General features: G+C 43.0%; 4 protein-coding genes, 1 long non-coding RNA gene and 1 other non-coding gene across 9 annotated transcripts; 3 read left to right on the forward strand and 3 right to left on the reverse strand.

The window, feature by feature from the left end:
• The first annotated feature begins 20,451 nt into the window (after positions 1-20,451).
• On the forward strand, positions 20,452-20,555 carry LOC123462478. Its single transcript, XR_006638300.1, has one exon. It is a non-coding gene; the product is annotated as a U6 spliceosomal RNA (small nuclear RNA).
• A 3,257-nt stretch (positions 20,556-23,812) lies between these two features.
• On the forward strand, positions 23,813-177,164 carry Lama4 (laminin subunit alpha 4). 2 transcript variants are annotated; one of them, XM_045154001.1, is made up of 38 exons: positions 23,813-24,422; positions 67,360-67,461; positions 72,256-72,380; positions 80,291-80,371; positions 90,867-91,081; positions 93,735-93,830; positions 95,212-95,363; positions 97,692-97,802; positions 105,304-105,415; positions 108,999-109,166; positions 111,545-111,738; positions 118,633-118,749; positions 119,775-119,923; positions 124,382-124,523; positions 125,906-126,002; positions 135,798-135,914; positions 137,730-137,909; positions 139,541-139,680; positions 142,949-143,122; positions 143,689-143,834; positions 145,026-145,188; positions 145,916-146,049; positions 146,885-147,056; positions 150,224-150,355; positions 151,451-151,593; positions 154,748-154,886; positions 155,336-155,473; positions 158,132-158,265; positions 159,658-159,822; positions 160,629-160,782; positions 163,070-163,257; positions 164,393-164,582; positions 165,810-165,965; positions 167,292-167,451; positions 170,488-170,618; positions 172,723-172,816; positions 173,258-173,377; positions 176,722-177,164. In XM_045154001.1, exons 1-38 carry the CDS (start codon positions 24,231-24,233, stop codon positions 176,865-176,867), a joined length of 5,469 nt encoding a protein of 1,822 aa, XP_045009936.1. In that variant the 5' UTR covers positions 23,813-24,230; the 3' UTR covers positions 176,868-177,164. The 2 variants fall into 2 exon arrangements, with proteins under 2 accessions (XP_045009936.1, XP_045009937.1); XM_045154002.1 differs by having other exon boundaries at positions 23,814-24,422; positions 93,735-93,809.
• Positions 177,165-180,947: 3,783 nt separating this feature from the next.
• Positions 180,948-199,162, reverse strand: Fam229b (family with sequence similarity 229 member B). 2 transcript variants are annotated; one of them, XM_045155094.1, is made up of 5 exons: positions 199,050-199,111; positions 196,553-196,643; positions 189,143-189,301; positions 186,453-186,592; positions 180,948-181,171 (listed from the first exon to the last, which is right to left on the reverse strand). In XM_045155094.1, exons 4-5 carry the CDS (start codon positions 186,575-186,577, stop codon positions 181,054-181,056), a joined length of 243 nt encoding a protein of 80 aa, XP_045011029.1. In that variant the 5' UTR covers positions 186,578-186,592; positions 189,143-189,301; positions 196,553-196,643; positions 199,050-199,111; the 3' UTR covers positions 180,948-181,053. The 2 variants fall into 2 exon arrangements, with proteins under 2 accessions (XP_045011029.1, XP_004660702.1); XM_004660645.2 differs by lacking the exon at positions 196,553-196,643 and having other exon boundaries at positions 199,050-199,162.
• A 131-nt stretch (positions 199,163-199,293) lies between these two features.
• Positions 199,294-218,576, forward strand: Tube1 (tubulin epsilon 1). 2 transcript variants are annotated; one of them, XM_004660644.2, is made up of 12 exons: positions 199,294-199,374; positions 199,476-199,549; positions 200,116-200,168; positions 202,257-202,314; positions 206,411-206,526; positions 208,346-208,467; positions 214,022-214,209; positions 214,331-214,506; positions 215,395-215,535; positions 216,699-216,839; positions 217,204-217,378; positions 217,822-218,575. In XM_004660644.2, the coding sequence occupies exons 1-12, from the start codon at positions 199,350-199,352 to the stop codon at positions 217,978-217,980; spliced, it is 1,428 nt and encodes a 475-aa protein (XP_004660701.1). In that variant the 5' UTR covers positions 199,294-199,349; the 3' UTR covers positions 217,981-218,575. The 2 variants fall into 2 exon arrangements, with proteins under 2 accessions (XP_004660701.1, XP_045011555.1); XM_045155620.1 differs by lacking the exon at positions 216,699-216,839 and having other exon boundaries at positions 217,822-218,576.
• A 1,641-nt stretch (positions 218,577-220,217) lies between these two features.
• Positions 220,218-230,228, reverse strand: Ccn6 (cellular communication network factor 6). Its single transcript, XM_045154503.1, has 6 exons — positions 230,174-230,228; positions 229,721-229,780; positions 227,755-228,025; positions 225,256-225,495; positions 222,459-222,655; positions 220,218-220,567 (listed from the first exon to the last, which is right to left on the reverse strand). The coding sequence occupies exons 1-6, from the start codon at positions 230,174-230,176 to the stop codon at positions 220,286-220,288; spliced, it is 1,053 nt and encodes a 350-aa protein (XP_045010438.1). The 5' UTR covers positions 230,177-230,228; the 3' UTR covers positions 220,218-220,285.
• A 7,626-nt stretch (positions 230,229-237,854) lies between these two features.
• LOC123462272 lies at positions 237,855-240,630 on the reverse strand. The gene is made up of 3 exons (XR_006638183.1): positions 240,433-240,630; positions 239,129-239,228; positions 237,855-239,004 (listed from the first exon to the last, which is right to left on the reverse strand). It is a non-coding gene; the product is annotated as an uncharacterized LOC123462272 (long non-coding RNA).
• Positions 240,631-288,358: the final 47,728 nt, after the last annotated feature.

Here is a 288,358-nt window from a genome sequence, read left to right on the forward strand (position 1 = left end):
CTTTAACAAACATTCCTTCTGGTAAAAATAAATATTATGCAAGAGCCAGGCATGGTGGCACATGCTTTTAATCCCAGCACTCAGACGGCAGAGGTAGGAGGATCACGGTTGAGTTCAAGGACACCCTGAGAATAGAGTGAATTCCAGGTCAGCCTGTGCTAGAGAGGGACCCTACCTCAAAACAAAACAAAACAAAATAAAACAAAACAAATATGTATACATCATGCCAGATGTTAAAGCAGATAGATCCCTGAAGAGAAAATAAATTCAAAATGTGAGCTACTGAGGGATAAAAGTTACCTATAATCTGGGCTGGAGAGATGCCTTAGCAGCTAAGGCACTTGCCTGCAAAGGACCCATGGTGGACTCTCCAGATCCAACATTAGCCAGACACACAAAGGTGTGGCAAGCGCAATGTCACACATGCCCACTAGGTGGCACAAGCATCTGGAGCTCCATTGCAGTGGTTGAGGCCCTGGCACACCAATTTACTCTCCCTCCCTCTCTCTCTCTCTCTCTCCCCCCCTGTCACTCTCTTGCTCTCTAAAATAAAAAATAATTTTAAAAAAGGTCATCTATAATCTGACCAAGCAGTGGACCCTGCAAGCTGCCAAATTAACCAGCAAAACAAGATATATCCACCAGTGCAATAATAGCACATAAGTTACGGGTTAACCAGCTGCTCTCTGATTGGATAACAGGTCCAAGTCAGTGGGAAGGAATTCACGCCTGTTACTGAGAACTTAGTTAAAAACCTATGGCTTTGAAGATTACAGACCCAGGAGGAAGCTCCACTGCTTTTAGCTTAACAGAGGCATTGTGCCCATCATAAAGTCTTATAGGGTATATTTTTATGTCATTTGATTAATTCAGACTTTACTTTTGTTTAGAGAACATTATTTTTACAGATGGCAGTGAACACTGGGAGAGACACAAGACTCATCAATAGGGGAAGATGAGAAGGCTCACGGGCTTAGCACTGGAGGTGTTATCTCTATGGCACCCACCAGGCCTCACAGAACATTGCAAAGGCAGTCACATAAAGAGTATGAGTGCTGCTCTCACTGCTACCCAGAGCAACGGCCCCATGGAGATGGTGATAAACACTGTGGAGACTCAAATTTCATCAAAGTACAAAAATAGTCTGTTGAGAGCTGAACACCAAAGGAGATTTCTACCATTTCTCCAAGACTCAGACACATTGCAGAAGAGGAGACAGAAAGACTGGAAGAGTCGCATAGGTATAATGTAAGGCGTAATGTAAGGATGCACAGGCATACTTTGGGACACTGTCCATCTGATATAAACCATTCATGACCCCACAGTAGTAACTGATAACCCTACAAGACACCAGCACTGTTCTGAGCCCACATTTTTACATGGAGGATCAAGGAAGACAAAAGGAATGAGACAACAAAACAGAGGAAGGACCACCTTGAAAGTGGAGGGTCCTTAGGGGATGGGGGGATGAGAAAGGGGAGCAAAAATAGATAAAAGGATGGGAGCACTATCAAATTACTGTGTTCTCACATATCAAAGTTCTCAATAACAATATCGGCTATCTAGAACTCTAAGTTTTGTTTGGACTGTTAAATAGACTATTGTTGAAGTGGGTAGCATGAAGGAAAGACAAAGAGAAGACTGCCTTTATTCTTCTGATAGTTTTTGATTAGAATGTGTCAAAGCAGATATGGGAAACTTTATTGCTAAGGAGACTCAAACACATCTTCACCCCAGATAGGGCACAGATAACAGACCAACATACAATTATACCAAAACCTGGCTTGGTGAACCAATGGGTGTATTGGGGTTACTTCCAGAGCAGGGTGAGGGATTGATTACAGTACCAATGGAGACCCCAAAGTAGCCCACACCACCCAGAAGTCTCACCTACCCTGGATGACAACCTACCCACAGCCACTCTGGTGGCTCTCCCTATGTCAGAATTGCCTCCAGATACTCTTTCCCCTGCCTTGGGAGAGGGCTTACTTACAGAGCACAGAGAACCGAAAACAGCTGCACCAGGAAGAAGTCTCAGCGCATCCTGGTTTATGACCACCCCATAACTGCTTTGACGGGCTCCCTGTGTCCATGCCTCCTTGGATGCTCTTCCCTCAGTCTCAGGATGAGGGCTTACTTACAGAGCATGGGTGACTGCATCGCTGAATAGTCCACCCCTGCATAGGTGGGGACTCACAGAAGCTCCATCTCCGGAGCTTGACCCACACCTGGACCTGCAGATGGTTCAATCGGAGTCTCAGCCCAGAATACGACTTGACTGCAGCACAATCAGGAGCTCATCCCCAAGCAGTTGTTTTCCCTTTAGATAGCCTTAGAGTGGGGTCTTGCAAACTTTTCCCAGACTTAATGACTTCCTGAGTCTCTTGAGCTTCCTTCTAACCCCCAGTAGGGAATGTTTCACTTTCTAATTAACACTGGTCAAAGTCTGTTTTTTAACAATTAGTTGTCATGCCTATAACCTTGGGCAGTGGTCATGTGACCTTTTAAGTTTCCAGTCTCCAGACTTGACTTCCTGAAATCTCTATGTCTCATTTCTCTCATCAGGAAGGAATATTCCAGTTTGGAGAAATCTGCTTCACAACAGCAGATAATGGCAAAGTCAATGAGGTATATGAAAAATGTGGCCAGAAATTCCTCTACATTTTTCAGTAAATGGAAAAAAAGTTAGGTACAGTGAGTGGTACATGTCTATAATCCCAGAACTCTGGGGCAGGAGGATCATGAGTTTTCATTCAACCTCAGCTATATAGAAAGATGCCATGTCAAAAGAAAGAACTAAGGGGTTGGCGATGTGGCTCAGTGGTTAAGAGCATTTGTGGCTTAAGCATGAGGGACAGAGTGTGCCAAACTCCCCAAACTGAGCATGGCCACACGCATCTGTAACCCCAGTCCACAGCGTGGGAGTGGGGTGAATGGGACTGGAAAATCCTGGATGTCCTGGTTGAGGGAGAAACCCTGCCTCAAGGAAATACACAGATGACTGAAAAGAGAGCACCTGGTGTTCTCTGGCTTCCACACACATGCACATGGTGTGTGCCCTTCTGTATACACAGTGCCATACACAACATACAACACACCACCACACACATACTACACATGTATGCATGCATGCATACACACATGCGTGTGCACTGTTCAGAATAAGCTGGGAACAGATGAAGAATGAAACGAAGGGAAAACAAAAAAAAAAAACAAAAACAAAAAAAAACCTCTGCTCAACAACAGAAACAAACTATTCCAGAAGACCTGAGATGGGCACTGGCCAGGCAGGTAGAGAGCAGCTTTCCTTCCAGACTAGGGGGTTCTTAGAGGGAAGGTGGGGGGCGTCACTGGAATTTTGTGGCAGGACATTCTGCTGCAGAGGCCTGGGCCACTTCAGGGAAATGGCAATTAGACAGGTAACTTGGACCATTAATGGGAAACAGCAAATCATACATTGATGTGCAAATGAGAGGAGACCTGGGCACTTCTGAGAATCAAAAACTCAAGCATTGCAAAATGGCTAACAGTTCAAAAACAGGGACAATCTGGCTCTAACATACACCGTAGGCAAAATAAAGAAAAATAAGAAAAGAAGGAGGAGGCAGAAGAAGGAAGGGGGTGGTTTCCTGTCTTTTTAATCTAGAATAGTCATGGATCTTGAATCCTGTTCTGGTCAATGGGATGGTAACAGACTTGGCACAAGCAGATGCTGAACTTGCCTCTGTGTGCTGGGGCTCCTCCCTCTTTTCCTTGGAATTTGCCTGTGTCAAGCAGAAAAGCCCTGATGAGCCTTCTACAGAATGATCACCCTTCCAGAGAACCGAAGGCCCACATGAATGGTCAGCTTAACCTCAGACACTGAGCCACAAGGCAGTCTATAGCTGACTTCAGACACATGGAGAGACACACACATTCAAGTTACTCTCCAGTAGAGCTGCTGTAACGCCAGAATCATGAACAGAATCGGTGGTGGTTGTTTTAAGCACCATTTATGATTTGGTTACTTTGATATTCCATCCTAGACAACTGTTCTATCCATTCCCTAACCTTTCTTACTGGCTGTATGCAAATTAGATTAAGCCGTTCAAGGACCTTGACCTAATCCCCTTTAAGTCTGATTAGTATGTATTATCTTGTCACTTTGGGTTCTGGAGTGCCAATATCCAGTCTGTTGCCCATAGACTACATGTGTCCCAGAATAGCTATGAGACATTTGTAGATAGCAATGTCTTGTCACAACATCAATAGGTTGGACATATCTTGAAGGCATCACTGTCTACACATAATTGGTAATACACAAATAATTGATCAGAAACAGTCTTGACCTCATTTGATGAGTGACTCTGAAAGCTGATTTATTGGAGGGTCAGATCATTCTCTGCTCCTAGGAAATGTCAAATCTGGCTGTGGTGCCCAGGGTTGACGTTTGCTCCCAGCCTAGAATGAAACCTTTGGAGCCCTCTCACCCTGAACCCATATGAACATCTTCCTGAGCCTGTTTATGTGGGAGACTACTTGCATATTCTGTTTTGTTTTTTTTTTTTTTGTTTGTTTGTTTGTTTGGTTTTTGGTGCCAGCGTTAGTTTACAGTTTCTGGAACTCCAACTACTACTTTCGTCTTTCTCGGTTACTCCTTACACAATAAGGCACGCCAAGCGGGTACTAGAAATGTATTTCTGGTCATGAACATTTTACAGTCATTGCATAAAAATTATCTCTTTGTTTTTTTAGAGAAATGAAACATTCATTTTCTATTTTTCATACGTTTTGATCACATTACATTCTGTAAATATTATTCGATGTGAAAAGAACCATAAGATAAGATTGTTGTAGCAGTGAAAATAGAAAAGGCCCTAATTCTACAGCTGCATGTGGCTTAGAGTAGATAAAATCGAAGTTCTAAGACTTAAAAGAAAGTGTACTATATGTGATTATTGGTGTTGCCTTTTAGAGGGGCAAAATTTATCAGTGTGTTCTAGTAATCTTATAGCATAGTTTTTCTTTTTTAAAATTAATTAATTAATTTTATTTGCAAGCAGAAAGAGAGAGTGTGAAGAGAGACAGACAGAAAGAGAATGAGTGCACCAGGACCTCTAGCCATTGCAAATGAACTCCAGACACATGTGCCCCTTGTTCATCTGGTTGACGTGGGTCCTGGGGAATGGAACCTGGGTCTTTTGGCTTCACAGGCAAATACCTTAACCACAAAGCCATCTCACCAGCCCTGGCATAGTTTTTCTACTCACTGATATGCAGAAAAGTAGCTTTCAACCAAATTAATAGATATCACTTAAAAGACAGCTTTTACAGACTGAAGCAGGACCAAATTTAGAGGCAAAGTGAGATAGATGTCTGGTGATCACTTCAAAGAGTTTTGAGCCGGAATAACAATGCGTAGACATAAAACTTCTTAAGCTCATGTTTTAAATGTCTATCCATCTGAGACTGTTTTCACACTGGTTACACAACCTGCCTGCAATAAACTGACTAGATGTTTACTTTCTGGTGTCAGGGAGAAGGTCAGGCAAGAGCCACTCTGCTCTGCGCCCTACATGGCTGTCACCAAACTGGGCCCTCTTCTATCACCCACACCTGAAGAGATTCAGTGAAATGGTTCATCAAAAAGGTTTCATTGAAGAATGAAATGTTTTTCTTTGCCAAAATATATTTCACTGCCCCCCCCCCCAAGAAGCCGCAAGAGGTGTCTTGTCTAAATGAAAGTGTTCTTTATCCTAAGAAGTAGAGAAGTAGAACTTTCCACTTAGAAGCCCACGATGCAAAGCCCTAAGAAGTGTTGCAGTTTCGTGTATAACTTTGTTTAACCTATTAGTCATCAAGACCCATGTCTCGGAAAGGGTGCTGCAATAGGATCTATTGACCTGCAGTGGATAGGAGATGAAGTTCAAGAAAAAGAAATGAAAATTCGCTGACATTCTGAGCACCGATGACTGGAAGAATGGTAATTCTGTTGACAGACAAAAGGAAGGTTTCAGGGATTTCAGAGATTAATATAAAGATCCTTTATATTCAGGTGTAGAATTTGTTCCAACAGTCCTGACTAGAGATGCCAATTTCAGTCACATACAAAAGTGATCATGAGCACTGGGCATGGTGGCACACACCTTTAATCCCAGCACACCGGAGGCTAAGGTAGGAGGATCACTGTGAGTTTGAGGCCAGCTTGGGACTACAGAGTAAGTTTCAGGTCCACTTGGGCTAGAATGAGACCCTACCCCCCAAAAACAAAAACAAAACAAACAAACAAACAAAAAAAGTGATCATGAAAACCAGAGCAACAGGCTTAATCAGTAAAGAAACAGTGAAGAGAGAGGAAAGAATGTGAATTTAGAGAGCTGCCTCTGTGTGTCTGGTAGAAACTAGATGAAGACGCTCAGAAGAAGAAAATTCTACCCAGCGGTAATTTGACAACACTTCAGATAAGGCCGTTGAATGCAGCACTTGTGAAACCTGGAACCTCTTAGCAGCCTTGGGCCATTGTGACGGGGACCTTATGGGGAGGCTCATGACCTGAGGGAGCACAGGGAAGCGACCATGGCAAGGCTCTCAGACCTCCTAAGTCTGCACTGACCAGAATAAGTAACAAGAAAAGCAGAATTAAGTGGATATTCACATTTTCACAGGCAAGAGGATAGCCTAACTTTCGTTATAAGCCCAAGGAAGGGTAACAGATGCAAACAAAAAGGAGAAAGTAAATAAAGCTTCAAAGAGGCTAGGGCAACTGAGGCCAGGGTCTGGTCACTGATGGTAAGGGATACACTGCTTCAACCTTTTTAGGGAGCAACAGAACAATATCTAATTTTTAAAAATACCCACATGACTTGGCAATTTTCTACTATTCTGTCTCACAGAAAAACTCATGCAAGCAGACAAGAATATTCACTATAACATTAGTTGTAAAAGCAAAAAAAATAAAATAAAATAAAATAGAACTTAAATGTCCTTTAATAAATGACTGATTAAAGAAATGATGGTAGACCTGTTAAACAGAACAGCGTGTGGTTGTTAAACAATGAGCAACTCATGGAGATGCTGAAGCAGGATGAAGCACAAGGCGTCCTTTGCCCTACACTGGAAAGGCTGTGGTCTGGATCATAAATGTCCCCTAAGGGTCTATTTGTTGAAGCTCCCCAGCTTCTTGAGGCAGAATCTTTAGGAGGTGGAGCCTAGTGGAAGAAAATTTGGTCATGAGGGTCTTCCTCTCTCTTCTCTCCCTCTTCCTTCCCTCTCTTCTACCTTGTCATAAGCAACACCTCACCAAAAGCAATAGGCTTGACTAAAACCATAAGCCAAAAAAAACACTTCCCCTCCTTCTCTGAAGTATTTTGTCACAGTGACAGAAAGGCGATTACTACACTAAGCTCCACTGGGAGTGGGAAATATGTATTCTACCTCATTTGTGTATACCCATCCCCAAGTATAGAAGTTGAGCTACAGTAAGTCTTCCACAAGCACTCATTGAAGGAACCATGTTGAGCTTTAAACACCAGTTGAAGAATAGTAAGTGGTGCATGGTTTGTGTCTATCATGTACAAATATCTCCATTTATATTGCATATGTTTGTTGTATTCATTTGTCCTGGAAGAACAGCTAACAGATCAAAGTAGTGCAGTGTAGAATTGGATAGAAGGTAGAGTAAGAGAAGCACATTTACTATTATTTTAGGTGCTTTATGATTATGTTTTAACAAGAATATTTTTTTCTAATTTTAATGTCAACAAAACATAAGACATCACTGGAGGAGGAGGAGGAGGAGGAAGTAAAATGGGCTAGCACAGCAGGATGGGCCAGCACTGGCAAGGGTCAAGCACCTACCCCCTGAAAGCCAGTACTACAGTGAATAATGAAGTTACAGACAAAAAGAAAAGACAAGGGAACTGTTGTAGTTGCCTTTGCATTGTTGGCACAAGTACCTGGCCAAAGGCAGCTGATGGAAGGAAAGTTGTTTATTTTGGTTTATAGTCTAGAGGGGAAGCTCCATGATGACAGGGGAAAGCATGGCATGAGCAGAGGCTGGACATCACCTCTGCCACAGCAAGTGGAAACAGCAGCAGGAGAGTGAGCTGAGCTCTGGCAAGGGGGAAGTTTTCTATCAGTGGTAGAAGGAGCTGTTTCCATACATCCAAGCAGAAAGAAACAACGAAACAGCCAGCAAACACCAAAAGCAGCAAGCACAAACCTGGCAGCGGAGATCCCACCAGAGCTTGGACTTCTCTGCATGCCTTTTGGCTGGAATTCAGATCTGTCCCCAGTGACACCTCCTTCAGCCAGGCAGCTGGAGATCCAAGTAACAAGCTTAAATAAAACCTGAGTCTATGGGGAACATACATTCAAACTACCACAGGGTCTACAGGAATAAAGGAAAGAGAAAAAGGGTGGGTAATAGATAGGAAAAGGGAAGATAAATATTACATGTTCTACTTCATGTTAGGAACCTAGATTTAAGTTATTTGTGTGTATATGCACATATGTGTATGTGCCTGGGTAGGATGTAAAAGTACAAAGGGAACTACTTAGATTATTTTGCCAGGGGGCAAATAGTAAAGGAGAGAGGGGACAAGGGAAAGTGACGAATGCACACAAAAACAAATTACAATGATATGAAAATGCCATAGAAACCCATTTAAATATATAAATTGGACTTTCAGTTAAGATGTCAGACTAGGATACATGCCAAAAACACCTGGGGAACATAGAGACAAGATTCAGCACAATAATCCCTTCTCCAAAACAATAAGGGTCTATGGCAGAGAAAATTCAGGAGATCCAAGATCCATCAGTATGACAAGAGAAGATAGCCACCTGCCTACCATAAAACTTGCCATCTCTATCACATCTGCCAGGGCTCAAGAGATATTGTAGAGGAAGCAGTAACATGAGTATTGATCTCACTGCTAGCCTGACAACCAGCTCCAGGAAGTGACAACAAACATTGTGGTAAATCAAAACATGTTGAATCAGAAACCCAGAGGCTACAGAGAACTCAACACTAAACCAGACTGTTAACACATTCTCCAAGGCTCAGGAATTATTAAAGAAGGGGGGAAGAATGTAAAATCCAAAGGGTGTGTAGAAATATCCTGAGGCACACCCCCCACAAAGACTGACTGAAACCATATTTACCCAACAGGGAACACCAATAACCCTACTGAGGAGAGCCTTTAGGGAAAGTGAGACTAGAGGAGAGGGGATATAAGTCTACAACAAAGAAAGGAAGGAAGGAAGGGAGGGAGGGAGGGAGGGAGGGAAAGAGGGAGGGAGGGAGGGAGGGAGGGAGGGAGGGAGGGAGGAAGGAAGAAAAAAAAGAAAGAAATGGGAAGGGGAAGTGGCTAGATTCTGGCCTGTCACTTTGAGTATATCTAGCTAGGAGATAGCTCTTCGTGAAGAGTTGTGGGTTAAGGTTAAACATCCTGGTAGTTGTTCTGAGGCTCATTACCTCCAGCAGCCTCCCTTCAGCCTTCAGGACACATGGCTGGTGTTGTGTCTTGTGTCCTGATCCAGCTGGTCTTGCCTCAGCCGTTGCTGACAACCAGCCCCAATGTAGTAATGAAATGGACAAAGTGGAGAGTCTGACCACAGCATATGTTATCCTCAGCCATTCCAAGAGAGGACCAGAAGTCACTGTTTCAGTAATTGAAAGGATAGAGAGCATGGAATCTGAGGCATAGCTGATGTCCTTCCAATCTCAGTGATGGCTTTGTGTTTCCATGCTCCTGACTTTGCAGGGTTTTTTAAATTTTCTTTTATTTTTATGGTGTGTCCTCATAACTGTTTCCCATATATACCAGAAAGGTTGAGTTCATCTGTCTCCTACTTGGGCCAGTTGTGGTACTCAAAGCTACATAGTGGTCTGGGTTTCATAGCTACATCATAAAGTTAAACAAGAACATTTTCAGTGAAGATTAGGGTTATTTTAAAAATATTTTATTTATTTATTTGAGAGAAAGAGGAAGAGGCAAATAGAAAGAAAGAGAATATGGGCATGCCAGGGCCTCTAGCCACTGCAAACAAACTCCAGATGCATGTGCCCCCTTGCAGCTGGCTTACATGGGTCCTGGGGAATCAAACCGGGGTCCTTAGGCTTCGCAGGCAAACACCTTAATCACTAAGCCATTTCCCCAGCCCAAGACTGAGTTTTTTTAAAAAATTGTTTATTTTTATTTATTTATTTGAGTGACAGACAGAGAAATAGGCAGATAGATAGAGAATGGGTGCACCAGGGCCTCCAGCCACTGCAAATGAACTCCAGATGCATGCGCCACCTTGTGTACCTGGCTTACGTGGGTCCTGGGGAATCGAGCCTCGAACCGGGGTCCTTAGGCTTCACAGGCAAGCGCCTAACCACTAAGCCATCTCTCCTGCCCAAGACTGAGTTTTTAAGTAGCAGATTATACAACAACCTATGAGTGAGTTTCAAGTCCACAGTTGAAACTACAGATACACTACTGTTCATGGGTCTCTGCATGCTTGTAGGAGCAGGCACTCCTGTTCTACACAATTCAGCCAGACATGTGGTTGCTCTGGGCCTTGACCTTCAGGACTTCATGTACATTCTGTCCTAATAACTTTGGACTATTTGTAATCATAAATTCAGAGTCTTCACAAACATCCAGAATGAGAACAAGCTAGGGTAAGCAATGGAAAAGGGAGTCAAATTGACTGCACGATTGAAGACTGTAACTGGGTATCTTTTTGAAGAGCCGTGCAGGTGAGCAGCTACCGTTTCTGGTGGAATGATGACTTCCGGTTGTGGTGTCCTGTGTAGTCTGTCTGTCCTTTTTCCCATGGCCAGGGCTGCAAGATTTGATCTCTTATTGTTTTCAGAAGCACACATCATAAATAAGGCAAGTAAAGGGCTGTTTAATAGAGGGGTGAGCCGAGGACAGTAGTCATTTGCAAATTCTTTTCCTTTTGTGGTCTCATGCAGTGTTACGTCTTTTCTGGCCCATGACTGACTCCGGCAGGGTTTAAAGTTATAATTCATAGTTCTCTTCCCTGTGCTGCACTGGACTATTGCACAAACTCTCCACAGGCTTTCCTCAGGCACCTAAAACATAGCGTGACGCACAGATCACGAGAGCCGGGGTTGAATTCCTCTGCGGCAGAAGGCTATGGGACAGTCTTCTACGTGTTGTTTTCTAAACTGTCCAGCTGCTCATGGCACAGCCAGAACAGTCCGTGTCTGGGGACAGGTCCTCCCCTGGACACCAGAGCTTTGGAGCTGAGTGGGACCTCGGGCTCATCATGTCTCGCGTTTCATTTTATTAAAGGGGTAATGAGGGCCAGGAGGCTTAAGAGGCAAGCTCAAGGCTGAAATGGTGGAGGGGAAGTCATGGGTTCAGAACACCAGCCCCTCGTCCCTGCGTTCTACCCAGCCCCCCACGCAGCAGCTCCCATCACTCATCTAACCGCCAGGTTAGAAAGCGCGCTGCATGCTGTGGTTCCCTTCTCGTGGCTGGGATAAAGCACTGGACCTAAAGCAGCTGATGGGAGGAAGTTTTGGCTTGCAGGCTCAGGGGGAAGCTTCCCGGTGACAGGAGAAAGCATGGCTTGAGCAGAGAGGTTGTACATCACCTCGGCCACAATGGGTGTAAAACAACAGCAAGAGAGTGAGCTGACTAACACAGGCAAGCTACGGGACAATAAACCTCAAGGGTCACCCGCAGTGACACACTGCCTCTGGCCAGGCTCCATCTCTCAAACTGCCATTAGCTGGGATCCAATTATTCAAATTACATGAATTTATAGGGGACATCTCATTGAAACTACCACACTGGACCTCTGCCAGGGGTTATTGGCTTAATTAAGCACAGATATGCCACAGGCCCCATTCTAGTAACTGGCTAGGAAAAAAAATGCTTATTTATCATTTTATTTTAATACTTATTCATTTATTTATTTGAAAGAGAAAGAGACATAGGGCGTGCTGGGACCTCTTGCTGCTGCAAACAAACTCCAGATGTACATGCCACTTTGTATGTCTGGCTTTACAAGGGTACTGGGGAACTGAACTAGGCCGGCAGGCTTTGCAAGCAAGTGCCTTTAACTGCTGAGCCATAACCCCAACCCAAAAATGATTATTTGAAGATCTCTGGAGGCTGAGGAAATGCCTCAGAGGGAAAGAGGACCTGCTGTATTCACCCAAAACGTCTTTTCCCTGTAAGACTGAGCCATGGTAAACCTAATCCTTAATTTCCCAACTAATAAAAGATAGAGCCCAAACCAGCTTTCACTTTTATTCAGTCACTTAGGGGTACAGGTCCCATGCCCCTTCTCTTCCATATCATAACTGACCTCTTCTCATTAGTATTTTCTAGTAGATAGTAATTTAAGAATGGTCAGAGGGCTGGGAGATGGTTCAGCAGGTAAAGATGCTTGCTTGCAAAGCCTGTTGGCCCAGGTTCAATTCCCCAGTACCCATGTAAAGCCAGATGCACAAAGTGGTGCAAGCTTCTGGAGTTTGTTTGCAGTGTCAGGAGACCCTGGCACACCCATACACATACATGTGCATGTGAGAATAAATAAATAAAAGAATGAGAAGTGATGAGCTGTTTAACAAAATGTGATGAACATTGCCCTTTCTTCATCTGGGTTATAAAGTTAAAACCATCAGAGGTCGATTCTTCAGGAGCCATAGAGAACGGGTCAGAATCATTGCAAGCTGAAAAGTTGAATATTGGCCACAGGCTTGTTTCTCCTTCACAGTCTCTGAGCTTCATGATGGGGGATGATGTCATCACGAGGAATCATCTGGGACCATGTGGGTGACAGCATGATAAAAATTTAGAACAATTTAAAAAATATATTTTTATCTATTTGCAAACAGAGATAGAAGAGATACAGACAGAATGGGCATGCCAGAGCCTCCAGCAGCTGCAGACATACTCCAAATACATGTGACACTGTGCCCCTGGCTTTATGTGGTACTGGGGAATTGAACTTGGGTTGTTAGGCTTTGCAGGCAAGTGCTTTAACTGCTAAGCCATCTCTTGAGCCCTCCGTTCTTGTTTTTTTTTTTTGTTTGTTTGTTTTTTTTGAGGTAGTATCTCACTGCAGTCCAGGGTAACCTGGAACTCACTTTGTAGTCCTAAACTGGCCTAGAACTCACAGCAATCCTCATACATCTGCCTCCTGAGTGCTGGGACTAAAGGTGTGTGCCACCACATCCAGTTAGAACCAATTTTTAATGCCACAGGCCTAGCAACCTGAGTTCCGGAGAATATCAGACAAGATATTGTTCCCTAAAATATGACGAATGGGCTTCAAAAAGTCCATTTACCTTCAGCCACTTGTTCCTGGGGAGATTTACTATATCTGAGTCTACAAACGGAAAGTAAGATAGATAACTTAGTTCATTAAGGACAGATTCATATTAAAATCACTTGTATGGAGCCGGGCGTGGTGGCGCACACCTTTAATCCCAGCACTTGGGAGGCAGAGATAGGAGGATCACCATGTGTTCAAGGCCACCCTGAGAATATATAGTGAATACTAGGTCAGCCTGAGCTAGAGTGAGACCCTACCTCAAAAAACCAAAAAACAAAATAAATAAATAAATAAATAAATAATCACTTGTATGTAAATAACTAAGTAATTATGGCTATAATTTAGATGATCTACATGTGCCAAGAATTAAGATGGGACCTATAAACAAGGGCAAGATGTTGTCTTAGGTCAAGCCTAGCAATATCATAGCCTGATATTCAGCTTTCATGAGAAAAGTCAACACATATTAAATATCACATTGATAATAAGACATTTATGATTGCTAAGTTACAGCTTTTAAATACTAAAATGGGGCTGGAGAGATGACTTTGCTTGCCTGCAAAGCCTAAGGACCCAGGTTCAACTCCCGAGAACCCATGTAACCCATGTAATGCACAAGTGGCACATGTGTCTGGAGTTCGTTTGCAGGGGCTAGAGAGCCTGGTGTGCCCATTCTGTCTGTCTGTCTGTCTCTCTCTCCCTCTTTCTCTCATAAACAAATAAAAATGTGTAAAATGACTAATAAAACTGAGCGATACTAACTGCGTCATACTACAACAGATAGCAGAAAGCCCTGTGTTTATCATCACAACTAGCCTTTCTTCTAGATTTCTCCAGACCATATCAGGCATCCAGCAATTGTAGTAATATTAACATTGTCAGTAGCACTAATTATAGCTAAAGTCTACAAAAGGCTCGTTATGGGTTGGAGAGATGGCATAGCGGTTAAGTGCTTGCCTGTGAAGCCTGAGGACCCCGGTTTGAGGCTCAATTCTCCAGGACCCACGTTAGCCAGATGCACAAGGGGGCGCATGCGTCTGGAGTTCAGTTTGCAGTGGCTGGAAGCCCTGGCGCGCCTTCTCTCTATGTGCTTCTTTCTCTCTGTCGCTGTCAAATAAGTAAAAATAAAAACAAAACAAAACAAAAGGTTCATCACCATATGTCAGACATTATTTGCAATTCTATGGGATTGGTGCAACCACCATGCACACCTTCAGTAAGACTGGGAAGATGTGAGAAAAGCACAGATTTTCAAAATCGCACAGGTGCAGGCTGGGGTCTCGCTCAGTCAGTGAATTGCTTCCTAGCAAGCATGAGGACCTGAGTTGGATCCGCAGAAGCCAGGTGTGGTGATGTGCACTTGTAATCCCACGCTGGGAGACGAGAGAAGCCCTGGAGCTCCCTGGCCGGCCAATCTAGCATAATTGGTGAACTCGGAAAATATGGACAGAATTCCTAAGACACCCAAGGTTGCTCTCTGGCCTCCATATGCCCGCCCACCACACTAGTGTGTGCGTGCACACGCTCATGCAAACATAAGGATCACACAGCTGATAAGCAGAATAGTAAGTTAGAAACACAGACTATCTGAGTACACAGACTGGTTGGTTTATTTTTCACAGGCTGAGTTTTTAACAACCTCATCTAATTCCTCTCTTTTATTTATTTATTTATTTACTTACTTATTTATTTATTCATTTATTTGAGAGTGACAGGCACAGAGAGAAAGACAGATAGAGGGAGAGAGAGAATGGGAGCGCCAGGGCTTCCAGCCTCTGCAAACGAACTCCAGACGCGTGTGCCCCCTTGTGCATCTGGCTGACGTGGGACCTGGGGAACCGAGCCTCCAACCGGGGTCCTTAGGCTTCACAGGCAAGCACTTAACCGCTAAGCCATCTCTCCAGCCCCTAATTCCTCTTTTAATAAATGTCTACTGACTAATGGACTTAGGGGGAAAATCAATATCTTTTATGTGTTGATGTTCTTTTCCTGATGATGTTCTGCAGGCAACTAGCCCCCTGCTCAGCAACTCCCCCTCCCCTCCCACTGCTCCTCTCCTTCAGGGCTAAAGGGTGCAGTGAGAAGACCTGGACAACACCCTGAGTGGCTGAATCTGTACTTTCAGCCTTTCAGAGCCAGACACGGCCCGGTCCCCACTTGTGGGAAGAGCACTTACTGTCCTTCACTTCCTAAATCTTTGTGAAAATTCGAAGCATTATTTTTGGTGATTTCCTCCTATCTCTGAGACTTTTTTTTTTTCTAAAGTCAATTGATTTCCTAAAGTGAGCATGTCCGACTTTGATGTTCTAGAGGGTAAAGTGAGGCACACCGATCCAGGTAATTTTTTTTAGTTAAAATCTTAGAAGCTGACATCTGCAGCTCCTCAAATGAGATGGATAAGAACAGACTTGAACTCTCTGTCCCACTTATATAGCCACTATGATGACAACAGCCTTCTCTTAGTGGCTAGTTCCCTTGGTGACTGGGAATGTGGGGGACAAAAATAGCTGTCTGATTCTTTTTTTAATTTTTTAAATATTTATTTATCTATTTGCAAACACAGAGGGAAAGATGGAGAGGGAGAGAGACAGAGAAAGAATGGACACTTCAGGGTCTCTTGTTACTCCAGATGCATTAGGTACGTGGGTACTGGAGAATCAAACCTAGGATGTCAGGCATTGCAAGCAAGTTCCTTAACTGCTGAGCCACCTCTCCAGCCCCCAATTCTTTTTTTTTTTTTTAATTTTTTAAAAAATTACCTATTTATTGGCATGAGGTAGAAAGTGAAAAGGAGAGAGAAAGAGAGAAAGAGAATAGGCATGCCAGGGCCTCCAGCTGCTGCAAACGAACTCCAGATGCATTTGGCTTATGTGGGGAATTGAACATGGATCATTTGGCTTTGCAGACAAGTGCCTTGACTGCTAAGCAATCTCTCCAGACCCCAATTGTTAATTATATCATTTTAATGAGTTCCAACAAAATCTTTTGGCGGAGCTAATCAGTTCTAATGTCCATTCTCTCCATAGAGTTCATTATGGAAGTATCAATCACTCTCCTTTAGCACTGATGAAAATATTATCAACTAAGAAATGATGCCCAGTGTGCTGTGGTGGTGCACACCTTTAATCCCAGCACTTGGGAGGCAGAGGTAGGAGGACTGCCATGAGTTCGAGGCCACCCTGAAACTACAAAGTGAATTCCAGGTCAGCCTGGGCTAGAGTGAGACTCTACCTTGAAAAACCAAAAAAGAAAAGAAAATAAGAAAGAAAACAGAAAAGAAATGATGCCCAGAGAAGAGGCAGGTCAGTGATTTTCATTAGAAACATTCTCTGTCACCTGGGTGCATCCATTCAGTGGAACAACTTGCATCAGTATATCCGTGTTACTATTGTCATTCATTTTTTTCTTTTCTTTTCTTTTTATTTTTTTGAGGTAGGGTCTCATTCTAGCCCAGGCTGACGTGGAATTCACTATGGAGTCTCAGGGTGGCCTCAAAGTCATGGCGATCCTCCTACCTCTGCCTCCCAAATGCTGGGATTAAAGGCGTGTGCCACCATACCTGACCTATTGTCATTCTTGATTCAGGTACAGCCTCTGTCCTCAGGACCTAGATAAGGAGGAAGGGCTCCTCACCTTCCTAATTGGTCTTAAAATTGACATCATCATTGAAGGATGCTTCTTCCAAAATAGAAATGTGAACATGGTGAGCTCTTCATCGTAACATACTGGAATTGCATGGGCATGGAGGAAAGGCTTAACATGTTATATGCAGGGCATAGAAGACAGCTCAGGGGTTAAAGGTGCTTGCTTGCAAAGCCTGTCAGCTGGGGTTCAACTCTCCAGAACCCAAGTAAAGCCAGATGCACAAAATGGCACATGTATCTGGAGTTTATTTGCAGTGGCAAAAGCCCTTGTGTGCCCATATTCTTAATCATTCTTTCTTTCTCTCACCTCCAAATAAATAATTTAAAATGTTTATTAAAAATTGTTATATGTCTGCTGGAGGGATGGTCTAGCAGTGAAGAACCCTGCCTAAGAAGCCTAATGACTCATGTTCAACTCTCCAGGTCCCACATAAGCCACACGCACAGTGACCCAAGCATGCACGACTGCACGTGTGCACAAGGGGCTCATGTGTCTGGAATTCACTTGTAGTGGCTGGAGGCCCTGATGTGCCAACTCCACCCCCTTTTCTCTCTCACACTTTCTCACTCTTGCATTTAAAAAAAGGCAGTGTCTTGGGCTTGCTTCAAAAAAAAAAAAAATATTAGCCGGGCGTGGTGGCGCACGCCTTTAATCCCAGCACTCGGGAGGCAGAGGTAGGAGGATCGCCATGAGTTCAAGGCCACCCTGAGACTACAGAGTTAATTCCAGGTCAGCCTGGACCAGAGTGAGACCCTACCTCAAAAAAAAAACAAAAAAACAAAAAAAAATATTATATGTTGGGCTGAAGAGATGGCTGCCTACAAAACCTAACAACCCTGGTTCAATGACCTAAGTTTGATTCCTCAGTACCCACATAAAGCTGGATACACAAAGTGGCACGTGCATCTGGAGTCTGTAGTGGCTAGAGGCCCCAGCACCCATTCTCTCTCTGTCTTCTCTCTCTTTCTCTCTGTCACTCTCTGTTTGTAAACAAATAAAAACATTTTTTTAAACTTTAAAAAATGTTATATGCAGATTGATTATTTTTGTATAACAAAACACCAGACGCAATATACAAAATGGACATAAAGTAGACATGTAAAATATATATTGGAATATATATAACATAAACTTAAATGAAACACACTAACGTGAGTATGAGCAAAGCTTGAAGGTACTTCCACCAAGAACAATTTCAGCGTTTTCACTGCCCCAAAGTAATGTCTTCTATGACCACTGCTTCTTCATGTTTTCATATCTGTAATTTATGATTTTACTATAATTATTTTGCCTGGAGCATTTTAAATTCTCCAGTGACAACATGTCCATGCTGTGTCATTCCTAGGCTTAAATTGCTTCACCTGAAGAAAAGCAACAGTTTTAAGATGAGCTCAGGGAAACAAGCACTAGCTCTTACTGGGAAGACGGACGGCGCTGGCTGGAGGGTGAGGAGTCTTTTCCTGCTACTATCCTGGTCTGCTCGGACCCAGATTCTCCTCCAGGAGTGGCTCTGGTGGAAGTTCAGGCACGTGAAGAGGAATGGCCGACAGGAGCACTGGGAGACGGCAGAAGCCTCTTCAAGTTGCTCTTCCTCCCACTGGTTCTCTTGGGATTCGTTCAGCACATAAATCTAACGAGGAGCTCTGTTGTGGCCACGCTGACATCCAGAAGTATGCTCCACTGCCTGTGGGACCTGGACTTCGAGGAGCCTTACAAGCCTTCCTCGATTCTCCTAGGCTGTCACTCTGTCCCTCTGCGAGCATCGGCTTCCCCTGCATCTGTGAAGACTCAACACAGTGGCTTTCTTCTAGAACCTTCCCTGACTTCCCCCCAGGGGCACCTCTGTAAAGGTTTGTCTGCACTTCCTTTCTGGACTCCTAGTCATGGCTTTACCTTCCTGCCAGGGTCTGCTGACCTCTGTCTCTCCGTCTCAGACACCTGCCATATCAAGTGTCAGAACCTGCATAAGTTGGTGATCAATAAGTGTTGATTGAATAAATAGAAAAATGGGTGATGGTAAAGAATGCAGCTAATACATGCTCAAAACCAAAAGAGGCCATAACAGAAAAGGATGTTAGATAACACCATGATTTTGACTTCCTGAACAACTCCTGCTACGTGTTTAAAAAAAATTATTTATTTATTTATTAGAGGTGGGGAGGGAAAGAATGGGATGTATGGTCTCTAGACAGGGGCACCACTTTGTGCAACTGGCTTTATGTGCATCGGGCTTTACAAGCAAGCACCTTTAACCACTGAGCACCCTCCCCAGCCCATGGAGGACAGCTTTTGAAAGGCTTCCTCCATCTCTAGCTCTCTTGCTGTCAGTCCTCTTCATGTGGTCTGAATGGTCACTAGTTGTCCATGGGGGAGAATCTCAATCTGAGAATAGAGGAGTGTTCAAAGAAAAACGTCACCATTTACACTTTGTTATTCCTACCACAAGATTGGAGATGTTACAGCAGGGGGCAGCCCAATTCAACTTGCTTCTCTGACCAATGTCATCATGAAGTTATTGTCTCTATTACACTGTCCCCACAACAATCCTCTGTCTGCTTGTGCCAAGATTAGCACCTACACATCCAAAATAGCAGCTGACACAACGTTCTATTTCCAGAAGGGCAGATGGGATGTGTTAACAACACCCTCACTAGATCCCTGGATGCCGAAGACAGGCCCCAATAGCCAAGTGCCCAAGAGACAGCCAGCCATGATGTTTATCTGCTTCTAACTGCACTGGGGACAGAGTGGGGGACTCATAAGGGAATTCCAGAACTTTCTTTTGATAAAGCCTCAAAACCACCAGATCTGCTAATGCCAGAACTAAAAATTGCTTGGTATAGTTGGGAAAGCAACTGATCTAGAAGCTGGAAGGTGTGGATTCTGCATTCACTGGTCTGGTGTCCTTAGACAAGCCATTTAAACACTAATAGGCTTCTCTGAATGTTCATGCAAACTTCTATGCCTAGAGATGATCATGAGGAAGGTAGGGGCCCCCAAGGACACCATGGTCACAAATGTACTTGGTGAATCCTCATTCCCAATTCCAAGAAATTGTGGCCACACAGAAAACGCTAGCAGGGATGAGTGCCCTGTGCTTAGGCCTTGCATGGCCTGAGAGTGGCTCTTTGGTGAGGAGGTCATGCCCTTTGCCACAGTGTCTTCTAGCTTGCTATAAAAGACTCATCCTGGCTCTCTCGCTGTCTGCCCACTCTTCCTCTGATCCATGACATCCTCACTCAGTAGTTAGGAAAGGACAGGTCCCAGGAGCATCCAGAAATGGGCATGGCTATTCTCAGCCCATAGGTGGTTACCAAAGCCACAAGATCACTGCTGATTTGCTTCTTTAGAATTGTCATCTTGTTCTGCTTTAACACTTGGAAATATTGTAAAATTAAATTATAGTTACTGAGCGTGGACTTTCTATGTGCCAGTCTATGTTATTGGCTTCATTACTTACTACATTATTATCCCCATTTTACAGGTTATGAAATTGACATTTAAAGAAACTAAGTTTTGGTGCTCACTTCGGCAGCACATATACAAAAATTGGAACAATACAGAGATTAGCATGGCCCCTGTGCAAGGATGACACGCAAATTCATGAAGAAACTAAGTTTTGTATCAAGTTCTTAGAATTTCTATGAACACGCCCACAATTTGAACTGCTTTATTTCATAAAGAAACCCATAATTTTATAATTTGTGCCATTTTCCTAAAAAATAGCAACAAACCCTATGGAAAGATAAGGGAAAGTGTTGGCAAACATACATTTAATCAAAAATGAAGAGTGCTTAGGTCTTGGACAAATACACTCCTATCCCACTGCTCAGGCCTTCTGGCAAAACCTGCATACTGATTGCTGGGCCTCTTACATAGGTCAGAAGTTTAAATAGAAAAATGTATGATTGATTGATAGCTTATGAGTGAAATCCTTAGAAAATAAATGTAAACAGTCTTTATGTGTTGAAGCTGTCAAGTTATAAAGTCAGACTGTGTGGTAGTTCATGATATGTCATTATTTAAAGTTCCTCTAAGCTGGGTGTGGTGGCACACAGTTTTGATCCCAACACTCCACTTAGGAGACTGAGGTTGGAGGAACATTGTGTGTTCAAAGCCAGCCTAAGCCTCAGAGTGAGTCACTTCAACCTAGACTAGAGACACTGCCTCAAAAACTAGCTAATTATTTATTAAATTTATTTTTAAAAGATAATGGAGCAAAAATAATTGAGCATTATTGTTCCTTCTCAGGGTCTGGCCACATTAATAGACATTTCTTAAAGAATCATCCAAACCAAATATGTTTTAAGGCCTTTCACTCAATTTAGTAGGTTAGCCAATTATGGGCAAGAAGATGCTCACAATTTAACCTAGAAATTCCTGTCAATACAATTTCTATTTATGTTATTTTTAAAATACTATTTATTTATTTATTGGAAAGAGAGTGAGAGAGAGACAGACAGACAAAATGGACACACCAGGGCCTCTTGCCACTGCTAACAAACACCAGACACACGAGCCACTTTGCACATCTGCTTTTACACTGATATTGGGAAATTGAACCTGGGCTATCAGGCTTTGCAAGCAAGTGCCTTTAACAGCTGAGCCACCTCTCCAGCCACATGAGTTTTAAATCTTTAGATGAAAATGTGGCAGGTACCTTGGGATGTATAAGAACTCTTTTTGCATCTCCTGGTATTGGCCTTGTCATATTAAACAACTTTATTATTTAAAATTGAGGACCCTACTATCATTGAGCAAGAGATCCCCCCCCCCCCCCCGCCCAGCACACAGAAACCAATACTCTGGCACTAGTTGGTTTTGATGCCATTTTTCTGTTTGTTTGTTTTGCCAAAACAGCTTTATTGAAAGTGGACTGATCAGGAGTCAGGAGTAGGCTCAAGTCCATCACCCAATCTACAAGTGGTGAAGAGATTTAAGTGGCTTGGCAGGGCACATGAAGCGAGCGTGTCTCAAGATGCTAAGTCCACACAAAGCAGCACACAGGTCCAGGGATACCTTGGGAATCATTTCTGATCCATCCTGTAAATATTGGAGATCCCCTTCGCTTCTAATCTAGGTCCATCAGGCCCTGTTCTCATCTCCCCAGCCGCACTCCTGAGATACTTCTGGTCTCACCAGACCCTTAGAAACATTTCTGTTCATGGCCTAGGGTTCCACGCTGCATCCTGAAGTCCTTGGGCAGTTTTGAAGAGCAAGAAAGTTGACATTCTATGACTTGGTCCATTACCTAGGTTACAGTGTCATTCACTCTTGCCAAATGTGTATACTGAGACCTATTTCTTGGAATAATCATTAAGACAAAGTTAAGGGAGACAATTTATGCAAATTTTTAGCACACAGAAATCACTGGGAATGTGGTAGTGGCTCACATCCCCTGCTTCTAAATGCAAGTTCTGCACTGCCAGCTCTAGTGTGTTGCAGATGGAAGGGGGCGGGGGGGGGGGGGGGCTTTGGGACAGGAAGACTTCAACTCAAACTGCAGCTCAGCCTTCTACTGGGTGGTCTTGGGAAAATGTCCTAGTCTCTCTGAACCTTCTGTTATTGTCTATAAGAAGCAAATCGGGGCTGGAGAGATGGCTTAGTGGTTAAGCGCTTGCCTGAGAAGCCTAAGGACCCCGGTTCGAGGCTCAGTTCCCCAGGTCCCACGTTAGCCAGATGCACAAGGGGGCGCACGCATCTGGAGTTTGTTTGCAGAGGCTGGAAGCCCTGGCGCGCCCATTCTCTCTCTCTCCCTCTATCTGTCTTTCTCTCTGTGCCTGTCACTCTCAAATAAATAAATAAATAAATAAATAAATAAATAAATAAATAAATAAATAAATAAAAAGAAGCAAATCATAGCTCTACTGTGCAGTGACCCTGTGGCTTTTCCAAATGACCTATGCCAACTATCTGGCATGTAACTGCAGAGTAAGTGGTCATATTGTGCGTCCTTGGATAAAGCAGCTCATCCTACCAGTCCATGAGAAGTTTGATGTACTGTACGGCTGGCTGTCATTTCAAGTGCCTAGAAAGTCGCCTAGGTGTCATTTTCTGGTTAATTCATCTGATCTTTGTAAAACGGCTTTGTGGCCTCACAGAGATAATAAAGCTGGGCCATGAAACCTACAAAAGCCCATGGGCCCTTCCACAGGAACACCCTTGCATCACCGTAGCCCATGTCACATGGAAATCTTGGCAAGGTGACATGAGACAGACATATGGAGAAGGCGTGAGATCGCAGACCTAGGGGAGAGGTCGGGCTGTGGGCAGTGTGCTTGACAGGGCTCATACACTGCAAGCCTTGTTCCGCGTCCCTTACAAAGCACCTCTTTAAGGGGGAAAACAAGATGTTCTTTGTAAATAAAAGTTCATGCATTTGAGTAATGAAGTCATTTTTCCAACACTGCAGTGAGAGATATTCTTCTCCCCAGCCCTCTGAGAGGGGACTTTCAGGAAGAAGAAGGGTGGCAGAGAGCCTCAGAGGAGAGAGTGCCTCAGAGCCCATCTCCAGAAAAGGAGAAGTCAGCTCCAGAAAGTGGGCACCCTGCCCCTGGCTTCTGCAGCCCTGGTCATTTACCTCTGGCTCCCTCCCGCCCCTGGAATCCCTTTTCCACCCACTTTCCTGCAAGCTAGTGGGGGGCACTAAAAAAAAAATCTATATAAATATAGATGAGACATCCGGCGCCTTGACTCCATCAATAGGGGGTGTGGGGAAGCAAAATCACAAACGCTGCCTCGTCATCTGGAGTCCTTGGAGGGGCTCCAAGCCGGGAGGGGGGAGGGGAGGCGGCAAGGCAAGACTCGACCTCGGGGTCGGAAAAGCCAACTTGCAGTGGGAGGGCCTGGAAGGGGAAGGTGAAAAGGGAGTGGTGAGAATGAGTGCGGGAAGGAAGCCAGAACTGCGCCGTCCTCGGTCCAGGCCGCCAAGGAGGGGAGGTGCTGGCCCTGCGGTCCCTCGGTCCTCGCCGTCTGGGCTGCCCTTGGCCGCTCGCGGGGGCTCCGGGCTCCATCCATCCATCTGTCCATCCATCCTCAGGTCCCGGAGCCCAGCCGGGGGGCGGCGGGAGAGGCAGAGACCAAGTGCCAGCCGGTGGGAGGAGGGACGAGAGCGCAGACACTAGACTGACTCTTCCCCCCACCCAAACCGACTTTATTTAAAAAAAAAAAAAAAAAAAAAAACGAAGTTGCGGGTTGGGCTCCCCGGATCTCCCACATCTGGACCCTGCAGGGCCAGAGGAAATCAACTACCCCGGGGGACCCTCCGCGACCCCCGCCCGCCCCCGAGCCCCGGAGAGATGGCTTTGAGCGCAGCCTGGGGCTCCGCGCTGCCTCTGTGGCTGCTCTGGGCCGCCTGCGCCCACGCGGCGTCCGGGGACCACGGCGCCTATGACTTCGAAGGGAGTTCGGCGCTGGGCAGGCCCGACCCACCCGAGACCAGCGAGCCCCGCGGGCCGGCCGGACTCCTGCCGCCAGCTGTGGATGCCCAGGTACCGAGTCCCCGGTCGGGGTCACCCTGCTGGGTAACTCCGTTCCCGCTTGGGCTGTGCAACTCTCTCTCTCTCTCTCTCTCTCTCTCTCTCTCTCTCTCTCTCTCTCTCTCTCTCTCTCCCTCCCTCCCTCTCTCCCTCCATCTAATCCCCCCTCTGTGTGACTCTCTGCACTCTCGCTCTAGATCTCTTTCTGTGTGTGACACTCTCTCTCTCTTTCTCCCTCCCTCTCTCTCTCTCCCTTTTCCATGGTCTTGAGAGTTTCACCTGGACTGGGTCCATTCAGAAGCTTGAAATAGTTTTGTCAGTTGGGTTTGGATGTTGTGGCTTGAAAGTTGAGGCTTTGGGACATGTCCATAAAGAGCCTTGTGTGTCCTTTATGCTCTAGAGGGTCTGGAAAGACGCACCTGAGAACTCCGCCTTCAGTAGTTTTTCTTCTTGTGTGTTTCAAGTCATTTTGCCCAGCCTTGGTGGTCACCAGTAAGCCTGTGTCCTCCTCCGGCTGGCTCCCTGCTCCTCCCTCTTGGCTTTTTGGACAATGGGAAGGTTACTAACGGGGAACCCAACCCTTTGTGTCAAGTTAAACAAAAGCAAGGAGAGGTGGAGTGGGGAGGAGGGGGTGAGGGTCAGGGGTACAGAGTGTCTAGATAGAAATGGACATTCTAATCCAGAAGCAAGATTAAATCAAGCCTGTCGCCAAAGGACAGCTGATCAGACACACTACTGATCAGTGTTTATTCACAGAGCTTCCCTTTGAGTGCCTGAGGTAACTGTCAGGTTAGAGGCATAACCAAAGTGTAGGTATCTTGTGAAGTGGGAGGGGGGATGAATCCACAGCGAGTGATTTAAGAGCCAGACAGACAATAGCTGTCCAGTGCGGGGGAGATGCTAAGAGGGAGGAAACAAAGTCACCAGAGTTCATGGGAAAGGAAAGAGCCATTAGCCTAACAAAACACACCCTACACTCAGGCGACCCCAGGCACACAGCTAAAACATGTGGGCTGGCACTACTAGTGAGTCTTTATTCTACCCATCAGTAGAACAGCTGTAGATACTAATTGTTGATTCAAAACAGGGTGCAGGGCGGGAGAGATGGCACAGCGGTTAAGGCACTTGCCTGTGAAGCCTAAGGACTGAAGTTTGATTCCTCAGGATCCACGTTAGCCAGAACAGTTCGTTTGCAATGGCTAGAGACCCGGGCACGCCCATTCTCTCTCTCTCATATGCCTTTTTCTCTCAAATAAATAAAAATAAAATCCTTAAAAAATAATAGTATATACAAAGCTGGTCCTTGGTGAACTCTGCCTATGCTTCCTCTGACAGGGGGCAGGCAGGTAGAGGTAGAGTGTACCAAGTTCTTATTGTGCAAAATATAACATCTATGAGAAAGAAACAGCCTGCCTTCTAGTCACACTCAAACACAGGCCAGACCAGGCCAGACCAGGAGAAACCCCAGCAGGGTTTCCATTGATGCCGTGCTTCTTGGCACTGTTGGAAATAACCCCAGGCAGCATTATCTCCACCTGTTGCTTTGAACATGGAAAGTCCCTGAATGAAAGGATTGGCAGATGGACTCTGAGATGCTCCCTTAAGTGTGAACTACAGATAAAACATGAATACAATAGAAAACTAATAAAAAATAAAATAAAAAAGCACATGAATACACTTCTGGTCATGTACCAGATATTGTGTTATGCTTTAAAAAAAGGTTTATTGTGCAACTGGACTTCAATTTATCTGGGTCTTCTGTATTTGTATCTGGTAAGCCCACAGGGATAAGCACACACAACCATTTCTTTCTGCGTTCTCTTTTTGCATTTTGCATGCCATGGGAATTTAAGAAAAAATATTATTTGAGTGTTGAAGGACCTTAAAATTAGTATTGAAGGTTTGGACAATTTCTCATATATTCACACATTTATTGAAATAAATAGGAAGGTGGCATAGTTCTACAGGCAGACTTTCAGACCATGGTCCCATGTTTACATTGCAAACTTCTTGGGCAAATTAGAGTTGCCCTGATTGCCGATAAGATACCTACTTTATATCTCATAGAGTTATTGTGACGAAGTTGGGTAAAATTTACTGTTGAGCACGGTATCTAGCATAGTTTGAAGTGATTTACACATGATGCTGTTATGATAAATTGAGACTGCTCTTTGGTTTCTAAGAACTTTATTTTCATGGTGCTTTCACACATTGTTGTATATTAATATCATTGGGTATGTTTGTCTGTATCCTTCCAATCAGAAAGAATATCCCAAAGTAAGTTATATATTCAGTGCTGTCAGAGCTTAATAGGTTCAAAACGTCAACTGAGGGCTTTAGAGATTAGAAAGAAGATATTAGTCATCCCAGGAAGGTCAAAGTATATGGCATGGATGGGGTAGGATGAGACAAGTAAGTTCCCACAGTTTGCTGTGGTCCCAGGGTGAGCCCAGTGCTTCCCCATCAAATTTCCCATGCTCTTTATAGCCAGTAAGCAAATCTTAAACCAAATACATTCCAGAGACTTAATAACATAGCACAACCACTTGACTAGATTGGGTCAGGAGATCATGTTTACATAGAAGAGAAGATGGACACATTTATTCATGGGAGAGGTTCAGAATGTGGATGGGAGTGTATTCTAAAAATACATTCGCTTTAGTCCAATTGTATTTATGTGAATGGTGGTGATTCCTCAACTATCCTCCAAAGAGAAGGAAAAATCAGTAATAAGGCAAGTGTGGGTCAGTAGGAGGTGCTTGGCTGGAATCCCCCAATGGTCCTCCCATATCTCCCCCGTCTCACTGGTACCCAGTGTGAGCCGGAGCAAATAGGAGAGAAAAGTGCACAGGATGGAAGGATGAAGCGGCCTGGCTGACCAGGAAGGGAGAAATTTCTTTATAAAAAGCTTCTCATGATGGAAAGAATATAAAAAGAGAAGCACCCAGAGATAACTCTGTAGTCATTATGGGGAGAGTTTCCCCCCACCTCTACTTCTTGACAAGCAACTCACTGAGACCATTATAGCTGAATGTGTGGCGACAGCAGTAATTTTCAGCAGGTGAGGGTGGGCAAGGGGGAGACTAGTGGCTTCAACAAGAGCATTCAACATTCAAACACTTCACAATAAGAGAAAGAAAAGAAAGAAGAAAGAAAGGGAGAGGAAGGGGAACGAAAAGGGAAAGAAGGGAGGTAAGGAAGGAAGGGAGGGAGGGAGAGAGAGAGGAGGGAGAGAAGGAGGGAGGAGAAGGAGGAAGGAAGAAAAAGAAAGATCTTTTCATTTCACAGTATACACTGTAGCAAATAAAACTCAGCAAAAATCTTGGCCAATATGGAAATGCAAGCAATCAGGGGGAGGGCAAGAATGCAGACGGGACGCCTCCACCTCCTCTGAGGAGCCAGTGTCAGGATCCTTGGGGAAAGTGAGATTCTTGTCTATTGAGTCATCAGAAGAGTTAAACAAGGTCAAGAACACTAGGCTAGGGGTTGTCACTGTGGAGCCACCCAGAGTCTCTGAAAACCACAAGGGCCACAAGGAGGACTGGAAGGGCCAGGTGGGCATGGTAGAGGCAGGTGGCAGCACTGTGACTGGTTTTGATGCCTAAATGGGAAAAGATCTTTGAAAATAATTAGCAAACTCCCCTCAGGGGGAAACAGGTCTATCAGTACCTGGTTAAATTCCCTTTTCAATGCTCCATGAATCCTTGTGCCTCCCACTCGGGATGAAGGGACTTGCTTCAAAGGAGACATGTACACAGGAGACTAATTGTGAGGGACTTTCCCTCTTCATTCTTTTCAGTGTTGACTTGTGATCTCATGTCCCAACACATTGTCAGGCTCTGTGCCATTGAGGGGTTGCGGAATGTTTACCAAAAGCCGTGTATCTCTCACTATCTGTTTTCCTTTTCCTTATCTTTGCATTTTGCTTTGAAAGAAATTCCATAGGAGGACAAGGTGCCCTCCAGTTCCTGGCCTGGGCGACCCTCCTAAGCTGCTCTTCTAACTAGATCAGCTTGTTTGAATCCCAGTTTTCAGTCATTATTCCATTGCCTTAATTAATTCAGACCAACAGATTGAGAGACTTATCATGTTCAGAGTAATAAAATGGATAGCAGAAGGGGTAAAACCAGGCAGGATCTCGCTTTTACCCTCAACAAGTAAGCAATACATAAGAGAAAAAATCGAAGCAGACTTAGCCACTTTACACAGCAGAATGGATTGATGTTTTGTAAGAGTGACTACAAAGTTAAGGAGACAAATGTGGCAAAAACCAAAAATTACTCCTGAGTTAGACCATTAGGGAACAGTTTTTTACTTGCCAAACAACAAAGTGGCCTTTATAGAAGTAGTTTAGAAGGACAGGATAGTGGTGGGGGAGCTAACCCTTTGGGTACTTACCACATGCCAGACACCCATTCACACACTTCCCATAAGCCATTTCCTTTCATCTTTGTGATAAATCAACAGGGTGGTACAGTTACCTCCTCATTTGACGAACAGAGAGGCCTAGCCCTCCATCTGGTAAGTGGCAGATCTCCAGAAGACTTTATAAAAGCAATAATGCAGGAAAATATAGAAAGAAGTGGTTGAGTTATACATAGCATCTGTAGGGATCAATTTATTAATGTTTCAGAGATTTTTTTAATGAGAAAATATATGGGGCAGGGATGATGGCTCAGTGGCTGAAGGTACTTGCTTGCAAAGCCCGTCAGCCCGGGTTCAATTCCCCAGCACCCAGGTAGAGCCACATACAAAGTGGTATATGTGTGGCACAAATGTGCCCTCTCCCCATCCCCCCCCACACACAAATGAATAATAATAACTATGAGATGCCATTCAAAGACCAGTATCCAATATTACTAGAAAAAATATCAAACTATTGAAGGCTACCAGATACTTGAGTAGCTCCCCTTCCCAGCTTTGCTCGATACTACTTTTTAATTTGTATTTATTTGGTTTGTAGTGTTGGACAAACATTCTACCACTTAAGTACATTTCACATCAGTATCTAGTTTTAAACTACAAAAAAAAAAAAAAACAACTAACACTTACTAACTTCCATTTTGCCCTATAAACCTATGTGTATTATTGTTCATTTCATTCGATCATGAAAATCACAACCATTTCATTCAGCAAATGAGTAGCTTGATGTGTGGAGAAACCATAGCATGTCTTCCCCGAGTTTCAATATTCCATGCACTTTCCCCTCGACCAGTGGGTCTCCTGGATTTCTCTCTTTGTGTATGTAACTCTATAATAATCTCCTCTCCCATTTTCCCTTCATAAATATATTCTAAATGTTTCCCCCACATGATGCTATGGTGTAAATTAAAAGCTTTTGATTAAAAAGTAATAAATTAAAAAACTGTACTAGGGCTGGAGAGATGGCTTAGTGGTTAAACGCTTGCCTCTGAAGCCTAAGGACCCTGGTTTGAGGCTCGATTCCCCAGTACCCACGTTAGCCAGACGCACAAGGGGGCACACGCATCTGGAGTTCGTTTGCAGTGGCTAGAGGCCCTGGTGCACCCATTCTCTCTATCTGACTCTTTCTCTCTTGGTCTCAAATAAATAAATAAAAATGGGCAAAAAAATTTGAAAATCTGTACTGTCTATACGAACATCTAGTCTATCCTATAGAATATATTATTTAAAAAATACTAGAAAATAAGGACTTCTATTCCCTTTAGTTCCAGGTTTCTCTGGTTTAACCATGGGACTTTTTCTTTTTAATTTATTTATTTGAGAGTGACACAGAGCGCCAGGGCTTCCAGCCACTGCAAACGAACTGCAGATGTGTGCGCCCCTTGTGCATCTGGCTAATGTGGGTCCTGGGGAATGGAGCCTCGAACCGGGGTTCTTAGGCTTCTCAGGCAAGCACTTAACTGCTAAGCCATCTCTCCAGCCCCCATGGGACATTTTTTTAATGTGATAGAATATTGATACCATAAATTTAAGTGTTTTTTACTTATTTTATTTTAATAATTTTATGTATTTATTCATAAGCAGAAAGAGAGATACAGACGAGACAGACAGAAAATGGGTGCAGGGCCTCCAGCCACTGCAAACGAACTCCAGATGCACGTGCCACCTTGTGCATATATATGGCTTACGTGGAACCTGGAGGATCAAACCTCAGTCCGCAGGCTTTGCTGGCAAGCACCTTAACCACTAAGCCATCCTCCAGCCCTAAACTAAAGACTTTTAAATACTCGCTCCATTGTTAACCCTTTCCCTCAGCTCCTGGCAGTCACCATTTGACTTTCTACCTGTATGAGTTTGGCTACCCTAGATACTTCCTGTAAGTGGAATCAGATAGGGCACATTCCTTGTGCCTGGCATATTTTACTTAGCATAATGTCTTTGAAGTTCATCTGTGTCATAATGTGTGTCCAGAGTCTCATTTCTTGAAGCCTGGAGGGCACTCTGTGTGCATACACATGTTGATGCACACACATATAGATAAATGGTAATCTGTAGACACATATATAGATCCCTATGTCTCTGAGTATGTGTGTGTGTAAAACATTTCATCTACTCATCCATCCATAGAAAAATGCATTGTTTCTACCTTTTGGTGTTGCGAATGGTGTTAGGAACATTGGATTCAAGTGTCTGTGTGAGTGCTTTCAGTTCTTTTGAGTACATATCCAAAAGTGGCACTGTGAGCCTATGGTTCAAAGAAATTTTTTAGAAACTTTTTTTTTCTTCAATTCATTTTATTTATTTACTTATTTATTTATTTGAGAGAGAGAGAATGGGCATGGCAGGGCCTCCAGCCACTGAAAACGAACTCCAGACACATGTGTCCCATTGTGCATCTGGCTTACATGGGTCCTGGAGAGTTGAACCGGCATTGTTTGGCTTGGCAGGCAAACGCCTTAACCACTAAGCAATCTCTCCAGCCCGTTCAAACAAATTTTTAAAATTTATATACTTACAGAGGTCAAGCCAAAAACAACAACAACAAATATACCTGGGTGGAGCCAGCATGGCGGAGGACACACCGCCTGTGGGTGACCAGCCTTGACTCGCAGGCAGGGGATTCTTCCCCCTGGGAGGAGCCACCTCTCAGCTTGCCAACTTTCTGGGGTTTGGTTTGTTTATTTATTTTTTTCAAGAGGAGACAGAATCTGGCTTCTTAAGTGAAACTGCTGACTCAATTTCTTGATGCTCTGTGGGCACAAATCTCTGAAGGCCAGATTCAGCCCAAGGGTGACTTATTTGTAGTCTCTACTTTACCATATTTGAAATTCACCAAAGGCAGAATGTGGGCCCTTGGCCAGACAGATGTATGAATCCAGTGCCAGGACTTCAGAGTCCTGTGACTTTGTGCAAATTAGTCATCTTACAGAGATTATTCTTTGGATTTTAAAATGAATAGAAATGCATTTGCCTTGTGAGACTGTTGTGAAATATATATATATGTGACTGTTTAATGTAACATTAGCTTAGCTCTCTTTTTCCCTTTCTCTCCCTCTTCCACTGTCTATCTAGACCCAAGTTAACTTTGTGGTTAGTATCTTGCTAAAAGTATTTTTTTTATCTAAATCTTACCTAATTCAGTAAATTTGATTACTTTCAACTTTTTTTTACAAAATTGTTACTTGAGCAATACTAGAGAGCTTTAGCTTTTAATTGTTTTTAATTTTATTTATTTGCAAGCAGAGAGAAATGAGAGACAGACAGAGAGGATGGGCATGCCATGGCCTCCAGATGATGTAAACGAATTCCAGATGCATGCACCACTTCATGCTTCTGGCTTTATGTGGGTCTGGGGAATGGAACCTGGGTCATTAGGTGTTGCAGGCAAGCACCTTGACTGCTGAGCAATCACTCCAGTCCTTAATTGTTTTTAATACCTTTTCACTAGCAATAGTATCTCTGAAGCATTGCAAGAAATGAATGAGTTTCTAAATCTGTAAAAAAAAAAAAAAAAAAAAAACCTTTGAAAGACAGCATTGTGTTCTCTCTACAAATTCTCAAATTTGACTTGACATAGTTTTGTGAATAATGCCACAACATTGTCTTTTAGGGGATATTCTTGCTTCTGGTAACCATATACATATATTGATGGCTAGATGTAACTTTGAGACATTTGATGGGTTAGAAGCCACTCAACTCAGATTTCCAGTACATACATTGAATTCCAAACTAGTATTTTCAGACAATTACTTATTTTCTAAAATAAGGAAGTCTGTGAGGTCATTGACATATAATGACCATATAGCCAAATATTTAAATATCTCTTCACTCTTAGCAAATGAGTAGTGTGTTCTTTTCAGCTGTTTCTCTCTTTTGCTCCTCGTGTGGTAAAGTTCTGGGAAATGGTTTACTAAAGGGAAGTTTAACCACAGATGTTTGTAATTCCAACTTGCGTTTCCCATCAAAGTCTTAATGAATTTCAGCTGCCAGCAGCTTTCCTCAATCTGAGTCTTTTTATCCTGAGAAACATGGAGAGAGAGAGAAAAAAAAAGTGAGCCTGAATAGTAGTGGGAAAATTTTCATATTCAAACCCCCAAACTGTGCATAAAATAAAAATTCAAAAAGAAACGGGTTCTTCTTTAAAAACTGGGAGAGAGATCGGGAATATGCAAAATGACTCTTTGCACTTCCAGGACCGCCTTTGAGTTTATGTTGTGTTTGGTGAGAGTTGGAGATCTTATGCGTATGTAAATGGAATGAAGGGTCTACATTTATGACTCCATGAGAACGGTTAAACTGGAGAAATCCCACAACATCAACAGCCACACTAATATGTCTCTTGCAGATTAGAAAAGTAATCTGTGGGGCCCCAGAGCATGGTACAGCCTTTGTGTATTAACATTTGTTTCGAAATTATTTGCTCCATGAGTTGGCAGGGTATCATTGCTTTAAAGAAAATCAGAGACACTAGGGATTTAAAAAAAAAAAATGTGTTGAGTAAAACTTGCCTTAAGGACGTGACTGCTGCCAGAGTACTGTTGTCTGTACAAAGCGCACTGCAACGCTTCTCAACTCTAGTCTATAAACCAAATGGTAGTCTTTGGACTGTCCATGGGCGGATGCAGGAAGCAAGAGACGCGGCCGCAGATTCTCGGACCCTGGCATGCCAGGGCTCAGAACTGCAGAGACGCTGATACTAGAAATGTCAAAATGGCTGCAGAATGGTGAGGAGAGAGCAGAAACCTTTCCCTAGTGCGTGTGATGACGGCGGCACTGGGGCCCACGTTCCACGTCCCAGGCCTCCAAGCCTGCTCCTCAGCACTCTTCAAGCTTCAGGATGCCCGTGCTTGCCCTGTGAAGAGTGGCACACTTGGACAAGGCAAGTGTGCCCCAAGTGCCACCACTCTTCCTGCTGATGTGCCAGGCGTCCCGGAGTGGCTTTCTATCAAGTCCCAGGTTACGGGTTTAAAGACTGAGCCGAGCTGGAACTCCTAGAGATAGACCTTACGTAGTGCCTGAGCAATGGATTTATTCCACTCTCTTCCCTGGATATTGATGTCTGCTGTGATCCATGCCAGCAGACACCCCAAAATTCCACTCATAAGAGACAAGCCTCGGAGCCTCTGGCACCGCATAAAGGAGGCTTGCTAAGGGGTGTTCGAGATTTGTGTGAGCCAGTGTGAGCTTATTTCTGGATGCAAAAAAAACCATAAAGTCAAAGGAGTCAACGGTTGATCTAGAGAGGAAGTTCAAAGATCCAAGCCTCTCACTTTGCAGCTAAGGGAACGAAACTGGGGGAGGGCAGCTGGGCAGCTTACTGGCAACGGTTCAGGGAGCTGTGTCCTCCTGCTTGGATTCCTTCTGATGGTCCAGTGCATGGAATCAGTGTCAGAGTTAGAACTACAGATGATGGCATAACCATGTCTTGCCATCTATTGGAAGGAAAATTATTTCCTCCTGTTATGTCTTTATGCACTTACTCTTTATCATTTCTTTGTACTTTGTGTTGACTTATCAGGAAGAGTCTTTGTGGAGCTGAGTAGGGTTGACCTGTAAGTCTACAAAGATCTCCCCTGATTCTTGGTGAAAAATAAGACGTAGAAATTGGTAAGGCATCTTAGGTGTGCCGAGGCCCCAAAGTGAATAGCTTTCTCTTGGCTAACCACGGCACTTGTCCTTGGGCCCATAGGGAAGATGGGTCATTACACTTGTACAGGTCGGACCCATCAGAAGGATATGGATGACCTTTCCTTATCTCGACCTCTTCTGAGAAGGCCTTTCCTAGGGAATTAAGATTTCCGGGGAGATTTCCCTTTCCCAGAAATCCTGATCCCAGACACCTGACATCAGAACTAGACTGTGACTAAACCAGCTGCCCATCCAGGGGGCTCATAAGAGACCTCAACCTGAGTCTCGGGGTGGGCTTCTCAAACTTCTCTTACCTCTTTGGGCAAGAACTATGTCTTCCTTCCTCACCGTAAGCTCCCCTTCTCTTAAAACTCTCCCTCCTAATGCTCTATGCTATAATAAAATCTTTCTGAACCTTATCCTCTGGTCTATGGGTTCCATTCTTTGAATTCATAAGACAAGAGTCTGAAGACACCCCCAAACTAAAAGTGGGTTGACATATCTTGTTGATGCATTGGCAAGGAACCCCACTTCCTGTATCATTGGCTCCATTAATATTAAACAGATGACCCTTGGTAGATAAAAGAACATGGGCAAGGGCTGGAGAGATGGCTTAGCAGTTAAGCGCTTGCCTGTGAAGCCTAAGGACCCCGGTTGGAGGCTCGGTTCCCCAGGTCCCACGTTAGCCAGATGCACAAGGGGGCGCACACGTCTGGAGTTCGTTTTGCAGAGGCTGGAAGCCCTGGCGCGCCCATTCTCTCTCTCTCCCTCTATCTGTCTTTCTCTCTGTGTCTGTCGCTCTCAAATAAATAAATTTAAAAAATACTTAATTTATAAAAAAAAAACAAAAAGAACATGGGCAAGTCTGTTCATTACCCCCACCATGGCATTGGTTTCTGAAGAAGCAAACAAGAAAGAAGGAAGGAAGGAAAGAAAGAAAGAAAGAAAGAAAGAAAGAAAGAAAGAAAGAAAGAAAGAAGGAAGGAAGGAAGGAAGGAAGGAAGGAAGGAAGGAAGGAAGGAAGGAAGGAAGGAAAAAGACAACTGAAAACTTTCTTCCATCAAAAGAAGTTTCTGATAAATAGATTTCAGTGTACACCAGCTGAAATGAAGCATGCCAAAGGGACAGAGTCACATAGTCTTAACTGTTGTCCCAGTTAGAACTCCAAGATCTAAGAGCCCAGAGCCTGCAGAAAGCAGTGCCTTGACCTAGTGGAAGAGCTAAGAGCAGACATTTTAATGGAGTGCTTTCCTCGCTCCCCACCATCTCTGCCAGTGGGCCTGGAGGTTCTGCAAGTCAGGACATGGGCCTTTCCAAAGTTGCATCCCAAGAAGTGATCTCAAACAGTATCTGATGCAGACAGCTCTGTACATACATGTGTCCTATCATGGTCAGCAAACCCATACTAGAGGTCCTGTGTGCTGCCCTCAGACCCTGGGGATGAAGTTAGACAGAAAGATATGAGAGAGAGAGATATCTAAAATGCTCTGGGCTTGAATCTTGAATGGCCTCAGAGGAAATTGTGAATCAGCAGATTTTTTTTGACACAATTATGGGGTAGGCCAAAAATATTAATCGAAATCATAGATGAGTGAAGACAATAGGCTCACCCATTTAGTAAACTCTTCCTTGAAAAATAGTTTTAAAATAATAAAGGACATGGACTGGAGAGATGGCTTAGCGGTTAAGCGCTTGCCTGTGAAGCCTAAGGACCCCAGTTCAAGGCTCGACTCCCCAGGACCCACGTTAGCCAGATGCACAAGGGGGGGCGCACACGTCTGGAGTTCGTTTGCAATGGCTGGAGGCCCTGGCATGCCCATTCTCTCTCTCTCTCTCTCTCTCTCTCTCTTTCTCTCTCTCCCTCTCTCTCTCTCTCTGCCTCTTTCTTTCTATGCCTGTCACTCTCAAATAAATAAATAAAAATAAACAAAAAAATTTAAAAAATAATAATAAAGGACAAAGCTGTGAGTGCACTGCTGCTCTGCAGCCCTGGGAGAAGATGGGTAATGCTGCTTCTGAAACCAGGACCAACACATACAGTGGGCTCAGAAAGTGGCTTTGGAAGAGATCCAGACTCCTAAGAGCTCATACTGAAGTAGACTTAAACCCCAGCTACCACAGCTCAGGGAATTTTGCAGAAGAGGGGGCAGAAAGATTGTAAGAGCCACAGGTTGAGACATCGTGCCCAGAGTCATTCCCTCCCCCAAAGAAACAACTGACTGCTGCTCCCATAATGCATAAACTACAACCTCATAGGGAATACCTGCAACCCAACGAGGGGGGTTTCCAGCGGAATGGGGCAGGGATGAGGGAAAAGAGGGTACCAACACATGATGTATCCATACAAAATGTATGGAGAAGGAGAAAAAAAGAAGAGGAGGAGGAGGAAGTGCCTTTTGAGAAAAGATACAAATGACATGGAAGATTTTCTTCTCCTGCCCTGCTTTTTAGCCTGTACTCAAGTGGGACTGCCGGAGCTGACATGGTTTTGAGGCCCAGGGAGAAGAGCAAGGGAGGCATTGATTTCTGGAATCTGTCTGAAAATAGGGTGTTGCTCAGACTCTCAAGGAAATGGTGGGACTGTGATGTTTTCCTTGGGTAGCAAGGGAGCCATCCTGATCCAGGACGAGTCTCCTGGGAGTGATGAGCACAGTCTGTGTCCTGAGCTAGGAAGAGAATTTACAAGATGCTGAAGAGTCCGTTCAGCCAAGTAAAAGTTGCTATGACAACTCCTTCTGCGGGGGCGGGGGGAGGGACTTTTCTACAGCCTTCAGAACTGCAGGGAAGCACTATGGGGCCCCGGGGCGTCTGCTCTGTTAGGCACATAGCCCCATCCTCCCTGCAAACACCAGGTCCCCTTGAAGCAACCTCAGCCCCCAGAGAACGCGTTACTGTGGCCTTAAACGGAAGCTATGTTTTGGCCTGGGTTGGACAGCCCAGCGGCTGAGTTCTCAGGTGCTTTTAGCTTTAACTATGACATATTTGACTAGCACTTGCTGTGTCCTGATGCTGCGCTAAGCTCGTTATGTGTGTGGTTACTCCATTTAGTCCTCATAGCAGCCCTATAAGAAAGGCATCAAGGAGTTGTGAGCCCCATCTGACAGATAAGGAAACAGGGTCACACAGCAGTGGAAGGTCATGGCTGGGAAATCTGGCTCCAAGTTCTTAATCTTCTCAGTATAATGCCCTCTAATATGTGTTTCTAAATCTTAGCATTAGTCCAGCTTACAAAGGTCCTGGGTACTATCCAGGAATGACACAGTTCATTTAGCAATTGCTGAGTCTATGAATAGCTTTTTTTTTTTTAAATTTTTTTCAAATTTATTTATTTGAGAGCGACAGACACAGAGAGAAAGACAGATAGAGGGAGAGAGAGAGAATGGGCGCGCCAGGGCTTCCAGCCTCTGCAAACGAACTCCAGACGCTTGCGCCCCCTTGTGCATCTGGCTAACGTGGGACCTGGGGAACCGAGCCTCGAACCGGGGTCCTTAGGCTTCACAGGCAAGCGCTTAACCGCTAAGCCATCTCTCCAGCCCTATGAATAGCTTTTGAATTAATAAAATGTTTAGGATTTTGTTGTTGTGCAGTTAGGGAACAAGCGCTCTCGCATCACAGTCGCAACAGGACCTTCTTCCATTGTACATGACATCATTTCTGAATGTGTGTATGTTCACGCTTCTCCAACTCGGCTGTTAACTTTCAGGGGAGTCTTAAGTGGACCTACAACTTTAAAAGGATGCAAAAACATGGCCTCAGGCCTTACACAAGTCAATCACAGGGAAACAGAGTTGGAACATAAAAAGTTTACTTTTTACTTCTTTTCATTTGTTTGTTTGTTTTTAGTTTTAGAAATGGCAGTAGAAAAAGACAGGGAAGCGGGGCGTGGTGGTGCACGCCTTTAATCTCAGCACTCACTCAGGAGGCAGAGGTAGGAGGGTCTCCATGAGTTCGAGGCCACCCTGAGACTACATAGTTAATTCCAGGTCAGCCTGAGCTAGAGTGAGACCCTACCTCAAAAAAACAAAAAATACAAAAAAAAGACAGGGAAGTTTAGCCACAGAAATTATTCAGGTCAGAACTAAGAGAAACAGGCTCACTGTTCCTAGAAGCCCCATATAGAACAAGTTATCAGAGAGAGGTGAAGCCTTTCATTCCGCAATCCAGGAGCACGAGCCTACTGCAGAAAGCCTGGGTCATGCTCACAGCCAGGTGGGCTCTGCCTTCCTCTGATGAGAACAGTGGCTGTGGCCGAAGTCATCAGTAATGTCCGTTGGAGGGGAATCTATGGTCCCACACTTTGTATGCCCAAGAATCTCTACCCTTTCTCTTCCTTTCCTTATGGTTGTTTGTTTTGTTAATTAAAAAAAATATATATTTATTTATTTGATAGCAGAGAAAGAAGAACAGAGAGAGAGAGAGAAAGAGGGGGAGGGAGAAGGAGGGACGGGCACACCAGGGCCTCTTGCTACTACAAATGAACTCCAGACATATGCGCTACTTTGTGCATCTGGGTTTACATGGGTATTGGGGAGTTGGACCCAGGCTGGCACAAGCAAGTGCTTTAACCACTGAGCCATCTCCAGCCCTCTAACCTCATGTCTTACTATATTTCACCTGTGCTATCAGTCTGCTAAGAGTCTCCTATGGAGAACCCTCAGCTTGGGTGGCTTAAACAACAGAATTATATTTTTCTGTCCTGGAGGCTGGAAGTCCAAGATCAAGGAGCTATCAGATGACTTTTAATGGGATACAGTTCATTCCTCAGCATCTATGACATGAAATGTTAAGCAATATCTCCCTTTTGATGAGAGTCATTTGTAACTATCAAACGAACTTCAGATAAAATAATTCCTGTCATTGCTGGGTGTCAACCTTTTCCAAACTAAACATGTACCATTTCCTATTGGTTGTACACTTTTATGAATATGGAAAATTAATTTTTAATTTTATCTATTTATTTGAATGTGGGGAGGGGGTTTCCAGGGTCTCTTGCTATTGCAAATGAATACTCATCCAGCTTTACATGGGCAGCTAGGAAATTGAACTCCAGGGCAGCAGGCTTTGCAAGCAAGCACCTTTAACTACTGAGTTATCTTCAGAGCCCCTGGCACAATTAACTCTAATTAGATATTATGAAATGTAAAACATAGTATTTAAACCCTGTATGACCACCTAGTACTCCTCATCTAGAGGCACCTGTCTATCAGGTGCCATAACTTCACTCTTACTCAGTTTGACGTCATCTGCTAAAGGTCACAACTGGGAAATCTGGCTTCAAGTGCTTATAACGTCTCCCAGTAATGGTATGTATCATACAAATATGCATAAAACACAATCAAGGTAAAAACACGTATACTAGTAATATAAACAATTCTGTTATAAGAGCTTAGAGATGGTTAAGGCACTTGCCTGCAAAGCCTAAGGACCTGGGTTTGATTCCCCCAGTACCCACATGAAGCCAGATGCAAATGGTGCAGGAATCTTGAGTTCATTTGCAGCAGCTTGAGGCCCAGGCTCACCCATTCCTTCGGTCTGTCTCTTTACACCCTCCTGCAAATAACTAAATTAAAATTTCTTTAAAGCTTAGCGTTTAGAAAGGATGTTCAGCTTATCACAACTCTAAGTGAGAATATCACTATGATATTTCATAGATCTAAGTAAAACATATTTGAATATTTATTGGGAACTTCTTTTTTATTTTATTTTTTAATTGACATCTTCCATAATTATAGATAACAAACTATGATAATCCCCCCACTTTCCCCTTCATAACTCCACTCTCCATCATATCCCCTCCCCCTCAGTCTCATCTATCTATCTATCTATCTATCTATCTATCTATCTATCTATCTATATTATTTATTTGACAGAGAGAGAGAGAGAGATAATGGGCACTCCAGGGCCTCCAGCCACTGCAAATGAACTTCAGACACGTGGGCCCCCTTATGCTTCTGGCTAACATGGGTCCTGGGGAATCGAACCTGGATCCTTTGGCATTGTAGGCAAATGCCTTAACCTCTAAACCTTCCCTCCAGCCCTCTCTTTCATTTTTATGTCATCATTTTTTCCTCCTATTACGATGATCTTGTGTAAGTAGTGTCAGGTACTATGAGGTCATGGATATCCAGGCCATTTTGTGTCTGAGGGAGTGCATTGTAAGCAGTCCTACCCTTCCTTTGGCTCTTACATTTTTTCTGCCACCTTTTCTATAATGGGCCCTGATCCTTGGAAGGTGTGATAAAGATGTAAAAATGTTTCAGTGCTAAGCACTCCTCTGTCACTTCTTCTCAGCACCATGGTGACTTGTGAGTCATCCCAGAGGTCACCACCATCTGAAAAGAGAAGCTTCTCTAACCAAAAGTGAGAGTAGCATTAATACATGGGTATGAACATTATGAGAAGTACTTACCAGGCAGTTTGGTGAGCATAGTATATACATTTAGGCAGATACCAGCAGGTGTTACACCCCTAGGGCTCATGACTTGCTTCATCTTAGGTTTTCAGTGACAGGCATGCATCCCCTCCTGTGGAGTGGGTCTCCAGAACAATTAAAGAACAGTTGGTTTTCCCCATAACAGACATGCCACTGTTGTACCCATTGGCTCATTTAGCCTGGTTGGCCAAATTTGAGGTTTGTGGTGTCCACTTTTCTTAACCTCTACTGGAGAATTCACTCTCTCCCATACAGCTGCATGCAGCTTCATTCTTCTAGCTTTCTGTCAGCTGGTCTACACAGAGGAGGTTTTCAGCTCAGCTCCATCAGGATTTCTCAGTGACCTTGCAGCCCTAGCATATAGAGTATTCAGAAATAGTCTTTTTTTTTTAAATTTTTTTTATTTTATTTATTTGAGAGCGACAGACACAGAGAGAAAGACAGATAGAGGGAGAGAGAGAGAATGGGCGTGCCAGGGCTTCCAGCCTCTGCAAACGAACTCCAGACGCGTGCGCCCCCTTGTGCATCTGGCTAACGTGGGACCTGGGGAACCGAGCCTCGAACCGGGGTCCTTAGGCTTCACAGGCAAGCGCTTAACTGCTAAGCCATCTCTCCAGCCCCAGAAATAGTCTTTCCATCTATTCCTGGAGGGAAACCAAGAGCCTTGGCAATGGCTTGTAATGTTTTAAGGGGCATTAGGCAACTTCCTGGCCAACAACTCACTGGAAGGTATCCCATCTCAGACACTGAAATTTTTCTAGTAACAGTCTATCGCTTCTAGGTGTGCCATTATCCAAAAATGTAGGTTTCCATATGACTTATTCATACCCGCTTAGATTTTTGATTAACCCTCCCCCCCCACACACACCTTTCCTTCACTCAGTCTTCCTCTGACCTTACTTAGGCCTTATTTCTGGTGGTATTCTCATACATCTTCTAAAGCCAACTCTCCAAAGAAGCAAAGAAAACTAAAAACAAAATGACTTAAAAAAAAAAAAAAAAGAAAGGACATTCCTTTCTGGTAGGAAGTTGCTGAGTGGCCTCATGAGTGGTGATCTTTGAATTGGAGCTTTAAGACAGAGAAAAATGATACAGTCCAGGAGGAGTGAAAGCAAAGACACAGGGTTTCTTCTACAGAGAACAACAGACCACATTGGCTGGACTAGATGACAGAGAGTCACTGAAGATTTCAGAGCACAAGGAAAAAACCCAGTGAGAGCCATGCTTGGTCAAAGTGGGTCTGGAGGGCTGGGGTAGCAGAAAACCAGAAACTGCGCTCTACTTGGTGATCACCGAGGGGAGAGTAGGAAGGGCCTGGGTTTGTGTAGTGTCCATGTTCTGGAAAGGAGATCAGGTACTTGGGTCATTGCCAAGTTTTTTTCAAGATGGCATGTCATAGATTTGGAGAGCAAGGCAAAGGGAAAAGTGAAAGGCACTGCTGCTGTTGACAGTAATATGCTTAAATAGAGATCAGTGCAGGTACCTTTTGACATAAGACCTACTAAGTCACTGTCTCTCACGTTGAGCCACCATGGAAACATCTCCTATAACTTAGGGTTAGTGCAGCCGAGCAGCAGGAAGTCAGGTCCCTGCCTCCTTCAACCATAGTATCTTCTTTTGCCCTGAGTTGTACATTAATTCTTCATAGAACTTCCATGGATTTTGTTGTTGTTTTAGAACTTTTTTTTTCAAAAAAATTTTTTTAATTTTTATTTGAGAACAACAGACAGAGAGAGAAAGAGAGAATGGGCACACCAGGGCTTCCAGCCACTGGAAACGAACCCCAGACACATGCGCCCCCTTGTGCATCTGGCTGACATGGGTCCTGGGGAATTGAGCCTCGAACCGGGGTCCTTAGGCTTCACAGGCAAGCGCTTAACCGCTAAGCCATCTCTCCAGCCCTGTTTTAGGACTTTTTATCTGCTCTAAAATGTCTGAAAACTACTGTGCTGGGACCTTGTGAGTTAATATTCTAACTCATGACATCTCCAAACTGTTACCCAAGGTGTCTCCCGGCAGGACACACACCTGCCTCTGGCTGTGTGGAACTGCGGATGCTCTGAGAGCTCTGTAGCAACTCCAAGCATGAGCTCAAGTCTTGAAACAATCGGTGCTCTCCTGAGAGATATTTCTGGGCTTCCTGTTCCTGATGATATTTTTGGTCCTTGTCTAGGAAATTCCACTTTTGTCTCAGTCATTACCTGGGAGTGTTGAGGAAAACAACAAAGGAATTTTGGAGAGAGAATGGGGCGGTGTTGAGTAGACATGGTCACCACTATCTTTTGATCCCTGTAGGAATGGCCAGATGTTTATTCAGGTTTTGTTTTTCTAATCTAATTATTCTACCACAATTAACAGCATCTTATCCTAAAATATCAACTTCATTTTGATATAAACCAGGTCACTTGGATTGATATAATCCATGCAGAGCTAAAAAGATAACTGTCAGGCTTCCTCTCTCCTCTCTCAGAGCAGTTTTACACATCTGTGGACTCAAACCCATTTGCATAATCTCCAAAGACCAAAATAACTTCATTTTATACAGAAAATCAGGAAAAAAAAACACTAGAAATTATGCTTTTCAGTTTTTCACTTGAATTTTAAAAAATAGCCTTCTAAGCATTTCAAATGTCATGAAAATAGAACTGTCACTTTTTCATTTTGCTTTATAGCATGCATTCAGAATGCCTACTAAGAACTAATTTGATGGATTAGAAACATTCCTATATTTCTTTCAAACCACAGCTTGAGGAGTTCCGTTTTCAAAAAGCTACCGGTAAAAAAAAAACAACAAAAAAACCCACAGTTACCAGTATTGGACAAGTGCTGTTTACAACTTCCAAACCAGATGATTTCTAGTGACCACTGGCTCAGTTGAAAATCGCATCAGCACTCACAGAACTTGGTAGTTTATGATGTGTTTTCCTACATACCATTACCTTTAGCCTTTACAACCATCTTACTGGCCATGCAAGACCATGGTTATTTATCTGATTTATAAAAGCTTGGTGCCATCTACATGTACCTTTGATATTGAGCAGGAAGCTTTGTGTATTCTACACTGAGGATGGGAAGGGGCCTGGCCATCATTCTGTTGCTAATGTTGTTGAAAAGGAAAATATTGGAGACAGAATTTGAGCACCTTCCTAAGGTCCCATGTAGGGAGTTTAGAAACAGGACCACGGTGACGCTTAGGGTGCTGTCCTCCTGTCTGACTACATCATGGGGCTTCTGCCTGAGGCTTCAAATCAGGGCTCACACCTGCTATCACTGATCGCAGGGTTTGGTAGTAAAGCCGGGGTGAGGAGGGATGAGGAGCTCCCCAGGTCTCTGTGGTGGGACATCACATGAGCTGTATCCAGCAAGAGCACAGCCATAGTTACCTTCTTGCAGTATCTTCTGGAGCCACCTATGTCTTAGAATAAGGAAACTAGCTTATCAAACATTAGAAGCTCTCTTGGTCTTGGGTCATTATGTTTATCTGAATTGTAAACTTGATTTATAGTGACATCATTCATTATTTCATTTTAGGGAGTGAGCCATGGCCTCAAATGCTATCAACCCTTTAAATAAGGTTCCTCTCCACACGGACACTGAAAAAGTAAGCGATGGCAATAAAATGACTTCGGAATTTCTGGCTCAAGTTTTCTTGGTGGCCATATAAAAATAAACATCAAATCTTTGATCCTAAAAGGAGGAAAGAAAGATCTACTTCAAAAATGAACAATAACCCCTTTGTTTCAAATCAACTGAAAGAGGCTTTGAAATTCTCAGAGCACACATCATGTCTGCTATTCCCCTTGTACACGGTCTTCAGTCAGGTTTCCACATGATTTTCAGGAATTTCCCTATTATTGCAAAAAGAAAAAAGAAAAAGAAAATTGGAACATGAGAAATTAATGAAAAAGTTCATGTGTGGTAGCACCAAAGTGGTCTGTTTCACCATTTGTACCCCAGTGACCTTCCCAACCTTGTGGATAACAATTCCACCATCTCCACTTTTATTTGGAGAGCTCTTCCACTGCTGGTCTTAAAGCTTAGTTACCCTAAATGTCTTATAGTAACAAAGAGTATAATCTATCCCAGTAAAATCTGCCTATTCACAACAGAATGATAGAACTTTGCAAGTGAACAGCATCTGCTCAAATGTGCCTTGAGCATAATAGAAGACAGAATAAAGGGGATTGATTACACAGGGTTAGTGCAATACCCATGTGGTCAGCAGTGAAAGGTTTTTAAAGAGGCAGGACAGCTCTAACCTGTAGCCCACTGCGCAGGTCACTTTTATTTTTTTTTATATTTTTTATTTATTTATTTATTTGAGAGCGACAGACACAGAGAGATAGACAGATAGAGGTAGAGAGAGAGAATGGGCGCGCCAGGGCTTCCAGCCTCTGCAAACAAACTCCAGACGCATGCGCCCCCTTGTGCATCTGGCTAACGTGGGACCTGGGGAACCGAGCCTCGAACCGGGGTTCTTAGGCTTCACAGGCAAGCGCTTAACCGCTAAGCCATCTCTCCAGCCCCACAGGTCACTTTTAATATAGCAGGCATGGCCATGCCCCTTCTTCCCAATCTTCCCATGGGAGGAAGACTCTCTACAGCAAGGCCTATACTGATTTCAGGTGAGATGAATATTGCTGTAAGGTCAGGGTAGTCATCTGTATGAAGGAACGATTATTATCTGTATAGGTGCTTAAAACCACTGGGATTTTACTAAAGGGCTGTGGCCATCTCTAGTCAGAAAGTCTCTGTGTGTGTTTTGGCAGAAATTACACATCTTTCCTGTGCCTGTGTTCTTGGATATGCGCTTTATCAAATGTGCATCAGAAATAACCTTTTTTTTTTTTTCTGTGAATATCTTTTTGCCTACTCTTTCTTTGAAAACTATTTAACTGTTTTAACTGCGTGGCATAATATCTTTATTGCTGTTCTCGGCACTGTGTGGACTTTATTTGATTACAATTTCTTTTAATCTGCTACTATCAGGTCAGATTCATCTAAAAAATGCTTTTTTTCCTCAAAGTCACAAAGCGGCACAGATTTCCTTTGGGCTCAGTTCACCACCTCAGAAGTTTATAAGTTTCAGGAAAGGAAGAAAAAAACCTTGAAATACTGTAGGCTGTGCTTCACTGAGAACAATTAGTTGCTGTGGTTCAGCTCCCCAGACACTGGCTTATAAAAACAGAGGGTTGAAAGCCAAGTGCACATGGTCCTCACTGCCTGACAGGCTCCAAGTGCACCACAGTTCTCATTGCTTGACGGACCCCAGTGCACCATGGTCTGGGCTGCTTGATGGGCCCCAAGTGCACCACGTCCCTCACTGCTTGATGCCTGTTGCAGTCAGGTTCGCATTGCTGGCAGAAATCACCTGACCAAGAGCAGCTTTGGGGGGGGAAAAAAAAGGACTTATTTTGATTTACAGACTCGAGACTCCACGATGGCAGGGGAAAACGATGTCGTGAGCAGAGGGTGGACATCACCCCTTGGCCAACACCAGGCGGACAACAGGAGAGTGTGCCAAACATTGGCAAGGAGAAACTGGCTATAACATCCATAAGCCAGCCCCCAACAATACACTGCCTCCAGCAGGTGTTAATTCCCAAATTCCCATCAGCTGAGAACCTAGCATTCAAAACACCTGAGTTTATGGGCGAACACCTGAATCAAACCACCACAATGCCCCAAGTGCACCATGGTCCTTACTGCTTGACAGGCTCCAAGTAAACTCAGTCTTGCAGCACTCAGCCACAAAACCAACTTTCTCTATTCAGTTTGAGTAGAATGAACTAGAATAGAACAAAAATAATCTCTTTTTAGAGTTAAATGACCTTATCCCTATTTATGTTATAACTTGAAAATTATTGACACTTCCAAAATTCTTTTTAAGCCACCTGAGAGTAGTGTGTGGGATCCTAATGGCCACACAAAGAATTAACAGGGCTTTTAGGTATGCCTGACACTCACTTTAGGATTAGAGGATGCTTCCAACATGATCTATAATGTGTGAAGAAAGAGTGCTATAACCATGTGAGTATACTGTCTGTAAGCCAGAAATTTCCTGATGATCCACACATGCTTAATTGTCTGTGTTAAATTAACCTTTACAAAGAAAGTTCCAACAAGTAGAAAAGAGTAAAGCTATCCTGTATCTTTACGGAGGAAGATTACCAGAAGTGACTGATGCCTGCTCTGAGCAATGGAGCAACAGAAAGCACCTAAGCTTGAGCCTCTTGGCTTTCCAAGGTGAATTAATATAGGCCTGTGATGTCTGGTCTTCCAGCTTCAGCTTCCTCCTTCCAAAACCCCTGCACAAATGCCATCCCCCTCCAATACTCTGCTGGTTCCCCAGCTTCCATGTTAAAGTAACCTCTGCTGCTGCTTCATTCTGACAGTATTTCTCTATACCAAAATTCCTTTACATAAGCAACAAAAGAGTAACTTGGGCCCTGAAGGGATGGATTAGCAGTTAAGGTGTTTGCCTGCAAAGCCAAAGGACCTTGGTCCGATTCCCCAGGACCCACGTTAGCCAGATGCACAAGGGGCACATGCGTCTGGAGTAGTTCTGCAATGGCTGGAGGTCCTGGCGCACCCATTCTCTCTTTCTCTCTCTCTCTCTCTCTCTCTTTCCCTCTTTCTGTCAAATAAATAAATTAAAATAAAATATTAACAAAGAGTAACTTGGGTAATCATAGTGGCCACAAAGAATTAATAAGGTTTCCAGATATGCCTATAATGTTTTTTTAAGAATTAGAGCATGTCACCGGACAGAGCACCTCGTGCCTTTGGTCCCAGCACTTGGGAGGCAGAGGTAGGAAGATCATCATGACTTAGAGGATAGCCTGGGTTACAGTGAGACCCTGCCTCAAAAACAAAACAGCAACAAAAGAACCGTCTACATGATGATTCTTGCCTCACATGTGTCATAGCAAGTGATGACCACACCGTGGCTGAACTTGTGCAGAGCGGCAGGATCATGCATGATTCCTCCACAAGTGCCTTCAGTGTAACTGGTGCCCAAAACACTCATTCTTGCATCTTCAACACGGTGTGGAACGCCTGCTTTGTACCGAGCCCGAAGCTGAGCCCTGCATAAACAGTGGCACTTGAAACAGAAACACACTCTACGATAATAAACGGCCGTGCCAAGCACCCAAATCAAGTATGGAGCTCAGTTTTCTGTTTGTGATGCGTTCACACCGTGACAAACTTCTTGTGTATAATTCCAGTGAGTCAGTCAACATTCAGCTTACCATGTGGTGGCATCCCTAAGCTACCCATGGCAGAAGCTCCACACAGCCAGCCGTGGCACACTGGGGCAAGAGAGAGTGCCTTTTAAGCTAAAAGCGTTGTCTTTCCCACTGTATATGGAAAAATTGACTAGGCACTTCCACAGAGAAGGTCTAGCTGAGAAATGTTTATATTGGAACAAGCCCCATCTCTAATCTGCACTTGTTACTGAATGGTATTTTGTTTCCTTGGATCGGGGAAGGGGTCTGGAAACATCTGTAAATTAAGTATTGTTTTAGAAATCAGCACAAATTTTCCCTCAAATAACAGATAACAGAATCCCTTCAACTGAAACGCGCCTGGCCTTCACCACCCGTTTCCTCTCATAACTGTACCGTTTGGTTGCCGTTGGGATAGCTGTGTGTAGACTACAGAGGGGCTGCTTTAGACACCGCCGTCCCCTCACAGGCACATGCCTCCCACTGTCCCCTGGAGGCTTTTTTATCTTCCCTTTTACAAACGTGGGCCACGGAAGAACTGTCTGGATCACAACAGTTATTTATCAACATGTACCACAAAATAACTGTCTGGATTACGACAGTTATTTGAGGTGCAAAAATACAAAGTGACAAATAGATCATTAACAAACTGATTCTGAAGTGACCCTCCAGAATTTTTACTTCAAAATTGGCAGATTATTTAGACTATTTACAAAGTGAATTTGAATGAAAGGAAACTGTTCATTAGATGGTATTTCATAAAAACCTTCAAAATGGACTCATAAAAAAATCCTCAAATATAAACTGGGTGCGGTGGCACACGCCTTTAATCCCAGCACTTGGGAGGCAGAGGTAGGAGGATTGCCGAGAGTTCGAGGCTACCCTGAGGCTGCATAGTTAATTTCAGGTCAGCCTGGACTAGAGTGAAACCCTACCTTGGAAAAAAAAATTATAAATCCTCAAATATAATGAAAATATAGAAATGCTATATTAATTCTTAATACTGTTCATGTTCTAGAAGTAATAGAAGTAGTTTGTAAGCAGTTCATCACACTGCGGTTAAAATTTGATGAGTAATTGTTTACTCTTTATTGGGAAAGTTCTTGCTTTTCATTATCACCCCAAATTAAGGAGGTAATATCCATGATGGTGATATGTTCTTCATATTTCCATAAGCAGTTATTGTTTAGTATATTTATTTCTGTTTGAAAGTAGTCCTGCTTCTGGAGCTCCTAAAGCGATGATTGTTCTGATGTCCTGGGATCTTGACCTGAAAACCCATTCCATTCTCCTGAGCCTCTTGGTTGGCACATAGCAGACATGTAAACTATTTGTGAAATTAATCTACTGCTGCCATTTCACAAATAAGAACTCAGAATAGAATCTCATGGTTATACATCTAATAAAATACATCCATGACAGACCATTCTAAATTTGGAACCAGTCACCTACTCTGTGTGGGATTTGCTGTCCTTAATGTTGAAAGACAAAGGTATGCATTTCATGGCTCAGTCAGAATTTCAGTGTTGATGTCTATTAGGACAATTTGTGGACAATTGATTCCTGTGCAGTGCAGCCGGCTATATCAAGCTGCCATAGATTCTGCCTGACCAGACAGCTGCTCCTAATTTGTGAGGGGAAACACCTGCATGCGCACCAGTGTAGGTTACTCAAGGGCATCCTTTCCCAGGGCCGATTGTCACATCTCTCAGATGGAACAAGGGAGGTGTCAAAGATAGCAGCTGGAGGTGATACAGCCAACTCCCAACAAGACATGACTAAGTAAGCAACATTATTTGCTTCCCAGTCATTTTCTATATGATACATAAAATGAGTTAAAACACAAAAGCACCAAATATACATTATTACATTTCAATTAAGTACAATTGCCATGTGATAAATGAGACAATTACAGGGCAATGTTTCCTGTCTGGGGTGGGGCATATGCTCATGGGTAAGATGTGAGTTTGTCTGCAGTGTTTGTTCTACTCTTGACCATTCTTAGCCCCCTCCAAGATGCCTAAGAGAGGTATGAAGATGTATGATGTTGGCGTGGTACTCCCCTGTGAAACAAGGGAGACGTATAGTGACATGTCTTTTGTGAGAGTTCTGATAAGCACCAGCTTAGGAGAAAAGCCAGCTTTCCTCCCAGATATCTTGTGAAGAACCAGCAGCCAGCACCTGAGAAGTGCAAGCTTCTATCTCCAGTGCCTCCCGTTTTCATGGCCATTTTCTTTTCCTTTATCATTATTCATACGGTGGCTTTAGTGGAAAGAGCACCGAATATGGCATTGTGGGAAGGCCTTTATTTCACTAAGTATCAGTTTTCCCAAATATAAGGAGCAAGGTCTTTGCTAGCCCTGGCACTTTCTAGTGACTCTGTAATGTCAAGACACAGTCAATACCTCCAATGCTATTTGTTAAGCACCTGTGCTGTGAAGGCACCGAGAATGAGGTGACAAGTCAGAAAACTCATCTTTGCTCTTGAGAAGGCAAGTCTTCTGAGGAAGGAACACAATGACCAGTAACCTGAGTGTCATTGCTGAGCCATTTGCCATACAGAGAAGAATCACAGCCCACCGAGAAGCTGTCAGTGACAACACGTAGTTCTGACAGAGACGAGTGGAAAAGGAGGGGAGAATCCTCCTAATGACGGAAGCCTCCATGCCTTTCTATGGGATCTAAATGCACAGCTTGAGTTGATTCTCACAACCTGTCAAGAAGATAACATGGCGGTCACTGCCAAATTCCAGAGAGGGAAGCTGACACTGGGAACTAAATCACCTGGGTAAGGTCTTCGCTGGTAGAGCTGGAGCCGATCCAGATGATCTCATCCACATCTTTCTTTTCATTCTGCTCAGTGAGCCCTCTGTGGTAAATTTTCTTTCCTGGTAGGCCCCTGTGACTTTCTCCATTTCTTTGCTTCTGGAGAAACCCTTTCAACAATTACCTGCTTCAATCATCTGCTTTGATTTGCTATTTATTAAAACCTTCATATAAAGGATAATGAAAGAGATTATACCAAAAATTAACAGACTATGAGGACATGATCTTAAACACCACAGTTTAGCTTTACTTGGTTCAAATTATTGCAAAATCTTTTCTTAATTCCCTCTTCAGCTCCAGTCCAGTTACAGAGAGTAACTTTAAGCCTAGTTGCTTTTTGCATGTTCTTTAAAAAAAAATTGCAACTGTGTGTGGGGGGAGAGGCATCAGGGTCTTTTGCCATTACAATCAAATGTCTGTATGTGGATGGCTGGGGAATTGAAACCAAGCTGGCAACTTAAAAGCAAGCACCTTTAACGACTGAGCAACCTCCTTAGTCCTAATTTTTTCATGTTCTCTTCACTGAAAGTCACAGATGGTCTGGGGCTTCATTACCAGCTGTCTTGGTCCCTGAAAAGAAAGTACTCTCTGAGATTTGGCCCCCAACTCCCCAATTAGGACATAAGGTTGACCAGCAGCCCTTTTTACTTTGATCTCCACATTTTAATTTGTCAATTGGAAAATGGGGTTCAGTTCATTTTCCTCAAAATCTTTCCCCTTATCTTAAATTAAGCAAGGCACAACAGAAAAATGGGTACCTTATTAAACATCCTCTGGGTTGCACAAATAGTTTAGGACAAGCTGATCTGCTGGTTAAGATGGACTGGTCACTGGAAATCAAATAAAACAGCCACACATAAGAACGCAGATGTTGCTGAACTCTTTCCCCATGCAAGTCACTATGGCAGGCTGCCATGTGAGCAGGCAAAAAGCAAAGGAAGAACAATCAAGTAAGGAATGTCCCTATGCTTATTTTTAAAGTAGGTATAATGACAATAATACATAAAGAGAACAGCCAGGATGTCAGGGAAATTATGCACATGCATCTGAATCCATTGTCAAGGCCATGTTAGTCACTTCCTAGGGATGATGATGTTTTAGAGACCTCACCACTAGACATGGAAATTCATCACATAGTCAACCTAGAAACGATTTTTTTTCTTGCTTTCCTCGTTTTTTTTCCTACCCTTTCACTCTCTCACAACAATTTTCATACTCTCCATGTAGCTTAATAAATAAAATATTGTCAATATTAGTCAGAGGCCATCTATCCTGACTTAATTCCTTTTCTTTACCTCAATGGGCCTGATTTCTTAGAGCCCCATTCAATTTCCCCTGCCTTTCTTTCTACGTGTGTATCCTAACTTAAGGCCTTGAATGGCACTCCTTTGCATGTTTTCAATGCAATGTAAGAATCACACTGTCTCCTGCCAATATCCTTTCTTTCAGAATTATGCTGAAAATACTCATTTACAACCAGAATTATCTTCACTATGAGATTTGGCAGATTGCTTTCCATTGTGTTTGTACAATTTACTCTCAGCTGGCTCATTCTTGACGTATTTTTCCCATTGACATGTTTCCAGCATCTTCTTGCTGTCTGCCAATCACTATGAAAGACCATTAGGACATGAAGATGAATAAGACCCTGTTGCTGCTGTCCTCAGAAGCTCTCAGCCATCTCAGGCAGGCAGGAGTGTAAATTAAAATTTGCAACATTATGTGTAATGAACTTGAATAAGGTATCTGCAAAATGCCATACAAGTGACCAAGTCTGAGAGACTTGGGAAAAGAGTTCCCAGGGGATGGGAAGGAAAAGACTCCCTGGCCTCTGTGGCAGCTCAGGAGTATACTACATAGGGAAGGAGCCAGAAAATGTGATTTACTTCAAACTCAGGGAGCTGAAGTTGACCCTAAAGAGAGGTTGGGCTTTTAAAAGAACTTGGGTATCAGGCTAAGGAATTTTATTTACTCCTGTACTCAGTGAATGAAGAGCCACTGGGAAGATTGAGACAGAAAGTAATATGGTAAGTTTTTTTTTACAGTTAATTCTGATATGAAGAGTAAACTAGAAGAGAGAAAGTCTGTTGGAGAAAGAAAAGAATAAGAATGATAGTCCAGGAGAGAAACATATATCCCAGATGCTGAAGTAAGCTGTGGTATTGGAAACAAGGAGGAAGAGCCATTGTGGTGTCCTTCTAGGACTAGGATGTGAATTCTATGAAGAACCATCAAGGTGTCCTTCCAGAACTAGGATATGAATTCTATGAAGAACCATTGTGTCCTTCCAGAACTGGGATGTGAATTCTGTGAAGAACCATTGTGATATCATTCTAGGACTAGGATGTGAATTCTAGGAAGAGCCATTGTGGTGTCCTTCCAGGACTAGGATGTGAATTCTAGGAAGAGCCATTGTGGTGTCCTTCCAGGACTAGGATGTGAATTCTGTGAAAAACCATCATGGTGTCCTTCCAGAACTGGTATGTGAATTCTGCGAAGAACCATCATGGTGTCCTTCCAGGACTGGGATGTAAATTCTATGAAGAACCATCATGGTGTCCTTCCAGGACTGGGATGAGAATTCTATGAAGAACCACTGTGGTGTCCTTCCAGGACTGGGATCTGAATTCTATGAAGAACCACTGTGGTGTCCTTCCAGGACTGGGATCTGAATTCTATGAAGAACCACTGTGGTGTCCTTCCAGGACTGGGATCTGAATTCTATGAAGAACCACTGTGGTGTCCTTCCAGGACTGGGATGTGAATTCTATGAAGAACCACTGTGGTGTCCTTCCAAGACTGGGATGTGAATTCTATGAAGAACCACTGTGGTGTCCTTCCAGGACTGGGATCTGAATTCTATGAAGAACCACTGTGGTGTCCTTCCAGGACTGGGATGTGAATTCGATGAAGAACCACTGTGGTGTCCTTCCAGGACTTGGATGTAAATTCTATGAAGAACCATATGGTGTCATTCAAGGACTAGGATGTGAACTCTATAAGGCATCAGTGTACAAAGGCTGTTTGATGATAGAAGAGATCTAATAAGAGGGTGTTTGTGATTAGAGAATGTAAAATTAAAATTTACTGAAATCTAGTCTGCTTTTTATTGTGAACATCTGCCAACTTTTCTATAAATAATGTCCAGGAAAAGGCACTGATCCATGAAAAAAAAAGTTGTTGTCTTAAGTTCTGAGTTGTTGCTGTGGTTACGGCTGAGTTTTAATAAGATAACAGACTTCAAATTAGCACATTCCAATTGCTTAATCTTTAATAAACAGTGAGTCCAATACAGACATCAATGAGGACAGCTTCTTGCCCTACAATACATCGCAATACAGTTTAAATAAGTTTAGAGAGTAAATCTATAACATTTCACAATTGTGTGAGTTTGGTTGACTTGGGATGCTGCTCTACTGTGTACATGTTAGATATGCTATATTGAAAATGGATTTGAAGTAAATACTAATAGCCCAGTGATTATGAAAAAGAAGAGCAGAACACTAAGCACGTAAATATTTGGTACTTCTATCTGATAATTGAATTCACTCTTTTGGAGGTGTTTTTAAAAATAGACTAATGTAATTGAGCAAATTTATTCCACTTTCTTTTTATGTTCTATAATTTTTGACATTAAGATATAATATGAAGAAAAGAAAAATAGGTTTTGGAAAGGCTGTAGTCATGTTAGCATGGGACACATTAAATGCTGTGTGCCTGGAGAGCTAGAGATTGACCTATGTAACATGAACATAGAGACAAGTGATTGGCATAAAAGACCTAAATGAAGGATCTGTGAAGAGGCTTGAGAATTGGCACAATATGAATCGAGGATGCAACTGTGAGAGGAGTTGCCACCCTCTGGCGTGCTTGTGTCAATAGAAAAGAGGAAAATGGGAGTGCCTTGGAAAACACCAACAGGACAAGGGTAGTAGAGGAAGAAAGATCACTCCCATTGACGCCTACCTAAAAATAAAACTGAGAAAGGGCCAGATGTGGTGGTGCATGCCTTGAATACCTCACGAGGCAGAGATAGAAGGACCACCATAGGTTTGAGGCCACCTTGAGACTATGTAGTAAATTCCAGGTCAGCCTGGGCTAGAGTGATACCCCACCTGAAAAGAATCAGAAAACAAAGTTGTCCTGATAACCAATAAAAGAGAGAATGTCAGGGAGGGAATTCAATGATGTTAGCTGTGAGATTGTGTAGGCTAAGAAGTGGGACCTGATGGAAGTTAGGTTGGTGGGGGAGGTTCCACATTCCACACAAGGGATTGGTATCCCAGGTGCTTCTCTGTCTCTGTCTCTCTTCCTCTCTTCCTGCTTGACAAGAGGTAAATTAGACCTCTTCTGCCACTTGCTTCTGCTGTGATATACTCTGCCCCATATATCAAATAGCCATAAACTAAAACATCTAAAACCATGAGCCAAAATAAGACTTTCCTCCTTAAAAGTTGATTTATTTCATCTGTTTTTGTTATAGTAATGCAATCTGACTAACACAGATGGGGAAGGAGGAAGGAGAAGGAGGCAGGGAAAGAGGGAGGAAGGCAGGGAGGGAGGGAGGAGGGACAGATAGAGGAAGAGAGGGAGTGGAGTAATGTCTGAGCACCTTCAATGTGTTGATCTCAGAGCAGTGGGCTTCTCTTCCCTGTGATGGGGAGGAATACACACTTCCTCTTCTGAGATGAGCAGAGAGCCCAAGGATGAAGCAAGACAAATGGGGAATTTTGAAAAGAAAGCTAGAGTGAGATTTCCCCCCCCCCATGATCCCTGTGTTTTATTCTGAGAGGCAAGATGATTGAATGGGAAAATGGGTTCCAGAGGTATTTGAGATGCATTACTACTTCCAAGACAAACCCACAATAGCACTTCTTGAGTGATCTGTAAGTGAGAGAAGACAAGAAAGGAAAGACTTCTGCTGAGTCCCTTTCTGCTTGACCTCTTGAGTAACCCAGGGTTCTTAAGACAAAGCAGTTTCATCTACTGGCAATGGAAATGGAGGAAACCCCTAGCCAAAGTAAAGTAGCTTCCTCCCTGTGTGTGGAAGAGAAGGAAGTCACTCATAGGCTATTCCACCTCCAAATGTCTTGTAAAAAGAAAAGGTAATTGTCTAAGACGTTGGCAAGACTGTGGACCCTTGAATGGTAATGATTAAGTTAGATGATCCAATTTGAAAAGTGCTCCGCTCAATGCTGGCATCTGTCAGTAAACATTAGCTGCTGTTAGTGACTACAATCCACTTGAAGCAGACAGAGAGGTTTGTTATCTTGCCACATGGCTTCCTTCTAAGTGGCTGATCAAAATCTCCTATCTGCCTGCTTGTTCTCGTAGCTAGCCCTGAGGACGACGTCTCTTCCTTTCTTGGAAATGTGTCCGTGGCAGTTGCCTCCAGTAAATTAACACTGAGTCAGATTTCAGATTTAAAACAATCTGGCAGAGACTAGGTTGTGTAACAGAGATTCAGAAGGCCAGGAGTAAAAAGAACAAGCCCGTTTCAGGAGGCAATTTGAGCAAAATCCAGTGCTTAAAACCAGATTTTAGCAGATTTATTTTGGTGGGGGGGAAGCACCATTGGCCTCATTCTCTTACATAAGTAGCAATTACTACAACAAATTAGCAACTTAAAAATTACCTTAAGGGCTGGAGAGTTGGCTTAGCGGTTAAGCGCTTGCCTGTGAAGCCTAAGGACCCTGGTTCGAGGCTCGGTTCCCCAGGTCCCACGTTAGCCAGATGCACAAGGGGGCGCATGCGTCTGGAGTTCGTTTGCAGAGGCTGGAAGCCCTGGCATGCCCATTCTCTCTCTCTCCCTCTATCTGTCTTTCTCTCTGGGTCTGTCACTCTCAAATAAATAAATAAATAATTTAAAAATATATTAAAAAAATTACCTTAAGTAACTTAAAAATATATATATATATAATTATATAAATATATAATATATATTAAATATAATATAATTAAATATATATAAATGTATATATAAAAATATATTGTTTTTCATTTGGGCTGGAGACTTGGCTTAGTGTTTAAGATGCTTTTCTGCGAAGCCTAAGGACTCATGTTTGACTCTCCAGGCGTCATGTAAGCCAGATGCACAAGGAGACACAAGCACACAAGGTCACACATGCATCTGGAGTTCGATTATGGTGGCTGGAAGCTCTTGCATGCTAATTCTCTCTCTCTCATAAAAATAAATATATATCAGTGTGTTGGGCTTGCCTCAGTCATTTTTTAAAATTTATTTGCAAGCAGAAAGGGACCGAGAGAAGAGAGACAGACATGAAGGGTTGACGCGCCAGGGGCTGTAGCCACTGAAAATGAACCCCAGATACATGCACCACTTTATGCATCTGGTTTTATGAAGATACTGCGGAATCAAACCTGGGTTATTAGGCTTTGCAGACAAGTGCCTTAACCACTGAGCCCTCTCTTCAGCCTTTCAGTCACTTTCCAAAGGGAAAATTGAAGAAATGTTCACCCGGGTGAATGAACACAATCACTCCTAAACCCAGAACCTCAAAGGGAAGATCTGTAAGGCTTTAGTGGCTCTGAATGTCCTTGTTCAATCCTTTCAGGTTTGCAAGTAAAGAGGGCTATTCATCTCAATAGGCCTCAAGCCGATCAGTATCTACAGTCCAAATAAATATCAATGAGCAGAGTTGAGAAACAGTTCTTTGAGATCTGTGAGTGGGCCAGTGGTTTCCAGCTAGGAGAATATCTGTTACAGTTAAGGTGCTTGGCTGCAAAGCCAAAGACCTAGGTTCAATTCCCCAGTATATAAGACCTGATGCATGAAGTGGCACATGGGTCTGGAATTCCTTTGCAGGGGCTAGAGGCCCTGGAGTGCCCATACTCCCTCCCTCCTTCTCTCTCTCACATTCACTCTCTTCCTGTGTCTCAAATAAATAAATTATATATATATTTAAAGTTCTGAGGGATGGTGTTGTAGATGTATCAGAAACATCTTGGAGACTACCTTTCCTCACTTGCTAAAAGGCATGATTTAAGATAGGTCAGGATAATCTGTGCTTCTCACAACTCCTCCACATCTGAGTCATTGTCCCTATTCCACTGGTGACTAGTGACAAGGCATGGTGGTGTGGTTCCTGAGCAGCAAGCAGCAAGAGCCACCAAGGTCCATGTGCAGGTTGAATCCTGGATCCACTGTGGCAGTCCCAAAAAATACCTTTGAATTGGAGAAATCTCCAAGGAATGTTGAAACCACTTTCCCAATCAAGCTATGGTGAAATCACTGTCAAAATCTCAAAATTAACTTCACCTATTGAAATGTGGGGAATTTCAATTACGCAAACAAGAGCTTACACATACTCAAGGGAGGATCCAGGATAATGCACTGAAAAGTCAAGTGGAATCTATCAAGAAGCCAGCTTCGTGAATAGCACATTGCACAATGTACTTAGCTCATTTTACTGCTTTGACTAGAGTTTTACATGTGAAAAATAAAGACATGCTAAGCCTTATCTGAAAACGATATAGAGCCAAAAGTTATCAATAGCTTAACATGGGATCGTTTTCCATTGTAAATGTTTAATCTTTTATGTTTAGAGACAAAAATATCGTCTCATTTACTAAATTTGTGTATTCTTAGAAGTTATTCCTCCATAACAAAGCTTAAATTGATATTAACAGATAATACTGTGTTGGTCCCCATTAGAAAAAGTTTGAATATGATCATATTACTAAATCTGCCCAAGTTTTAAGCAGGTGGAAATTAGTCCTGTGCAGAACTCATGGACTTTGACTAATGGCACAAAACTTTTGATCCCTAAGTGAAACTAATATTTTTTTTGCTCACTATTTTTGTTTTGTCCCCCCTCACCCCCATTGGATTTGGTGTTATTATCTATTTTAAGGTGATTTAGTCATTTACTAAAACAAAACATGGATCTGATTAGCATTGAAATTAGAGCTTAAAATACATTATCTGGGAACAAAAGAAGACCCATTATATGCGTATAAAGACCTAAGCAGAAAAATGGTTTAATGTGGGTTGTTACATTTGGAAAAATACTAATTTGGAAAGGTAGCCGTAAGGCTGGATACCAGCGAATAAATTTAGACTTCTACTTTAAACCTCTGTTAATTAAAGCAAAAATTGGTGTATCAGAACTCTGCAAGTCTAATTTAGGAAGGAAAGTGAGTCATGTTGATACTTGTAACAATGCTTATAGGCCCTTGGTTGAAGATCTAATGCAAATGTCTTCCATTTGTAGATCAGGCACTATGAGAATAGGCATCAGAGCTGTAGAGGATGCTTTAGAATTTTACTACAAGTAATTCCCTGTAACTTGCTGTGGCTAGAGATGCCAATCTGATTCTCTTTGATCTCTTCTCAGGAGACTGCAGGACATGTTTCCAATCTCAGGTGACCTCTTCAGAGTTTCCCTACATCCCATCCATTTTGACATTGTCGTCTGTTTTCAGATGATCTTTGGTTTCTAGGGGATCTGTCTTTGGAGGTTTGGATGTAAAATGTCCCACATGGACTCATGTGTTTGAATACCAGATCCCCAGCTGGTGGCATTGTTGTGGAAGGTTATAGAACCTTTAGGAGATAGAGCCTTGCTGGGAGAAGTGTGTCATCTGGGGTGAGCCTTGAAGTATTGTAGCCTGACCTCGCATGCCGTTTTGTCTCAGCTCCTTGACTCTGTTGAGTTGTGACATCCCAGGCTTCCTGCTCTGGCCTGCCATGCTTTCCCAACTATGATGAAACGTCCCCTTGAAACCATAAGTCGGATTAAACCATCTTCCTTCCATAAGTTGTTTCTGGTCAGATATTTTGTCCCAGCAACAAGATATTAACACAGATAGGAACCTTGGATTTTGAGAGGGTGTTATTAGAGCACTTAGTCAATCAGACTCTTCATTAGAAATTCTGAAGGTCTCAGAAATTCAGTACCTTTGCAGAAGTAGTGGCTTGTGTGCTCAGTTCACTCACTCCTCTGACAGTGTTTGAGAAACACAGAAAGAAGACTACAGAAGTTTTAACCTAACATTGCATTACTTAGCTTGGTGTCCACTTTGCTTAGTACTTCCAAATTCTTAGAAACTTGCCACACTTGGAGGATGCAGATGGGGTTGTCCTTCAAAAGAAGATGATTTTAAAAAATTCCAAAAATGGGTCTGGAGAGATTGCTTAGTGGTTAAGGCACTTGCCTGAGAAGCCCAAGGATCCAGGTTCAGTTCTCCAGTATTCACACAAGCCAGCTGCGCAAGGTGGCGTATGTATCTGGAGTTAGTTTACAATGGCTAGAGTTCTTGATGTGCCCATTCTCTCTGCCTATCTGACTCTCTATCTTAAATAAATAAATAATTTTAAAATTACAAAACTGTTCTGCTCAGTGACATTATTGTTGGTGTGACTCTGGTGTCCTTAAGGGGACTTCTTCAAATGCAGAAAATATAAATGTCATCCCCTTTGCTAACCCCTCTTAATTTGGCATAACTGTATCATATTAAATAACTGAGATGAGTCCATGATGGACTCCTGCATGCACAGCACATTGTGTCATCCCAATTCCTTTAAACACAAGTGGCACATATGGGTGTCCCAATTAGTTTAATCCTAAAGTCCCATCAAGTTTTTTTTTAAGAATTATTTTTATTTGTTTATTTATTAGAGACAGAGAGAAAGAGAGAGAATGGTCATGCCAGGGCCTCTAGCCACTGAAAATGAACTCCAGATGCATGCAGCACCTTGTGCATCTGGCTTTATGTGTGACCTGGAGAATCCTTAGGCTTTGTAGGCAAGCTCCTTAACCACCAAGCCATCTGTCCAGCCCCAAACCTTTGAGTTTCAACTCTTATAAACATAAAATTAGGCAATACATATTCATTGTGTTTTGTTACTCCAAACTAGACACTAATGGTAATAAAGTAAGCCAGAGAGAATTCTTACTCTTATGCTTCATAGGAAGAAATAAATAGCATTGACTACTCCAATCTTAATTGAGCAGTAGGCAAGATATATTAATGACCACTAAATAATCAAGAACTACTAGAGGTATATACATGATTCAGTGGAGAATAACTGGCCAAAACAACAATTTGACTGAAATAAACTGCTTACAATGGATAGCTTTCTATTCAATGATTTTTACACATTATTAATATATACATTTTAAATCATGTGTGTGTTGTGTGTGTGTGCATGGATGCACACATGCCTTAGCATGTGTGTGGAGGTCAGAGGACAGCCTTGGAGCATGGGGCGTCATCTTTCACTCTGTGTGAGACAGGGTTTCTTGTTGCTTGCCATTGTGAACAACAGACTGACTGGTCCATGAGCTTCGGGGTTCCTCTGGTTGTCTCCCATTGTCATCTGAGCCATCTCACCAGTCCAAAACATTGTATTGATTTCTAAAATATTTTTCCCCTTGGGTATAAAGGAAAAAAATTACACTTGTTATCCATTTCAGCCTACTTTGTAATAGTAAAATTTTAGAAAGAACATCATCCAACATTGAAGGCTTATTTGACTATATTAAGGTAAAGGTACAATAAGAGCTCAAACTTGAGAGAAAAACAAACGAAAAACAAAAGGGCATTGGCCATTTCTTATCTTTGCTTCTTAGTCTAGCTAACAAAGCCCTGGCAACTACCAAGTCTCTATAAAATGAAGATACTGTTAGATAAAGCTGATGAAGATACAGATCACTTCATAGGTCTACTGTGGGATAGAAAATTATGCAATGTCAGCTATACAGTGACTTAAACACTAGAACCATTTGTGCCCAGTTAATTAGATATTCAGTTTCATTGATTAGCCCCATGTTATAGTAAACAAGAACAAGATTAGATCAGTCGGAGCCTCTTGCAAAGTGGAATGGCAGTGATGATCACGGCCCTTCCCTCCAGCATTGTCATCATTGTCCTTGCTATCACTTATGTTCCCATGGCCATCACCCCATCCAAGATACAAAATTCTCTGAATGTTCTACAGGTTCTCGCCCGGGTATTATCGCAAGTGTCCTCTGTTGGAAAGTCTTCTATGTGGGGAAGAAAGTTCAATATGGCATCTAAGTATCTATGGAAACACCATTTTCCCAAAAGAAACCAGACAGGCACTCATTTAAATAGTCTTATTTTTTAAATTTTTGTTTATTTATTTGCACATGTATGTGTGTGAGCATATGTGCATGCCAGGGCCTCTGCCATTGCGAAAGAATGCCAGACACTTGTGCCACTTTTTAATTTAATTTTTTAGAGAGAGAACTGGCTCTCCAGGTCCTCAGCCACTGCAATCAAACTCCAGAAGCTTGCGCCACCTAGTGGGCATGTGCGATCTTGTTCTTACCTCACTTGTGCATCTGGCTAATGTGGGATCTGGAGATTAGAACATGGGTCCTTAGGCTTTGTAGATAAGCGCCTTAATTACTGAGTCATCTCTCCAGCCCACTTATGCCACTTTTTGCTGCTGTCTTATGTGGAAGGGTTGGGAACTGAACCCAGGCTAGCAGGCTCTGCATCTGCTGAGCCATCTTTCCAGCCTCCACTAATGTAATTTATGGAAAGGTTATTTCCTTTTTCATAAGCCTCTAAATGGCATAACAGAGAATAATTACTCACCAGGAACAAAACTGAGAAATACAGCCCTGCTTCCATTCTTGAAAATGACTGCCTTTTAATATCACAAAAAGGTCAATTTATCTAGTTTCTATGGAATTTTCAAGATTCAGCAAAAGGCTGCATGTCTCTAGGAAACCATGGTAAAATGTGACTAATGAAGACACAACCTTAAACTTGACCTCTTTCAGAGTAAACTTCCCTCACACCATTTCACAGCTCCATCCCAGAGAGTCTCTGAAGCTGTGTAACAAGGTCCAGGGTGCCTGGCACAGAAATGGTCCTGCCAGTGTGTTCTGGCTTCTGTTTAACTCACGGTTGCAATTGTTAAGCTTTTTATTTATTATTATCATTGGTGTGTGTATGTGTGTGTGTGTGTGTGTGTGTGTGTGTGTGTGTGTACACACAGGTGTGTATCTGTGCCTCAGCCCCCGTGTAGAAGTCAGAGGACAATTTAGAGGTCCATCCTCACCTGTCATTTGAGGCAGGGTTTGTAGCTGTGAATTCTGGCTGTGCTGCCCTTTTGCTATGCTCACCTTGAACTTCTGGGAGATCCTCCTGTCTGCTGCTCTCCATCACACCATGTCAGCATGCTGTTGAAAAGAGGCCTGCCATGGCTTTCTGCTCCTTACATGGGGACTAGGGATCGAACTCAGGTACTCCAGCTTGAGAGACAGGCACTTTATCCACTGAGCCATCTCCCCAGCCCTATGGTTAACTTTTAAAAGGTTCCACCTTGCCTAAAAGAGGAATTAGGATATATAATTCCTTCAGGTAGACATAACCCAATGGGAAAGGAATTTGCCAGACTTCCCCTGTCTTCTTGGCAGGAGGCCAACTGATTGCTCAAGACAGCCCTAACCTCACCTCCCTTTTTCTTCCTATCTCTCACAATGCAATCCTAGAACCCAGTCATCCTTTATCCAAGGCTATAGCCTCAGCCGGGGGACAGATAAATGGATAGTGACAGACACTCCGATTGAAGTCTTCTCTTAGACCTGGCACAGCATAAAAGATTTTTATCTTGGATACAGTCAAATTAGGCAATGGCTAATGAACCACTGAAAAAGACACCAGACCAATTTAACCCTGGGAGAGGGTGAGGGACAGATTAGCAATGTGTGTATGCCACTGGGTTTCCAAAACCACATATGCCTCACGTGTGCTTTTTCAGGTCTAAACCATTCAAATCAACCTGTGTTAACTGAGCAAGTAACACATAAGGAAGTGTATAGACCTTTCCAACTCTAGTCCAACTTCAGAATCTTTGGGGTAGCTTTTTTATTTGTTTATTTTTATTTGAGATAGAAAGAGGGAGAGAGAGAGAGAAAACTGGATTGCCAGGGCCTTCAGCCACTGGAACTCCAAACATATGTGCCCCCTTGTGCACGTGTATGACATTGCATGCTTGTGTCTCCATGTCTGGCTTACGTGGGACCTGAAGGTTCAAATATGAGTTCTTAGGCTTCACAAACAAGCATCTTAACCATTGAGTCATTTCTGTAGCCATGGGGGAGCTTTTTAAAAATACAGCTCCTTCATGATTTTTGTTTCTGTTTTCTTTTTTTTTCTTTCTTTCTTTTTTTTTCTTTTTTTTTTTTTTTTTGAGGTAGGGTCTCATTCTAGTCCATGCTGACCTGGAATCCACTATCTAATCTCAGGCTGGCCTTGAACTCACAGACAGTGATCTTCCTACCTCTGCCTCTTGAGTGCTGGAATTAATTTAAAATGCAAACTTTATTTATTAAAATACAGATCCCTTGGCTTTCACATCAGAAAATCAGAATCAGAGACTCCATGATGACCATAACAGGGTCAACTAGAGTCCAGAGACCTCTGCTTCAAGGCTGGATTCAGACCTTCACTATTCCTGTCCACTCCTCTTATAATTAAGACTCTGAAAGTTGCATACCACAATATGTTCAGGAGACATCAAGTCAATTGTTGTAGGTCATGACCAGCATATATAAGTAAATATAAATAATATAAACATAAATCAGATAAATATAATATGAATATAAATACATATAGATTAAATATAAATACAAACAAATATGTATATTTTGGTTTTTCAAGATAGAGTCTCACTCTAGCCCACAATGACCTGCAACACTGTCCTGGCACTCAGTCTATAGCCCCAGGCTGACCTCAGACTCATAGAGATCCCACCACCTCAGTCTCCCTAGGGCTGGGACTAAAGATGTGTACCACCATGTCCAGCTAGTATATATTTCTAAATAAAGTAGTAAAATTTAAAATATACAGTGCATGGAGAGTTTCCTTATTGCCTCATTAATCTCTTTAAAACATTTTTTTTTTTTTGAGGCAAGCCCAACAGGCTAGTCTTTTTTTTATTGTGAGAGATCGAGAGGGAATTGGCATGCCAGGGCCTCCAGCCACAGCGATCGAACTGCAGACATGTGTGCCACCTTGTGTGCATGTGCAACCTTGTGTGCTTCTATCACCTTGTGCATCTGGCTTACATGGGATCTGAAGAGTCGAACATGAGTCCTTAGTCTTCATAGTACCCTGTGAAGGGTACTGGGGAGTTCAACCCAGCCTGTCAGACTTTGTAAGCAAGGCCCTCTAGCCACTGAGCCGTCTCTCCAGTTCTCTTTAATCTATTTTCTGAGCTACACATGTGTGTATATACATATGCACATACATATATACATAGCCACAGCTGTATCACCAACAACCTAGAGACCTGAACATTTTGATTAGATATATTGATTTATGTGTTGCATCACAATGAAACATGTATGTTCTAACTTGAGTCTAGAACCAAATGTAGGAGAACTTCAGTGCTCTAAGTTAAATCCTTCCTGCTGCCACCTTAGTATCCTTCCTTCTCTCTTGTTCCCTCTCAGTTTGGAGAAACAAAGAAAGCTTACTGTCAATAACAAATTCTCCATTAATTGGTCCCTCTCAGCCTGATTTTTACTTTGGAGGAATTTCTTTGCCTTTTCTTCACGGTCAAACACCATCATCCTCTATTATACTTCCTTCATGTGAACATGGTAAATTTTAGTTTTAGGGTCCATATTGATGATTTGTTTTGTTTTGTTTCGTTTTGTTTTGTTTTTCAAGGTAGGGTCTCACTCTAGCTCAGACTGACCTGGAATTCACTATATAGTCTCAGGGTGGCCTCAAACTCACAGCAATCCTCCTACCTCTGCCTCCCGAGTACTGGGATTAAAGGCGTGCGCCACCACACCTGGCTTGATGATTTTTTTTTTTTAATATTGTGAATGGTTTCTACTCCTTTATTTACAGAGAAGAAAAAGCAAGAGGAAATGGGTTTGCATAGCAGTCAGAGGGACTGTAGCCAGATATAATGAAAAAATTTCCTGTTAGCTTGGACAGCACAAACTACAATGGATCAATGGGAGATGTAGTGTGATGAGAAATGTTCCCTAATTCTGTAACTCTGTGGAACAGTCCAGATTTGTATCAGTCTGGAATTCTTTAGATGTCAGTCTGCTTCCAGGCCCTCAATGGCCTCCTCCCCCCCCCACCCCCCAAGGTAGTGTCTTGCTTTCGCCCAGGCTGACCTGGAATTTACAATGATGTCTCAAGCTGGCCTTGAACTCATAATGATGCTTCTACCTCAGCCTCCTCAGTGCTGGGATTAAAGGTGTGTGCCACTGTGCCTGGCTCAATGCCCCCCTTTTTTGCTTTGCATCACTAAGATATGCCAAAGTAACAAAACATGGAATAAACGTGCATATGCCCAGTCACCTAAACAAGGGAGCCATCTCAGGAAGCTTCTTTACTGGAGAGACACTGTTTATGTTAACAGTGGGAAGAACAACTCAGTCTGTGCACAGGTGAGCTGGCACGTTGCACCTGCTGACATCCCACAAAGCCCTGAGCTTCCCCAAGCTCATCACTAGAATGAGGGAAAATCATGTGTTCTCACCCTTGATGAAAACCAGTGAGCAACATGATGTGGGCCCACACAGGACCTGGCTGGGATGAGAGCGCATTAACTTCCTTACTGTATTAATTAACTTGCTGTCACAAAGTACCCGACAAAGCAACTTAGGGAAGGAAAGGTGTGTCTCAGCACACTGCTTGAGGTGATACAGTGCACCGTGGCAGGAAAGTCATGGTGGCCTGTCCCACCGTGTGCACAGCAGAGACAGATGAAAACTATGCTCGGCGGGCTTCCTCGTTTTTATTTAGTGTGGAATCCCAGCCCCTGGCTTAGTACCACCCGTAGTTAGGGTGGTCTTTCAATCTCAATTACACCCAAAGTAGAAACTCTTTCCCAGACATACCCAGAGTTTTGTTTCCATGATGTTTCTCCATCCCATCAAGTTGACCAGCAAGGTGAACTATCGCCATTAACCTTCCTTCACACTGCGATAATCTGAAGGCATGGTTTCTTCAAAGCCCACATTTGTAAAGGACACAGCACTAAGGTGTCAGGCCAGTCAGTCAATTCTGAAGCTAGAGTCCTTCTTCATAGGAAGTGTGACACACAAGTAATACTCAGGGATAGTTTGTTTTTTGTTTTCTTTTGCTCTGGATTGGAACAAAAATATTATAAAATTGATCTCTTTCTTGCTCTTGTCTATAGTCTGGATGTCCTTGCTTTCAGTGATGGGGCAGTGTTAAAGGTCCTCTTCTCCATAGTGAGAGAACGGGGGAAAAAATGTTCCATAGTGGGGAGTATATAACATCACCTATCACTGCACAGTAGAACGAGTGGCTCACATTAGGACATTTAGGCAGCGATCATCTATTGCTTCTCTCAGAAAATGCTGGCCAGAGTGGTTCTTTGCAATGACTGAAATGCTCTTGGACTCATTTGTTACAGAGATGTGACTCGGGATTCTTTCGCTCACTGTCAGGAGAATGTTCGCCTTGCGACTGTAATGGCAATTCCAACGAGTGCTTGGACGGTTCTGGCTTCTGTCTGGTAAGTTGGGGACATGCAAGAGCAAACTACCCTTCAGTGTTATAACACATAATATCAATGCCCTCTGGGCTTAAGTGGCCACCAGGCTTTACATGAACGTGCATATGTGCTCCAGGAGGGCCCTGCCTCCCTGCCCTGGCAGCTGGCTTCCTGCTATAGAGCAGAGGAGAGAAACAGCCACCCACATTCCTCTGTAATAGTATAGTTGCCATATGGGACCTTCGTCCCACATAACCAGGAGAATAAGACAGTTGCTGCACAGCCCGTTGTAGAATGTCACATCATCAACATAATCAGGTCTATAGATCTAAATTAGCTGGGGTTTTTTTTTGTTGTTGTTGTTTTTTGAGGCAAGCCTGATAGATTGGCCATTTTTTTATGCAAGAGAGAGAGAGAGCTGTCCTATTTTTTTTTTTTTTTTTTTTTTTTTTTTGTTTTTTGTTTTAATGAGAGAGAGAATTTGTGCACCAGGGCCTCTAGCTGCTGTACTCGAACTCCAGACACACACACACCATCTTGTGCACATGTGCGACCCTGTGCCCTTGCGTCACCTTGTGCATCAGCTTACATGGGATCCAGAGAGCCAAACGTGGGTCCTTAGGCTCCAAAGGGAAGCACTTTAACCACTAAGCAATCCTTCTAGCCCAAAATTAGTTTTAAAAAATTGTTTCAACCACATAGTCAATGAAGTTGAACACTCTGTCCTTTTGGTCTTTGTAGTTTGTGTTCGAAGAGACGTTTTCCCCTTAGCTAAAATGACTTCCCCTGATAGACTGTTCTTTAGTGAGTCACGGTACTGATGAAGACAGGAGGGCTGCTGGAGGAAAAAGTTCTTGCCACATATTGTGTATTTGCAGTGACTGACAACTTTGGGACAGCTGGCTCCAGTAGAAGCGATGGGGGCGTTGTTAGATATGTGGGTCCTCATATATGTTCTTAAGCAGTTATGGGTACAGCAAGGAAATTCAGTTCTTCAGGGTCTTCCACATCAAGAGAGGATTTCCCAAGCTGCAAGAGTAGTTTTGCTTAAGCTACAAGAACGCTTACCTAAACATAATTGTCCCTATTAAACAGATAATTTGGATTATAAGTGGCTCCTGCCGTCTATCCCCGAAGGTGCTATTTTGACTCATACTTTACATTAAGATGCAAATTAGAGCACTTTCATTTATTAGAAACCTAGAAGTTGTCACTTTTCTGGAGAATGAAGTGGTAAAACGGTGACTGTTGCCATCTCCTTGTAGTTTAAATTAACCCTGATATTTGTTTCCCCTCCTCCCATGGTCTTAAATAACCATCACATCCAGGATGTCCTCCACACGCCTGCAGGACACACAGCTGCCAAGTGTACCCCTTTAGAATGCTTCCATCTCCGGTTTCCTGTTATTTTAATCCCAATGACATTTGGGGGAAAATCCCTTGCATACACTTGAACTAATAATGTACATAACTGATCATTTGACCAATGAGATGCTTTTTGCTGTCTGGTTTATTAAACTATAACATTTACAGACCATCAAGCCCATCAGCTGCCGTGAGGCAACTGGCAAGATGAAAGTCTGGAATAAATGAAGTAAAGTAAGTGAAAGAGGGAAAGTCCCTTCTGCTGGTGTCCATCAAGAGCAGTAGATAAGCCCCTCCTTGAAACAGCATGGTCAGGAAAAGAACAGTCATGGCTTTATCTTTGACCCAGACATGAGCCCCTGAGAAGGAACATCACCATAGATTCCTCCCCAAATCTGGACGTACAGAGTTCCAATAAATGTTTGAGTGTGGGCTACATTGTTAAACAGTCACGCGGGTACCATATGCAAATTGCCAATTTTCCTACAGTCACTTTGTTCCAAGACAGAAAACTTATACAAAAAATATATCCACTCCATTCATTTTAATGGCAGTGCCCCCATCACACCCTATCCAGAGAGAAATATGCCTCTTTCTCTGACTAAAGTAAATTATGCTCAGTGAAAAAAAGAAACAATAAGTATCTGATGCTTTTTCCATTTTCCTGAGGTACAGATATCCTTAGTCTTGTAAGTTTTATTTTTAAAAAGAGCTATAATTTGTATTTAATTAAATGTAAGTAAAGTAGCCGGAAAAGCTTCCAAGTACAGAAATAATGTCTTACCACTTCAATGGCAAATGTACTAAGGCTGTGGAGCCACAATGAAATCAAACTCATTGTTTGTTCTGTTTCCTTTAATGTTCCTACTCTAGAAAAAAGTAGAAAATATGAATCCATTATTCATATCTGAAACCACCAAAAAAAGGTATAAAATATAATTGGACATTAGCAAGAGTCTTTCAAACACTTATGTATTTACATCTGTCTGGTGATTTTACTGTCTTCTTTTCACTTTCAAGTTCTGCATACATATTTCATTTTTTCTAAAGCTGCCTGTAATAATTTTATAATTTAAATCATATTAATTTCCAAATTGAGTTTTAAATCACTTTAAACACAATGGAGAGGGGAAGTAATCTACTATATTGAAGACTAATGGATTTTATTATTAGTTTCCAAACCTAATTAAAGCCTTGTTAAGAAAAGTAATAAAATAAAATTTATAAAAAAGGAAAAACAAAGCAGTAACTGTAAGGGCTAAAGGAATGGCTTAGTGTTTAAGGCACTATCCTGCAAAGCCAAAGGACCTACGTTTGATTCTCCAGGACCCACGTAAGCCAGATGCACATGGTAGTGCATGCTTCTGGAATTCATTTGCAGCGGCTAAAGTCTCTAGCATGCCCATTCTCTATCTGTCTCTGTGTCTGCCTCTTTCTCACACACACTCTCTCAAATAAATAAAAGGAAAGGAAAGGAGAGGAGAGGAGAGGAGAGGAGAGGAGAGGAGAGGAGAGGAGAGGAGAGGAGAGGAGAGGAGAGGAGAGGAGAGGAGAGGAGAGGAAAGGAAAGGAAAGGAAAGGAAAGGAAAGGAAAGGAAAGGAAAGGAAAGGAAAGGAAAGGAAAGGAAAGGAAAGGAAAGGAAAGGAAAGGAAAGGCAAGGCTGTTCTGTCTCTAATTTCTGAAGATACTGGGATTTTTTTCATGATTTTCTTTACTCTCCTCTATTACACATGTAGGGCAGAAATCAACTACCTAAGTCCCTACAAGACTGAGTGTCATCTGTAAATGAGAACACTCATTTGGTGACCCAGGCCAAGAGAATAAAGACCATAGATACTTCCTATTTTACTTACTTATTTGTTTGTTTGTTTGTTTATTTATTTGACAGAGAGAAAGAAGAAGGAAGGGAAGGGGAGAGAAAGAGAGAATGGATGCACCAGGGCCTACAGCCACTACCAATGAATTCCAGACACATGTGTCACCTTGTGCATCTGGCTAACACGGGACCTGGGGAATCGAACTTAGGTCTTTTGGCTTTGCAGGTAAACGCCATAACTGCAAAGCCATCCCTCCAGCCCCTATTTTGACTTTTAATTCTAAAATTGATGTCCGGGTCAAGTAATGATCCTTACTTTAAAGTACTGGCAAATTCTTTTAATCTATTGCAAATGAAAGAAAAAAAAAATCTGCTATTCTGAACATGGTGATGTTTGATTCCATGAGAGCCAGAGCTCTAAAACAAGTCCGAATCCCAGCTGTGAAGAATGCGAAGGCTGGATAGCCTGATGGACTCCCCTGCTGCTTTGTGTCCATCCACACGGCACGGTACAGGAACAGGACACAGAGAGTAGATTCTCTCCGCCGTGTTCATCCTGAAACCTTGCAGCCTGAACTTGGTCCTCCTGGCATGCTCCCCACCACAGCCAATGACAGCACCACTCTGTAACTTGCTGATATCAGAGGCCCTAGATAATTCATTGACTTACATTTCTTTTTCCCAACATTGACTTTGGCCTCCAATCCTGCCAGTTAAAACTACCAGGCAGCACATGTTGTCTATGCCCTACTAAACTGCTGCCTCCATTTTGGACCACAGCACTTCTCTGGGATCATTGCCCTAGCTTCCCAACCAGATGTTATCCTTCCTTTAGCCTGTCTCCTGGCAGCAATAGAGATGTCTTTCAAAACCCTAACCAGGACTGGAGAAATGGCTGAGTGGCTAAGGTCTTTGCCTATAAAGCCTAAGGATCCGGGTTCTATTCCTCAAAACCCATGTAAGCCAGAAGCACACGGTGGTACAAGCATCTGGACTTCACTTGCAGTGGCTAGAAGCCCTGGTACATCCATTCCAATTCTCTCTCATAAATAAATGAAATATTTAAAAAAAAAAAAACCCTCTAGGGCTGGAGGAATGGCTGGGCGGTTAAGGCGTTTGCCTGCAAAGCCAAAGGACCTTGTTTCAATTCCCCAGGACCCACGTAAGCCAGATGCACAAGGGGATGCACACATCTGAAGTTCGTTTGCAGTGGCTGGAGGCCCTGGCATGCCCATTCTCTCTCTCTGTCTCTCTCTCTCTGCTTTCTCCCCTGTCTCAAATAAATAATAAAATAAATAAAAAATTTTTTAAGTTAAAAAAAAAAACTAAACAAACCAAGGACTCCCACTGTTTAAGGTTCTCCAAGAGTTTCCACACCTGACCACACTGAGCCCACTGTGATCTAAACCATTTCTGTATTTTCACTAGATTTTGCCTAGGATGCCTGGGACTCTGGGTTGGATTGCTGGAACTGCTTGTCTGTACCCCTGACTGAGAGTGACACGACTCCTTTATGCTGCTGCACACTGTCTCTTCTGTCGGGCCTGATGTCCCTCTGTTTGAAGTATTGCTTGGATGTTACATTTACTGTCTATAAAATTTCATCTCAATTTTTCAACCTTTTATCTCATAGAACTGCCAGCGGAACACAACAGGGGAGCACTGTGAAAAGTGTCTGGATGGCTACATTGGAGATTCCATCAGAGGAGCACCCCGGTTCTGCCAGCCGTGCCCCTGTCCTTTGCCCCACCTGGCCAAGTAAGTCTTAAGAGAAAAGGGTTACTTCCATTGCTTATTCCCATAATTATTTTTTACTGCATTCAGAGTTCTGCAGGTTTTTCACAGCCAAGACTGAATGTCTAGTGTTGAGATAAAATGTATAAGAGGGTTGGGGATATGGCTTAGTGGTTAAGGTGCTTGCCTGCAAAGCCTAATGACCCAGGCTCGATTCCCCAGGACCCATGTAAGCCAACTGCATAAGGTGGTGCATGCATCTGGAGTTCATATGCAGTGGCTAGATCCCCTGGTGCACTCTCTTATCTGTCTCCCTCCCTCTCCCTCTCTCTCTCAAATAAATAAATAAGTAAATAAAATACTTTTTTAAAAGTATAAGAAAGCGTTCTAGTCTACATATATTTCGGAGGAACCTTAAGTACTTACAGGTGATTGAGTGTTCCCAGAGTATTGGAGTAGATCAGGAAGTCAATGAAATTCTCCCAAGTTTCATAAGCAAGGCAAGTCTCACCTTTTCTTAGCTGTCCCTCAACCTAGAGAGGTCACAACTAGCAACACTGGTAGATGTGCTATACATAATATAGTGTCTTCAGAATCATTGCCTCTTAAGATGTTCACAGACTAGACATCTGCCTACATGCAGCAGTCAAATATGCTTTTTGGGGCTGGAGAGATGGCTTAGTGTTTAAGCACTTGCCTGTGAAGCTTAAGGACCCCTGTTCGAGGCTTGATTCCCCAAGACCCATGTAAGCCAGATGCACAGGGAGGCGCATGCATCTGGAGTTTGTTTGCAGTGGCTGGAGGCCCTGGTGCACTCATCCTCTCTCTCTCTCTGTTGCTCTCAAAATAAATAAATAATAAAAAATATGCTTTTATATAAAATAAAGAATGCATATTATTTTCTATCCTTTTTATTTATTTATTTGTAAGCAGAGAGAGATAGAGAGAAGAGGGACACACACACACACACAAAGAGAGAGGGAGGGAGAGAGAGAGAGAAAGAGAGAATGGGCATGCCAGGGCCTCCAGCCACTGCAAATGAACTCTAGATGCATGAGCCACTGCATCTGGCTTTACATGCATACTGGGGAATCAAGCCCCTGTCATTAGACTTTGCAAGCAAGTGCCCTAACCACTAAGCTATATCTCCAGTCCTATGTTCTTTTTTAAAAAATTTTATTGACAATCTCCATGTATGTGTGCAATGTAGTACCTTGATCATAATCCTCTCCCCACCACTCTCTTTTGTCCCCTGCCATAAACCCCTCCAATGAACCCCTTCTTTTTAATTTATTTTTAAGTATATATATATTATAACAGGTTTTGCTCTTTCTTATATTTTTTATGAGAGAGAGAGAGAATTGACCTGCCAGGGCCTCTAGCCACTGTAATCAAATTCCATACGCATGTGCTACTTTGTGCACATGTGTGACTTTGTGTGCATGCATCATAGGTGCTTCTGGCTAATGTAGGTTCTGGAGTGTTGAACCTGGGTCCTTTAACTTTACAGGCAAATACCTTAACTGCTAAGCCATCTCTCCAGCCCAGTTACACTCTCTTTTATCCCCTCGACCCAGTTCCTGTTACTCTGGGGGCCCTCAGTGGGGCTGTGGTACTCCCCCTGTAGGGTCAGGAAGACCTCAGCAAGTCCCAGTGGGGTGAAGGAGGTGGATACCATGCCTCATGGTACTGCTACGCACTTTGTGACTCTTACAACCTTACAACCCCTCTTCCATAATGTTCCCTGAGCCACGGCAGGCCTGTTGGCAGTCTGATTTAGTGTTTTCTCTGTAGCCTCTGGATTTCTGCTTTGATAGGATTTGATTGATCACTGTGTCTGTCACCGTTGCCCTGGTACTGGTTGTCAGGGTAGCAATAAGAGCAGTATTCATATTGCCACTGCCTCTTCAAATTCTGTGGGGCCCTGGCAGATGGAGCAGAGGTGGTACGTCTTGTTGTGAGCCATTGGCGATCTTCCTGTCTTATTATTGGATCTGTGATGCCTTCTTCTTTCCAGCTAGTTCTCTTCTATTTTGATGTCATCATTTTTCTTTGCCTTTGTATTGTGCAGGTATTGTATAAGTAGCATCAGCCACTGTGAGATCATGTATTGTATAAGTAGCATCGGCCAGTGTGAGGTTGTGTGTTGTGTTGTGTAAGTAGCATCGGCCAGTGTGAGGTCGCGTGTTGTGTAAGCAGCATCGGCCAGTGTGAGGTCATGTATTATGTAAGTAGCATGGGCCAGTGTGAAGTCATGCAAAATGCGTGTTTAAAGCCAGTTAGCTCAGATATCTCTAAGAAAACTAATTCTTACTTTTCGCCTATTTTGACTTGATGAGAAGCTAAAGAGACTAAACATACATTTATTAGATATATATTAGGTATTGGTAAAAAAAAAATAGTAGAATTTTCTTAAGCAACTAGTAACAGTCCTGTACTTGTGCTCATTAATCTGTTCTAAAACAGCACAAGGGCATCCAAAGGAGTGAGGGTCAAAATGTAGGTAAGTCAGCAAGTAAGAGACATGGAGATGAAAGGAATGTGATCATAATCCCACACTCTCAGTGTTCACATGTTCGAAACCAGGAAACGCCTCAAGGCTCCTCGTTCATGAGTTTATATCCAAGGGCTGGGAGATGTCTAAGTGGTTAAAAGTATTTGCTTGCAAAGCCTTTCGGCCTGGGTTTGATTCCCAGTATTTACATTAAGCCAAGTGCAGGCTGGAGGGATGGCTTAGCAGTTAAGGCACTTGCTTGTGAAGCCTAAGCACCCAGGTTCAATTCTCCAGGTCCCACATAAGCCAGATGCACAAGGTGACACATGCATCTGGAGTTCCTTTGCAGTGGAGAGAAGCTCTGGTGTGCCCATTCTCTCTCTCCCTCTTTCTGTCTCTAATAAATAAATAAATAATAAAATAAAATATGTTTTTTAAAAAGCCACATGCCAGGAGGCACAGGTAGGAGGATCACTGTGAGTTCAAGGCCACCCTGAAACTATATAGTGAATTCCAGGTCAGCCTGAGCCAGAGTGAGACCCTACCTCAAAAAAAAAAAAAAAAAGCCACATGTACCTGGAATTTGTTTGCAGTAGCAAGAAGCCCTGGTACACCCACTCTCTCTCTTTCTCTTTCTCTCAAATAAATAACTAAATAATTTTTAAGTTACTGACTTTATTGGTTGGAGAGAGAGGTTGAGAAGCAGATAGAGAGAGAAAGAATTGGCATGCCAGGGCCCTCAGTGGCTACAAACAAACTCTAGACACATGTGCCACCTTGTGCATCTGGCTAACATGGGTCTTGGGGAACTGCAGTGCCATCCTTTGGCTTTACAGGAAAGCACCTTAACCACTAAACTGTGCCTCCAGCCCCAAAATATTTTTTTTAATAACAAGTGCCATAATCTTCATGCTATTTGTTTAAAAACAAACACAAACCAGAGTTCCTACTCAGGTCTCCTTTCCAAGGCCTGATTGATCAAATTTTTGGCCTCCTCTCCCTCCCTGGTGCTTGAGTGAGGAGGTTGAAGGTTTCAACCCTTTTGTCACATGGTGTTTCCTCTGGTGACTAGCTCCCATAATGAAGCCATCTAGGGCCAGTGAATCTCCTCATTAGCATATATTCAGGTATTGTTGAAAGAGACTTGTTAAGCACTAAGAAAAGGTGGGTTTTTCACTCAGGAAACTCAAAGGCTATAGAAAAAAGGTCTATGCTAGAAATCACAGAAAGAATAAAATGTGTTATTTATATCAACAAGTAGAAAGAGTAGCCAGCCAACTTCATAGTTCTGTTTTGACACACAATACCTGTGTAATCTCAGGCAGGTTACCTTGTAAAACAGGGTGCCTGTGAGACTAGATTCAAATTTTGGCTCGCTCTCTCTCTGTCTCCGTTTCTCTTTCTCTTTAACCTGCTCTAGATATTAGCTTTGTCAGTAAGTAAACAAAATCAAACTAAGGTATAAAGATGTATGTCATAGAGTTGTGACTGGGCTAGGGTAACATCTTACAACATCTGGGTGGCTTATCCATTTATTATGAAGCAGGCATTGGCTTCACTGCACATAGAACATAATGTTTTATAAAACACTTGCATGTTATTTTCTCTGTGCCAGGCACTGTTCCAAGTGCTTGTATGCAATATTTATATAACTGATAGAAATTGCAAAGATTAAATTAAATAACAAACGTAGCATGGCTTAAAAGAATCCAAGTAACTATCTCTACAGAATGAGAGAAAGAGAGAGAGAGAGGAACAAGAAACTGATGGTAAGAATTCCCCTTAGTTGTTTTCCTTAATTGAACTGCCAGTATTGACCAACATTTCAGACAATACCCTTCTTCAAATCCTATGCCATGCCTGACAGTCAGCTAGGGCAGAACTTCCACAGCTTAGAAACCTCAGACCTTTCCCTGTGATTTTTCATGTCCAGTAGTATTAGCAGTGTGTGCAAGATGGATGGTCCTGAGGGGGAGAGTGGAAAGCATAAACATTAAACACTGTGATTTTCACCCAGGAATGTCCTGATTCATGAGCTCCCTGTGCCCCTGCTGGGTAGAATCTTTAATTGCTCATTAAAATTCTCCTCTCAACATTAATCCTAACCACATCTGATGAGACATTTACCACACTTCTTGCCATGGTACATTTTGTTAAATATATTTACTTCTAATATCCTAAGAGCCAGTTTCACTCATTCAGCCATATAAGACATTGCACACCATGATGTACTCAGAAAAGATCTTATATACGCTTTGAGCTTCAACTTCTTAAGACAGTAACTTCAGTTAGGAGACTAGATTAAATGGTTCCTTCTAACTGCATTAACTTGCTTTTGCACTTCTGCCCTATCACATGACAAGATTTCCTCATCCTAATTACCAAGCACCAGTGGCATAAGGAGTCAGATCTTCAGGGTGTCATTCCTTAGAGACCACAAAGCCTTGTCTATATGAAATCAGGGAAAAATCCTTCTTGGACACTTCTTATTTGGGAATATAAAACTCCTATTTCTTGAGCACTTCACAGCAGTGTTTGAAGCAGCCAAAAATTCTTATCTTCAGTTAGCTCAAAATATAGCAATTTTTGTTTTTGCTCTTACAACAAATGACTCTTTACCTCTTTTGAGTCGGTTAATCTGGTATTTTAGTTGAGCAAGAACCACTGTTAGCTTTTCCTGACACAAGAAGCAGAAACTGGCCAACTGGGTAATGAGTCTTCTGCCTTTGGCTAAAAAGCAGTTTCCAAACACATCAAGCTCCACTGCCATGTCCCTTCATGCTCAGTGCATGAGAGTGGTTCTGGGGTCCAACTCAGCTGCTGAGGGACATCAGGAACGTGTTCCCAAGTTGAGGGTATATACACAGATAAAGACTGATGGTTCCCCTGTGGTACAGACCTGATTTAAAGAAACTGCTGCAAACTAAAACAAAAACAAAATATGTTACCTGCAAGTAAACATCTTGTAGGAGTGGGAAGACTTGGCAAAGATATGAGACCTTCTCTTAAATGTTACACATTTTTCTCTGTAATGGTAATTGCTCTTCTATTAGAGAAAAACTGGCTGCAAAGGGTCAGGGAGAGGGAAATGGCTGGATCCTGTAAAGGTCTAATCTTTGATCTAGTCTTAGTATTCACTTAAGTAACTAATCTCAGAATATTAATCAGACAACTTACCAAAATTCACATGCTCCATTATCTCTTTTGGCTTTAAAAAAAAATCTCATGAATGGAGAGATGACTAAGCAGTTAAAGGCACTTGCTTGCAAAGACTGATGGCCAGGGTTCAATTCCCTAGTACCCACCTAAAGCCAGGTGCACAAAGTGGCTCATGCATCTGAAGTTCATTTGCAAACAGCAAGAGACCCTGAAACACCTATATTCCCCCCACCTCTTTCTCTTTCTCTTTTTCCAAATAAATAAATATTAAAAATACTCATTTTGCTACTTTCCATGAAGATAAATGTCTGGATGTGTCACACAGTCACCTGATATGGAATCTTAATGACACTCAGTAGGTTTGGTGGAAATGCTCAGGACTTAGCTTTTCCAGCTACCAATAAGAAAAGCAAGGAAATCGTGCTGGAGGGATAGAACTAAGCAAGCCAGCAAAGGACTGAGTCTGTTTTCCTTTAAATTCTCTAGTGGCTCTCCAAGAGCAAAAAGCATTTGCAGAGGGGACCACCGAGGTTAGGCTGAGAAAGGCAGAGGGTTTTCATTGTACTATCCAATAATAGTGACTTCCCTTTAGAAAGCATAAACAATTAATTCTGATGGAAGAAAAACAAAAAGGACCCTCCGTGGCTGATACTGCTCTGCCACAGAACCTGCCGCGCAGAGACCAACGGTCACACAGTTGTTCCTGGGGTCCGTTCCCAGAGTCCTCTTATTTATTCTGAGGTTAGTCAGACACCCTCCACGTTGACTCATAGTTACAGAAATCACTCCAATTGAGGCAAATGTCATCCGTTTGAAACAGTGGGACATCAGCTAGAGGCACACTGCTCCAGACACCCCGGGTGGATGTTTTGTTAAGCTGAGGGCTGGCTGGTTGCATGGAACGCCTTCAAAGAAAGATGCATGAGCGTTTGTTCATGTTTGGGATGCAGCTGGCAATGTTCCTTCAGGTCAGCGAAGGCATAAAGGGTCAAGGAAATGTAACTTCATTGGAAGGTTTTCACCAAACTGTTACAGAAAATAAATGGTGGGTATTGCCTTTCAGTCAGAAGCACACTGTTTTCTGATGCATTGTATAAATGCCTTCAAAGCAAACAAATCCATCTGCCTTCCTTCAATGATCATTTTGGGGCAAAATTGCTGAGACAGACAAGAACGTGAGACCAGGAGGTCACACTGCGTTGGCTGCACGGTACATACGTCCAAACTAATTTAAAAGTCTTTAAATATTTATACACCCGTGTGCGCACACACATACACACCCCTCACTCTACACAGTTGTGTGTCAGTGTAGAATTTCTCATACTTGTGACAAGTAATACTCTATCTCTCCTGCCTTAATAACTAAGGCAGCTATTTATTATGCTAGGCCAAGATTTTTATTAGCTTTCTATCTTATGTGTAGATTTTTATTAGTTTTAGGGAAAAAAAGAAAGAGGAGAAAGAACCATTTTATTATGGTTCCTGTGTCTTGCTTGAGACTTGTTTTTGTTACTGTGGTCTGCTTGAGTTGGTTCCTTCACCCTTGGCCCCAACAGTTTAGGTACAAAGTGAGAGACAGTGATGCTCTACGAAGGTTATCTTGCTTAGGACTGGTCAAAAGGAGAGAGAGAAATAGAGACTCAAAAGTTGGAAGGGGACTGGTTGGGAAGAAGAAAGGGTTTTGCAAGGTTGGAAGGGCATAAGGTAATGGAGTGTGAATATGATCACAGTGCATTACATACATGTGTGAAATTTCCAAAAAGAAAATCAAAATTAAGTTCAATTTTGAAAACAGAGGACTACTGCAGAAAAATATGAAGAAACTCTGAAATGTATATGCAGAAAGTGATGACAATATACAGAAGTTTTTAAATATATCTAAAGGTACAGTTGAATTTTGAATATTTCTGGCTTTTGGGATATGCATTTTGAACTTGTTTTTATATGCAAATATTATATATAGGCATATGTGCATACATACATACATGCAGCTGGCAACGTTCCTTCAGGTCAAATAATCTAGTACAAATAATCTAGTATGGTAGTAATTCTTCTATGGAGAAATAAAGTGAACATGGGAAATATCCCACTAAGGGAGTGATATCTCCTCTCTGGGTTTGATGATCCAAACTTTCCTGAGAGGTAATGATTTAATTTAAATAAACACGTCAAATAATCACACCCCATTCACTGAAGAGGGGCCAAATTGAAATGATCTAATCATAAGACAGCCTTTTCAATAATATGTAGAATAACTTCTATCACTTGCTTCCAATTCTAGTTTTGCAGAATCCTGCTACAGGAAAAATGGGGCTGTCCGATGCATTTGTAAAGAAAACTATGCTGGACCTAACTGTGAGAGGTAGGTGGATAGATTCTCCATGTTCTGTGGGTTCAACAGAAACTTTTTGTTTCTCTGACCATCAGCTTTTCCATGTTTCTCTTGGGTCAGTTTTGAGGTAGGTACTCAAGACGGGGATGGGGGAACGCCACAGCACCTCATGGAGGAACTGTCCCCAGGCCCTAGGTACCAAGACAGCTCTAGCTCTATGTCTCCTTGGGGTCCATGCCCCAACTACTTCTCAGGATAAAAAAGAGAGAGGAAACTGAATCTGGGTGAACTGGAAATATAATATTCTAAATGATTTTAGCAATCTCTCCTCCTCTCTCTCTCTCTCTCTCTCTCTCTCTCTCTCTCTCTCTCTCTCTCTCTCTCCTCTTTCATTACAAACCCCATTCTATAACTCACTCCCCAAAAAAGTATGAGGGCTCCTGGGTAAGTAGAAGGTAAGTCATGTATCATGAATTTTCTGTTGCTCTATAGAGTAGTGAATGTGTAAAAGCCACCAATCCACGTCTACCAGGTTTTCCAATTTTGTGGAATATAGGTTTTAAAATATGTCCTGATAATTCTTCTAATTCCATTTGTGTCAGTTGTGCTGTATCCATTTTCATTTCTAATCTTGCTGATTTGAGTCTTCTCTTTTTTTCTTTTGCTCAAAATGGCCAGTGGTTTATCAATTTTGAGGTTTGTCCTCAGTGTCTATTGCCATTTTCCTGAAGCTGGTTGTCAGGCCAGCAATGAGAGCAGCACTCATGCTTAAATGGACATTTTTCTGTAGTTTCTGCTGGGCCCTGGCAGATCTGCTAAGGCTTGGTTCTCCCTGGCTTTTGCTGCCATCTGTTAAATAAATAAATAAACACTCTCCAAACATGAGTGAAAACAGCATGGATTAAGGGGGATAAGCATAGCTGATTAGGAGATGTTTTGATAGGTATAGCCATTCTTTTTGGCCAAAGGCTAATGGGAGCTTCTCTCTGGAGTTTATGGCTATTGTGTCCATAGGATTCTGACCTGGTTCTCAGTACCAGGTTTGAATTCTCTCCCACTGAGCTAGTTCTCATTCCTTTTATGAAGTATGTTTCACTAGTTCAGCTTTGTTTTTCACCTAGAAAACAATGTCAAGACTTATTTAAAATAGTAATGGGGTAATGAGGAAGTCATACTTATTAAAATACATGCATCATCTTTGCTGAGTTATTCTTGTAAGCAAAATAAGTTTTCACTCATGGGTATATAGAATATAAAAATAAATATTAATTTTGTCATAGCTGCGATTCTTATCGTTGTGTACTTTTCACTGTTTTATAATAGTTTTCTGCAATAACTTTGGGTTTCTTTTTTTTAAAAGAGTTTAAACTTATTTATTTATTAGAGAGAGATAGAAATAGCATGCCAGGGCCTCTAGCCACTACATACGGACTCCATCATGTGCATCTGGCTTGCATGGGACATGCAGAATTGAACCCGTGTCCTTAGGTTCCTCAGGCATGCTCCTTAACGTTGCTAAGCCATCTCTCCAGACCAATTTTGGGTTTCTTAATTACATTTCAGTTATTTAAGCAACTTAAATTTAGCAGCACAGCCAACGATCCAGTTTTATGTTTCACTGAATATAAATATTTTGATCAAATTGAAAATGTGTAACTATATTCATAGTTTAAAAATAAAGCCACCAATCTATTATTTAAACACTCTCAAATCACCTTCTGCAACATAAGCAAGGTCTAGGGGAGTCTGCATTTTCTGAATCCCTGTTTGTTGTTTACACAAAGTGCTCCTTTCAATTGCTGCTAGCTTTGCTCAAATAAGAAAGACTTTGGCAATTAAGCATGTGAGGATTCCTGCTGAATACTTCCTTATAAATAGCTGCCTGCCATTCATTCCACCTGTTGGCACTGACGACTTTTTAAGATAAAGTGTCTTTCACTGAAAGCATCTTGCAGAATGGTCTTCATGTTTGTAACTGAGACCCATTAACATTGGCCTCACCATTGACTGAGGCAGCTCAGGGGTGTAGCTCCCTAAAGACAGGGAGTGGGACAAGAGGTGGCAGACAGCACACACAGGGCAGCTGCCCTCCTGCAGTGGGACTCAGAATCTCAGCTGGTGGCTTAAAGAGCAAACCCTTGATTACAAGCAATGTTCCTCCAAAGAAAATACCCTGTATCTCTCAAAGAGTAGTTCTGGGACTCAAAAAAAAGAAAGAAAGAGGCGGGGAGAAAGAGAGAGAGAGAGAGAGAGAGAGAGAGAGAGAGAGAGAGAGGGAGGGAGGGAGGGAGGGAGGGAGGGAGGGAGGGAGGGAGGGAGGAAGGAAGGAAGGAAGGAAGGAAGGGAAGGAGGGAGGAGAAAAAACAACCCATACATTCTGTGGTACAGAACCAAATCTACCTTGTTATCTCATTCATTACAAGTGAAAAATGTAGGTAATTCTTCTACCTTGTGAGTGGAATTTTCCTGTCTGTTGACATGTTAGAGGAAAACTGAATGCTGAGGGACCATGTGAGAGTCATCCCTCAGGGGTGACCTAACAAAGGTGATCACATAGGCTTATGACATTCTGCATTTCCTCAGTTGGGGCTACAGAAATAATGAGGCACCTAATTTGATTTTTTTTTTTTAAATAGAAAGAACTATAGTCTGGGAACTGGAGGTTGAGTGTTAGAAAGAGTCAGTGTCTATCTTATCTTAACTTGACCACTTGGTGAGCCTCTGGGGTGAGTTATTTGATTTCTACAAATGTCAGTACCCAGAAACAAAGCCTCCACCTCATGCGCTGTTGTGAGGTGGTCTGGTCAGGCTGGGTGGCATCTGGCACTGAGTACATGTTCCGTGAGAACTAGCTGATGAAGATGAGTCATTGTCTCATTTCCACCACTGGCATAATGTGCACCTGAGACAAGTTTGTTCACCTTCCTGAATCTGTTTCCTTAGCTAGAAATTGTAACTTTGAACTAAATAGTGTTGTCTGTCAACAGTCTGCTCAGTCCTCCCTCTGTAAGTTCCTCATTTGTCAGCCTTATAACCACCATGAGAGAGGTCCCATTTTGTCATTTTGTTGATGAGGAAATGGAGACTTTCTGAAAGCACATCACTGCTAAGCGGGAAACACAGGGTTTGAACACTCTGAGTGAGCATCTGCATTCTTTGCCCTGTCTTTACACTGATTTTCCCTAATGCCTCATTGTGTGTCTTCTATTGGGAAGCTTTTTTTGACAGCCATCTAGGTGAGCTTCTGAAGTGCAAGGGACCCTTGCTAACCTGTTAGAGCCCATGAATGGGGACTACATCCACTGAGGGCTGGAAGTGAGTTTCTGGGAACTTTCACCTGCATGGGGGTGTCATTGTGAGCGCTTGCTCAATTGCTCTTCAGCTCCTCCCTCCCTCTCACCCATCTCCCCCCCCACACACACACACCATCCCTCCCAGAGAGAATATACTGAGACCTTTTACATCCAAAACTGATCTCACCATCCAGGGTAGAGGAGGGCAGGTACCATTTATCTAAGACACAGTCTCTTGTTGTCAAGGCACATCAAAGCTAGAGGGGGAAACAGAACCGAAAAGCACTCATCACAAAGCAGAGAAAAATAAAGGTAAAGCCGGATACAGTGGCTCATGCTTGTCGTCACAACTTTCCAGGAGACTGAGGCAGAAGGATCATTTGATCCCAGTTCAGGGCAAGCCTGGGCAACAAAACAGATACTGTCTCTGTAAAGAATTAAACAAGTAACACCTAAATAGAAAGATGAGGACCACCCTGGGCAGTAAAGGAAGACACTGTCTCTTTAAAAATGAAATGAGAGATTTCTAACTACAAGAATAGCCCCTCTGTAGAAGGCTGCATCATCCAGGAGGCCTTGATTTGTGTTTGACCTTGGAACTGAACAGACCTTTCCTGTTTTAAACAGCCACGTTCTAAGTTGTTCAGAGTTAAGCTTCACCTAATCTATACTTTCTGCATGTTGGTAAACTTGAACCTCTATGCAAGCTCTCCAGCTGGTTTTTTTTATGGATGTCTGTGTCAAACAAAAGTAGAACTGAGCCAATCCAAGAGCACTTCTCTGTACTTGGAGATGACTCCATCGGCCGGGGATTTGTCCTATTTTCCATTGCCATGACTAAATGTCAGACGCTGGATGATTTATAAAGAGAGGAAAGTTCACTTCTCATGGGTCTGTAGAGTGAGAAGTCCAAAGCTGACGAGACGAGTCTGGCAAGAGCCTCCTGATGGTAGGACTGAAAGGTTCCAGGGTGGCACAGGGAGCGCTGTGGAAAGGCTGAGCAAGCCAGGCCGAGAGCACTCACTTTCCTTTATTAACACTCAAAGGATTCGGTTGTCCTCCCCCCACGCGCCCTACCCCTGTAGCCTCTGCTTTCGGGTTACTTGGGTCCTTTTACTCTCCCCCCTTCTCCTCACCTCTCGTTCCTCTCTAGTCTCCTGTCTAGTTTCACAGTCTGTACCCACTGTCGTGCACACCAGATCGTGAGGAGAACTTCTGACACCGTCTCACGCTAAGGCTACGATTGCGATGGCAAAGATGATACTAACATTTGTCAAGTGCCTTCTCTGTGTCACTGTTATAAGCACTTCGCCACAGGGAAGCCTCAAAACTAACATCGTAAAGCATCATTGCAGCCTTGTTTGCAGAGGAAGACTGGGACATCGACCCAGAGAAGTTAAGTCGCTTTGCTCAAAATCACATACTATAAACTGTTAAGTGATAATCTCAAAAAGAAAAAAAAAAAAACACAGCAGCAATTGAATGTCCCTTTTTGGAAAAAAAAAAAAATCAGCCATGCGATCCCAGGAAGATGGAAAAGGGTGTTCTAGAATCAGCTAAATCAAGTCGTTGCTATCAGGCCGGGAGCTGAGACACGGCACAGCCTTGTGGAAGACATGCACTGTTCTCCGTCGCAGCCCAGTGTGACCTGCACTCCGTAAGAAGTGCATCTGAACGATGACAAGCCTGAGGCTTAGAGCCATGGGGAGTCTTAATCTAAGGTCACACAGTTGTTTCCTGACAAACCCAGAACCAAAACCAAGGGCCCTTAGTGTGCAGCCCGGTTTTCAGTTCACAAACTGTTGGGATCTCAGTGCTTCAGCATGCCAGGGGCCTTAAATCACACGCTTGCATCCTTCTAGTTTTGTGGTGGATTGAGAAACCTGCTAGACTGTATGCTGACTCGTGACATAGTCCTGCTTCTGGAGGATGAGGGACAGAGCGGGATGACCGTGAAACCCCTTTAGGAATGGCAGACATTGTGTCATCAGATGATGATGTAGATGTTGATGGTGGCCTTGGTGACAGAAAAGAAGAGTGAGGAAATGGGGAAAAGCACCAACAGTTAGGGTAACTTTCTGTGATGCACAAATTTAGTCACATTCTCAATGAGAGCACCAACTCTTTGGAACAAGCTCACATCTGCTCTCTACATGAAGTTCTTCCAGTGCCTGCTCTCTGTGGCCTCTGAATTCCTGCTGTCTGGCCAGACTGGCTACCTGCACTCTCCTGGCCTGATTTTTAAGTATTTGGGAAAAGTATTTAAGTAGTGGAGAGCATTCAGAAGATGCACATTTTGTAATAGGTTCTTGTTTTCTCTCTTCTCATTGAAACTCAAGGATGGCTGCAGAGTGACCCTTCCCAGATAAATTTCTGAGCTTCCCAGACAGGGATCCTGGGCTCCCTTGAAAAAGATTTTCACTGACAGCTATGCAGCTCTTTGAGGACAAACTAAAAAGAGGGGAGAGGAGAAGAGCATCCAACACCTCCAAACAATAGCTTTTGGTCAAAATTGCCTTTTATTTAAGGCTAGCTATGATGAGGCATGGCTATGATCACAGTACTTGCAGGGGGTGGGGGTGGGGGGGGCATAAGGATCAGGAATTCAGGGTCATCCTTGCTACATAGTAACCTTGTCTCAAATTTTAAAGTGTCTTCTTTTCCAAATAATATATTTTTTAGTTTTACACTTTGCCTAAATAATACAATGATTAACTGAAGTGACAAGGTTCACATGCCATAGTTCTTCTATTTAGACAATTAGTTTGTGCTACTGGGCAAGGAATATGGCACCAGCAGGATGACCCGAGATCAGATGCCTAGAATCCATGCAAAACTAGACACAGTGTGCACCCCAGGTATCCCAGCAATCTTCGGGCAAGATAGGAGACGAGACAGGAGGATCTCTGGAAACTCTCAGGACAGCTAGACTGGTTCATGCAGCAGCAAACAAGAGACCTGCCTCAAGCAAAGTGGGGGATGAAGTCAAGACACCCAAGGATGCCTTCTGACCCCCATGTGTACATCACAGCATGCCCCGGCATGTGTGTCTATGTACACACACCCACACATACACACACACACACGCACACACACACACGCACACACACACACACACTCAAAGAATTTTTTTAATTATCCACTTTATTTTCTGGGGGAGAGCAAGTCACTAACAGACCTAGAAAGGAGACTGAACAAATATGCATCAGACTAGGCTTTTAGGAGCCAGGACTGACAAATGATTCTAAAGTCAGCTGCTGATTCTTTCCTTTACTTATCATGTCTTTTGGGGGTAATAGACTTGACGCATAAAGAATATTTGATTATTCAACTATTATAATCATGAATCCATTAATAGGATAACTCATTAGCACCACTCTTGTGCATTGGAAAGAGCATTAACCATAGAGCCCACATGATGGCCGAGCCCTGCAGCAGCAAATGGACTATGGAGTTTGTCCTATACCAACTTCCTCATCTACAAATGTAGGGTTTTCCGGGCAGTCCAGAGTAAACCCTTGTATGCACTGTCTGGGAAACTCTGCAAGGCAGGAAGTTTAAACTACAGCTCCTGAGTTGCCTCTGAACTCACCACCAGAGATGCTCTTAAAACTCAGAGGTTTTCATTATGGCTGAGATTCCAATTCACAGAATCAAAGGCTTGGTTTTCCTCTGGTGGGAGACCAGGACCCAACCTATGCTGATTGAATGCACTGGGATCAACTGGAAAAAACAAACTGACGCCCATCCTCCATGAGCTTGGGCAAGAGCTTTTCATCCCCAGACTTCAAGATTCCCAGCCACACACGGAGGAGGCAGATACACGTCCTCCCTCAGTGAGCCTAATACCTTGTTTGGTGAACTTCATGCAGTAAAGAACAGAAATTCAGTCTAGTCACATGCCCTAAGTGAATGGTTTGTGCTGGTTTGGGGACCAAAGGTCCCATAAATTGGAGATATAAAGACATGAAGAAATATGAATAATCAAACTCACAGAACATTGCCTCTCGGGGTGTTTGCTTTGTAGAATACGGAGAATTTACCACCACTTTCTTCCTGTTCACAGACTTGACTCTGATTTGTAGAGTTCAGTATATTATGTTTAATGCCTTTCCTGTTCTTTCAGAACATAGACTACGTGTTGTCCCCCTTCCTGTCACCCTCTGTGCTTTCCATAAAACAGACATGAATTGTCCCCCTGTTGGATGAAAATTTGCTCATTCATTCACAGTGGCAACAGTGTGGTCCAGGGCGGAGCAAAGGAAGGAATGTGGGGGTTGTAAGGTCTGGGCCTTGAACTGTGGCAACCTAACCATGTGATCCAGGAAAACTGAAGTGGCCTCTCAGCCTCAGAATGCCAGGCCTTTGCTACCCATCTCCCAGGTGTCACCAGGGTCCCACTAATGTCACACAGAAGCTGTGAGTTACAGTGCAAACCAAGGTGTGAGGACCAACCGCGCACCATCAATACAACTTGACCAAGAAACCCAGACATCATCGGACTGGAGAGATGGCTTAGCGGTTAAGTGCTTGCCTGTGAAGCCTAAGGACCCCGGTTCGAGGCTCGATTCCCCAGGACCCACGTTAGCCAGATGCACAAGGGGGCGCAGGCGTCCGGAGTTTGTTTGCAGTGCCTGGAGGCCGCCCATTCTGTCTCTCTCCCCGCCCCTCTCTCTCTCTGCCTCTTTCTCTGTCTGTTGCTCTCAAATAAATAAATAAAAATAACAACAAAATTTTAAAAAAGAAACCCAGACATCAGGAAAAAGGCTAAGAGAACATGCACAGAATGTTGGGGAGTCATTCGGTTAGGGATTCAGGGTGCGAGTTGTTTTCATTCGTGTCTCTGTTTTCAAATGTTCTGAATCATTGGTTCTCTCACTTTAAAGTTTAAAGGGAACTCTTGGAAAAAAAAATGTAGTGTTTTATTATTACTGGCTAGGGCCTGTTGATTTCCTTGGAAAATCGTCCTTTCCTTTCCACTCCCAAGGCCAGCGCCCTAACCCACGCCCACCACATTCCGCCCTGGTCTCCCTGTTCCACTCTAGAGACCGCTGTGCAGTGCGAAGCCAACCCTGGCTTCCTTTGGCATCTCTCCCATCACATCCAGACCTCTCCATTGCCTTCCTTTCCTTTCCACACGAGCACTCCTTCTTCTGCCTGCATCTTCAGCTCCAGTTACACGATGACCACTTGTCCCTTCCAGCTTCTGCCTGCAGCTCCCTTGGCCATCTTCCACACAGGCCAAGGCTCTGTACTCAACAGAGGAGCTTCCCTGCCCACGAGTAAAATTGTAATTCTGCATAAAAATTCGAATTTGCTCATTTTTTTTCTTCTTCAAAATTAGGCAGATCTGTCAGACCTAGTCCTTCATCCCATAAAGGCTGGTCACAGCTGACGGGAGCCTACTGGCAGGTCATCCTTGGTTAGGGTCAGCAAGACCTTGGCTGGCACTGTCCCTGTCTGAGAGTAGTGGAGGAAGGGGACATCTTCCCAGCAGAGGCAGTTCCCCCCAGGGTCCATGGCTCCACAGCTCAGCCAGGCGAACGAAGGCTGGACAGATTTCAGTCTCCACCATCCCACTTGGCTGGGTGACTTTGTGCCAGGCCCAACACAATGACACAGTCCCTGGATGGCTCTTCTCCCACAGTCAGTGCAGGTACGTGACTGGTTCAGGTAGTACTTACCCAGAAGCACCACAGTCCAGTTTCACTCTGTGTCTGGTGGTCTCAGCCCTGCCATGTGCTCTTGTCCAGGCACAAGATGGCAGTCAGCAGTCAAGAGCATGGCCTGATGAGTCTTCTCTAACCCAAAGACAAGAGAGAGAGCATGCCTCTCTGTAACCTTCAGACAAGAGGGAGCCATGAGCTCCACGCACTCACCCCTAAGCCAATGCCAATCTCTGTGGCTGAGCAGAATGCTCCACACTGACTGGCTCATGTTTGGTTCTTGAATTATTCATGCCGGCGCGACAGATGGTGATTGAGGCCAGTGCCTCTCAGTAGAGGCTTTACGAACATCTTGTCCAGGATGTTCCTCAGCTGTACCCTACTAATGCATCTCATTGCAGTACATTGAGCAAACCTGACCACGCCCAACACATCCCAGATGTGCACAGTAACCCCTGGAATTACCAACAATGCCCCCCATACCAATTTCATCCAGACATGCCTGCATCTGGAGTATGGCTGAACCGAATGGTCTACAGCACAGTGGAGAGGGGTTGGTTCGTTCAAAAAGCAATCTGCCACCAGACGTGGAGGCAAACGCCTCTAATGCCAGCTCTTGGGAGGCTAAGGCAGGAGAATTGATCATGAGTTCCAGACCAGACTGGGCTATATAATGAGATAATGTCTCAAAAGTAAACAAAATTGGCTGGGGAGATGGCTCAGTAAAGTGCTTGTTGGTCAACGTCAAATCCCCAGCCCTCACTAAAATGCCAGGTGTAGTGGCATGCCTATACCCTGGAGCTGAGGAAGCATAGACAGGAAGACTCCTAGGGTTTGCTAGGTAGCTACTAGAGCTAACTGAATCAGTGAGCTCTAGGTTCAGTGAGAGACCCTGACTCAAAGAATAAGATGGAGAAGTGTGGTGGGTTTTGAAAGTAATACCCCATAACCCCAGGTATTTTGGGTAGGTTAAGTTTCCTACTTAAGTCTTAAGCAAGTTGATCCCTACTGGAGGAGGTGTATGTCATTGGGGGTGGTTCTTGAGTCAGCCCTAAGTGAGTGTTCCATCAGCTAGTGTTTCTGGCTCTTATTGTCTCTCTGTGGTGGATGAAGCGAGCCATCTTCCTCTGCCATGATGAAGCTGCCCCTGGAATCTGGAATCCTGGAACAATCCCTTTCCTCCCATAAGCTGTGTCTGGTTGTATATTTGTCCCAGCAACAAGAAAGTGACTGCAACAGAAAGTAACTAAGAAAGACCTCAAGCATCGGCCCGTGGCCTCCACCTGTACACACACATGCATGAGCACCAGCACGCATGTGTACCCTTGCACATATGAACATGCACACACATATGTGAGCATGCTATACACAAATACATACGTAAGTGCCTATGTAATGAAACAAGAAGATCCTGGCCTTACCAGGGATGTGAGAGAGCAGGAATGACTTCTGGGTGGTCAATCTGTAAACATCCACTATATATTTCTTCTACATAGGAAAGGTTTTTAAAACAATGGAATAACAGCTAGGCATGCTAAGATGTTTAATATGTTTAACACCTTTCAGATGTGCTCCTGGTTACTATGGAAACCCCTTACTTGTTGGAAGCACTTGTAAGAAATGTGACTGCAGTGGAAATTCGGATCCCAACCTGATCTTTGAAGATTGTGATGAGGTCACTGGCCAGTGCAGGAACTGCCTACGCAACACCACGGGGTTCAAGTGTGAACGCTGTGCTCCTGGTTACTATGGGGATGCCAGGACAGCCAAGAACTGTGCAGGTATGAGACCCCAATCCTCTGTGCGGCCAGCATAGCTCTCTGAATTTAGATGAATGATTTTTCTTAGAGAAACACTGCAAATGTCTTTTTGCCACTTTTTTCTAGGGTAACACAGAGAATATGTGCACCCCATATTTACCAGGGCTAGACATTTTTATCAAGGCAACCAGGCTCAGCCCATGGGTAGAACCAACAGATACTAACACAGATGACCTTGTCTTATTTCACCTTTGTAGTTTTGACTGAAGAAATAAATCAGACCTTGATGAATTACCTGTCATTCACCAAAAGACTAAGTGAAATCTTGTATGGTTCAAATTGGTTTTCCTGTTTTGGAAGCTATGCCTCCTATTTCAGTTACGCTTAGTAAAGCTGATGTGTCAGCTAAGTAAATTAGCAATCGCATGCCCTCTCCACATTGCCTCAAATTGCCAGAGTAGACCTCAAGGATGGTGTAAGAAATCCTCCTGGTCAGAAGTCATGCAGATTGAAATGCACACATTTTATTCACAACTTCTCCAATCCACTTGATACATAGAGTGGAGCCCTTCAGAAGTGAGGAGTCAAAAGGGCTGAGGCTGAGTTGTTTCTTACTCCTAAGTGATTCTGAGGAAAGAAGGGAGAGAGGAGAGGATGTGTTCTTGTGGCCTGCGTTGGGAGACATCCCTGGGCTGAAATAATCTCACAAGGAACTACAGAGTGAAGGTTTAGCACCAAGCAGGGTGGCATGAGGCCTGGGCAAGTCACAGTGAAATAAAACATGCCTGTGCAACCAGCAGTCCTCCCAGACCCTTGACCCCAGGAATGGCAGCAGCAGGAGGGGAACGCTGCGTCCTGACCACAGAGAGGCCGTCGGAAATCACTGACACAAGAGCAATGCCTAACAGGTTGGCGCCCTTCTTTTCAAACTGTCTGCCAAGCTTATGTTTACATAAGAAAGCTGCAGAGCCCTTTTTTTCCTAAAAATTTTAAAATATTTATTTATTTGAGAGAGAGACAGGGGAGAGAGAGTGTGTGTGCATCAGGGCCTCTAGCCACTGCAAATGAATGCCAGACGCATGCATCGCCTTGTGTATCCTGGGGAATTGAACCTGGGTCCTTGGCCTTCACAGGCAAGCTCCTTAATTGCTAAGCCGTCTCTCCAGCCCCAGAGCACTCTCAGAAGAGAAATACATGTGGGAGGCGATAGAGCACAAGCTTGCTGAAGGATTTAATATATCAAAACATGTGGAACACTGCACAGCTGAAATGTAATAAGTGGCTTTCCCACTTGGAGCTATTTTTTTTATGATTGTTCTGCAAAGACAGTTACGAGGTGGAGAAAACTCCTAATTCTATCCTAGCTTATGAAGTTAGCTCTTGGAGATAACTTGGGAATTCCTCTTCAAGCATTACAAATGAATATCGACAAAACATTCAGTGAAGACTCTGAACTGTGGTGGTAGGACATATGCTTAGCATTTGCAAGGCCCTGGGTTCAATTCCCCATCCCTCCCTGGATTGAAAAATGAACAGTCTGATTAGATTGGAGGTTTGTTTTGTTTCATTTCAAACAAGGGCGAAGGAGATAGACACAGAGAACACTCAACTCCTACCAAACCAGATATCCAGAGACACAGAGGCTCCTAAGACCTCATCACTGAAGTAGACCTAAAATGAACCCAACATGGCTCAGGGAAATTCGCAGAAGAGGAGGTGGAAAGATTGTTAGAGCCACATGTTGGGATATTATGCAGAGACATTGCCTCTTGCCAGTAACTGATGGCTAACCCCACAATGCACGACTCACATTCCCCAATGAGGAGGGTCCCTGAAGCGGAGGAAGAACAGGGAAGAGGCTAATGATGGTACCAGCATGGCTGTATACCTGCTCTGTACATAACTAATCATAATAAAACTTAAACATGCACACCCACACAAAAAGCATTTTGAGGCCACCCTGAGACTCCAGAGTCAATTCCAGGTCAGCCTGGGCTAGAGTGAGATCCTACCTTGAAAAAACAACAAAAAAAAAGCATTATTGAAAATGAGCAGTAGATGAATAATGTGTTCTTGTGCTTTTTAAACTCTTGTTAACATGGTCCTACTTGTCCAGGGCCATTACATTATTCTTACCCATCCCACTGATAGCTCTCATTTGGAGATTTGGCATCTTGTCTTGCCAAGGGTCAAATGTTTGTACACCAAGAACAGCTCCTGGGCCTCCTGAGTCTCTCTTCTGGAGCTTTTCCTCCCTCCCACCTGCCAGGGACCAGCCCTGATGCTGAATTAAACTGGAGACTGTGAGAAAAGAAGGCTTTCCAAGCTGAGTGTGGGAGCTCCACAGCCCTTGAGTTCCTTGTGAAATTTTCCCAGGTCTTCTTGGACTAAAACACTTGCAGAGTCATGTATGGCAATGTCCTCAAAAGTTGGGAGAGAAATCAGGAAATTCTGATTCTGTGTTGCCTTACTGTCACTTTCAAACTCTTCCCTTGAGCTGAACTGGGTGAGGAGAGTGATTACCTCAGACTCCACAGTCTTAAGAACAAATATAATTACTCCCCACTGACAAAGTACACACCGATAGCCAATACTTCTGGAAACAATGAAAGCACTGCCCTGTTTTCAGTGTTAAAAGATGACTCCTTAATCTCTTGTTTTTGTTTCCCCGCAGTGTGCAACTGTGGGGGCGGCCCATGTGACAGCGTAACCGGACGGTGCTTGGAAGAAGGTTTTGAACTCCCTACAGGCATGGACTGCCCAACCATAAGTAAAAATAACAGTACATGAATGACTAACCCCACTTTCTCTAATGTGCTGCAGGTGTGGGATTAAGAGCCATGTGATATCACTCTCTCTACAAACTGCTTCAGTCCCAGCCCTAGACTTACCCCTGCCCATATCCCAGACTAATGAACCTTACACAGAGCACCCTGGTGGTCTTCTTGACCCTGTTCAGCAATTAAATGGTTGACACAGACATATCACTATGACAGAAAGCTCCCTTATCCCGTCTTCACATTCTGCCTTGCACCCAGTGGGTGGTAAAGGCAACCTCTAACTCCCAGGGGCCAGGGCTCGTTCCCTTGTGTCTGCATTGTCTCTTGAGGTCCTCAGATGATAATGCGGTTAGCACCTGCTGACCCTGAGACACCAGGAGGCTTACGTAGCTTTCCCTCACGTCACTTCAGATCTGAAGTGTGACCATAAATAACATATTTAGACATGAATGAAACAGAGCTGCCTTCTTGGATCATCCTTGCCCCTGATCACTGAAGCTTGAGCAGCCACACCAGAAGCAAAGCTTTGGGCTTGCAGAGTGTTTTAACATCAACCAGCCCCTTCCTCAAACGGAAGTGCATTTGTGCCAGTCTCTCTGAACAGAAGAGGTTGATACCACCACTATGCCACATCTTAGAAGAGGACCAGGATATGAGACACACACAGGGCAAATTTTGCACAATGATCCAATAGCCTGTCCCCTGGCCAGGCTTAAGCATCTCCGCAAGCAGTCTGAGAGAGCTTATAGGCAATACCATGTTGCCTTTCAATAACAAATTAACATATTAATATGCATTAACCCTTTGGTCTCTGTTTACCAGCCCTCCAGAGGAGAGTATTACCTGAGGGAAAGAGCTTGGGAACCAGCAAGGTGGAAGGGAGGTCAAGGCAAAGTTCCAAACACGGTGGGGATTCCTTTTGATTGTATCCAAGAAGGGCCACTGGGTCCTGGAAGTGATCACTTGAGCAGGAGCAATGAGAAACCAGGCCCGTGTCTCTCTGGGTCATATTCAGCCTATAAACGCCATCTCCAGAGACCAGGACTGGACATTAGCAAACAGTGGTGCCCTGCAGATCTGCTCCTCCTGACCCTGGGCCATGAGGGGAGCTACCCCTCACTGGGGGGCTTGCCTTTGTGTTTCCTTCCTTGTTCAAGCCAGCACTTCCTGTTCCTGCTGCCGGCTTATCACTGTGTTATAAGTGGGAGTCGTGCTTGACATACAGGCTGCATCAGGAGTACTTGTGAGGACCACAGCAGCTCCTCAGGAAATGAAAATAAACAGTACTTACCCAGGAAGTGAGCAGCCCTATCTACTTAAAGCAGTATGCCTTCTGGTTCCGCGGAAATGATGGGCCTGTTTCACCTCCAGGCTGTGACCAGTGCATCTGGGACCTGACGGATGACCTGCGGTTGGCGGCACTGTCCATGGAGGAGAGCAAATCGGGGCTGCTGAGCGTGTCCTCGGGGGCGGCTGCCCATCGGCACGTGACTGACATGAACGCCACCATCTACCTCCTCAAGGTATGTCCAGGGTCCCCTGGCTGAATGGCAGACTGCTGGACCTTTACGTCTCACACAAGGAATGTGCAGGTTCAGGGGAAATGACGAAAAGTTCATTGGATCCATGAGCTTCAGCCTCGATCGAGAGCTGCCAGCTACAAAAGACTATGGCAAATGAAATAACTAACAAAAAGACCGCGTCTCCCTACAGAACCGTTAAGCAAATGAAACGCTCTGCCTCTGTGAAGTTCCACGGAGCTTAGTCACAAGATGACCACAAACCTGTTAGAACTTAGCCTCAAGTTACAAGGGCTTTTCTCTCTTCTCTACCTTTTCTCCTCACACTTGTTCCCTCTCATTTTTCCAGCGCCCCCCACCACAAACCCACACCCATGCTCTGTTTCTTCTCGTGGCACCCAGAAATAAGTCAGAGGTAGACAGTGAAATAGAAACTGTGAAGGGCTTTTTATATCAAAGCTTCAGAAACTTTGTTTTCTCTAAGTCATGGACTTCAAACACAACAACAGATTTTTTTATAAACAATGCAGGTAACTTAAGACATCAGAATTCATACCAGCCCACTGTTTGATGTAGTTTTTCTTTCCTTTTTTATTTTTATTTATTTTTTTTTTTGAGATAGAGTCTCACTCTAACCCATGCTGACTTGAAATTCACCGTGTAGTCTCAGGGTGACCTCAAACTCATGACAATCCTCCTACCTCTGCCTCCCAAGTGCTGGGATTAAAGGTGTGTGCCACCACGCCCAGCTGGCATAGCTAGCTGCTTTAGGGACAAAACACCCAACAAAAGCAGCTGATGGGAGAAAAGGATTTATTTGGCCTTATAGTTGCAAAGTGTTGCTTCATCAAGGCAGGGAAAAGATGGTACAGTAGAGGCGAGACATCATATCTTGCCACAGAAGCGGGCAGGAAGCAAAAGAGTGAGCTGAGCTATGACTGGCAAGGGGTAGCTGTGTTGCAACACCACTAAGCTCACCCCCAGCAACACCACCTCCAGCAAGGCTCCACCTCTTTGTTTTTTGTTTTTGGGGTTTTTTTTGGGGGGGGTTTCAAGGTAGGGTCTCACTCTAGCCCAGGCTGACCTGGAATTCACTATGGAGTCTCAGGGTGGCCTCGAACTCACAGCAATCCTCCTACCTCTGCCTCCCAAGTGCTGGGATTAAAGGCATGCGCCACCACACCCGGCAAGGCTCCACCTCTTAAAACTGCCATCAGCTGGGGACCAAGTATTCAAAACACTTGAGGTTATGGGGGACATTTCATTCAAACCAGCACACTATTTTACTTTGTTTTAAGATAACATAATGGTTAAATGGTAAGAGTATGAGGTTTAAAACAAGGTTGTTGGCATTCATACCCTAATCCTGACCTTTACTGAGTGACCTTAGATCAGTGATTTAACCTCTTTGTTCTTCAGCATGCAAATGAGGCAATTATCACATCTATCTCATGGATTGTTGCGGAAATTCAATCACACCTATCTCATGGGTTGTTGAGGCATTGTGTTGAGATATGTAAAGCCACCGTTAAAACAGTTTCTAGCATAGCAAGTACTTGTTGATTTTTGAAGGCGTAAATAGTGTCCATAATGACTGCCTGAAAATGTGCAACATAAACCAAAATAACCATCCTCAGTTGTAGTGCTGGGAAGAAAGTTAGTGAGAATCCTGCTCCAAACGTAGAGATGATGATGCTCTTGGAGACCCAGGAGGGCACTAAGCCCCAGAGAAGCCACTCAGACTGGCCAGTGCAGAGCACTGGACTCCTTGCTCAAGGTGCACCCTCACGTGGGTCTTGACGTAGCTGACAGCAAGGCAGTGCCAGCATTCACAGGTAATCCAAGGTAAAGTTAGGACAGCTGCTTTTAGACCAAACTCCTTGAAAATGCAAAAAAAGCGGGGGGGGGGGGGGCAAGTGGCTCAAAATAATTTGTTGTCTTTACACCGAAAAGAGGAAAGTGTGATTCTAAACTTTTCACTAATTCTGTGGTCCATCAATTCCTCCAAGGCCTGACCAGACTAGAATGTGCCATTCTCCCAACACCAGCACTTGCCTAATTATACCTTTGTGCCAGCTGGGAGAAGGTGCCCCTTCCCTGTGGCCAGCCCAGCACCTAGCCAGAGTCTCTGAACTATTGAGTGGAACTTACAGCCTTCTAGCCCTGGGAGCATTGGTCCTCTTCTGCAAACCCATCCTGACTAGCAGCCTGTGGACCTGCTGTTGAGAACAGCCGTCACAATCCAAATCACCTGGCAGGGAATCATGCATATATGCTTTAAAACCTAGTATGCACATCTACTGATAGTTCCTGAATTTTTTTTTTCCACAGACAAGATTGTCAGAAAGAGAAAACCAGTATGTGCTGAGGAAGATACAGATCAGCACCGCAGAGAACACAATGCGAAGCCTGGTCTCTGATATGGAGGAGCTAGCTGCAAAGGTATGTGTTCAGATCCAGGGCCTGCCTTCAGGGAAAGGGCTTAATGCTGTGAACCTGGCTAATCACAAAGGACTGAGATAAACAAAGTCCAGAAAAAAAATTCTACGACCTGTGCATGTTAAAATGAATTGGTGGTGCACGCCTTTAATCTGCACACTTCGGAGGCAAAGGCAGGAGGATCACAGTGAGTTCAAGGCCAGCCTGAGACTACATAGTGAATTCCAGGTCAGACTGGGTTACAGCAAGACCCTACCTCAAAAAAAAACAAAACAAACCCAAAACCATGAATAAATACATAATGAATCAAATCCAGAGCCACCAAGAGCTAACACTGACTTCCCAATTTGGTTGGTTTCACTAAAAATGGAGCTTACAGGAAACTAGCTTTCTGTGTACTGACTGTGTATTCTGTGTATTGGTCAGTACAGTTGACATATGCTTCAAGTCATGTGATCATCAGCTGCTTGACTTAGCATTTTACAGGTAAGAGCTATGGTGTTTTCAGAAATATACTTTATTATATGTCATATGCAGTTTAAAGTTTGCTGGAGAAGCATTAAATGCTAAAGGGGAAAAATTGTGCTGAAAAGGCAGTTTTACAAGCTGGAGACACAAGGTGAAGAAAGGAGATGAGATAGGAGGAGAGGAAAGAAAAGAAAAGAAAAGGTTTAGAACAGGTTTTTTTTTTTTTTTTTTTTTTTTTTTTTTTTTTTTTTTGGTTTTTCAAGATAAGGTCTCACTCTCTCACTCTGGCTCAGGCTGACCTGGATTCCACTATGTAGTCTCAGGGTGGCCTCAAACTCACAGTGACCCTCCAACCTCTCCTCCCAAGGGCTGGGATGAAAGTGCACCACCAACACCAAGCCCTGCTTAAAACAGTTTTGATTTTCATACATCTCTACCGGCGCTGGCCCACGTTCTCTGGGACTACAGCTCTTGGACACTGGTGTTTGACCCAATAAATTGCCAAAGCTCTTTACAAAGCAATTCTTACTTTACTTAAAAAATAATAATAAAACAGAGCTAGAGGAGTAGCTCAATGGTAGAGCACTTAACTTGGCATGCCAAGTTTTTTAAACTAAAAAAAAATAAGGGATTAAAATAATTCTGGTATTCTCTTTTGAACTGAGATCCATTCTTCGAGATCTTTTATGAGCTTATGCTTCTAAAAGTGAAAACCACTCTAATTGTACCCTTGGAAGATTCGCCTACTTTAAAATGTACACAAATATTATGACCCTTCCTCCTGTGCAGCGGCACATAGTAACCCAAATCTCTTAAACTTCACAAGAAACACCATGAAAGAAATGAAAATGATCTTGGGAAGCACTCGTGATTGTAGTTCACTGGGGTGTCATGGCTGGAGTTTGTCAAGTGCCCCAGGTCTTGCGGACATTTCCTGTCACGTTGGCTCCTCCCCGCGTCTGTCAGTTAAAAGTAGGGTTTCAGAGAACGTCAGTCCAGCAAGACTAGAAGTGACAGCTCAGTAGAAGAGGCTCCCACTCTAGAGCAGGCTGTTGACACAGCTACCAGAACTTTCACCGAGCTGTTGTCACTGATTCTTTCCTCTCCGCTGTTTATTGTTCCCCACTTTCATCTACACCTAGTGAAACCAACACCTGACTCTAACAGTCTCCATGCTTCAAGATTTCAAAACCTAATGCCTAGAAGGCATCCTGGTGATTTCTCAAGCATCCTTAATCTAGAAAAGCCATGGTGCATACTTTTTAAATATTTATTTTCGGGGCTGGAGAGATGGCTTAGCGGTTAAGTGCTTGCCTGTGAAGCCTAAGTTCGAGGCTCGATTCCCCAGGTCCCACGTAAGCCAGATGTACAAGGGGGCGCATGCATCTGGAATTCATTTGCAGTGGCTGGAGGCCCTGGCACGCCCATTCTCTATCTATCTGCTTCTTTCTCTGTCGGTCGCTTTCAAATAAATAAATAAAAATAAAACAAAAAATAAATAAAAATATTTATTTATTGGGCTGAAAAGATGGTTCAGCAGTTAAGGCACTTGTCTACAAGGCCAAAGGACCTAGGTTTGATTCCTCAGGATAAGGATGCAGAGGGTGGTACGTGCATCGGGAGTTCCTTTGCAGCCACTAGAGGCCCTGATTGTGCCCATTCTCTCTCTCACAAATAAATAGATAATAATAAATTAATAAATAAAGTATTTTAGCTGAGCATGGTGGCACACCCCTTTAGTCCCAGCACTTGGGAGCAGAAGTAGGAGGATTGCCATGAGTTCATGACCACCCTGAGACTACATAGTGAATTCCAGGTCAGCCTGATGTAGAGTGAGACCCTACCTTGGAAAACCAAAAAAAAAAAAAAAAAATTATATATATATATATATATGTGTGTGTGTGTGTGTGTGTGTGTGTGTGTGTGTGTGTGTACAAGCAGAGAGAGAAAAAGAGAGAGAGAGAGAGAGAGAGGAAAAAGACCGAGAGAATAGGTGCACCAGGGCCTCCAGCTGCTACAAACCAACTCTATATACATGTCCCACATTGTGCATCTGACTTTACATGGGTACTAGGGGAATTGAACCTGGGTCCTTTGGTTTTGCAGGCAAGTGCCTTAACCATGGTTGATTCTTACAAGGAAGTAAGGACAATTTTGCCTTAGAAATGATCCTATTAAGAGAGTAATGAATTTTTAGCTTTAAGTAGAGTGAAAAATTCCATTGTATAGTCCCACAGTGATAAAGATCACACTAATGTGATCTGAATTTGACAAGCAATGTCTGTGTGCATTTTGTGTCCCCTGGGCCCACGAATTCTGGATCTTACAGATCATATCTATTTCAAGTTACTAAGTTTGCTTCTTTTGTTTTTGCCAACATCTACATCCAAGTCCTCCAGGTGCCACTTGAAAATCCTTACCATTTGCTACCCACGCATCGGACTTCATAAAGAATTCAAAAGGTGTCCTTAATGCCACTGCCAATCACATTTGTAAGGAAAGTATGCAATTCCTATTGTCACCTGCTCCCCAAACCACCATACTCAAGGTAGAGTGGCGCTGGGCTTCAGGCAGAGGCGGAAATGGAAGCTCTCTCCCAGACTCGGTGTTCTTCCTAGACTGGGTCTGTCTGGATCTGGAAGGTCCGCAGAGCCCACCTATGAGTGTGACTTACGAGGTGCTACACCACACCCTCTAACTCTCCCTCTCCTGCATCTGTTACTTCCCTAGTCCTTCGGCCATGCATGATCCCCTGCATATGAGCTCATGCAAAGATACAATGTATGTAACAGTTACTCTGCCAGGAGCTCAGAGCCCTGAAGTGAAAAAGGCCCTGCTCTTGAGATGCTTACAGTCTGGTAGGAAAGAGATACATTCTACAAAATGACACACTGTTTGGTATTGGGGATCTGTTTCAGGCTAAAGGGTGACTAGAGAATAACTAGTGGATTCTTTCCAATAGGAAAGGCTTCCCCAAAGAAGGTGACTATGGGCTTGTGCACTTAGAATAACTTGGAGTTCATCAAAGGACTTCCAATCAAGTGGAATGTGCCACAATGCAAAGGATGTGAACATGGCATATTCTTGTTACTGTAAGAATTTTGACCTTGGTCTAGTAGAATATTTAATTGCAAGGCCAAATAGCAAGATATCCCAACTGAAAGTTGCGGGGGGATAGATCATGAGGACTTACCCAGAATGCTCAGGGGCTAGATCATGATGACTCTTACCCAGAATGCTCAGGAATATGTGGCTCTCAACTATGGGAGTCACTAAACATATACCCAGAAGAGCTGACTGGATTTGCCTTTCAGAAACATTCCTCTACAATATGGGTGACAGACTAGCCAGTGAAGACTGAGGACTGGGATGCAGTTGGGAGCCTGCCACTTAGACATGGCAAAGGATGGGGTGGCTGCTACTGTGCCTTCACTTGAAGAGGATTTGCAGTGCGCAGGAATGAGGTGACACTGTGGATTTGTAAGGAGAGGAAGAGGAGCAAGAGGGCCAATGGAATAAAATAGGCTTTGTGACCATCGTTAGTGACGAGGATAAAGTGGGAAGTTTTTTCTGGAAGAAATTGCTAAGACTAAAAATGCAGAGTGGGTTACTCTTACTTTAAGAGTGAAGGATCTTTTGACTCTCAAAACCAACAATTAGAGATGAATCTCTGCAGATTGGGATAGATTTGGGATGCACAGGGATTTGGACATCATTAATATTTCAGAGGAAGGTAGACCCGCAGAAGCAGACATCACCATTCATCACCTAGTCAGTCCAGGACTGACTTCATTTCCATTTATGTCCCAGAATAATAACCTCCCCTTTCAATCACAAAAGAATTCTGATTTCATAAAATATGTGCTAATTCTCCTCACTTAATCCAGTTGAGGTTTTTGGTTATGCACCATATAACTCTAAAATCCTTGCTTTTGTACCAAATTAAGTACAAAAAGACTTCACTGGTAAGTGAACAAATAATTAATCCTTTGTAATAATGAAAGGCATCAACCAGTTTATATTTATGAGGTAATCTTTAACTGTAGCTTTTTGTGTGTGTGTGTGTGTGAACATATTTTATTTGTTTTCATATATGTGCATATAAAAATGGGGTTTGTAGGGGCTGGAGAGATGGCTCAGCAGTTCAAGGCATGTGATTACAAAGCATGACAGCCTGAGTTCAATTCCTTGGTACCCACATAAAGTAGATGCACAAAGTGGCACATGCATCTGGAGTTCATTTGCAGTGGCAGGAGGCCCTGACACATGTGACCACTCTCTCTCTCTCTCCCTCCCTTTCTCTCTCTCTCTCCTCTTTCTGCCTTTTTCTCTCTGCCTATCTTTCTCTCAAATAAATAAATAAAATATTTTAATGTTGTTTGTAATTTTATTTTCATTTTTTTAATTTAATTTAATTTATTAGTTTTCTTTTCAGTAAATACAGGCAGTTTGGTACCATTATTTAGGCTCATCTGTGATCTACCCCCTCCCATTAGACCCTCCTTGTTAATGAAAATGGGTCGTGCATTGTGGAGTTAGCCCCCAGTTATTGGTATGATAAATGTCACATGTTGGGTCATGATTTGCAGAGACATTTATCAAACCAATAACTGTAGCTTTTAAAATTATTGTTTTATTTATTTGCAAAGAGAGACAACAGAGAAAGAGAGAGATAGACAATGAGAATGAATGGACTTGGGGCACCAGGGCCTTTAGTTCTTGCAAATGAACTCCAGATGCATGTGCCACTCTGTGTGTCTGGCTTTACATGGGCACTGGAGAATCAGACCCAGGTCGTTAGGCTTGGCAGTCATGTACCTTACCTAACCACTGAGCCATCACTGCAGCCCAACTGTAGCTTTTATTAAAGGAATGCATACTTCTTTTTCTATGCCCACATCATTATATTCTTTCATGAACAAAGCTACAGAAAAACTTAAACATTCAAATAAGATAGTCCCTCATATTGTATTATACCTAGTATTTTTAGCAATTGAAACTAATAAATGTTGATCTTTGTTACTTATTAGATCTATTTTCTCCATATATTTATACATACAGGTAGCTATGCATCTATATCTATCCATCTGTGTCTTACATCGCCCTCTGGTGGTTATCAGATAGCAGTTTTCTTATAGGTGTGGCATCCTAGCCTACCTTTTTCCTCCTTTCAGTTCCCATGTCAAAAATAAGTATGACAAGGGGCTGGAGGGATGGCTTAGCGTTAAGGTGCCTGCCTGCAAAGCCATAGGACTCAGGTTCGATTCCCCAGGATCCACATAAGCCAGATGCACAAGGAGCCGCATGCATCTGGAGTTCATTTGCAATGGCTAGAGGCCCTGGCATGCTCTCTCTCTCTCTGTCTCTCTTTCTTAAAAAAAAATAAATATTAAAAAGCATGACAAATATATATACAGAGAAATACCAATGGACCATTCCTTTGAAGGATTAAGTCAAAGTAAAAAATATGTGTTGTGTTTGTAAATACAACTCTGCTTATATATGATCACATATGAGTTTGTTGAAACAATTTAACATATTATATGCTTGTATATGTGTGTGTCCACATGTTTAAAAAGCAGTGAAAGGTGGTATCAAGGCTTATGCTTCATTTTATTTTATGAATCATCTAATTTTAAAATGATCGTGGATACTGTTTCTCCATGAGGTACTAGAATAAGCTGAGAAGGCTGGAATTGGGTGGGAGAAGGAATGAGGTGGCTGGGAAGACAGGGCCCACTGAGGGAAGTTAAGACTTGTCAAGGGACTGACGAACACATAGGCTCTGCATGGGGGGTTCCCGACTCCAGCAGCCCTGCTTTGCATGTGGAGGATGACTGACTTGCTGACAAAAGACCTCTAGACATGTGTTTGCCACCATACCATTCTCTTCCCTGACCATCATAGAGAACTGCTTGCTGGGTTATACCTGGAAAGAATGAAATCGTTCCGGTTGAGATCATGCCACAGTTCTCTAGGTATAACACAGCGTGGCAGGAGATAAGATTGGTCCAGCTACCTCCGCATACCTGGAAGAACTGCTTGGAGGTCTCCCAGCCCTCCACGTGGCAGGCCAGCCTGTGACCACATGGTCATCACAGTACTTGGTTGAAGAGCTGAACCAAGGACACAGACAAGGCCAGCAGGCACTTATCAATGCCAGGCTGAATAACCTCCCCCTAACTATTGCTCAGCAGTCCTTCTTTCTAATGCCAAAACGAAGTACACATCCCCCATGCTGCTTACACAAGGCAATGTCCTGGCCTTGAACTATGACCATGCCTTTAGATCAGCTCCTGCCCTTGGCCACATCCTGAGACACACACATGTGATACACGTTCCCATCCTTCCAAAGCCACAGGGCAGTTGGGATTTAATCTCAACCCATACGATGCAGGAGCTCTGAGTAGAAGCTCCATATTAAGAAGCATTCACCCCCTGGGTGAACGTTTATTCACTCCATGCCACATCTGGCTGAGAGTTAATTTGGACCCGAATAGCATCAGCACCGCCAGGCAATGGGATGGAGCTCTGACAGCAGCTGTTAGCCCAGTGAGGGCCATGTCCAGCCTTTTGCTTCAGCAGTCGCTGGACCACCCAGGAGCCACTGGATACATGGACCATTTGGAGATCCCCTTCTTTCTAGATAATTTCCTCTCTAAAGGTTTAACTCTCCAGGCGCGGGTGAGCAGTGTCAAAGTGATCCACAAACATGGGCCGTTTCCTAGTCTGGCATCTTGAGAGACAATAAAAATTCATGTGATAGATGACATATGACAGGTGGCGTGTTTGAACTGAGCTGTGACTTATGGCCTAGGTTTAGCATCTGATTTTACAGTGTTCTAGAATTCTGGAACGGGTCATCACTCATCCTTCATGCATGACTTCTGGGACTTTTCTTTGTGTTACAGAACTTTCACGCGCCAGGAAAATTTATGTTTGTGAAATGAATTCGTTATGCCTCCCCACCCCTACATGCACACACACAGCATTCCTTCCTCATAAACTTAACCGTGTCCATTCGCATTATTTGTAGGGAAGCCAAGCCTCAAGAAAGGGGCAGCTGGTTCAGAAGGAAAGCATGGATACCATCGACCATGCAACTGAGCTTGTGGAGCAAGCCCACGACATGAGAGAGAAAATCCAAGGTAAACATCTTCACTTCTGATTACCTTCATGTCAAGGAGACATACACTGTCTCATAACAATAAAATAATGACTATTATCGGTGATTTATGTGTCAGAAATATGTTCTAAGTGTTATAAGTTTCTCTTTTATACATATTTAAAATATTTTCTTTATTTGCAAGCAAAGAGAGAGAACGAGTGAGTATGGGCACACCAGAGCCTCTTGCCACTACGGACGAACTCCAAAGACATGTGTCACTTTGTGTATCTGGCTATATGTGGATGCTAGGGAATGAAACTGGGGCTGTCAGGCTTTGTAGTCAAATGCCTTTTACCACTGAGCAATCTCCCTAGCCCCTGTTACAGGTTTTTTTCATAGGTAAGGGGTTCAAGTTTATCAGGGATTTCTGAACACTCATTCCTACTTATTACCTGTTGATGTTTCAGAATAACTGTAGGAAATCATTGCCTTTTTAGGCATTTCGCTGAAGCTTAATGCTAGGATACCTTTCCAACAGTGGAATCACATGGTATGGTATGTGAATGAAAGAGTTTAGTAGCTATCACATATCAATTCAGTTGCTTGTGACCAAAACTAGGCCTTTAGGGTGGTAATAAGCAATCCAAATAGCGATCAGCAGTTTCTGAAGTCCGAGGCTGACAAGTGCTCAGCTCTGCAACCCAGAAGGAGAGGGCAGAGGGGCTGTGTGAGATTTCTTTGCCCTAAAGCAGCGTGACAGAGTCTGCCTTACCCCCCAGAGTTTATTCATCTGGGCACCAGCCTACCCATGCCCAGAAAGCTGTCTTCAATTTCCTAACAGAAGTAGATGCATCTGTTCGAGAATAAAGAGACTTTTCTTGGATTAGAGTCTGCTAAGCTCTAGTATTTCTGTTTCCATAGTTGCTTTTTTTTTTATTATGCTACATATTAAGGGTTTGATGACAACACCAACTGCATCTGGGGGTGCAATGACAGTAAAGGGACCCAGAGTGAGAGATTCATATCTTTACACTGAGGTATCTGGAGTGGATTCCAGGCAAAAGGGACATATAAAGCCAAGATGAATCATTTGCTGCATTTCCTTTGGCACCTATAAGGCAAGGCAGAAACAAATGGCATGCATTTTTCAAAATGCCCCATCCCATCCTCACGAGTTCTTGTGTTTGCATTTACGGATAAAATATTCTTTTCCTAGAGCATTTTAGAGTCACTATTGATTTGTTCAAGCAGTGAGACGGAACCTAGAAGATTAGATGACCTCATCCAATTAAGAAGTAAATGCCCCTTTAGGCAGCAGATAAAGCCGGGACCCTACTAAGCCATTCAGAGAAAATAATACGTCTGCTATTTTATAAGCCAGATTTTGACTCTAAGGTGTTTTACTTGAAAAGAATCCAACCTTCCTGTTTGACCTTTCGTCATGGGAAAGGATGAAAAAAAATGTGAAAGAAATATAAGTGGGAAATAGTAACTTTTATCAGTTTTTAATCTTAAAAATAATGTATGAATAGTCTCCAAAGACCAAAGGCAAGAGTTTTAGGTCTTTGCCCTTAAAGCATTGTCTATATTTCTTTTTCCTAATCTATGCCAGACATAGTTATAAACAGCCCAAAATTGTGAAAATAATATTTGTATCAAAATAGCAAAGAATTCAATATTATGCATGATAGAATATAGAAAAAACTATGTTTAGGTTATTTAATATTAATGTTTAGTTTATTGAGTTAATATTTAGGCTCCGCTTAAAAATAAATGTTTAAAGCCTTGATAGTTGGTTTTTAGGATATCTTAATTTCCCTATATCTCTCTCAGTAATATTTATAGCATTAACCCTCCCCCATTTGTCTCCCTTCTTTCAGAGTTCAGGAATTCTGTACACACCAATAGTATCATTCCTCATTCCCCACCATCTCTAAAACAGCTGCCGGTGATCTTCAAGCTGTTGCCACATAAAATATGACCCCTTATCCACGTGTGATTTATGTGGCAGTGGGATATGTTTACCCATCTTATCTGGCCAACCACATAGACCGTGGTAAACTGTAAACACACATTTTCATTCTTCCTGAGCTTCCATAGGACAAGGGAACAGTTACAACCCTCTAAGAATGAGGGAGTGAGACACTGGCCAGCCTGTGGGCAGCTGGTGCTTATACAAGTTACCTCATGCCCCTGAGCTTCAGTGGTCCCTTGGCTTCTTAAACCATCCACCTGCAAACAGAGTTGGACAGAAAAACCAAAGACAAAAATGGTCCAGCCTTGAAAACTGTCACCACAGAAGGCAAATAAAGTTTTCAGCCGGGTGTAGTGGGGCATGCCTTTAATCCCAGCACTTGGGAGGCAGAGGTAGGAGGGTCGCCATGAGTTAGAGGCCACCCTGAGACTACATAATGAATTCCAGATCAGCCTGAGCTAAAGTGAGACCCTACCTTGGAAAACCAAAAAAAAAAAGAAAAGAAAGAAAGAAAGAAAGGAAATTCCCAAAAAAGGCTGGAGAGATGGCTTAGCAGTTAAGGTGCTTGCCTATGAAGCCTAAGGACCCAGAGTCGATTCCCCAGTACCACGTAAGCCAGATACACAAGGCAGCACATGTATCTGGAGTTCATTTGCAGTGGCTAGCAGCCTCGATGCTCCCATTCTCTTTCTTTCTCTCTACCTGCCTCTTTCTCTTTCTTAAAGAAATATAAATAAATTTAAAAACATTTTAAGTTCAAAAAAATTATGAGGGGTTGGGGAGATGATGCCGTGGTTAAGAGCACTTGCTGTGCAATCATTAGGACCTGAGTTCAATCCCCAGTAGCCACGTAAGTGTCAGGCGTAGCTGTGCACACGTGCAACCCAGCGCTGAGAGGCAGAGGTAGGAGGAATGCTGAGCCTTTCTGGTCAGGCAGCTCTGGCCTCCACAGAGTGTCTGCACCAGTACACACGCACACACCACATACCATACCACACACACCAAAATGAGTAAGTAAGGAAAAGAAAAGAAACTCTATAATCATTATAATGAAGGGCCCATTTAGACAATTATCAATATGATCTCATGTGACTCTGAGATTTGTTTTATTAAGTTATTGGCTAAAATGCAATTAATACCTCCAGTGCATCCCACATTTGACAACAAATACCTCTAAACATTTTCTCCAAGTTAAGCATTTTTATTCACACATGTGTGTCTGAGTGTGCTCATGTATGAGTGCATATGCACATGTGTGCACATTTGTGCATTGAGTGTAGAGACCAGAGGATAACCTCAGGTGTCCTACCTCAGGACACCTTTTTTTTTAGGCAGGGTCTCTCATTGATCTGGAGCTCACCATTAAGGGACACTTGACTAGCCAAAAAGCCCCAAGAATCAGCTTATCTCTGCCTCCTCAACACTGGTATTATTTATAAACACATGTCATCATGCTCAGCATTTTTACATGGGTTCTAGGGATCAAACTGAGGTCCTTGTGCTTTTGAGGCAAGCACTTTACTGACTGAGCTATCCTCCAGCTCCCCAAGTCAAGTATTTCTCTAAAAGGTTGACCAAAGACCTCAGATTCTTATGTCTTAAAATTTAGCATCCTCAAATCACTGCTCCTGTCTCATCTTCCCTTCAGAGATCAACCACAAAATGCTCTACTATGGGGAGAACCAGGAACTTGGCCCTGAAGAAATCACCCAGAAGCTGGTGTTGGCTCAGCAGATGCTCGAGGAGATTCGAAGCCGACCTCCCTTCCTCACGCAGCGGGAGCTCGTGGATGAGGAGGCCGACGAGGCCCATGAACGTAAGTCTTCCCTGCCTGCTTTGCGACTGACAAGAGACACCAAGCCGCAGGTGTCACGTGGTCAAGCAACTAAGTTTCAATCTTCAGAGCTGTGCAGAATTTACACACGGTACCATGGGATCATCCAGAACAAGAGACATTTTAGATCTAGTCCCAATTTTGAGCCTTTGAGAAATTGCAGAGATTCCACAGGGAATCTACAGACCATTTTACTTTTCCTGAGAAGAAGCAGGGACTTAGAAGTTGGTTAAAAAAAAAAAAAAATATATATATATATATATATATATATATATATATATATATATATGAGAAAATTGGCTAAAAGACTCCAATTCCCTTATCTATAGAAAGAGAAAATTTGTTGGAAATGCTAGTAATGTTCATGTTCAGAGGGCTCTGGAAGGTTTTAACAACATACAATAGGAACATTATTTCATTTCAAGGTAAATGTGGGCAGTAATCATAGTAGTATGATTGAACCCCCAACTTGGTCACTTTGTTGGTTATCAATTGCTATCTACCAAAATACCCGAAACATGTTCAGTTGAAACCAAAAACCATGTGTTTGTTCCTGATTCCGTGGGTAGGCTCTTCAAGCTGACTTCATCCTGTTCCATTCACCTCTGTTCTGTGTGGTGCAGACTAAGCGCCCTCACGTGTCTGAGGCTAGCTAGGAGACCAGGCCTCTCCTTCCTTGTGGAGTCCTACCCTAAAGATGCCAACTGGGGCTTTTGCATATGGCAGGGGAGCCTTTAAAGAGGGCAAGAATGGAAAGTGCACGGCTCTTCAGGCCCAAGCTTGAGACTTAACCATGTCACATCTACTCTGATAGCCAAAACCAGCACAGATTCAAAATATTAGGAAAGAGATTATGCTCTTGGTGAAAAGAGTTTCAAAGAATTAACATAATCAACAAAAGAAGTTACAGTTTTTCCTATTGTATTTCAGCTGTTGTTGATAATCACACAACACTGTTTCAATTTGTGGGTACCTCAAAAGTATAGCAGCTATTAGATCCGCCTCTAGGTCATGTTCTTGGCTGAAATGAGAAGAACATGTATTATGTTACCTTCTTGCTTATTATGTATTACAAATTTTATATATTTTGTCGTATGCATTTTAAAGCACCTATAAGAAGGAACCTGAAGGCTTCAATAGATTCTGAAGGAATCAATGAAAGTAAATGGCTAGCGGTCACACGTCATCTTCCCACATGTCCTCCAGCAACCTCTGCTAATGATTGCAGAGATCATAGAAGAAATTTGTTGGTTTAAATATAAGGCTTGTTCTGATAATATATAAACTCTTAGCATCAGAGACAACCAAAGAATTCCTGGCCCAGTTCTGAGCCAGGAAAGCTGGAACTGTGATGTCACATCCAGATGTTCCCAAATTCCTTGTCTATTTTGGAATTCAACAAGCTGTCCCCAGGGAAGGAAACCAGTTTCTCTCTCCTCCCTCTTTCCCTCCCTCCCTCCCTATTTCCATATAATGAATGCATTTTCAACTGCTTTCTTTATTCAATCATGAATTTGTGTCTTCTCCTCACGGTGATGAAAGGAAATTAAAACCTCAACAAGACATTGATATTCCTTGAAGAAAAATAAAATTAAGGCACATCATTCTCCCCAACACACACTCACGTGTAGACTTGCTGCTACATGCATAAGCCCATAGAGAACCTAATAATTCCACAGAGGACAGCCCTCAGTGGAATGGGAGAGGAAAAAGAGGGGAAGAAGACCAAGACATGATTTGTGCATACAGTAAAGTACATAATTGATAATAAAAATTAAGGTATATGACACATGTGCCTTTGGGCTGAGAATAAAGGACACATGCAAAGAGAATTTATGAATATTGTTTCATTGCCACTTAACCTTTATTCCACCCCAAAATCTCAGTTTGCATTTGACCTGAGCAGCTAACAGGAAACAGTGGACTGGAGAAAGTACAAAAAAAAAAAAAAAAAAAAAAAGAATAGTTATGAACATCATAACTTTTTGTCTATCAACTGACAAGAAAATTCTGGCTATTTCTAATAGTAAAAAAACATACTGTACCCAATTTTTACTAATAATCTGGGTAATGAAAAGCACAATGATATGGTTTCAACATGAAATATAATCTTTACGGGAACACTAGACCCCTCTTCTAAATGACTTGTCAAAGGGCTCCTACTTCCAACAAGATCACGTTTCTTCCTTCACATATAAAATGTGGGACTGTTTGTGTGAGCAGCAGTTTCAGTCTCAGTTGTTGAAGGCAGGACCTGAAAGTCTGGCCACTTAGTTAAATGCTGCAGGGTCGGGAGGAGGGGGGTGGCGTGGGTGGAAGTGGGAAGCCCACACCAAACTTCTGACTCCCTTATTTCCCAGTGCTGAGCCAGGCCGAGAACTGGCAACGGCTGCACAATGACACCCGTTCTTTGTTCCCCATCGTCCTGGAGCAGCTGGGTGACTACCATGCCAAGCTGTCCGACCTCCAGGAGTCACTCACCCAGGCCCTTGACCGCGTCAGGGATACTGAAGACATGAACAGGGCCACAGCCTCCAGGCAGCGGGACCACGAGGTACAGTGACAGTGGCTGTGAACGCACATCAGCCACAGATGATATGAATTACATGAAGATGGGGACAGTTGCCATAAAATATTTTTAATACTAATATAGTTAAATATTCACATTGTGAATATGATTGCACTTTTACTGCTGTGAATTACTAATGATCAAGTTGAATGGTGACAGTTGTTTGGTGCTCGCTTGGGGAGGAATTCCACTGTTCCAATGGTCACGTCCGGCCATCTGGCTCTGCTGCTGTTGTAGTGGGTGAAGGATCTCCTTTCTTATGGAAAACGTTTTTTTATATACTGAAAGCATCAGAACATCAACCACCCAGAATTATATGTTCGCATTAGGTGCACATTTTTGGAAAGGTGCATTATGGCATCATACATAAATCCACAGGCTTTGGCCAGCAGCTATAGAGATCAGGAATCCAGGTCATACCAATTCATGTGTATTAGTTACTTGACTCATTACTGTGACCAAATTCTGACAAGAAGCAGTTTAAGGAAAGAAGGAAGGGTTCACTTCTACTTAGAGTTCCAGGAAGTACAGCCCATCGTGGCAGCATGATGACAGGAACAGGATGCATCCATAAGCAGACAGAGAGAGAGGGCTGAGAGATGGCTCAGGGCTTAAAAGTACTTCCTTGCAAAGTCTGCTCATTCAGGTTCCATTCCCCAGCACCCATGAAAAGCCAGATATACAAAGTGGCACATGCATCTGGGGTTTCTTTACAGCAGCAAAAGACCCTAGTGCACCCAGTTCTCTCTCTGTGTCTCTCTCTCATCTCTTTCTCCTAGCAAATAAAAAATATTTTATAAGAAAAAGCAGGGCTGGAGAGATTGCTTAGTGGTTAAGGTGCTTGCCTGCAAAGCCTAAGGATCGACGTTCAACTCTCCAGATCCCACTTAAACCAGACACACAAAGGTGAGGCAAGCACAAGGTTGCACATGCCCACTAGGTGGCAAAGCATCTGGAGTTCTATTATAGTGATTAAGGCCCTGGCATGCCAGTTCTCTCTGTCTCCCTCTGTCTCTCTCTAAAATAAAATAATAATAAAATAAATAAATAATAAATACAAGAAAAAGCAGGAAACCAGAACTAAGGGCTCCAACCTATTGTGGAATTGCATGATTTTCATTTTGGGTCTTGAGACATCTGTCACAATGTATGACACAAACTTGCTGCTCAGTAAACATTTGGTGATTTGAGGAAAAATATGGAAGGACTTTCCAAATATGGTACTGTCATTTTCTCCAATTGTGCCCAGGTTTATTAAGGATATATTTGCAATTATAAGTAATAGTGCTGCAAATCAGCAAGCAAAGCCTACTGTCCTGGGTTCATTTCCCCAGTACCCACATAAAGCCAGGTGCACAAAGTGGTGCATTCATCTGGAGTTCATTTGCAATGGCAAGAGGCCCTATTGCACTTATTCTCTTTCTCTTTTTTTCTCTCTCTCCTTCCAAATAAATAATATTTTGAAAAACCTAAATGGCCTGGCATGGTGGCACATGCCTTTAATCCCAGCACTCAGGAGGCAGAGGTAGGAGGATCTCCATGAGTTTGAGGCCACCCTGAGACTACATAGCGAATTCCAGGTCAGCCTGGACCAGAGTGAAACCCTACCTTGGAAAAAAAAAAAACCCTAAATGATCTTCCTTTGTAAGATTTAAGCTCATATCTCTAACCTGTAGGATAATCCTGTTAGAAAAGGACTCCAAGCATTTATGTAAGATGGACTAGCATTGCAAACTCAAGCAAAATTTCTCATAGTTCACCTCAAATTGTGTTCAAAACTGAGAGCCCTGAGGGGAGTAGTGGATCTTCCAATCCTGTCCATTCCCTGACGGACAAGGACAAGTGCCAACAGGCAGGAGACCTCAGACTGTCCACTTAGCCATCAGAATTAAGGTTGCATTACAGAGAAAAAAAATAGGATTCATCATTACGAGGCCTGGCAAACTCTTGTGTGGCTCTCATTGCAGTGGGCACCAGTCAGCCTCATCGAGTTCTTTGTCCTGTGTTTAGATTTGCACCAGTCCTTTCCACATGCAAGTATGCTGTGTGCTAGTGTGCTCAGCTCTTCCATGGCTTATTTTTAGGACTTTATAATGCCCTTAGTAGGTAAGCATGATGCATGATGAACTGAGAACAATTATATGTACGAAGGTGTGCACCAGCTGATTCTCCAGGGCTTGGCAGATCTCAGTGGGTACGCATCTGGGCAGACGACTTTGTAAGGCTCATAACTAGTAAGTGGACAGTGTTGCCCATATGAACACACTTCTTCAGTTCTAAAAGTAAACATGCCAAAATAGCTCTTAATTAAACTGTTCTTAAGCACATTTTTTTAAAACCGTGTGCATGTGGATACCAGGAATTTGGCGTCTTCATGATTTTGAGCAGATGGTAGGCCTCCTTTTAGCTTTGTTAAACAAATCCTTCTACTGAGTACAGATGCGCAGGAAGAGAACAGCGAAGCACATGGCATTTCAAAGCCGGCAGTCCCGTGTCTTCCTCTTCCTAACTGTGCAGTTGGCATTAGACGGAGCCCTGCCCATTTTGCCCTGGTCCCCTTCCTCAGTGACTCTACCCCATCTCACTGCTTCCATTCTGGGGGAGATGTGCGGGCTGCATCCGCACCCCTGAGCCCACGACACATCTTTCTCGAGGGGGCGGGTGTCAGTCTGCAGTAGCCACATGGACACGCCCTGCTGCTGACACCTGCTAAAAATCCTTTGTTCCCATTACTTCTCCAAGCCTAATTCTTCATTCCTGTTGAAGCCACTCTGCTCCTTACTGAGTCCCAAGATTCAAGGTCAGCTGTCTTTCCTCAGTGTTCCTGTGAGCAGGAGTTAGCTCCTGCCCCCATGTCTCAGTCATTGACTGTTTGTTTTCTGCCTCGGACGGTGGCCTCTACCTCCTTCCCACTATGTTTGATGCTTATATTTCTACATTCTTGCATTTCAAAGAGGAATGTCACTCCATGGATGGACACAGTGAGGTTTGATGTATGCTTCTATCTTATAGGCAGAATACATTTTTAAAACCTTTTTTATTGAGAACTTTAATATATGAACATATTTCAAACTGGTCATATCCCCATCAGGTCAGACTGTCATGTCCCCTCTTCCCCAATCCCATTCCACTAAGGGCCCTCCTCAGCGGGGTTATTGGTAATCACTGTGGGGTCATGAATCAGTCAGTCTCTGTGATGGAGGGAGGAGGAGAAAATGTCTTAGAGTATACCTTCCCACCTTGTGGCTCTTACTGCCCCCCTACCTTCTGCAATGTTCCCTAAGCTTTGGAGGTGTGTTAGAAATCTCCTTGAGCTAGAGAGATGGCTTAGTGGTTAAGCACTTGCCTGTGAAACCTAAGGATACCAGTTCGAGGCTCAATTCCCCAAGACCCATGTTAGTCAGATGCACAAGGGGACACATGCGTCTGGAGTTCGTTTGCAGTGGCTGGAAGCCATGGCACGCCCATTCTCTCTCTCTCTCTCTCTCTCTCTCTCTCTATCTATCTTTCTGCCTCCTCTCTGTCTGTCGCTCTGTAAATAAAAATAAACAAAAAAAACAACAAAAAAGAAATCTCCTTTAGTGTTGAGCCCTCAGAAGCCTCTGTTTTTCTGCTTTGATGAGTTTTAAATCTCCTCAGTGTCTACAATGATCTCTCTGGAGGAGGTTCTCAGGCTGGCAGTGAGGGAGCTCTCAGATTTAATCCACCATTTCCTTTGTAATGTCTCATAGGCCCTGGAAGATGTGATAGAGATAGCTTGTCTCATGTCAACTTGCTTTTCTTGGCATTCTGATGGCTTTTGAATATCCTTGCTATTTTGTCCATCTGTAAAAAAAGGAGACACTCTAGTCAAGAGTAAGAGCAGTATGGATCAAAGGGAATAAACAGACACTTAGAAGACTTTTTTGACAGGCATAACTTCTCCTTTTGGCTAAAGAACATACCAGATTCTGTCCCAGTGAATGGGCTCCTGACCAATTAGAGAGCAGTCGATTACTCCATTACCTATGTGCCACCATTGCATTGGTGGGAACATATTTCCTGGATCGCTGATTCGGTAGCTTGCAAGATCCACTGCTTGTTCACACTGTCTGCGACCTTTACCCCCCAGCAGCTTGCACAGCACTTTCAAGCACTGTAAGACTAGCCAGCAGGGGACTGGCTTCCATCTCATTTCCAGCATGATCTCTTGATGTCCAGTGATCGCAGCCTGTGGCATCTTCGGCAGTAGCATTTTACCATGTAGTGCTGGTGTGTAACCAGCACTTGGCATCTATTATCTATGCTGCAGTTTAGGAGGCATCATTAATGGTTGGATGTGTAACTGTGTGTCATGTGTGTTTGTGTGCGTTTATGGGCATCGGGTACATATTTAGTCTAGTCCCACCAGATCATAAGCATCCAAAGGGTAGCACTCCTACTTTGCGTAAGTCATGTATTGCTAGCATCTAACATGCTCCCTTGCGTGTGTCGTCTTTCTTGATGAACAAATGAATACCCAAGGGCATAGAATATCCCCAGGTAACCCACACTTCAGTTTCATATATTGATTACTCTTGATTATAAATATTCTTCCCCTGTGAACTTGGACCTTCGAATTAGTAAACACTCTATTAACATTCTTTATCCTACTTTTATGTACTTGAATTCCATGAAACTTTAATTTCTTCCAACAGAATTTAAAACATTTATATAGAGCTCTTCTTATAGTGAATTGGTTTGCGTAGATCTGACCTTATGGGGATTTTATTTGGTGCTTTAGAACACAAACTCAAGAGTGTTGTTTTAATTTTCTGAGGATAAATTATACTGTTCCATTTTATTGAGTTGATTAAATAATTAAGTTGTTCTGGGGATCAAACCCATGGCTTTGCACATGCTAAGCAAGTGCCTTAGCCTTGAGCTACATCTCCAGCCCTCAATTTAAGAGTTTTAATTTCACATTTCACTATAAAACCTAACAAAATGGGTGAAAAAGAATAACACATAAAATTTCAGACTTTACACAAAACCCAAAAATACCCACATACTTTAAACACTGACATGGACAAAAAGTTCTCACACCCAGGTAATAGTTACACTATGTCGTCATCCTTTTCCCAACCCAAAGAATAATAGTATCATAAGAATTGGCACGCAAATGGACCAGAAGAGTCTATATTTTTAGTCTGTAGAAGTATTTTTTTTAAAGGCACTGTTTAGAGGGCTAGGCACGGTGGCACGGGCAAGAGTGAGGCCCTCCCTACCTCAAAAAGACAAGAAAAGAAAAAATGAGAGAGCACTGTTTAGGGCATCTCATAAACCACAGCTCTACCTTCCCAGGATTAGTTCCTCTGTTGGGATCAGGAATTATTTCTTTCGCTTTGCTTATGTGACATGGATATGAAAACCTGCAGTACATAGTGACACTTGTGTTACTTTCACCGTTATTCGTTCTTTAGATGTTCTTTTGCTCAAGTTGACCACCTTTCCACAGGAGTGTCTTTATCTGTTTCAAAGTTAACTTTCTTCCTCCCTCTCCAGTGCACTGTATGATGACTGGAGATCGTGCATTTGAAGCATGTCATTTTCCAGATACTGAAAATAAGCTGATTGTGTAGCTCTGGTGACACAGCTGTGACGTTTCTCTGACAGCCACCCAGTACAGGCTGTCATGGAAGGGGTCGGAATGTGGGCCTCATAAAAGAAAACCAGCACAGTGGCAGTTAAATAACGGTGCCCGTTTCACCACCACCACCACACACTGAACTATTGCTTTTGTGGAGAATTGTATAATGACCCCTCCTTAAGGATATAAGAATAATTGTCCCCAGATAGCAGAAAGTCACACTGCATAAGGCTTAATGGTTATTGAGGAACATGGACTTTACTAACGTTCTCACCTTGATGAATTTGAAATGTGCTTTCTTTCTATCTCTGCACCCATGTCTGTCCCTGCAGCACTATGTTTGAAGAGGATGGCTTCCACTCTTCCACTAAATCAGGAAAAACTAGAGAAAGTTTTGAATATTTCCTTCAATGTCTAGGCTTCTGTAGTTATTTCTGGGATATTCTAGATTATACCTTAATATATATTTAATATAAACTTAGATTATTATTTCTAAAGTAACTTTGACTTACTTTTTACTCAGATTGCACAGTGAATCTTTTACTTTTCCACCCAATGTTTCATTTGTGTTGCTTTCAGAGAATGGGCTCATATAGTGCCCTGTGTTTCTTGAGAATCACAATGTCCCACTTCTAGAACACAAAAGTGGAAATCAGAGCACTCACCAAAAACCTTTTTAAGTAATTCCCCATCTTAAAAACTCTGAGCATCTACCATAAAGAGCTTACAGTGGTAATGAAGCAAGATCAAAATTTCCTGCCTTCATAGTAGAGCCATTTGAACTTCTCAAAAGGACACTGTGATTATATTTTTATACTTTGTTCCCGTCCAAATGTGCTGTTTGTACCAGGCCCAAAGCTGGCACAGGATAAGTACTTTTAAAATTAAATAATTTTCCAGTTATGACAAACATAAAATCTTAATTGGATCCTGAGTCTACAATCCTACCTTACATTCTAGAGGAGAAGAGAACACCCTCTCTGAGGTGCTAGCTCTGACATGATATCATACCTGATAGTCATAGCCAGCGGCTTCAAATCTCCCAAGCTGCAGAATATTTAAAATCCCTGTGGTTTAAGTGAGAAAACTTAGCAGCAACAGACAGGTAACATTCATTCCTCATAGGTGAGCAGCAGTAAATGATAGGGCTGGGATATGAACCCGTATTTACCTGAGCGCAGACAGCAGGTTGACATTAGTCACTCTCCCTGATGCTTGCTGTGAAGACGCATCCTGAGGCTCACTTAATCCCTTGTTCTTCCTTCCTGCAGAAACAACACGAGAGGGTGAGGGAACAGATGGAGGTGGTGAACTCTTCTCTGAGCATGTCTGCAGATTCTCTGATGACCCCTCGCCTGACTCTCGAGGAAATGGATGACATCATCAAGGTGAGGACTTACCTGAGCTGTTCAGGGTCGAATTGTAGCGAACTGGGAGAGCAGCTCAATGTCAAGACAGTCAAGTTCTGGGTACTGAGCATCAGTTATCAGTTGACTGAGACCAACTTAGCCACATCAGAAAAAAAGGTGACATTTTTGGTCTCCATGGTTACTATTTTATTTCTTTTTCAACTTGTTTAGAACTTGGATTCTTTTTTCAAAAATATTTTTATTTATGGGCTGGAGAGATGGCTTAGCAGTTAAGCGCTTGCCTGTGCAGCCTAAGGACCTTGGTTCAAGGCTCAATTCCCCAGGACCCACGTTAGCCAGATGCACAAAGGGGCGCACACGTCTGGAGTTCATTTGCGGTGCCTGGAGGCCCTGGCACGCCCATTCTCTCTCTCTCTATCTGCCTCTTCCTCTCTCTCTGCCTGTCGCTCTCAAGTAAATAAATAAAATTAAATTTTTTTTATTTATTTATCTACTTGCAAAGGTTGGGAGGGAGAATGGGTATGCCAGGGCCTCCCTCTAGCTGCTGCAATGACCTCCAGATATATGGGCCACTTCACGCACCTGGCTTATGTGCATCCTGGGGAGTCGAACCTGTGTCCTTTTGCTTTGCAGGCAAGTGCCTTAACTGCTGAGTCATTTTTCCCACCTCTGAAATGGGATTTTTGAAAGGAGAGCTAATTATTGGTAGGCACGCCATGCCCCCATGCAGAGATGTTGCTATGAAAGGAATAGAAAGATAGCAGCAAGGAGAAGATATGCAAATAGTGGAAAGTTTTTGCTTAGTTTTATTTTTAGAAAAGAAATAGAACATGTCTAAATTATAAGGAAGCATTCGGTAGAGAAGGAGGTGATGGTACGGGAGAAATACCACTCACCTCTATAGGTATTTTAGGCCTGAAATGTAATGAATCCCATAATGAGAAAGAAAACAAATTACTTTTTTGTGTTCTCTAAGGAATATGTTTTAAGTTGCTCTAAATTCAGCTCTCTTAATTTTATTTTTATTTCTATTTTTTCTTTAGAATGCATCAGGAATTTATGCAGAAATAGATGGAGCCAAAAATGAGCTACAAGGAAAATTATCCAACCTGAGTCACCTCAGCCATGATTTAGTTCAGGAAGCTATTGACCACGCACACAACCTTCAGCAAGAAGCAGAAGAGCTGAGCCGGTAACATCCTGGTTTTAGAAACGCAAATATCCACTTGGGCTCAATAAGATGTGGGTTCAGTTCTGCACCAGAGTTACTGGGATGTTAGCAAGTCAATTATGGCTGGGGTTGCTTATTTTCTGATTTGTGAGTGTTTCCTATATAAGAGGCAATCATCAATTTTTTTTTGCAATTGCTTTTGGGCAATATGTTTTTTACTTATTAAGAAAAAGGGGGACTGGAGAGATGGCTTAACAGTTATGGTGCTTGCCTGCAAAGCCAAAGAACCCAGGTTCGATTCCCCAGGACCCACATAAGCCAGATGCACAAGGGGGTGCATGCATCTGGAGTTTGTTTACAGTAGCTGGAGGCTCTGGTGTGCCCATTCTCTCCCTCCCTCTCTCTCTCTCTGCCAATTTATCTCTCTCTCAGATTAACAAATAATTTTTAAAAACTCTTTAAAAAGAAAAAGTCGGGCTAGAGAGTTGCCTCAGTGGTTAAGGTGCTTGCCTGTGAAGCCTAAGGACCCATGTTCAACTCTCCAGATCCCACATAAGTCACATGTACAAAGATGAAATAAGCACAAAGTTGCACATGCCCACTAGGTGGTGCAAGTGTCTGGAGTTCAATGTCAGTGGCTAAGGCCCTGGTGCATCAATTCTCTCTCTCTCTCTCTCTCTCTCTCTCTCTCTCTCTCTCTCTCTCTGTCTCGCTCTCGCTCTCACTCTCACTCTTGCTCTCTCTAAAATTAAAAAAAAAAAAAATCTTTTTACAAAAAAGAAAAAGTCTGGGACTGAGGCCTGTACACTGGGTAGTGGTGCAGGTGGAGCCTGTCTCACAATTATTGATAGGGTGATTAGAAGCAGTGAGTCATATCACTTCACAAGGTCTAATTCAGCCATCATCACGTGTTTATGTCATGGACAACATTTACTTTTTACACCCAAGTGTCTATGGTAAAGCTAGTTGGGAGTTAGCCAAAGGACTGACTTCCTGTAAATATTCAGCTTTCTGTAGCGCCAGGCAGGAAGTGTTTGGTTTCAACACCTGTTCAGAGAAAAATTGATTGACAATCTTCCTCACAGCACCTAGAAGAGAACCACACATCCCTGGGGTACTCAGTTAATGTTAATTGAAAGGTACTGAAAGATTGGAATTGAATTCATGCCCCTGAAGTAGGTAAATAATGAGATCATTACAAGGAAAAACTACAGAGCTGGCTACTGGAAACAAGCACCAGGAAAGGCCATCAGTTCAAAGCACATACCACCTTTTTATTCCTGTGGGTGAAAATTTTCAAATACATGTCCGAACCTTCCAGAGGTGAGGTGGTGGAGAAGAGAGAAAGAAAAAAAGAAATGGGGAAGGAGAGAAAAAGAGAGAATAAAATCTTGGGGTGTAGCTAATATACATCCAAATCTTTATTGTGAACTCAGGAAATGTACTTTTTAAATAATATAATTATTAATTTATTAAGTATATTTTTAAATGTTTATTTATTTGTCTATTTTCAAAGACAGGCAGGATTGTCTATACTTGTGAGAATTCTCTTTTTTATTTTTATTTGAGACAGAGAGAAAGGAAAAGAGAGAATGGGTGCCTCCAGGGCCTCCAGCCACTGCAAAAGAACTCCAGATGCATGCGCCACCTTGTGCATCTGGCTTATGTGGGCCCTGGGGAATCAAACCTGGGTCCTTAGGCTTTGCAGACATGCACATTAACTGCTAAGCCACCTCTCCAGCATTGTTTTTTTTTTTATTTTCTGTATTTATTTGCAAGCAGGGGGAGAGAGAAAGAGAGAGAGAGAGAGAGAGAGAATGGGCACAACAGGGCCTCTAGCCACTACAAACAACTCCAGATGCATGCCACTTTGTGCATCTGGCTTCACATGGATATTGGGGAATTGAACTTGGGTTCTTAGGCTTTGCAGGCAAGTGCCTTACCATTAACTCATCTCTCCAGCCCAGGAAATGTGCTGTTGGTGAAAGCAATAAAATGGGCTGTGGTAACATGGTGTATTCATTGACCATTGGATTTTTAGAACCATTGTATGGCTGCTTTCATCATTGCTTTGTCATTATGGGAACCGATTCTGTAACACACACCTTCTCTTAGCGCCACACTGCAGTGTTCCAGTAAGATTCTAAGAAAGATACGGCATGTGTTCTCTTGAATGTGACCACAACATCAGTCACCCTAGAGGTGGTTGAATTTTAGTTTGGAAGTTTTCTGACTGAACTCATTACTGGAAGTGTTCACATTTATAGATACCGCCCCCCCCACCAGAAGACTCCTCAACATTTCTGGTGCACATGATGATTTCCATGTTGTACTCAAGGGCAGATGCAATTTATCTAGAAGCTTCCATTTCAAAATCACTTTTTAAAAACACTGAGAGTACCTGTTTTGTGCCCAGTAATGAAGTACAGGACTAAAGGCTTTGTGCCAACTCTTTGGTATGTCCACCAAAGATTTTGTCTAACAACAAAAATCTTAACATATTAATATACATGACCTTTTCCTTTTATCCTTTTTTTCCCCTTTTTCCTGAGGAAGTAGGTTGAGACAGGGTCTCAGGGTCTCACTCTGTAGCCCAGGCTGGCCTGAAATTCACTATATAATCCATGCTGACCTTGAACTTCTTATAACCTGCCTCAACCTCCTAAGAACTGAGATTACAAGCATGACATTCCTTTTCATTTAGAACATTCCTTCATTTTCCCTCTTGAGATTCAGGGAAGAACATATATGAAGCCTTTGAATTAGAATTGCCTCTCCAGGGCAAGGCTTCATTATGAATTTTGCCATGACTGATCCCTTTCTCCATGAAATAAAACTATCTCACAACTAGATTGTTATCCTCATTTTTCATCTGTTTAAAAAAAATTAAAAGTAATTTTGTGGGTGTATACTGTGCCACACTTGAGGCATAAAGGATTCTAGCCATCATTGTTCAGGACTGAGAGAAAAATAGGGAGTTATTAGACTTGAAAGTGAATAAAACAAAAGACAAATGAATTTTGAATATGGAATGGAGATAGAGTTTAAGCCCCAGAGGAAAAAGAATTATTTATCAACAAATGATGTGGAGTGCACCATCCAATTTACAATTCCAATTCAGGAAATAGTTTAAGTATAATAATAAATCTGAAGCTTAAAAGATGTCAGGCCAAACATTCACATATTTCATCTTTGTTATCCATCATATGAATCCTTGGCAGACATGCAGCATTAGCCCCTGTATGTGAGAGTAACATACAATGATGGATAAATGTTCACTGAACCTAACCCAGGCCAGAAAGAGCAAAGCCAAGTTCATGGAATGAAGAGCATTGGTGAGATTATGGTATAAAGGGCATAGGTGAGATCATGGTATGGAGGGCAGAGATGAGATCATGGTGTGAAGGGCAGAGGTGAGATCATGGTATGAAGGGCAGAGGTGAGATCATGGTGTAAAGGGAAGAGGTGAGAACATGGTATGAAGGGTAGAGGTGAGATCACAGCATGAAGGGCAGAGGTGAGATCATGATTTGAAGGGCAGAAGTGAGAACATGGTATGAAGGGCAGAGATGAGATCATGATTTGAAGGGCAGAAGTGAGATCATGGTATGAAGGGCAGAGGTGAGATCATGGTGTAAAGGGAAGAGGTGAGAACATGGTATGAAGGGTAGAGGTGAGATCACAGCATGAAGGGCAGAGGTGAGATCATGGTGTGAAGGGCAGAGGTGAGATCATGGTATGAAGGGCAGAGGTGAGATCATAGTGTGAAGGGCAGAGGTGAGATCATGGTATGAAGGGCAGAAGTTAGATCATGGTATGAAGGGCAGAGGTGAGATCATGGTGTGAAAGGCAGAGGTGAGATCATGCTATGAAGGGCAAAGGTGAGATCTGGTGTGAAGGGCAGAGGTGAGATCATGGTATGAAGGGCACAGATGAATTCATGGTGAAGGGAAGAGATGAGAACATGGTGTGAAGGGCAGAGGTGAGGTCATGGTGTGAAGGGAAGAAGTGAGATCATGATGTGAAGGCCATAGGTGAGATCAAAGGGCATAGGTGACATCATGGCATGGAAGGGCAGGGTTGGGGTAGGCTGGGCCAGGGCTGTCTGAGGAATGATGCAAAACCTAACACACCAATGTACGGCCTGGCAAGCTCTGCATCCCTCTGAGCCTCACTTCTGTTGCTGAACAGGAGTCACTGTGCAGTTGGGAAATGACTACTGCTTGTGGGGAGAGGAGGCTGTTTTAAAACGCCACATCCTGTTTGCAGCAGCTCCTGCCGGGCAGCCACAGCTACGGGCCAGCCAAGGTGGATGGAGCCCGGGCGCAGCACAGAGGAGTTGTATAGAGGACCTTGAGACAGGGGCTTTGAATGATGGGAAGGAGGCACCATGATGGCAGAAGCATCCATGTCCCACCCTGAAAGTAGTCCCGTTTCCCAAAGGAAGTAAAGAGAAATGACCCACTTGTCTGTTAACAGGAATTTACACAGTTCAGATATGAATGGTCTGGTGCAGAAGGCCCTGGACGCATCAAACGTCTATGAAAATATTGCCAATTTTGTCAGCGAAGCCAATGAGACGGCAGAACTCGCTTTGAATATCACTGACCGGATCGGCGATGTGAGTATTGCTTTGTCTTAAGGTTCATTTATCTATTGCCTCATCCTACTTTGATGTTTTATTTTTTAAACACATTTGGGGTTTTTTTAAGACATAAGATGTCACTGTACCATGCTCTTATTTGTATTCTCTACCACTGTCCTCCATCCTTCGTCCTTCCGCCCTCCACGTTGGTCCCTTTCCTTCTTTCAGAAAGCCCCTTTTTGTTTTCATGTCACTTATTTTTTTTGTTCATTTTTTATTTATTTATTTGAGAGCGACAGACACAGAGAGAAAGACAGACAGAGGGAGAGAGAGAGAATGGGCGCACCAGGGCTTCCAGCCTCTGCAAACGAACTCCAGACGCGTGCGCCCCCTTGTGCATCTGGCTAACGTGGGTCCTGGGGAGTGGAGCCTCGAACCGGGGTCCTTAGGCTTCACAGGCAAGCGCTTGACCACTGAGCCATCTCTCCAGCCCTTCATGTCACCTATACATATGAGGGTACATACATGTGTATGTGTGTGTGTGTATATGTGTGTGTGTATATATATTATATATGTGTATATATTATATATATATACATATTATATGTATATAAAATCAATGACTATCCTGTTTTATAATGTTATCTATTGACTTTTTAATGAAAAATAAAAATATCAAAAAGAGGGCTGGAGAGATGGCTTAGCAGTTAAGGCGTTTGCCTGCAAATCCAAAGGATCCCGGTTCTATTCTCCACGACCCACACAAGCCAGATGCACAAGGGGGCACACATGTCTGGAGTTTGTTTGCAGTGGCTGGAGACCGTGAAGCACCCATCCTCCTTCTATCTATCAATTAATCAATTAGTTATATTTTTAAAAATATCAAAAGACCAGGGGAACTGAGGGGAAAAAAAATGTGCCATGCAGATTTCAGTTTTCAGTTCCTCCAGCGTGGCACCTGGTCAGCAAATGGGGGTACCTTTGACAAGTCTGTCCATTTGCTTTGCTGTGGGGGAAGGGGTGGCCACCCCCCGGGTGGAGGCAAAGTCCCTGAAGAGAACAATTTATAACTATTTTCTACTAACAGAGATGATGTCTTATGCATGCATTTAGATTTGTTTCAACCCAAAGTTATTTATCGAGCAACTTCTTAAGTGACAAGCACTTTTTGGAGCCTTTGGCAGAGTCCTATTCTGGCTTTGCTTAATTTTCCAGAAAAAAAACACTTAACCTTGAAAATGCCAAGGCTACCATTTCTCAAGTCCACGTTTGGCCTTGAGAAAGAGCTATAAAAATGAAGCTATGTGAATTTTACTCAGTGCCTACCAAATAGACAGTGCCCTTTGCATCCTACAGCCACCGAAAGCTGGCATGTCCTCCACTGTCACCCTCATGCTCTCCTCCCTCTTGCCTTGCAGGCTGTGAGTGGGATTGATACTCAGATCATTTACCACAAGGACGAAAGCGACAACCTCCTCCACCAAGCCAGAGAGCTCCAGGCGAAGGCAGCTTCTAGTAAATATTTCATTCCTCCCCTCCTGCTGAGGGGTAACCTCCTCCCTCCTTTCATAGATGTAGACAGACAAGCTTCTCCTTCCTCTCTTCCTCCTCATGCCTAACCGCCTCCCTCCTTTCATAGATATAGACAGACATGCCTCTCCTTCTTCATAGGTATCCACTTCACCCCTTCATAGATGAAGACAGACATGTCTCCCCTTCCTCCTGATGGGCAGCCGCCTCCCTCCTTTCATTGATGTAGACGGGCATGTCTCTCCTTCCTCCCTTCCTCCTGATGGGTAGCTGCCTCCCTCATTTCATAGATGTAGATGGACATTTCTAAAATTGAAATATAAAATAAATAACATCACCATCAGTAACTTAGGATTAAGTCATGAAACAGCAAAAAGTGAACTGAAATTGTAGTTTCAAAACAACTTCCATGTAGCAATACTGTGGGAACGTATTTATCCAACATATGATGGATATTCTTGCTAATCAATAGCTTGATTAATTAATAGGAACATCATTGTACCAATATTCAAGGAGGAGGTAAGATCATAAAGTAGACAACACTAAAACTATGCTGTACATATTTTAACTTCTCTTGAGCAACTCAGAAATTCCTCTCCATGGTTCTCTGGAGGAGTAGATGTCCCCTGTGAGCCAGTTAGATAGACAGGGTGCCCACCATGTGGCTTCTGCCTATTCTTTCTTGTAGCTCATGTTTTTTTTTTTAATTTATTTATTAGAAACAGAGAGAGGGAGGGAAAGAGAGAAAGGGAGAATGAATATGCATGCCAGGGCCTCTAGCCACGGCAAACGAGCTCCAGACGCGTGTGCCACCTTGTGCATCTGGCTTACATGGGATCTGGAGAATCGAACCTAGGTCCTTGGGCTTCACAGACAAGCGTCTTAACCAGTAAGCCATCTCCCCAGCCTCATAGCTCATGTTTTATAGTCAAAGGTTACAAACTAAATGACCATATGGCAAGAAGCATTTTCAAACGCAAGGTTTACAGTTGCTACTGAAGCACATCTAATAATGGGATGGGAAAGGGGAAAGTGAAGTCACCGTAGCTCACTTACAATTGCAAGAGTTACTGTTAAAAGACTGAATGGTCAGAGAATTTCATTAAATGGTGCTCACCCGTGAAGGAGCGAACTCATTTCTAGACATTTGAGCATTGACTAATGAGTTGGAAATTCATTGTCTACTTCTAAACACCTAAAAACAAAGGCTTGCATTGAAACTAAAAACTTCCTGAAATTTTATCAAAGCAATTAATCTCAAGTCAACCGTGCATTTTTTTCCCTTTTGCAAAGAGCTTCTGTACAGAGAAAATGAAAGCCTTTAGTTTTTCATATTCTGAATGCCTAACTAATTCCCAAAGCAACTGTTATTTTCTAAGTAAACAAAGGAACTTAAAATGCTGTTAAGCTTCTGTACTCTTAATTTATCCTATAAATCTAATCCTGGACATATTTTCTTGCAAGTTACTAGCAGTAAAGAATTAGGGTTAGATGGAACTCAAGTCCTTATGTTTTCAAGCAAGGACATTAATTTCTGAACTCTCTCCCAAGCCCCAACTTTTCAAATTAAACCATTGTCATCTACTGAGTAATATTGTTACTTCAGATTACTATGTCTTCATTTCAGAATGACCTTCTGAGATGAATAGTCTGTACATTTCAGCTTTACTTCTCTTTTATTAGCTATACCAAAGAGTTGAAAATCTTTAATAAACTCAAGAAACTACTGTTTAAAAGAATCTACTAAAAATGTTTATGTAAAACAGTAGCTCCCAACAGAAAGCACTTTAAAAAAAAATTATTTTAGAGAGAGAGACAGAGTGAATTGGCACGCCAGGACCTCAGCCACTGCAATCAAACTCCAGACCCTTGTGCCACCTAGTGGGCATGTGCGACCTTGCACTTGCCTTACCATTGTGTGTCTGGCTTACATGGGATCTGGAAAGTGGAACATGGGTCCTTAGGCTTCACAGGCAAGCGCCTTAACCACTAAGACAGCTTTACAGCCCCAGAAAAAAACTTTTAATGAAACATTTCTTCTTACGAACATCTATCACAGAACAGATTCTGTTCCTCTCATTTTTATCAAGAATTCCAAACTCTTGACAAAAATAGATAGGGCAATCCTTTAAGTAGTCAGTGGCCCAAAAACAGGACCTGAAAACATTTTTATATCACCATATGAAAACAGAAACTAAAAAGGCTGGATAGATAGCTTAGTAGTTAAAGGCACTTCCTTCCAAAGTCTACCAATCCAGGCTCAGTTCCCCATCACTCACATAAAGCCAGATGAACAAGGTGGCACGTGCTCATGGAGTTTATTTGTAGCAAAAGGCTCTGGCACATCCATTCTCTTACTGTCCCTCGAGTTCTCTATCTCTCACTCTCGTATCTCCTTACAAATAAATAAAAATATTTAAAAATAAATAAAAAAGACTGGGCTGGAGAGATGGCTTAGCAGTTAAGGCATTTGCCTGTGAAGCCATAGGACCTAGGTTCGATTCTCTAGGACCCACGTAAGCCAGATGCACAAGGGGCACATGCATCTGGAGTTTGTTTGCAGTGGCTAGAGGCCCTGGCATGCCCATTCTCTCTGTGTCTGTCTCTCTTCTCTCTTTCTCTTTCTCTCTCTCTCTCTCTCTCTCTCTCTCTCTCTGTCTGTTAAATAAATAAATAAATAAAATTTAAAAAATAAATGAATAAATAAAAAGAGGAAGAGGAAGTCCAATAAAAGTAAAAACTATATGTAAGTCATCCTTTGAATTCTGGGAAATTCACTATCATCCTATAGTGGCTAGTCCTCTGTGTTGTGAATTCTGGGAAATTCTCTGGATCCTGGGGACAATAAATATATACTTACTCCAGGTCACATACACTGTACTTGATGTCAGAGCCAACTAAATACCACCTGGCATGTGTCCATTCTAAACAACAATTCACAAAGCACAAAATACAACAGTAAAGAGTGTAAAACAGAAAAGAGAAAGTGCCTCTTGGATGTGGAAAAGTGAGCACACATTCACAAGCCTACTGGAGAGGAAGAAAGAGAGTAAAGAGAAATGTGACAAGTATTTCACTGTCAAGTAGGAGTGGATTTTCTGATGCTTTGGAAATAAACATAATACAAAGGTAGTTACATTACTGGGAAAACTGATCCTTAAGTTCATATAGAAATACAACATCATGACTTGCTAAGGGTTTGCTCAAAGATGACCTCTGGTTAGGAACTGTGACCCGAGCACACTTTTTTTTTATTGACAACTCCCATAATTATAGACATTAACCAATGGGAATTCCCTCCCTACCCGACTTTCCCCTTTTCAACTCCACACTCCATCATATCCCCTCCCCCCTCAATCAGTCTCTCTTTTATTTTGATGTCAGCATCTTTTCATCCTATTATGATGGCCTTGTATAGGTAGTGTCAGGCACTGTGAGGTCATGGATATCCAGGCCATTTTGTGTCTGGAGGAGCACACTGTAAGGAGTCCTACCCTTCCTTTGGCTCTTACATTATTTTTGACACCTCTTCTGCAATGGACCCTAAGCCTTGGAAGGTGTGATAGAGATGTTTCAGTGCTGAGCACTCCTCTGTCACTTCTCCTCAGCACTATGGTGCCTTCTGAGTCATCCTAAAGTCACCGCCATCTGAAAAGAGAAGCTTCTCTAACCAAAATGAGAGTAGTTTTAATACATGGGTATGAATATTAAGAGAAGTGCTTATCGGGCAGTATGGTGAGCATAGTATATACATTTAGCCAGATACCAGCAGGTGTTATGCCTCTGGGGCTCATGACTACCCCTGTTGTAGGTTTTCAGTACCAGGCATGTGTTCCCTCCCAAGGAGCAGTTCTCCTTTCCAATTAGAGAACAGTTGGTTTCTCCTATAACAGACATGCCATTATTGTAGCCATTGGCTTGTTTGGCTTGGCTGGCCAAATTTAAGGCTTGCAGTGTCCACTGTTGAGTATCTCCACTGGTGATTTCTCTCTCTCCCATTAAATGCATGCAGCGTAGCTTTCTTCAGTTTTCTGTCAGCTTGTATACATAGAAGAGGTTTTCAGCTTAGTTCCAGCAGGAGTTCTCAGTGACCTTGCAGCCCAAGTATGTGGAGTCTTCAGCAATGGGGTCTTACCATCTATTTCTGATGGGAAACCAGGAGCCTTGGCAATGGGCTGTAAAGTTCTGGGGGCATCAGGAAACTCCCTGGCCAACAACTCACTGAAAGGGATCCCATCCCTGGCACTGAAATTTTTCTAGTAACAATCTATGGCTCCTGAGTGTTCGATTGTCCAAAAAAGTAGGCTTTCATATGACTTAGTTATACCCTCTTAGATTTTGATTAGCCCTCCCCCACCTTTCCTTTACTCAGTCTCCTCCCCTGACCTCACTTAGGCCTTTCCATCCCCATTAATCTGGTCTTCTACTTACATATATACAGTACCATCCTATTAAGGCCCCCTCCCTCCCTTTCTATTCCCTTTATATCCCCTTTCTAGCTTACTGGCCTCTTCTACTGAGTTCTATTCCTACTTACATAGAAGTCCAATTATTTATAACTAGAATCCACATATGAAGAGAACATAGGATGTTTGGCTTTCTGGGCCTGGGTTGCCTCACTAAGTATAATCCTTTCCAGATCCATCCATTTTCCTACAAATTTCATAATTTCAATTTTCTTTACCACTGAATAGAACTCCATTGTATAAATGTGCCACATCTTCATTATCCACTCATCAGTTGAGGGACATCTAGGCTGACTCCATTTCCTAGATGTTGTGAGTAGAGCAGCAATAAATGTTGTTGAGAAAATATCTCTAAGGTAGTGAGATGAGTCCTTAGGGTGTAAGCCTAGGAGTGTTATAGCTAGGTCATATGGTAGATCTATGTTTAGCTGTCTCAGGAACCTCCACAATGATTTCCACAATGGCTAGACCAGAATGCATTCCCACCAACAGTGTGGAAGGGTTCCTCTTTTTCCACATCCTTACCAGTATTTATTATCATTTATTTTCATGATGGTAGCCATCCTGACAGGAGTGAGGTGTAATCTCAAAGTAGTTTTAATTTGCATTTCCCTGATGGCTAGGGATGTAGAACATTTTTTAGATGTTTATGTGCCATCTTCTTTTGAGAACTCTATTTAGTTCCATAGCCCATTTTTTTAAATTTTTATTTATTTATTTATTTGAGAGTGACAGACAGAGAGAGAAAGACAGATAGAGGGAGAGAGAGAATGGGCACGCCAGGGCTTCCAGCCTCTGCAAACGAACTCCAGACGCGTGCGCCCCCTTGTGCATCTGGCTAACGTGGGACCTGGGGAACCAAGCCTCGAACTGGGGTCCTTAGGCTTCACAGGCAAGCACTTAACTGCTAAACCATCTCTCCAGCCCCCATAGCCCATTTTTAATTGGGTTGTTTGATTTCTTATTATTTAGGGTTTTTTTAGCTCTTTGTATATCCTGGATATTAATCCTCTGTCAGGTGAATACTTGGCAAAGATTTTCTCCCATTCTTTTATTTTTATTTTTTTTATTAGTTTTGTGCTCAGTGAATACAGTCAAGTTGGTACCATTGTTAGCCTCCTCCCTGACTGCCCCCTCCCAGGGACCCTCCTTGTTATGAAATATGGGTAGTGTTTTGTGGGATCAGCCATCTGTTATGAGTAGGAGGCAATGTCTCTGTGTATCATGACCCGACCTGTGGCTCTGATTTTCTCCCATTCTGTAGGTTCCCTCTTTGCTCTATTCATAGTACTCTGCTGTGCAAAGGCTTGGTAATTTCATGAGGTCTCAGCTGTTGATTAGTGGTTTTATGTCATGAACAACTGGGGTTATATTCAGAAAGTATTTGCTAAGACCAATGTGTTGAAAGGTTTCCCCTACTTTTTCCTCTAGCGGTTTCAGAGTTTCAGGTCTGATATTAAGGTCTTTGATCCATTTGGACATAATTCTTATACATGCAGAGAGATAAGGATCTATTGTCATCCTTCTACAAATACATATCCAATTATCCCAGCACCATTTGCTAACGAGGCTGTCTTTTTAGTATTTTTGACATTTTTGTCAAAGATCAGGGATATAGCACCCCAGACTTACATCTGGGTCCTCTATTCTGTTCCATTGATCTACATGCCTGTTTTTGTGCCAGTAACATGCTGTTTTTTGTTACTGTGGCTCTGTAGTATAGGTTAAAATCAGGTATGGTGATACCACCAGCCTTATTTTTGTTGCTTATAATTGTTTCAGATATTTGAGGTTTCTTGTGCTTCCAAATGAATTTTAGGGTTGGTTTTTCTATTTCCATGAAGAATGCTATTGGAATTTTGATGAGGATTGCATTAAAGGTGTAGATTGCTTTTGGTAAGATTGCCATTTTCACAATATTGATTCTTCCAATCCAAGCATACTTTCAAAAATATTTTTTAATTTTTAAATATTTTAACTTATTTATTTGCAAGGGGGAGGTGGGGGATAGAGAATGGGCACACTAGGACTCTAGCCATGCAAATGAACTCCAAATGATTACAATACTTTGTAATCTGGATTTTATGTAGGTACTGGGGAATCAAACCTGGATGGTTAGGCTTTGCAGGAAAATACCTTAACTGCTGAGCCATCTCTCCAGCCTTTGGGTTTTTTTTTGTTGTTGTTGTTGTTGTTTTTAGGGTCTCACTCTAGCTCAAGCTGACCTGGAATTCACTATGTAGTCTCAGGGTGGCCTCAAACTCATGGTGATCCTCCTACCTCTACCTCCAGAGTGCTAGGATTAAAGGCATGCACCACCACACTCAGCTCTCTCCAGCCTTTTTAAATAACTTACTTGTTTATTTATTTGAGATATACATGTATACAGAAAGAGAGAGAGAATGGGTATACCAGGACCTTCTGTTACTGCAAACAAACTCCAAATGCATGTGCCACTTTGTGCATCTGGCGTAGGTATGTACTGGGGTATCAAACCTGGGCTATCAGGCTTTGCAAGCAAGTGCCTTTAGTGACTGAGCCATCTCTCCAGCCCAAGAATAATTTATAAGAAAAAAAGCATCAAAGTTTATACACAAAGAGTATAAGATCTGGTGGAACTGAATGCACATGCAGATGTGTAAAAAAAAAAAAAATCAGTAATTAAACTTCCCATGAAGAAACCTCCAGGTTCCCTAGTGAATTATTTCATATATTTAAAGAACAAATGGCATTATGCTTATTTAAATTCAGAAAATAGAGAAATAGCAGATACTCTCCCATTTGTTCTGTAGCAAAATTAAATACCAAGGCTGGAAAAGCACATATCGAAAAGGAAAACTATACTTTCAATACTCTTACAAGCAGATATAAAAATTGTACATCAAGATATTAAAAACCCAGCCATGCATAATGGCTCACATCTATTATCACAGCACTGGGAGGCTGAGGCAGGAGGCTCAGCTTGAGTTCAAGGCCACATGTGCACATATATGTGTTATATATTTGTGAATCAAATCTAGCATATAGAAATGATAATATGATGAACAACCTGTACTTATTCCAAGAGTTCACATTTAATGTCAGTTGTGGGCTGGAGAGATCGCTTATGGTTAAGATACTAGCCTGTGAAGCCTAATAACCCAAGTTCAATTCCCCAGTACCCACATAAAGGGCAGCTGCACAATGTGGTACATGTGTATGGAGTTTGTTTGCAGCAGCTGAGGCCCTGGCACACCCATTCTCTCTGTCTTTCTCTCTTCTCTTGATTGCTTTCTGCTTTCAAATAAATAAATATATTAAAAAATCAGTTGTAATTTACCACATTTACAGTATACAGGAGAAAATTTATAAGAACATCTCACTATCTGCCCGAAAATCATTTCACAAAACAATACCCATCTAAAGTTTAAGAAAAAACACTTAGCAAAGCCAAGTAAATTTCCATAATCTCATAAATAATAAAATGACATTCCGAAATTTTATTACTTTATTAGTAATAAACACTAAAAGCCTTTCCACTAAGACCATAAACAAAGTAAGGATATCCCCATTACCAGTTCAGCTGGTAAAAATCTAGCTTAAAGGGCTAGAGAGATGGCTCAGCAGTTAAAAATGCAGCTTAATTTTTCTGTATGAACATATGTGTGTGATATGCATGTGTGTGGGGGTATGCATGTTTATTTTTGTGGGGCATACATGTGTGAGGGTGTGCATTCATGGGGAAACAAGAGATCAATGCTGTCAAGTTTCTTTCTCAGTTACACTCCACCTTTTTTTTTTTTTTTTTTTTTTTTTGAGACAGCAACTCACACTTAACCTAGAGCTCACTGCCTAGACTAGCTTGCCAGCAAGGCCCAGGTATCCATCCACCTGTCTCCACTTCCTCAGCACTGGGTTTCCAGGCACATACCGACATTCCTGGTTTTGTGGGTACTGAGATCTGAATTTGGGTCATCATGCTTGCATGGCATTCACTTTACCTATTGAGCCATCTCCCAAATCCAGTTTAATTAAATAAAATGGCTAGAGAGATTGCTTTAGTGGTTAAGGTGCTTGCCTGTGAAGCCTAACAACTCATGTTCGAATCTCCAGGTCCCACATAGCCAGAAACACAGTGATGCAAGCACACAATATTGGACATATGCCACAAGAGGGCGCACATGTCTGGAGTTCATTTGCAGCAGCTGAAAGCTCTGGCACACCCATTTATTCTCCCTCTCTTTCTGCCTCTAACTTTCTTTCTCAAAACAAAACAAAACCCTGAAAATTCACATTTTAAAACACCATTTGCAATACAAATAATACTAAGAGTCTTATGTATAAGGTTACAGTACACTGCCAAAATTATTTTGTACAATTAATATATGCTAACAAACACATCTAAATAAAAGAAGGTTTAAGTAGGAGCTTACATTTAAAGGAAAAATAAGTACCATATCCAAGGAAAGATGGAACTTTGTAAAATTGGCAATTCTGACAGACAGATCTAGTGGTGCAATGCAATGCCAGCTATAATACATAGCTGTGTGTGTGTGTGTGTGTGTGTGTGTGTGTGTGTGTGTGTGTGTGTAGATAGTCCAGTTCTGGGATTTCATCGGGGACAGCAAAATGCCAATAGCCAAAACAATCTTAAAGAATAAGAACAAAGTTGAAAGACGTGAACTATGAGACAGCAAGATTTATTACACTATCAATATCTAAACAAAGGTGAAAAAGATTCCAGTGCTTTGTTGTGTCTTTTCAATGAAGACCAAAACTAGATCACAGCAGATGGAGTCACAACTCAGAATAGTGGTCATTTTAGGCTAATCCAGAGAGTTCCCAGGGAGCTATGTGGTCATCTTTGGGTGATTGCAGGGGTCCTGGGGAGCTGTGCGAGTGCTCCTATTGTTTTGTTTTCATAGCTTGGATGAAGCTGTATTTTGTGCTCCCTGTGGGGAAATTCATCAAGCTTGTGTCTCTCTAGATACATACTAATGTTTATTAGAATTTTATTGAAAGAACTGAGAAAAGGATGCTCTTGTGTGTGCCCCATCAGCATCTTATAAACAGACAAATTTATTTTCAGCTCTTTACCAGCTGAGCTGCTGGGTGCCACTAGCAATAATAGCCCTGCTGTATTTCTTAAAGAAGTTAGCATCATGCCATTACAGGTCACTCCTGTGCTATGTTACGGGTTGTCTGCAAACCCATGTGATCCAGATCTGTGCTCAGAGCACTCAGGACATTCTGTGACAGAAGTCAGAACATCTCTTGGTTGAGATAGGAATTTGCTTTTACGTACTGGGTGCCATTCTCCGCTGCTTCTCCACAGGCGATGGTGAAGCCATGGCTGACACCAGCAGGCGTGTGGGTGGAGCCCTCGCCAGGAAGGGAGCCCTGAGAAGCCGACTGAATGATGCTGTGAAGCGACTCCTGGCAGCAGAGCGAGGTAAGGCTCCCACGGAGAACTTAGTCTCATGTGCGTGTTGACTGGGAGGGAGGATTAGGCGACTCTTGTCAATCTTTCCATAAGTTAGTACTTATTTTATGATGGCATAACAATGTTTGTCATGATCCCAGATTTGTTCTACAAAGCCAAAAAGGTAAACCAAAAGGCTGTCATCACATTACCCAGAAGTGAGCTTTAAATCTGAGAGCATTTGCTGCCCGTCTTTCTTCCGGGCCTGTGTGCACATGTGTTGTAATGGGATCGTGCCATTTATACTGCGTGCGAACCCACTTTCATGAATACCCATCCTTGCTAACAGTATACCCTAATTGGGTTGTTGGGTTACCTGGGCCTTTATAAACAGCTTCCCTCTGTTATCCGTCAAATTGTTCTTATCATAGAAGCAGGGAGATCAACAAACCAAACAGAGAAGCAAGAGTGTGCACCTTGCCTAAGGTGGGGCTCTCAAGTTACCTTACAAAGCTGAGACTGGAAGTAGACGGGCCTCCCTGGGCATCACTACAGCTAAGACACCGAGGCTGCATGTGCAGGCTGTGCAGAAATGAGCAGTTCTTAGCTACAGTGCCTCAGTATTCAAGCGCTGGCCAGGCGCGGGCATGCACTGACAAGCCTTGTCAGAACTACTGAGGAGGGACGCTGCCTGCTGGGCTCTGGGCAGCAAACCTGGGCAAGGGCAGGCGGGGGGTCACTGAACCTTGGGGCTGGTCTGGTCTGGGAAGGAGATCTAGAACTCAGTCCCCATTCATCAGAGTCCTAAGCATGGAAGGTTAAATGAAAGGTTTCTTCACTTTAAAAACTTGAAGTTAGGGGCTGGGGGAAATGGCTCAGTGTGTAAAGTGCTTGCCACCCAAGCATGAGTTCCTGAGTTCACATCCCCAGCACCCACATAAAAGCTGTGTGTGATGGCACATGCCTGTACCCTCAGTGTTAGAGAGGCTGAGGCAGGAGAAATCCCTGAGGATTCTGGCAAATGTTTTAGTAGTTTCGCTAATAGATGAGCTCCAAGTTCAATGGGAGACCCTGTCCCCAAAAATTAAGAGAGACTGAAGACACCTAATGTCAACTTCTGGCTTCTACGCCCAAATGTACATGCATCTGCACATACACGTGCTCATACATGTACAAACATGCACACATACAAACCTGCACACCACACACACACAAATTACACAGAAGTCCCTGATGTTATATCACAGTGATTTATGTGATTTCTAATTACATCTTAATAATAGAAATAACACATGACCCTTATAGAGAGATATGAAAATATATAAAAGAGAAAAAGTCAACAATATTCTCATCATCTGGACAAAATTTCTTATTGTGAATTTATTTTATCTATATTTTAAATGTAATAATTCTTGAACAAAAAAGGAGATTTTAATGTTGAAATTCTTCTGCAAATTGCTTTTCTTTTGTAAAATTACCTTTTCTTATTAATTTACTTCTGTGCTAAGGTAGCATCACTTTTATGGCAAAAATGTTTGTTCCATGAGGATACTTTCCCTTAAAGGAAGAGATATTTTTATGTTTTGTAATTTATACTTTAAAATGTTTTAAGTAAAATACTAGGTTTTAATGAGACTGCAGAGTCTTACAAGCTCGTTTGTAAATACTGTTTATAATCATTGAGAATATTCAATTACATCAGTTATCATATACTTAGTGGTCCTCATTTTCTTTAACATAACAGAATTCAAGGTCTGTTGGGTTCTGGGAGTTAAATGGAGGCGATGTACTCCAGTAAGGGTTCTGTTGCTGTGTGGAATGACTGTCCCTCTGCTCTGTGCACAGGGGACGCTCATCAGCGCCTGCAGCAGTCCAAGCTGGTCATTGGAGAGGCTAACAAGACGACCTTGGAGGTCCAGCAGGTCACTGCCCCAATGGCTGATAATCTCAGCAACTGGTCACAGAACCTTCAGAGTTTTGACTCTTCTGCGTATCACACTGCAGTGGACTCCGCTCGAGATGCAGGTATCGTGTGGAAACTTTGCGATTTGCGTAGCTGAAAAATTGCCATGAAACACTATACATGTTTCGATGGGAAGCAGTTTGCTCCCTTTGTGCTTGAGGTTACCTTCATCTTCAGTGATCACTAGACTATCACATGCCTTCTGGATCAGTGACCCCAACAACGTGTACCTCCATGTCAGTCAGTGCAGTAGCAATAGGTGTTCATCTCTTCCTGAAGGGTAGCCATTGCCTTGGAGGAATACCTTGTTTCCAAAGGCAAAAATGTATCCCTGCAACATTAGGATGAGCCTGAGTTTAGTTTGGCTCTTGGAGGAGCCTTGCTGTGGCCCAACTATTAATGCTCAGTGACAAGGTCCTCTCCAAAAGATATTCATTCTCTGGACCAGTGATTCTCAAACCTTCCTGTGTACCAGAGTGCCCTGGAAGGCTTTATTCAACAGATGGCTAGAGCTCACTCTCAGAATTTCTCATGCAGTAGGTTTGGGATGGGCCAAAGAATGTGCATTTCCAATATGTTCCCTGGGAAGCTGATCCTGTCGGCCTGGGGACCATGCTTCAAGAAGCACTGTACAGTCCATGAAACTTTGGAGAAGGTCATGCCATCATTTGAAGTTCTCTCACCAAACTGTATCCCCTTAACGTGTGCTTTTTCCCATGTGTACATCACATTTTCCTAAAAATACAAAACAAAAAATGCAAATCGCTCAGTCACAAGCCCGGGAGAGCATGCGCTGGGCTGGATGAGGAGCAGTGTGTGCCTGGCCCCAGGCCCTTCCTCTTATTCTGTCCCCTGCCCCATCATCTCCTAACCATCCATAGGTTTTGTTCTCCAGAAAGAGGTCCAGATCTAAAAATGAACGTGTGACCTGCTTGAAGCATCACCCTCGCCTGGGCCCATCATCCAAGCCTACCCATTCTTACTGCCATACACCTGCCACCTTACTGGGGGTTGTTGGTTTCTTTCATCAAACTCTATTCCCACTGTGCCTGCAGGAGCAGCATCAGCAGTGTGGTATACACACACACATCCTGGAAAACAGCTCCTGCACCTCCATTTACCCAGTGAAAGCCACTTCCACCTGCTAGAGCTGTTTATGTTAGCAATGCAAGTGCAAACCTTCTGAACGATTAAAGGAACTTCCGCCTGTTGGTCATGGAGCCAGCCCTTCACAAATGTCCATTAGAAGTTGGTGTGTTGCACATTCTATTTATAAATCAGTGTGTAATTGATCTGTAACTAAATGTCACCAAATAGGAATACATTGTACTTTGTCCTTTACTATTAATTTTGAAGGATTAAATTGATGTCTTAGGGCTGGAGAGATGGCCTAGTGGTTAAGGCGCTTGCCTGTGAAGCCTAAGGACCCATGTTTGACTCTCCAGACCCCACACAAGGCAGACACACAAGATGACGCAAGCACTCAAGGTCACACATGTGCACAAGATGGCACACGAGTCTGGAATTTGATTGTAGTGGCTGGACACACCCATTCTCTCTCTCTCATTAAAAAAATACCAAAAAATGATTTCCTATAGTTCTACCAGAGATAATAGTGACCTGCTGTCTCATTTGTCCTTGACATATACTTCGCTTTGAGATACCTATTGAAGCCATTCGTTTCTTATTGCAGTAAGAAATCTCACAGAAGTCGTCCCCCAGCTCCTGGATCAGCTTCGCACTGTTGAGCAGAAGCGGCCTGCAAGCAACGTTTCCGCCAGCATCCAGAGGATCCGAGAGCTCATTGCACAGACCCGCAGTGTCGCCAGCAAGGTATGTGGTCAGAGGTGTCAGCAGGCACTTGGGAATGATGAGACCTCAGCAGCTTCTGGAACCCGGGAACTTCCTCCTCTGTCCATCATTAGAGTCACATGGGCTGCTTTGAAAATTAGACCAGCAGATGCTTGCCTGCAGTCCCAGAGCTTCAAGGTAGACTCAGGAGGATCATAGCAAGTCTGAGAAATGGCATTTGCGTAGTGGATTCCAGGACCTCATCGTAAGACGCTTGTCTCAAAAGGAACCATCAAAAGAATGAATGCATACATAAACTAAACCAACCCCTGGTCCCAACCTCAGAGCAATAAAGGTTCGACACCTGTCATTTTTTAAGCTCTCCATGAATAAGAACCATGGAGCTCTACTCAACAAAGCTCCTAAGCAAAACAAATCCTCTAGCCCTACTAAAAAGACTGAGCTCAGCATTGTAATTGCTCATTTTTAGCAGCTGTGTTAGTGTGCGTGCGATGTGGAATAGTTTTTCCCTTCTGTCCCACCTCTTCAGGTGGTTCTCCCTTACAGCATGCATTATGGGGAGTTGTTCTCTGTCACCGTGCAGGCCTAACTGAGGAGTCACAGGCTAAAGAAATACCCTGTTCTGAGATTCTGTCTCAGAAACAACCTAGCAGCAAGATACCCAGAGCCAGCGTTGGCTGGAACATGTCCCGGCACAGTTATTAACATTTTCAGCACAACAGAGAAGGGCTTCTTCTTGGATCTCTCTGCAAATTGACTTATAGACCAGCCTCATTTCTCACAACCAAATTGTGTAGTTTTATTTTCTCAAGTTAAGAATTGCCCTGAATTTAAGAATTGCTCAGTGGGAGTGCACTTGCTTAGCACGAGGGAGGTCCTGGGTTTAATCCCTTGTACTACAAAAATAAGTAATAAAAAAGAATTGCCCTGAGCAAAGGATTGCTCCTAGGTACTGATAGAACAAGAAACTAGGGCCAGGCATGGTGACACACGCCTTTAATCCCAGCACTCAGGAAGCTGAGGTAAGAGGATCACCGTGAGTTCGAGGCCACCCTGAGATTACATAGTGAATTCCAGGTCAGTCTGGACTATAGTGAGACCCTTACCTTGAAAAACCAAAACAACAACAACAACAAAAGAACAATAAAAATATCAACTATTTTGTAATGATGGTGGTTATTCTTGGTATATATAGCCAACTTTTTAGTGATATATCATAATTGATCCTGTCTGATTTGGATACCTCAGTGAAGGCACATTGAAAAGTAGCATTTTAAGCTGGGTGTATGGCACATACTATAATCCCAGCACTTGGGAGGCTGAGGCAGGATTGTGAGTTCAAGGCCATCCCAAGTTACAGAGGGAGTTTAAGGACACCCTGGCCATGGAGTGAGACTGTATATCTCTAAAAGAGGAGGTTCAGGGGGTATTGTAAAAGCCAGGTTTATGAGATGCTTTCTTATAACAGTATTTGTATGGAGTATAACACAGGGGTGCCAATCAAAAAGGCATTTTCTAAAAAGAGACTGTGCCCTGCTTTTGATCTCATTCAACTCCCCAAAATGAGGTGCTTTCCATGCAGACCTGTGTCCCTCTCACTCTGAGTTTCCACAGAAACTTCAATCCCACACACTGCTTGTACGTTTACTGAGGTGCAGGGATCTCTACTCATCTGGCTGTAGAGGAGAGCTGTGCTCTACTTGAGAGTAGAATCTTGAGCTTCCTGATTGTCCACATAGCCAGATCAACAGTAATGGATGTAAATGTATCTTAACTATTCAGGAAGGCTTGTATAGACAGCATGGGTATACACACTGCTGAATACCTTAAAAGTCCCTCGTGAGTCAGATCCAGTCAGCATACCTCATTGGGCCTCCTGGATAGTGTTGAAATTGTGCTTTGCTATGATGCTTTTGTGAGAATAATTTCATGAAACATCATTTTTTTTTTGCATGTGTATTTGTATGGTGTATGCATGCATGTGGTGCACTTGTATAGAGGCCAGAGTCTGTTGTCAAGTGTCTTCCTCTATGGCTCTCCATCTTATTCTTTTAGACAAAGCCTTTCTCACTAAATCTAGAGCTCACCAATTTGGTAAGACTAGCCAACCAATAAGCCTCAGGGATTCCCTGTCTCTACTGGCCCAGTGCTAAGACAGTAGGAATGCTACAATGCCTTGTTTTTTTATGAGTATGTGTTGCAGTCAGGTTCACATTGCTGGTAGAAATCACCCAACCAAGAGCAGCTTGTGGGGAAAAAGAAAAGAGGTTTATTTTGGCTCAATGGGGAAGCTCCATGATGGCAGGGAAAACTGATGGCATGAGCAGAGGGTGGACATCACCCCCTAGCCAATATAAGGTGGACCATAGTGACAGGAGAGTGTGCCAGGCACTGGCAAAGGGACACTGGCTGTAGTATCGATAAGCCTGCTCCCAACAATACACTGCCTCCAGGAGGCATTAGTTCCCAAATCTCCATCAGCTGGGAACCTAGCATTCAGAACACCTAAGTTTATGGGGACACCTGGCTCAAACCCCCACAGCATGGAAGTATACAACCTCCTCGGTCCCCATCCATGCACTGTAGCCCCTTCCCCACTGAGCCCTCTCCCCAGCCCACAGGAAGCATCTTAAGGGCATTCTTATTACAATTATTGCAACGTTAGTGCCAGGGACTGGGAAACATCTTCATTCTGATGGCCTATTTATTTGCTCATTTTACAGAAGCAGAGACTAAAAGCTGAGTTGATTGCTCACAGGTACCTAGTTATTAAGTGGCACAGCCAAGTTTCAAAGCCACAAAGCTGTGCTGAGACTCCAGGCTGTGGACATGGTCAGAACGTTGCTCACAGCCTCATCCTGTACTATTTGAGGAGAAAGTTTCAGCTGTATTAGCACTCGAAAGGAGTTATAGTTATTCTAGCAATGAATAATTTTATATATTTCACAGGCACTGTAAATTATATGCCTTGACCAGGCGTCCCTTCAGGTTGCTTATTTAACTCAGCCTAAGTAGATAACTCATTTTGAACTCACATTTATTCTCCTTGGACCTACTTAGTAACCCTGTATACTTTAGTTTTTTTCTGCCCCACTGTAAACTATTGTGCTGTAACTTGCCTTGAGTCATTTCTCCAACAAAGTGGGGATACATAAGTAAATAAATAAATAATAAAGCAGTGAAGCTCAGAGGTCCCTCTCAGGAATGGAGGGAGAGTGTTGAGAACTGTGGGAAAGTAGTCTTCCCCTCTCGGCCGAGCATTGTTAACGGAACAACTTTGTAACTCCAGATCCAGGTCTCCATGATGTTCGATGGCCAGTCCGCCGTTGAAGTGCATCACAAAACCAGCGTGGATGACCTGAAGGCCTTCACATCCCTCAGTCTGTACATGAAGCCTCCTGTGAAGCAGCCCGAGCGGCCAGAGACCACAGATCAGTTTGTCCTCTACCTCGGAAGCAAAAATGTAAGAGCACCGTGCTTGAAGGGGGGATGGTATTGAAAAGGATGGCCACTTTTCCTCTGCCTTAACCAAAGCTACCTAAGGAAAACTCGTTCCCATTCTGATAATGAAAGGCTGGGAATCACTTTAATGGCAAGATGAAAGTTGTGTTTCAAGGGAAAGAGACTCCTCATCTGTGTGGAATATTTCTTTGACTGCTTTCTAGAAAGAAGCCCCATTGCTAACTTTGATGAGTCTGAACAACACGTTTGAAAGGCCTATGGATTAACAGCAGCCTGTTTATATTTGACGCTGAATCCTCCTAGGAGATGCATAAGGATTGGTTTTGTCAGGGTACATTGGGCCTGTAGGCCAGCCTGGCAGCGTTAGGGAGGCACTGAGAGCACACGGGGCAGAGGAGGGGCACAGCCCCATGATGCCCCTGCGCAGTCTAGCAGCCACTTTGGGTTCAGGCCCAAACTGCTAATGTGTCCCCAGCATTTGGATTGGTGATTACGCTTCAAAGGAATAAAAATAGATGATGCTCATTGATATGAACTTTATTTGAGTGACTGCTCGACATTTTTTAGGCCAAAAAAGAGTATATGGGTCTTGCAATCAAAAATGACAACCTGGTGTACGTTTATAACTTGGGAACCAAGGATGTGGAGATTCCCCTGGACTCCAAGCCCGTCAGTTCCTGGCCCGCTTACTTCAGCATTGTCAAGATCGAAAGGTAAAGTGAGTCGGTGGTGCAGAGCTTCTGTACACGTCGCGTAAGAAATTCACTGGACACACACACACAAGTGGATGTTATAAATAGCATTTTCTTCCTTTTAAACATGTTTCTTCTTCAATTATCACTATATTCCATTCCCAAATACCTGAGTGGAGAAGGAAACGGTAGAAAAAAGAAGAGAATTTCTGGGCTGAGGAGACAACTCTGGGCAAAGCACTCACCATGCAAGCATGGAGGACCTGGTTCGGATGCCCAGCACCCAAGTGGGATGCAGAGCATGGTGGCACACACCTTCAGTTCCAGCAACAGGCAGAGTCCTAGAGCTTACGGGCTAGCTAGTCTCCTAAATGCGTGAGCTCCAGATTCAAGTGAGAGACCCTGTCGTGACAAAGAGTGAGGTGGAGAAAGAGTGGGAGAAGTCCTCGCCAGGGTTGGCTTCTTGCCTCCACACTCACATGCACTCGTGTGTGTGAGTGCCTCCACATGCATACAGATATGCATGCGTACGTGTATGCACACAACATGCAAAAAAAAAAAAGAAAAATACTAAATATTGTCTCATTTGGTGCTAAGCATGTAGCTGTCAGTTCTTCTCAGCACTTTGGTGCGTCTTGAGTTTTCCCCACTAGCTGCACCTTCTGCAAAAGGAAACTTCCCACAGAAGAGGGACAAGTTGGAAAGAGGAATGAGTTCGGTGGACAGACTGTGGGAGAGGGCAGCACATACATCAGGAGTTCATTTGCAGTGGCTAGAGGCCCCGTCACACTCATTCTGTCTTCTCTCTCTCCCTGTCTCTCTGTCTCTCTCTGTCTCTCTCAAATAAATAAAATATTTTTTAAAGAAAGAAAAGAAAAACGGTCATTTCCAAATAGCAATCTAATAGAATAGTTTTTCCCCCTGGGCAATTCATGAGTTCATTTTTTAAAAAATGAAATTTTAGTTTAAAAAAATCTCTGCCTCCCTCTTTCTCTAATAAACAAAATCGAACATTTTAAAAATTATTTTAAAATAAAAAGAAAAGATGTCCTTTCCCCCATCGTTTTAATAGCTGACATTCCGTAAGTGCTAATTAGTGTGATAAAATCCAATTACCAATTTTATAATGAAGGGACATTAGCATTTGGACCTTATGACGTCATTTTCTACAAATCGTCAGGCTGAAAGAGTGTAAACCCTTTGTCTCGCCAGGGTAGGGAAACATGGAAAGGTGTTTTTGACAGTGCCGAGTCTCAGCAGCACAGCAGAGGAGAAGTTCATTAAAAAGGGCGAGTTTTCGGGAGATGACTCCTTGCTGGACCTGGACCCCGAGGACACTGTGCTTTACGTTGGTGGAGTCCCTGCAAACTTCAAAGTAAGCTATTCAGCTTTGTTTTGGCTTCGTGTAACTATGTAGTGATTGTCTTATAAATCTATACATGTACAATGACTTGTGGGGAGGCCCTGATCTCACTTGAAGAGCTCTGGACCTAACTCTGGTCTCTCCTACCAATATTTTTAGCATCAGATACATTCAAATAAGAGCTAACCATCAAAGATCAACTAACCTCATTCAGATAAGTGCAAAGATAATTAATATGCCACGAGTAGTAATTGTTACCTGCTACAAAAGATAACCAGCTTCACGTTGCACATAGCAAGATCAAAAACCATTACCTTGACTAACATAGGCCCATATAAAGTATCTGAGATGAGAGTGGGTTGGACCCTGGGGAGAATGTGAATCCTCAGAGAGAGATGAAAAGTCAATCCACAGTTTCCATTCCAAGACTGTTGCTTACCAGCTATGGGTACATTATTTAATGTTCTCTGAGAATTACTCTCTCACTTTCTCCGGCCTTGCACATGAGGATTGTGATTTTTTCCATGAGTTCATTGATTGGCATATATAGTGTATATAGTCTATGCTCAGCAAATACCCCCTGACAAGTCACTGATTGTTTAAATGGTTTGGCAGAGCTGATGGACACTCTGGTCTGGAAAGATGGCCCTTGACTTGCAGTTAGCTTCATTTCCTGTACTGTAGTGTCTGGGTGAAATGTGACCATGAGCTAATTAACTTTATTTCTTGTGTTGCACAGCTCCCTGCCAGCTTAAACCTGCCTGGCTACGTAGGCTGCCTAGAGCTGGCCACTCTAAATAGTGATGTGGTCAGCTTGTACAACTTTAAGCACATCTATAATCTGGATCCCTCCAAGTTGGTGCCCTGTGCCAGGTGAGTGAAGTTAAGAACACTGATGACTTTGTCAGTCAGGGAAGGACACCTGACAAGGCAAGTGTGAGTCACTCTGTGGGCTTTCAACCTCTTCTTTGAGGAAAACAGTTGTGAAATGGCACTGTCACCATGCCTCTGCCACTGGTGAGCGTGGCCAGCTTGATTCAAGTGTTCATTTGTTTGAGGCTATAGTTTAGTGTCCCTGAGCCAGGGTTTCCCCAGAGACCCACTATTCTCCTATGTAGAACACAGAAAAAAATTCAGTGAAAAGAATTCATCGGGGGCGAGTGAGATGCTCACTAGCTACACAAGCGTAAGGACCTGAGTTCAATCCCCAGCACCCATGTCAAAAGCATGATGTGGTTCAAACACCTGTAACCCCAGGACAGAGCAGGGCAGAGGGACAGAAGGGTCTCTGGGGCTGCCTCGTTAGCTAGTCCAGTGGGAAACAGCAGAGCAGCTCTGGGTTCAGGGAGAGGCCTTGCCTCAAGTAAATAAGGTAGAACAATGATAGAGGAGGATACCTGGTGTCCTCTGGCCTCTGCATATGTGCACACAGGGCACACGCATCTGCACATTCAGAGCATGCCCCACACTTGCACATGATGCATAACACACACACACACACACACACACACACACACACACACACACCAAACTGATGTAAAAAGTCATTTAACTTACTTATAAGTACTTCCATTTTTTTATACAAACAACAGAACTTCGCTTAACTATTAGAGGTCAATGGAAGATGCTCTGTCATGAGTTAAGGGAATCTTGTGTGAAAAGCATAACTGAAACTATAGTGTTTGTTTATCCTGAATCTGCACCTCAGAGATAAGCTGGCCTTCACCCAGAGTCGCGCTGCCAGCTACTTCTTCGATGGCTCCAGCTACGCTGTGGTGAGGAACATCACAAGGAGAGGGAAGTTTGGTCAGGTGACTCGCTTTGACATAGAAGTCCGAACACCGGCTGACAACGGTCTTGTGCTCCTGATGGTCAATGGAGTGAGTAAAAATAAAAGTCCTGCTTCTCTATTTTCTTTATTTCTGGTGTTCATGTTTCCAGGAACTTGCCGAGGCTCAGTGTTCCTTGCCATCAAACTGCATTTCTAGTTTAGAAAGCAAAATTGGATATTTCTTTTTCCTCCAGGGGAGTTATGGCAACAATAAGCAAAAGCAATCCTGAAATACACTCCCCCACACAACCTTTTTGAATATATATTAAATATGCCCTTTCATAAGCTAAAGAAAACCTTTGAAATAAATTAGCACCAAGATCCAGGTGTGCAGTGTGTATATAGGAAGGGGTCTGTCCTAATGAATGATAGAGCTGGTATGCAGGGTATAAATGTATCATGAAGCTATCAAAAGTAATAATAAAAACTTAGGCCGGGTGTGGTGGCACACGCCTTTAATCCCAGCACTTGGGAGGCAGCAGTAGGAGGATCGCTGTGAGTTCAAGGCCATCCTAAGGCTACATAGTGAATTCCAGGTCAGCCTGAGTTAGAGTGAGACCCTACCTTGAAAAGCAAAAGCAAAAACAAACAAACAAAAAATAATAAATTATATAAAGGTAAACCAATATTAAATAAAATTTAGAATATAAACATTTAAAATATTTTAAATAAAAATAAAATTATTTCTTATTTATTAATGACACATAAATCTTCTCTCACTAAAAATCATTTTAGGTAATATTAGGGAGACTCGTGTTATTAAATATGGTAAATATTTTTAAAAATACTGTTCAACTCTGTTATACAGTGACTTAGAAATATGTGGAGGTCAATTTAAAGGTAGTTTTCTCAATACTACATTTTATTGGCTGTCATAACTGGATAGGCTACTTCTTAAAATAAATACATGTAAGCTATGTAACATTAGCTGTGCCTACTAAACCATACACAATTTTTCAATTTCATGCTTCAGTTGGCAGAGGTAATCTTTGAAATGAGGCTGATTTATTTTTCTCTTTCCTGATACCAGTTCTTGTAAGCAACTCAGATATTGTATCTTTTGTAAACTTGTGATATAAAAGAGCTTAAAGCAACTAAAAATTCTCAATGGAAAGAACTTACACAGATTAAAATTTTCTTCCCACAAAAATGTTAATGGTTCTGATATGGCTTAACTCAGTGACCAAAGCTCGAAGCTCACTGCAGGATGATATGGTTGCTAGATAGTCTGATGTTTTCTGGTTTGGGGAGATGGCATAGTCTGTGATGTGATTGCCTGGCAAGAATGCAGACCTGAGCTTGATCCCAGAACGCATGCAAAAAAACCCAGACATGGTAAAGCACTATTGTAATTTAGCACCGGAGAGGTGGAAACCCGGGGGCTTGATGGCCAGCCCATCTAACTTATTTGGCAAGCTCTAAGCCAGTGAGATACTATATCTCAAAGATGATAGATAGATAGATAGATAGATAGATAGATAGATAGATAGATAGATAGATAGATAGGTAGATGGATAGATCGATCATAGATGATGAGAGACAGACATGATAGATGGATGAATGGATGTAGGTAGCAGCTAAGATGAATGACAGCTGAGGCTGTCTTCTGACCTCTACAAACAACTGTACCACATGCACACACACACTCACAATGAGTGTTGTCAGATGTGGTGGTCCATGCCATTAATGTCAGCACTCGGGAGGCAGAGGTAGGAGGATTTATGTGAGTTCGAGACTAGCCTGATACTACATAGTGAATTCCAGGTCAGCCTGGGGTTGACTGAGACCCTGCCTCAAAAAAAAAAAAAATAATAATAATAATGCAATGTTGTGTTTTGAAGAGACATATAATTGGTGATGTGGAAAAATGTGTCAAAGAGTATATTTTTAAAAAGTGTTTTATGAACCATACTAATTGTACTAATTAAGGGTGTTCACTGTAATATTTTATATATACATGTGAGGCATAGTATTATCCATTCTTCTTACAACCTCTCCTCTCTTCTATTCTCCTGCCCTCATTTCCTTTCCTGCTCCATATAGTCTCAAGATAAGAGCTTTTTATAGATAGCTCACTTTCTTTGTTCTCAGTTTTAAAAAAAAAAACTCACTTAAGGGCTGAAAAGATGGCTTAGCAGTTAAGTTGTTGGCCTGCAAAGCCTAACGGCCAAGGTTTGAGTCCCCAGCACCCACATAAGTCAGATGCACAAGGTGGCACTTGCGTCTGTGTACAGTGGCTGGAGGCTCTAGTGCACCCACTCTCTCTGTCTGCTTCTTCCTTTCTCCCTCTCTCTCTTTCTCAAATTATTAAATAAAATATTTTTTAAACTCACTTAACAGAAAAATTCCCAATCATATTTTCAAACAATCATCTGCATAGCAAAACTTTCTTCAAAGACAAAGTAACTTTCTTACCCTTGTAATAAAACCTTTAGTTTGAGGTGACATACCAAATATGTCTTTTTTACTTAGGTTCTAAAACATCCAGATTACTTTGTACAGACTGAAGACTTAACCACAGTACTTCATTTTTCAAAACCATTGAATTCCTATATCTATGAGTCATTTTCTGAAACAACCCAACCCCACCAATAAATTTTTGGGGTGTGACAAAAATACTTTGATTCTCTACTAACATCATATGGGGCATAATAATTCCATATTTATTTATGCAAATCCAGTGACCCAAAATAATATTGAAATTGCCTTCTTTTGCTTATGTCCATATTTGTTGATACTTTAGGAGACTTTTTAGCATACCTTGAAGTCATTTTCAATATTGCCAATTTTCATCTTTAAATACATGTGATTGCATCTTTTGGACTATTAATATTTTCAGAAGTTGCTTTTAAAGGGCAGATGAATAAACACACTATAGTCTATTTGCCTTGAAGAATTTTAAAAAAGAGATAATATAGACTTATAACTTTATACCATAGTTTGTAAGGTAAAACAAAAACAATGGAATATAGTTATTTTCAATTGTGTATAAATGTCAGTGCTTTTTTAAACATAAGCAATGGCTGCTGACATGGAAGCAGTTGTCATTTTATTTTATAATAAGAATTTCATGAGACTTCCCTAATCTTCAAATCATTTTAGTAATAAAGAATATAAATAAAATAAAATATAGTGCTATTTCTCAAATCCAATTAAATGTGAAACTATTTCTGTAACAGTGGATGCTCCCATCTCATGGCTTCTTTCTCTCTACAGAGTATGTTTTTCAGCTTGGAAATGCGCAGTGGCTACCTACACGTGTTCTATGACTTCGGATTCAGCAATGGCCCTGTGCATCTTGAAGACACGTTGAAAAAAGCTCAGATTAATGATGCAAAATACCATGAGGTATAATCATTGTAGTTGGGGTGGTTTTGGTTTTTGCACTTCATTCCATTCATCTGACTTAGAGGTTAAATGAAATAGGCAGGACAGTAGTTAAAATGGACATTTTCACATGTGAAGAACAGGCATTGAATCCATTCAATCCCAAGAAAATATTTGCCTCTAGAGCATGGATGGTTTTGTCATGTTGACATTTCTAATAAAAGAATTAGTGGGGACTAGAGAGGTGGCTCAGTGGATAAAGGAGCTTGCTTGCAAAAGTCTGAGGCCTGGGTTCAGTCACCAAAATGACACCTGGGAACACATAGCCTATAATGCAGAGAGCCCCTACATAGGAGTAAAGTATTCTCCAGGGGCTGGAGGAGAGGGAAAATCATCTGTTCAGTGGGTATACAGTTAACTAAATTCTAGAGCTCTGCTGAGTAACATGGTGCCATCATAATAATAACTTGTATTTGTTGCTGGGCATGTAATTCAACGGCAGAGCACTTGCATGAGACCCAGGTTCCATCCTTAGTACCACAGAAGACAATGTGTATTTGTTGTTAAGAGGGTAAACTTCATGTTAAACATGCTTAGCACACGTGTGTGTACACAAAAGCAAAGGGATGCAAGGAAAGTATGGGAAATATTAGGTACCATCAACTTGATGGGGTGGTTTATATGATAGGTGTTTATTTAGATCCAAGTTTATCAGATTATGTAAAGTAAGTATTGTAGCCTTTATAATGACAGATATACCTTATATTCCAAGCTGTTTTTTTAAAGAAGATAGTGTCTTATAGTGCCTTGCCAAGTCACCTCAGGAGAGAGGGAGAAAATAATAAAATAAATAGATCTCACAGAAAAATTTTGTCTAGGCAGCTTCTTCTCCACACAGGCATGTTCCCCTAGGAAAGGTGAACTCCTCCTTGAGAGAGCAAGAATTAGCGTGTCTGAATCCAAAAGGAAACTCGGTTCCCCGTCTTATGAACACAAGCATGCACAAAATCATGGACGTCCAGCCATTAGAGCCAGAATACTTAAAACATATTCAAGTCTTCAAAAGACTAATTTTTAAACTGCTGACCAAAGTTTCCTATACATCATTTCTCCCAGATCTCAATCATTTACCATAATGACAAGAAAATGATTTTGGTAGTTGATAGACGACATGTCAAGAGCATGGATAATGAAAAGATGAAAATGCCTTTCACAGATATCTACATTGGAGGGGCTCCTCCGGAAATCTTACAGTCCAGGTAAGGCTTTTCTGGTGAATAGTTGTGTGTTGTTAGTGATTATTCAAGTCTCAAGAGAGGTCTGATGACAGGTATTGGCTCCCTCCTACTTGCTACTTTACATACCTGTACAGTGTAGACACCTTCACGGAGCACTTGCTATGTATCAAGAATGACAAGTTCTCTACAGCCACTTCTTATGTCCTCATTAAGTTGGAATGTCATGCTTGAAATGTATAGAATTCTTTAACTGCAGCATTGCTTTGGAAACAAAGTCTAATATGTGCTATTATTCAACAAGAGGAAAAAAGAGCATACATATTCTGTGAAGATAAACCCACACACATCAGTCTCCTCTTGTTTTACTCTTCAAACCTATTTTTAACTCTTCAGCAGTATGTATCTAAACGTATACAATTTTTTTTTTTGTTTTTTTTTTTGTTTGTTTTTCGAGGTAGGGTTTCACGCTAGTTCAGGCTAACCTGGAATTCACTAGGTAGTCTCAGGATGGCCTTGAACTCATGGCGATCCTCCTACCTCTGCCTCCCGAGTGCTGGGATTAAAGGCATGCACCACCATGCCTGGCTTTTTTTTTTTTTTTTTTGAGTACACAAATTTTTGAGGTTATCCAAGGGAGTGTGGTTTATATACACTGACACAATATTGTAGTGTATTCAAAAATTTAGCTTTCTTATTGAGGTCAGTTAGAGATCCTTAAAACTTAAAGGCAATTTTAGAGCTACAGACATGGCTCAGTGGTTAAGGCAATTGCCGGCATAGCCTAACAACCAGATTCAATTCCCCAGTATCCATGTAAAGCCAGATGGACAAAGTGGTGCACGCATCTGGAGTTCATTTGCAGTGGCTAGAGGCCCTGGTGTGCCCATTCATATTCTCTCTCTCTCTGTATCTCTCCTTGCAAATAAATAAAAGTATTTTTAAAATAAAGGCATTTGTAATATGACCTAGAACAATAATTCTCAGCCAGATAAGCTGGAGAGCTTTATAAATACAGGTGCCTGTAACCACTCTCTTACAGTTTGAACTGTTCTGGCATCAGGGCCCAATCTTAAAAAATAAAACTCATGCTGGAGAAATGCAATAGTGGTTAAGGCACTTGCCTGAAAAGCCTAACAACCTGAGTTTGATTCCCCTGTACCCATGGAAAGCCAGATGCACAAAGTGAAACAAGCATCTGGAATCTGTGTACAGCGGCTGGAAGACCTGGCATGCCCATCTCTCTCTGCCTGTCTCTCTTCCATCTCTCTCTCTCTCTCTCTGCTTGTAAATAAATAAATAAAATAAAATAAAAAATAAAACTCGCTGCTAGTCCTGGTGGTTTGTGCCTCTAATCCCAATACTGGGGGCCTTACCAGCTACCTCATCCATGTGAGCCAGTGGGCTCTAGGTTTGGCAGTAGGCCGTGTCTCAAACAATGAGGTAGGTAGACAGCAACTGAGGAAGTCCTCACAGTGGTGCCCTCTGGTCTCCGTATGTGCTTTCACCCACATACACATGTGCATGCACACATGTGAGTTCACCCACATACAAGCATGCCTACACAAGCAAAAGAAAAAAGTTAAATAATAAAATTCCCCAAGTTAGATGAGAATTGCTGATGGCATCCAGCCCCTCATCCAGTAGAGAATATCCTTTCATTTGGCCCTAAATATTTGAACAAATTAAGAAATGCATATGTGATTATCTCAGAAGGCAAAACTCTATTTTAATGACTTCAGTTATGAGAAAGCTCTTACTTATCTTGAGGCAGATCCATCCCACGCCACATGCTTTTCTTGTCTAAAGAAAGCTCCCCAAGTTCCCTTTCCACATAAACACTCTCTTCAGTCCTTCGGCTGTGCTGTGTGGTATGTTTAACCACGAAGTTTGTCATTGTGTACACCCCGATCTGCCAATTAGCACAGCCCCCAGCTGTGATCTTGTGGAAGGAGAACACAGCAGGGCGGGTAGTTTGGCCTGTGTTCATCTAAGATACACTGAAGCTGTTGTGATTTAATCAAAACCACCTTCACAGTCATTCGGTATCCAATAGCATGTTCCCAGGCACTTCCTCTGTAACAAGCGTGATAGGTGCTAGAGGCACAGTACTGAGCAAGAATGCCATTCCTGATCAAAGGGATAAAGAATTTTTACTTTCCTATCAATCCAGCAACCCAACATTCTCTAAAACATGACTCTAATCTTTCCTTGGTTATGGTATGTTGCAAGCGAGACCAAGCCCACTGGTGGTCTTTTGAAGACCTGAGTTCATATCCTAACTTGACACTTTTTACACAAAAGAATAATTTATTTTCTAATTTCTATTAAATTGCTAAGAGTTGATTTTTTCTGATTTGTAATACATCAGTTCCCTATGATTTATCCCTATAATTATCTTTTTGTTAAGCCCAGGCTGACCTGGAATTCACGTGGTCTCAGGTTGGCCTTGAACTCATGGTGATCCTCCTACCTCTGCTTCCCAACTGCTGGGCATGCACCGCCATACCTGGCGAATCCCATAATAATCTCTAAAAGGCAAATATTAGCAATTTCAAACATCTTACTTGATTGTTACAAAGAAATCAAAGAAACTTGAAAACTATAAGGAAGTAAACAAGTTGTTTGACTCAAAACAAAGTCTTCAGCCTGAAGAGATGGCTCAGAGGTTAAAGTGCTCACTGGCAAAGCCTGCTGGCCTGGGCTCAATTCCCCAGAGCCCATGTAAAGCTAGATACACAAAGTGGCATATGCATCAGGAGTTCATTTGCAACAGCAAGAGACCCTGACGCATATCCGTTCTTTCTCTCCCAATCAAATAAGTAAAATAAAAATAACTTTTAAAGAAACAAAGTCTCGCCAGGCGTGGTGGCACATGCCTTTAATCCCAGCACTTGGAGGCAGAGGAAGGAGGATTGCTGCATGTTTGAGGCCACCCTGAGACTACATAGTGAATTCCAGGTCAGCCTGGGCTAGAGTGAAACTCTACCTTGAAAAACAAAACCAACAAAAAAAAGGAACAAAGTCTCCTGTAGACACAGGTTAGACATTGCTGTGTACACAGGAAGTGTGAGGATATGAGCAGTTGTAATGATTTCACGAGCACCTGGAAGTCAGCCGGAACTCTCTAGCATGCTCTTACAGGGTAACTCCAGCAGCTGGCTGATGTCTCTTCCAGGACCCTGCGAGCACATCTTCCCCTAGATATCAACTACAGAGGCTGCATGAAGGGTTTCCAGTTCCAGAAGAAAGATTTCAACTTACTGGAGCAGCCAGAAACCCTAGGAGTGGGTTACGGGTGCCCAGAAGACTCTCTCGTAAGTACCATTCCATCAAGAGCCTTTTACTAAGTAGACACAAAACTTGCAGCAGCTGAAAAAGCCCTTTGCAGTTTCTCTGGAGTCCTGAGCACACCTCAGACTCCTTTCCTCTGCCAGCAGAAAGGAAACTCATCCACGAGAAAGGCTTGTGGGGCTCCTCGGTGGCCTGGGCAGATGCTCCAGTTTTCCGTAGGAGGGGCACTGAAGCCCAGAGAGGCTGCTTGAATGGCATTGACCACTCAGGGTGGGGGTCATAAAGAAGTGGAAACTCAGCTGCTGGACGAATGCATCAGGAAGGCTGGCATTCCTGAATTCCGCATAAACCAAGCGAAAACAAACTAACAGAGAAACTAATAGACAAGACCCTTTGTGCATGAAAAAAATGACAGTACAAAATTGATAATTACCAAAACTACTGTATTCTCACTTTTTTTGTTGTCATGCAGATATCTCGCAGAGCGTATTTCAGTGGACAAAGTTTCATTGCTTCAAGTCAGAAAATCTCTTTCTTTGAAGGCTTTGAAGGAGGTTTTAACTTTCGGACATTACAGCCAGATGGTTTGCTTTTCTACTGTGCTTCAGGGGTAAGTGCTGTATTCTCTGAGGAAACTTCTTTAAGGCAAATAGCTAACCGCCCCCCCCCAAAAAAACCTGTTTGTCTCAAAGAAGTTATTTGTCAATAAACTATGTTTAATATAGATACATTGTATATATGCTAAAAGTGAACTTTTATTCCAGTTTTGACTTATGTATACACAGAGAATGGAATGTCCCATTTTAGACATCAAAATGTATTATATACATGTTATATGTCAGGAGTTCTGAATATGGCATGTATAGACCCACACCTTGGAATTAATAGAATCCAAGGGGTCTGTAAATACAGATATAAAAATTATATTTTTATCTTCTCTAACTGAAACTTAACAGGTTCTTCTATTTTGAATACAACAGAACACAGTAGTATTAGCAATACCTGTAACTTTATCATAAAGAAATCTCAAATATTTTTCATTTATATTACAGTGGACACAGATTTTGCAAACATCATTTTTGCTCATGTCTGCTGCCTTCAAATTTAGAATCTATTAGATCTAATTTAATATCTTCATAAAGAAGAATATTTCTGCATCATGCTTGAAATTTTTTGAAAACAGTAGTTCACTGTAATTGGCCTCCTTATTCTTGCATATTTTGTCTTAAATAGTTTACATTGCTTTGTCCACATTTATCACCAATCTGCCAAAAGCATCAATGGGACAAAAAATAAGGCATTAATACCTCTGCTTGCATGTTAAGAAAAAACACATTTCTGATTTAATTTGCAAACTTAAAAGAACATACATACTTCTGTTCCTTGAATTTACTACAGAATTCTCAAGCTCAGCTTACAAAACTGTTATTTCAAGAATAAAGGAAAAGAAAAAAGGAATAAAGGGCTGGAGCCTGGCGTGGTGGTGCACGCCTTTAATCCCAGCACTTGGGAGGCAGAGGTAGGAGGATCACCTTGAGTTCAAGGCCACCCTGAGACTACATAGTGAATTCCAGGTCAGCTTGGACTAGAGTGAAACTCTACCTCAAAAAAAAAAAAAATAAATAAAAATAAAAATAAAATAAAATAAAATAAAAATAAAGGACTAGGTATGTAGCTCAGTAGTAGAGTGCTTACCTAACATGTAAAAAAACCTTGGGTTCATTCCTCATTACTCAAAAGATAGATAGATAGATAGATAGATAGATAGATAGATAGATAGACAGACAGATAGATAGGTAATAGAGAGAGAGAGTGAGGGAGGGAAGGGAGGAGGGAAGAAGGAAGGGAAGAAAGAAGAAAGGAAAGAAGGAAGGAAGGAAGGAAGGAAGCAAGGAAGGAAGGTAGGTGGGTGGGTGGGTGGATGGATGGATGGATGGATGGATGGATGGATGGATGGATGGATGGATGGATAGATCAGATCTGTAGAGGTTTGGTGATATTATAATCTACCTGACTACCTGACATGTTTCTGACAAGGTCACTGCTAGGACACACACTGGTGGGTGGGTCATAAGATAATATTTGAATGCAACTCTATTTGTACTTGTACTTGATCCTCACTTTTTTATTCAATTTAATTTCATACAGTGGCGTCTGTGGCGCTATATGGAAAGCAGAGTGTAGGACTTCTGCCTCACCTCCAAACTTAACTCCAATTACCCTGGTTAGTTAAATAGCTTTTTTCCACAGAGAGTAAGCTTAGTTTTGGATATAATTCAAGAGGTCTGTGGACTGAGGGATGACTTTAGAAGCTGGTGCCCATATAAGGAAAGAGAAGCAAGATTATCACTTGCCAATATTTTAAAACAAGCAGTAAGCAAATTCAGAAGAAATAACTTCTGCTTTTTGACACTTCTGATTCTCTAGACGAAAATGCTGAAGCATTTAAAAAGCCAAATAGAAATTTAACTCTTGCCTCATCATCTATCTACTTCTTGCAGAAGGTTGAAATATTATCTTTTCAAAGAGATTAAATGTAAACTATATGGCAGAAATGTCTAGGTTATGAAAATCATGGAGTCTGAGAAATCTCATGGCATAACAAAATTACCAAAATTTTTCAGTTCAAAATATAGAGGTATCTTTGGTCCACTGAAATGTGTCTACTTTTTCAATATTTTTATTGGGAATTTTTAATAGGTGAACATACTATAATTTGACCATAATACCCTCACAAATTCTCTTGTTGCCCTCCTCTGCTCCTATTCCACTGCACCCCTTCCTCTCTCTAAGTAGTCCTATTCTATTTTGGTCTCATTCTTTGTGTGTGTGTGTGTGTGTGTGTGTGTGTGTGTGTGTGTGTGTGTATGTCCACCTCCCTCATCTATGTCAAAATGAAGAGCTCAATAGTGTACATGACTTGAACCTCTGCTTCAAGATCACAGGATAGTGTCCCACAGGACTCCTCCCAACCTCAACCTCCGGCTCTTACATTCTTTGCACCCCCACTTCCACAGCATTCCCTGGGCCTTGGACTGCATGACAAAAAAAGTCCCATCATTGCTGAACTCTCGACAGCTTCTTATTTTCAGCCACTGTAATCAAAAGGGTTGAGCTACTACTGTTGGTGGTGATGTTCATATGGAAATGACCTTACAGGCAGATTTTCTGCCTGCTGTTTTTCCTTTAAGCAATGTCATTAAGTAAATGCTGAAAACATTTTTGCCTCGCTGGACTTTCTAATTAAACACTTGTGCTTGCATTTCAGTCAGACGTCTTTTCCATTTCACTGGACAACGGCACTGTCGTTATGGACGTAAAGGGCATCAAGGTTAAGTCACCAGATAAGCAGTACAATGACGGGCTGGCCCACTTTGTCATTGCCTCTGTCTCACCTACAAGGTACAGCTCCTGACTTCCTGTCCTTCCACCACGGGTCCTGGTTTACAGGATGCGATTCTGTCAGGTGCCAGCCATGGATCTTGGGCTATTCTGTTGCTTTTCTGGGGTTCCAAAAAGTGGTGGCCAGAATAACTTAACTTCTTCCCCACAATTGCTATTAATATTCAAAGCATGCCAAATAAATCACCAAAAAGTGGCTTAACAGAAATATAAGGTTGTTTTTTTTTTTTTTTCCAGTAAGGGGCTCAGTTGTCACCTGTATGCAGCCATACTTCCTCAGGCTACTTAGTGAAAGGGGTGCAGTGGGTTACATGTGTCCCGACCCGCGGGACCTCGTTATTCATGGGGGCGAGGAGGACCCCAACCTGAAATAAGATGGGCGAGAGAGAGGAAGGGACTCAAGCAAATGTACACTTGTCAAGAGTCCAATTTTATTGAGCCACAGCGGCCTTTTTAAGGGTTAGGGTTAGGGTCTTGGGTGAGGGGGGGCTGGAGGAGGCAGGTGGTGGAAAGTTACAGAATCTTCTTGGCCTTTGGCCTAGGACAGTTTGCAGTTATTCTAAGAATTCCCGGTATAGTTCTCACATCTCTGCAGTCGCCAGGCAGGGGTGAGGGGATGGAATCAGTTAGGTATGGCAGGGTGGGGGGATGAGGAAAGGTCGGAAGTTGCTCAGGGCAGAAGTTATCTCAGGGCAGAGGTTATTTCAGGGCAAAGATCTGTTCAGGGCTCATCTCCTCGTCTCCAACAACATGGAAGCCTCTTAGCCAACATTGGTCTTGCTTAGATTTTTATTTTTACTTATTTATTTATTTTGGTTTTCAAGGTAAGGTCTCACTCTAGCCTAGGCTGACCTGGATTACTTAGATTTTGATGGAACAAGAAAGGGTGGTAGAATTATGGCAATATTTTAAAGTCTCTAACTTTATTTTTAAAATATGTAATACAGAATTTCCCTTTCGTAATAAAGTTTTTGAACTAGGAAGTTAACCTGTGTTGTAGAGTGCTTCTGGTCTGTCCCCGTCGTCTGTGGAAAGAGCCTGTCACCAGTAAACAGCAATGGGCTTTCTCTAGATTCTATTTCTGAGAAAGATCAACCATCCGATGTACTCTGCAATGAAAATGGTCCTCTGCAACTGTGATAAAATGATCACCATTAGATATGTTCTGTGGTCTCCGCTCAGACAATCTTGCCCTGTGGGTTTCAAGTCCTATGTTGATTTGGAGAGACTTTCTTGCATTCAGAAATACTCAGTAATTTTCATGAAGCCTGTCTTTTCATTGAGGAGATGTGCCATTTCACTCCCATAGGAAACCTGCTCGCTCACTTTGGAGAGGAGCTGAGGTGCCTGGTGGCTGTGCTGCCCTGTGTGAAGAAGCTCTTTGTTTTGCAGATACGAGCTGATAGTAGATCAAAGCAGACTGGGGAGCAAGAACCCCACCAAAGGGAAAGCCGAGCAGACGCCAGCAAGTGAGAAGAAGTTTTACTTTGGAGGATCCCCCATCAGTCCCCAATATGCTAATTTCACTGGATGCATAAGTAATGCCTACTTCACCAGGTATAACATTTTATTACTAATGAATCTCCACGATTAAGAAAGATCAAGACAATTGTGGAAATATTTACAACTATGCAATGTCAGAGGCATACAGGGTAATAATGAAAAGTTTATGTGCTTCAACAAATGACACACTTGAGATTATAAGTCAAGTCATTTGCTTTTTAATATCTACATGGCTGTAGCTAGGTGAGCCTTCATTTCTTCACCTGCAAAATGCAGATAACAACAGTGACTGCTTGGTAGCTTGTCAAAAGGAATGCAGAGATAGCACACGTTAGGCGCCGTGCACAGCATCTGGTATATGGCAAGCTAGATATATTAGACGTAATTATTTTTGTTATTAATGTTAGACTATATTTACATGCTATAATTATTGTTATACCTTATAGAAACAAAAAAAAAAAAAACCTTGTTCAAAGTTTAAGGAAATTGCCTTAATTTTATACATAACTTTAAAGCCATTAATCTAGGCCATTACCAAAGACAACAGGGGTTCTTAGACCTCAGAAATCTGAAAGCAAGGAAGGAATTTAATTCAAACTAAGCAACACACAGTCCTAGTCATTCACTGTGTGGTGAAGGAAAAGCTGTTCCTCACAGTCCTCATGCGTGTTGCTGGGCACATAAATGTTAACGAGCTGAGTGATAAATATTAAGGGCTCTTGTTAAGACAAGTAAGGACTCATCAAACGTGTGTGTATGCACACAAATGCATGTTCACTGCCAGAGTTTTTGCCATGGATTTTGTTATATACTTCTGAAGACTATTTTTTAGAGTTATTTCCCCTTTCTTCCAAACACAGGTTGGATAGAGATGTGGAGGTTGAAGATTTCCAGCGATACTCTGAAAAGGTCCACACTTCACTATATGAGTGTCCAATCGAGTCTTCGCCACTGTTTCTTCTTTACAAGAAAGGGAAAAATTCCTCAAAGCCTAAAGCAAGTCAGAACAAAAAGGTAAAAGATAATGCTGGCCTTCATGTTCAATGCACACAACTCTGGCTTCAAAGTATGCACACGAGTGACAGGGTTCCTATAGATCAGCCGTTCCATGGACACAGCCCTGGCTAACAAGTTATACATGTGAGAGACAGGGTTCCTGTAAAGCAGATGTTTCTGCTTACCAGCTTTGTAGTCTCAGCTCTAGTTCCCAGAGAAGCACTTAGAGTCAGCTGTTTCCTCGTGCTTCTTGATCAGTCTTCATGGCAGGTAGTTAGAAGTTCTCTGTTCTGGAGTATTTATATGCATAATACGTGTGTTTGGTACTATACCTGTTAACATCATTTGCTTTCATGTAATGGTTTCACACTTTTGTTATATTCATAAAAATTATTAAAGTTTGTTTTCCCTTCTTTTCTCAACTTTTATACTTCACTGACTACATGTACAGGTAGATATCAGCTATACCTGCTCCCTCATCAAAATATTGAGTTTTAAAAATCCATTTCTGACTCCTAAAAGTCATTCATTTACTCTTAGCATGCACATTATTTGGTATAATTACAAATGACACCCCTCATCACTTCACATTCTTTCAATATAACACTCCCTATCCTTCTGTGATATTTTTTTTAAATATTTTTATTTGAGAGAGAAAAAGACAGACAAAATACAGGCGCAACAGGGCTTCTTGCCATTGCAAACAGACTCTAGATGCATGGGCTACTTTGTGCCTCTTGGCTTATATGGGTACTGGTCTGTCAGGCTGTGCAAACAAGTGCCTTTAACTGCTGAGCCACTTTGCCTGCCCTTTGTGATGCAATCTTGACATGCGCTGATGTCCATTCTTTTACCCTGGCCCAGGTCTCATCAGAGTTCCTGCCCACTCAGTAATCCTCAGCCAAAATTGTTTTTCCCCAGGGCCCACATAAAGCCATGTGCACAAAGTGGTGCAGGCAGCTGGAGTTGGTTTGCAGGGGATAGAGGTCCTGGCATGCCTGTTCTCTGTCAGGTGTGATGGCACACACCTTTAATCCCAGCATTCAAGAGGTGGTGGTAGGAGGATTTCTGTGAGTTCAAGGCCAGCCCAAGACTTCATAGTGAATTCCAGGTAAACCTGGGCTACAGTGAGACCCTACCTTGAAAAACTCAATTAAAAAACCTCCTTTCTGTCTGTCACCATCTGATTTTGTTTCTTTTAATAAATTGTTTTTTCGGGCTGGAGAGATGGCTTAGCGGTTAAGCACTTGCCTGTGAAGCCTAAGGACCCCGGTTCGAGGCTCAGTTCCCCGGGTCCCACATTAGCCAGATGCACAAGGGGGCGCACGCGTCTGGAGTTCGTTTGCAGAGGCTGGAAGCCCTGGCGTGCCCATTCTCTCTCTCTCCCTCTATGTCTTTCTCTCTGTGTCTGTCGCTCTCAAATAAATAAAAATTAAAAAAAAAAAGATCAATTTAAAAAATAAATAAATAAATAAATAAATTGTTTTTTCTAATTGATTGCCAGTTCCTTAAATATCAGTCATCATTTCTCACCTTCCTATTCCCCACAATGTACCAACATGTACCACCTATCGGAGGCATGAAACAAAATTTCTTTCCCCTCCTCTTCTACAAATTCAACATTCAACAAATGTCTGCTTGAATATGTGAATGAATGATTAAATCCTTGGATTTATTTGCCTGTTTGTTTCAGAAAATATGACTAAATGGTCGTTAAATATTAGCCTGTATTTTCACAACATTACATTTTGCCCTCAGCAGAGCAATTTGTATGGAACAATGTTTAAAAGCTTAAGAGTTGCTCAATATTCATTCTGTTATATCAAATTTTGCATATGTCCTGTCGCCAAAAATAGTCTTAAAGATTTTGAAGATTGCTAGGTATTTTGAGGACTTTTGCATAACATATATAAATGTAATGTGTATAATATGATATTGCTGCCTATATGAGGAATTAATTCCTTCATGGTTCCCTTATTGCCAACTTGTTCATTTCTCTCTATCATTTAAGATTTGCACTTGGTTGAAATGACACAGCAGTTATCTCTGTAGCTTCAGCCTCACTGTGCCTTACAATTGCAGGCCAGCGTTTTGGGCATGTCATTGTGCCATGATGTTACTGTAGATATCACTTGCTTATGGCCAGAAAGGGGAACGAGAGAGGAGCCTACTAAATGACTGGAAAATGTATGCATAATGTCCACCTTAGTACATCGCTATTAAGAGTGAAGCCATCGCACTTTTAGTTTTGCTGTTAGCTTCATCCCTTTTATCTCTCAGTTTCGCTTGTTTCCTGTTGTTACAGGGAGAGAAAACTAAAGATTCTCCTTCATGGGACCCTGTTGGTCTGAAGTTCCTAGAGCAGAATGCTCCCAGAGACTCTCTCTGCCACCTTTCCAACAGCCCTCGAGCAATCGAGCACGCCTACCAGTATGGAGGGACAGCCAACAGCCGCCAAGAGTTCGAACATCCAAAAGGAGATTTTGGTGAAAGGTAAAAAGCACACGATACTTCAGAAACTTAATACTGTGATCTGCCCTGGCCATTTTTCCCCCCTATCTTTCCTTTCTGAGCCAGCTTCATCCTATTACTTGTTCAAATATATACTAAAAAGTACATGATTCATGCTTCCCATGAAAGGATGCTCTCTGTGGCATAATCCTCAAATGCGTTTTCTCAGGAATGTGCCACATTTGATGAAAAAGAAAAAGACATCTTAATCAAGGGAAATCAGATGGGGCAGGTTTCAAATGATTACCTGGCTTGATATTACCATTCCTCCTTCACACAGATGGCTTTCAGATCATAAATGGGACTGCATCCAAATTCCTAGTTACTGAAAGATAGTGAAAGCACAAATGCACTTGTATTTTGATGGCTCTCTAGTTGTCTCACACTCTTCCCTGTATTTCACAATCCCCAGCTACTTAATATTACTTGAAGATTCATTCTTACAACTTAAGTAATCAGAATTCCACATATAGGTACCTGTATTCATATGCCTTCAGCTTAGAAGCCTACTTACATAATAGAATCAGTGTCTTCTCTTCAGAAGAACTTAGAGGTAACCAAGCCAAAAGTAAACTTAATGACTATATCTCACCCATATGTTCTAGAAAGGTTTCTTCACACAAATATTTTCCATCCTCTTGGGTAGATGTGTATAGCATATGATATTCACCTATTTCTTTTTCAGTGGGAAAAAAACTTTAATTTGCATCATATCCAAACAGTATTTCCCTATGTAAATTTCTCTATTTTTATTAATTACTCACTAGCATCTTACCCATACAGATGAGCTAATTTAATATATAGATTTTTAGTGTTTACTAATTTTCAAGGCAAGACACAATAACTCATTGCCACGACAAAACTTTATTAAATGTGGTCCACAGTTTTGATGTAGAAGGAAGTAGAGAAGAATTTACATTTTGAAGTGTCCTTGCTTGCAGATATTCATTAATTAATAGTAAAAGATAATTAGAAGTAAAGTTTCTTGTGATTAAGTAGAATAGCTATTTATTCTTCCTCATACTGTTCTGAGAAGTTAAAGATGATCTTGGTCTCAGTTTACCTACAGTAAGCTTTTCTGGTTTTTTCTTTTCTCTTCTTTTCTTCTCTTGGCCAGACCTCAGTTTTCCATCCGTCTAAAAACACGTTCTTCCCATGGGATGATTTTCTATGTCTCGGATCAAGAAGAGAATGACTTCATGACTTTGTTCCTAGCCCATGGTCGCCTGGTCTTCATGTTCAATGTTGGCCACAAGAAGCTGAAGATTAGAAGTCAGGAGAAATACAATGATGGACTATGGCATGATGTAAGCTGAACTCAGAGAATAACATTGCCAGCAAATACTGGCCATTGTCCAAGAGCCTGGTACCAATTCTTTACTACTGGTCCCCGGAGAAATAGTCTTCTTAAAATTCTGCTTAGAGTTCAGTTTGATGAAGTTATTAATTCCTTACTTTCAAAAATCTTGAAGCACATTTAAAAAAATGATTTCAGACTGAGTGAAATTGTTTTAACCAAAAGATCAGTAACCAACTTAAGTTGATGTTTGGTTTCTACTGATTTTTCATTTACCTTTCCCCACTGCTAATGGGTTCATAATTTTCTTGTTTTAATAGTTATTTATTTATGAGAGAGAAAGAATGATGATGTCAGGGGACCTCCTATCACTGCAAAGTACCACTTTGTGATTTAAAAAAAAAGATTTATTTATTTTGAGAGAGAAGAAAGGAAGAGAGCATGAGAGAGAGAAGAAAGGAGACTGAGTCTCTAGCCACTGCAAATGAACTCCACATATATGTGCCACTTTGTGCATCTGAGTTTATGTGGGTACTGGGGAATCAAACCCTGGACTGCCAGGCTTTGCAAGCAAGTGCCTTTAACCATTGAGCAAGCTCCAACCCCAGCTTCATAATTCTCAGTGTCATTACTGAATGCCTTATACACTAGGCTGTGGAAATTACAGAGGGAAGAAACCATTGAGGAAGACAGACTGTCTTAAGGACAGCACTAAATACTGAAGTAACAAGTAAATGAGGACGGCAAAAATGAGCAATGCAAGTCATATCACAATGTGTTGTGTGAGGTCTGAGAGAGAAGAGACATGTAGGCTGGCCAACCAAGAAGAACTCCACAGAGGAGGCTGCTAAATACAAGCAGTGCTGGCTATAAGTAATTCTATCTAGAGATCAGAATATATATGGATTATTTTCGCCATGAAGTGGTAAGCCCATAGTGAGCCAGAAAACACACACCTGTGCATGTAGAGCAAGAAGGCCTAGAGACAGTCACAAGAGACATATGTTGTTCAATAAAAACAGAGCCAAAAGACAAAGTTCCTGACATTCCAAAAACTAGATAGATGCCTAAGAAGAAGAAGAAATGAAAGTTCTGACCTTAAGACATAGGTCCACTTCATGAACTTCCTGCAGCTTCCCCACAACATTGCAATAGCAGGGCTGGGAAGAGAGACGACCTTTCTTTCCGCAGTCTTGGAACATAGCTCAAATACTCTATATTCCTTCTCTCTACCCAGGTAATATTTATTCGTGAAAAGAGCAGTGGCCGGCTCATCATTGATGGTCTGCGAGTCCTAGAAGAAAGTCTTCCTCCAACTGCTGCCACCTGGAAAATTAAGGGTCCTATTTACTTGGGAGGAGTGGCTCCTGGAAGGGCTGTGAAAAATGTTCAGGTAAGCCAAGCATGGCAAGGCAGAGCCACTGACCTTAGAGCCAGAGATCCCTGAATCCAAACCCTCATTTTACAGACTAGGATGCCAGCAAAAGTAAGGCTTAGTTTTGCTGGACATGGAACATCAAAGTGAATATTAGCCTTCAGGCTCTCTGCCTGCCCCAGGGTGATACAAAGTCAAGAATCATCTTTTGATTTAAGATAGAGGCGAAATGAAAAACATTTCAGAGGTCTAAATTATCAAGAAAGAGATATCACAAGGGCATTTTACTATTTCTGTAAATGCCTGTACTTTTAATGTCAAGTGACAGAAAAACCAGAAGACTGGTCATTCTATTATTGAGTGAAACAAATGTTTCAGGTCACCTTATGGATATAATCCCTTTTTTTATTTTTTGTTTTCTTTCAAGGTAGGGTCTCTCTGGTCCATGCTGACCTGGAATTAACTATGTAGTCTCAGGGTGGCCTCAAATTCATGGAGGTCTACCTACCTCTGCCTCCCGAGTGCTGGGATTAAAGGCGTGCACCACCACGCCTGGCATAATTCCTTTAGAATTTCACACATATAATATGGAATTGTTCAAGGAATATGGGTACAAGGAGAAGTATAGGTAAACTATAGTAAAAAATATTTTTATAATTTAAAAATGAAAAGTATTGCACTTTTAAAAATATTTGGCACTAAAAGGAATATATTAAAGGATGTAAGTTTTCTTAACACAAATATTGACTCAAAGTTATCGCCAAGTGATAACATTACATTTCTAGGACTCATTAACATATGCAGATTTTAAAGGTAATTGACATTATTATCAGGTTTAAAGGAAGCAGTCATAATTTCATGCCAATCTTTTTCTAATGATTTCTAAGGACAGGATGAAATCGGCTCTCTACAGTGGCCATGTCTTATAGTGTGATAAATTCCTAACTGCGTGACCAGCTAATGAAGCTAGAAGCACAATCCCTTTACTGTTGATCTTTGGTAGCTTTCACCAACATTAGTGGCCTTGGGCCCAGGTGACATTCTTGGAGGAAAACAAACTATAATACTTTTAAAATTCAACTTGAAAACCATAGCTGCAACTTATTTTTCATGGTATAGGGAGAGATTTCCATAGCGTAATTATTACAAGCTGATGCTATCAAGTACAATATTCCTGCTTTAAAGAACTAGTAACTTCTTGAAAAAGTAGTGATCGCTCAGCTAGCTAAAATAAGAAAGCAATGACTTGGTTCTTCTCAAGACTCAACCCCTCCCATTTGTTTCCTGGGGGCACATTTGTGAGTGCTGAGAGAGTGGATGTTAAGAACTGTCTTCATCTTCCAGATCAACTCAGTCTACAGTTTCAGCGGCTGCCTCAGCGATCTCCAGCTCAACGGGGCCTCCATCCCCTCTGCTTCTCAAACGTTCAGTGTGACCCCTTGTTTTGAAGGACCCATGGAAACAGGAACTTACTTTTCAACAGAAGGAGGATATGTGGTTTTAGGTAATGTGACTGCTGGAGTTTGACTATGTTTTGTCCCCACCTAAGCTCATGCTAAGGCTTCTTCTGCAGTGTGACAGCATTGAGAGGTACTGGGGTCTGCAAGAGGGAACTCATGTAGAGTGTTCTCACTCAGCAGGGACTGGACTGGTCACCCACTGGCCGAGTAGGTTTTTATAAAGAAAGGCTGACACCTCTCCTCAAGCTCTCTCTCTCTCTTTCTCCCTGCACACATATCCATGTGTCCTTCAACATCTTCAGTAAGGCCCTCACAGAAGGCTGGCACCATTCTCCTAGACTTTCCAGTCTCCAGAACTGTGATCCAAAGAAACCTCTTGTCTTTATAAATCATCCTGGCTAACAGAAAATATCAGACCAAAGTTCATGATGCCAAGTTTATCCCTAGAAGATGACCTCTTTCCACAAGGACACCATTCTTCCCTTCTACTGCTCCCAACCAAATATGCTGCACCCCATCCCTGTTCATTCTCCATAACCAGAGCTTTTCCACAGCTGCCAAGCTTCTAGATGCTGACCATCATGGCTCCTGAGAACTCCATGTGCTGTTCTGTGACTCGGTCTCTGGCAGCTCTTGACCACCTTGCTCCTCTGTTTTCCTGTGTTACCACAGACTGCTGTCCCCACTAAGACAAGTTCCACTTCCTCCTCCTGCTCCCCTTCAGCCCCAGCAGACAACACTGTCCTCCAGAAATCTTATCTCTGAGTTTTGATTCTGCTCAGCTGTGATGGTTGATATTGATGGTCAACTTGATGAGACCTGGAACCACCTTTGAGGGATTATCTGGATTAAGTTAATTGAGGTGGGAAGACCTACTGGAAGCACCAGTCCATGGGCCAGGGTTCTGGACTGTATAGAAAGGAGAAGGCTAGCTGAACACTTACACTCATTGCTCTCTGCTTCCTCCCTGTGGGCTAAATGTGACTACCTCTGCCTCCTGCCTTCCCCGCCCTGATGGACTAACTTGCCTCTCCTCCCTTGAACTGATTTTTGTCAGATACTTTGTCCCAGGAATGAAAAAGTAACTACTACATCAACCATGCTTGTCTTGCTCATCATTGAACACGTCTGTTGTATGGTAGTCCCTGCGCCAGATGATGGAGTATGATAGTGCTGAAATCAAAGGAAATCCTTACAGACTACACATAACCACTATTCAACCCATTGCAATGAACATTCTGTAAACATAAGGCATTATTTTTGCTTAATGTCCCAACCTCTCTTATAGGACCTAAAAAGTATTTAGTACAACACCTAATAAAGGAATCATAATGTAGGGCTGGAGAGATGGCTTAGCAGTTAAGGTGCATGCCTGCAAAGCCTAAGGACCCAGGTTCGATTCTCCATGTCCCACATAAGACAGAGGCGCAAGGTGGCACATGCGTCTGGAGTTCCTTTGCAGTGGCTAGAGGCCATAGCGTGCCCATTCTCTCTCTCTTTCTCGCTAATAAATAAATAAATAATCTTTTAAAAAAAGAAAAGAAATTATAATGTAGCCAAGATCATTTTCTTAAGCAACCACCCACATCCAATAACATAACCAGAAGTATATGCTATTTTCTGTTTTCTCTACTCCAGGATTTTATCTACCTTTCTTTGCCTACCCCACCCTTTGCTCCAACCGTAACCTATACTCACATTTCTTAGCCTGATGAATTTCAGTGATTAAAAGCTCTAAAAGTTTGGGCAGCTTGAAATATATAGCCAACCGTATGATTTATGTTCTAGTCTACAAATATTAACTAACATTGGGGAAAAAAATTAAGGTGATTTTTTTTTTTTTTTTGAGGTAGGGTCTCACTCTGGTCCAGGCTGACCTGGAATTAACTCTGTAGTCTCAGGGTGGCCTTGAACTCATGGTGATCCTCCTACCTCTGCCTCCCGAGTGCTGGGATTAAAGGCGTGTGCCACCACGCCCGGCTTAAGGTGATTTTTTTTTTTTAATTTTTATTTATTTGAGAACGACAGACACAGAGAGAAAGACAGATAGAGGGAGAGAGAGAGAATGGGCGCGCCAGGGCTTCCAGCCTCTGCAAACGAACTCCAGATGCGTGCGCCCCCTTGTGCATCTGGCTAACATGGGACCTGGGGAACCGAGCCTCGAACCGGGGTCCTTAGGCTTCACAGGGAAGCGCTTTAACCACTAAGCCATCTCTCCAGCCCTTAAGGTGATTTTTGAGCAGAGCTCTCAAGCGGATACTGTTAAAGTGCCCATGTTGAGATGAGCCTTTCACAGTGGACACAGCAGTTCCTAATGACATTGTCTCAGATCACCATAGTAACAGCTACGAAATATTAGCACCAGTGATTTTTTCATATAAGAACTATCTAAAATTCAGATCCAACCAGTGCAGACCCCTTACTCAATAACCAGAAAATAAAGTCTGCCTTGCACTGGAGTACCACAGCCCTTCCAGGTGTGGCTAGCCCACCCCCCAACACATATCATTTCCCCCTTCTCCCCTTGCAGAACCATCCAGGCACACTGACCTTCACAGGACTCCCCAAGTCCACTCCCATCCTCGTCTGGATTTCCCTGCCTTCCTCACTCCTGTGGTAGAGCATAGTGCTGCTCCCCTGAACTCTCACAGCACGTGAGAGAGGAGCGCAGCCCGGCATGTTAGGTAGCTTAGCTCCTCACACAGTTTTTCATGGTGAGCTGGGCATGGAAAATGCCAGTTCTACTTACTCTTTAAGAAATGCTTGCAGGGAGAGATGGCTTAGCGGTTAAACACTTGCCTGTGAAGCCTAAGGACCCTGGATCGAGGCTCGGTTCCCCAGGTCCCACGTTAGCCAGATGCACAAGGGGTCACATGCATCTGGAGTTCGTCTGCAGAGGCTGGAAGCCCTGGCGCGCCCATTCTCTCTCTCTCCCTCTATCTGTCTTTCTCTCTGTGTCTGTCGCTCTCAAATAAATAAATAAGTAAATGAACAAAAAGTATTTTTAAAAAAAGAAATGCATGCAGAATTACAAGATATTTGCTGCTACTCCTGGGAGTTTATAGTACTTCTCTCCACAGATGAGTCCTTCAACATCGGACTGAAGTTTGAAATTGCATTTGAAGTTCGTCCCAGAAGCAGTTCTGGGACCCTTGTCCATGGCCACAGTGTCAGTGGCGAATACCTCAATGTCCACATGAAAAATGGGCAGGTAGGGTCTTAAAAAACTTTAAGTCATCTTCATCTAACCTTGAATTCTGATCTGATGCAGCAGATTCATTTCACAAAGTTATTTTATCAATTAATTTCCTTCTAACTGGCGCAAAAGTAAGAAGGTCGTAACGTAAAATTTAAATGTGTGCAATAGAGGTAGAGAGATGGCTTAGCAGTTAAGTAACTTGCCTGTGAAGCCTGAAGACCCAGGTTCAATTCCCTAGGACCCACATAAGCCAGATGCACATGGTGACACATGCATCTGGAATTCATTTGCAGTGGCTAGAGGCCCTGGTGTACCCATTCTCCACCCCCCTCAATTAAATAAATAAAAATTAAATGTGCACAACATTTGGACTCACACTCGTGTACTGAGATTTGTTTGATCAGAACAGAGCCATGAAACTGTGGCAGTGCTACAAAAAAAAGGCATCAATAACAGCAGAAAGTTTAACAATTAGGAGAGAGGGGTTGGAGTGATGGCCTAGTGGTTAAGGCACTTGCCCTCCAAGCCTAACAAGTCAGGTTCAATTCCCTAGTACCACATAAAGCCAGATGCACAAAGTGGTGCTTGCATCTGGGGTTCATTTTCAGTGGCTAGAGGCCTTGGCACTCCAATTCTCTCGGCCTCTTTCTGCTTACAAATAAATAATTTTAAAAAACTATTTATAAAATGAATTGGGAGAGGGAGGAGGGTACTTAATAGGTTGGTATTGTATATATGTAAGTACAATGATTGAGATGGGGAGGGAATATGATGGAGAATGGAATTTCAAAGGGGAAAGTGGGGGGGGGAGGGTATTACCATGGGATATTTTTTATAATCATGGAAAATGTTAATAAAAATTGAGGGGGAAAAGGTGCTTGCTTGAAAAGCCTGATAGCCTGGGTTTGATTCTCCAGAACCCACAGATACACAAAGTGACATATGTGTCTGGAGCTCATTTATAATGACAACTCTGTCTTTCTCTGTCACTTCTTACAAATAAATAATCAAAATAAAACAAAAAGGAGAGAACTTTTCTCAGCAAAAATGGAAGGCAAAACTTCACATAATTATCAACATCAACAAATACCAAAACATGCTTCTAAATATTTATATGCTTGGCAGAGATATATGTTCATATGTTTGTGTATGTATATTATCTCCGTTACTAGACATTTGTAATTATGGTTAAATACCACTTTTACCCTAAAATATATCTGAAGACTACTCATGAAGATATTCAAATAAATGTCAAGGAAAAGACATACTTCCACAGTGTCTCAAGCTTAATATAAATAGGCTTTACTTATGTTCTTACACATTCTTTTTTTTTTAATTGTTTATTTTTATTTGAGTAACAGAGAAAGGGGCAGATAGACAGAGAGAGAAAGAGAGAGAATGGGCGCCAGGGCCTCCACCCACGGCAAACGAACTCCAGATGCGTGCGCCCCCTTGTGCATCTGGCTAACGTGGGTCCTGGGGAACCGAGCCTCGAACATGTGTCCTTAGGCTTCACAGGCAAGCGTTTAACTGCTAAGCCATCTCTCCAGCTCTAACACATTCTTTTAAATCATATCGCAATAACAATTTAGCCTGTGCAAGAACTTGATTTAAATCATGAGCATCTCTCTCTCTCCTTCTCTCTCTTCTCTTTTCGCACATACACACACACACACAATTCTCACATGGAACTTAACTAGGTGTTGTGTCCTGTTCTAAGTTGTTTATATGAGAGAATTCATAAAACCTCATTATCTCAAGGCTGTGTGGAGTATTACCATTCATTTTACATATGAGAAAACTGAGGCCGAAAGTACAAAAAATGGGACCCAGTCAGTGGGATCTGAAAAGTTTGTGGTCCACACCAGTATTTTAACCTGTTTTGTATAAATATATGCAGTATAAATTACATGTAATCATTCTATTCTTTCTCCAAGAAGCATGGCTAATTTAAACTATTTCCATTGCCTATCAAAGAGAGACCCCTTGTGTTCAAATCGCAAAGCTAATATGTGTGGGTTTGTTAATAGTATTGCTTCTCTGTGATAAATTAAGAAATTCAATATTATCATGATGAGGAGAAATGCCTAATTATATCACATCCTATCTTGTACAGGTCACAGTGAAAGTCAACAATGGCATCAGAGATTTTTCTACCTCAGTAGGCCCCAAGCAGAGTCTCTGTGATGGCAGATGGCACAGAATTACAGGTGAGAAAACAAGTTTCACGGTGTCCTTCAGGAAGGTCAGCTTGCATACCAAATAATGACCTGGCAGATGTTGTAACTTATATGATGGATGAGTCTAGAAGTCACCAAGCAAAACAATTGAGTGTCATCATTCTAAAATATATACTTTGAATTCACAAGTGATTTGAAAATATGAAAGCTGCCAAAGTAGTGTTGGGGCATGATTTCCCTGCTACCTGACTGGAGCAAAGCCAAGCACAAGTGTATTGTAAATATCCTCCTTTCCTCAGGATGAGGTCACAGCAATGCTCAGCTCTGCACAGCTATATCACTGGCGCTGCAGTAATAAAAAATAAAGTGTGGGGTTTATCCCAGGGGTCATCATTATTATAATGAATTAGACTCTTGCATGTGAAAGTTAATCAGTGTCATGTACAACCAGTTATTGCCCTCTTATTTCAGTGATCAGAGATTCAAATGTGGTTCAGTTGGATGTCGATTCTGAAGTGAACCACGTGGTTGGGCCCCTGAACCCAAAGCCAGTTGATCACAGAGAGCCTGTGTTTGTTGGAGGTGTTCCAGGTAAGCATAACAAAAAGAACAAAGTTCCAAATACCAAAAAGTAAGCCATCAGAATTTTTATTGTTATGATACTAAGAATTGCTTCATGGGATGGAGGGATGGCTTAGCAGTTAAGGCATTTACTTGCAAAGCCAAAGGACCCAGGTTCAATTCCCCAGGACCCACGTTAGCCAGATGCACAAGGGGGCACATGCATCTGGAGTTTGTTTGCAATGGCTGGAGGCCCTGGCTTGCCCATTCTTTCCCTCTTTCTCTGCCAAATCAATCAATAAATATTTTTTTAAAAAAATAATTGCTTCATGTATCCTCATAACTTAAAACTTTTTTTTTTATTAGTTATGGGCTTACTCATTATGTAAACAGCACATGTTAGTACCATCCTTTCCCTCATCCCTACCCTCCCTCCAAAGAGACTCTCCTCATTGGGGATGCCAGTCATCCCCATGGGGATTGTGGGTCATTCATTGTAGGGAAGGCTGTCAGTTATGGGGAAGAGGCAATGTCTCTGTGCATAGTGTCCCAACTTGTGGCTCTGACAATCTTTCTGCTTCCTCTTCCATAAAATTCCCTAAGCCATGTATTTCCATACTGGGAAAAAGCAGTGAGTCTCTAAATTTTATTGTTATCCCAGCACTGCCAGTGAAACAAGGGCTGGTGTGTGTGTGTGGGGGGGGGGGGGTGCTGGTTCTGCAGTTAGAAGATGACAAAGCCTGACAGCCAAAAGACAGATACAAAATGCCAATCTGAAACTCCTGGGCCAGTTCCTCTGATGTGGGTTCCCAGTCTGACAGTTCATTTGCAGCAACAAGAGCTTGTCTCAATGAAGGCAGGGTACAGGCACTTCAAAGTTATCCTCTGACCAACACACACACAAAGAAAATATCTAAATATCTAAATAATAAAAGTATGTTTAAAGGAACAAACATGTTGAGCCTTGTACTATTTCTCAAAGGATAAAAGGACACATGAGAACTGGCATCCAGGACAGTTTATTTAGCCCAGTCTTTGTCATATTTACACACATACTGGCTCCTGTGCTCACTCCTTCCCTTCTGTCTCTCCCTCTCTCCTTTTAAATATCCTCCAAACAGATGGTGTGACACTCCTAATGCTCATGACCTCCCCAGTTAGGTTTTCAGTACCAGGCATTTGTCCCCTCCCATAAAGCAGACCTCAAGCCCAATTAGAGAATAGTTGGTTTCTCCCATAACAGACATGCCACTATTGCATCTATTTGGTTGTCTGGCCAAACTTGAGGCTTTCAGTGTCCACTGTTTTCACTGCTGATGACTTCTGTCTCCCATAGGGCTGCATGCAGTGCAGCTTTTTCCAGCTTTCTGTCAGCTGGTCTACAGGGAGGAGGTTTTCAGCTCAGCCTCTGCCTGATTTCTCAATGACCTTGCAGCCCAGGCATATGGAGCCTTCAGCAATAGGGTCTTGAGAAACCAAGAGCGTTGGCAATGCCCTATAATGTTTTGGGGGTAACAGGGACCTCCCTGGCCAACAATGAACTATAAGGTATATCCCCTCCTTGTTACGTCAATTTTTCTAGTAACAGTCTATAGCTCTGGGTGTGCCATAATCCAAAAAAGTAGTTTGCATATGGCTTATTCATATCTTGAATTTTGATTAACCCTCCCCCAACCCTTTTCCTCAGTCTCTTCCCCTGACCTTGCTCGGCCATTCCATTCCTAGTACTCTGTTCTTCTACTGACATATACTATGCCATCCTCTTAAGTCCTTCCCTCTCCTCCCTCCCTTAAAGTCCTTTTCTAGCATGCTGACCTCTGCTACTAATTTTTTATTCCAACTCACACACAAGTCTAAACATTTGTAGCTAGGATCCACATATGAGAGAGAACATGCATGTCACTCATTTTTTATCCCGGTGGCAAAGCAGTCATTCTTATCACACAAATAATGGAACTGAGCTCTTGGACCCCTTCCTAATCTAAAACTATGATTACTATTCTAAATATGAGATGCTATTTTCATCATCTATTCTCAACATAAATTCTGCATAACCTTATTCTACATTGTTTAGAAAATGTATTACAGGGCTGGAGAGATGGCTTAGTGCTGGAAGGCACTTGTTTGCAAAGCCTGATGGCCTGGGTTCAGCTTCCCAGTTCCATTTAAAGCACAAAGTGGCACATGCGTCTGGAGTTTGCTTATAATGGCAAGAAGCTCTAGTGCACCCATACTCATTCTCTCTCTCCCTCTCTCTTTCTCTCTCTCTCTCTCTTTCTATTTGTTTCTCAAATAAGTAAATAAAATATTTTTAAAAGAAAATGCATTACAGATGCTTGCAGTTTAATATGCTGTCCTGTTTTACATTCTTTCCTGAGTTACAAATTTCTAAGTGCTTTCTATCTTTTTTCTGCCACTGCTCACATAGCTGTTTGTATACAATAATGAGCTCTGACTAAATGGATTTTAATTTCATGATATTTATAAGCTTTCTAAATTGCTTTAAATTACATTGCTTCTATCATCCCAACACATTAATTGTGTCTGTATGATTAATAAACATAAGGTTTCTTCTCGATGCCTAATTACAATAAGAGGAGAAAGTTCCCTTGACATACTACACAGCACCTGTGCTCATGCAAAATGACACTAGTTATCACTTCTCTGTTCATAGTTCTTAAGCCCTGAGCTCAGGAAAATTAAATTTTACCTCATTTGAATTCATTATTTTCTCATTATATTCTATAAGCTTGGCAAAAAAGTAGAGGCTTGAGGGTAAAGGGTAATATACAAATTAAACAAAAACAGCAACTCTGTCCAGAAACAATGTGGAAGCTAAAATTTATTCCCTCCTCAGCAAAAACTAAGAAAATAAGTATCCTGGAGGAATTAACTCTTAAAGCATAGGTAGACATGAAAAGTCACTGCTCAGGCTTCCTGTGTAAATGGTAAACTTCGTCCTTGGAAGACAGCTGCATATACAGTGGTAGTGATCGTGAGAAGAGGACAGAACATTAAAAGTGCCATGTGAGCCGGGCATGGTATCACACACCTTTAATCCCAGCACTCAGGAGGCAGAGGCAGGAGGATCACTGTGAGTTCAAGGCCACCGTGAGACAACATAGTGAATTCCAGGTCAGCCTGAGCTAGAGTGAGACCCTACCTCAAAAAAACCTAAAAATAAAATAAAATAAATAAAAATAAAACTGCCATGTGTTCATGTTGCTTCAAAAACACGATGTGCCTGACAGTCAATTATCTAAGTATACCCCACTGCTGACGGGTACGTTATTTTGATGATCTGAGCAATTTTGGAATGTTTGGGCTTGGAATACCTCCAATGCAGTTTTTGTTTTTATTTTTTCTCTTTTCAGAATCTCTGCTGACACCCCACTTGGCCCCCAGCAAACCCTTCACAGGCTGCATCCGGCACTTCGTGATGGACGGGCGCCCGGTGAGCTTCAGTAAAGCAGCCCTGGTCAGTGGGGCCGTGAGTATCAACTCCTGCCCAGCGGCCTGATGCTGGGGACACAGCTGCTGAGATCTTCGGAGCACTGAAAGCAGCCAGCCAGGACAACAGCCGCCCTCCTCCCCACAGAAGCTCTTTGTCTGGGCGGATGCAAATGAACTGCTGGGAACCAGTCACTTCTCATTTGAATCCATACCGAGGACCCAAAATATCCCCAGTGGATGACAATCAAATGAATGGTTAACTTACTTGTATGGAGAGCTCTTTTAATCTGGCTGGAAAAATTGCTGTTTCTGTCCCTAATAAAATAGAAGGGATTCTAAATAAACACTGGTATACATTTTCAAAGTGTGGCTATGTTCTCAGATTCATTATTCTTTCAGGCAAGGTGACTTTATATGTACGCAAATACCTTTGTCTTCAACCACCTTATCTTGATTTGACTTACTACTTTATTCACAGCCTAAAAGTAGATGATAGATTTACTTTTCTCACTTTTAAAAGAATCTTTTAGGTGTACAGTAGGACTATCAGCTCTAACAGATTATTAGAAACATTGTAGTATAATTTAATATTTTCTAGTTTCAAAAAGGAATTAATCAAACTACTAACTCCTGCAAAGAAAATTATATGTGAAGGATGACTCCTATGGAATATTATTATTAATAAGAGTGTGTGTGCTATATGCATCACCAAGAACATTAAAAAAGATAAAAAGCATCAAATTCTAATGAAAACAAGTTCTTTCATTAACAATTTTTGCAAATGAAGGTGTAGCTCAGTGACAGAGAACATATAGCATGCACAAGGCCCCAAGTTTAACCTACTGCACCACAAAAACCTTTCCTCATGTGCTTACAGCACCTATTCTTATTTTTCTTCCAGTTGGTAATTAAAGCAATTGCAAACACAAAGGTAAGATATGTGCAAGACCAAACAAAACCCACCAAGAGCCATATCTGGCTTATTGTCTAAGAGTCTAGGGCCTTAACAGAGCCAGGCATTAAACATGCCAAACCCTCATGAAGTTTTCTACTTCAGATCCAAGCAGTGTGAAACAGCTCTGAGATAACCTTCTTCCCCCAAAAGACTTCCCTGAGGCATCCTAGCAGGCTATTCTGTCCCCTCATAATGACACAAAGTCAACTAAACCAGCCAAACTGAAGACCCTTTCTGGGTCTCCAGCAGCCAGGGCAGGCATGCGTAGACTTGTATATACATAGACCAAACCATAAAACTCTTCTAACTCCTCCATAATTTCTAAGGTTACCACTTTGCAGTCAGTACCTCATATTCTTATGCTCAGCAGATGGGATTCTCCTGACTCATATATACCTCTTAAAAACTACACAGTCACCTTTTGAAATGGAATTTACCATGTGAGCTCAAATCAGTTCTGAAATTAGATCTCATCTTCCCAGCTTCTATGTGAAAACTAGGAAGATTTTTTTTCTTTTTCTTTCCACTAAGAATAGCACAAGTCAAGTGCTCATAGTAATTTTGACCAGGTTCTAATGGCCTCTCTCAGTTCAAAGGCCCTTCAAAATGAAGAGGCGATGGTTTCATGGGGAAGCCTTTCTTAGGCCTATGTCCTGCTGTTTCCTCCCATGGTTACCAGTGACAAGACAGACACTACTTAGTATGAAAGATGAACATGGACCAGTGAACATTTTCTCTTGACATTTTGAATTGGGAAACAAGGAAAATTGGGCACTGAGCAGCAAAAGACATATGGATCCTGCAATGGTTATCTGGTCTTTGGACTTGATTGGATCAAGAATCTCTTCGAAGACAAATCACTGAGCATGTCTATGAGAGAGTTTCTAGATTAATTGAGGTGTAAAAACCAACCCTAAGTGTGGGAAGTTGTTGCGCCCCTCCCGCCAGCAGGAAGAACGACAACAACAGGATTCTTCTCAAGCACACTTTATTGGGAGCTCCTAGCTGATAGAGAGAAGGACCCCGACCCTACGGAGCGCCAAGCTTATATACTTGTGGTTGTGTAGATGTGAAGCGTTGTCTGATTGGCTTAAGTCTTATCAGACGACTTTGCATCACCCAATCGGGATAGGTGAGCAGCCATGTTAGGATAACGTCATATGCTCATGTGCAAACGATTAGGATGCAAAAACAGTAAACAAGCTGACGCAGCAAAGCCTGACGAAGCCAGTGCGGCTCCCAACAGGAAGTACTATTCTATGGGCTGGAGTTCCAGACTTAATAAAAAGGATAAAGTGAGCTGGAGAGATTGCTTAGTGGTTAAGGCACTTGTCTAGCAAACTCAAGGACTCAGGTTCAATTCCCCAGCACACCCACATAAGCCAGATAGATGTACAAGGTGCCACATGCATCTGGACTTTATTTGCAGTGGCTAGAGGTCCTGGCACACCCATTCTATCTGCCTCTTTCTTTTCTCTCTCTCAAATACTTTTTTAAAAAGGAAAATGCTATCATCAGCATTCTTCTCTCTCTCCCTCCCTTCCCCCCTCTCTCTTCCTCTCCCCTTCTTGACTATTAATTTAATGTGAACAGCCACTTCCCACTCCTGCTGTTGGGTGTTTTCCATAATGAATGAGCTGTGTCCTCTACAACTGTGAGCAAAAATAAACCCTTACTTCCTGAAGTATTTGTTAGGTATTTGGTCACAGCAACAAGAAAGGTTACTAACATAGATCCTAACTGAAAACATTTAAATGCTTGCCACACACATTTCTAGGCATGCACTTAAAATAGAAAGAAAGTATCTTGGTATTTTCCAATCTGTAGCACTAGCATAATATATCCACCTGCCCTTTGTCCATTAATAATCACCTCAGTTCTCAGCTTGCAATTTCTAGAGAAGTAGCTCAAAGACTGTGGAATGCATTTCTTCTCTGGTCCAATATTTCCTTCTACTTAATGTGAGGGTAGAGGATGTCAAGAGTCTTTCAAGAGTCTTTCTAGCTGTTTCCAGTGGCATTCTATAGCTTGAGTCATAAAACATTAGTTACATTACACTTTAAGTTCACTAACTTTTTCAGTGTGGAGTCTTTCCCTTCTCTTTTGGGACTTGCTGAGAGAAGCTATTTTTACACCATCATGATGCCCCAACATGACACACAGTAGTTATATGCTCAATAAATATTTATTCAATGAGCTTCAAGGAAGAAAATTCTAGAAAGGTTTTTCCCCTCACTTTACCTGCCCAGGCAATCATTTGTAAACCTCCTGGAAGTCTAATACTTCATTTTGGTTCCACTGAGCTCCATAGACACCCGATGTGCCTGAGGGAGTGAGAAAACTGGAGAAATGACGGACAGCCTATCAGAGAGACAAGAAGCCTATAATAACCTCTCAAGGTCTGAAAAGTAGGGAAGGAGGGTGGTTACCCAGATAATAGTACTCCATTTATAAACATCACATCACCAGAGGACATCCCCAAAAGAGCCTATGAGAAGGCTGTATGGGAAATGGAGAATTGATGACACCAAGTGACGAAAGCTAGATTATCTGTGGAATGATGGGACAAAGAGGCATAAAAATGAAAGGAACCGGGCAACACTACCAGCCAGAAGAACAAGTTATAACGAATATCAAGAACTCCCAAACTTGGTGATGGCGGCAGCTCATTCTGTCAACCTGGCCAAACAATACTGTTTACAGTGACTGACTCGACAGCCTCAGTAGAATGAGTTTTCGATTGGTTATGTTTAAAGACTTATGATTAGTGAGCTAATGTCAACCTGGGGGCAGGCATAAAAGCCTGGGCCCAGAGTAATCCTAATACCTAATTACAAACCCCTGGAAAAAGTGCATACCCAGTAACATAAGAGAATGTGTGAAGAGGATTGTCTCTGGGATTGTCTGTAAGGGGATATCTATATGGGGTTAATTAAGGTGGGAAGACTCATTCTAACTGTGGGCAGCATTGTTCCATGGGCAGGGCTCCTGAGCTGCATAAACAAATGAAGAAAGCAAGCTGAGTATTGCTGTTTCCTGACTGCAGACACAATGTGGCCAGCACTTCCATGCCCCTGCCCCACTCTTTCTCTGTCACGAGAGACTGTAGCCTACCACAACCAACCACAGTAAACCGTTCCTTCATTAGGTTGCTCGTCAGGTATTTTGTACAGCAACAAGAAGAGTAGCCAATACATTATCCAACTGGTGCCACCACTTTATTTGTTTACCAGACCATGAGATGATACTGGCCCATTACCCTTGACCTAGTCAACCCTCCACAGAAGACTTAATGATGCTATTTGGGATGCATTTCCTTGCTGCTTTGCGCAGGTGGCTTTCGCATTGTTGCATAGACCGTAATGGGAACATCAGTTATTGTCAGGCAATGACTTCCAGGGCATCTTCGAAGTTGCCTGAAAAAAGGGCAAATGACAGGTAGTTAAGATACTAAATAGTAATTTACTATGCAAGCATCAAATTTAAGTAAAATTTTGACAGTTTAAAGCCACTTTGAACTCTTTGAACATCACAAAAAAGTGTAACAAGGAACTGTTGATAAAGTAGACATTCTAAACTTGCATAGCCCAGAGAGCATGCTGTGGCCATATATCCAATTTTAAGACATTCATAAATACAGAAGTGATCCTCCTTATAAGACCACAGCCTCTAAAAACTGAAAATCAATTTACAATCATGGAAAATGTTAATAAAAATTGAAAAAAAAAATGAAAATCAATAAATTTAAAATGAAAAAATCCTCCAGATATTCATTTTCAAAGGTACGCTGTGATTACTAAGTGGTGAAATGTATGAAGAGAAGTGATAATACAATGAAAATTAATTCATTTATGTACCATAAAATTATTCCAACTGAGTAATTTCAAAATTTGTGGCAGGGGGGAGACTGGACAGACTCATGTTCAAAGGCTGACAGAATCTCAGGATTTAAATAGCTTTTACATGGCAAACCTAGTCCTAAAATACATCCACTGTTGTTTCTTCTCCAATACTCCTACCAATTAGTCATCCAAGCTTGAACATTTTTAAAGAGAAGGAGCTCTCTACTTCCCAATGTGACTATTTTATCATTGAATAACTGATTTATTTTATTTTTATTTGAGAGAGAGATAAATAGGCAGGGAAAGACAGTAAGAGAGAATAGGCATGCCAGGGCCTCCAGCCACTGCTAATGAACTCCAGATGTGTGTGCCCCCTTGTGCATCTGGCTTATGTGGGTACTGAGGAGTCGAACCTAAGTCCTTTGGCTTTGCAGGCAAGCACCTTAACCACTAAGCCATCTCTCCAGTCCCAAATAACTGATTTTTAAAGTACTTACTAAACTTAAGTCTGTGTCCCTACATTTCTAAGCCATAAGAAACCTAGCAATGTAGTATTTGTTGTTATGATAAACAGCAGCAGGGAAACAAACTCCATTTATGATAGTCTTCTTCAGTTTTGCAATGATGATTTATTTTTGTTAACTTCATTGCCAGTCTTCGCATGTGCACACAAAGCATCTTCAACTAATCCCCTCAATACACTTGTCACTCTCCATCTTCATCCCCCCTACAGGGAATCCCTTCTTCTTTCTAACTAGTCCCTCCTCTATTTCTTAAATATTTTATTTATTTATTTAATTTAAGGGAGAGAGAAAGAAACAGGCAGACAGACTGAGTATGGGCCTCCCTCCTGCCACTGCAAACCAACTTCAGATGCACACACCACTTTGTGCATCTGGCATTATGTGGGTACTGGGGAGCTAAACCTGGCCCACCAGGCTTTGAAATAAGTGCCTTTAACCACTGAGTCAACTCTCCAGCCTCCCTCTTCTATTTTGATAAAAATATATTTTGGGCTGGAGGGATGGCTTATCAATTAAGGCATTTGCCTGGAAAGCCAAAGAACCTAGGTTCAATTCCCCAGGACGTGAGCCAGATGCACAAGGGGGCGCATGCATCTGGAGTTCATTTGCAGTGGCTGGAGGCCCTGGCATGCCCATTCCCTCTCTTTCTCTCTCTCTATAAAATTAAATAAATAATTTTAAAACTATATTTTTATTAAAAATAATAATTCCAGGTCAGCCTGGGCTAGAGTGAGACCCTACCTCAAAAAATAATTTTGTTTTTGCCTTCTTCCACTTTCTATGACAAGTTGTTGAGGGGCCCAATTTGTTCAGGTCTTGTGCAGGTAATGACAGCTACTTTGGAGTCATGAATACAATGGCCACTTCATGTCCAGAAGACAGCATTCCAAAGCACAATTCCCATTCTCTGGCTCTTATATTCTTCCTGCCCCTTCTTTCACAATGTTCCCTGAGCCCTGGAGGACATCATAGAGATACCTCATTTAGCACTGAGCACTCAAAAGCCATTCTAGGCACTTTGAAGAATTTTAAGTGCAATAGTCATTGCTAGATACATATAAAAAGAAGCTTTTCTCCTACAAAAGCCTGACAACTTAGGTTCAATTCCCTAGTGCCCACGTAAAGCAAGATGCAAAAGGGGATGCATGTATCTTGATTTTGTTTACAGTGACTAGAAGACCTGGTATGACCATTCTCTCTTTGTCTGTCTTTCTTGATCTTTCTCTGCTTGCATATAAATAAATAAAAATGTTTTAAGGCATCATAAAAAAAAAGAAGGGCTGGAGAGACAGCTTAGTGGTTAAGCGCTTGCCTGTGAAGCCTAAGGACCCCGGTTCAAGGCTTGATTCCCCAGAACCCATGTTAGCCAGATGCACAATGGGGCACACGTGTCTGGAGTTCGTTTGCAGTAGCTGGAGGCCCTGGCGTGCTCATTCTCTCTCTCTCGCTCTCTGCCTGTTTCTCTCTCTCTCTCTCTCTCTCTCTCTCTCTCTCTCTCTCTCTCTCTCTTTCTGTCGCTCTCAAATAAATAAAAATAAACAAACAAAGATTTAAATATTTTTTTTAAAAAAAGAAGCTTTTCTGACCAAAAGTGAGAACAGCATTAGTCTTGGGCATAAACATAAATACTTAAAGGACAATTTGGTAGGAACAACATTTCCATTTAGCTAAATAACAGTATTAGCTTTCTCCAACCACAATCAACCATAGTAAACTGCTCCTTCCTTAGGTAACTTTTGTCAAGTATTTTGTACAGCAACAAGAAAAGTAACCAATACATTATCCAACTGGTGCCACTATTTTATTTGTTTACCAGACCATGAAACTAGCTTTTCTGTATTGGGCATGAATATCCTCTGGTGGAACAGGGTTCAGATCCAATCAGAGAGCAGTTAGATACATCTATAACAATAATGCCACTATTGCACCATTTCTTATCTTGCCTGGCTGGTTGATTGTGTAGTTCACGGGGTCTGTGCTAGTTAAGAATATTGAAGACTTTTCTCCCTCAGCAGTCTGTTTGGCCAGCATTTTCCAGCACAATGACACTTCCAGCTTGATTTTTCAGTGCCTGATAACTGAAGTGTGTGGTGTTATTAGCACTAGGGTCTTCCCATCTAGATCAGGTGGGCAACCAGGAGCACTAGCAATGGCTTGCATTGCTTTCACGGTTTCAGGAACCTCCCTGACCACAGATCACTGGGAGGTACCCCACCTGTGATACTGAGATTTTCCTGTACCATCTGTTATATGGGAACAGCATTATCACCCCCACAGAGAACTTCTGTCCAAACTCTCTTTTATTGTTTTAATTATATTTTTAAATTAGCTAACAAAGGAGGTTTCCTTATGGCTTTTTCCTAACATCTTTAGTTTTGATTAGCCCTCCCACCAACCCCCCTCTTTCCACTATCCTCCGCCACTGACCCCACTTAAATTTTTCCATTCCCAATATTCTACCCTTCTACTTTCATATCTACTATTCCCTTCTCTTAATCACTTCCCCTTCCTCCTTCATTGCTTCTTTCTAGCTTCTTGGTCTCTACTATCTCTTAATCCAACTTACATACAAATCTAAAAATTCTAAGTTAGGGTCTGTATGTAGGCGAGAATGTGTGATGTTTGTCTTTCTGGGCTGGGTATAATATTGTCCAGATCTATCCATTTTCCTGTTATATAATTTCATTTTTTTCTTTACAGCTGAATAAACCTCACTGTGTATATGCACCACATCTTCATTATCCATTCAACAGTTGATGGAGAGCTAGCTGATTCCATTTCCTAGCTATTGTGACTAGAGAAGCAATAACCTGGATGAGCAAGTATCGCTACAGTAATATGTAGAGTCTTCAGGGTATTTGGTCAGGAGTAAGAATAGTTATGTCAAGTGGCAGGTTTGTCCTTAGCTTTTTCAGAAAGCTCCACACTGCCTTCCATACTGGCTGCATGTTTATGTGCCCTGCAAGTGTGAAGGAGGCTACTCTTTCCCTGCACCCTCCCCAGCACTTATTGCCATTTGCCACTTAACATTTTGATGATCCATTCTGACTGGAGTGAAATGGATTCTTAACCATCATTTTAATCTGTATTCCCTACATGGTTAAGGATTGAACACTTAAAAAAATATTTATTGACCATTGGTGTTTCTTGAGGACTCTGTTCATTTGCATAGCCCATTTCTTTATTAGGATGTTTGACTTCTTACTGTGTAGTTCTTGACTTCTTTGTATAGCCTAGGTATTAATTCCCTGTCAGATGCTTGGCTGACAAACATTTTCCCCATTCTGTAGGCTCTCATATCTTCACTCAACAGTTTATTTTGTTGTACAAAATATTTTTATGTCTGTCAGTTTCCATTTACTGATTATTGGCTTTATTTCATTTATACCTGGAATTCTATTGAGAAAGACCTTATGTAAGCCTATATCTTGAAGTATTTCCCTACTTTTTCCTTTAGCACTTTCAGAATTTCAGGTCTGATGGTAAGGTCTTTGATCTATTTGGAACTGATTCTTGAAAGAGAATCATGAAAGAGAGATAAGGATCTAACTTCATTCTTTTACATATAGTTATCCAGTTTCTCCAGCACCATTTATTAAAGAGGTTTTCTTTTATACAGTATTTCAGGTATTTTTGTCAAAAACAAGATGGCTTGCTGGGCGTGGTGGCACACACCTTTAATGCTAGCATTTGGGAGGCAGAGGTAGGAGGATTGCCATGAGTTTGCCACCCTGAGACTACAAAGTGAATTCCAGGGTCAGCTATAGTGAAACACAAACACACACACACACACACACACACACACACACACACACACACACACGGGCTGGAGAGATGGCTTAGTGGTTAAGCGCTTGCCTGTGAAGCCTAAGGACCCTGGTTCAAGGCTTGATTCCCCAGGACCTACATTAGCCAGATGCACAAGGGGGCACATGTGTCTGGAGTTCATTTGCAGTGGCTGGAGGCCCTGATGCGCACATTCTCTCTCTCTCTCTCTCTCTCTCTCTCTCTCTCTCTCTCTCTCTCTCTCTGCCTTTCTCTCTCTGTATCTGTCATTCTCAAATAAATAAATGAACAACAAAAAACTTTTAAAAAGGTTGATCCAACCTTGAAACTGTCAATAAAACAATCTAGCTAAAACTTTACAAAGAGAAATTGGTCTAGACTTTCAGAGATACAAAATAGACAATCTATATTAAAAGCTAGGTTCTTGTATTTGAATTCCTATATTGTAGTTTTTTCTTGCTAATATTGAATGAATGTCAACTACAGCTTATAAGTGATGACAGTCAACACCCATTTCTGCAATTGTCAGGATAAGAAACCTTCACCTGTTTGGTGTCATCTCTTTCCCATTACAGGAAGCACTGGAGCTCAGTCCCGATTCTAGCCCAATTGAAGAATCTCCTCCTTCCACTGGAAACCTCCTTGGCTGGGTCCCAAACCGAAAAGGCATTATTTCACCAAAATCCTAGATTACAAGTTAAAATAATGAGGAAGGTTATCATTACAAAGTTAAGTGAAGGCTGAAGAGACATATTAGTGATTAAAGTGTGTGCCTGTGAAGCCAAAGGACCCAGGTTCCATTCCCCAGAACCCACATAAGTCAGATGTATAAGGTGGCACATGCATCTGGAGTTTGTTTGCAGTGGATGAAGGCCCTGATGTGCCTATGCTTTCTATCTGCCTCTTTCTCTCTCTCAAATAAATTAAATAAATAAATAAATAAAAGAAAGTTTTTTTTAAAGTTAATTGAATTTTTAATATTATTATTTTATTATAAACATATAGAGACATTTAGAATGTAACATTTTAAAATACCTATAAAAGTATAAAATACTGGGGTTGGAGAGGCGGCTCAGCAGGGCAAGAGGACTTGTTATGCAAGGACCTGACAGGGCCTTATTTTTCCCCAGTTCAATTTCCCAGCACCCATACAAATATCTGAGTATGCCCGCACATGCCTGAACTCCTAAGCCTATGAGAAGAATAGATTACAGATTGCTGGGGCTTGCTGCTCAGCTAGTCTGACCAAAAATGGCACTTCTGGGTTTACAGAGAAATTCTATCTCAAGGAAATATGCAATTGAGTAATAGAAGAAGATGCTTCACAATCTCCTCTGGCCTCTGCAAGCTCATGTATGGGACAAACACATACACACACAATAAACATACTATTTTTAAAAATTTTTTTATTTGTTTATTTGACAGAGAGAGAGAGAGAATGGGCGCATCAGGGACTCCAGCCACTACAAACGAACTCTAAATGCATGCACCCCCTTGTGCATCTGGCTAATGTGGGTCCTGGGGAATCAAACCTGGATCATTTGGCTTTGCAGACAAATGCCTTAACAGCTAAGCCATCCCTTCAGCCCCATACAACTATTTTTTATAAACAATTTAAACTCCTGTAACAAACTTAAGGTACCCACCAAGGGGTAAAAATAAACTGTACCCTTTAGCTAATTAACATAACTAGCCTATGGTTAATATTGATGGACTTCAAGTCTACTTACACTCTCTAAAAAACATGATGAAGGCTGGGGAGATAGCTTAGTGGTTAAGGTGCTTGTCTGTAAAGCCATAGGACTCAGGTTCGATTCCCAGGACCCCCATAAGCCAAATGCACAGGTGGCACATGCATCTGGAATTTGTTTATAGAGACTGGAGGCCCTGGTACACTTATTCTCCCCCCTACCTCTTTCTCTAATAAATAAACAAAAATAAAATAGTTTTTAAAAAATTTTAAAATAATGAAGTTGCCTTTCAATGATTGCTGAAATCTACAAGTTTGAGCACTCAGTCCACACTCCCACCCCACTCCCGCCATGCCTCTCTACCGATATAGGGTCTTCCTTTGAGTAGTTCATTAGCATCCAGATACTGTTAGCTAATCCTTGATCCTATGATTATTTATCCCCCTCAGCCTCTTTACATTTACAAGAACTAGTTAAGAAAGTGGCCATGGAGAGCTGCACTCATGAGCTCAAATTCCAGTCTTATCATGTAATCTTAGTCAAGATATTTAACTTCTCCATATTTTTAGAGAAAGTTGATCATAACATCTATTTCAAGGGCAACAGTAAAACTTAAAGGAAATAAAACATGAAGTTCAATGACTAACACAAACTGTTTCAGCACACAACAGCCATTATTACTGAGTACATGCTACTGTGTGCAGATAAACACATGAACCTGAGACAGTGAACACCAATTATACTCACACTCACGACTATCTGCTATTTTCTTCTGCTTGGGACTTTGCCCATCCACAGTTCCTACCTTATACATGCTGGGGCCCACCCATCCAATAAGTCTGAATTTACATCTCACTTTCTTAGAAAATACTTCTGTTCATTATCTAAATTTTCAGAGCACGCTTTAGTTTTGTTTTTAACAGCTACCATCCTTCTAGTTCAGGTTTCTTAGCCATGGTGCTTTCAACATTTGGGACGACATGACTGTAAAGCAGAGAAGGGTCGACGTCTTACGTATCACAGCAGGTTTTGCAGTGTCCCTCATTGGCTATCAACAGCATACCCCTGACATTCAATAGTAAACATTACCCTGGTGGGACAGAGAGACAAAATTTCTCCCAATTGAGAAATACTCCCCTATTTCTTAAATAAATGTCTCTGATCTCACAATTCCTTATCCATGTTTGTCATCTCTGAACCTTTAATACTTAGAAAAGTTTGTTGCACATAGTGGAAATTTAATAACTCTATTTTGAATAAACTTTCATGTTAACCCACAAAAATAAATAAATGAAAAATATTTTCAAAGCATTTCTTATGCCTTGCATTCTATTCCTAGTAAGTAAATGTCACTGGCAATAATAATAATAAACTATGAAGGTCTAAGAATTTTAAAATTATATAAGTTTAAGTGTCAATCATCAAGAAAAGAATTTTCCTCATTGATGATCTAGTATAGTCATAGTAACCTATGGCTTAGCATAAATCTCTCCCTGTGGAAGTATTAAGTATTAGCTAATTTGCTCAAGGAAATAGAGACTTACCAAAATAGGCCGAGTCTGACTCCTGTAGCGGTGAATAAATCAATCGCTTCTACTGACCTTCCATAGGAAGGTGGACTAGCCAAAGAAATGATGACAAATGTTCCAGTGACACCCAGAGATTATGACATCAGAGGATTCTTTCACATAGCTTCCCGCGTGCTGGAGAACCAAATATGAAATTCTTAACTCCAGTAACATGATGAAACATGAATTAAAAATAGTGTTTTAGGGTTTTATTCTTCTCCCTGCCTTGTTTTCAACAAAATTAAACATCTGTGAATGCAAACCTACATGTAATCAAGCCACACTTTGCATGCCATTTTTCTCATTCTCCTTTTTATCTGCCACACTTCTCCTTAGCTACTAGCAAAAGGTAATCCAATCTACATCCTCTTCCCACATCAATGCCCTCAAACCACACATTTCTCTATACCGCTTGTTCCATGACATTCTGCGTACCCTGGACCACTCCTTCTTTCCTATTTCTTCAAGACAGCTTTGAAATTCACAAATAGCAGGAGTAATGACGGCAAAACTACACGTTACACTGTCTTGTTACTCTGTCCTCTTATCTCAGAGTCTCTTTTCTATTGACCTCATGTTTAGAACTCCTCCAAACCAGTTCTTGGCTTATCCATCCACAACTCACTTCATTCAACGTCTGTCCTACTGATTAATATGTAAGTTTAACCTTTAAGCTACGAATCTTCAACTCTTTAGCTTTTATAGCTGAGACTAAAGTACTAAATGCTAGTGATGAAACCTACATATTATACTGGGTTCCCACTGCTGTTTCATGATTTGTATTTTAGAAAACTGGCATTTTAACTAAGAATGAAGTTTATGGATAAAAGTCTTACCTCTATCTTCCTTTACTAGTGAGGGTACATCATATCTATAAATATGTAGTGGCAATTTCAGCTTAGGAGAAACTAAACTTACTGTGTCACAGTCAGGCAAACTGAAGTAATTGATGGCCATTGTTAGCTAATACATGATTACGACCTAAACACTTGCTCTTTAAGATGGCAAAAATAATGTTTAGTAGTTTATATGTTTAAGACAAGGAAGCAGTAGAAAAAAATGATAGCTTCAGGCATCAGAATCAGGTATGAATTCTGATGCCATGTTAGCACTGAAATTCTGAACAAATCATTAAAGTTTATTTGTAAAATAACATTAATACTATAATGTAAAATATCTTCAGGGAAGATATCCTGTTGTTTTGATTCTGTGGTGCAGTGAAGGCTGGCTCCATTTCTTGCACCTGGACTGAGGAGGACCTAAGGACCTCCACTTTTGTCCACCTGGGTGGTTTCTATAGGCAGCCTGCCCACACCTGCTAAGGCATGAGGCATAAAATCGTGAAAACTGAAGAATGTGGTTGTGTACATTCCTTCTTCTTTTTTTTTTTTTTTTTTTTTTTTTTTTGAGGCAGGGTCTACTATAGCCCAGACTGATCTGGAACTCACTCTATAGCCCAGGCTGACTTTGAACTCAGGGCATTCCTCCAACCTCAGCCTCCCAAATTCTGGGATTAAAGGTTTGAGCTTAACTTTTTACATTCTTTTTTTTTTAATTAAAAAATCTTATTAAAAATTTTACATAATCCCCTACTTCCTATCTGCATACTTACTCCACTGAACTCCTTCTTTCCAACTATTCCCTTTTCTGTTTTGATGTCTAGGTTTTTTTTTTGTCCTACTCCATCATCCATGACATGTTGATGGCCCCAATATTATACGTCTTGTGTATATAGGTCTTGTACAAGTTATGACGCTATTATGAGGATATGAATGCCATGACCACTTTATATCTGAACCCAACATTCCCTGACATATAAACTCCACTAAAGAAGGAAATGTATTTGGTTTTGCTCAATCTTTTATCTTAATACTGCATGGCTCATAGAAGAGTCAGGAGATAACTATTTCCAATGAGTGAAGTTTAATAATAGATATGTTATTTTAAGATATGATCAGTTCTAACTTTATTTTGTATCTCATGAACATGCTGAGAATTGAAAGGTTATAATCTGAGGCTTTTAATAACTAAGGTAATCAAGAGAATATATGATTTCACCAGCTGTTAATTTTACTTATAATTCACATATTTATCTATCACTTTGTAAAGATCTGCAGGAAAATCAAATTCCTTTTATCTTCTGATGTTTTACTCCAGTGCTGTGAAGTTTCATCACTAAATCTCCTATTTGATTTCATTGTACCTCCAATTCAAGAAACTTGGCACACTTGTGCCAAGTGAATGAAATATGAGAGTAAGTCAGAGAACTTAAAAAAAAAATCTGTCCTAAGGGCTGGAGACATGGCATAGTGGCTAAGGTGTCTGCCTGCAAAGCCTAAGAACCCAGATTCAAGTCCCCATGACCCACATAAGCCAGATGCACAAAGTGGTGCATAACTTTGGAGTTTGTTTGCAGTGGCTGGAGACCCTGGTGTGCCCATTCTGTCTCTCTCTCTCCCTCTCTTTCTCTCCTATAAATAAATAAAATGTTTTAAAAAAAATTGTCCTGTGTTGACCTTTGACCTTTTAAAATATATTTCCTACAATCTACAAATTTCCATCAAAGAATTACTTACTGGCATTACAAATGTTATAATGTATTTTATTTCGCTGTTAATTTTTTTCCATTTAAATCTTCTACATACATATAAAATGAGGTAAGCAGGGCCTGGTGGTGCATGTCTATGATCTGGCAGCTAAATGTTTTACATACATGTAACAATGAAGTCAGCTGGGCCTGGTGCTGCACATCTGTGATCTAGCAGTTAAGGGACTGAACAGGATAATGACAAGTTCTAAGCTAGGCCAGTGAGGCCCTGTCTCAAAAAAAGTAAAAATAAATAAAATGAAATAATTTTTCTGTGCTTATTCTTTGAACTATGAGCTACTTAAAATTATATTAATTTTCAAATATTTGGAAATATACTATTTATCTTTTACTTAATTTTATTTGATCAGACTTGAAGGTTTTTAAACTGATCATGACTTCTTTTTATGACCAGAATTTACCTTAGTGCATGTTCCATGTGTACAAGAAAAGGATGTATCTTCTACTTTTGCTGGGTGAAGTGTTATCAAAACATAATTAGCTGGCTTGCATAGTTGTTCAATTCTTCTGTACAGATTTTTTTACACATGTTGTACTAGTTACTTTATGCACAGCTGTGACCAAACACCTAACTAGAAGCAGCTTAAGGAAGGAAGGGTTTATGCTATCTTACAGTTAGTTCCAGGATGTACAGTCCATCATGGTAGAGAAGTCCTGGTAGAGTACAGGAGGACAGCTGGTCACAGCACATCAGTAGTCAGGAAGCAGAGTGAGAGTGGGAATACAAAGTTGGCCTGGGCTATAAAATCTCAAGGTCATCCCTCAGCAACCCATTACCTACAGCAAGCCTCCATCTTCCAAAGGCTCCACAGTGGTCCCAAATTGCACCACTAGCTGTGGACCAAATGTTCAAACACATGATCCTATGGAGGGGTACTTCATATTCAAACCACAACATGTATTTACTCATGATCGAGGGAGGTACATGGAAACCTTCAGCTATACTTGTGAATTTAAGAAAAAACCTTTCTATTCTGGAAACTTCCACTTCGTGCATTTCAAAGCTGTTATTACATGCATATTATCTTGACGAAATAACACCTTTATCATAAATTATCTTTATACATGACAATATCCTTTGTTTTGAAATCAACTTTGTCTAAAATTTACATATGTTACTATTGACATTAACATTACATATTTTCCTATTCTTCTACTTTTAATCCATTTTATTTTACGTTCATGGCAGATTTCTTGTAAACACTATATGGTTGAATCCTGCTTATTTTATCCATCCTGATGATCTTTGACTTTTTAGTGAAACTGTTATTTATAGTGAACTGACACATAAATGTGGCTATTAATCTGATTACATGGGTCCTGGGGAATTGAACCTGGGTCCTTTGGCTTTGTTGGCAAGCACCTTAACCACTAAGCCATCCCTCCAGCCCAATTTTAAGATTTTTTTTTAATCCCTGATAGTAAGCACTTTGATTGTAGTGTGCATGGTGGTGTTTCTTTCTTGCTTCTTGTGCCTATAGGTCACTGAGATTCCTGGCTCGGTGACTTCACAATGTTTATCACATTTGGAAAGGTTACAGCTACTTCTCAGAGCTTTTTGTTCCCTTTTTCTAGGACACCAATTACATGTGTGTTGCAATGCATATTAGATGTCTGAAGCACTCCCATGCTCAGTGCTTTTACATTACATGTATATTAATATGTGAAGCTATACCATCACTCATTGATCTTCTATTATGTGTATATTGGATATCTGAAGCAATTCCATGCTCATGATCTTTTTATTTTATTTACTTGAAAGAGACAGAGAGAGAGAAGAGACAGAGAATGAGTGATCTAGGGTTTCTAGCCACTACAAACGAACTCTAGACACATGCGCTACCTTGTGTAACTGGCTTATGTGGGTACTGGGGAAGGAAACCTTGATCCTTAGGTTTTGTAGGCAAGCACCTTATTCACTAAGACATCTCTCCAGCTCTGTTTTTTTTTTGTTTGTTTGTTTGTTTTGTTTTGTTTTGTTTTTACTGTATTTCAGTTTCCAGTGTTCTGACTTTAATGAATCATTTTGTTTTGCAATGTCAAATATTCTCTTAATTCTATCACTTTTCATCTTAGTCATTGTACTTTTCATCTATCAAGTCCAGTTTGGAGCTCTTTAAAATTCTTGTCTCTTAACTTGCTCACACTTCCTTTTCCTCTTGAATATGTGGTATGTACTTATAATGTTTGTTTTCATGTTTTTGTTCACCATTTCTTTCATTAGTGCCATTTCTTATCTGCTTTAACTAACTGCTTTTTTCTCCTTGTTATGAAACTTACGTTTGCATGGCTGGGAATACTTTATTTGGATGCCACTTTGAAATTTGATATTGATGAACAATTGATTTTATTCCACCAAGTACTTTGAATTTTGGTCTGGTACATGGTTATTTGGTCTGGGACAGCTTAATTCTTTGAAGCTTAGTTTCATGTTTCTTAAGATAGATTACAATGGCCTTTCATTGCAAGATAATTTGCCTCTAGTACTGAGGCAGCACTTTTCTGAGGGTTTGACTCAATATTCTACAAGACATCTTTACTCAAGATATTAATAATATAAATTGGATACAGCACTGTGTGAACCCTATAAATTATTTAGTATATGGAATACTATTGGTCTTTCAAAAAATAAAGGTTTGGTTGAGGATGTGGCTTTGTTGGGTTTTTTGTTTTTTGTTCATTCTTATTTATTTATTTGAGAATGACACAGAGAGAGAGAGAGAGAATGGGTATGCCAGGGCCTCCAGCCACCACATAAGAACTCCAGAAGCATGCACCCCCCCCTTGCGCATCTGGCTAACGTGGGTCCTGGGGAACTGAGCCTTGAACCAGGGTCCTAAGACTTCACAGGCAAGCGCTTAACCACTAAGCCATCTCTCCAGCCCAAGGATGTGGCTTTGTAATAGAACACTTCACTGACATGCACAAAGCCCTGAGCTCAAACCACAATGCTAGAAGAAAAAAAAAAGACAGAAAAGGGATAAGCCTTCAGAAGTTGCTATGCTCAGGTAAACAATCCAAGCACAGTAAAGCAATTCTGCATGTCTCATTTTTAAGTGGAATCTAACAAAGTAAAATACATAAAGGAAAAGAGTAAAATGGTGATTACCAAGGGGAAGGGTGGAGATAGGTGGGGGAGGGAGAGAGAGGAGAAGGAGCTCTTCAAATGGTATAAAGTCTTAGTGGGTAGAAGAAATAAATTCTATTGAATAGCATAGTGATTATAAGTTAACATTTTATAAATTTCAAAGTTGATAAAATAAATTTTATGTGTTCTCACCACAAAATAAGCATATGGGCAATAAGTTTTAATTTTATTTAATCATCCTATAATGTAGAAATGTATCATAAAATCAATTGTATTCCATAAATATATATAAGTATAATTTAGCAATTTATTATAAAGTATAAATGGACCAAGCACAGACCCTCGACCTAGGTGTCAGAGGATAATGAACTTTCCTGCACAGACACTCCTCAAAGGACATGTGTCATATGGAAGAAATATTTCTTTCATAACACTGATATTTTAAGGTTATTGCTAGAGTATTAGACCATTTATCCTGATTTTTACAATCTTAGGTCCAGATAGGTATTACCTCATGAAAACCTAAAAAATAAGTCACTACTTTAGTGGTCAAGCAGCAGTTGGTAAGGAAGTGACTATTGAAATCTTACAGGGTATTTATTAATCTATGTCATCCAGTGACAAACCACTAGGGGAAAAAAACTTTGTAAACTCTCTAATAATTTGAACAGTAGCAACCACAAATTCAAATTGTATTTGGATGACAACTTAAAGTTTGGCACATATTTTATTCCCTCTCAGAATCTAGTTGCATTTTTTCAATGTCTCCCAACCAAATGTGTTATGGATCACTGCCTCTTAAATTGTGGGATTGTGTAACTGAATAAAATATCTGGCAACAGTAAAAGGTTTCTAAATTCACAACAAGAATTAGTTCAAAAGCAAACCTATCATGACTCTGAGGTGTCACTGGCTACACCCGCCCATGTTGCAGACTTGTTTCTGAACACACGATATACACTGTGTACCACACATGCTGTCACAGCACACGGTGCCGACAAAAGAGCTGGTAGAAGCTGTGCAGACTCAAGATGGTTGTATATGATCAGCTGCAGTATTTTTACTACACATGTGAATTTTCTGTTTGTTATAGAAACATAATGATTTAATTACAGAAAACTATTTTTAAACATCTTCACACTGTCATCTCTCAACAGGTTAGTATCAAATAAGTATAGTATCAGACTGTATTGTTAGAATGTTTGATTTTAAAACTGTTGTTGAGCTGCTTACTTGACATTTTAAAAATATCATTTAATGAATTTTGCCTTATAATTAGGATAGAATTTCTAACATTTTCTGAAATGGCCTTAAAGATACATCTATCATGTTGTACTATGTATTTGGGTGAAGCGGTGTTCTCTGTATTGACAATTATAAAACTGAAAATATCAATCAAGCCAGGTATAGCGGTATACACCTTTAATCCTACCACTTGGGAACCTGAGATAAGAGGATTGCTGTGAGTTCAAGGCCAACCAGAGATTACATAATGAATTCCAGGTCAGCCTGGGCTAGAGTGTGAATTTGGTTTTATCTTTAACAAGTAGTATATCAAGAAACTGTTATAACATAAAACTTTGATGAGGATCATACATTTGACTTGTAAACTTATTTTATATGCTTATATATTCAGGGTTATGTAAAAATTTCTCTGGTGAAAAGAGGTTAGCAGGAAAGTTTAAGAGACCTGTCTCAGAGGATTCCACAGCCACCTCGTTGTTCTTTTTCATCCCACTAGCTCCTTGTCTCTTATCCAGATACTTAAAGAATTCTTTTTTCTGAAAAATGAATAATTTAATCAGTATAGAGATTTTGATATGGACTACCCTATAAAAATTTCCCATAGGGGCTGCACCTATGGATCAGTGGGTAAGAGCATTTGCCACACACAAGCATGAGGGCCCCAGAGGGCTTGTACCCTTGAAGTCAAATTCCCAGCACCCACGTAAACAGCTGGGCATAGCTGCCAGACCCCAAACACCCCCTCCACCACTATACATACTACACACACAAAACATGTATTTTCTTAGTCTATACATTTTAATTATTTCACATCATTAAGTATACTTGTCCTCCCATGTGCTATGTTTTCTACTTTGGGGACACTTACTAATCTTGTTTTGAGCCATTTTTCTTATCCATGTACAGTATCTTCTGATAGCTCTAATTTTTTTGCCATTTTTTCAATATTCTCATTCTCTGCTGCAAGCTTTTCCTATACATCAATAACTTCCATAACTTTGGACTTTAACATACCAACCTGAAGTGCCTGACTGCACTTCTGTAACTCTGTGCTTACCAATAAACCGTTAACATTAAATCTAGCAAATGCAAAATTTTCTTGAATAAAAGCTGCTTATTAATCCCAAGAGATATAAGTATGAGGGTAAAAACCCCAAATGGAAATACAGGAAGACCTCAGCAACATGAACAACCTAGGGCAACTTTACTCTAATCAGCGATTTAAAAAAAAAAAATGTAATCACTGTTCTTTACCCTGGTGAAGGAACAAAGTAATCTAACAAACCCAGTATTATGGCTCACATTATCACACATCAATGGCTTACAATTTACCTTTTCATTAAATGGGGGCTTCTTAAACTTTTATAAATTCTCAGAACTTTTGTGGAAAATGTTAATTTCAGTAAAGTACTAGAGTTCTTCAATGAAACCTAGACTAAATTGTTCAATTGAAAAAAAAAAAAAACAACAGTGAGCCAGGCATAGGGGTACATGGCTATAATCCCAGCATTTATGAGGCAGAGGTAGGAGGATCACCATGACTGTGAGGCCAGCCTGAGACTACATAGTTAGTGAATTCCATGTCAGCCTAGGCAAGAAGGAGATCATATCTCAAAAAACCCAGTCGTGGTGGCACACGCCTTTAATCCCAGCTCTTGGGAGGCAGAGGTAGGAGGATCACCATGAGTTTGAGACTACCCAGAGACTACACAGTGAATTTCAGGTCAGCCTGGGCTAAAGTGAGACCCTACATTGAAAAACAACAACAAAATAAAACAAAAAAATAAATAAAATCATTAATAGTAACAATGGTGGGCTGCAGAGATGGCTTAGTGCTTGGGGCACTTCCCTGCAGTGCTGGGGGACTCAGATTCAATTCTCCGGGACCCACATGAGCTGCATGCACAGGGTGGTGCATGCTCTTGGGTTGGTTTGTAAAGGGATGAAGGCTCCAGGGTGCCCATTCTCTATCTGCCTCTCTCTCTCTCAAATAAATAAAAATTTTAAACATTTAAAAAAAATAATGGCTGTGCTGGAGAGATGGCTTAGCCATTAAGATATTTACCTGCAAAGCCCATGGACCAGGTTCAACTCCCCAGGACCCATGTAAGCCAGATGCACAAGGAGACTTATGCGTCTGGAGTTCGTTTGCAGTGGCTGGAGACCCTGAGCGCCCATTTTCTGCCTCTTTCTCTCTCCTTTTTCTCTCTCAAATAAATAAATAAAAGTAAAAATATATTTTAAAATAATGCCTTTTAATGTTTGGCAATTTTGAGAGGATGGCAGTTGTCAGAGGTTTCCACTTTTATTCTTTACTAAACAGCTACACTGGACACACATGGGATGGGCGGCAAACCCATCACTTCTGTCAGCCCCATCCTGGTCCTAAGCTCGCCCGAGCTGGAGCTATGTCTTAATTTCTCCTGAATCGTCCAGCAGCCTTAAATAACAATCCGGGAATGGGGGCTTGGAGACATGGCTCAGCAGCTAATGGCGCTTTCTTACAAAGCCTAACAGCCTAAACTACGGTTCAATTCCTTAGTACCCATGTAAAGCCAGATGCACAAAGTGGCACACGTGTCCGGAGTTGTTTGCAGTGACAAGAAGGCTCTGCAGTGCCCTCTCTTTCAAATATAAATTTAATTTTTTCAAGTCAACTGGGGAAGAAAACCGCGTTCAACAAACACCAGTTGGCGTTGTGAACTTAGCTTTGTCTTTTTGTAACGTGTACCTAGCGGAGGCGGGCCTGGAAAAGTTCCACACCGTTCGTTTTCGGTTAGAACAAACGGGTCTGCAGCATAACGACGCTATGGAGGAGGCGCATCTGGGTACGTGTAGTTTAACCTACTGCCCAGTGGTTAAGACTGCAACCAAGACTAAGCTCTCCCGGCCATGTACAACTGAAGACACGTGTTTAAGATGCTACTCCAAAACCTAGTTACCCGGGCCTCCGGAGCTGCAGATGCTGATGTTGATAAGGCAGCGAAGACAGCAAGCCGGCCCCCAGGCGCTATGGTAACGGCGAGCCGCAAGTGCGCTTGCGCATCCTTTCACGGACTCCCTAAGCTAAGCACGCGCGGGGGGGGGGGGGCAAGCTCTTAGTGACGTCAGTGACTTACCACTGTAGCGTGACTTACGGCCGCGGCGTGACTTACGGCTCTCGCGTGATTTCACGGCCGTCGTTGCACTCGAACGCTGGGGCGCGAACGGCGCTGGAGCGTTGCTCAGAGCGCACGGGCAGAATGACTCAGTCCGTGGTGGTCCAGGGTGAGCCGCCCCGGGGCGAGCGGGCGAGGCAGGCGCCGCGGAGCCCAGCCCTCGGGCGTCCGCGTTCACGTCCCTTCTCTCTTCCTCCCCTCGGGTCGCAGTGGGCCAGTGCGGAAACCAGATCGGCTGCTGCTTCTGGGACCTGGTGCTGAGGGAGCACGCCGCCGTCAACCAGGTACGGGCCCCGAGGTGGGGGAGTCCGTCGTCGGGAACCCCCAACATCTCTTGCATCTTGTCGAGGCTGTGAGAGCGGGCGGGCGGCCGGGCCCTCGGGTGTGCGGAGCAGCCAGGCGGTGCACGCCGTGGCACACGTAGCACGTCGCTTGATTTACCCACCTGTTCAGATGTGCACCTGGAATCCGGCCGAAACGCGCTGGTGCCCCTGCCTCTGCCACCGTCCCATCGCCTCCTGCTTCGCGAACTTAGTTCACAGACCTCGCTGCTGAAAAGCTCTTGGAAAAACCGACCCAGGCTTTTTGGTGACACTTGCTCGCCCTTCTTTCCTTCCTATTATTATTACTACTATTGGTTTTTCGAGGTAGTGTCTGGTCTAGCCCAGGCTGACCTGGAATTCACTATTTAGTCTCAGGCTGGCCTTGAACTCACGGCTATCGTCCTACCTCTGCCTCCCGAGTGCTGGACACTTTGTTTCTCTCATAGCTGTACAGTAGCCCTTTCAGTCCTGCAGAGTTACTGAAATGGCAAAAGGCAACTGCTATAAATATTTTTCTTTGTTTCTAGAAAGGAATTTATGATGAGGCCATAGGCAGCTTCTTCCGGAATGTGGACACCAGGTAAGATGGAAACACGCACACACAGCGCCTTTGGTGTCCGATTTGTTTTCTCTGTGAAAATATATTCTCATGTCATAATATCTTCTTAGTTTTCAGAACAACATAATAGGCTTCCTTTTCAAGCTTTGTTAACAACAACAACCAAAATAACCTTTAGTGTGACTTATCCTAACTTTAATCCTGAAGTGAATTTAATTTAGTATTGAAACCTGAAAATTTCTCACAAGTTATCTTGTTAGTGCATGTAGTAATGCCATTTTTTAAATTCATATTTACATTTTTTTGTTTGTTTTTCAAGGTAGGGTCTCTTTCAAGCCCACACTGACCTGGAATTCACTGTGTAGTGTCAGGGTAGCCTTGAACTCAATAGCCTTACCTCTGCCTCCCAAGTGCTGAGATTAAAGACATGTGCTACCGTGCCCAGCTTTTAATTCACATTTAGAATATATTTGTAATCAAGAATACATTTAGGTGTGGTAGCTGACACCTTTAATCCCATCACTTGGGAAACTGAGGTAAGAGAATCATCATGACTTCAAGGCCAGCCTGGGCTCCTGACTGAATTCCAGATCAGCCTGGGCTAGTGAGACCTTGACTTTAAAAAAAAAAAAAAAAAAAAAACGCTTAGAAATGCTTAAAAGGAGAGAAGCATGTGTGCAAACAGCTTACAAAAAGATTATTTTATTCAATAAGTAATGTGATTAATACTTTTATGATAATCGTAATATATAACAAAGTAATAAAAATAGTTAATACAAGTAGTAATTGTTTAAGTAATTTATCAATAAAGATTTTATAACAATGTTTTTATCTGGCTGGGCATGGTGCTGCACGCCTTTAATCCCAGCACTCGTAAAGGCAGAAGTAGGAGGATTGCTGTGAGTTCAAGGCCAATCTAAGACTACATAGTGAATTCCAGGTCAGCCTGGGCTAGGGCAGTACCCTACCTTGAAAAAAAAATTACCTAAAAGTAATTTGACATTCAGGGTATGTCCAGTCATATGTTAAATCATTAAGTTTACACATTTCCAAAATGCTTCATAAAACTTAACTGGTGGGGTTATGTTGAATTGTCATCTACTCTGCGTCACATGCTGTTAACCTGAGAGCATCCTTCTTTGCCCAGTATCGACTTGAGGCAGAGGAAAAGATGAGGAGAACACATCTTTGTGTATACTTCTTTCTTTATCAAATTGTACCTTATTAACAGCTGTATAGATATATACCCAGATCAGGGTTTAGCAAACCATTTCCATGGAAAACCAGATAGTAAATACTTTTGAGTTTTTCAAACTTCAAGGTCTGTGTCACAGCCTGCCCTTCTGGCATGAATGCATTCATGGATAGTAATACATGAACAAGAATGGATGGATGGATAAAGTTGTATTTAGGAAAATAGGCAGCTAATAGGATTTGTTCTGAGGACTGTCGTTCACCAATTACAGGCCTATGGCATCTGTGTCCAATGGTGCTCCCTTCACTAGTCTATCTTATGAGCTGTGTTGACCTGTGTACTATTGAGTATGTGAGTTGGTTTAGTATGTAAGTTGATGTGATTGGCTAGAGTAGGCAACCTATCACTATGGCTTAAATAAGGAAGGATTTCATTTCTCTCATGTTCTGTGGAAGTGAGATGCCCTCCGTTTGGAGAAATACCTCAGATATATTAGTGGTTATCTCTGTCCTCGGTGTGTTGGGGTTTTTTTTGTTTTGTTTTTCTCTCCGTGATTACTACTTGATGGCAAGAAAATGGCAGTCTGTGCTCTAGGATTCAGAGCTATCATGTTTGGGCAGGACAAAGGGGGTGGTTCTGCCTTGGGTGGTTCTTGTGAGGAAAGCGTCCTGGAATACTTCCTTTATCATATTGTCTACAACAATTCACATGAGAACTAACTACAAGAAGGAAAAGGAAAGAACCTCACCTTTTCAGAGTCAGGAGAGACAGTAAGGGAGAAAGAGGTTAGACGTTGACTACAATGTCATTATGTCAACCTCACCTGGCCTATAGCCAGCCTTACTGTGTGAAGGGGAGCTAACAGTACCAGACCCAGAAGATCACATGAACTTCCTCAATTTTTTTTCTTTCAGGGTGGTTGGTGATAGTGGCAATATTTCCAGGGGGAAAATAGGATCCTTAAAAGCACGGGTAAGATATGTACCCTTGGGTTGTTCTTATACTGCAGGTGTTTCTAAAGGAATTAGCCTTTTGTAACCTGAAAACACAATTTTGAGTTCTTAAATAAATTCTAACCTATATGCCTTTTATAAAGAAAACTAATAACACATTGGCATCCATTTTCATACAGATTTTTTCAGTGCTTCAGGAGAAATAGAATCCATGATAAATAATAACAAAAGGAGTCTTCTTCACATTTAAGATTCTTAACACTTTTTAACACTGAAATATGTAACCCAAATTAATTTTTATATAAAAATAGCAAAATTGGGCTGGGGAGATGGCTCAGCAGTTAAAGGCACTTGCTTACAAGGCCTGATGGCCCAGTTTTGGTTCCCCAGTGCCCAGGCAGGGCTAATGCATAGGGTGGTGCTTACGTCTGGAGTTCATTTGTAGCAGCAGGAGGTCCCGGTACACCCATGCTGACTCTCTTCTGTCTGTGTCTCCCCCCCCCCCATAAATATTTTAAAAAAAATAATGAGAGATTTATATGCATGAAGATTACTACCAAAACACAGTTCCTATCTAGGCAGATTATAGTGTATGTATACCACCACCTGGAATTTCCTCTGGATGGAAATGTTAGGTCAGCCATACTTACAGTCTTCATCTTATTCCAGCCTTTCTCTTCTGTGATTATTTCTCTAAAACAAGCTTTTTCTATGATTGTTAGTTAGTATTCTTTGAGTATGACAGAAAGAAAGGCAGTTTGAGTGCTGTGTAAGGAACTGAGGTGAGACCTAGCTCAGCAGCTGAAGGGCTAGAGAGCGAGAGTACTGTGGCACGCACGTTGGGCTGCCTCTGTTGGTGGTCTCTCAAGTCCCTGGAAACAAACTGAGCTTGCAGGTCAGGACCATTGAGTGATACTTAGTGAACAGTGGAGGGACCCAAGCACAAAGTTGTCTCATGAAGAGTATGGGCTTGCCAGTGATCCCAGCTACTTAACAGCAAAAACTCCTAAGGAGAAAAGAAGAATGCTTTCTCACCCAAGTCAGTGGCCACAAAAGCATGTTGATTTATTATTTCCTAAAGTGTTTTATCTACCTCCCATGCTGACAGAGAGCTGACATTCCTAACTTTGGAGAGAAAGAAATTGGACATTTGCCAGACAACTTTTAATTGTGTTCAGTATCTTGGGTTTATAGCCACATGCCCAGTTTTAGAAATTCTTTATTAGGAAAAAGCCAAAGGTTACCATGTGGCTATGGGAAGGAATATAAACTTGTTCTGGAACAACATTGGCTCTAGACTTAGCATGCTTAAGTGAGGAACCCAAAATGTAGTGAATTTTCAAAGGAAAATTGACAGAAAGGAATGAAAGAGTGGTCTGTTGTGTTAAGGGTTGAAAGCTCATTTGCTTGGGCTGATTTTGTCAAATACCAAGAGTTGGGACCCAGATCTAGGTGTAGATTCTGACACTACTTCCCTGGGCAGATGAAAATGCCATTGCAGGTCTGATTTCCATATCTTTAAATTTCCACATACTTTCCCAAGTCTATTTTAGAAAAGGGTGAGTATAAGGTAATTTTTTCGTTTACAGTCTTAGACAGTTGGTAATCCTACACTCTGTCCATTCATTGAGGTCCTTCTTGTGCTTGGTTAAATGTTAACATGGGCATTCTGTGAGATTCTGAATCAAAGATTCTTAAACAGTCGGTTGTGGTGGCACACGCCTTTAATTCCAGCACTCAGAAGGCAGAGATAGGAGGATTGCTGTGAGTTCAAGGCCACCCTGAGACTACATAGTGAATTCCAGGTCAGCCTGGGCCAGGGGGAAACACTACTTCGGAAAAAAAAAGATTCATAAACAGTTCAATTTTCTTTTCATTTGTTTTCCTCTTGTTCACATTTTTGGTGATGCTGAGAACTGAGCCCAGGGCCTCACACGTACTAAGCATGCACTCCACTGCTGAGCCTCAGCCTCCAGGCTTCACTGTAGAATACACGGGAAGGAAAGTAAACAGAGATGAAAGAGGGACATATGCTTCTGCCAGGCATCCCTGCTGACCGCCTGCTGTGTCTGTTCTTTTTCTTTATGTACTTAATTTTGTGTTTGATTTTCTTAGTAGTGTAGATGATCTCATATGTCAATAAAGTCTGGGGTGATGAATTAGTTTGCATATTGGGAAGAAGAGAATTATCATGGACATCTGTCTACTACCTCTGCTTTGCGCATTGTAAGTTTACTCATTTAAACTGGACATTTGGGGAGCTTTCTTCCATTTTTTGCTCCTAATGAATATATGAATTCGTATATCCTACATTTATTAAGAACCTTTTGTGGTTAAAACTACTGTCTAGATTTCTAAGACCCTGTAAGAATTTCAATTGAAGAAATGATTTGGGTTTTTCCTCACTTGTTTTTTTGGAGTAGGATTGAAGAATTTAGACCTCACCTTTTAAGTTGGATATGACTTTACTGACCAGGATGGAATTGCTTGCTTTTTTTTTTTTTCCTTTTCCATATGTACATTTTATTAAATTTAGAGTTTTACTTTTTTTAAATGTTATTTTATTTTCCAGATTGGAACTATAGCAGCTTATTTTTTACTGCTATTTTCTTTAATTTTTTTCTGAATTTGTATTAACATTTTCCATGATTATAAAAAATATCCCATGGTAATACTCTCTCTCCCCCCACCCCAGTTTCCCCTTTGAAATTCCATTCTCCATCATATCCCCTCCCCATCTCAATCAGTCTTTGTTTTATTTTGATGTTGTGATCTTTTCCTCCTCTTATGATGGTCATGTGTAGGCAATGTCAGGCATTGTGAGTTCATGGATATCCAGGCCATTTTATGTCTGGAGGGAGCATGCTGTAAGGAGTTCTACCCTTCCTTTGGCTCTTACATTCTTTTGTCCACTTCTTTTGGAATGGACCCTGAGCCTTGGAAGCTTTGATAGAGATACTGTAGTGCTAAGAACTCCTGTCAATTCTCAGCAAACCTGCTTCACACTGCCCATGGCTGTTTCCAGAACACAAGACTGTTGGGAATTCAATGACCCTCTCTTTCCTGCATTTCTTATACTCTGTAACACCAAGTGGGGTACCAATTTGCTGATCCAGGGGGGAATAAAGCAGACTTTGAAGAACAGGACATTCCTTGTACACTCTGGCCCTTTCAAGAGTCTGAATTCTTTCTTTTGCCCCAGGGCAGGTCAGCTGACCCAATCAAAGGTTGTAATCTTATATAATTGCAGCTGAACAGGCAGAAGTTTTGTTCCAAAGATCTCATTTCTGTGCCATATCCCTCTGCTCACACCAGTCTATTTCTACATAAAGCAACCCTGCACAAGTTCTCAGGTCACAGACATAGCAGCAAGCCTCTCACACAAACTGCTTCTAGCCCAGTCCAGGCAAAGCTGTTTCTTACCCTCACATGCTAAACTTCATAGTCCATAGTTCTCACTACATTCAGGTCCTGCAGCTCTGACCAGAATAGTCCATCAAGCTGACAGCACTGCAAGGCATCTCTTAAGTCAAGATTTCAAGTCCTTCCACATTGCTCTTGAAAATCAATTCTAAAAGGCCATAGTCACACATCAGGTGTGTAGCAGTAACTGATAACCCTCTTCTGGTACCAACTATTGCAGTCAGGTTCACATTGCTGGTAGAAGTCACCTGACCAAGAGCAGCTTTTGGGGGAAAGGGGTTTATTTTGGCGTACCGTCTCAAGGGGGAGCTCCATGATGGCAGGGGAAAGGATGGCATGAGCAGAGAATAGACATCATCCCCTTGGCCAACATAAGATGGACAATAGCAATAGAAGAGTGTGCCAGGCACTGGCAAGCGGACACTGGCTATAATATCCATAAGTGTGCCCCCAACAATATACTGCCTCCAGGAAGCTTTAATTCCCAAATCTCTATCAGCTGGGAACCTAATATTCAGAACACCTAGGTTTATGGGAGACACCTGAATCAAACCACCACAATATCTCAACCTCTTTTGCAAGCAAAGGCCTTTAACCATTGAGCAGTATCCCATGCAGTAGAACTCATAAAATTCTTTTGACTTACAGAATAAATGCCCCTGACATAAAATAAACCTAATGTCTCTTTTCAGGCTGTTTTGATTGACATGGAAGAAGGAGTAGTGAATGAACTTCTCCAGGGACCATTGAGAGACTTATTTGATGGCAAACAGCTCATCACTGATAAGTCTGGGTCAGGAAATAATTGGTGAGAATGTACCAAGGATCAACATCACATGTCACCTGGAAGCACTGAGTGCTCTTAATAGTGATGGTCATATTGACAAATGAACTTAGACCTTGCTAACTCGTCTCTTCCTGTTAATTAATGATGTGTCTACTTTTACTCCTACTTCCTTCTAAGCTTATTTTTAGTATAAAAAATCATGAAAAACTGATAGGCTAAATTTTTTTACAAGTTGATTCTTTCTTAACTTTGGATACTAATGGGAGTTTTAAACATTTTTCATAAGTTATTCACTGATACTTGATTCTTCAAATTTTCCAGTGTGTTCAAATAACTGAATTGGTATAAAAATACAAGCACAGTCAGTGTCCTACAATCCAAGTCGAGCCAGAGGGTGTTTGTACTCTTAAATACGTAATAATTTCTTTAATGGGAGGAGACCACCCAAACAGTGATTGAAGAATTCACACTGAGACAGGGAAGATGATAAAGTGCTTGCTGCACAGGCATGAGAACCTGAGTTCAGATTCCCAGCATTCATGTAAAAGCCAGGTGCGGCATCCGTGCCTGTAACCCTAGCACTGGGGAGGCAGGACGGTCCCTGGAACTTGCTGGCCAGTTAGTCTAGGCAAATCAGTGAACTCTTGAGTTCAGTGAAGGACTCTGTCTCAAAAACTGGAGAGAGTTTAAGGAAAATGCCTCACAGTTACCTCTGGCCTCCACACGCGTGCACACAAACGAGTACATGCACTGCACATACACACAAATAAAAATGTGCACTGAACCTTTTTGCTGTTGCTTAAGAATTAAGTGTTCATCATTTTCAAATATCAAGTTTTGTGTTTTATTTTAGCATAAATTTGAGTCTTGTATACCATTTTGAAGAACTAATCACTTAAAACATGAGCCTGCCTGACCACCACCACCCTGGCTTTCCTCTAAATGTTCTGTAACTTACTAAGTACTTCTGAATGGCAGTGACCTGCATGTAATGGTGCTGTCATTTATTTTATTAGGCATTACAGTGAGGCTTTCCAACTCGAGCAGTCAAGAAGCCTTGAAACCTTGTGACAGTTTTCTACCATTTACCATTTCCTCTAATAATATGATATGACTATTTTTCCTATATGTTTGTAGTTTACCCTATTGGACTTTTTAATGTGTAAATTCACTGAACTTCAGAGTTTACTTAGAATGGACAGGAAAAAAAAAGTAGCAGTTGAATTCTTACAAAACTGTAATTTTATCTCTTTAAAATATTTTTATTTAGGGGCAGGAGAGATGGCTTAGTGGTTAAAGTGTTTGCCTGTAAAGCCGAAGGACCCTGGTTCAATTCCCCAGGACCCAAGAAAGTCAGATGCACAAGGTGGTGTATATGTCTGGAGTTTGTTTGCAGCTAGAGGCCTTGGCACATTCATTTTCTCTCTCTCTCTCAAATAATAAATAAATAATATTTTTAAAAATATTTTTATTTATTTTTCATACATATTCAGAGAGAGACAAATGGTGCACCAGGGCTTCTTGCCACTGTATACAACCACCAGGTGCATGTGCCATCTCTCCAGCCCTACAGTTGTATCTTAAGAGAAAATGTGAAAAGATGAAAGTACAGTTAATATCCATTGCTGTGTTATAAAGGTATTTGAGAAGTACAGATCTCTATGATAAATGGTCTAGTATCTGCAGGGTGTTACAGTTGAATATGTTGACATGAAGTAAGAATAATTTCACTTTGTACAATTAAAATACTTTTCAAATTTTTTTTGTTTTTACATTTAGAGCAGAAATAAAATCAAGAATAAATGTAAGGATTTGGTCAACTGTATGTTCTTATTTTCAGGGCCGTGGGTCACAAAGTTTTTGGAAGTCTTTACCGAGAACAGATTTTAGAGAAACTCAGGAAGTCAGCAGAGCACTGTGACTGCTTGCAGAGTTTCTTCATACTACACTCCATGGGAGGAGGTAACTGTTCACTCATGAGCCTGGAATATTGTTAACATTCCAGCAGATTGCTTGTAGATCTCTGCCTGATAAATAGAAAAACTGTTAAGTATGTGCATATTTCATTGTTTATACATTTTAGCTTTCTGTGTTAAAAATTGCTGAAGTATTGTTGTTACTATTGCCAGATTTCTTTTAGAAACCTTCATTCGTCTTACTGTTGAGGACAAAAGAACATGAATATCTGTAATTCATAAGATTCACTCAAGGTACCTACAAAGATATGCCACTGGCTTATTACCCTACTACCTCAGAGCCTACCTAGGCATAATTTTAAGAGACATCGTAGCCATAAAAGTATCTTCTGAAAATACCCTGTGCCATACATCTTTGGATTTATTAGTTCAGGTGTAGCAAGCAAGCTGGTTTACTCCACAGTTCAGTAAGAACTTCACCTAAAACTTTTAACATTCAGGAGGTTGGCCCAGGGGATGGAAAGATGTCTTAGCCATTAAGGTGTTTGCCTGGGAAGCCTAAGGACCCATGTGTAATTCTCTAGTACCCACATAAGCCAGATGCACAAAGTGACACATGTATCTGGAGTTAGTTTGCAGTGGCTAGAGGCCCTGGTGTGCACTTTTTTTTTTTTCTCTCTCCCTCCTCCCTCTTTCTGTCTCTCTCTTTCTCTCTCTAATTAAATGGAATTACAAAAAGAAGTTAGCCCAGCTGTAATTTTAAACTGCTTATTCTTTGGAAGCAGGTCTTCCCCACGTTCTGTACATACATATATAAAGTAGGTCAAAGCTGCCATTCCTGTTTAGGCTCCTTATAGAGCTATGGATTGGAAAGATCATGAAAATACTCCCATCATTTAGTTTGTGGGTCAAAAGTCTGAACTAGAAAGATCATGTAGTCCTCAAAAAATCAAATCGGAATTACCTTGTTTTTCCTTCCGGGAGAGCATCCATTTCTTCCTAGTTTTCATTAAAAATTAAGTTTTTGTTAAAAATTAGGGCTCAAATTTCAAAATGCAGATGATGTTTTTGAAGCACCTGAAATGGGCTACTTCATTTCTGTTCTCTGGCTGGGAGCTGAATCATTCACTGTTCCAAACCCACAGCGGGCAGAACCTTACTTTCGGTATCAGCTCTCTGAGAGTGGGACAGAAACAGTACACATGAGCTCAGGCCATGGATGGGAGAAATCTTGAGGATGGTAATAGCTCTGAGACTACCAAGCACTTTGCTGGGCTGGGCTATGGTACAGCTCTGCCTCTCCCAGACTGGAGTCACAGAGAAGGTAGTCACCTGAGAACCCACCCCTGGGGGCTGCCGGACTGTGTCACTGTCCCTGCTACTTCGGCTTCCCATTGCAGCTGCCCTCCCACTAGTCCTCATGGCACCTGTCCTTGGTGACCCTGCAGTGATGGGGAGACTCAGTCTTACTCTTAAAATTGAACCTTTAAAAGTCTTAACGAAACTGTTATTGGCTCTTTTATAGAATTTTAAGCAACTTTGAGGAACACTTACTGTCTTAGAATTTTCTTGATTCTTTATCCCAACAATAGTACGTGCTTTTCTAGCATGTGCTTGCTCACGCCTGCTTATCAGAATTGTGAATGCTCCTCCTAACCCACCTTTAAACCTTCCTCATCCACTGGAACAGCCTAAAAAAAAGGTGCTGGGCATGGTAGTGCACACCTTTAATCCCAGCACTCGGGAGGAAATCCATGAGTTCGAGGTCACCCTGAGAATACATAGATTCCAGGTCAGCCTGAGCTGGGGTGAGACTCTTACCTCAAAACAAAACAAAACAACAACAACTAAAAGCCTTTCCTTCAATTTCTTGATATCACATGTTATATGATAATGAATTGGACTGAACTAGAAGCATAATGTATATTGCTTGATGTTCCCAGATAAGCCTGAAACTTGGGGCTGAAAGATTTTTCACTTTTATTGACTGAAATGGAAACAATATAGCTTTCTATGTATTACCAAAGTATTAACAAGGTCTGAAATAAAAAAATAATAATAATCGTGCGTGTTGTACAAAGTGAGATTAAGGTTGTATGTAATTGATTTTTGAAGTTATCTTTTATTCTTTACCTTGCATTTTAAAATTAAAGATAAAATTGTTAAGTAGTTATGACTTTGGAAAGACCATCATAAACAGTGCTGAGGCAGGAGGAATCTCATAAGGTTGAGGCCAGCATGAGCTGCAGTGTGAACAATACAACTGGGCACAGTGGCTAATGCCAGCACTCCCAGCAGTCAAAAGGAAGGGGAAGAACTCGAATCCAGCCCAAGCTGCATACTGAGACTCTTTCTCAGAGAAAAACTGACCTGTAAATTTGAGTTTTCAAGAAAAACAATTTGATTTATGGCTTTTATTGTAGCTTTTAAAATCCCTGCATTACATAGAAGTTTAGGAAAACACATATGTAACTGATTAAAATAGAAAAATACTGGACTGGAGAGATGGCTTACCGGGTAAATTCTTGCCTGAAGCCTAAGGACCCCCATTCGAGGCTCGACTCCCCAGGACCTACATTAGCCAGATGCACAAAAGGGCGCACACATCTGGAGTTCGTTTACAGTGGCTGGAGGCCCTGACTTGCCTATTCTTTCTCTCTCTATCTGCCTCTTTCTCTCTGTGTCTGTTGCTCTCAAATAAATAAATAAATAAATGAACAAAAATCTAAAAATACTGAAGGTTTAAAGCAAATTCCCCTTACCTACTGTCCCTCTTCTTACAGGTAACAAGCTTGACTCAATGGTTTAAGTGATCATGCGTCCATTTGCTTATTAATGTTTGTCCCTCCATATACTCCTGTGAAATGTGTGCATATAAATGAGATCATGTGGGGCTGGAGAGATGGCTTAGTGGTTAAGTGCTTGCCTGTGAAGCCTAAGGGCCCCAGTTCAAGGCTTGATTCCCAGGACCCATGTTGGCCAAATGCACAAGGGGCGCACGCGTCTGGAATTCGTTAGCAGTGGCTGGAAGCCCTGCCACGCCCATTCTCTCTCCCTCTCTCTCTCCCTCCCTCCCTCTCTGTTTCTCTCTCTCTCTCTCTCTCTCTCTCTCTCTGTCACACTCGAATAAATAAATAAAAATGAACAAAAATTTTTTAAAAATGAGATCATGCTGGGTCATTCCATAATTGTTTACTGTATGTGTTCTCAAAGAGCATCAACTGAATTGTATATATTAAATACAACTAGTGCTCAGTTATTACCACCTATATTCAATATATGAATATTTGCTCTTATGCCACTGTGGCCAGAGAGAGTATTTGTAGACAAAAAGATAGAACCAAATAATGAGCGTTTTTTCAGTGTTGGTTGAAATCATTAATGTACCTTTCTACAATATGGTACCAATTCATAAGATTAATAAAAATGTATGTTTCCATTTTCCTACACTGTCCTTAAAGAATAACCAAAAAAAACCAAAAAATTTGCCTCATTTTCTTTTTCTTTTTGGTTTTGTTCAAGGTGGGATGTCACTGTAGCCCAGGCTGATAGAATTCACTCTGTAGTCCCTGGTTGACCTCAAACTTACAATGATCTGCCTACCTCTGCCTCCCAAGTACTGGGATTAAAGGTATGTGCCACCATGCCTTGCCTCATTTAATATATTTTTTAAAAACTTTTTGTTCATTTTTATTTATTTATTTGAGTGTGACAGAGAGAGAGAGAAAGAGGCAGAGAGAGAGGGAGAGAGAATTGGGTGCACCAGGGCCTCCAGCCACTGCAAACAAACTCCAGACGCATGTGCCCCCTTGTGCATCTGGCTAATGTGGGTCCTGTGTAATCAAGCCTCGAACTGAGGTCCTTAGGCTTCACAGGCGAGCGCTTAACTGCTAAGCCATCTCTCCAGCCCTAAATATTTAATTGGATTTGGATCCAGGAACCTTTTTGAATAGTTTATTTATTTATTATTTATTTGAGAGAGAGGCAAACAGAAAAAGAGAGAATGGGCATGCCACAGCCTCCAGCCACTGCAAATGAACTCCAGACACATGTACCACCTTGTGCATCTGGCTTACATGGGGGTCCTGGAGAATCAATCCTGGGCCCTTTGGTTTTGTACACAAGCACCTTAACTGCTAAGCCATCTTTCCAGCCCCTCATTTAATATTTTTGACATTATATTCCAATAATAATCTACATTGATTAGACCATTTACTTAAAATTTTTGTACCAGAATTAAGTGTAGGCGTAAAGAAACTTTATACGACAGCACAGCACATGCGTATACACTCTAAAACAGGATTCAAATGCAGAATTTATCCATACAAATACATTGCAACTTTTTGCTATTTTGCTTAAGAAAACAGCATTATGGGGCTATAGAGATGGCTCAGTGATAAACAGCTCTTATGTGCAAGTATAAAGGCCTGAGGAGGGCTGGAGAGATGGCTTAGCGGTTAAGCGCTCGCCTGTGAAGCCTAAGGACGCCAGTTCGAGGCTCGGTTCCCCAGGTCCCACGTTAGCCAGATGCACAAGGGGGGGGGGCACGCGTCTGGAGTTCGTTTGCAGAGGCTGGAAGCCCTGGTGCGCCCTCTCTCTCTCTCCCTCTATCTGTCTTTCTCTCTGTGTCTGTCGCTCTCAAATAAATAAATTAATTTAAAAATTTTTTTTTAAAAGTCCTGAGGAGTTATATTCCCCAGTACCAATATAAACAGGTGTGGCCACACTTTCTGCTAGTCCCAATCTAATAAGGGAGCAGAGACCTGAGACTTGCCAGAGCTTGTGGGAGGTGAAATAAAAGGGGGAAAAAAAAAAACCCAAAACAGTAAAAGGCTCCAGTTTAAATAGAACCAGGCAAGAATAGTGAAAGGGCCAGACACCCAACATGCCACTCTGGACACCCACCACAGGCAAGCACATGGGCACACTAGTGTTGCCAGTCTAACAGTTTAATAGCATACTATGTTACAGGATTCCAAAATATTCTCTTTAAATTTTTCTGTATTAATATCAGTGTAACTTTATGCATCAGAAAGTAGTCTTGAATGAAATTAAAAAGAGCTTCTGCTTTTAAATAATGACATTTCATATTTGGAAATACAAGATGAAAATGCTTCAGTTTGAACAATTTAACTCAGTTTTTGCAGTTGCTTTTTGATATAATGGCTTTCTGGGTCATTACAATTGTATGCATGGGGCTGAAGATGTAGCTTAGTAGAGTATTTGCCTAGCATGCAAAAAGCCCTGAGTTCAGTCCCTGGCACTGCATAAAAATGGAGCTTGGTGGCACCTATAAAATAGCATGCAAGATGTGGAGTTAGGATCATAAATTCAAGGTCAGATTTTAATTTACCACTATCAAGTATAAACATTGCCTTCATCAAAAGGAATGGAATATAAAAAGCTGCCCCATAGTCATGATCAGAGCCTGAGATGAAATCCAGGACTTTAATACTAACAACCTTGATTGCCTCTTTTTCTTTACTTGAAATCAGGTGAGTGTGTCATCACAGGAGTAGGCTGAAAATTATGGCCATAAAGAACACATCCTGAGTATATTCTGAATCATGCTGTTTTCTGTTTGAAATGTCCATCCTCAGGAACGGGTTCTGGACTTGGCACCTTTCTTTTAAAGGTTCTTGAAGATGAATTCCCAGAAGTATTCAGATTTGTAACATCAGTGTATCCTGCCAGTGAGGATGATGTCATAACCTCCCCTTACAATAGCATATTGGCAATGAAGGAACTTGAGGAGCATGCAGACTGTGTTCTGCCCATTGATAATCAAGTAAGAAGTGACATTGCAACTTGGGGCTAAAGATTAAGTTTAAATTTCTTTTCTTACCTAGTTAAAACATCATTTAACTCCACGTTTCTTAATTTCTCTCTCACTACTTTCCTCTCCAAAGTCTTTATTTGACATCATTAGCAAAATTGATCTTGTAGTGAATTCTGGAAAGTCAGGCGCAGTGGTGAAGCCAGAGAGTCTGGTCACTTCAAATGATGGGGCTCTGAAAAGGCGACACAAGAAACCCTTTGATGCAGTGAACAACATTGTAGCAAATTTGCTGCTCAACCTCACAAGGTAATCCTCTCCAGGGACATGGGAAAGTCTACTGTGCTCTGATGGCCTTCTACGTTTTGATAGTCGCATTTCTTTACAGTGCCATGTCTTGAACCCAGGGTGTGCTAGACAAGCACTGTACATCTGAGCACATGCCCAATAACCTTTGTCAGCTATTCTAAGCTGTAGGAGCTGCTTTATTGTTATTTTGTCTTATGTTTTCATCTGTTGGAGTGAAAGACCAGAATTTTTATTCCTTTAAGCAGCATTTCTCCAAGTGCGAGGTATATCCATGAAATGTACTTGATAGACGTTGGTTAGACAAAATTAATCTTACCTATAGGGCGGACATCTTGGGCTCTTAAGCCAGCTGGTCCATACTTCGTTAGCTGATACAAAGATGTCCAGGTTATAGATCTATTATGCAGAGCCTTATAAGGTTCCTATAATAAGTAATCTATATGTGTTCAACTTAATGTAAAGTCTGCTAAAATAAGAATACACTGGGGCTGCAGAGATGGCTTAGTGATTAAGGTATTTGCCAGCAAAGCCAAAGGACCCTAGTTTGATTCCCCAGGACCCATGAAAGCCAGTTGCGCAAGGTGGCACATGGGTCTGGAGTTCATTTGCAACAGCTGGAGGCCCTGCCATACCCATTCTGTCTTGCGCGTGCTCAAATAAATAAAAATTAAAACAAATACATTTGTTACATCTGAGATAATGAGGAAATTAAAATCGCAAGACTCTTCATACATTGTTTTTGGGAATACCAAGTTTCAGTAGTATAGAAAAAAACTACTGTATTCTGCATTGAACAGTGTAACAAAAAGGAAAATACCTTCTAACTAAATTCGAAGTTACAGTTTTTATATTGAAATTGTTCTCATTGCTTGAATGTCTTTGTTTTAGCTCTGCAAGGTTTGAAGGGCCCCTTAACATGGATCTTAATGAAATCAGCATGAATTTAGTTCCTTTTCCTCGACTCCATTTTCTTGTGTCAAGCCTAACCCCCCTGTATACACTGGCAGATGTTAACATTCCTTCTCGGAGGTAAGACATAACCAAATTCTACTTGCTTGAGAACCTTATATGCCAACTTAAATGAAAGAAATTTACATTAACCCTGACTATTTCTGTTTTTCTTTGTTTTCAGTAATGTTTATTTAAAAGTAATCGTTTAACTGTTTGAGATTAATTTTAGCCACTAACGTTTTCACCTTTTGGCTAAACATTAAGTCTTGACAGGCTTGAGTCTGGACTCAAGTTCTTTGGCTACAGAACCATGGGAGGTGCCTTGTTTTTGTTTTCATTTGTTTGTTTGTTTAGTGTGTGTGTTTGTCTCAGGTGCTTGTTGGGTAGGTGAAGGAAGAGGGTGTTGTTGAGCTCTTAACTACTTTAGTGCCCTAAAGGGCTTTTGTATGGTAGCCACCTGCACTCCCAGTTGACAAGAAAAACAGGGCCTGTAAAACTCATAGGGGCAGGTCTGGAGAGATGGCTCTGGGGTTAAGGCGCTTGCCTGAGGAGCCTAATGACTTGGGTTTGATTCCCCAGTGCCCACGTAAAGCCAGATGCACAAAGTAGCACATGTATCTGGAGTTCTTTTATAGTGGCTAGAGGCCCTGGCATACCCCTCCCTCCCTTTCTCTCCTTCCTCCTTCCATCTTCCCCCCAATCTGCCTTCCTCTCTCTCAAATAAATAAAATATCTTTGAAAAAGAATAAACACTTTACTATGTGCACAGATTGTGAATTGGTAATAGTTTATAGTTTAATTGGAATTCAAATTTTTCATTTAAAGTTAATTCTTAATAAAAACATTACCCATTTCAACATAATGAAAAACATTTTGACTTAAGCCTCTGGAAAACTTGAATATTTGAAAGTCATTTAAATGTCTTACAATCCTACTTGGTATATTTTGGTAAAAATAACACTTGTGTCAACATTTTCAATATTAATCAGAACAATTTATAGTGCCTTCATTTATGCATTAAAATCTGTTCATGAAAAGTTTGTAGGGAACTTGGTAAATGTTAGATTAATTGTCACAGTGACCCTTTTTGCATTTAAGTCTTTGATGCATTTAGTTGGGTTTTCTGCTTCTGCTATAACGTAGACACAGCAAAGGCCACATATCAGTGCATGTTGTTACATTATCATTACACTTGGAAGAAAGGAGGAAGATTTTCTACAGTGGCTTTTTCTTTCTTCTAGATTGGATCAGATGTTTTCAGATGCCTTTAGTAAAGACCACCAGCTAATTCAAGCAGACCCCAAACATAGTCTCTACCTTGCCTGTGCCCTCATGGTTAGAGGAAATGTACAGATTTCAGATCTTCGCAGAAATATTGAAAGGTTTGGTTCTCCATTTCAGGGTAACTCGTAGGTACAGTTTGGGACAGTACAGCACTTAGTAGACAAAACATGCTTTCTTAAACTGCAATATGGTGTGATCTTGAGCATGCTACAAACACACTCCACTTTAAGTATTAGATATAATAATGGCTCCTTTCTTTATGAGTATTCAGTGATGTGTAAGATGTTTGTAGTACATTATTCTACTACCACTAATAGTCCAAAATAGAAAACATAGATTATAAACACAACAACTAGAATGACACCATTAAGAATCTCCTGCTTGAACTAATCCTGACAGTTAGAAAGTTAGAATGTGACATTTTAGTACCTCAATTCTTACCTTTGAGTTTTTGTATCTCAGATTAAAACCTACTCTGCAGTTTGTCTCCTGGAATCAAGATGGCTGGAAGACGAGCCTGTGTTCAGTTCCTCCTGTGGGCCACTCTCACTCATTATTAGCTTTAGCAAATAACACGTGTGTGAAACCTACTTTTATAGAGCTGAGAGAAAGGTTCATGAGACTCTACAAGAAAAAGGTAACTGCCCAGTCAGTAACTGCTTGTTTTTGCTACAATGTATTTCAGCATTGGAAATCAGGACTGAGGCTCTCTAACATTCTCATTGCACTGGATGAATTGAAAATGGACTTAGTCATGCTATTACTACTCTAAATGAGAAATTTCATGGATTTGTAGGGTTTAGGAAAAATTAATTTCACTCAAGTTCTCATTTCTGTTTTGTTGTTTGTTTTTGAGGTAGGATCTCACTCTAGCCCAGGCTTACTTGGAATTCACTCTGTGTTCTCAGGGTGGCCTTGAACTCATGGCAGTCCTCCTACCTCTGCCTCCCAAGTGCTGGGACTAACAGTGTGTGCCACCATGCCTGGTTCATTTCTATTTTAAAGTTGAATAATCTATAATGTTAATACAGAATATTTACTTTATAGGATAGTTAATATTCTGCAATGTTCTGTTCACAGGCTCACCTCCATCACTATGTGCAAGTGGAAGGGATGGAGGAAAGCTGCTTTGCAGAAGCGCTGTCATCACTGTCCGCACTCATACAGGACTACCACGAACTTGATGTCACAAGGAACATGCCTGGGCATGATGTGCCTAGGCTCAGCGTAGCTGTGTAAATAACAGACCAGACTTAACACCTATGACTTTTCCTGGCTCACCTTGTTCAGCATTGCTGTGAGTCAGAAAGCCCATTTGTTGTACAGAACGTCAGGAAGTATTTTGTATACAGCAGTGGTTTCTATGTGATAGAATTTGTTGGTGATACCAGTGTGTGAATTAGTGAAGGCATACTACCTTCACTTCAAATAGTCTGCCAAAACTAAGAGAACAGAGAGCCCAGCCTGGTGTTGAGTGCTATCTTCAAGGCAGAGGCGAGACTGAGGCAAGAGGGGTGTAGGTCCAAGGCCAGCGTTGACCATGTATGAAAGTGAAAATTATTCAGAGTTCTTCCATACTTTGCTTTGTGTATAGCTTTATGTTTAGGCCTTTATTTGACACTAATAATCATAGATAAGTAAACATTTTGTATGGATTATTTTATATTAATACCTAATATTTTTATATTCTGTTTAAGTGCTCCTGAAAAAGTAGATGCCTAGGAGTTGCATACAATATAAATAATTATACATACTGTCCATTAACTTTTTAGGGATTTTTTTTTAATTTTTTGGTTTATTTTTATTTATTTATTTGAGAGCGACAGACAGAGAACGAGGCAGAGAGAGAGAATGGGTGTGCCAGGGCTTCCAGCCACTGCAGACGAACTCCAGATGCGTGCGCCCCCTTGTGCATCTGGCTAACACAGGTCCTGGGGAATCGAGCCTCGAACCGGGGTCCGTAGGCTTCACAGGCAAGCGCTTAACTGCTAAGCCATCTCTCCAGTCCCCTAGGGATTTTTTTTTAACAGCTGTTAAGATTTTGTTTTGTCTCTGGGAAATAACTTGATTATACTCAGAAGAATCACAATTCAGAAATTTAAGGTGTGTTTTTGCTAAATTATTAATATTTTACATACATTTATTTATTTATTCATTTATTTATCTGAGAAAGAGAAAGAAGCAGAGAGAGAGAGAATGGGCACACCAGGGCCTCCAGATGCATGCACACCTGTGCATCTAGATTATGTGGGTCCTGGGGAATTGAACTTAGATCCTTCAGCTTTGCACTCAAGAGCCTTAACCCCTAAGTCATCTCTCCAGCCCCTAAGTTATTTGTAAGTATTGTTTCCTTGTAAAACCAATCAGTTGTATAATAAACTATTTAAAGGCAAGTTTTTAAATAATTACTTGTTATCATTGTCTTCTATGTCACAACTTATGTAAATGAACAGAACATAAGACCCATCTTGCCAAGTTCGTCCAAACTTTGTAGTGAATGATGGTCATGGTCTAGCAAAACAGATCCAGTTACTGTTGCCTCTGGTTTCAATCTTTGATGTTATTTTCAGTCACAATTGATATTTCAGATCTGGTTGGTTGATTTAGCTTTCAATGAAATAATTTCCAGAAAAAAGTTTATTTTCAAGCAAAATAATCTGTTGTATGGTTTCTTTAATGACTATTTTATTTCTTAAAAAATATTTATTTAGTTGAGAGAGAAGCAGAGGAGAGAATGAGTGTACGAGGCCCTCTAGCCACTGAAAACGAACTCCACATACATGCACCACTTTGTGCTTCTGGCTTATGTGGGATCACGCAGTAGGAATTGACACTGGGTCATTAGGCTTTGCACCTTAACTAGAGCTATCTCTCCATCCCTCGTTTCTTTCTTTTCAAAATAGTACCATGTCTAACTTGTCAGTGCTTGATCCTTACATGGAAAGAAATGTCAGCTGAAGTCAGGATAAAACAGTAAAAATTCTAAGTATGTGTACGGTTTTACTTAATTTTTAAAAAAATATTTTACTTTTATTAAGAGAGAAAGAAAAGGAGACAGATAGAACTCAAGACATACGTGCCAACTTGTGCGTCTGGCTTACATAGGTTCTGGGGAATTGAACCTGAGTTTTTTGGCTTTGCAGGCAAGGGCCTTAACCACTAAGCCATCTCTCCAGCTCCCTACTATTTTAAGACTCTTGCTCTCCTTATAATGATTACTACCTGATAGGATCTGATAGACTATGTTGCCAAGTATAAATTGTTAAAAATAATTACTTACCAATCAAGTATTTCAAGGTATTTTGTAAAATGTTTTCTTATAAATTCTATGAATTTTTGATTCTATATGGAATCCTTAGATGGTATTCAAGAGTCTGTATTTTACAAAATTATGAGATGTATGCTAGAAGTGATTTTTAAGTTTTTCAAGTGATGTGTGTGCAGGCATAGAACTTTTAGAATATTTTAATGCCATAAAAACAGCAGCAAGAAAATGGAAGACATTCTTCTTTTAAACCGTGAAGTAATTCCTCTATGTCTGGCTCTATAGGATCCTGAGTTCAGAGAATATGTCCCCAGGCTCCCTGCAGTCTCTCTGACATACACAGGATGTAATCCAGAGCATCTTCCACTTAAAGGACCCTTCCTTGGGGCAGTCAAACTGAATAGTGATCGTTTTAGACTGGCTGGGGAGGCAGCATTTGTTATCCAGGCATCTTCCACAGAAAGTGGGTTTGTAGCGCTGAGTACTTGAGCATCCAGAAAAAACAAATTTTTCAGCCTTAGTAGGTTGGAAAGTTGGCTGACATGTTTTCCCTTTGGGGATCTGAAAAAAAATAAGATCCATAAAATTAAGATACCATTCTTAAATTTGATTATAATTGCTTAGAAAAGTGTATATATACACACACACACACACACACACACACACATAAAAGACATAACGTCATTGCTGCTGAGTAACGACTAGTGTCATCTTCAACTCAGTAGACACCTGACCTCCCTATTGCTCAGTCATGTTGCCATCCTCTGCCCAGTGTTTCACGCTCTGTCTTTAGTTGAGTTCCACAATAAATGGGAATTTCTTTGTATTGTTAAATATCAAGGGCTATGTCATATTGTTTATTTGCCTAATCCCTAACACAACTCAAATAGTTTTGCACAGCTTGAATGAGTATCTTAATCCTTTAAAACTCTGTTGCTGAAATGTTATGGGCTAGCTTGAGAATGAGAAAGATTGTTATTTCTAAAAATTACCCTTTAACACAATTAACCCTGCCTAGTTCAAAAAATAGAATGAAATTATACCAGGTAGTTTTAGGGTAACTATTTTATTACAGCCCTTCAGTAAGCTTACTCTCTAACAAGTAGAGGACATTTTGGTGAGGTCCCCCTCCAAGTTGGTGATAGGAATTACCATGATAACTTTTTTCTTCACACTTTTTCAAACTTTACTTGTGAGGAAAGTGTACATACTGTAGCAAAGTTGTGGAGGTCAGGGACAGCCTTGAAGTGTCTGTGTTCCACTTCCTTTAGACAAGGTCTTTTGCCACTGCAAACCTTGAGCTTTGGTTTCCCCCTCCCCCATTGCCCATAGGGCTTTGGAACCACAGATGCATGGGCCATGTTACGTCCAGCTCTATATGGGTGCTGGGGAATTGAACCCCGGCCAGCAGACTTTTTAAAAGCAAGGGATTTCAACTCCTAAGCCATCTATCTCCCCAGCAACACAAAACTTTGTTTATTTTTATTTTTTTGAGGCAAGCCCAATAGAGTACCCTCTTTTTTATGCTAAAGAGAGAGAATTGGTGTGCCAGGGCCTCCAGCCACAGCAGTCGAACTCCAGATGTGTGCACCCTCTTTTGCGACCTTGCACACTTTTGTCAGTGTCCATCTGCCTTATGTGGGACCAGGAGAGTCGAACGTGAGTCGTTAGGCTTCACAGGCCTTAACCACTGAGCCATCTCTCCGGCCCCCAAAACTTTGTTATTGACAGTTTGTCTTTGCTGCCCTGTCACCTTTCCATCCATCCCCTGATTCTCTCCAACTAGTCCCTCTTCTATTTGATGCCTTTTTTCCCCCTCCTGTGTGCAGGTAACAGCCACTGAGGGGTCATGAATACAATAGCCATTTCATGTCTGTAGACAGTGTTCTAAAGCATTCCTCCCCATCTTCTGACTCTTAAATGTTTTATGTCTCTCCTTAATGTTTGACAAGAATTTGAGGGTGTAATACAGACCATTCATTTGAGCTTCAGCACCCAGCAGTCACTGTCAACACTGTGATGAGCTTTTCGACTCCGCTATGAGTCACAACTCCAGAAAGAAAGTTCTCTGCCCACAGGTGAGCGCAGCACTAATGCATAGGGGGTTTTGTAACTGTGGTGTAACAACCAAAAGTTTACATTTACTACTTTAATTCCCCTAATCTTTTCTGTTAGCATTATGCATGGAGGGTCAGCAGTAGACATCAGGCTGATCGAGACTTAACATTCTCCTGGTAGGACTTCTCAAATCAACACAACACCTGTGTACTGTAAAGTTTCGTCCAAAAAGTACAGCTAGATTGGTATCTGTTCCTCCGAGGTCATTTGTAAGCAGTAGCATGAAGAGGCTTTACTTTCATAAGAACTCAGCACCATCCCTCATTTACACACACATTCACTTTCAGGAGTCTCAGTCATGAGCTGTGATTAGGTCATGTGTAGTTAAAACTACCTCTGCTATTGTCACTGTCACATGCGTGCTGCAGGGCTGAACGTAGCACAGTCTCCTCTCCTTTCTCATGGCACAGGCACGGTTGTCGTTGGTCACCCTGTTAGATATCCCCATCCCACACGTCCTGGAGCACGGGGTCCACCTGGTTGCTTGCACAAGACATTTTCTTTTCCAGGTTAGTGGGGGATTCCTATAAGCTGAAATAGATGGGGGAAAGTACACATATATTTATGTGTGTATAGACATGATGTTTTTAATCATTCAAGTAGTAATTAAGATATTTCGATTTGGGTTTTTTTTGTTTGTTTGTTTGTTTTTGAGGTAGGATCTTGTGGTAGCCCAGGCTGACCTGGAATTCACTATTTCTCTCATGGTGGCCTTATCAGAGAGAGAGAATTGGCACACCAGAGCCTCTAGCCACTGCAATTCAACTCCAGGTGTTTGCACCATTTGTGCACGTACATGTATGACCTTGCACTCTTAGTCGCCTTGTGTATCTGGCTTATGTGGAGCCTGGAGAGTCAAACATGAGTCCTTAGGCTTTGCAAGCAAGTACCTTAATCACTATGCCATCTCTCTTGTTCCAATCTTTGTCTTTGAGTAGAGGAATATAAGCTCTTGGTCTAATGCACCATTTTTTTTGCCCACTATCCAACTTACCTCACAGTCAAGTGTTATAGCCCGTTTTCCAGGGCCAATAAAGTTCTTTATCCTTGCGACACTGCCTCCCCGTCTTAGTACTGACCCTCAGCCTGTGTTCTGGCTGATATCTGTCTTGTCTTTGGTTTTGCCTCACACTTGGTATTTCCAGCAGACATTGAGACAAACATTGTAGAATTCAAAAATTCAAAGTAAAGAATGTGGTCTCACTTTATATATCTCAGGCTGACCTCTGACTCTTGTCTCAGCCTTCCACTTGTTGGGATTACAAGCATCCACTACCATGCATGATGTATGCTTTTAGTGTCAAATTTCATCATGTCAAAATCTAAAATAAGCCAGGCATGGTGGTGTATGGCTTAAATACCAGCACTCAGGAAGCAGGGGTAGGAGGATTGCTGTGATTTTGAAGCCAGCCTGGGACCTACAGAGTGATTCCAGGTCAGCCTGGGGTAGAGTGAGACCCTCCTGCAAAAACCAAACCAAAAAAAACCCTCTAAAATAGAATAATTATATTTGAGAATTAGACTACATTGAGACAAGTTTTCTTCTACTGTTTTGAATTCAATGTTACAGTAATGGACTGAAGTAATGTTCTCTCCGTTGGCCAGCCACTTCAGACACCAGTGGGAAGACATAAGAATCACTCCAACTTTGGTTGAGTTGTGAGGAGTGAGTGAAGTCTATCCACTGTCTACTGCTCAGGAGAAATGGGAGGGGAAGCAACTAAATAGTTCTCCAAGGAAGTCACTGGGAGATTCTTATACCTGTGGAGTTCATCAGGCCCTTGATTCGTTTTAAGCAAACTATATATTGATTTACTAGATATTATATCTACTTGAAGCTAATATCCTAAAATGGATGCTTTGGGAGTAAAGTGGTTTGAGTCCAAGGCTAAGCACAGCAAAGTTCTACTTTTATTATTTCAAGATTGCAGTTTTAAACTCTTGAAAAATGATTTAAAAACACCTTAACAGCAATATCCAACACTGGGTTCCAAAATGACAACGTGGCTCTGCTTTCAATGTGATGATAATAGGACTTTGCAGCTGCAGGCAGGACTGAGGGAGAATAGTCAGAAACATGAAGGTACCTGGAAGGTAGAGACCTCAGTGTAGGAAGCACATTAGAAGCTGGGAGCATAATGCAGTCAGTAAAATTGGGTTAGACCATGGCATTACAATCTTAACATTAAACATAACGCCAGACGCACGAAGTATCTATTTGTGAGCAGAGAATATATGGATGTGCCAGGGTCTATTGGCTATTGCCTAGTGAAGGTGTGCTTGGAGGAGTTTTGGTGTACACAGATGTTGTGTTCCTACACAGCCCCCGACACTAAGATCTGAATCCAAGGAGAAGGCGTTCTTGGCTTCTGGATTAGAACACAGATGTGAACAAGGACCTGGCGTGAACATTACCGCCTTTGTGTCCTTCATCCCCGGGCTCTAGTTCCTTGTTGGGTCTCACACTCCAGTCTTAGAAATATGCCTTGTACTTACTAAGTTGCTGAAGCAGACCATTTGCACCTGCTGTTGCCTAGGTGCACAAATCATAACACATCTTCATTTCTCTCTCCTGGCCACGGATGTGCGTGACCTACCTTACTTACAGTGAATGGAAGAACTACATATCAATGTTAGTTTTAGAAATAGTACTTAGAAATTCAAAATGATATATGTTCCTCCCCTTATTTTTTTTTTTTTAAATCAGCCTTTCATTTCTGTTTGTATTATCTAGAAAAGTTGCCTTTGAAGTTTTGGAAGTAGATGGTCAAACTTCTTGCCCATAATAGGACAATACAAATCAAAGTTTTTCCAGGATACATATGAACAACAGTTGGTCAGTTTCCTGATAAGATGTTGGGACTAAGCAGATGTGTAAGATTTTAGAAGAGTTTAATGACCTATTAGAGCCTTTAAAATGAGTATATTACTGGCAAAAATCTAAAGCTTTATAGCTTCCTTCTCAGGTAGCTAGAATCTACTCTGAGGCGAGGGCTTAAGATGGTGCCCTCAGTCTATAGATCTCCCTCAGCCATCAAGCCACAAGTCTTCACTGTTTTGGTGCATGAAAGGAACATTAAAGAAAATCCAAAAAACAATCATCTGTGAGGAACAGCTCTACTCATGCGCACCTGGCATTGTTTGGTAGCTTGCTGAGAGCTGCCTTTGCAGTGGTTCCAGGCCACAGTCTGACTGATGCAACTTTCTTCCTCTAGCTGCAGAGCAGTGGCTGCCCACCAGCTTAGGGATGAACAGAGGTGTGCATCCAATTGCCCCACTCACACAGAGGCAACTGAACAGGGGGTGAGGCTGAAACACTTGGCCATTTTGATAATGGACCCTGTTGAACTCACATCCAACAGCCACAAGATCTGAAAAGAGGGAAAAACATAAGCAAACTTGTTAATAAAACTAAGTTGGATAGTCAGATGCCTAAGTGTAGACATGAAGGAAGTCGCTATCTCCCATGTGAATGCAGTTCTAATGTCTTAGGCTCTGTTTGGAACCTCCTTCACAGAACCTCTATAGCAAAGTTAACTGAGGCATCCTTGTAGTCTTCTAGGCTAAACTAAAAATGGTCACTTCCCCTGGGCATGGGCCCACATGCCTTTGATCCCAGGACTTGGGAGGCAGAGTAGGATCGCTGAGTTCGATGCTACCTTGAGACTACATAGTGAATTCCAGGTCAGCCTGAGCTAGAGTGAAACCCTGCCTCGGGAGGGGAAAAAAAAAAAAGTCAATTTTTTAGAGTGCTAGATTTGGCAGTGAGGTGATGATTATACATCAACCATTGGAGGGTTCTTCACCTCTGAAGTCTCCCTTCTAGATCAGAAACTCCAAGTACGGTCTGCCAACCCCTAGAAAACAAATGAGATATTTTCAAGGTCACAGCACTAAGACGTGAAGGACTTTTTTGCACTTTTGCATCAGTGGTAGGAGGACAGTCGTGACAACACTGCCGTGCCATAGTGTGACTCATGCTCTGCAGGAGTCACCGAGTTCTGTGCCGGGTACTTGTGTCTAGACAAAAACAGAAAAACCAGCTTCACCTAGGAATGCCTTAGTGGCACAATAAGAAAAAGTAGCTTTATTAAACCTTAGCCAGGTGGCCTTATATTCTGTCAGATGAAAGAAAAAGGCACAAAGAGCATTCTGTGTTCCCCCATGGGCGGCAGCTGGCTTTGCAGAGAGTGCCGGGGCTGTTGAAGCTGCTGCCTCGTAGTCTGAACTTACTTAGAGACTGACACAAACTCTTGGGACTCCGACTTGTGTATTCTGGAGACATTTTCTTAAAGATGAACACAGCTTTGTCACTTCTAAGAAAACAACCGATTGTATTTGCTCCCAGCATAAATTGTTCAAGCAAAAATTAGAATTTTGCATAACTGGTATCCACCACTGAGCTCTTTCTAGCCACACATGTGTAGATTTTTCTGATGAAATTGATATTTTAAAACATTACATAATATAGTATAATTTGAACATTTACATAATATATAGTAAACTGATATTTTTAAAATAAACAGCACATTGAAATGACAAAATTCTGGGTAAAAGACCCATTCCAAGTGAATTTTATGTTTTGTCCTGGAAGTCCATGTTTGATAGGTCATGTTTCCCCATAGTTCCCATAAGCATTAATCATTCTTCTGACCATACTAAATGGCAGATTTGCACTAGGCATTTTCAGGTTTATGCCAGTATATTTCACTTGTTCTTCCTGCCAAGTCGCTATAAGATAGGAAGTACACAGGGTGTCACTGGCGCAGACATCAGACAACTTGATCAAGGTCACTAAATTAGAGCAGTCCAGATCCCACATCCTAAGGAACACAGGATGGTGCTGGCCGAGGTGTTGTGCAGCAGTTTTGCACAACTTGCAAAGATGTCCTCATTCCGTGCTCACATCACACTTTGGCCAGGAAACTGACTTCTCTCCCAACTTTATACATAGTCACTCTTTGTTTCCCCCTAGTGCTGTGACTTTTATCCTAAGTGATTTGGCATACAGAATCTCTGCTAATCTCTGTGCTTTAAGTGTAGATGGTGGGAATCAGACTACCAAGTTTGTCTCACAAAGCTAAGGGTTAGGTTGTGGTTCCTACTTGTGAATACGCAATGAAAAGCACAGGAACTGGGTGGCTAATGAGGAAGGTGGAGATAAAAGCACTTAAGTCTGAATATATATATATATATATATATATATATATATATATATATATATATATATATGTATGTATACACATTCACACATGTATGTATGTATGTATGTATGTATGTATCTCCCTTTGTACATCCCTTAATTTTCAGTATGGAGAAAGCTGGATTTAGCTTGTTTCTGACAGAATTAACAAAAGCCATTTCCTGTACTTAAAGAAATCACATTCTATTTACGTAATTTCTACCATTGAAAGGAGTTACTTGAGAGCTACAAGATCACTTCAGTGCACTGAAAACAGTGGTTTCTGAACACATGTCGGTATCTGAGTGGCACGTGGCATCAGTACAATGGAGGCACAAAACCACGTCCACCTTGACTTTAGCCACACGAAGCTCACAGTCAATTTTGTGGGGCTGGTGGTGGACCCGTCAGCCTTGTTTTCCCAGCAGGGCCGGATGGAGACACTTACATGCACACACTCCGGTTTCGTACCTAGGCTGGTCTGCCGAGTAGTCACAGTACAGCCCTTTGTGTGGGTCACAGAGGTCGGCCTCATTGCAGAGGTCTCCAGCTTGCTTGGCACACATTTTGCAGCAGCCACAGCCATCTCTCACCAGGCTCACTCCAGGAGGGCACCTGAGCTTCTCAGGAGGGCATCTGCAGGGCCAGTGGCAGAGTGGTTCTCGCTGACGTCCTGCCGCTGCCTCTCCAGGCCCAGAGCCCTGTGCCCTGCCATACAACTTCAAAGGTGAAAAAAGTGATGTTACAAAAGGATCCTCAGACTGTTGCCAGGGCCTGTTAATAATGGATTTGCACCAAATGGTAGAGTACGTGTGGAGTCGCTGAATCAGCACTGGCATGGATATGTGAATGGACATCTGCGAGGTGGGCATGACTGGAGGAAGTGGGGCCTTTGAGTTACGCCCTGAGGCAGCTTGTCCCCAGCCTCTTCCTCACGTTTCTCTCTCTCAGGTAAGCAGCCCCTTCTGTCACATGCTCCAGCAGCCACGTTCTGCCTCCCCATGGGCTCGTGCATGGAACAGGCCCACCATGAAATGAAACCACTAGCCAACATAGATCGTACTCCTTTAAGGAGCTTATCTTAGGTATGTCACAGTGGCAAAAAATTCACAAAAGCAAAGTTAAACACAAGAGTTTGCTAACTCATGTTTATATATAACGTCTTTTTAAATAAATATATTTGTTTATGAGGGGGGAGAGAGAGAATAGGCATGCCAGGGCCCCTTGCCACTACAAACCAACTCCAGATGCATGCACCACTTTGTGCATCAGGCCTTATACGGGTACTAGGCATTACAGGCAAGTGCCTTAACCACTGAGCCATCTCTCCTGCCCCAAACCAACAATTTTTTGTTGAGAACTTTATTGAGCGGACACATTGTATTGGTCATATTCCCATCAGGTGTACCCTTTGTTGCCTCTCCCTGCCCTGTTCCACTGAGGCCTTCCTCAGTGGGGCATCGGTATTTGCATTGACTTTGTATTCCAAGCACATCTCTAAGTTGGAAGACTTCCTGTTGAGCACGTTGCAGCTCCGTCCACAGTGCTGACCTGCCTTTGCTCGGACCGTGGAAGAGAACAGAGGGTCTGATAGCACAGCCACTGGGAAGTATGCCCAACTGGGACAGAGCACAGGCCACAGACATGCTTGTGACCCTCTGAACCCTTCAGTCTCTCTACAGGAAGTGTGACAGCTGCCCTTGCTGTGTAAAATACTTCTGCTTGCTGCCAGAATTAGTCAGTACTCCAGATATTTCCATGGGTCCTAAGTCACCAGATCCCAAAGCTCTGTGCCAGCAACGGCCCTTACCAGGTAAGGAAATCAATAAGTAAATCACTTTTTAAATGTTCTCTTTAAAAACTACTAAGGCAACAAATTGCTCATGTTAAATTAAGCTTGGTTTGATCTGTGGCTTGAAATATTTCCAAGCTTCTAAGAAAACAAGAAACAGATTAAGACAAAGTGATAAAATGTTCCAAAGTGCTCTTTTCAGACAAGGACAACCTTAGCTGAAATAGAAAGTTGTTCTGAAGTCCGTTTTTCTAGAGGCTCTTTGCAAACAACTGTGGAAAATTGAGCCCCAGCCTGTAACTCGCATGAAGGGACTGTTTACCAGTGGTGGCAGCCAGCGCCACCCCTCCCAGAAGCTGGAGCTTGACTCTGGTAAAATATAAAAAGTCTGAGGACTGAATGTATGGAAAGTAGGCTCCAGTGTGTTTACCTGAAAAGGAGAAATACTTAACATTTCTCATGAAGCTACCAAGCTGAAACAGCTTTTTGTGGGGAGGAAAATGGCTCCCCATTTCTCATGAAATAATTTCACAAATAATTTTCCTCATCTTAGTCTTCCGTTACTACTTTTGGCCTGAAGAACTAAGAACAGCCAAAATCTCTGAGAAATAGAAGCACGTACCTGCGCCAGCCCGGTGAAGAGAAGAGTGGACAAGAGGAGCCCCTGCATGTTGCTTGGGACCTGGAGATGGGGAGATGTAGAGGTGTCTGCGTCACTTCTCTGGACACAAAGCTCCCCTGTCTCCTGTCTCCACCTCCAGGCTTCTGACTTCCAGGCTGCGCTGAGCATGTGAGCATCCCTTTCAGTGCCCTGCTGACTTCTCTGAGGCACCTAGAGATATCTTTGCAGTAAACACAGCTTGTGTGAGGAGGGCCTGGAAATCAAGAGGTGGCTTTTTTTTTTTTTTTTTTTTTTTTGAGGCAGACTGGCACCCTGTGGTGAGGTCAGAGCCTGCTCTGCCCTTCCTTGCCTAGCTACTCTCCCACTCCCTCCCTCCCCCTCTCTTCCAGCCTTGGTCTAGGCAGGTCCCTCTCCTTCAGGCACCATCACAGCTGGGACCTGGGTGTAACGTACCATTAACGTTTCCAGAAGCCTTGCCTGACTCTTGCCACTTCCCAACTCACTCTCTGAAGCCTTCACATGTCTTGTCCTCCAACAACTTTCTCATGCCAGGGGCACCGTGCCTGGAATCAGCCTAGATGGAATGTGGGTGGACTCCCACGGTACCCTCCTGAGAGAAGCCTCTTTGTGCACCATGAGCGCTTACAGCAAGGCAAACATGGATTTTTCTCAGCCTGTGACCAAAAATTTGCATTCATAGTAATATTCTTTAACTCATTGAGATTTTTATCATTAAGCATTACATGTTACCTCACTAATATGAAAAAAAATAGGGTTTTTGTTTGTTTGTTGCAAGGTAGGGTCTGTAGCCCAGGCTGACTGGAACTCACTGTGTACTCAATGATCCTCCTACCTCTGCTTCCCAAGTGCTGGGATTAAAGGCATGCAGCACACACCAGGCTCAATTTTGTTTTTGTTTTTTTTTTAAATTATTTATTTATTTATTTGAGAGCGACAGACACAGAGAGAAAGACAGATAGAGGGAGAGAGAGAGAATGGGCGCGCCAGGGCTTCCAGCCTCTGCAAACGAACTCCAGACGCGTGCGCCCCCTTGTGCATCTGGCTAACGTGGGACCTGGGAAACCGAGCCTCGAACCGGGGTCCGTAGGCTTCACAGGCAAGCGCTTAACCGCGAAGCCATCTCTCCAGCCCCTCAATTTTGTTTTAATGGCTGAGTTGAAATCTTTTAAAGCCAGGCGTGGTGGTGATGTGTGGCCTCCAGCCTGTCCCCTCCTGTGTTGTCGTGTGTGACTTTTGTTTGTCCTTATTGCTCTTCTGTCCCTTAACTTGCCCCTGCACTGGAGTTCTGTCTTCAGGAAGACAACTGCATGAAGTCCACCTCTCCTGCCTGCTTTTAGTCCCTTGGGAACATCGCCCATCCTACATCATGACTAACTGCTGCTCACTTGTGTGAGCCTAAATGTAGTCACAGATGGACAGAGGAAGTGGGGCCTCTGTCAGGCCTGAGCCAAGAGCCTAAGGAAAACTAAATTTACCCACCAACCACCGGGAACTTGGTATTCGTAGTGAGACATGCCATTAATGCAAACCCCACACAGCTTTCTAAGGGGCCACACAAACCATGTGATAAGCTCGTTGGACAACAAGAATGAGGCCTCTACAGTGACAGTGCAGAGGCCGGTCGTAGTTACCTCGTGACAAGGAAGGAAGGAAGGAAAGGTTTCTGGGGGCTCAGGGTGAGCAGGTGCAATCTGTCATTAGGAGGCAGGGTGGCAGGAGCATGAGGCGGGTCACATTGCACCCACTGTCAGAAACAGAAGTGAACGCTGATGTTCACTTGCTCTCTCCTCGTTCAGTCCCCGGCCTAGGGGATGGTGCTGACCATATCGGGGTGAGTCAGCCCTCCTCACCTAATCCTTTCTGTAGACGCTCTCAACAGTTGTCTCCAGATACCGTCAAGTTGGCAATCGAGGAAGCATCTCAGGCCTTGTTCTGCGCCCTGAGACATACAACAAACCAACAGTGGCTTAGTGAAGGAATGTGTGTCTGCTTTTGGTCCAATCTAACCTTTCTCGTTATTTTACTGATGTGATGTTCATTTGGTCTTTGGGGCCCCAGCCTCAGTATCATGCCCCACGCTGCCCATCACAATGGAGAATACCTCGTTCCCTGGCTCACCACCTACATGTCTCCCTGTTTTTAATATGGGGTAACATGTTTCTGTGCAATGATTGACTTAGGGAGATTCATGCTCCCTCCACTTCTCTGTGAAAAGCTGTCAGCAGCCACTTTGCTAGAAATTTCTTTCCTCACTCCATAGTCTTCCCAACTGTGAAACAGGGAGGACATTATATTGACCATTGTTGTAGCTCAGTGGCCAAGGAAACATCTCACCTGAGAACTAACTAGAACAGACTCCATGAGCTTGGGTTACTTACGATGTTTAGACAGCTCTAGTCATCACTGATGTTATTTAACTACTTCACCTGTGGTATGAGTGGACTGAGTAATACAGCATCTTATTAGAGGTGGTAGCTGTCGTCCTTGACTTTATACAGTATGAGCTGCCACAGCATATCCTTTTCCAAACATTTTCCACTGTGATCTCATTCACCAGTACTTATTCATCAGCTCAAGATGAGCCTCAAAAACATCACATTAAGCACAGCTTGTATTTTCAGGACATTTTATGACTTACAGGGAAGTTTCCCACCTATAATTTTTGTTAATTTCAGAGCTCAGGTGGGGAAAAGCCAGATAACTGTTCATTTAATACATTAAAAAGTCGATAGTACTTTATTGTGATTGGTCCAAAAAAAAGAAAAAGCACATGTAATTCTTGCCCTCTAGAGGTCTAGATGTATGTAGTCTGAATAAAAAATACAATTAAACTTGAATAAAGACAATTACAGAGAAGACCACATCAAAGACCAGAGGAGCTATTTTAGACCAGTGGTAGAAAGGACACCTCTGAGTAAGTGAGGCTTCAAAAGATGAGAGCAGAGGTGCTGAATGAGGAAGATGAGAGGACTCTAGACCCAGAACTTCCCACAACAAAATTCTGTCCACCAACCTTGACAAACTATCTGTAAGTAGAACGTGACTGGAAAGGTTAAGGTATGTGAAAGAGGAGAGGGGAGAGGACTCCCTGCCCAGTGCTCCTTCACATCATGTACTCTAATAAAGGTTCATGTGGGGGGACAGCACCCAACAGGTGAGTCAAACGTAGATGGATAAAGAGTGGTGATAGATCACCTGGACCACTGCTTCTTCAAGAAAAGATTCACTCCTCTAACTCTGACTGATTGGCACAGAGCACCCCGACAGGTGAAGGAGGAGGGAGAGAATTCTTGGCCTAGTACTCTCTAATGGGAAGATTCACTCCTCTACCTATGATAATTGATCTTGATGGAGCAACACCCCCCCCCCGCCGTGACACAAGTTAATGAGGAGGGAGAAGACTCTTGGCCCAGTGCTCACACAAGATTCACCCTACCCTGAGACACAGCTAGATGACTGAGCAGAGAGAACTCTTGGCCCAGTGCTCACTAACTGGAAGAGTCACTCCACTACCTGTGATGTTTGATCTGGAGAGAACACCTCTCCCCTGTGACACATACAGGTAAACGAAAAGGAAAAGAACCTTTGGTCCCATGTTTGCTCAGATCTGCATGGAGCACTTCACCCCATGTCACAGGTAGGTGACTAAGGAGGGAGAGAAAACTTGGCCTACTATTTTTGGAAGGGGAGATTCACTCCTGTAGAAGGTGATGATGGATCTGGATTGGAGCACTCCCCACATTACACAAGTGAATGCTCACGGGAAGATTCACTCACCTAATGATGGTGACCAATTTGGATGGAGCGCGTACCCGTCATGACAGCTGTGGGGAGTACACCCACCAAGATTGACAAGAATAGGTGAAGAGTTGGGGACAGGTCTCCTGGCCTATTGCTTCTTTACAGCAAGATGTAGTCCTCTAACCACGATGAGCTTCCTCAGCAAGGAGCATGAGACAAAGGCAGATGGAGGAGGAACAACAGGACCCCTGGACCAGAGCTTACAGCACACATCCCACCATGTCTCCAGCATCTTCAGAGAGCATCCACAAGGAAAGACAGGTAGCTGAATGTGGAGTGGGCAGAGGCCCCAGTCCGTGGGCTGCACGTGCCATGACGCACTCCTCTAAAAGCTGTGAGCTTCATCTGCAATGAGCGCACTCCCTGGGAGAGACAAAGGTAGGGTAAGGGGACAATGTCAGGAGCTCATTCATGACAAGATGCACTCCTCCAGTCATGGTGAGCCTCCTTTGCTAGGACTGTGCACACACCGTGAGAGATGCGGCAGGTGTGTGTGGGGGGGATATAAAGTGAGGACTGGACTCCTGGCCCAGTGCTCCATCTTGGCAATATGCATTCCTCTTGCAAGCTTAACCTGTAAGAATGGACTCACCATGAGGGACATGGGAAAGTAGGTGAAGTATGCAGTTAGCTCTCCTGGACCAGTATAATTGTACATCCAGATACATTCTTCTAACCATTATAAGCTTCTACAACACACATACCCCTGGGAGACAAAGGTAGGAGAATGAAGATTAGGAAGAATTCTTGGCCCACTGCTCCTCCACTGCAACATCACTGCTCAAGCCTTTATGAGGGTCATCTGTGGGGAGGGCACCCACCAGGAGTGACAAGAGTGGGTAAATAAAGAGTTGGGGACAAGGCTCCTGGCCCATTGCTTCTTGCAGCAAGATGTAACCATGATGAGCTTCCCCAGCAAGGAGAGTGAGCATGAGACAAAGGCAGGTGAAGGAAGAGGATAACAGGACCCCTGTACCAGAGCTCACTCACAGCCAGATGCACGCACCTCACCACGACTCCATTATCAATGGGGACTGGGTATAGGCCTGCAGGTCTGGTGCTCTGTAACACCAAAATGCATTCCTCTAGCAGTGATGAGCTTCCTCTCCAAGTCTCATACCAGGTGAGACTAAGGTAACTGAATGTGGAGTTGGTAGAGTCCTCAAGGCTCAGTGCTGCTTCATACCAACATGCACTCCTGTAGCAGAGACGGACTTCATCAACCAGTCTTTCCTACCAGGGGAGACTATGGTTGGTGACTGTGTTGTGGCCAGGCAGCTTCAGGCCAAGATGTCCTGCTCTAACAGCAATGAACTTCATCTGCAATTCTCTCCTGCCAGGTGAGAGGGTAAGGTGGGTGAGCGAGGTGTGGGAGAGGGCCTCTGGCCTCGTGCTCCCTCACAGAAACTTACACTGCTCTAGACATGATGAGCTCATTCTGTAAGGATCCCATCCTCCAGGAGAGAGGCAAATGGAAAATGGGGACAGGACTCCTGGCCTAGTGCTCTGCCACGACAACATGCCCTCCTCTAACTGTGACGAGCTTTGTCAGCACACAGGCCACCCGCCATGAGAGAGCAAGGTAGCTGAAAGAAGAGTGTGGGCAGGACTTTTCGCTTACAGCCCTTTTCAGCAAGATGCACTCTCATGACGTGGGCTTGACCTGAAAGGAGGGCCTGCAGGGATTTAAGGTAGGTGGAGGAGGACCGGGGAGAGAACTCCAGGCCCAGTGCGCCTTTGCGTGCATCCCACCATGACGCGCTTCATCAGCCAGGAGCACACCAACCGTGAGAGGCAAAAATAGGAATGCAAAGCGGGGACAGGAACACTTGTTTAGAAGTCGTCGTCAGCCCCCGATGAACTGCTGCAACCTCGGCGCTCACCTGCGTGGAGCACACCCACATGAAAGAATGGCGAGTGAGGAAGGGAAGGGAGTCCGGGCCCAGAGCTCATTCACAACACACCCCTCGTTAGCTGTGAGGAAGCATGGTCTACAAGGAGTGTGCACCTGGAGAGACTAAGGTGTAGGGAGCAGACGCCAGGCCTTGTGCTCCTTAGGAAAATGCACTCTTACCACAAAGTATTCATCTGCAAGGATCCCATCCACCAAGAGAGAAAGGAAGGGAAATGGAGAGGGGAGAGAGCACTCTCTGCCCAGAGCCCCTTTCCTCAGAAAGCACCTCTGTGACCGTAGTTGTCTTTACGTAAGTAGCTCGCCCACACAGACAACAGGGATAAGTTAATGAAGAGTGGGGAAAGCACCCCAAGCCAGTGTATTCCTGGACAAGGGGCCCTGTAAACCATGATGAGCTCAGGTGCAAGGAGCATCCACCCTGAGAGACCAAAGCAAGTGAGGAAGGACTGGCGGCTGGAACCTGGCCCAGTGCTCCTCCACAGCAGGTGCCGTCCTCTGACTGTGATCCGCTTCCTGTGCATGGAGCACCCTGCATGAGGCAAAGGCACCCAACGAGGAAGGAGGGAGGGAACTCTTGAACCAGCACTCCATGAGGACACGCGCTCGCTCACGATCACCTGCACCTGTGAGGAGCACTCCCCGTGGGAGGGAAAGGAAGTGAATGAATAGTGAGGCCAGAACTCCTCGCCCTAGTGCTCCATCAGGATGAGTGCTCATACCATGATGACCTTCACCTGTGAGGATCACGCCCCGTCATTGGTAAAGGAAGTGAATGAAGAGTGAGGAGAGAATTCCTTGCTGTGATGCTCCATCAGGAAAAGTGTTCGTACTGTGATGACATTCACCTGAGAGAAGCACTGCCCATGAAAGGTAAATGTAGTGAATTAAGAGTGGAGAGGACGCTCCTCACCCTATGGCTCCATCAGGATGAGTGCTCATACCATGACTGTCTTCACCTGTGAGGAGAATTCCCGGTCAGTAGTAGAGGTAGTAAATGAAAAGGGGGAGAGGACTCCTTGCCCTCGTGCTCCATCAGGACAAATGCTCCTACCATGATGACCTTCACCTGTGAGGAGCACTCTCCATGAGAGGTAAAGTTAGTGAAGGAAGAGTGGGGAGGGGAGCCCTTGCCTTAGTGCTACGTCGTGATGAGTGTCCCTCCCATGATGACCTTCACCTGTGAGGAGCACTCCCCATGACAGGTAAAGGTGATGAATAAAGCATAAGGGGGGCAATCCTCACCCTAGTGCTCCATCAGGATGAGTGCTCAAACCATGAGGACCTCCCCTTGAGAGGTAAAGGTAGTGAATGCAGAGTGGAGAGGGGAGTCTTCACTGAAATTCGACAGGTGCTCATACCCTGACACCCTTCACCTGTGCTGAGCATCCCCAGTGAGAGGAAAAGAGAGCGACTGAATAGTAGGTAGGAGACCTCTCATCGCAGTGCTCCTTCAGAGTGAATGCGCACACCATGTCGACATTCACCTGTGAGGAGCACTCCCCTTGAGCACTACAATTACTGAGTGAAGAGTGGAGGGGACTCCTCGCCCCAGTGCACCATCAGGACAGGTGTGCATGCCCTGATACCCTTCACCTGTGAGGAGAACTCTCCACACAGGAGGTAAATGCAGTGAATAAAAAGTGGGGAGGTTCTCCTTGCCCTAGCGCTCCATCAGGACGAGTGCTCATACCGTGATGACATTCACCTGTGAGGAGCACTCTTCTTGAGCGGTAAACTCACTGAGTGAAGAGTGTGCAGGGGACTCCTCACCCCAGTGCTCCATCAGGATGAGTGTGCATACCCCGATACCCTTCACCTGGGCAGAGAACTCCCTGTGAGAAGTAAAGGTAATGAACACAGAGTAGAGAGGGGACTCTTTGCTCCAGTTCTCCATTAGGACAAGTGCTCAGGCCATGGTGACCTTCACCTGTGAGGTGCACTCCACATGACAGGTATCTCCCTTGTCCACTTTCCATCTCACCATAGGAGCACTGCAGTGACAGAGGCACAACCCTGCACTCAGCCTTGCATAGGTTTTGGGGATTTAAAATCCAGTCCTCACACTTGTGGGACCAGCATTTACCCAACTGAGCCATCTCCACAGCCCAATTGCAAGCTTTTTATCACCCAAACATATTCTAACACTTGAGACCTATAAATTACATAATAATCTGCAGCAGGATAATTTAATCTTTGTATTTAATCAGTTTCTTTTTTATTAAGTAGGTATTTATTTGCAAGCAAAGAAAGAGAAATAGAATGGGTACACCAGGGCCTCCAGCTGCTACAGACGAACTCCAGATGCATATGCCATCTTGTGCATCTGGCTGCATGTGGGCACTGGGGAATCGAACCCTGGTCATTAGGCTTTGCAGACAAGCACCTTAGCCACTAAGCAATCTCTCCAGCCTGTATTGAGTTCTTCACATTTTTCTTTCTCTTGGATTCCTAAAAGTTAGTGAGCCCCTTTCTAGTTCCTGCAGACTCATCTTCCAAGCAACATGCTCTAGAAGGTTTTGCTCTGCTGTTTAAGGCCCTGACTTGATCTCAATGAAGAGCTGATGCTGGGAGAAAAGTGGAAGATGTTGCAGGCTGTGAGCTGTGTGAAGATGGGGCACCCAGACCTGCTCTGTGGATCCAGAAGAGGCAGCGAGCACCAGCGAAACCAGTCCACTGTAGTGGACTTAGTGGACCTAGAAAACTCAGCCAGTCCCAGTGGTCCCCTGTCAGCAGATGTCCCTGGAGGACTTTGAGAATGCACATCCTTGAGTGTCTATGCAGTCAGAAAACTTAGGACCTAAAACTCAGAGGCCCTGTCTTCTACCTCTACTAGCGGTGCTGCTGGTGTCCTTGAGAGTAAGGAGGCATGCACCAGTGATCCCTTAGAATAAACACACTCTTCTCCAGGTGGTCGAGGGTTAGAACGAGGCTCAGTTTGAATTAAAGTGAATTTGTGGAGGCATAGTCATACAGGTAAATACTCAGGGATTACACCCTGCCTTGAGCATCCACTGTAACCTCAAACATCACAGATCTTGTGGCCAGACCAGCACTGCCCTCTCCTTGCAGCTGTTAACATCCAACATGGCCAGCAGCTCAGTGTCACATGATCCAGCGTCTGTTCCAGCCTTGGTGCTGCAGGCCCAACAGTGACGAAGGACATCCACATGGTTGGTGCTTAGTAAAAACCGGCTGGGAATATCAGACAACTCCTTTTAACTATCAAAGCTAAGCATGTCTATGGTTTGGAGCACATTTGCCCTTCTGTGTCCACTGGCTGTTACTAGTTACCAGCCTTCTCAACTTTACCTGTACACCCTTCTGTTAAATGCACCCCAAGACTCCCCAGCCTCTAGCCTCACCATGCGGCATGACAGCAGTGATGTAAACATGAGAGTAGGTTTGGTCTCTCTTCTTCCTCTGCTCGCCTGTACACCGCTGTTAGCCAACACCTGTGCATTTTCTGAGCTGGCGGTAGGGGGACTTCACACGTTCTGCTCAGCATCTGTCCAGTCTTTAGTGAACCAGGTCCAAGCACAAGCAGGCCCTGAAACCACAAAATGTCCTGCCATCCGTGTGGGCCTCGGAGCAGTGCCCCTGAACAGTAAGCTTCATTCCGAGGGCACAAAGACGTCAGGCTGCAACTCAAGGAAAACAAGACCAAGACCTACCTGCGACTGAATTCACCTTGTCACTTTGCCTGCTAGGTTTGCAGAGAGAGCTCTGAGCGGGAAACATGGCTGAGTGAATTAGATGCTGGCACTGAAGAGGCTGTATGAAAAGTAGGAAGAAAGAGAGGATAGATTTTCCAGTATTCTAAGTGTGTGTAGAGTGAATGTTTCAGGGAAGGAAGAGCGTGCATGCTGTGATGTGCCAGTCCTGATGGTTAAGACAATCACACACACACCAGTCCTAGTGCACTAAGATGGGGAAGGTGCGGGCCAGAGTGACATGCATGCATTACATCCACATTGAAGCTCTACTACTCTCTGATCTCCCACAATCTCTTCTAGCTCTCTCTGCCTTCAGACTTCCTGGTTACCCCAAGCCATCCTCAAAACCACTTCTCCCCTAACAGGACCTTCTATTCATCTCTCCTTGCATATGAGCTAAGCGCAGCAGGCCTTTCATGACCGGCAGCCTCGCCTCACCAACAGCACAGAGCAGCCGGGTCCTCTCCCCACCGTCTCTTGCTTTTGCTGTGTAGTTCTCCAAGAACACCACCCGCTGTCTGGTGACACGTTCACATAGGTGGCTTCTCCTGGAGAACACTTTCCCGCCTGCACCCACAGCAAAAAACACTTCAAGCAATCCAATCACCATCCCCGACCCTTGTAAGCCATCCTTCCCTGCAAGGTTTGGTTAGTGAGAGGCATGTGCATGACAGGATGGCCAGTGAAATGTGTGAAATACTGGACGTTCTCACCGTAAAAAAAATTCATATGAGACTCAAATTTAAGCAGGCATGTTAACTAATTGGTGTCTCACTATTAGTCTAGTAAAAGTAGGGATTGAGATGTCCTAGCTTGGTACCCACAAAATGACTGACAACGTGAGAAGTCTTTATTTACTGTGCATGAGTGTCACTCTTAAGTTTCTAGCTTTAAAAAAATAACCTCTGCAGGCAAATAAACGCTCCATTTATTTTTTTTTTCCTTTGTTCTTTTAAATGAGATCTGCTATTGAAGGTTACCATAGGGTGCAGTTTGCAGACTCTGAGCTCCAAGCTGCAGTGGAGGCTGCGCGACGCTAGATGGCGCCACGGGCCAAGCTTGCGGCCAGGAAGAAAGGACGTGCGCGCTCGCGCTCTGCCGCAGAGCCTGCGGCGCGGAGGAGGCTGCCGCAGAGTGGGAGGGGCCGCGGCCAGGGCTGCTCTGTCCTGACAAAGGGTCCCCCTTGTCGGGTGGAGGGACATTTTTGTTTTGCGCACATTCGTGTTTTCATCCAGAAAGCCAGACCCTTCCGTGAGAATCACTTTCACTTCAGCTGCCAGCATCTACGTTAATTGACTCCAGAGTAACCCGTCGCCATCAAGTAGTGGGGCGGGGCGGGGCGGGATGCTCATTTCTTCCAGGCTTCCCCAGTCTCAAAGCACGGGAGCCGATGAAGATGCTTTGCACGTAAAAGTTTCGTTGCGTCGTCTTAACCACGGCCGTAGGCTCAGCCAGCGCTGGAACCGTGCACGCTCCCCCGGAGCTGCTCTGAAACCGAGCCGTGGGTGGGGCCCCCACGTGACTCCCGTGGCACCTCGCTTTCTCCACCAGCAGAGGGCGCGCGCGGGCTCAGTCAAATGGGAATTTCAGACAATGCAAAATACTCAAATTTCACCGTGAAAGAGAATAAAATGTATTTATGCAGCCGTACTCTGACTTGGTCATTGCCATCTGGTCTTTGGTTATGGATTTGCCTGTTAGATGTCTGCAGTGTTCTCTTTCTTTGCTAACCTCACAGAGGCGGCGTCTCCAGATCGTCTCATTTGGATAATCCGTCTTTAGGCAGTGCGAAGCGTCTCGCCTCGCAAATCGTAGAGCTTCTATACTACTAACCTTCAAATAGAATTCACCAACACTGGCAGGCGACTCTCGTTCATTGTGTCTTCCAGAGAGCACCGAACTGATTCTCGGTGGAAACACACCCTTCTTTCCTTTTCCACTTGTGAGTCTCTGGGTTTAGTAATATTTACTCGAAGCGCGGGGACTCTGGGCTCAGCAGGTCTCTGTTTCACAAAGGAAATGCAGAGAGTCAGCCTGACCAATCAGTTGCATTGGATATCAATCAAGAAAGCCTCTGCATTTTAAAAAGTAGCCCTCTCTTTTAAAACACCGGTAAGAAAAAGACTAGCCTGCCATGTTACCAAACGCACATGTAAGTGAGTCAGCCGCTAGGGAAGAATGCTTATCCTCACAGCATAGTGGGGCTTGCTCTTAACCCAGTGGGACAGGCCCTTGATGACGCCCCCCACCCCGTGGAAAACAAACAAACAAACATAAGTCCTATGCCAGCGCTTCAGAGTATGGAAAGATGTTCTTCAGCCCTGGATGCTGCATCTGGAATGTCCTTTGTGGCCCTGGCCCATCACAAAGACACTCTTCTTACCTGTCCCTTGGGCTTTCTGTTCAAATGTAGTCTATCCAACTGAAGCACCCAAGAATCTTATTTCATAAATTCAGGTGCACAAGAAATACCAGACAGGTTTTGTCCCTGCAAGTTCCCCCACCATTATGCTGACAGGCAATTGGATGTTCATTACTGGACCCCTCCTCCATCCCAATGGGTCAATGTGCCAGGCTCTGTAGCCTGCGGCGCTTACTGACCCAGTTCCCATGGTTCCCTTCAGTCCCGAAGACCTTGTGGAGCAGGTAGGCTCTGTAGCCTACCGCCCAGATTGTCCCAGCCCCGGTAGTTCCCTTCAGCCCAGACCTTGTTGATTGTGTAGGGGCCTGGGGGAGTGAGAATCACTGGTATGCTGTAGATTCTACACCTAGGTGCAAGCTAGCTACCCCTAGTGACCCCACCCCACCCCATCTCCCCAGCATGCTGGCAAAGAGAAGCCAGCACCAGATTTTGACCAGTCTTGGGGAACTGGAGGATCTCTTCCTCACCTGCTGCCAAACCATGTCCCCAACACACACTCCAGGACAAGATTCATTGTAAACCTTCTTAAGTGGGGCCATGAGCATTTCTACTTCCCAATAGAACAAGAGGTTTCAGAAACTGGGTTTTTCCATTGGCATTGCATGATAAGTTCTGTTCCAAGGGGACAAGATCATGTTAAAGATTCAAAGTTTCTATCAAGAACATTCTGTCATTTCCGGACAGTTATAAAAGAGACAAAAACATCCTCGCGTGGCTACCATGGGAACTCTATTTGGGGGGATCTTGAAGCATTTCCACATCTAAACATTTCATTTTGTTTACCATCATTTTCAGTCTGCACATTTCTTCAGTGCCATCTCGAATTAAACAAGCACATAAGATTTTCAATAACAGCAGTAAATGTCCTCCCAACCCAAGAAATTCCCATTACCGCTGTGTACCTTCATAACTCAAGTTTATGTGATGCAAATATCGGTCTTGAGAAATTGAATACAGGAGCTGGTCAGGAAGTAATCAGCAGGAAGCTTAGCAGTGGGAAAGAAAGCTGGGGCAGACCAGCCCTGGGGAGCAGGAGAGTCATTCCAAGTCATGAAGCCACTTCTGTCAGGGAGCTCGTTATTTCAGTCCATACCACTGTTGGATTTGTCTGTAGCAGCATTGCACAGTAAATCTGCTGTGATGCACATATAGCATACAATGACAGTGTGCTGTCGCGCTCTAAAGTATGATTAGCAAGAATGAGGAAATGAAGTTTTAATTTTACTTAATTTTCATTAAATTTCAGTAGTCATATGTGGCTACTGTCTACCATGCTGGACATCATAACTATAGTCTTTTTAAAAATATTTTTATTTATTTATTTGAAAGAGAAGGAGGGAAAGAAAGAAAGAGAGAGGGTGGCCTCCAGCCACTGCAAATGAACTCCAGACCCATGTGCATATGGCTTACATGGGTCCTGGGGAATTGAATCTAGGTCCTTTGGCTTTGCAGGCAAGAGCCTTAACTACTAAGCCATCTCTCTGGCCCTATAGTCTTTTTTGATTTTAGTCTGTGGTTTATACCTCACCAACTTACGTAATTATTCTAAGAAAGGGTGCATTAAAAAACATGGCACAAAACAAAGTAATCCAGTGCTCTCTTTAAGAAAAGGCTATTAGACAATGGTAGCAGCAGTAGTAGATGAGAGCTTTATAAAAGAAAACTGGGAAATGGGCTGGAGAGATGGCTTAGCGGTTAAGTGCTTGCCTGTGAAGCCTATGGACCCCGGTTCGAGGCTCGGTTCCCCAGGTCCCACGTTAGCCAGATGCACAAGGGGGTGCACACGTCTGGAGTTCGTTTGCAGAGGCTGGAAGCCCTGGCGCGCCCATTCTCTCTCTCCCCCTCTATCTGTCTTTCTCTCTGTGTCTGTCGCTCTCAAATAAATAAATAAAAAATAAAAAAATAAGTAAAAACTGGGAAATAATGCTCCCAGACATACTGAATGAGTTAGATTTCACTTATCACTAAATTGCAGAAAAGTAAGGAAAAAAGTAAGTCACACTGGAGGTAAAGTTGGAAAATGTAGGTGTGAATGTCTGGCTTCCCAACAGCTGTCAGTCCCTGAGAATGGTGGCCCTGCCTCAACAACAGGACAAAAGGCAGTGGTCAACACTGAGGCAGGAAAGTGACATAGTGACCACCTTGGGGACAGGCTCTGGGTCACACAGGCTCTTCCTCTCTAGGCAACATTGGGCCTCATACCTCAATTATGCCAGGTTTCCTCCTTTGAAAAATTGATTCAGTTTAGTTTATGCTTCATAGAGCTGTAGAAAAAAAATGCAATGGATGAGTCATAAAGCAGATTTCCTAGGATATACTAACTGCTTCACAAAGATTATTATAACAGTATCAAAGGTAGAGTCCTGACAACATTCAGGATTCTAGATTTGTGTCACTCTGTTCTGTTGGGATTTCACACACATTTCTCTCATATTCTTTTTTTTTCTTATCAGCTTATTAAGCTATAATTGACAAATTTCCATATACTTTAGATAAAATTTCTGTTTTGCTTAAGCTAAATTGACTGTGGCTTCTGGTCATGGTCATAGAGTTCACACATTATACGCCATTCCCATAGGGAAGTCTAATTTGTCTTTTTCCTCAGGCAGAAGTCTTGGCAAACTGCAAGACAGACCCCTGACCTTCCACAGACTAATGGGAGAGGATAGGTGAACTTGGCCTCAAAGGGCTGCCCAGCAGCTCCACCCTATTCTATTTGGGAATAACCCCCCCCCCCATAGAAACTGCATCACATGAGAGACCTCCTACTATTGGAGCTGGAAGTTGCCAGATTGCTATGGAATGCTATATCCTTGAGGCATGAAATAAAACTTGCTGTCTTGAAATGAGAGCATCTTTGATTGCAAGATCAACATTTCCTCCAGGAAGCAGTGGTGAGGACAGGGTGCAGGGAAAGAGTATCAGACCCAGACCCTTGCCTGAGATTCCAGTCCCTCCCTTCCTCCTGTCCCCAGTCCCAGCTGTATGTAATCCTGCCTCAGCTGCACAGGATCTCAGGAGGTGCTAGTGTGTCCTGGAGGTGAGAGGTTGACAGAAGCGGGGTGGGGTCCATCTCTGCAGCCTTCCAGAGGGCATCGCACATTCTGGCGTGGAACTTCTTGATGATGCAGCTCTTTGGGGGTCACCAATATTCCCATAAGTAACACCTCACCAATCCATAAATTCATTGGCTCACCAAGCTGGACTTGGGTAGAATTATAATGGGGTGCTAGGAGTTCTGGAAAGTCCTTGAACCCCACACCCTAAGTTTGTGTCTATTTTTAAACAAAGAATTGAATAAAATAAGACTAAGGATGATAATGATAAAATTATTATATTTAAAAAATTTTTGAGATAGAGAGAATGGGTGCACCAGTGCATTTCAGCCACTGTGAACAAATTCCAGGCGTGTGCTCCCCCTCGTGAGTATGTGTGGCATCGCATGCTTGCATCACTGTGTCTGGCTATAGGTGGGTAGGAGGATACCAACAGGTGTTAGGCTTTGCAGGGAAGTGCCTTAACTGCTAAACCATATCTCCAGCCCTTTTTAAATTTATTTATTTATTTGGAGAGAGAGAGAGAGAGAGAGAAAGAGGCAGACAGAGAGAGAATGGGTGTACCAGGACCTTCAGCTGCTGCAAATGAACTCCAGATGCATGCACCACCTTGTGCATATGGCTTATGTAGGTCCTGGGGAATTGAACCTGGGCCCTTTGGCTTTGCAGGAAAGTGTGTTAACCACTAAGCCATCTCTCCAGCCCAAATTATTATATTTTGTTTAGGGAAGTACAGAACCAAGGAAAGACACCCACATGGCTTGAGAGCCCACATGGTGGACCTGGAGAGGCCATGGAAAGGACAGAAAATAGAGTTCAAAGAGCTCCTACCATGTGGAGAAGGAGCCCATGTGGAGAAAAAAAGCTAGGGACTAGGGCCGGGATGTCTCCCCTCAGCTCAGTCCAGCTGGTCCAAGCCAAGGAAAAACCAGCAGCTGGAGGTACAGGAGAGGTCAGGCAGTGACCTTGTCCTCTTCCTTCTCACCCCTTCCTGGCAAACATATTTATAACCATATGTAGGTGGGCAGAGATGAGCCACAGGGACAGCTGACTGGTGAGGGCTAGAGGCCGTCTTGGGAAGAGGCCAAGTTCTGGGGTCTAAGCCTGACCAACCACAATGTTAGGACTGGAATCCTAGGAGAGACCTCCCTTCTAGGAGGGACCCAGGGTGTTTGTGGGAAAACAGATCTCGGTAAGACAGAAGAAGTTAGGTCAGGATCGCTTGGGACCTTGCAGAGTGTGAGGTTTTCTCTGGGCTGGGCCCGGGCCGCATAGCTCTTCATCCCCTGTAGCTCCCACACGGCAGGAGCTGCTTGAATTTTCTTTGCTCTTTTCTTTCCATGCGTTTGTTTCCGGGCCCTCCACGTGTGCTCTCTAGCATGCGGGTGCCTTTCCTTGGCCCTGTACTTCCTTCAATAAATATAATAATTTAATAATTATCATCCTCAGTCTTCTTCTTTATTCAATTCTTTGATTAAATTAGAAACAAACCTAAGGTATGGGGTTCAAGGACTTTCTTGGGCCCCTAGCACCCTGTTACAGTTGGCAACTCTGACTAAAGGACAATCTTGAGAAGGGAAATTATGATTATTATGTTACAGGAGAAGACAGGAAGCACGTTTTCTGGCTATGAGCATGACTTGGGGCATTTCTCCTGCTTCTCTCCATGGCTTGCTTTCTCTTCTGGCTGGAGGCTAAGATCATTCTCTCTGGTTAAGCTGAGGGAAAGGATGGTATTGCCCAGGCAGACTCAGATACCTGCATTTGAGAGAGAAAGAAAGAGGGAGAGAGAGAGAGAATGGGCATGCCAGAGCTTCCAGCCACTGCAAACAAACTCCAGATGCATGCGCCACCTTGTGCATCTGGCTTACGTGTGTCCTGGGGAATTGAACCGAGGACCTTTGGCTTTGCAGGTAAGCGCCTTAACCACTAAGCCTTATCTCCAGCCCTCAATTACTTTTTTTAAAAAAATTATTTATTTATTTGCAATCAGAGTGAGTGTGTGCATGTGAATATGTGTGTGTGTGTGTGTGTGTGTGTGTGTGTGTGTGTGTGTGAGAGAGAGAGAGAGAGAGAGAGAGACAAAGAGAGAGAGAAGGAGAGCGTAAGAGAATGGGCACCCCATGGCTTCCAGCCACTGCAAACAAACTCCAGATGCAGGCAGTAATGGTTGCAGCATCCAGCTAATTTCTTCTTCCTCCTCTCCTCCTCCTTCTTCCTTTTTTGGTTTTTCAAGGTAAGGTCTCACTATAGCCTAGGCTGACCTGGAATTCACTATGTAGTCTCAGGCTGGCCTCAAACTCACAGTGATCCTCTTACCTCTGTCTCCCGAGTGCTGGGATTAAAGGTGTAGGCCACCGTGCCTGGCTAATTGCTTCTTTTAACAAAGTTCTGGAAACTTCTTAACTCTAGTCTCCCCACTATGCAGAAACTGTATACCCATAGCCAAGTACAGTTCCAGAAGATAATAGCTAATGGGTGTCTGCTTATTAAAGGAATACCATGGGCTGGAGAGATGGCTTAGCGGTTAAGCGCTTGCCTGTGAAGCCTAAGGACCTCGGTTCGAGGCTCAGTTCCCCAGGTCCCACGTTAGCCAGATGCACAAGGGGGCGCACGTGTCTGGAGTTCGTTTGCAGAGGCTGGAAGCCCTGGCGCGCCCATTGTCTCTCTCTCCCTCTATCTGTCTTTCTCTCTGTGTCTGTCTTTCTCAAATAAATAAATAAATAATAAAATTTAAAGGAAAAAAAAGGAATACCATGTATTTAATGTTTCTAGCTTATATTAGTTTAGATGGAATATAATCAATGTATCTATAAGAGATGGAAATGTGCCTAGGGCTTCCAGTGAAGAGACAGATGTTGCACTTCCCTCCTCTGAAACTCTGAGATTTCTCTGATGGTAGCTAACAAGAATTCTGTGACTCCCAAGCTCGACCCCTTTGGACAATGTATAACTGCGTTATCTCAGGAGACAGCTGCCTGCACTTAATCTTATCTGACAGAACCCTACACTCATGGATTATTTTCATCGTCTGATTAATTCCTCTAACATGCTGAGCATGTGACTACAAGAGCACTCAAGCAGGGACCCAGAGGAGAGTGAGGAGTGGCCACTTTGAGACAGAGCTGGCTTCGCTGTGGACCTGAAGGGTTCGCTCTGGAACAAGCTCTTCCTTGAGCTTGGTGATGGGGAAGGAGAGCAGGAATGGTTTCCCAAGACATCTACTCCTCTCAAAAGCATGAGGCCATTTGGTTTGTATCTCATTGCGAGGAAAGCCAACAAATCCTCACTGGCAGGAGGCACCTGGGAAGCATTCCTTGCTGGATGGCTGTGGGCCTAGTTGGGAGTGGAGCTGGTAGGAACCCTCACACACAGGAGCTGGCCCGTGTCTGGGTTCTCTTTGGCTTCTCTCTCCACCTGTGGGGGTAAACTCATCTATACCTTGTTCATGTGCATCTGGTCAACTGGCTTCATCTTTCTTCCCATTTGTGGTGGTTTGATTCAGCTGTCCCCCATAAACTTAGGTGTTCTAAATGCTAGGCTCCCAGCTGATAGAGATTTGGGAATTAACACCTCTGGAGGAGTGCATTGTTGGGGGCGGGCTTATGGGTATTACAGCCAACTTCCCCTTGCCAGTGTTTGACACACTCTTCTGTTGCTATCGTCTACCTTATGTTGGCCAGGGAGTGGTGTCCACCCTCTGCTCATGCCATCATTTTCCCCTGCCATCGTGGAGCTTCTCTTCAGGCCTGTAAGCTAAAACAAACCTCTTTTTCCCTGAAGCTTCTCTTGGTTGGTTGGGTGATTTCTACTAGCAATGCGAACTGGACTGCAATAATAAAGTGGTACCGGGAGTGGGATTGCTGCTAGAATCCTGACTGTATGGCTTTGGCCTTTTGGAGCTGATTTCCAAGAGGAATATGGAAGGATTTGAAATCTTGGCCTAAGAGATGGCTTGCAGTGCTATAAGTACAGCTTCATGGACTATTCTTGTCAGAGTTGAAAGGCCTGAATGCAGTAAGAATTATGGACTGTGAGATCTGGCTTATGAGGGTGAGAAAGAACTTTGTTTGGACTGGGCTAGAGGTAAGTTGTGTGAAATGCTTGGTGTTATAACTGTGTCCTGAGAAGTTGTGCAGGGTTGCTTTGAGTAGAAATGAACTGGTGCAAGCAGAGGGAAATGGCACAGAAAAAAATTAAATCTTTAGGCCTAAAATTCTGCCTGTTCACCTGCAAATTGAGAGATTACAACCTTTGAGATTGGGTCAGCTGACCTGCACTGGGGCAACAGGAAGAATGTAGACTCTTTTGAAGGGGCCTGAGTGCTCAAGGAGTGTCCTGTTCTTCAAAGTCTACTTTATTCTCCCCTGGATTAACAAATTGGCACCCTACCTGGTATTGTGGAGTATAAGACATTCAGGAAAGAGAGGGTTGTTGAATTTGCAACACAGTCTTGTGTTTTGGAAATGGCCATGGGCAGTGTGAAGCAGGTTTACTGGTTGCCTTCATGGAGACCCCATGGAACCATAAGGTTGAACCATGGGCTGAAGTGGTTACCCAGTGGAGCTGCTGGGACAACAAGATGGCTGCTAAGGAAAGCTGCCAGCCCTGATAAAGTTTTCCAGGACTGTGAGTAGCCTAGCTGGAGGGGTGGAATTGAAATACCAGAGACTTGTTGCTGGTTATAATTATTGGACTTGGAGATTTGTCACTAACTAGAGATGCTGGACTTGGAGCTACAGAGTTTGGTGTTTTCTCTGTTTTAAATCTTGTATTGGTTGAATATTTCTTTGCTATGCCATCTTTTGTAGTGTGAATTTTTATTGTGTGCCATTATGTTTTTTTTGGGGGGGGATTGTTTTTTGGTATTATGGCTCAGTTAAAAGACCTTGGATTACAAGGATGTTTGAACATCATTGGAATTGATAAAAACTATGGGGACTTTTAAAGTTGAATGCATTGTATTTTATATCACATATGGATATGAGTTTATAGGGGCCAGGGACAGAATGCGGTGGTGTCCCCCATAAACTTAGGTGTTCTGAATGCTAGGTTCCCAGCTTATGGAGATTTGGGAATTAATGCCTCCTGGAGGGTGAGTATTGTTGGCGGCGAGCTTATGGATATTATAGCCAGTTTCCCCATGCCAGTGTTTGGCACACAATTCTGTTCCTATGGTTCACCTTATGTTGGCCAGGGTGTCATGTCCACTCTCTGCTCATGCCATCGTTTCCCTCGGCCATCATGGAGCTTCCCCCTTGAGCCTGTAAGCCAAAATAAACCTCTTTTCCCACAAGCTGCTCTTGGTTGGGTTTCTACCAGCAAAGCAAACCTGACTGCAATACCATTCTTTATGGAATCCAAAACAAAGAAAGAAAAGAGGCATTCTTGATACTATTTGCCATCTCTGTAAATAAAATTATATTTCTGGGGCTGGAGAGATGGCTTAGCAATTAAGGCACTTGCCTTCAAAGCCTAAGGACCCAGGTTCAATTCCCCAGTACTCACATAAAGCCAGATGCACAAGGTGGAGTATGCACCTGGAGTTCATTCAAAGTGGCTGGAGGCCCTGGTGTGCCCATTCTCTCTCTTTCTGTCTACCTCTTTTTCTCTTTCTCCAATAAATAAAGCAAAATTTAAAAATGTTAAAAAATTTTCCACTGTAGGCCTTTCCTGCTTCTTACTAAATCAGAGGGACAGGGCTGGTAAGATCTCCACCAATCAGGCTCTCAATTTAAAATATTACCTAGCTGGTCTCAAACCTTCCATTTGGGGAGGCCCCGACAGGCAGACATCCTGCAGGGTAGCCAACAGGTACGGAGGGGTCAGGACAACTACAGTAGAACTGGCCAGCCTTGGAGGTGATGATGACTTAAGTAGTGGCCAGACAGACAGACACCTGGATGGCAGGCGTGAAGCAGAAAAGGAGTCGTGTGCCAGGGAGATGGAGCTCAATGCTTCTCACACTGAGGTACTCACCCCACCTACGTGGGTACCTGAGGGGAGCTGCCTGGGGGCTGCAATCCTGCGTGTGTACTTGATCTTCAGATGTCAGGGCAGGAAAGCTCCAGCCCCCACCTGGGGTAGGAGGCTCAGGTTCCAAAACAACAGCACTGAGCACCATCCAGCTGTCCTTGATTACTCTTGGACAAATTTCTGGTATGGCAGGTACACTGATTAAAAAAAAAAAAAAAAAAAACCTGGGGCTGGAGAGATGGCTTAGTGGGTAAGCACTTGCCTGTGAAGCCTAAGGGCCCCAGTTCGAGGCTTGATTCCCCAGGACCCATGTTAGCCAGATGCACAAGAGGGCGCACATGTCTGGAATTCGTTTGCAGTGGCTGGAGGCCCTGGCGCGCCCATTCTCTCTCTCTTTCTCTACCTGCCTCTTCACTCTCTGTCTGTCACTCTCAAATAAGTAAATAAAAATGAACAACAACAACAACAAAAAACCCTGGTGGCTGGTCTGCAGCTCAGTGGCAGCATGCTTGCTGAGCACACAAGGCAGAATCTGGTTCAATCCCTGGCCCAATAAAGGAGAGAGAGAATTAGAGCAGGAAGATGAGGAGAAGGGTGCGGAGGGGCGGAGGGAGGGCGGGAAGAGACCTAGACAATCTAGACAGTAGATAGGAAGCTTTCTACCCCACGCATTCGTACCCCGCCCCCAGCACCAAGGCAGTGGCACTCAATATCTACGTGCCACACCATCCCCAAGCAATGACCTCATGTCTGTGGGTTGAGACTGGACTCAAGGTGTTTTAAAGTCCCTCCGCTTTGGCCCGTGCACAGCCAGGGATTGACTTGTCTACCCCAGAGCACCCATCACCACGAGTGCTTGACACTGGCTCCCAGCGCCCTCCTGTGCTTGGCGTGGTGACACCAGCCACCTACCTGCCTGAGCCATAATGACTATTTCTGCCTCGGAATGGGGGTGTCAGTCATCCACTCACTGGCCATCTGTGGGTGTCTAGGACTATTGTGCTCAGAGCTGACAGTGGCCGCACTGTAGATCAGCATATGGCTTCCAGAGTACGCTCAGCACAACGTCAGTCCCATAGAAACATCAACTCACACCATTTTAAAAGGGCAAATATATGTGGCACTTTTAAATTTAAACTAGTTTAGGTTAAAATAAAGACAGCCAGATTTGTTTACTATAGAATTTCACACATCTTTCATAGGTCAGTGTGTGAGTGCTCGTAGAAAGATTTGATTGTGAAAATCTTATTTATATTTATTTTAAGAACAAATGCACAAAACAGGCTTCAAAACGCACTGTCCGGAGTATAATTTGCACTTTAACCTACTTTCGAATGTTTCATACTATTTTCAACATTGTAATCATGGATATACTCAGTTCATTTTTCATGGGAAACCTTTTGATTCCTTGTGCTATATTGAGAGAGACAGATGTATTTCGTGTCTGTTTCACTTGATACAATTGGAGAACAGATGTGCTCAGCTGAGGTGTTTTGTTGGAACAAAATAAATGTTAATTTAATTTTAAAATAAGGGAAGTAAAGTACAACATAGTCAGGAAGGTCTTGGTGGAGGAAGTGACACTTTCACAGAAGACTTTGTAGAATGAGGAAGATTTAAATACGCAAGCAAGGGCTGGAGAGATGGCCGAGCGGTTATGGCATTTGCCTGCAAGGCTTAAGGACCTGAGTTTGATTCTCCAGAACCCACACAAGCCAGATGCATATGGAAGCACATGCATATGGAGTTTGTTTGCTGTGGCTAGAGGCCCTGGTGTGCTCTCTCTCTCTCTCTCTCTCTCTCTCTCTCAATAAGTAAATAATTTTACAAAGAAAAGTAGTATGCAAGCAAGCAGAAGAAAAGATGTCCAAGAGGAAGGAGTGGAGCAGGATGAATTATGGGAGGAAGGGCTAGGGGTGGGAAGAAGTGAGTGGACCAGGCTGAGCACCAGGATGACAGGAATAGTGAATGTATGCAAATGAAAGATGACTTTGCCCGCAAGGTGATAAGTTTCCCAATGAGATGAACTTTTAAGAAAGACTTTCGGTAGCTAGCCTGAATGAATAAGCCTGTCGGGGTGTACATGAGCCAGTCAGCATCTTCTCATCGCAGCAACTGCTATAGTGCTTGTGCCGCCACGGGGTGAGCTTTCTGGAAGCAAATGCTGAGGTGGACTCTGGGCAGGGGAGGGAGCGTACGGGATGCTTGCTAGAGACCAGCAACCTGGGACAGGAAGACGAAGGAAGCAGGAATGAGCAGAGAACACACATTCAATGGCAGACCCCACAAAGATGCCGCAGGGCCCTGGGCTCTGCAGCCAGCACGGACCTCCAGAGAGAAGCTGATCTGGCCAGGCCTTTTGTATCTTTACCTCACTCAGGCCTAGCATGGGGGCCACCCCAAGAGGGAGACTCTGGGCTAGAGAGCTCTTTGCACCTGATGGTACCCGCATATGGTATCCATATCTCAGGAGCGAGTCCTTCCTTAAGGACATGTGGGCCACAGGTCTCTATCTAATGCACGTGCCTGGTCATGGCCAGGCCTCACACACCAGGCAAACACTGCTTTTCTCCACCATCGCCTTGCGTAAGCAGTCTATGGAGCTCGCGTGCACCATCGCCCACATTTTGCCTGCAGAGGAACTACATCATCAGCCTGGGCGTGCAAAGTGCCAGACTTAAGGCACAGCTTCAATCCATGTGCAGCGTTGATATTAAGTCTCCCATTCAAATGTTAAGTTACCAGTTCCACCCCACGCGATCAGCGATCGGGATATTTTTTCCTTCTTCCTAATACTTGTATATTCATGATTTCTACAAAGTAGCCCCTTACAAGTTTTTTTCCTAGTAATCTTTACAAAAATCACTTAGAATTTTATAAGTGAGATCACACCCTCTGAAGTGATTCCTGTCGCGTTCCATTTCTTTCCTTAACAGTTTCTATTTTAATGGGCAACTTCAAAAAGCATTGCAGATTAGCACTAAGTTTCAGTCTCGTACATGTGAGCCCAAGCCGTAATCTTTTTGATCCAAACAAAATAGTGGAGAAAAATACTCGTTTACAGGTGTCCGTTACAAAAGACACCAAAACTTAAATAAAAACCGACTTTCTCTTCACCAGGGAATGGTGTTAAGGAAGAAATATCAACAAACATCTTGGGTACAAATGACAAGTTTATCCAGGTGACAGGAAGCTAGGTCCTGAAACTTTGAAGACCAAAGAGAGACACTTGCCATTTAGACTAATTTAGACATTTGGCGCCATTGTAGGATGAAGCAGAGACATAGCCTGGCGGGCATCCATGCAGGAAATATTTTGGAAACAAGAAAGTTACAGAGCTGTTATGATCAGTTGCTCTAATATCTTGAGTTTATAGGGATAGTGCAGGAAAGGAAGAGTTTCTTTTCTTTCTTTCTTCTTCTTTTTTGTTGTTGTTTTATGTTTTGTTTTGTTTTTTTCAAGATAAGGTCTCACTATACCCCAGGCTGACCTGGAAGACATATGGAGTCTCAGGCTGGCCTTGAGCTCTCAGCCATGATCCTCCTACCTCAGCCTCCTTGGTGCTGGGATTAAAGGTGTGCACCACCATGCCCTGCTAACGAACAATATTTATTTTTTAAAAATGTATTTATTTATTTAAGAGTGACAGAGAGAGAAAGAGGCAGATAGAGATAAAGAATGGGCTTGCCAGGGCCTCCAGCCACTGCAAACAGGACTCCTGACACGTGGGACCCCTGGTGCATCTGGCTAATGTGGGTCCTGGGGAGTCCAGCCTTGAACAGGGGTCCTTAGGCTTCACAGGCAAGTGCTTAACCACTAAGCCATCTCTCCAGCCCACAAACTATATTTCTAAAGAGAGAGTGAGAGGGCTGGGAGTGAGCTCCATCAGCAAAGGGCTCACCTTGCCTAACGAGAATGGAAAGTGGTGACTGGGCACTTGGTTGTTACCAAGCACAGAAAGCCAGGCTGCCTCTGAGCTGTCCGCTCCGATGCATCTCAGTCTTCAGCTCGCCGGCCCGGATGAGCTTATTCAAACGCAGCTGGGGGGTTGGAGGTGCGGATCAGCTGCAGAGCACTTGTTCAGAATAAGCAAGGCCTGGGGTTCAACCTCGGCCCCCTTCCCTCCACCTCAGAAGCCAATTCTGACTCAGCAAGGCTGGGTTGGGGCCTCGAGTGCACGCTCCTCCCAAGGACCACATCCACTCAGAGGTCTTGCCACAAAGGAGAGCTGCGAGCTGCTGGGGACTGACCTCTCACGGGAGCAAGAGTGTGCTGGCCATGCAGGCCAGTGAGCTGTCCACGGTGGACCCGGAGCAGCCAAAAGCCTGATGACAGGGTCTTCGGAGCAGGGCAGGTGCCGTCTCTCATTCTCACCTGAGCAGCCGTAGGGCCAGGGTGTGGATTCTGAGTGTGACAGCAAAATTATCTGAGTCAAGGAAGCAGGCAAGCAGCCGCCAGTCAGCTGTCTTTTGGAGGAAGGGCATCGATGTTGGCAAGAAGGAGGACTGTTCTATTGTGGAGAGCTCCCTAATTATGCAGCGAAGAGAGCTGTGTGTGGTGCATTCCGGAGCCTACACTGCGCTCATAAGGATCCCACTGTTAATTTAAAAAAAAAAAGAGAGAGAGAGAAATAGCAGTGCAACTTTTCCCAACTCCCACGCCGTTCGTTCACACATTGGATTTGTGTTGCAACTCAAAGCATCCCCACGGGAGTGAAAACAGAGCCCAAGCCAGCCCTGCCACGGGGCTTGTCACGCTGTGAACCCACGGGAGCACCCTGTTTTCTTTCTCTCCTTTCAAAACAAATCTTCCTCTCTGCCATTTCAAAAGTTTACATCAAAGCCGGGCGTGGTGGCCACGCCTTTAACGGCAGTACTTGGGAGGCAGAGGTAAGAGGATCACCGTGAGTTCGAGGCCACCCTGAGACTCCATAGTGAATTCCAGATCAGCCTGGGCTAGAGTGAAACCCTGCCTTGACAAACAAAAACAAACAACAACAACAAAAGTTTGTATCAAATGGTGATTTGCTAAACCAAAACTGACTAGGTCCCAAGCAGCGCAACACAAAGGTCCTTGCTCGGTGTTGGATTGCCATGGAAGTAGCCTCCCCCACACACAACGAAGCAAGTGGGCCATCTGGTCAACCCCTTTGGAAATGTGAGTGGGTAATGTAGATGGAATGATGACGTCCAAAGACGTTGGTGGAACAAACAGGCCACTGCAGCAGTGAGCCAGCAAGCACTGCCCCCTAGTCCACTGGACATTTCCGCCAGCGTTGTCTCTTGACTAGGAACCCCAGGAAGAAAAATGTAACCCAACACAATCCAACACACTAATTCATAACTCTGTAGTCTCCCATTTCTGAATGATGGTCTCTTTAAAATGCATCTTTCAGACAACAACCTAAATAATATTTTTTTTCCTAGGAGTGAAAAATTGGCTGGGTACCGGGGTGTATGCCTTTAATCCCAGCACTTGGGAGACAGAGGTAGGAGGATCACTGTGAGTTCATGGCCAGCATGGGTCTTCAGAGTGAGTGCCAGGTAAGCCTGGGCTAGACTGAGATCCCCTCCCACATAGGGTTACTTTAAAATAGTTCCTTTTTCCTTCATCATCCACATTCATTGTGTTGCTCCTGTTTTTGTTATTTATTTATTTTATTTTTGATGAGAGAGAGAGATAGAAAGATGAAGAAAGGGAAAGTTACGGGTATACCAATGTCTCCTGCCACTGAAAATGAACTCCAGATGCATGCACCACTTTGTGACTTTGTGCATCTGGCTTTACATGGGCACTGGGGAATCAAACCCTGACCATTAGCCTTTACAAGTGACTTTGGGCAAGTTACCTCGCCTCGCTGCATCTTGGTCTCTTCATCTGTTAAATGGTCACAGTCTAAGGACTATCTGTGAACATTTTCTGCGTTAATACAAACAAAGTGTTGAAAATATTCCTGAGCACAAAAGAAATCTGCTACCACAGCTGCTATTACTGCTCATCTCCTGTCCCCAGGAGGAGGTTCCCACTGTGAACAGCCTTGGTTTGATCACCCCAACAAGTGCTTTGAACCTAAGCAGTGTCCTGGCCACCCACTGATAGCCATGCTTCACAGCACAGGTATATTTCTGACCTCTGGCATCACCATTTTAAGCATGTGAAGTTCTGACATTTCCAGTGTGGACCACTTAACACAAGGCTTCAGAAGATGTTGTCTGCTCTAGACTTTTCTTGCTCGCAAATGGCCACTGTTGACATCATGAACTTTGATCACAGGCTGTAGTGATGTATGGTGACACTTCTCAGGCCCACGAGCAGTTTCCTTCAACAAGATGTGTCCACCCCCATTCTGCCCCAATTGTTGTGGGGCTGGGAGCCTGCAGGAGTAAGTTTATTAGAAAGATTAGTAAAACCCTCAGAATAAATAGATTCTAGTAATGAATCACTTTATTTTGCTTCTGTGTCTGAGTGTGTATGTAGTGGTGTGGTGCATATGTGGTGTGCACATGTGTGTGCAGAGATCAGAGAACATCAGGTGCCCTCCAAAATTGTTCATCTGCATGTTTCCTTGACATGTAGTCTCACCCTGAGCCTAGAGCTGCCAATTTCAGTCAGGTTATCTGACCAGGGAGCCCCAACAATCCTCTGGTCTCTGCTCCCCACAGGACTGAGGTGACAGGCATGCATGGCCACTCCCAGCAGCTTACATGGACACTGGGGAACCAGCCTTAGGGCAAATCAGGACCCCATGCCCTCAGGCAGGCACTGACACCGGGCTGAGCCAGATCCCCAGCCCTGATCATGTTTAACCAATACGTACATGTACTCGGATACATGCGGTTGGGAACTTTTTTTCCTGGATGTTCTAGGGACATTTCTGTTCACTATGTTCCAGATAATTTCCATGGCCCAAAAAGTGGATCTTGGGCTGTGAGGTTTTATTATGCCGGGGTTTATTATTTTCATGAGGGTGCAGGCCTCCCTCCAGCAATATTCTAAAGAGTCCGGATACTGTTTCTACATCCCATTTACTTATCCTTCCAACCAAAATAATTTTACCAAATGCATGAAGCGACAGGCGTTATACCAGGTGGCAGACGTGCTGATAAGCATGCATGCGATGCATGGGCACAGAGGCACAGCTCGGCCGAAGGGTGCCAGCATCGCTCAGTGAGCTCCCCAGTGGTTGCCTGCCCAGCACTGCCTGCGGACAGCCGCTTGGTGAGAGCTCAGGCCAACTCTGGCAAAGAGAGAAAGTATGGTCATGAATTCCGGGAAGCAGAAGAGAGAAGATTGAAGACTGTGGGACAAACAGGACAAAAGGAAGACATTTCAGTCAGGTTCACATTGCTGGTAGAAATCACCCAAACAAGAGCGGCTTCTGGGAAAAGAGGTTTATTTTGGCTTACAGGTTCGAGGTGAAGCTCCACGATGGCAGGGGGAAATGATGGCATGAGCAGAGGGTGGACATCACCCCCTGGCCAACATAAAATGGACAATAGCAACAGGAGAGTGTGCCAAACACTGGCATGGGGGAACTGGCTATAACACCCATAAGCCCACCCCCAACAATACACTCCCTCCAGGAGATGTTAATTCCCAAATCTCCATCACCTGGGAACCTAGCATTAAGAACACCTAAGTTTACAGGGGACATTTGAATCAAACCACCACAGAAGGAATGCTGGTTACTTCAATCTTGAAGAAAGGACGGGCTGAAGAGAGGACGTGGGAGGTTTGAGCAGTGGCCTTAGAGCAGACAGCAGAGATTAAGAGCCAAGGACTGTGTCCAGGATGTTATAAACTGGCCTCAAGAAAAAGGAAACATTCTTGTTCATTCTTTCACTAGCAACTTCCAGCTAGCAAAATGATTCCAGATTTCTGGCAGCTTTAAAATCAGCTTCAGTTCCAAGTTCAAAGCATGAGCCAACCTTGATTCCTCAGCTTCTTAGAATGTCTCTTTTCTTACCAATGACTCCCAGGATGCTCAGCGATGATGGCCTCGCAGATCCATCAATGAACCAAACTCTATGGTGAGGAGGGAGGGCACACGTCAGGTGAGAGGCTGGGCTGTCAGCAACCCCTGCTTGCCAGGGGACAGCAGCGAGCTTCACTACTGCTCCTGTGGGGTGCCCAGTAGAAGCAAGTTGTGCTTGACTGGGAAGGAAGATCAAACAGGTAGGGTGGAACCATACCACAAAAAGCCTGAGGAGAAAAGAGATTGGGTCAGAGCCTTTTCTGAGTCTCAGGACCCAGTAGATGTCCAAAAACTATTTGTTGAAGGAATGCGTGATTTGAAATGAGCATGTTGTCTCAGACCCAGGCCACAGTCCTCTCTAATCACAGGTTCTAGTTTTTGCATCCCACTAAAACACTGATATATTTACATTTCTATAGACTTATTCTGAGATAACAGATGGGTAGGGTGTAAGCTTTACATGAACACAGTGACTGTTGGACTACTTAGAAATAGAAGAAGTTGGGAGAGGCAGTGCCTGGGACATAACGGGCCACCATCGTAGTTGCTGAATAGCAGAGAGGTAGTGAGTGCAAGATGAAAGCGTCTCTGTTACGTTCTAATTCTCCTCCCACCCAGGAGTGCTCCGGTGGCACCAGGTTCACCCACTGAGCCTACTGGGTTCTTGATAAGCAATTTTCTTCTTCAAAGAGAAGTCCATGCCGAATACATATGCCATGCTGCTTTGTGTCTTTCCAACCCCACACTGCTTCCCATTACGTCTTATTTGTCTCAACAATATAAGACATAGAATGCATAAGACAGCAGTCTAGTCAAAGTCAGTATTCCAGAAGAAGATGCTGCTGGTTGGAGGGAATCCCTTCAGAGGACATTGAGATGGAGGGACTGTGTTTCTCTCTCTCTTATTCCTCCTGCTTCCTTCTATGCACAAACCACGACATGCTTGCCTGACCCTCAGACCAGCCCTAAAGCTATATATATATATGGTGTGTGTGTGTGTGTGTGTGTGTGTGTGCATGTGGGTATATGTACATATATATGTATGTGTATGTGTGTGTGTGTCCAACCTTCGTCATTTGAGCATAACAAAGACATCTGTGACAAGGACCAGCAGGGGGAGATGTCTAAAAGGGATGTGACTCAAGCAAGCTGCGCTCAATGGGTAGAATAACGTTTTTTTTTTTTTTTTTTTTTGGTAGCATATCTTTTGTCAGTTTTCTTGATTTTTATTTATTTGTGAGGAATGAGAAAGAGAGTGAAGAGGGGGATAGGAGAAAATGGGCATGCCAGGGCCTCTTGCTGCTATGAACAAAATGCTACCTTATGCATCTGGCTTTATGTGAGTACTAGGGAAGCAAGTCTTTTAACCACGGTGCCATCTTCCTAGCCTGTTGCAATAGATTCCTCCCCCCCCCCCCCGCCCTTTAGTTTGTCTGAACTGCTCTTAACCCCTGAGCAGTTAAGAAGAGCAGACATTTCTTGGACGGCTTTCGCCTTTCATTGTGTGAGACTCAAGCAGTAAGGGCCTGGCCTTTCATAAAGGGCCTACACTGGATGCTTGCTTTGCGTTATGCTGCTCCCTGGATTCCGCTGGTTTTGCTTTTTAAAAATTATTTTTTGTTTATTTTTATTTATTTATTGGAGAGTGACAGACAGAGAGAGAAAGAGGCAGAGAGAAAGAGAAAGAGAGAGAGAGAATGGGCGCGCCAGGGCCTCCAGCCCCCGCAAACAAATTCCAGACACATGCGCCCCTTTGTGCATCTGGCTAATGTGGGTCCTGGGGAATGGAGCCTCAAACCAGGGTCCTTAGGCTTCACAGGCAAGCGCTCAACCACTAAGCCGTCTCTCCAGCCCACTTTTTTTTTTTTTTTTAATGCAAGAGAGAGAGGAAGAGGGAGACAGAGAATTGCTGCCCCAGAGCCTCCAACCCCCGCATCTCTAACTCCAGACCTGTGTACCCCCTTGTGCACTGTGCAAGCTTGCACACTTGCATCACTTTGTGAGTCTGGCTTATGTGGGACCTGGAGAGTCGAACATGAGTCCTCAGGCTTTGCAGGAAAGTGTGTTAACCACTAAGCAATCTTTCCAGCCCTACTTTTGAATTTTATTCGGCACGTATAAAGGAAGGAGTTACAGTGAGACTGGCTGAGTTCAAAGCCAAAACCATTACTCTGTGTTGGCTTTGGCACATAGGTAGGTATACCAGAGGGCATGAACCTCAAAAGTCCACACTTTCTCATGTGCACTCTGAAGGCCAGGTGGGTCACAGGAGGAGCTAAGGAGGATTCTAGAAGAAAAAGCAACATCATACTGAAGTGGGTTCTCCTGCCTCTTGGAGGGCAATAATCACCCACCCATAGGAGGATTCATAACCCAGATGTGATGGTGAAAGCTCCCAGCAGACTGGGGGCCAGCAGTCCCCTGATCCCATAGCTTGACCTGCAGCTGTGTTCTTTTATGGGGAATGCTGTGGGTCCCCACCATTTTCCTTTCACCTAACACCTTTCCTCTGATTTCCACCTCTACATTCTGGAAGAACAACCTGGGCTCACATCTGACTTCCAAACAATGGCAACCATAGAGCTCCTACTCAGCAGGAAGTTATAGAACACTAGCAAGGTACAGCTTTTATCACTTTTGACTTCAGGAGAACCTACTGCTTTTGCAAGACCCTGACGCCTCGTGCTGTGCACAACAGGATGCGGTTAGAGACAGAGTCGCAGCTCCGAGAGTTTGGTAACCATACTGCTTGAAAATCCCCACCCCAACATGTGTGGGGTTTGTTGACAATGTGAGAACATTCAGTGTAGTTCAACACGTATTTATTGAATGCTAAACATGTACAAAGATTGGTGCTATGGAGAGTGAAAAAAAAAAAAAAAAGATCACAAAGACCTGCTTGCAAGGAGAGTGTAATGTGTTACAGATGTGTCAGACTGATATAAGCCTTGTTTAATCTCCATTCTGTGGTTTTGCTCCCTCGGGCCACTGAATGGATTTGAATTACTAGCTAAGGTTAACTCTATGCAGATGCCCACCTGAAGTGACACTTGGGAAAATCCCGACATTAAGCATTTGTTGGGAAAAGACTGAACCAGTTAACATACCATATGGATCACATTTAAAAAAAAAAAAAATCCCCAACACAACAATAGCTTTAGTGGCAGGCACCGGGTTCTTAGAAACCACACTACCACCTTGGCATTCTGCCGCCATGAGAACCGACCCCGCGACAAACCCCTGCGAGTTGTGAGGTGCTGAGGGTGGAGGCAGCTCCCCCGCAGGCAGCGCCCAGGCCTGCCCCCCTCTCACTCTGACATGTGGGGCCTGGAGTCTCAGCAGTGAGTGGTCCTGCGGGGAACCCGGCCGCAAGCCCGCCCAGCCACCTGTGACGAAGTGGGAGGGAAGAGTAAGCGCGAAGAGCCACTTCCAGCACTTGGTACCCGAAACGAAGGTGGCACATGGCAAGTCACCGCAGAAAGGGAGAGAAGCTATCTTGGTTGCACCTGCCTCGGCCTCTCTCAGGTCTCTTCACTGCTCAGGGACAGGAAAGTGGCCTAAGTGCCACGCTCATGTATCCATGGCACCGTTAGGAAGTGAAACTGTAAGTCAGGACATTCCTTGAGCTGGAAGTTGGCATCACGGATATGAAAGGTGAGCTCTTCGTCACCACGTCCTTGTATGTATTTTTGCTTGGACTCCACGGTCATTCCCCTGCCTCAGGCATGTGTTGAGTGTCCTCTGCTGTGATCATGGAGCTCCCAGCTCCTGCCTATGTCAGGCACACTGGCAGGTTATTCCTGTGCCCGCACAGTGCCACACACAGCAGGAGAGTTTGAGCACTGTGTACTGATCATGCAGAGTACAAAAACATGCCATTAGCTTTCTAGTTAGTCCCAGATGGGACGGTGTCCTGCCCGCCCACGCCATCATTTACCTCATAACACCCCAACATAAAACCTAAAATCCCAGAGGAAAGCCATCAAGGCTGTTAGAAAGATAATTGAATCACTCATAAAATTCATTATAAAGCTTGTGAAACATCTGCCACAACTCTACTCTCCAGTATTTCTTTTCCGTGAAGGTAGGAGATGAAAGTAAAGAAATACTTTGAGTAGCACATCGTGGTGATATGGACAAGTGTCACAGCCAGGAGTTTAGTGCCCCGACCCACCCGCAGCACCTTCATCTTAACTCATTCAGAATGTTTAGAACAGGGCACAGATGGTATCAACAAGGCAGAGCCAGATTCATATTTAATATGTAGAAGACTTAGTCTCCAGCAACTCAAAGTGTGAATATTAGGAAACAGGGGCATTTCTATGTTATTACTTAAAACCAGGTCACACTGGAGTAGGATGTATCTCTAATCCAACATAATTGATATCCTCATGTTTTAAAAATATTTATTTTTTAAAGATTCATTCTTATTTATTTATTAGCAACACACGCACGGGGAGGGGGGCGGAGGGAGAGGGAGAGAGAATGGGCGTGCCAGGGTCTCCAGCCACTGCATATGAACTCCAGATGCACATGCCACCTTGTGTATCTGACTTACATGGGACCTGGAGAATCATCCTGGATTCTTAAACTTCTCAGGCAAGCACCTTAACCACTAAGCCATCTCTCCAGCCCCTAATATTTATTTTTATTTATTTGAGAGAGAGACAGAATGGGTGTGCTAGGACCTCCAACCAGTGCAAATGAATTCTAAATACATGCACCACCTTGTGCATCTGGCTTATGTGGGTCCTGGGGAGTTGAACCTGGGTCCTTGGCCTTGCAGGCAAGTGCCTCAACCATTAAACCATCTATCCAGCACTCCTCCTGTTTTGTTTTGTTTTTTTTTTTTTAATGGTAAATTTGACAGGGATATACATAAGATGAGAATCTCTGTGAAGACTAGATTATTACACTGGCCGAAGCATAGAAACTTCCAAAAGCTGGGGAAAAATCCTACAGCCAGTATCTCCAAGGATCTTCAAGAGGAGTGTGGCCGCACCTGAAGGCTTCTGGTCTCCAGAACTGTGAGACAAGAAATTCTGGTGTGTAAACCACCCAGTCTGTGTTACTTTGTTAAGGTAGCCCTAAAAAGCTTTCTTTTAGAAAGCGCTGAACTTGGTGGCACACACCTTTAATCCTAGCACTCAGGAGGCAGAGGTAGTAGGACTGCTGTGAGTTCAAGGCCAGCCTGAAACTACATAATGAATTCCTTGTGACTTCAAGGCCAGCCTGAGACTACATAGTGAATTCCAGGTCAGCCTGGGCTAGAGGACTAGAGTTAGAGCCTACCTTGAAAGGCAAAACAAAAACAAAACAAAACATTTAGAGTGCTGTTATTCAGCCTGCCACAGGCATTCAGGTGAAAAGGCTGCCTGAACCACTTACTGTGTGAATCTGGGCTTCCAGGACGAGGTATGACCTTGATGCGTGAATCTGCACACTGTCCAAACATGAGCGGAATCAAATGTCTTAAGACTGGAATAGCCAGGGAATGAGTGCAGGAAAGGTATGCAATATGGAGGCCCCTCAAAAAAATCAAAGATGGAATTGTTATTTGATCCAGTAATTCCATTTATGGGCATATATCTAAAGGCATTAATTAATTATTATTATTATCTTGGTTTTTTGAGGTAGGGTCTCACTCTGGTCAGGCTGACCTGGAATTCACTATGTAGTCTCAGGGTGGCCTCGAACTCACCGTGATCCTCCTACCTTTGCCTCCCTAGTGCTGGGATTAAAGGCGTGTGCCAGCACACCCGGCCCTCCAAAGGCATTTAAATTGTGATAGCTTAGAAATAACATTCCCATGGTCATTGCTATACTCTTCACAAGAGCCAAGAAAGGAAATGACCTAAATGTCGCTGAATTTAAAAAGACATTCAAAAAAAAAACTGTGTGGAGACTTCCAATATCCAAAAGCATGCAGTATCAGGAGAAGTCATGAAAACAAACAAACGGGAATGGAGAGGTGGGAGGAAACCTAGTAATTTTCCACTAAGCAAGCAAAGAATGTCCCTGAAACAGCAGGATGACCAGTGGTGTCATAGAACTGGTGGGTATGCGGGCTAACCCTGATGCCAATTTGATTGGCTTGAAAGAGTCTCGGAGTTGGTACATCTGTGAAGGTGTCTCCAATCGGATGAACGAGGGGTGAATGACCTACCCTGGGTGGGAGTAACGCCATCTCACCGTCTAAGGGCCAGATGACATAAAAGATGGTGGCAGCAAAGTCTCCTAGTGTGTCCTCGTCTCCCTCTCTCTCTTCCTGGCCACCACAGGGTGAGCCCGCCCTCTGCTCATCATATCTTTTCCTCTGTGGTGGGCCAAAACTGTTGAAAACTTGAGCCAAAAGAAATCCTTCCTCCTTTAAGTTGCTTTCCTCAGGCAGTCTTTCACAGCAGCGCCAACACTCAGTATAACGAGGTCTTAGCATGCCTGGTCAGCGTGGAGGTCCCTGGCGATCCTGAGCCAGACTCCCGCCTTGAAAGCAGAGGTAGGAGCGGAAGGCTGATGGTGAGGCTCTGGGGACAGCATCGGAGGCCAGAGCCAGAGCCGGGCAGCAGGGACAAGTTTTCAAGGTGTCTTGGTCAGGACTGCACGACTGGGAAGAATTCCTTAACCTCCCTTTGACTTTCAGAACAGCATTGCAAATGGCCTTGCTGAGATTCTAGGAACCAACCAAGAGAAATCGGGGTGAAGTTTTCTCTTATTTGGCTGTTTTGCTTAAAGTCTGTCTTGTGAGTTCCTCTTACAAACTCTCAACGGAAGGCTTGCCCCTAAGAGTGAACCCCTTAATCCCTACTGGCCCACGGCAAGCCCCATACATGAGCAGAGAAGCCTGGTCCTTAGGTGCCTGCTGTGTGGTGCCCCCCCTCTCTCAAGCCCCTTCGGGTCTTAAATAACAAGGTTCTAAGCTGGGGGCGCCAGCATGCTTATATGTGTGCTCTGGAGATGTAAAGCTAATTACCCTCAAACTGGGCAAGTCTCCAGCTCGCCCGGAGAAGTTTATTTATGTCTAATATAACTCAGCACAGTAATGCAACCTGGGATTTGAATCCATGCTTGGAGAAAATATGAGGCATTACTTCGATGCCAATGAAAGAAGGCATATTGAATTAGCAGTAACTTGCAGAACCTGCTAATATCAGTCACAAGCTCTTTCCCAAGTCTCAGGAGGATAAGGCAGTGCACTTATCTTTTCAGAAGGTTATGCTTAAGGGCTGGAGAGATTGCTCAGTGGTTAAAGGACCCTAATTGCAAAGCCTTCTGGCCAGGGTTCAGTTCCCCACTGCCCACATAAAGCCAGTTACACTATGTAGTGCATGTGTCTGGAGTTCATTCACAGTGGCAAGAGGCCCTGACATGCCCATTCTCTCTGTCTCTCTCAAATAAATAAAAATTTTTGTTTATTTTTATTTATTTATTTATTAAGTGACAGAGAAAGAGGAAATGAGAGGGCGGGGGAGAATGGGTGCGCCAGGGCCTCCAGCCACTACGAACTCCAGATGCGTGCACCCCCTTGTGCATCTGGCTAACGTGGGTCCTGGGAAGTTGAGCTTTGAACTGTGGTCCTTAGGCTTCACAGGCAAGTGCTTAACCACTAAGCCATCTCTCCAGCTCATAAATATTTTTTTTAAAGGTGACACTTAAAAAGACGCCATACCATTGTTAAACAAGAGTGGAGGGAAGTCTTGAGAACTCACGAGATGATCAGTGGGGCACCAGGGACTTGGTGTGCATCGTCATTTCGTCCTCACAAAGCCTGACGTTATAGACAGGGAACGAAGCTCGGTAAAGTCACACAGCTTCCTGTCTTTGTCTTGACTGTGGAGGAACAATGAACACATAGCCACAAAACCCAGACCAGGAGCCTGTGGTTCAGAGACAGAATTCCACTTGGGGCCCTAGGAAGAGTCCTGGTGGCCAGACATCAGCCTGCTCATCACCCTGCCAATGTCCATTAACATTCTACATTAAAGAAAGTTGTGAGTCCAGAAAGAATCATAAAAGACAGAGAGGGCCTAAAGCCTTGCTTCTTGGGCTAGACAGGTTGCTTAGTGGTCAAGGCACTTGCCTGCATAGCCTAACAACCTGAGTTTGATTCCCCAGTGTCCATATAAAGCCAGATGCACAAAGTGGCACATGCACTTGGAGGTTGTTTTCAGCAGCTGGAGGCTCTGGTGTACCCATTCTCTGTGTCTCTTCTATCTCTCTCCGCTTGCAAATAAATTAAAGAGTTGGTTCTTGTTATAAAGTAGGCCTTTACATTTCTTTCTCTCTCTCTTTTTTTTTTTTCTTTTGGTTTGTTGAGGTAGGGTTTTCTCTAGCCCAGGATGACCTGGAAATCACCTTGTAGTCTCAGGCTGGCCTCGAACTCAAGGTGATCCTCCTACCTCTGCCTCCCGTGTACTGGGATTAAAGGCATGCCCACCACGCCCAGCTGGCCTTTTCATTGCTGAATAGGGCAGCTCAGTGAGTTTGTTGAAGGAGGCTTCAGTTCAGGATATCAGCTCAGCTAGAATGTGTGTCTTAAGGACTGGGGAAACAGGGCCGGGGTCCAGCTCAGTGGTAGGTCACCTGCTTAGCATGTATGGGGCCCTGGGTTCAACCTCTAGTTAAAAAACAAGCAGCAGGGAGGCAAAGGCAAATACAAAATAAAATAACAACAACAACACACCTCATTTCAGTTCCTCTAGTAGTTTTGCTTTTTTCTTATAATGGTGATATTTTTGACAAACTGAAGTTTAAATGATGCCAACATTAACACCACCAAAGATCACGTGGGCGTTGTCAACTGAGAACTGGCAGGTGAGAGCTGCGGAAACCGAGGCTCTGTCACCCAGACCCGCCATGTCAGCAAGCTGCTTACGGGCAGCCCGGAGGCACTACAAGGCAGCACTTAGACAGAAGGTTCCTGAATTTCCTTCAAAATAAAGGCAGATTCTCTGGGAGCCAATGGTCGAGAAGATGAGCAGGAAATAGGAATGGGACTAGAAGGGACTGGGTGTGAGCACCTAATCTACCCAGGCTAGAACCCACCTTTTCTTTCTCTCTAGCTGGCCTATAACTCACCCTCACACCCACACCACCTTTCTGCCTCCATGAAGACAGTATATAAGGTTTTTGGGTTTTACCGGGTGTGTTAATTCCTTTTCTCATCGCTGTGACCAAATGCCCAACAAGGAAACTTGGGGGAAGAAGAACTGATCCTGGCTCACAGTTCAGAGGACTACAGTCCACCATGGCAGGGAAGGGATGATGGTGGGCGTGGTTTGATCGGTGAGGGTGACCAGAAAGCAGAGAATGGGGAATGCAGGTGACCACCAGGGTTTGTCACTTTTCCCTTTGTATTCAGTTGGAGACCCCAGCCCACAATATGGTGTCACCCACACTCGGGGCAGATCTTTTCCCCTACTTAACCATCTCTAGGAGCGCACTCACAGACATGGAGAAAGGTGTCTCACTAACACCCTAAGCATTTCTTAACTCAGTCAAGTTGTCAATCAAAAGTAGCCAGCGTGCTGTGTTGTTGGGTCTGCATTCTGCGGTGCCCTCACACACTGTAAACAAATGGATGTGCTTTTTAAAAAGTTCTTTGAATTTGTCCGCTGTTTCTTTCACCAGGTTCTATTTTGGAACCTGTCCACTCAAAAGACACAACGCTCACCTCAATGAGGAGAAGAGACATAGTTTATCCCAGAGCCAAATATGAGTGACCATGGCCCGGGAACACATTTAGGTTGCCCAAAATTCCCAATGTGTCAACAGTTTCATGAAGTTTTTATAGTTACAGAACAAAAAAAAGTCAAACACCAGGGAACTTTTCAAATACATTGGCTGACCATCAGGTAGGCAGGCAAGTTAGATCAAAGTGGGGAAATCTCCACCATAGGCCTCAGATGCTATCTGATGACATTCTTAGCCCTTGGCTTGATAGAAGCTGTTGGTCTGTCAGTACATTGTAAAACAGATTGCATCTGATCAACTGATAGGCACCTGGATGTGTGGTCAGACACAGAGGCAGGTGATAATGGCTACTGAGGGGCTAAAGGCAATTTGGCGCTGACTGGCAACATTCCATCTCTCTGTGACCACAGGAGCTTTATCAGTCCCATCAGCCTTGCTGGAAGTGGGTGCAGCAGACAGAGCCATTTTCTGGGAACTTTCGTTCACAGTTCCCCCGTTGGCCAAGCACCACATTTTGTGAATGCAGAGGCCAAATATAATATTTAATATGTCCCATGTAGTTAGGAAGGCTCATTCCTAGGATCTAGTTTCCCACAGGTCAATAGCTATTGGTTCCAGAACCTTACTGGGCTGCCTTTAGCCAGATCTAGGCAAAGTTGTAAAAGGAACATTATCTTCCATAGTTCCTTTTACTGACACTTTCTTCACTACTTTTCAGACCATCTCAGGTGTCCACGACCCTCAAGTTAACCACACTGCCCAGGGGTGCCCTGAGAGGCTTTCTTGATCTCATCAGCATTTGTGTCCTAGACTCAACATTTTTCAGTTCTCTCCTAGGTATTGAGGGTCATTCTGGTCTTACTGAGCACAAAGCTGGTGTTTCCCAGGGCGAGAACATCACTGCGCACTCAGGCCAGCTCGGGATGCATTTGGTAGCTGTCCAGCAGCTCATTGACAACAGACCTCTCCCTAGTAGTGAGCATCTTGTAAAACCAGGAACTGAAACTTCAGGGCCTGGGTTACTAGTTAAAAGAATGGGATCTAGGCTGGAGAGATGGCTTAGTAGTTGAGGCGCTAGTATGCAAAACCTAAGGACCCAGGGTTGACTCCCCAGGACCTATACCAGATGCACATGGAGGAACATGTGTCTGGAGTTCATTCGCAGTGGCCAGAGGCCCTGGTATACCCATTGTATCCTTCTGTCTCTAATAAATAATTTTTAAAAACTAATAAAAAAAATGAGTCGCATTTCTGCCCTGAGTAGATGAGCAGTATTTTAAATTGCCCAGAAGATCATAGATAGTTACTGTTGATTGTCAACTTGACAGGACCTAGAATCACCTTAGGAGAGAAACCTCTGGGCATGTCTGTGAGGAAATTTCCACTGTGGATTAACTGAGGCGGGAAGTCTCACCTGAACCATGGGCAACACCATTGCGTGGCCTGAGGTCCCAGACTGAATAAGGAGAAAGCTGGCTGAGCACCAGCATTCATTGCTTTCAGCATTCTGGGTGAATTCAATGACTTCCCCACCATCATGGACTATGAGCCAAAAAAAAAAAAAAAAAAAAATCCTGTCTTATGTTGCCTTTTTCAGGCATTTCATCACAGCAATGAGGAAAGACAATTACTGTCCAACCAGAGGCTTTCTGGTAAAGAGTAAAGACATTTGCCTCCTCCCCTAAGAGTTACTTCAAATGGGCCTGTCAATCACCCAGGCAGGAAAAGATCCCTTAGGAACACTGTCTGTTCTAGAGACTTCTAGAAATAATAGGCTAACACAATGGCTTCTCTGTCCATTGTCTACTCTCACCCCATGAGACTGTTTTCCTCCAAAATAATTCTGTGACCATTATCCACTCTCACCCTCAGAATTCTGTTAAAAACAAACAAACAAGCAAACAAAAACACCTCTGCGTATTTTCACAGTATTCCATATTTATTCTAAATTCATTCTGAGGGGCCAGAGCAAGAATCCCAGGAAGAGATCTCTGAGGTTGGCCAAGCTTTTCCCAGTCTTTGAGTAAGAACCTGGGAGGAAAGTGTATCCTGACTGTACGGTTCAGGAATGACCAAGACCACAGTCACCACTCTGAGGCAAAGATGAAAGCTTTATTCAGGAAAAGCACAAGCTGCCAGGACTTCCTCTGAAGAGCGGAGCACTGCCAGCCTGAGATCCAATACAGTGGGCCATACAGAGCTCTTCAGTGGGGGGAAGGTGAGGAAGGGAAAGGAACTCCTCTGTTCTTTACATTAGCCATTTCAAATAGCCAGGCTGTGAGACCAGAAGTGACCAGGTGACCTGGGAGATAAGGAGGCAGGAAACCTAGACTTGAGGCATTGTTAGGCAAGGAAGGGATAATGGCTGGGTGGTTCCTTCAGGAATGTGGATAACCTACTTCCTTAACTCTCTGTCTTAACCTGCTGTCCTTGGTGACTCCATTTTGGGAGCCAGCCCCACCTAGCACTGACCCAGTGTTCATGGGGAGATGACTCACATAGTCACTGCTTTCAAACTGTTTTCACTGTAGGGTGCGAAGGATTGCAGCAAGCTTGAGGCCAGCCCGAGACTACATAGAGAATTCCAGGTCAGCCTAGACTAGAGGGAAACCTACCAAAAAAAAGAGTCTTCATGGGTCTAATAATTATTGTGAAGGAAATAGAAAGATAAAAAGGAAGCACCAAAAAGCCAAATATTGTTACCAGAACATCTTGGTGTATAGCAACAACAAAAACACTTCTTATAGACAACCCAGCCTCGTAATGCTCAGTAATTATTATCTGCTGTCGTGCCACACAGAACTCGGTTAGTAGCCTGCTTCTGTTACTAATAACTCTGGGTAAGGAGTGTCCCCACGCATAGGCGCCAGGTGATAGGTAATAGCACCGATCCATTGAGTTTTGTGCTGACTCAATGTAGTAATCCATGTGAAATCTTTATGATCATACTTGGCCCTTTAGTAAACATTCAAAAAAAAATATGTCAGCCACAGTATTTTCACTCTGATAATCGTAACTTTCACTTACATGTGCTTAACCCAGCACCAAGCACCGTTCTAAGTGCTTAGGTAAGCTTAAGTACATATGTAGAATATTTAATACCATTTAATGACATGAGGACTACTGTCCCTGTTTGAAAAAGCAGCAAATAAGAGAGAACACAGGGAGGTTCAGTGTCTCCCAAAGACCACTCACACATAGACAGTAAGCGGCAGAGCCACACCCTACACCCAAGGAGCTCAGCAGCAGAGCCTGTACGATCGCCACGGCCATCGAGTTCAGCCAGTCACATCTGATGAGCGGTCTAGAAGGCACAACAGGTTAGGCCCCATCTTTTCTCTTTTCTGTTTATTTTTTACATTTACTTATTTGTGCACCCGTGCCAGGGTCACTTGCCCCTGCAAACAAATGATGGACTAACGAGGCAGTTTGAGTTCAGCTTCGCATGGAGGCTGGGGAATTGAACCTGTCAGGCTTTGCAAGCATCCTTAGCCACTGAGCAATCTGCCCTACCCCTAGACCCCATCTTATAACAAGAAAAGTTACACTGTGGGGCAAAGAAAGGCAGTATGTGAACTCTCTCCCTAAAAGGGAAGAAAAGACAGGACGTAGCGAATTGCCTGGAGGAGGCTTCTACAGGAGAATGGCACGGTCCACACCCGGTTGGAAGAGAATGGTTCCGAGATCCCCACCTGCAGACCCACGTCTGAGCACTGTTCAAGGAGAAACGTCAGGGGAGGATGGTCCTCACCAAGAATGAACAAATGTCACCGGGAATGAGAGACTCAAGAGGTGCTTGGCACAAAGAGCTGGCGGGAAGGCTGGGGGTGGGGGGTGGGGCAGCAAAAGGGAAACAAAGGGGAGCTGGGGTGGGAACACGATCCCAAATGTTCCCAGGGTCATAACTCATGCCGCCCAGGTGCTGGCAGCTGTGGAGACAGCTTGCTGGACAACCGGCAGCCCTCCGAGACTCACGCGATGTTGAAATGTTGTTTGATTGAGAGTCACAACATGGAGTTGTTTGACGGCTGCCCGTTTACAAGGCCACGGTGGCCAGTGTGACGCCCCCGTGTGCAAGGGGTGGTGGGAGCATCTACTGCTGAGTGCTGCCTTCATCCATGCCTCATGTTCACTTTGCTGCTAGGCTCCTGGTCTAATTGACAGTCGTTTAATATTTGAGGAAAGAAAGAGGGAGAAAGAAGAAACGTTTTGTGGACATTTGCCTCAATCTTTCCCAGGAACTCTAAAGAAAAAATTCCCAACTTATGAATATTTGAAATAGCATCCAATCTCGGTAAAATTTTCCTTAAAGTTGCATCAAACAAGCGGAGAACCCTTGAGATTTGCACTCTGGGCTCATCGAGATGAAGTCTGGATTGTTCTACATTTGGCTGACAGCTACAAAGGCCCAAGCTATTAGCTACTGATCCAGCCAACAAAATCCCCTGGCCAGGATGGATAAAGCTAAACTCAGAGTCCATGGAATGGCCCCAACGTCCCCTGGGTGTTTGTCTGTCCAGCTGCTATCTGTGTTTGCTTGTTGCCATGGGTACAAAGTTCTCTAGTGGGGAGAGGAACTGCTATTCCCAGCTTCTGGTTACAAGCATTGAGTTTTGCCCAGCATGGATATTTTCTATGAACAAACTCTGAACACCCATATCCAGTGAAGAGTAGGGGGTGAGAACCCATGCTGTGCATGTACGGCAGTTGAGTTCAATCCCCAGCGCCCATACACAAAGCCAGGGTGACCACATATGCCTGTCACCTCCATGCAGAGCGGAGCAGAGACAGGAGGGTCGTTGGGGCTTGCTGATCAGACAGTCCAACACAAAATGTCCTTTGTCTCAAGGAAACGAGGAGGAAGAGTGATGAAGGAAGACACCTGATGTCCGCTGGGTTCTACATGCATACACTTAGGGCTTGCATATCTGCACACACACGTGCCACAAACACAAGTAAAGAACAAATGGGCTGGAGAGATGGCTTAGCGGTTAAACGCTTGCCTATGAAGCCTAAGGACCTTGGTTCGAGGCTCAATTCCCCAGGACCCACGTAAGCCAGTTGCAGAAGGGGGCGCATGTGTCTGGAGTTCGTTTGCAGTGGCTGGAGGCCCTGATGTGCCCATTCTCACTCTGTGTATCTGCCTCTTTCTCTCTGCATTTGTCTGTATCAAATCAATCAATAAAAGTATTTGAAAAACAGAAAAGAACAAATGAACTGCACTTTGGCCTTTTGTCCCAGCACCAGCACCGTTCCCCTTCCCCCTTTAAAAAACATGTATTTATTTATTTCAGACAGAGAGATGGGGGGTGGAGAGTGAGAATGGGCATGCCAGAGCCTCTAGCCACTGGAAACGAACTCCAGATGCAGGCACCACCTTGTGCATATGGCTTACTTGGGACCTGGAGAATCGAACCTGGGTCCTCAGGCTTCGCAGGCAAGTGCCTTAACCACTAAGCCATCTCTCCAGCCCCACCATTCCCTTTTGAGGATGACGACATCTTACAAAGAAGAATGGATTCTCTGGCTGTGAGACACAAGCTAATCCTCTATTGCATATTGCCAGCCTGAACTCTACAAACTCACCTGGGCACATGTGAGCCTGCAGATGTGTGTAGAATGTCCTTCTTGCTTCTAGATCCACTTCCCTAGTGACCTAAGAGCCCAGAGGAGACTTTGTGCTCTTCCCACCTCCTCACAGACCCAAATGCTCCAATACAGACTACCTGCTCCTCCTCTAGGTCAAGACCAAGCCACTGCCCTAAGGCCTCTGCCCACAGTTGATTTCCCAAAGGACTTTTATGACCACACAGATAAACTCTCATTTAGATTCAGGCACACACCCCCACAGGCTGATCGGACAGAATGCCCCCATGAATTGAATGGTAAATAATACATGCACACAAAGACAACACCAGCACTTATTTGCAGAGAAAAGAACACTAGGAAAAGATTAAATTCAAGCAGGGAGTGGGGGAGGAAGTTCTTTCTTAAAGCTCCTTAAGAAACAACTTCATTGTTTCACTTCAAAAAGACTTTCTGTCTTGAGCTGGGAATTCAGTGGGCACACGGAAGCGCTAGTCCACCAAGGACAGTTAAGAGGGCAGAGAAGTCATTCAGATCTGAGATGGGGTCACCCATGGTAGGTCAGCTTTACCATCCATCTCCCTTCCTCTGGAAATTTCCAGTCTTCTCTCCGTTTTCCCCCACTCTCACTCTGCACACCCACACCCATAATTCAAACGTGGAGCCACATCCACCACCATGTGAGCAGCTTTGGAGTACCGACCAAGTCATAAGAGTTACTGTATTTGGCTCCCCTGTTGCCAGGGTTAAAAGCCAATGGGCGTAAGCTTGGAGATGCCCGTGGGTCAGAACTCGCTGTCAGCCTTTCTGAGAACCAAAGAAAGCTGAGCCAAGGAATGCAGAGCCTACTGACTCCTGACCATAATACAGAAGGCCCCAAGTCCAGTCACTCCTGCTGGACCTGCCAGCATGTTGCCCAGAGAAGTCCCCTTAGTGCTCAAGTTGGTTTTAACTGGCCTTCTGTCACTTGAACTCAAATACTCAGCAAGGTGGACTGTAGGCTTCCACTCAAATAAACAAAGGGCATCAGGAACCTGAATTTAAGAAAGAGAGATGGGAAGACTTACACTAGGGTCTAGGGAAGGCTACTTGGTGTCTCTATATCTCTGATTCCAGCCTCTCTGTGAGATAAGAAAGCTCTCAAGATGACCTAAGTGAGAACTTTCTTTCTTTCCTTTTTTAGGGCGAGAGAATTGGCACATCAAGGCCTCAGCGACTATAATTAAACTCCAGATGCTTGCGTCATCTAGTGGGCATGTGAGACCTTGCACTTTCCTAACCCTTATATGTCTGGCTTATGTGGGATCTGGAGAGAGATCTAACCTGGGTCCTTGGGCTTCACAGGCAAGTGCTTTACCAACTAAACCATCTCTCCAGCCTGAGAACTTTCTTTGATAAGACTGAGAAAGTCCTACCTGTGGACCCATACCTTAACTGTTTTTAAAAAAAAAAAATTATTTATTTATGAGAGAGAGAATGGGCACTCCAGGACCTCCAGCCACTGCAAACAAACTCCAGACACATGCACCACCATGTGCATTTGGCTTGCATGGATTCTGGGGAATTGAACCTGGGTCCTTTTGCTTTGCAGGCAAGCACTTAACCACTAAGCCACCTCTCCAGCCCATCTTTAACTGTTCATAGCTTAAAGGAGTATGTATAAATGTGAATTACTTTCTTTTCTCATCATTGTTGCAAAATCCCTGACTGAAGCAACTTAAGGAGGAGGAATTCATTTCAGCTCACAGTTTGAGAGGGTACAGTCCATCATGGTAAGGAATGTGAGCCTGAGTATATGGCAGATGAGCATGCAGCTGAGACGCCTCACACCTCTGTGGAGAGCTTGGGCCAGGAGCAGAGTTAAGCTAAAATTGAAGGCTGGCCTCCCAGTGACACACTTCTTCCAACTAGGCCCCTTCTCCTAAAGGCTGCACAATATTTCTGCATGTCATCTGGGGACCAAGTGTCCAAACATGATTCTGTGGAGCATACTTTGCACTAAAACTACAAGAAATAGGTATAACATATAAACACATATAGACACACATGTGTGCATTGTATGCAGTAACTAGTTCAAGGTCATCTTCTGTATTAGTAAGAAAGCTTATCCCACTGACAGACAAAAATCTACCTGAGAAAAGTTAGGCAAGTGGGGTCAGGGAACAGGGATGGAGGAGAGGAGAGGATGGGAGGAGAGTTAATCAAAATTAAAGATGTTATGGCCTGGCGTGGTGGCACACACCTTTCATCCCAGAATTTGGGAGGCAGAGGTAGGAGGAGCACTGTGAGTTTGAGGCCATCCTGAGACTACTGAGGATCAGCCTGGGCTAGAGTGAAACCCTACCTCAAAAAAAAAAGATGCTATGAAAAAGTCCTATGGAAAATCTACTTTTTCACTAGCTAAATAATACATATTAAATTTGGGCAGAAATACCCTGTGGGGGTGAATAATACTGAGTCCAGAAACCACAGATTGCTACAGAAAAATTTTAGTGCCAGAGGTGGGATGCCTCCTAGTGAGTCATTGGTCAGGGAGGTCCCTCATACCCCCAGAACAATAAAGACTACTGCAAAGATCCTGGATTCCCATCAGAATTAGATGATAAGACCCTATTGCTGAAAGCAGCACATGCTTGCCCTGCAAGTCACTGAGAAATTAAGCTGGAGCTGAGCTAGAAGCCTCCTCCCGTTGACCAGCTGTCAGGATACTATGCAGCCTGCTGGGGAAGAAAAGTCATCAGTGGTCTTAACCAGCAGAAGACTCTGCATGTTTACAGCTGGCCAGCCAGGCCAAAAGTGCCAACTGGTGCAATGGTGGCATGTCTGTTATGGGAGAAACCAACTGCTCTTCATTTGACTTGAGACCCTCTTCATGGGAGGGAATCCATGCCTAGTACTGAAAACCCAGTCAAAAGTCTGTGGCTGAGAAAGTGGGGAGCTTCTCCTGTTGCTTGCCTAAATGGATATATTACACTCACTAAATTGCCCTCTAAATGTTTATGCTTATGCCCAATATTAATGTTGTTCTCACTTTTGGTTAGAGAAGCTTCTGTTTTCAGGTGGTAGTGACCATTGGGGAGACTCAAAACTCATCAAAGTGCTGAGAAGAGACAGTGGAGTGTGCAGCACTAAGTGAGATACTCCTAGCATATCCTGCAAGGCTTGGAAGAGGTGTCAGAAAAAATGTAAGAACCAAAGGTGGGGGAGGAGTGCTTTGGAAGCCTGTCTTCCAGATATTAAGTGGCAGTTGCATTTATGACTTCACAGTGGCTGTCACTCCCTATTCAAGACCTGCATAATATGGGGGTAAAAAAATGATGACATCAAAATAGAAGAGGGACTAATTGCAAAAAAGAAGGGGTTCAGTGAAGGGGTTATTAGGAGGCAGAACAAAGGCGGAGGATTAGGGTACCTTATGTATATGTATAGAGGTTGCCAATAAAAATTTTTCAAAAAAGAAAAGTCAGGCTTATTAACTGAGCAATTAGAGTGGTTCTTTATTAAGTGTTACTTATCTATCATGAATTATATAAAGGACAAGTTCTTACCTGAGATTTGGGGAAATGATTCTCAAAAGGTAATAATTATAGTCTGCAAAACACTTCAATGTGTGTTTACTACAACATGGAAAATGCAATTTTGAATATGCAAATTGAAATAAAAATGAGAACCAATTTTACAAAAGAAAACATTATAAGGGGCTGGAGAGATGGCTTACCAGATAAATGCTTGCCTTTGAAGCCTAAGGACTCTGATTCAGGGCTCGATTCCCCAGTACCCACATAAGCCAGATGCACAAGGTGGTGCATGTATCTGGAGTTTGTTTGGAGTAGCTAGAGGCCGTGGTGCACCCATTCTTTCTTTCTCTCTCTCTCTTTTTCTCTCTCTCTCTCTCTCTGTCTGTTGTTCTCAAATAAATAAATTTAAAAAAATAAAAAAAGTTACACAAATGTACAACCTGGGAAATAAGTGAATGAGAAAAGTATTCCTATAAATAACTCTAAGCAGGAGGGTTAACTCTCCAGCAAGAAGAGAACTCCAGCTGGCTTGAACCATAGAACCTTGCATGTTCTAGGTCAATCTTTAGGAAAATTCCCACAGGACTTACAAAAATTCTGGACCATGGGGAGGAGCTAGCAGGATTGTGCTGGTCCAAGAATTTACACTCAGCTAAAGAGTTCTTCTCTCCACTTCTGTCCACAGATAGGACTCTGAGTAGGTTACACCTTTGTCTGTTTACCCCACAACCAACCCACCTAATCTTTTTGGTTTGACCTTCAGGATATATGTAGATTATGGATGGCTTTTGTTTTTTTCTCCAGCCAAAGCCTTTAACCACTGAGCAATCTCCCCTTTCCTTTTTTTTTCTAAAAAAAATTATTTTATATATGTTATAACAGATGTTACTCTTTTATTCCCTCACCCCAGCTCCCATTACCCTGGAAGCCCTCCTCAGTGGGGTTATTGCATTTGCTGTGGGGTCATGAAGGCCTCAGTCAGTCCATGTGGGGTAGTGGCTGGGGGGGGGGAGGAGCCCCTCCTCAGGGTACTCCTTCCCCCTCTGTGGCTTTTACAATCTTTCCATCCCCTCTTCTGCAGTGTTCCCTGAGCCACGGCAGGCCTGTTGGCAATCCAATTTAGTGTTGGGTTCTCTGTAGCCTCTGGATTTCTGCTTTGAAGGCTTTTAATTAATCACCATGTCTGTCACCATTGCCCTGGGGCTGGTTGTCAGGCTAGCAGTAAGAGCAGTGTCCATGTTGTGCTTCTTCTGCACTTTCTCCTGGGCCCTGGCAGACGTGGTAGAGGTGGCATGTCTCATGGCGGGCAGTTGGCCATCTTCTTGTTTTATTGATGGATCTTGGATCTCCTCCATTTTTCTCTACCACCTGTAGAATAAAAGAGATTCACTGCGATTCTCTTAGTTTGTTCGCTCCTGGGCAGCTGCTACAGTATGGTATAGAATAGCATCTAGCCCCGGTGATCAACCCCGTCTCACAGTGGTCCCCAGCCTTACTCACCAATGACCTTCCCCTCGTGTCTTCCCTCCCCCACAGTCACTGTAGAATGGCATCCCTGGCTGGTTTTTATTTTTGGTTCTAGGTTAGCTCACGTGGATTGTGCTTTCTACTGCTAAGTCTCCCTGCTCCCATCATGGCCCTTCCACAATGTCTACTGTAGACAGTGGAATGAGTCTGTAAAGACGCAAGCCAGGTTAAATCACTCCTCAGCTCAAAACCTCTCCACCGTCCTTAGGAAAAGGGAGGGTCTGACAGTGGTGCACACAGAATTCAGCTACCTCACCCATCTCCCACACTCTCTCTCATCTCCTTTACTCCTCACCATCCTGTTCTCCTGTGCTTCCAGCTCACAGGCCTCCCTGAACATTCTGGAGCTTGTTCCTGAGCTGTGAAAATCACAGGCTTATCTGGGCCTGGTGGCACAGGACTGTAATCACAGCTCCACAGGAGGCTGAGGCAGGAGGATCACAAATTCAAGGCATGCCTGGGCCCAAGTGAGTTGAAGGCCAATCTGGGGAAATTTAGGAAGACCCTGTCTCAAAAATAAAAACACAGGGGCTGGAGAGATGGCTTAGCGGTTAAGCGCTTGCCTGTGAAGCCTAAGGACCCCCGTTCGAGGCTCGGTTCCCCAGGTCCCACGTTAGCCAGATGCACAAGGGGGCGCACGCGTCTGGAGTTCGTTTGCAGAGGCTGGAAGCCCTGGCGCGCCCATTCTCTCTCTCTCCCTCTATCTGTCTTTCTCTCTGTGTCTGTCGCTCTCAAATAAATAAATAAAAAATTTTTAAAAAATAAAAAATAAAAATACAAAGAGGGCTGGGCTGTTTTCCAGTGTTGGAGCACTTGCCTAGCATGTATGACTCTCTGGGTTTGAACTTCATTTAAAAAAGATAATAGAGGGCTGGAGCTGAGGAGATGGATCAGTGGACAAAGAGCTGAACATTCAAGCTGGAGTACCCGAGTTCAAACCTCAGTCCCCACATAAAAAGCCAGAAGCCATGGCATGCTTCTGTAATCCCAGCACACTAATGGTGAGATAGGAGGCACATACATGAAAACACACACACATACACACTAAATGTAAAGAAAAGAACAAAAAAAAAGAGAAAGCCAAACAGAACCAGCGCAGGGCCTCCTCACTCACTCTTCCCAGTCCTGTTATACTTTTCCCCGGGGAACCTGGCTGCATCCCTCACCTGAGGGGGCTTTGCTTAGATGCCATCCTTTTGCCAATACCTTTTCTAATCATTCTACTTACAGCCATAAGCTCCTCCCACCTATAGAGAGAGAGAGAGAGAAAGAGAATGGGCATGTCAGGGCCTCCAGCCACTGCACAAACAAACTCCGGAAGCATGTGCTACCTTGTGCATTTGGAGTCCTGGGAAATCAAACCTGGGTCCTTAGGCTTCACAGGCAAGCACCTTAACTGCTAAGCCATCTCTCCAGCCATTGTTTATCCTTTTTAAAAAAGAAATCAATATTTAATTTTTTTTTTATTTGAGAGAGGGAGAGAGAGAGGAGAAATGGAAAATATATAGGAAGAATGGGCACACCAGGGTCTCCAGCTACTGCAAATGAACTCACTCCAGACACATGTGCCACCTTGTTCATCTGGCTTACGTGGGTACTGAGGAATCAAACCTGGATTCTTAGACTTTGCAGGCAAACACTTTAACCACACTGTTAGACCATCTCTCCAACCATCTTTTTAGTTATTTATTTGTTTTGTTTTTGTTTGTTTTGGATTTTCAAGCTAGGGTCATGCTCTAGCACAGGCTGACCTGGAATTCACTATGTAAGTTGTCCTCAAACTCATAGAGCTCCTGCCTTGGCCTCCCACTTGCTGGGATTAAAGGTGTGTGCCACCATGCCTGGCTCACTTTTCATCTTTAAAAATATATATATTTATTTATTTGAGAGAGAGAGACTGGGGCAGTCAGAAAGAGAGTGAGAATGGATACACCAGGGCTTCCTGCTGTTTCAAACGAATTCCTCTGGCTTTGTGTGGGCCCTGGGGAATTGAATCTGGGCTATCAGGCAAGCACCTTTCACTGCGGAGCCATCTCTCCAACCAATCTGTGTGTCTTTTCCACGCGTGGGCAGGATTGTAAAGGGATGGGAAAGGACTGGCCATGATTATGACACCCCCAACTTGAGAAGGAAATGGAGGGAAAGGTAACATATTTGCCTCTTTTCTCTCTAATTGAAAATGCCATGGGGGCAAAACAGTAAAGCCACAACTACATTGATATTCAAAGTGTCATCAAGGCAAAAGCAATGAAGCCTTTGGAAGCAGAAGAGCAGCCCTGGCACCCTGTGGAAGGGACAGGATGGAGCAGACTGCCTGGGCTCACAGCCCAGCTCCTCGCTGAACCTGCTGTGAGGGCTGCGAAAGCCCTTTCATTTCTCCAGCTCTCGCTGTTCTCCTCTGCATCTACTTTACCAGATGGTGATGAGGCTAACGGGAGATAGTATGTGTGAAGTGCTTAGAACCCTGCCTGATTGGAGTTCAATGAATTTTAATGACTCATAATTATTGTTTGTAAGTGATAGAGTGAAAATAAAAATTGGACAATTTAGTTGTGAGCAAGTACCAACACGGTGTTTCAATCATGCACGCAAGGAGAAAGGTCCATAGCAAGCCTGGGTCAGAGGTAGTTCGGAGGAAGAGAACTTGGTGGAAATACCATCGCTAAGTGAAAGACTCAGGGCAAGAGGCTGGCATAGCTGGTTCAAAGTCTCTGACCTCTTCCCTGACAACAGGCTGGGACACAGCAGGCTGACTGAGTCATGACTTCTTAGACCAAACCTTCATCCCATTAAAAATCAACAAAAGCATGCATGTATGTGTGTTCTCTCACCCTCAAAGGAATCTGACAGATTTCTATCACCCAGAAAAGTTCTGCCCCAGACTAGATTTGGATCAATTGTTCTATGACAGAAGCATGCTATCATGTCACACATCAGGTTCCTGTGGAGATTTTGTGGAAAGGGAGGGTCAGGATGAGTCATATTCCCTCTCTCCTCCCTCCCACAGTGTACACGTGTGTGTGCCTATGTCATATGACTTGGCAATAGGCAAATATATAAACAAGCCTCATACATAATGGCCAATTAAATGATGTTATAGAAATAATAGTCTTGGAGCCAAGCAGATGTATCACAAAAATCTGGTTTGACCAAGTTACTTACCCTCTATTAGTCTTATTTCACTTGTCTAAAAATAGAGGTGGTGCATACTTTTAATCCCAGCACTCGGGAGGCAGAGGTAGGAGGATCACTGTGAGTTCGAGGCCACCCTGAGTGTCCATAGTGAATTCCAGGTCAGCCTAGGCTAGGGTGAGATTTTACCTTGTAAAACAAACAAGTAAGTACAATAATAAAACTAGAGGTGATGTTATCCATCTCATGGGGTTACTGTGTGGTTAAGGCAAGCCAAACTATATCAAATATAAAATATGGTGCTGAAATATAATATGCACTCAGGGTAATATTCATTTTATACTTTTCCTACTCTCCTCTCTTCTCTCAATGTGTACTGTTGTCAGAATCTTCAACTTTTTATCTCAAACACTACTCATGAAGTCTCCAAGCTAGTTGCACCATCTCTAATTCCTGCACTTCTTAGGAAGTCTCAGGAGGGGAGTCAAATGAGTGCATTGCTTAGAAAACCCTCAGGACTCATGTCAAGAAGGTGAGCTCATCATGGTTTCAACATATCCTGTCATCAGAGCTCCAGAACAGTGGGGTTCCAGATCTGGCTGGGATATACTGGTCCTCTCCATTCCCTCTTGGTCTCACTTTGTTACCTGGGTCTAGGTCCCAACCATGAAACTCACCCTTTCCTTGGGGCTGGATGGGGCAGATGTCATATGTCCTGTATCCCTTTGCTTCCTTTTCTTGCTTCCAGTTACAGAATCAGAACTCCCACACATTAGAGTAGATGCAAACATAGAGGTGAGAGCAGAGGAGTGATTTAACCAGAAGCAGGAAGTCCACAATGGTCAGTTACAAAATAACCCTTGATGAGTGTCTCTGCATTTGAACTATGTCCAGTGGAGTGTATAGATTTGATTCCTATAAGCTTTCCCAACCAGCTGAGAGAAGGAACCTTTATTTTTCCTGTATCATTCTTCATTATATCCATCACACCTTCGCAATATCATCATCTCAGTAATTACCAAAGAATAAATAAATCAGTGAAAAATTCTCTTTAGCCAACTTCATGTGAAATCTAGAGACGTGATCCTTAGCAGACCAAAATGTTCACAGTGAAGTATCATGACCCTTGAAAACGGTGGCTGATGGGCTGAGAGGGGACAATAAAATGTGAACATTGTCAAAGCTAGTGATTGGGCTCTGATCAATAAAGTGGGATTCAGTACAGAGAAACAAAATGGTTTCCACATGAGCAAATAAACAGCAAGCTGATGGAGTTTCAGTCTGGCAGGGCTCCGGGAGGTCCTTGGGGGGCCCCAGGCAACAGCAGACCACGGCATGCTGGGTTGGGTGTGCAGGGAGCTTGCTCTGCAGCCAAGAAGGCATGCATTTATTATTCTTGGTTTGGCCTTCACTGAGTTCAAATCAAGTGGGGATACTAAGCAAATTCTTCTCCAAGTTCCAGATTCCAAAATCAATGCAAACTAATCAAAGAAGTTTTAGAGAGAAAAAAAAATGAGAACTATTAAAATTTTGAAAAATAAGTCTTAGGAGAAAATACAGTTAAGATGGCCTATGTTTGGTTTGTGAGGAAAGAGACTACAGGGATCCATAAGTCTTTAAGTATATAAAGTTATGTTGCAAAGACAACAGGATGATTTATTCTCTCCATGCCCAGTGGAGAGTTAAAATAATAAAGGCTTCATGAGCAATGATAAGTCTGTAACGCAGACAGGGAGGACGTCCATTGGCACCGTCTGCTCACCTTCAGCTCAGGCTGGTCTTTATTCAATGTGATATTTAAGAGCCCTGTTTTCCCACCACTAGCATAAATGAAAACTACCCCACAGAAATTTGGAAGGAGAAAAAAAATACCCCTCCTCTCACATGAATGATATCAAGATAAAAATATTCTCTTTTGGGAAGAACTATGACTTGGGGAAGATGTCTGCTGTTCCCACCATGTTGGTTCCCTGCATGTTCCATATGGCTGAGTTGGTGAGGTCTGGGATGCCTGGCTTGCATAGGGTATCAAGTATCTACATATTGTGCATACTTTAATTTGGTTCCTGCATCCTGGTTATAGGCCTGGTACTACATAAGTTACACTGAGAAGAAAAGGGGGCTCTTTTCTATAAGAGGCAGGACATTGCACCTCTTCTGGACCCTTGAGAACTGAGGAAAGGGGGTGTGATTGGTAAGGTTCTCTTTCATGCTTATTCCACAAACAAAGCCATAAACATTCTACAGAATTCCTCATGGCTTTTCTCCATCATCTGCAGCCAGTATTCCAGACCCTGTCCTCCTCCTTGACCCAAACCAAATCTCTTCCACCCTGTATCTCCACTCTCTGGCCCATTTTGCCCCACATCTAGCTTTAAGCATCTTCCTAGCCTCCAGGTTAATACTCACGTTCATTAGCTCTCATTTCAGACTTTGTCTCTGTGCCTTTCTTTCCAGTCTCTCCTGACATCAGCCAACCTTATCTCAGTCCACGTCAACTGAGGTTACTCAATCCCAGAACTCGCTGCCATGGGTACCGGAACCTCCAGTTGGGGGGGGGGGAGGGGAGGCAATTTGGACATATTTTGACCAGGTCATTCTGGCTTTGAAAAAATTCTAAGTATCAAAAGGGTTATTCAAGATGAAATGCATAGATGTTTGGCCCACATCCAGAGCCTCTAACTCTTTAACCTACCATTCTTCCCATGGCAAGGAAAGGAGATGCAGCTCCCTTGTGCAGCCAGGAGAAGGCGCTCCACTTTGTCATTCCACTGAGACATGAGCAGGGCACTCGGCCTCCAGTGGTCAGGATGGGTAAGGCCATAATAGAGTTTAGACAGGGTGAACGGGATCCCACTATGCCTCATTTCCCCACCACCAATACACCAACCACTGGTAGAGGCTGCTGGGAATCTTGGGCCATGAATGATCCACAAACTTAGCTGGATACTGAAGAAAAGGGGTGTGAATGGTAAGCATAAACTCTAGTAGGCATAGGATGGAGAGTGAATAAGATTAAGGCATCCCCATTCTAGCAGGCCATGCAGTGCTGCTAAACACCCATGCTAGGAGGTCAGGGGAAAGGAAACACCAAGGTGCGTGAGGAATAGGCAGGAGCTGAACAAGAATCTGAAAACAAGGAGGGTAGCCACCTCCCTCAAAATGCATCTCTTTTTTTGTTTTTGTTTTTCAAAGTAGGTCTCACTTGGGCCCAGGCTGACCTGGAATTCACTATGTAGTCTCAGGATGACCTTAAACTCATGGCGATCCTCCTACTTCTGCCTCCTGAGTGCTGGGGCTAAAGGGGTGTGCCACCACGTCTGGCTCAGAATGAATCTTGATATTGATAAAAAAAATTTACACACAAAAACATTTACAGAAGCACAAATCTATGTATGTATGGATGGATGGATGCATGGATGGATGCATGGATGGATGCATGGATGCATGTATATATGTATTTGGCTTTTTGAAGTAGGATCTTGCTCTAACACAGGTTGACCTGGAATTCACTACATACTCTCAGACTGGCCTCAAACTCACAGCAATCCTCCTACCTTTGCCTCCCAAGTGCTGAGATTAAAGGCGTGCACCACCAGAGCCAGTGGCTTTGTATTTATTTCTTTTTAAAGTCTATTTATTTTTATTTATTTGAGAGCAACAGATAGAGAGAGAGAGAGAAAATGGGCATGCCAGGGCCTCCAGCCACTGCAAATGAACTCCAGATGCATGCGCCCCCTTGTGCATCTGGCTAACATGGGTCCTGTGGAATTGAGCCTTGAACTGGGGTTCTTAGGCTTCAAAGGCAAGTGCTTAATCACTAAGCAATTTCTCCAGCCCCTCGTATTTATTTTTGAGGCAAGAGCAGTGTCAGCATATAACAGAGCTTTGGCCGCCATGGAGCCGGCTGGCTTCGCTGGCTGGGAGGTAGCGTGAGAAAGGGGAAGCCCAGCCGCCCTGCAGCAAGACGCCCTTGCCCTGACACGGGTGCCACGGTCCTGCTGGGCAAGTGTGGCAGTGAGACAGGGGTCTTGGGACTTCTCAGACTACCAAAAATCTGAGAACTGGGAAGCCCTGGCAGAAATAAGGGGTTTGGTATTACCCACCCAGAAGTGGAGCCTGCCCAGAGGTCGAAACAGAGGGGAGAGGATGTGAGGTGTTGGTTTTCAGAAGCTGAGAACCTGGAAATCAGAAACTACATGGGAATGAGTGTTTCCCAACAGCCAAGCGAGCAAGACTCCAGAACCCAGAGACACTGGAGAAACAAACAACCGCGACAGCTATCGTTATACACGAGTTGCAAGGTGGGGGCATGATTTATTTGTCAGAACGGTCTCACGCCAGGATATGCAGATGTGCACATCTGGCAGAACCAACTACGTGCAGCCGAACCTGCAGGTTCTAAAATCACTTAAGAACCCAGACTGAGGTGAATCGGTGTCTGGGGTGCAGGTTCAAGGATTCATTCAGAAGCATATTTTATGAGTAGCTGCGCTGTGTCAGGAGCTGTGCGGCCAGTAAAGCACATGCTGGGCCCCGAGAAGCAGGAAGCCAAGCAGGAGAAAGAGCCGGGCAGGAATCTCCGCGGCTGGGAGATGCTCGGTGGTGACATGCTTTCCATGCTAGCCTGAGAACCTGAGTTTGGATAGCCAGCACCCACATAAAAAGCTGGTCAAGGGGGCTGAAGAAATGGCTTCACAGTTAAGGCACTTGCCTACAAAACCTAAGGACCCAGGTTCAATTCCCCAGGACCCATGTAAGGCAGATGCACAAGGTGGTTTGTTTGCAGTGGTTGGAGGCCCTGATATACCCATTCATTCATTTTAATTGATAATTGTACAATTGAAGCATCATTGTGACCATCTTGTTAGCATGAGGACAAAGAAGATCCAGCTGATAAATAGAGGTGACCTGGGTCAGTAACCCCAAGTTTACTGACAGTGAGCCCACTGTATCCACAGACCTATTTAATGGTCACCTTCATAGACTCCAACTGCACACACACACACACCCTTCCATTGGTTTCCTGGACTGTGTCTCTAACCACATAGAAGCCTCTGAAATTGCACCTGCTATCTGTTCATAGTCACGTGCACTCAGGCAGGTGAGGGACAAACAGTATGAAGATTCAGGGACTTACCACGTCAATCAATCTTAGGTGAGCAAAGGCCTCCACTCCAAGGTCAGAGATAAAGAATTGCCTCTTGCAAATCCCATGTACAAAGGACCATAGTGTCTTGTTCTACTAATGAGTACCTGAGACACACTCAGATCTCTCGCCACACATAGGGTCAGTGGCACAGATGGTAGGCACTGAGAATATTCCTGAAGGCTGGGGAGATAGTTGAGGTAGCGTAGTGCTTGCCTTTCAAACATGAGGGCTTAATTTTTATTTATTTATTTACTTACCTATTTGAGAGAGAGAATGAATGAGCACACCAGGGCCTCCAGCCACTGCAAATGAACTCTAGCTGCATGCACCTTGGGCATCTGACTTATGCGGATATTGGGGAATTGAACCTGGGTCCTTAGACTTCATAGGAAAGCACCTTAACTGCTAAGCCATATCTCTATCCCAAGGGCTTGGTTTTGATCCCTAGAACCCACATAAAAATACCCAGTGTGATGGTCTTCACCTGCAATCCCAGTGTTGGGAGGCTGAAACAGGCAGAGCTCTAGGACTCTTGGTGAGCCAGTCTAGTCTAAATGGTGAGCTCCAGGCCAATGAGAGACCCTATCTTAACAGCAGGTGGACAGTGTACCTGAGGTCACAAACACACATACCATGCACATATATGAGTATGCATACACACGTGCTACACAGGCAATAAAATAAAATAAACTTAAAAGAATGTCTCTGAAAGCCACCGCTACTCAGGAATGATAGCAATAACTTAACTATACCAGGAACAACTACAGATTAATCCCTGCAAACTCACTTCCCCAGGCCAAGGATTGCCATGAGTTCGAGGCCAGCCTGAGACTACACAGTGAATTCCAGGTCAGCCTGGACTAGAGCGAGAACCTATCTAAAAAAAAAAAAAAAAAGTGCAAAAAGCTATTTTCTTGGTCTATCCAAGTGAACACATAGCTATGGTCCCTCACAGATCCTTGGGAGGAGTCAATACAAGTGAGAGGCCCTGGGCTTTTAGTAGCGTTAAGGTGGAAAGCAGTTCACCTCTAGCTGCCATGACAGCTAAGAGCATGAGCTCGTGGAGGACACTGGTCATGTACTGCATCCAGAGCCTCTTCTACTCCTCTACAGATATTTTTACCCTGTGACCGTTGCCAAGGGCTTTTTGTTTG

The sequence above is a fragment of the Jaculus jaculus genome, chromosome 7 (assembly GCF_020740685.1).
Source record: "Jaculus jaculus isolate mJacJac1 chromosome 7, mJacJac1.mat.Y.cur, whole genome shotgun sequence".
Classification (NCBI taxonomy): Eukaryota; Metazoa; Chordata; class Mammalia; order Rodentia; family Dipodidae; genus Jaculus; species Jaculus jaculus.

Bases quoted from the DNA above. Each gene is read 5' to 3' on its own strand.
- Lama4 (XM_045154001.1), top strand. From the start codon at position 24,231: ATGGCTTTGAGCGCAGCCTGGGGCTCCGCGCTGCCTCTGTGGCTGCTC. The intron at 67,462-72,255 runs GTAAGTTGGGGA...TTTATCTCATAG, and splicing joins ACGGTTCTGGCTTCTGTCTG to AACTGCCAGCGGAACACAAC. The intron at 93,831-95,211 runs GTAAAAATAACA...TTTCACCTCCAG, and splicing joins CATGGACTGCCCAACCATAA to GCTGTGACCAGTGCATCTGG.
- Fam229b (XM_004660645.2), bottom strand. From the start codon at position 186,577: ATGCCTTTTCGGTTTGGGACCCAGCCAAGGAGGTTTCCAGTGGAAGGA. The intron at 181,172-186,452 runs GTGAAGGTTTCT...CCCTTTTTTCAG, and splicing joins AAAGAGATGACACCAAACAG to GCAACTTCGAAGATGCCCTG.
- Tube1 (XM_004660644.2), top strand. From the start codon at position 199,350: ATGACTCAGTCCGTGGTGGTCCAGG. The intron at 200,169-202,256 runs GTAAGATGGAAA...TTTTTCTTTCAG, and splicing joins TTCCGGAATGTGGACACCAG to GGTGGTTGGTGATAGTGGCA. The intron at 216,840-217,203 runs GTTTGGTTCTCC...TTTGTATCTCAG, and splicing joins CTTCGCAGAAATATTGAAAG to ATTAAAACCTACTCTGCAGT.
- Ccn6 (XM_045154503.1), bottom strand. The intron at 225,496-227,754 runs GTAAGTGTCTCC...CCCTCTTTTCAG, and splicing joins CGAAACCGGAGTGTGTGCAT to ATCTTGTGGCTGTTGGATGT. The intron at 222,656-225,255 runs GTGCGCATGAGT...CATCTATTTCAG, and splicing joins AAGCTACCAAACAATGCCAG to CTTATAGGAATCCCCCACTA.